We start from the raw sequence: 221,542 nt of genomic DNA on the forward strand, positions 1-221,542 counted from the left end.
TCTCAATGCATGGTTTCCTACAAATAAGAGGAAATGGATTAAAGAGGGTAAAATAGCATGGAAGACAAAACAATTTATATAGTTTTGGAGCACAAATGCATAAGTAATTTGTGACTCAACACCAGTACCATCCACACTTCACCGCGCCGCCGCACCGCATCACCACTTCGTCACATCAAATCAACAGGCTAACGCACCGCAGGACCATGTCGCAGACTGCCGTAAAGCTCAGCAAACGACAAAAATCAGATATTAAGGCAGAGCAAATCCCTTCCAAGACTGTTTCCACCATGATATTGACGTCCAATCAACTGCCCAGATTTCCGGTGCTTCATTGACACCAACCGCTGTTGGTTAATAGCACTCAGGCGCTGCGCCTCACCTGCACTCACCAACGATCCGGGAGGGTCCAGTTGAGATCAATCTGTTCAACCTGGAATCCAACACCCATCCATCTTCCCTGGACCACACCTATGCCAGAAAGTCCCGCTGGTGTGCACAAATCCCTCAAAGGCCTGTCTAACTACAACGCCCCAAGGACACGCCACCGAACGAAGCATCACACTCTCTTAGAAACACCAGGTGCAAGGCATGTTCTCCAGATCTATTATATCATGAAATACACTTTTTGGTAACTATAAATTTGTAGGGAGTCTAGTGATACCTATATTATCTCTCCATCCATTATTTTGTTAAAGTATGAAAAAACTGTACTTCTTTTTATATTTGTTTATAAAATTTTCATTAACTAAATTAAAATAATTAAACTAAGTTGTAAAAAAAAAAAAGTTGTAAGAAAAAAAAAGTTTGTCAAATATTTAGATTTATCTACAGCCTCTATTGATTAATCTCATTAATCATTCTAAAATAAAATATTTCTTATTAGTTGATCCAAAGTAATATATATTAATATTTTCATGAAAAAGAATCAAACAAAAAACAGGTACTAATATGACTTGCTCCGAGAACATGACAAATAGAATTCGGTATTACTTTTAATTTTTATGTGTCAATTTTTTTTAATTTATATTTTATAGATGTAAATATATTAAATACCATAAATTCAAATGTGAATGAAAAAGCTATTTTACCCTTGATATTTTTCTCACATGAATGCCACATGGGTGCCATATAAGCAAAAAAAATACTAAAGGGGTTAAGGGCTAGTTTGGGATTGCTGTGACTTTTAAAAAAAAACTGCTGCTGCTATGTTGTGAGAATAATCAGCTATGAATTAAAACAGTTTCGTGTTTGGTAAATAATATTTTTAAAAGTGCTGTCAGTACATAAAACAACTGCAGAGTGTGTTTTGATCAACAACAGCTTCTAAAAGCAACCTCTGGGCTGCTTCTAAAATCTGCTGCCAGTGACCTATAACTTTCAATTAAAGCTGTTTTTTATTTATTTACCAAACACAAAATAATCTAAAATTTTGAACAAAAGCTGATTTTTTTAAAAGCGAAGCAATCCCAAACGGGGCCTAACTGAGGAATAGTACATGTACTATTAGACTCCCTAAAAATTTGAAGGTTTTAAAAAATGCATTTTTTTTTTTTTTTTTTGAATCACAAAAGTTTCATTGAAGGGGGAAATTACCCCAAATGTTTACAATCAAAGTTTCATTTTTTTTTTTAAAATGCATTTTATAATAGTTCAAATATCATATAAGAATTTTACCCTATCATAAAAGTTATAAGTTATGCTTACTATTTAAGCTAGAGTTAAAATTATACATACTGACTCACTATTTCAAAGCACAACCAGAACAATTATCACCCAAATAAGTTATAGAAATGAATGTTCGCATCTTTTTTTATCTCGGAAGAAGTCTCGAAGGAGATTGTGGGTACTTCCATTTTTACTAGCAGAACTGACCAATCCATAATCAATCATTCCGGTGCCATTTACGGTTACTGTTCCGTGACACATTTCACCTTTCTCTTTGTCTTCATAGAATCGTAGTCCAGTAAAACGTCGTCGTTCGGGACCAATTGGACCTCCACAAGCTCTGGAGAATAAATAAGCACCTAGTATTTGAACTCAAAGACCTCTCGGTCAAAAAAAGAAGCTCGAGACTCAGAGCAGAAATGGGTGATCTATACGCTTTGGATTTCGACGGAGTTATCTGTGATAGCTGCGGAGAAAGCTCTCTATCTGCCCTGAAGGTATTGTCTTTTGATCATACTATTCTAAAGCTCCAAGCTTTTCACTTCACTAGTTGTTTAGTTTGGTTCAGTGGTGATGTGTAGGCTGCTAAAATCAGATGGCCAGCTCTGTTCAACGGTGTGGATTCAACTTTGGAGAATTGGGTTCTTGATCAAATGCGCATAGTAAGTCCTCCATATGGTTAGTGACACAAAACCCATGTATATATATGTTAGTTTGATGGTCTAATTGTGAAGAAATGAATGATGAGTTAGGTGAGACCTGTGGTGGAAACTGGGTATGAGAATCTTTTACTTGTGAGGTTACTTTTGGAGATGAGAGTTCCTTCTATAGGGAAGTCATCAGTTGCAGAAGGGCTCACAGTGGAAGGGATATCGGAGAAATGGTCAGAGTTGAAGCCTGTGATTATGGAGGAATGGGGTGAGGACAGGGATGGTCTTATAGATCTGTTTGGGAAGGTTAGGGATGAGTGGATGGAACAGGACTTGAAAACTTGGATTGGTGCAAATAGGTGAGGTGCCCTCACTTTGAAATGTTTGATTGATTTTTGGGTAACGTAGTTTTGGTTTATAGTCAAATCTTATTTCATGACTGAGTGGGAGAGGCTTTGCTTGCAGATTATATCCAGGTGTTCCTGATGCTCTAAAATTCACAAGCTCTACCATATACGTTGTCACTACGAAACAGGTGTGGAATTTAATCAATTTATCCAAGCATTATCTATAGCATTAGAGTATTTTGTGAGTTTTACTTTCCCCCATGAGGAGAACAAAAACAGGGAAAGATAGTACTGATACAATTTGAGTTATGAGTTTGAAATTCCAGTTAGCTCTGTAGTCTGTCATTGACACATTTCATAATGAAGGAGCAGTTGGCTTATTTTTCTTTATAGATTAGACTTTTCATTTTGGCATTTTCCCACAATCTTGGTTTCTGTTTCTTTTATGTGTAGAGCAGATTTGCTGACGCTTTATTGCGAGAACTAGCAGGAGTTACAATACCGCCTGAAAGAATCTTTGGTCTTGGATCTGGGTTAGTCTATATAACTTGATGATAGTCTGCATTTGGTTTTGGATCTGGCTTGCTTTCCATGATGTAGAACTGTACTCCCTTTTTATTCCTCTTGCAGTCCAAAGGTAGAAGTATTGAAGCAACTTCAGAAGAAACATCAGGGGCTTAAACTGCAGTAAGATACTTTTCCACTTAATATTTAAATAGAAGAACATGTTTCAATATCATTCTTGACTGCAATATCAGATGTTTTGACTAACTTGTGCACTCCTGCACTGGACATCGTCCTCCTTATTACTCTAACATAGTCTGAATGAGATAAATTATGCAACTTTTACCAGCTTTTTGGAGGATAGACTGGCAACCCTAAAGAATGTCATCAGAGAACCTGAATTGGATGGCTGGAATTTGTATCTAGGTAAACTTCCTCTTTCTATTTTTCTCCTCTTAGTATTAAATGATACTGCTAAAGTGCTAAACTTGTCTGTTATCATTGCTGTGTTTGCTTTATTGTGGTACTTAATCGCTTCGCTTGCTAATTTGGGTTTTGAATTAGGGGATTGGGGGTACAATACACAGAAAGAGAGAGACGAAGCTGCTAGAATTCCAAGGATTCAGATTCTTCAGCTTTCTGACTTTAGTAAGAAGCTCAAGTAACTTTACCAACAAGAAGCTGAAATAGCTTCTGTCCGTACCATTATTGTTCCCTACGCATTTGTGAATTAGTACTATGTAAACGGCTGACTATAATATCTCTGTGCCATAGAATGTTATCATTAAGTTCTTGCTCTGTCTGTGCAATGGTATACAGGTAAACTAAATTTGGTGAAGCCTTTGACACCAAACCTCATTGCTTTATAGTCGTTGAGATAATGATCAATGTTGGCTTACCACATGTATCTCCAACCGATTGAGTTGAGACTTGAGACCAATCCTACTGCTAAGGTCTAGGTTCTAGGATGGGTAGATTAGTGTCAAAGATTACAGTATATTATGTGACAACTTTTTCTGTGAATTTGATTATCAAACTCTGTGAGCTACTCATGACATCCTTTTCTGTAATAACTCATGGATCTGGATGGACGTTTTACAATTTCATTGGCATTATATTACCAACTTTGTTCAGAATATATTACTATAAGGTTTATCAAAATAGTAGTGTTTCATTTCAGTTGGAAAATGCAATAAGATGTTCTAGTTCATAAAATGCAATACGTCATTTAAATAAGATGTTCCAGGTTGCTTTTCTATTTTTTTCATTAAAATAAGAGATCTTGTGGAAAACTAGTTCTGACTTTTCTTCTTTAAATGACTTGGCTGAAACAAGAACCTGAAACTTCAGGAGCCAGTAAGGTATCGACAAATATCAATTTCAGTGAAAGCGTTACATGAAAAAATAGAAATAAAAATAAAAATTAAAAATCAGAAAGGTGAAAAAATTCCAAAGACCATCAAATTAACGTGATCTGCGAAAGCTTGAAACATATGTACATCTTTTGCACCCAGACTCTTCACTTAAGTGTTCTGTAGTTGATGTTTTATCACTAGAATTGAAGTTTTACAGTTTAAATCGGTTGATGCAAGCAGGTCTCCTATAGTCCCTAGCTCAGGAAAGTCACTCCATTCCGAAAGTCCTGCAGTCTGAGGGCACTCTGCCTGAAACCTTCTCCCAACTATAATTAGATCATACTCATCCACTATAGACCTTAGTAGTAATGCTGTTTGCGGTCCATCTTTCACCAACTCCTCTAAAAATATCACAAACCCTTCACCCGCCTGACTGTGTGTAAACTCCTTCAATAACTCAGTATCAAGTATTTTATCCCATTCCCCACCGGTAGTAAAATCATTAGTCACAGCAACTAATCGGATCACAGTTAAGTTAATCCCCGAGTCGCTGGCCATTCTTTTTGCAAATGTTAATGCCTCCCTATCGTCTTCCCCACCGAAGAAGATTACAGCCACGGAAAATGATTGTGCTGAAGCCACAACAGAGGTGGACAGGCCTAAATGGCCACGGTCCACAAGGATGCCTACCGAGCAAGGAGCTCTTTCGAGTACATTGCGATTTAGTGTCCTTGTTGCATTGTCGTCTGACTCAATAGACCCGTCAATCGCCCATTTTCGATGAAACGGGAGCACAATAAGGGATGTGTGCTTGTCCATTGCAAGTGTGCATACGTCTTCTTGCATGTATTTTGGTGGAGAGATTGCTGTGAATATGTTTAAGGTAACAGCACCAAGATTTTCTCTCACGAAATTATTGAAGTAAAGAATGACATTGTCCGAGTAACCATTGGAAATGCTCTTTTTCTGCATTTGGTGGGAGATAAAAACTGGGGAGCTTCTTCCAATTAATTCGATGAGGTGAAGAACATATATATCAATGGGGTTTTCTTTAGATGGGCATGCTGCATCAAGTAGATTGATGACTGCAGGAATGTTACCTGACCTGTGAATGCAGGCAAGAATTTTGAGCTCAGCATTGGGTTTCAAATGCATAATATCCCTTCTTTCGTAGACTCTGTATTTCTTTGCAGGATCATAGAGGCGGTTCACGATAATGGGCACAAGAGTTGCAGTCACTACAATGCTAGCAAGACTCAAAGCATGTATCGATTCACTTGCAGTCTGTACGTATAAGAAAAATAATTAGTAGTCTTCTTTTGAAAGAAGATTAGAGATCTGAGAAAAGACTTCGTTTTTGCGTCACTGAAAATGTGACATTTCTCAGATAGGATGGATGTGAGTCTTGATAAAGAAGGTTATACAGCAATATTTTTTGTTTTCCATTGAATTTTATTAGTACCAAAACCTTAACTCATAAATGATATCGTAGTTTTAATCCCCAAGACTATTCTGTTATGAGAAATTAAGATAAGTGATCAGTTAATCAGGTACTCAATTGGGTTAAATTAGAATTCAATTAGTAAATTAGTATATTGTACGAAGTTTAGATAGTAAATTGGAGAAAAGCCGTAACTAGCTTCTTTTTGTTGAGAAGGAAATATACCTGATCGTCTTTGAATCGAGTATAGACGGAAAGTTGGACAATGCCTCTGGAGCTTAGAATGAGAGCAAGCACAAATGCATCGTTCAAGGGCATTTTACAATACAATGGAGCAACCATGCTGCCTATGATTTTGAGCAGAAAAATGAAAACGATGAGAATAGCAGTGATTACTGTGGCCGGGTCATTGAAATCGACCAACCGAAAATTTGCCTTCATTGCATATGCAGTCACATAAATGGGTAGAAGCACTTGAGAAATGAAGACATGGAGCAATTCTTCAAGAGTTGATCCCAAAGGTTGTCCAGCTGGGACTGACAGACCCAATACGAAAACCAGGAAATGGAAAGAATGGCCGTAATAATGTGACAGTATTATTACAAAAAGCATCAGCACGATTATGGCATTGACATAGTTTTTTTTAACAGGCTTGTTATGCGGGGTCTGCCTAATCACCCAAAACAGTATTGGTCGGAATATGAACAGAAATGCTAGCATGCTGCCAATAACTGCTCCGAAAACTAATAAAGTTTCAGCCACAGGTTTCACTTTTCCCATTCTGTACAATACGGAGGAAAACCAGATACAGATAGTACCAAATAATTCACTGATTGATGATGCGGACACAGCTAGTCGGCCGATTTCAGAATTTAGGAGATTCAGGTCTTGAAGAAGGAGAACAATGACGGGAGACGAAGTCATGCAATATGATGTCGTTAGATAAGGAAGCTTAGAGATTTGATCTTTGGTCAGCTGAAACACAGGGATCATGAGATGGTTTTGGACGACCATACTGGTTACAAAAGGGACTAACACGCATAAAATACCGGTGATCATGACTTTGCGCCCTGTTCTTCTTATCAATTCCAGGTCCATTCTTACTCCAACTAGAAACAGAAAGAGTTCATAACCAATTTCACCCAGCACTACAATTATAGCTTGATTGTCACGAGGAAAGATGTGCTTCTCGAATACATTATAGGCTCCTATGAATGAAGGGCCTAGGACTATACCCGTCTACCTTCAGAAGAAACCATACCAATGATTCAGTGACAACAGTAATAATATAAAATTTGATGATCTTTTTGGTGCTGATTCTAGCCAGTGTACGTGCGTAACTTTGTTTCGCAATCCAAAACAACATCGTCCTTATACAAGCAGAATATCGTCACAAAGAACATACATGCATGATTGATCCACCCTCATTCTATTCCTGATAGAAATAACCTTACTACTGTTTTGACAATTTATATATATAAGCAGTGGCCAGTGAGCTAATCAGCATAAAATTTCAGGTAATCTACATGTAATTTGTGAAAAAAAAAAAAAAGTTGTAAGGAGTTACAGACTTAGATAGATCGAGTATATAGAAGCTTGATAGGCAAAAGTTTGGTTGCCTCCGACTCTATGTGAACTTACATGCATGTGGATACGTATGTATATTTCATTTATTTGTATTGATGTTGAAATTGTGCTTATGTCTAGAACAACCAGTCAACCATATAATTGAGGTTTTAAAACAACAGAGTATATATACACTGTAAATAAAGTTCAATTAAGAAAGAGGATACGATTATATCATGTTTTTTGTATAGCTTTCATATATGTTGATGTAGTGCTCATCTCCTGAGCAGATATGCAGATATGAGCACCAGAAACACCACTAGAGATGATCCTGGCTCCTATGGATTCTACTTAAGCAAATGGGTTCAATATGAGAGATGCTGATCATATAAGCCGATATAATTAATGCTGTAAAAAATACAATTAAGAAGTAGTAGAGAGAGAAAGAAAACACATACAAGAATCTCGCTGGTGAACTTGGGAATTTCAAAGTTCTTCAAAATCAAATGGAAGGCTTGGGTGATGGAGAAAATCAGGATCATCTGCATCTCCAATATCGGAAAACTATAGTTCATTCCTGGACCGTCTTTTTCCAGACCTATGATGCCCTGCGAATGTACGTTGGGAGGTAATTCAATGCACACTTGAGATTGCAATGATGTTATGTTTCCAGTCATCCCTGCCATCGTTGATCTTTTTCTGTTCTTGTTGTTCTTGTTTTTAGGTAATTGGATTCAATTGCTTGCATGCCTTGTGCAAAATTGAGCTCTGTGATAGTATCGTTATTATACAGGCCTAAAAACTTGATTTAGTTAGAAAAACCCGAAATCATAGGCAATCATGTTCAGTTATACCCACTGGAGATGGTTGTCATGAGGTGGAAGATAGCTAATTTTGGCCCATCCATAGTGGATTTGGTGTTAGCCACATTCTAGCTAGGCTTGGGCCACAAATGGATCAGGCCCTCCCCCAGCCTCATAGATGACTTGGTTCATGAAATTTTTGAGGGTGAGATTATATATCGATCTTAAGTCAGTGACTCAGTACGTGGGTTAACGTAGTTAACTTGATTGCATAAAAGTATCAATTCTCCTCAAATCACAAAATGTACTCTTAAATGCTTTAAGAAATAAATGATTCCCGTTGATTCATTGTCTTTTTCATTCAAATTTGGAAGATTTTAAAACTGTAGGTTTTTCATTAGAGGAATTTCATTTCATCATCTTGTACTTTATATAAAAAATTAAGACATGCGCATCTAATTTCATCAATAATATCGCTATATTCTTTTCTTTTTTTTTGAAATATAATATCGCTATATTCTTAATATTGATCAATGAGGTCTGAGTATTATCTAGGCTCTATTAATTTGGATGTTGAAGTGTTGACGTAACTAAAATGAAATCCACTTTCAGATGACATCGCAATAACATGAAATGCTCAATCAGTATGAATGCTGAAATAGACTTGGTGGATCCTATGTTAAGGTGACATGCAAAACAATTCTCGACCAAGATTAGAAATTTTGTACAGATCCTTCCTGATAAATTCTTCAATTCATCATGATCAAAGTATTTTAACACACTTCTCCTTTGTTTTACTTAATAAAAAAAAATCTATGCTAAAAAAAAAATCATGTGATCCATTGCTTTCTTCGGGATTAGATTTTTTTTTTTCTTAGCACTAATGAAAGAAACATGAAACATTTTACATTATTTTTCCTTAAAATACTTTGTCCATACATATTTTTATCTTTTCAGTGAGGAGTATTCCTTCTTTCCGGCATGCTATCACAATTCATATCATGTTAAATTTTCATATAGGGCTAAATACGAGTTACTATCATGTGGTTTAGGTCTAAAATCAATTCAGTCCCTGAACTTTCAATTTAATCAAAAACACCCTCACATTATGAGTGATATCCAATAGGTCATTCCGTCATGCTTCTGTTAAATGGAGCCGTTAAATAGCTGACGTGGCATGCGAAATCAACTTTGGTGGGACCCACATGGAAGGTAAAATACCAAAATTAACCTTGGTTATCTTTAAACCTAGGTTTCACCCGAAATCCTTATTACGGCGGCGGAGAGATACTCGCTCTCGTCGAGGTAGTCCACCCTAATGGCTTCGAGGATCTGGGCCTCGATGAAATGCCCGACCTGAGATCTGGCCATGATGGGGATCAAACCGGCGCATTTGATGTCCTTGACGAGGGAGGGATCGAACATGCAGGCGCAGGGGTGGGGTGGTCGGAGACGATGACGAAGTAGGTGCCGATGAGCTTGACTTGATCTTCGCGTTGGTGACTGCACCGCAATTATAGATGACGATCGTACCGTCTTGAGCCACTACCAACCGACGGTGGTGGTTGAAGATTGAGATAGGATTTTTTGGATTGGGCTAGAGAATTGGGGGTTTGATTATAAATTTGGAGAGATCGGTGGTACCACGCCGAGCTCGTCTTCAACATCTGCAACCACTACGATCCCGACTCGCTTTCCCTCACACTCGCTCACCTCCTCTAATCCTTGCCGTCGCGCAGTCCCGATCCATCTTCGCCGTCCTCATCCACAACCAAGTTCGCCTCTGCTATCCGGACACACAATCCACGCTCAAATTCGCTCTATTATCCTCCCTTCAGCGCTAGGATAACATGAAATTGGTTTCAAACAACCTCTGCGACGCCATTTCGGCGCTTGCAGCCGGAATATTGCTAAGACAACGGCTGGTTAGAGCTCTTGCCGTTTCTGTTCGTATTCATCTCCGTCGACTCGTCGTCGAGACTTCAGGAATTAGCGTTCTCGATATTCACGTAGCTCTCGCAGTACTTCTTGCCGTATGTAAACGAATTGCACAGAGCCTTCTTGCCTGAACTCCTCCTCGAGGTCAAGATGGAAAATATGGAGAAGAAGGCTTCAAGAGCCCAGTTTGTCAAGACAAGAAATAGATGATCTATAATCAAATGAGTTCTCTTGAAATTAGATAAAGGTTGTTCAAACCCAAGAAAAATGTGACTAGGATTGTCTGGTACTAGAAGTATGAGTAGAGGGAGTTTATATTACTGTTTCAGCGTTTTGGAAGGTGGACACGAAAAAAACTTCAAAGCAAGAAAGTTAGCTTTCTGGGTTTCTCGATTTTTTATTTTTTTTTTTATTTTTTTTTATTTGGGACTGTGTTAAAGGAGAAAGTCGCCTAATGGGGGTTTTGGTGAAACCTGGATTTAAAGAGAGCCAGGTTTAATTTTAGAATTTTACCTTCCATGTGGGTCCCACCGAAGCTGAGTTGGCATGTCATGTCAGCTGTTTAAGGGCTTTATTTGACGGAAGCATAACAGAATTACCTATTGGATGAGAAATCATAATGCAGGGGTGTTTTTGATGAAATTAGAAGTTTAGAGACTGAATTGATTTTGGACTCAAACCACAGGGTAGTAACCAGTATTTAATGTAAGGGAAAAGTGGAATTTCACACAATATAATAATATAAAGATTGAAGTGGGAGTGTAGAATGCAAAAAGGGGAGTGTAAATTTCACTCCCCAAAACAAATCTCGCATCCTCATTTTCTCTCATGGGTTAAATACTAGTTACTACCCTGTGGTTTAGGTCCAAAATCAATTCAGTCCCTGGACTTCTAATTTTATCAAAAACACCCCTGTACTTTCAATTTTGATCTAATAGGTCCAATTCGTTAATATTCTCTTATGAGTTCAAGTTATTAGTTGGATGATTTGTAGAAAAACTATTTATTTGATAGATTTCTAATAGTGGGACTCACTCCTAAATTGACTATGCAGGCCACCTCAACACCACATCATAAAATATAGGCCATATATGAGCCACATCAACAAGTTAAATGACTCAATTGTCGGAAGACTAACAAATTGGACCTATTAGATCAAAATTGAAAGTGCAGGGGTGCTCTTGATGAAATTAGAAGTTCAGGGACTGAATTGATTTTAGACCCAAACTACATGGTAGTAATCAGTATTTAGCCCTTCTCTAATCCTCTCTCTCTCTCTCGAATTCGAATCTCAACTCGGCCTCACCAGATAACGGCTAGCTCTTCTTAGGCTTCTCGCCGCAGAGGGGATCGCCTGTGTTCGTCATGATGCCGGTCGATTTGGCATCCTCTCTCAGTCCTTCGCCTATCGAGCCTCGCAGAAGCAGTAAATCTCTGATGACGATTCCGATTGCATCAAGATTAAGGTAGATTTGGCGACAAGTCTCCAACGTGTAAGGTTATTTCAAGTATGAAATCAAGCACACTTTTCGTTTGAGACATGAAGCACCATCTTATTGAATAACAAACTGTGGCTTTTAAACAAGCCTTTTTACATGGAATGGAAATCAAACAAACTCCACATCGAACATGATCCTAAAACGTGGTTTAGAGGTCTAAGACCAATTCAAACACTAATAACACTAACAACTTACCCTAACAACTAGGGCAAACATTATTAACTAAATAGTAAAAGCAAACAATAAATGCTAGTAAACCCTCGAGCAAGTAAACCCTAGTGCTTCACATTTCCTCCCTTAAACTGAATTGCACAAGAGTGCAATCAGTTTACTCTAACTTCGAGCACATGCCCAGCTTATCACGCAGCTTCAAGAACGATTCCAATTTGAGTGGCTTTGTCATAATGTCCGAGACCTGTTCTTGAGTATTGCAGTGCACCAATTCAATAGTTCCCTCCTTTGTCAAGTCACGCAAAAAATGAAATCTCACATCTATATGCTTACTCCTACCATGCATGACTGGATTCTTTGAAAGTTTTATAGCTGAACTGTTATCACAATAAATCGTTGTGCACTTACTTTGAGCATGCCCAACTTTCTCAAGTACCCTCCTCAGCCATACTCCTTGGCACGCACAATATGCAGCTACGACAAACTCAGCCTTTGTAGTTGATAAGGTCACAATCGGTTGCTTCTTCGATGACCATGGGACCGCTCCAGTTCCAAGCATAAAAACATACCCTGAGGTACTCTTCCTGTCATCGACGTCCCCTGCGTAATTGCTATCTGCAAACCCTACCAAGCTTTCTTCTCCACCTTCCTATAAGCAATCCCCAACTCAGATGTAGCCCTCAAATATCTAAGGACCTTTTTCGCAGTTTGCAGGTGAAGTTCAGTGGGTCTCTCCATATATCTAATGATCAAGCTGACTGAGAACATCAAGTTTGGCCTCGTAGCCGTTAAGTACATCAGGATCCCAATCATTTGCTTGAACATTGTGGCATCTACAATAGCTCCTCCTCCACTCTTTGACAATCTAAACCCTGGAACGATCAGATTCTTCATCGGATTACTATCATACATCCCAAAACGTTCCAACACCTCATAAGCATACTTCCTTTGATTGATGAAAATCTCTTGCTCATTCTGTATGACTTCTACCCCAAGAAAATACTTCATTTTCCCAAGATCAGTCATGGCAAACTCTTTCATCATCGATTCCTTGAACCTCACAAACATATCCTCATTGTTTCCAGTAAAAATCAAATCATGTACATAAAGACTTACAATGAGAATGTTACCTCCATCTTCAGTTTTCACAAACAACGTGTGCTCACGGTAGCATTTTTCGAAGCCTTCTTTGATGAAATACCCTTCAATTTTGTTGTACCAAGCTTGGGTAGCTTGCTTGAGTCCATACAATGCTCTTCTAAGTATATAAACCTTGTGTTCTTCTCCCTTTCTTTCAAACCCTTGCGGTTGATCAACCAACACATCTTCATTTAATTCTCCATGCAGGAATGCACTTTTCACGCCCAATTGATACACACACCATCCCTTTTGTGCTGCTAGGGCAAGAATGACTCTGATTGTGTCCCATCTAGCCACTGGAGTGAACACCTCATTGTAATCGATTCCATGTTGCTGTGAATAACCCTTTGCCACAAGACGAGCTTTGAACTTGTCGTCCTCACCCTTCTCGTTAAACTTGGTCTTGAAAACCCATTTCACCCCTATTTTCTTTGCTCCTTCTGGTAAAACTACTAGCTCCCAAGTCTCGTTTTCTTCGATAGCCTTAATCTCCAACTTCATGGCCTCTCTCCACTTCGAGCTCTTCACAGCCTCTTCAAACGTCACGGGGTCTCCATACAGCTGCTACAAGATCTCAGCTTCACCCGCGATTACCCTGACCGGCAGGATTTACTCATACACCATCGAATAGTGCATCGGGTTGTCACACAACAAATCCTGTAAGCATAGGAAAGCTTGTATGAGTAAACTCAAATATAAAAATCACACAACCCACACGAATAACGAGGAAAACCTTTCAACCCAAAGAAGAGAAACACAAACCATGATTCCGTAAACCAACCAACATTCTTTTCCCAAAAGAAACAACACAAGTCACATTGTGACAAAATCATATAAAACGTTACTCAACACTTAATATATGATCAAGACCTCCCTGATCAATAGAATTCAATGAAGCAACTCATGCAAACAACTCACGCATTGATTTCTTTCCAAAACTCAATACCTTTTCCGAAAAGGACAACACAACAAGTCACCTCATGACAAAATTATATAAATTGTTGCCCCAATAATTAAATATGGAAAACAAGTCCACCCTGAACAATAAAAGAAAGAATACCCCGAAACTCCCTTTTAAAATACGCACTCATGAGTCTTAAGTAACTCCCAGCTACCCCCCATGAGATACAATGGCAACAAACTAGAGCTCTAACTGAACGTAACAGCTCACCCGGCTAAACGCGTGGTGTCCCGATATATTTGCCTGAGGTCACTCCCCGTGACCCCGGATCCTCAGGTCACCCGACCTTTAGATCAAAACATATAAAAGCAGTCACTCAGGACCAAAATATTACTCAACTCTCAAAGGTGACATCACAACCCGTGACCCCCAATCCTCGGACCCTCGGTCATCTATCAAACCATTAAGCAAGTCGCACTGGACCCAAAATGTCGAGCAATTCTCAAAGGAGATGTCACCACCCGTGACCTCCAAATCCTCAGACCCCCCGGTCTTTAGATTTAAAACACTAAAATCTCGCCAAAGCAACTTACGCTAAAAGCAAGAAATTACCCATTCACATAAGGAAGCAACTCACACCAAATCTTGATACTTTTCAAAAAATAGAAATTCCTAATTCTCAATACATTGTCTCCCGAAAAGTCACGTCTCAAAACAATAGAATGAAACCCATCATACCTACTATTTAAATCACTCATCAATCCATAAAAATTTATATATAAACACACCACGTGTACACACACACACACAGACATACATATATATACATAGTTATTCACTCAGGAATGCCACTAATACCAACTATAGTTTGCAGTTAAATAAATAACTCTCAAAACGATAAGAAAATTCCGTTCATAAATGAACATTGTGAGATTACTCACCTATGAATCCCGCTCTGTCTTCTTACAGAACTGAGATAACACAATCACAAAATAACCATCCAAGATAACTTCGTCAAGTACCTAATCACAAACGGTCTCATCTCAATACACGAATCACAAAGCGATTAAAGTTTGAAACTCCCGTTTGAACTATAACCCGAAAGTAACGCCAATCGAGGTGGAACTTCATCCGAGACCACCCAAAGTCTCCGGAACACCCCTACGGTCAATATATCAAAACGACAAGTCGATCAGATAGTTGGATGCTCACGGATCGAAAATCGAGATAATCGAAATTACGAAAAACCCTAACATTTCAAACGATCTCCAATTGCTACAAATCATATATCAAAACACTCGTATCGACGAGTAGGTAATAACATGACAAACAACTGCCCCCAAAGGAGGCAGGACGAGCCGCCAGATCAACCTCCAAACTGGGTTGATCCAACCGGTCAAAATGAAGAGTTTGATGAGAGGAACAACTTTCATACCTGAAGCTAAGACTGAATCAGCCTAGATCAAGCTAGAACAAGTTCGAAAAATCTCAGCTGTTGGATTTCAACTCGTGATTCCGGCCACCAAACTTCGAATCGGCTTCAAGGCGGATATGGTTTTGATTTAGAGGAGGAGAGCTCCAAAACTTGATAAGTTTCAAGCCTAGCCGCCACCGGAATCAAAGTTCCGATCGGGGCAGCGTTGCTTTGATTCACGAGCTTCGATCTGTCATTTCCAACGAGAACCAGCAGAAACCAGACTAACAGGGAGGACGGCGAGGCAGCGACGACCAAGTCCGGGCCAATGGCGTGGCCGAAAGTCGACGGACGGTGAAGAAAAAGTCGGGTCGGAACCCCTGGTTCGATCGGGTCTCACGCAATTAGAGAGAAAATATCTTTGGAAAAAATTAGATTTTCTGACCAATCAGAAAATTCTGATTTTAATCTCTGAAAAATCAGTATTTATAGAAAATTTTCAAAATTGGAAAGTTTTCCGTTGACCGTAACTTTTTCATACAAACTCTGATTTCCGCGTTCCACAACTCGTATCGACGCACTCTACGACTTTCGTGAAGAAAGTTTTCAGAGAAACTCAACGAATAAAAAGTCAACCTTTTGACTCCTCGAAAATAAAACGTTTCGAGTAATTATTCATCCGAAATACTTCCACATCATCCCCGAACTACGTACTCTTCCTAACAACCACTGAATACATTCCGAAAAAATCCTCGAAAAATAATCACTAATTTCTGGGGTAACACAGTCCACCTACTCCGGTAGAACAAAGACGCCATGAAGTGCCTCAATGACAGGATAAAAACCCTGTTGGACTCATTGCCGACAAATGCAGAGGCCTTAATCTCCTAAATCACATCACACACTGGCGAGCCACCAAATTTCCAAAACCTCCAATCCTTGAGGCATCCCTACTCGGTTGGATCTTCCATCCGAGGTCAGCTCTCTCACCAATCACAAGAAGCAAGTTCTAGCAAGATGATATCACTGTGAATCGTAAAACAAGGTCGATGTTGGATGATTGTGAGTAAGCAGTGAGATGTGGAGAGGAAGGCTCCACTCGAGGCCGACATTGTATGCCATTTTTATGACTCAAAGCCACTACTTTGTTTAGTTTAGGGTTGATTAATATAGGTATAGACTTTTCAATTGATTTTGTTCACTTATTAATTAAGGCATCTTCGACACTCTTAGTTAAAAGTCATTACCATTTCAAAATTTGACACATCTAGTGTCATTACTATTCATTCAGATTTTGCATCTCCAATTCCCATTAGTCAAAAGCTATAGAGCATTTCAGAATTTTAATCATTTTCAACAAGGGAAAAAAATGCAAACAGTACCTGACTTTTGGCTTTGGCCCATTAGTAACTTTGGTATCTTAACTTAAAAAAATATCACCTTAGTACCTGAAGTTCGGGCTCCGACCCAACATTAGTACCTGAAACACTGTTTGCTGTTACGGCGTTTGCTAGGTGGCAAACTTTGAGGGGTATTATCGTCCCTTCACTCAATCTCTTCTTCTTCCTCACTCTTTCTTCGTCTTCTTCTTCCTCCCAACTCTCCCATCATCTTCTCCAGACCATTGCCAAAGAATGAAACCCAGAATTGGGACAAATTAACTTCATTTCTTTTATGCCTGAATAATGGCCTCGTTTCAGTAAATAAGCTATTTGGAATAGCTAGCAAACAAAACAGATAGCTGGACCACAAGGAAGACTAAAATATCTCTAGCTAACAATTTGTTGTTGAATCTCTAGCGAACAATTTGTTGTTGGACTAACACAACATGCCAAAATGCAAAAGAAATAGAGGCAACGCAGTTATGCTCCTTGGATCTCATTGCTGCAAGCTCAGAAGCATCTGAAAGATCAAAAAATTTCCCCCTCTCTCTCTCTCTCCCTCCCTCCCTCTCCCCTGTGTGCTTAATTTTGATACGATATTACAGCGAAGCTAGCAAATCTATTGTGAATATACATGAACATCATGATGATTAATTACCATCTACAAGAGCTAGCTAGCCCTCTTTCGATCTATCAGGAAGCCGATTTTATATATAACATTGAACAGTGCTTTCGTCTCGTCCATCGCCGACCCTCCAAAAAACCCAAACCAGAGAGAAACACTCGCCCAGCCACCAAACACCAGAATTTCAAAACATACCACAATCCCAGAATCAAAACTAGTTAAACGAACCTTAAAGTCTCAATCTTTGTTTCTTCTTCTTCTTCCTCGTTCAGTTTCACGTGCTGGGTCTGTTTCACATATGTAACGCATAAGAAGAAATCAGAAGCTCAGATCAGAAAAGAAAGCATCGGCCTCTCTTTCGATTTCAACCCCATAATCTCTGCCCCACCTTCCTCCCACCCTTCATCTCTCGCTTCAATCTCCCACCAATTCTCCCATTTCGCTCACTACCCATCTCTAAATGACGCCTCGATTCCTCAGACCATACCCTACAAGTGGCCCCTTCTGACCCAAACTCACTCCTCTCTAGTCAAATCCTCGACCCTTTACAAACTCCAACCCGCCCCTCAAATCCCACCTCTCTTTTCCCCTTCCCTCGCGGCCAAGTTCGCCTTCTTCCGCCTCCTCCGCCGCGTCAACCACTTCCGCCGCTGTTTGGACCCAAAATGAGCATTTTGGCCTGACAAGGCACGTCTTGGAGAAATTGAGCCAATGTCAGTGGCTCAAGCTATATATTGTCGACAAGCTCAAAATATATATTTAGAGGCTAAATAAAGCCTACTATGGAAGCATGGAAGCATGAAAAGTCAACTTTAGCACATTTTCCTACTTCGGCTAGGAGAAACCGAGCTAAACAAGGAAGGAGGGGCGGCAGACTAACCAAATGAAATCTAAATGAGCTAAAACTTTCCAGATTAATTCTAGAAAGCCCAAGGATCATTTCTTATGAAGAGTGCCAGAGCTAGATTTGAGTGGAAGACCTTCAAACAATCGGTCCAATTTTCTACAGAAGCAAAACTGGAAAACTGGACCTGTAAGAGGTCCAGCAGCATTTCCAGCCCAACCGCATGGAATAAAGCTCTGAAAATTTGTCAGGATGATCTACACTCATAGTGGAACATTTTTTATGAAGAAGTCGAAGGCTCATTCTGAAGGCTTGTTGGAGAAATAATTGAAGGAATAAAGGGGCAGAAACTGACCTAAAACCAGCTCAATATTCACATGTTCATGTTTCCTACCCACATGAAGAAAGCTAGATGCTTTTCTTTTTTTCCTTGGATATATTTTCCTACTACAATCTCTTTAATAGATCATCATCACTTCCATGTTTTTGCACCTTCATGCCTTGCTTTCATTTCATCATTTCTCTATCTTTTCCATATTTTACAAATCACTTTCATACTCCACTTTCATTATTTTTCTTCCACTCATCATTTCACTCTTCTTTTTCTTCCCTATATAAACACTTTCTCCTCTCATTCTAAGACACACATTCACATACAACAACAACATCTCTAAGATGATCTAAGTTCTCTCTAGAGCAAACCTCTCTAAGAGCAACTTCTCTCCTTCTCTTTCTCTTAGCGGTGATCACACTCCTAGTCCTAGTCTTCTCAGAAGCCGACTTTCAGTGCCACCAAACCCTCTGTCAACGTGCTTCGGTCCTAGTCTCCTCGGGAGCCGACGGTAGTGCCGCGACCACAACGGTTACAGAACCAGCCAAGCAAGGGTAACGCCCTAGCAACCCAGCCAAGCTAAAGTCACGCTTTAGCAAGATCTCAATACTTCCCGGTGATTTCGCTCTGCTCAATCTGCAATATTGAGTATCGACTTGTGAACAAGAAGAAACTTCAACAAAGTCCTCACCACGAGGCACAAAGAATCCCACGACGAGGTTGGTGCTCTCCTCGTCTACAATCGCTTGATAGAAGTCAGGTCAGGGGACACCCCCGACGACCGCACCCGAACGGTGCTGGCACTCCCGCGCAAGAAAAGAGACTGTTGACCAGCTGCAGCAAAATTGGAGCCAAACAGCCGCCTCTTCTTACTCCTCTCTCTCCCCTTCTTCTACTTTCACGTCTCTCACCCAAGTCAAATTCTATTTTGCTGAAAAAGGGTGAGATGGGTGCCCAGAGCAAATTTCTGGGTGCTCGGATTAGATTTGGACCAGAGAGTAGAGGAAAAAAAACAAATAACATTAAAGACTCAAATTACCCATTTACCCTTTAATATATGTCAGTTTACTAACGCTGTAACGGCCAACAGTGTTTCAGGTACTAATGTTGGGTCGGGACCCGAACTTCAGCTACCAAAGTGATATTTTTTGAAGTTGAGATACCAAAGTTACTAATGGGCCAAAGGTCAGGTACTGTTTGCATTTTTTTTTCCTTTAAACAATCATTTAACCGCAATATGAAATTATACATCATATATAATTATTGTATATATATATATTGTCATAATCAAATATTTTTCTGATTTTTCAGAAAATTTTCTTTTACTTTTTCATGTTGTTTTTCATTTAAAGATCTGTTACTTTATTATTAGCCGTTGAATTTAATCCATCACATTTGTCTAGCTATAACATTAGAAGTTAGGTAATTATATATTTACTCTTTTGTTTTCTGTACCAATTAATCTGGGCCATACATTTTGAATTGAATCAATGTAGAGTGAATCTCAACCCTTCATTGTGTAGCTGCCATCTAGGGCCCACCATGTGTCCCACTTAGCCAATATGGCTTTCGTTCTCCGTTTGTTAGTCAAAATGACTCGAGTTATGACTAGAGAATCATTTTGACTCTATAATCTTTGAGTTTTTTTTTAGTAACTATAATTCTTTAGGTTGGAGCAGCTGAAAAATAGTTAGGGTAGCCATTTTGGCTTTTGACTAAAAGGTTGGAGTTGTCCTTATGACTAGGATTTGAGAGGAGAGACATTTTTTTGGTTGCTTTTCTATTTTTTCATTAAATAAGAGATCTTGTGGAAAATGGAAAATATCACAAATAGTCACTCAACTTTTACTTGTTCGACACTTTGGTCACTTACTTTTTAAATATATCACTTTGGTCACTTAACTTTAACTCTGTTATTCACTTTAGTCATTCAGTTAATTTTTTTATAAAAAAAAACTTTATTTGCCACAATAGCAATGATATGTTCGTCCAACCAATCATGAAAAATTGTGAAGTTTGAATTGGAATGATTGGGAGAAGTGACTAAAGTGAGACAAAATGTTCATTCGGTGACTAAAGTGATTGACCAAAGTGTCGAATGAGTCATAATTGAGTGACCATTTGTAAAATTCTCCCTGTGAAAAATTGGTTCTGACTTTTCTTTTTTAAATAACTAGGCTAAAATAAGAATTTGGAACTCTAAAAGCCAAGGAAGTGTTGATAAATATCAAATTCAGTGAAAGCATTATGTAAAAAGATAGAAATAAAAATTAAATTTAAAAATTAAATAGGTGAAAGAATTCCTAAGATCATCAAATTAACGTGATCAGCTAAAGCTAAAACATATGTACATTTTGTTAGTAGAGATAATAATCCATGTCGGTTTACCATGTGTATCTCCACCAGATTGAGTTGAGATCAATTCCCACTGCTAAGATCTAGGTTCTAGGATCGGTGGATTAGTATCAAAGATTACGATATATTATGTGACAACATCAGATTTGCTCACCTAAGGGACAATTTTAAGGGACTGTGAGAGACAAATGTATCTCAACCACATGTATTAAATATAAAAGCAGAAATTATAACAACTTAAAACTGTGCATTTATTTTCAGCCATCAGATTCACTTGTCCCTCACAGTCCCTTAGGTGAGCAGGCCTTGTGACCACATTGTTATTTTCTGAATTTTTAAGTGTGAATATGAGCTACTTATGATATCCTTTTCTGTAATAACTCATGGATCTGATGTACCTTATACAATTTTATTGGCTATCACCAACTTTGTAGATTGTACAGGATATAAGGTTTATCAAAATATATAGTAATATCTCATTTCAGTTGGAAAATGCATTAAGATGTTATAGTTCATACAAATGTTTTATTTTTTTCTTTTCTAGAATGATGAATGACGGCCTGGGCTCTAACTTGGGCAGATGGGCTCTTTTTTGGAGGCCTTCAAGGAGGGTGTCTTGCCACCCTCATTTATCACTTAATGATGAGGGTGGGTCTAGCCTGAGATGTAGACCTTCTTGGGTATTTGGATCGGTTTATGGTTCAGGACCAATCAATTTTTGGATCATGGCTGCTACGGAAGTTGGTAATTATCTAGAATAAGATTGACGTTTTTATATAGCGGCTTATGAATAAGGAGGTGCTCCTATTTGTTTGCTAAGAAGTGACTTTCTGTTGATACCGCAGTTGCGCGCCTGACAAATGGGGATGCTAGTAAATTTTAACTCTCTAGATTTGAAATGACTCCATCCAAACTTAATTTCATTAAAAACAAAAAAAAACAAAACAAAACGGTTGCGCCAGGCTCCTTGCTGTATGGAAGAAGCACTACTCAAAAGAACTTTGCAACAGTAGTGTAGTTGCGTACTTTGCAGTATGCACTAATATTCAACAGTAAATTTGTCCCAGCGATTTGAACGCCTAGCCCTTGCCAAACGGTTGCGCCAGGCTCCTTGTATGGAAGAAGCTGCTGAATTTTCCCACTGTTCTAAATCTGCTTGTTCGAGCTCCCTGATAAAATGCCACCAGAATTTACAGACTATACTCTTCAAGTCGCTAGCCCTTAGAGCAAATGCTTCGACTTTTTCTTGGGACACAACAGTTCTAGTCGAGATGGGTAAGTCGGTAAAGGAGGGACATTTGAATGCCCAGTTCAAAAGCTCTTCTCCATAAAAATCGCCTCGCTTTAACCACTTATTGGTTGAGGAACCACAGTTTGTTCCTCCAACATTGACGTTGTTGGTTGTGTAGCTCCATACGAGTCCTTGCGTGATGAAGAGCATCATACCAAGTGGTTTCCCTTTTTCAACAATGTAGTTGTCTTCAGTGTAAATGACTGGCTTCAGATGCTCACATATTTCTTTCAACATTTCTTCATCCAAATTTGCAAGCATTGGCACCTACGGATTAATACCAATTAGATACCTTAATTGATTAAGTAATCATATGTACCAGCTAGGATGTGATGAAGGGTTCTGATGCATAAATCTTCCTGCAGCTGATACCATTTAATTCATTTGATAGAGAAAAAGAAAATGCTTACTTTCTTTAGTGAAGGCAAGCAGAGAAGGCGGATGAGGCTTCTTTTGAATTTTATGGGAAGAATAGAAATGATATTCCGCACATTAATGTCTGTGTTTTCTTCAAGTTTGTCTATGTTTTCAATGATCACCGTCTTTAGAGTCTTTTTCTTTTTGGTCATTGTCTTCAGATCCTTGGAGTCCTTGGTCATTGTCTTCAGATCATTCTTAGATAACCACAAATCTATATCCGGTTTCATCAAATGCTTCTTTTCGTTCAATTTAAGGTGATATGACCTTGCTCTTGACTCCTACATATCATTCCATAACAAATAATTAGCTCACAATAGCTGAGTTCATAGAATTATGTAAACTCTAAATCATATAGATAGGTTGCTAAAGATCTGAGTATGTACGTATCATCCATTTTCATGGAAAAAGTCGCTTGATCAAAATTGCATGCTACGTAGCTAATAATTAAGTATATGGGTAGTTTAGTTTCCAGTGCTTAGTAATTAAATGATGTATCCATCTTAATCATGTACGTACGTGAGGATATTAGCTAGGTCGATGCGCATTAGAGTCAAAATAAAACTTGAACACATAATCTCATATGAAGTTTGATCCCGACACCAACGTACCTGCACTCTTGCATTGAGATATACTAAAAATAGCGCCATGCCACTAATAGATATCACAACCGAGAAGAAGATTTCCAAGATATGCATGCTGGTCAAGAGGTTTGAACCAAAAGAACTGAGAAAATGAAACAAAAGCTCGTATCAATAGATTGCATTGCTGCTAAACAGAAGCAGTTAATGAAGAGGAAAGAGGGAACATTTACAGATTTTTTGTATCATTAGAACAAAATTATTCTAATAATGTTAAATTTAGACCATCGATAAAAAAAGTCTTTAGCTATACGTGCGAACCTCAGGTTCCGTAGAGCCCACCAAAAAGATAGCGAGATTTTTTTGGGAAGCTTGGATGGACCTGTCGCATGAGATTGAAGAGCATAGAGATATATTCCAAAGTCAAAAACTTTTGGATCTGCATCTTTTGTAGGGCATAATTCTTGCAAACGCGAGTTAATGGTCTGGTTTTTCAACGTCGTATCATAGTTGTATGTATATCCAATGTATGGACACTGCAAATCTTGTATTGATTTACATTGATGTCTTCTAATTTCTTCACAATGCAGCTTCCAACAATCTATTTGTCGTTGTACAGCAAGACGATACCACAACGCTCCATATAACTGAAGGACCAATGAGGAAGTTGAGTAGGCATATTCTTAAGAATACTAGTATAAAAAAGAAAATAATAATCACATTCTTTTTTTTTTTTCTTAGAGAAAGGGAGATTTGAAGTCGTTATGAAACTTACATGAGAAGCAAGGATGAAAGGAAGAAAATCTAACAAAGGCTTAAGCCATCTTCCAGTTGCAGTCTTTTTTATAGGATGCCACCTTTGGGATCCATAGATGAGAAAGATGCGTAATGTATATTGGAAAGGGGTGATAATAATAATAACATAAATTGGATCAAAGTATACACTCATCAAAGCGAGTCCTACGAGTCCCTGTAAACATTGTGCAATCGGTTAAGCCAAAAGTTAAATCTGAGTATGGTTTAACAATTGAATCCCCAAAGGATGGAGAACAAGAACCTGATCCCCTTTTTTTATTTTTTTATTTTTATTATTATTATTTTTTATGTGGGCAAAACTCCATGTTTATTTTTTCTTAGTTTAATTTATGCCAACTTTAATCGAAAAATGTTCTCTTACCTCTGGAATGGGAAGAGAAACCAAAATGCGAGGTAGGATGGATAACGGAAGCAAGTACCCTTTTTTTTTTTACTTCTTTCAAAGCAAGTACTGTCTGCTGATCATTTCTAGCCTTCCAGCATGCCCCAAATTTTTTACCTTTACGTTTCTTACAAATACCACAGAAGAAAATGATAATGTCAATTATATAGAAGACATCAACAGCTGTTCGTAAACCAATATATGTCCGGACCAATGTCCAGTCGTAATGGAAGCACATATGGTGCTCCCAAATGACATGGATATAACAGAACAAAGGATCAATGAAGACCGCAAATGCACAGACAATGATGAAGAATGTATTCCATCTATGCGTTGCCTTATCATGCATTTTAAGAATTTCCTCTACTGCTGGCCCTTTTGCACTTCTGTTTTTATGTCCTCTATCTTCTTCCTCCAGAATGATCCCATCTAGATTTCTGAACAAGACAACGTACACCAAACGTACCATCTTTTAAAAATTGATTAATTAAATTTACAGTTTTGTTAAAAAGAATAAAAGAAGGAAAAAAAAGCAACAATAAGAGAATTAACGGGACATGAACTGAGACCTAGTCAACTGTTATATCAGTACAACTAGCAAAATCATCTTATCCTTAACGAAACTAACCGTAAGTTAATTGACACATTTTCGACACGGTTGCTCATATTTCAGGACTTTTGAAGATACAATATCGATCGTCTAGAGTTTGAACCGTTAACACACCTGCAAAATGGTGATTGAGATGAAAGTTGAAGAATTATCAAATTCATCCAATATAGAATAACCAGCTAGCTAGACACTTTAGATATTATCTAGTTAACAGAAAGATTAACAAAATATATTTTAACTGCATGCATTAGTTAAAGAATTCTTACAGGCTAGGGTAGACTGGACCAGATAGAAGAGAGGAGAGATTTTGTGAAAGAGAAGAGCATATGCAGAGACTGTTTGATGAAGCAAATTCCTTTTCGAATAACTGAATTCAATTTCCCGTATCCATTGTCCATAATAATTAACTAACCAATATATCCTCATTTTATATTGTCTGCCAAGGACCAAAAAACAAAAAGGAGATACGTAAACAATGGGTTAATTATGGGTCTACACTTTAATTTTCCAAGTCTTTCTGTTTTTCTAATAATTAAATATTGATCCGAAGTATCACGGAGGTTTCCCAAGTCGATCTCAGCTAGCCAGGAAGATCAACGTACACAGAAAACAAAAAACAAATACAATCTAGAACATCATTTGGGGTTATATATTGTTCCAAATTGCTATTTTCCCCACAAAAACAAACATGCTTGCCAATAGCTAAGGAACACGATGCGTCAACTTCTATAATAAAGATGATCGCGAGGTCTGGTCTGTTTATCAGTATAAGTGATCCGAGTAGTAAACCATGATCTTTCTTCGTTGGGGTGAGGGGAAAGAAAAAAAAAAGGTCGCACGCCAGTTGCTTTCTTGGGTTGTTGCCATACATAGTTTGCTTTCCTTTTCTTAATCTAGGGTTTATTAATTTAGTGAAAGTTTTCTACGTAGTTTCAGGTTTTTCTATTACTTTGTGAACTTTTTTTTTTTTTTTTTTTTTTTTTTTACTGATCGAGCTGGATTTGCTCATGAAGTTGATTGTCACCCATTCAATGTAAGATGGCTCTCAGATCGTGCAAAAGTGTTTATTTTTTGCCAAAAGTGCATAAGGTATAGCACACGAGTCTTTCCAAGTTTGGTACGACCACCAAAAACTTGAAGAAAAAAACCCTAAAGCCACTTACATTAACAACAAAACTAGTCTCACCCCACCACTCCAGCAGCATACATTAGCCAAGTTCTTGAGAATAATGGGTGAATTACTGGTCTTCTAGCTCTTAATTCTTCCTTCTTCGATCTTTTTTTCTTATAAATTTGGTCACCATCGCTAGCTCATCAAAAAGAATAAAGAAACATTGCATGGGCATCTCTATCATCAATCTTTTTTTTCTGGTTGGCTGGTTGCTAGTTGACTCAATCGGATCTTAAAAGTTGGGATAAATAATTAAAGGATTAGGATTAACGTCCAAATGGCAATGTCCTATTAAAGACAACATATTGAATATAATTTCTTTTCTGTTGTCCAATGTTTTCAAAGTAGTACGTACAATGAGATAAAATGATTTGCTTAGCAATTTCTACTCTAATTGCTGGAGCTCGATTAACAAGTTCATACGTGCTGTACGTAATCGCCCAGAAGATACGTTGCTGAATGTGGTTCAGTATTTTTTTACTTGTTCTAAGCAGTAGGTATTTCAGTCCTACCTAATCCCATTATTGGAGTATAAATAATATGAAGCAAAAACTAAATTCAATTTCCAAGCGACATCAATATATATAACTTGGCAACTATGGGACTACTTATATTTTCCATGATACAATTAAACCACATCAATGACATACGCCTCGTGCAAAAGTGAGCTGGGATTTGGATTAGCAGGCGATTCGGGGTATAATACATCATAAGCTTTTAGAAGTGGCTTCGGTTCATACCTTATTCTCTATTCATTTTTGAATTTAGTAATTCACGTATGCAGCAAATTATATGTCTTTGTATCGTTTAGAATGTTAGATTCAGAGCTTGCTTAATTATTACTTTAGTTGCTTTGGGAGCAGCGGTGGATCTTCTCTCGCGACTTGTGATCAGTGGGGAAATATCCCAGTTCGACATGAGACATGAAATTATATTCTCATGATTCATTAAGTTAGTTCCATGCATTTAGAGCAACTCCAACAGCTTCCCCATATTTTAATTTTTCTCTACTTTAGGGAAAAATGAGCCTATTTTGCTCCAACAGATTCTCTGGCCTATAACTATCCCTATTTTAGGGAAAATGAGGAAAGAGAAAACCAAATTCCCTATATTTACAGCAATCTCTAAAATTTTAAGGAAGAATATGGAGTTTTAGAGATTGCTGTAAAATAGGGAATCTGTTGGAGTTTGAGAAGAAAAAGATGCTAAAGTTTTTACTTTTGCTTCCCTATTATACAGAAATTATAGGGAAGCTGTTAGAGTTGCTCTTAGTATCGTTTTCATCCAACATGCACGTTTTAGTCGTGTATATAATTCATGTATCACATTCATTCAACCATGCCATGCTATATGTGGTTGCTGAACTAAGGTGTTACCATTTATACATTTATGGCATGGCAATAGTTTAACATAAGATGTTGGAGTAAATTAAAGCAAAAGGAGTATCTCATTACCGAATTATATAGGTTAGCTGACAATATGTGGAAAAACAAAGTGTTATTTGAATGTAATAGCAGAAAAGTAAATCATATTTGTGACTGTAAAGTCAAAGTTATCCAACGGTGGAAAGTTAACCCATACTAGCTGCCATTCATCAATGAAAATTAGAAATATTTTTTTTTTTTTGGCATTGAAGAAACATTACAAAGGAAACAAACAAAAGAAAGAACCAAAGTAGCAAACAAAGAAAGCAAGAAACAAACTCCAAAGGCACAGCTAATGAGGGGGGGGGGGGGGGGGGGGGGGCGCAGCATCGAAAAGCAAAATACACATTAGGGAGGGGGGAGGATTGGAGTACCAATCAACAGGACACACCCTGCGTAAAGTCATGGAAGCCACCAGATCAGCAGCACCGTTGGCTTTTCTACTGACCCAACGCCAGTTAACACGATGGAAGTGGCCAGCAAGAGCTCGTATACGAGCAACAATTCGGGAAGCAGTCCAGTCCACCGTAGAAAGGGGATTTTGCAGAGCAGAAATCAGAGATAAGGAATCAGATTCCAGCAGCAGAGAAGAGAGGGAGAGGGAAGAGGCTGCGATGAGGCCAAGCTCGATAGCCATAGCTTCAGCAGCCAAAGGAGAGGAAGAGAAGTCAAACCTGGAGGAGCCCCCCACAATGGCTCCAGATGGATCGTCACCACCGCCAAACCACAAGAGTTCGAATCTTCATCCCAGGCCGCATCGGAATTTATTTTAAGAGAACCACATTGAGGGGCAGACCAATGGGTCTCTTTGGTAGACAGATCAACGACGCAAGATCGAGTGTCTCGGGGGGAGCAGCTTGGGAGGGATCTGAAGGAATTCCCCTGATGCAGTGAAGGCAAGAGAAGCGACAATCGAAGGATTATAAGGAACTTGCTTGAAAATGAGATTACACCTGTATTTCCAAATATACCACAGAAGGAAAGCAACATGGGTGGGCAAATGAGCATCAGCCAGAGCTAAACCATTGTCAGAATTAAACAGCACCAACAACCAATTGTCAAAGGTGGTAATTCCTTGAGTGTCGATACGGTAACTGAGAGGATGTGAAAACCAGGTCAGAATAACCAGAGGACAAAGAAGTAACCCATGTTCAATCGTCTCAGGATTAGAGTCACAGAGAGGACATATAGAGGAAGTAGCCAAGTGTCTTCTAAATCTGTTTGAGTTTGTAGCCAAAATGTTGGAGGCAGCACGCCACAAGAAGAACTTGATTTTGGATGGGGCACGGAGTTTCCAAATCCACTTCCAGACTTGAAGATGAATTTGATGAGACTGATGGGGGTGACAAATGAGAGTAGGAATGGACCTCGAAACGGCGAATTTATAACTAGATTTGACTGTATACTCCCCCAAGGTGGAGGCAGACCAAATGAGCTTGTCCGAGTCAAGAGGGGGCCCAAATTGTGTAGCACGGATTGCAGTGATTACCTCAGAAGGGAGAAGAGCTTGTAAGGCGGGCAGATTCCACACATTTGCAGATCTGTCAATGAGTGAGGAAACCGGCGTAAATGGAGCATGAGGGGGCATAAGGGAACTTAGATTAAAGTTCGGATGTCGTGGAATCCAGTTGTCACGCCAAAAATTGACATTCGCCCCAGAACCGATTTTCCAAAGAGAGCCAGCAGCAAGGAGAGATCTACCCTCCAGCAAACTAGACCACGCCCAAGAAGGGGACGGACCTCGAACTGCATGGAGAAAGGAACAGTGTGGGAAGTACAAACTTTTCAAAACCCGAGCCCATAGCGCTTGAGGATTGGATAATAGACGCCACCCTTGTTTAGCTAGAAGAGCAATGTTGAAATCTGCAAGGTTGCGGAAACCAAGGCCTCCAACAGATTTTGGGAGGCTAAGCATATCCCACTTCTTCCAGTGAATACCCGACTTGGATGCACTACTCCCCCACCAGAAATTGGCCAATGAGGAGGAAATCTTGTTACATACCGTTGTGGGAAACTTGAAAACGGTCATAGGATACGCCGGAACAACAAGCGCGACCGCTTTAATCATGGTCTCCTTCCCTGCCTGAGATAAGGTTGAAAGATTCCAACCCTCAATTTTTTTTTATCAATTCTCTCTCTCACATAATTCAGAGCAGAAATCTTTGATCGACCCCAAATGGTTGGAAGACCCAAATACGAACCCGGGTTCATCACTGCTTTCATCCCCAAGATATGGCTAATGAGATGAACAATCTCCGGTCTTGTGTTGGGACTAAAGTATAAGGAGGACTTGTGAAGATTAATTGATTGACCAGAAGCAGTGCAATACATATGAAGAGTGTCAGATAAAACCTCACAATTGTATAAGGTAGCCTTTAGGAAGAAAATGGAATCGTCAGCAAAGAAGAGGTGACTAACTTCCGGGCCATCCAGACCAAGCTTAACAGCATCAAGAAGACGGTTGTTGCAGATCCTTCTGATCATTGACGACAGAACATCGTTAATGAAAAGAAAAAGAAAGGGGGAAAGTGGGTCACCTTGTCTCAATCCCCTTGTAGGCCTGAACTTCCTGCCAGGAGTTCCATTGACCAACACTGCCATAGAAACAGAAGTGACGCAGGCCATCACTAATCGAACCCAAGAAGGATGAAACCCCAATTTTAGTAAAACCAATTCCAGAAACTTCCAGTCGACGCGGTCATATGCCTTGTTCATGTCAAGCTTTAGAGCAAACTCACCATCCGAACCAGATTTGAGAAGCTTAAGGTGGTGGAAACATTCATGAGCAACAAGGATATTGTCTTGGATTTGTCTCCCAGAAACAAAGGCAGATTGATTTTCGGAGATGAGATCCGGCATGAAGGGACGAAGTCGAAATTGATACTTGTGCTTTGCAAGTGCATGTAGATGAGAAGGAGTTGTATAAAGAAATAAAAGGAGAAATTGCGGGTAGTTATTTGAACCGACACAAAATAAGGATGATTTTTATATAGCATATAATCCTAACTCAGTTCGTAACGCTCACACTCGGGTGTGAGTACTTTGCAAGTAGATTCATTTGAAGATTATTATCAAGTCCTATACCAATACTCTTGAACTTACAATTTTTTTTTTAAGTAGAAATAAAACTACTGATAATATTACAATAAATAATGTATAATAATCAGTTTGTGAGTTGAACTCATAACTTCTATCACTTATATGTATTTATATCACTAGACTAAATGATACTGAGCGAACTTACCTTGTTTCCTCAAAGGCTTTTCGGGCATAATCCAAGCTTTCGAAAGTGCCCCCATTTCAGAGAAGCTCAAGAGTCTGATGCAACTACTAAAATTAATAAAAAGCTAAACATCCTCTCCATAATAGAGAGTCTGCTAGATGGCTAGCTATATTTAGCTAGAGAATCCTGCATAGCTAAAGAAAAAGTTATATTTCTCTCCTATATTTGTTCCCATGTCAGTTTACAATTTGATAAAACATAGTATATTATTTACAAATAGCTACCATTGCTAGAGCAACATTGTTAAATCAATAACTATATTTCACAACTTTAGCTAAATTTAACTAAAAAATAATTTCTACTGTTGGAGATGTTAAGTGGCTCTCTATTTTAACTTTTAGCTATCTTACTTATAAGTAAAGAGAGCGAGATAAAGTTCTCTATTATTTTTATAAATTTAAAACATTCATTTTAAGTTATTCTATGCAATTTATAAATGCATTTAAAATATTTTTTTTCATTTAATAATATAAATTCAAAAGTAGTTAAAGTAAAGAGAACTAATGCGGATATATTTTAAAGGTGACTAGTCAAAATGACTTTTTAGTTATTTTGGCTAAAATTTTAACTACAAAATGAATAGTATTGCTAAATATGCAACACAGTTTCTACTTTTCAAAAAAGTAAATATCCATTAAAAGATATTCATAGCACCGACATGTATTTGCATTAACAGAAATAGATGACTGGATAACATTAAGTACATTTTGTTGTTAATTTTTTTTTTTTTTGAAATGGGGCTGGTGCGGCTGCCCTCAAGCCTTGATTAATGAAATTGCAGAATACAAGGGGGGGACATAGAGGCTGAACCTCAAATTACAATAAGCTAGAGAGAACATCTTGAAATAATACTAGGATTCTCCACAAAACTTATGTATTCTAACAAGCATCAATTAACAAAAAGTGCACGAATGACTACTCCATTTATTTTGACATTAACAACAAAGGGGAAATATCACAAATGGTCACTGAGTTATGACTTATTCGACACTTAACTCACTGTATTTTCAACAATATCACTTAACTCACTCAGTTTTACATCCGTCTTTCACTTAACTCACTGCCGTTAATTCTACCGTTAGAAGCCGTTAAAATTGAGGGTATATTTGTCAAAACACTTAAAAATCATTTTTAACTTAAAAAAACTACATTTATTAGACTTTTTTTCAATTTTTTTAAATTTCTGAAATTTCTAATAAAAATGATTTTTTTAACTTAAATATAATTTGAAAAAAAATTGTCTTTTTTTTTTAAAAAAAGTTAGAAATGCATTTTTTTAGTGTTTAGATAAATATACCCTCAATTTACATTTATTAGACTTTTTTAAATTTTTTAAATTTATGAGATTTCTAATAAAAAATGATTTTTTTAACTTAAATATAATTTGAAAAAAAAATTGTCTTTTTTTTAAAAAAAAAAGTTAGAAATGCTTTTTTTTAGTGTTTAGACAAATATACCCTCAATTTTAATAGCTTTTAATGTCAAAATTAACGACAGTGAGTTAAGTGAAAGACGGATGTAAAACTGAGTGAGTTAAGTGATATTGTTGAAAATACAGTGAGTTAAGTGTCGAATAAGTCATAACTCAGTGACCATTGGTGATGTCTTCCCTGACAACAAATACTAAAAGTCGAGATCACTTTACACGGCGGGTGCATGGTTTAACTAATTTTCTCCGTTCTACCCCTCATCTTCCCCCAAAATGACGATATCTCCAATTCGCCAAGAGAGCAAATCGGAAAAGAATCCACATTACAAACGACCTGAACGACGTCGCAGAAAACGAAAAGGACGAAACTTGGGGCAAGAAGTCTACACCCTCTTCCAATGTCAACCCACCACTCCACCAGAGATCCAGGTGGAGATGATGAACCAGCATTCCGGACCGGCTTTCGGCTTACGGACTCGGGTAATCCAAATTAGCTCTTTCTGTCAATAGTTTTCAGCTTCAATAGTGAATTGGGTCCTCAACTTGAACATTATTTGTTATTGGGTTTTTCTGGGTTTCGTCTCTAACTGAACCTTATTTTGATTTGGGTTTGGACCGTTGGATTCTGGGAATTGCTGGAATTTGAACAGGGTATGTGCGAAAGAAAGCACCTTTCACTTTTTTGTCGTCAGTCTGATATCAGACAAATGTGATGCAGTGGATTATAGACGCCATGTCGTTTTGGACCAAAACTAATTCAATCCAATTTCCACAAGCTGTGGAGAAGAATAACTGAATAAGTACTTCAACTTGGAGACCTCCGTCACAGAAACCAAGGTAAGGACCAGAGGGAGTGAAGAAATGGGGGATTTGTACGCTTTGGATTTCGATGGAGTTATCTGCGATAGCTGCGGAGAGAGCTCCGTCTCTGCTGTGAAGGTAGTGTTTGTGTTTATGTTGTTCCAAAGTTTGAAGCTTTTTTACTTCAAAAATGTTTAGTTTGATCCAATGGTAATGTAGGCTGCTAAAGTGAGATGGCCAGCTCTGTTCAACGGTGTTGATTCGGCTTTAGAGAATTGGGTTGTTGATCAAATGCACGTAGTAAGTTCTCCATATGCTTAAGTACACGAAACCATTTATATATATGTTAGGAATTGAGTGATTGATAGTGAAGAATGAATGATGAATTAGGTGAGACCTGTGGTGGAAACTGGGTATGAGAATCTTTTACTTGTGAGGTTACTTCTGGAGATGAGAATTCCTTCTATAAGGAAGTCATCAGTTGCAGAAGGGCTCACAGTGGAAGGAATATTGGAGAAGTGGTCAGCATTGAAGCCTGTGATTATGGAGGAATGGGGTGAGGAAAGGGATCCTCTTGTAAATCTGTTCGGAAAGGTCAGGGATGAGTGGATGGACCAGGACTTGAATACTTGGATTGGTGCAAATAGGTACCCAATTTCAATATTTTGCAAAGCGATCATGTATATATATATATGTGTGTGTGATGTGTTTGCTAGAGATTGCATGGTCAAAATCTGAAGCAAAAGATAATAGCATTCGTGTTGGTTGTATGATTTCAAATTTTTGGCTTAATGGATTCTTGTCTAGCATAGTTTTACTCTATTCTCAGAGTTGCTGCTAGAGCCCTGTGCATAACTGAGTAGGAGAGAGTTTGCTTGCAGATTATATCCAGGTGTATCTGATGCTCTAAGATTTGCAAGCTCGACAATATATATAGTCACCACAAAGCAGGTATGAACCCGAGGCAAGCACTTATTTTTAGATCATTTGTTTTTTTGTGGACTCTCAAGTCTTTATTCACAGATTTTATATTAAACCAGCAGTTAGCGGACTTTCTGGTACAGTACACAGTTTGCCTTTATCATCTTCCCATCCCCTTATTTTCTGTTCTTATACATATTGCAGAGCCGATTTGCTGACGCTTTACTGCGAGAACTTGCAGGAGTTACAATACCACCTGAAAGAATATTTGGTCTTGGATCTGGGTATGGTTTTAATTTGATATTAGTCTGTTATTGGTATTTTGGCACTTAGCCTGTGGTATACTTTCTGTAGCGTGAAACTTTACTGTCTCTAGTATGTGTATATGTAATATGAAACTCCTCTTCCAGTCCTAAGGTAGAAGTATTGAAGATGCTTCAGAAGAAACCAGAACATCAAGGGCTGAAACTGCAGTACGTAATTTTCTGCTAAATATTTAACATAATAGAGCATGTTGTAATATGATTGTGACTGTGATAGAGTGTTTTGAGACCTGACATTCTGCCTTCTATGCGGTTAATGCTTATTACTATAACCTAGTACCTTTGAATGAGAACAATAATATTGAACTTTGGTCAGCTTTGTGGAAGATAGACTGGCAACCCTAAAGAATGTTATTAAAGAACCTGAATTGGATGGTTGGAGCTTGTATCTAGGTACACTTCTTTCTACCCTGAGTGTTATCACACATTTACTCTTTCACTTCTCTGTCATCAATTGTTGTTTATGCTTTATTCGCCCATGATAGCTGATTCTGGTTTAATTGTATTAGGGGATTGGGGGTACAATACAGAGGAAGAGAGAGACGAAGCTTCTAGAATCTCCAGGATTCAGATTCTTCAGCTTTCTGACTTCAGCACAAAGTTGAAGTAGCCTCTGTTCTTACCGTTGTTGTTCCCTATTCAGTTGTGAATGTGCTAATTCATATAAACGGCAAATTACAGTGTCTTCATGTAATGTACATTTACATTGATAGATTCAGAGATTTTCATGTAGTTCCTGCAGAAATTTTTGCACGGAGGAATCATAACTTTTGCAAATAAAAGAGCTCAAGCATTGGTTGTTGTGGAATTTGATTTTGGTTGTGAATGGTTGATGGTCTTAGATTGATTCAAGTTGACTCTTCTCTTGGTTAGTGGAAGATAATCATTTAGTTTAATTCCCTCAACCTACACTGTCTATGTCCTTCAGAAGGTCGGCAGAAATTAACCTAAATTTGATACTACTAATTAGATATGAATGTGTTTAATCTGGTAATTGTCGATATTCTAATTATTCTTGTATTTGGATCAGAAGAAACGTCAATCTGATCCATTGAGAAGTCTGCCTAAAAATTACCATGAGAAGTTCATTGTGCTCCTGGTAGATAGAAAATGGTATGTATATGACCTACCTACTCATGTGCAGCTCTCTTGTTCGTTTAGCCAGTTCCGAAATCAGCAACCTAATTAACTTAAATAACACTAATCTTGTACCCCAAGTTATACAAAAATGTATGCATTTGCTATGAGTTACATAAGGGGCCATTCCATTGCATTTCATAAAATTTACTAGTACAAAACTACAATTCCTCTTTCACTTGCCGATTGCTCTCTGTTGAACCGTCATTCTCGATGCTCTTTCTCTCATTCTGGAGCTTCTCAACGACTTGGTCTAAAGGAGGATCCCCAGGTCTTCTAAAAACTTGATCTCCAATCTTTATCTCGTAGGCCTCTGGTTGGTTCAACACAAACTCCTTCAACTAGTGAATAGGGAAAGAAGAAAGTAAGAGAACATATTGCAAGAACAAAACAGAGCAGAAGCTCATGATCAGTAATGATCAGGTCATCAACTCAGGCAGAGGGGAGAAGGGATTAGAAATATCATACCTCTGTCATGTCTTGGCCTCTTTCCATGGTGACCATGATCGTGCTCATATCAACACCCATGAACCGTACCCCAATAGATCCTGTTCTCAAAACTTTACTCCATTTCATAGCAATCTCAGCCACCATATCCTGAGAGTGGAAAAGAAACTTGCATAAAATTTACCATTCATTTGAAGTAATATCAAAACCTCCTTCATTTCCATAGCAATCAATCTTCAAGGGTTCCAAATGGAAAACAAGTATACAACAACGCCGTTCCTATTACCTAGAAATCCATTAGATCAACCATAAACTATGCTTATCTCATTGCAACAGGAATCAATTAGTACCGAAACAAGAACTAAAAACATAAAAGATACAACAATGTCCAATCCAAGGGTTCCAATCCACAGATTCATTAATACACATTTGAATCAAATTCATGCTCAAATAGCTCATTTCACACACCCAATTATCCATTAAGGTTTCTCAAGTATGAAATATTCGATCAAAAACAAAACCAGAAAAACCCAATAACAAACAACAGCAAAGCCAGAGACCCAATTCACATTAAAGCTGAAAAGAGTAAGATTAATGTGAAAAGAGTAAGATCGGGATTACCCGAGTCCGTTTGACGCCGAGTCGGAGCTTGATGAACCCGAAAACCGGCCCGGAATGCCGCTTCATCATCTCGGCCTGGATCTCCGATAACTCCATCTTCGACAAGTCGTTCGGCGGCGGATCGAAGGTTTGTGTGGATTTCTTGCCCCATTCTTTCCAAGTGTCGTCCTCTTCGTCGTCTACGACGTCGTCGAGGTCGTCGGTGATGTGGACTCGCCGCTTTCCTCCCTCGGCGAACCGGACGTATCCGCCATTTTGGGAAAAGATGAGGGGTAGAATAAAGAAAACGAGAACAGCGACGAGGAAGGAAAAGGGTGCTCTGGGGTTTGACATGCTTCGTGTGAAAGTGTTAAGAGTGGGGTATTTGGGCTGTATTTATAGGTTTTGCGAGGAAGGATTTTGTGTGCTCTGTAAAAAAAATGCGCCAATTTCGGTTTGCATGAGTTGGGGTATACTGGTTATGGAAAATGGATTTATGTGATGGAACTACCCTTGGAAAGACGAGCGGGCCTGATTTGGTATTGATGTTGAGAATACTCTATGAAGTATGGATAGTTAAGTACAAGTTTCGAGAATGTATTGCTTTGATATTATAATAAAATACAGATAATCAGACTTACATAATAATCTTTATTAATTAAGCCAATTCTGTAGAGAATGGTTAAATTTTTGAAGTACCTGTAATGTCCATAGTTTATTAATATGAAGAATAACAATATTTTCATCATGAGAGGGTGAAATTGATATTAGCCATAAAACTGAAAATAACTACCCACTATCCATTTATTTTCTTTTTTGTTTTTCAATCTTTATCTATTTTCATAAATTTTCAAAAATAAACGGTCAAATGGCACGCACAGAGTGCGTGTCAAGAGGCTAGTTATTAATAATTGCATAAAAGTCTTCCAAAAACCATTCGTTAGTAATAGTGTATGATTTTTGCAATTTGACAATTGTATCTCTAATGTGGAGTTATGTTTTTATGGTAAAATTCAGAATTATCTACGTTCAGAGTTACCATGTTTTCATGGTAATGTGGCTACTAGACCTAGTGGTTGCTTATGGGTGGATCTGATGCGCCGGAGTTTGTTCGGTACCTAGCCATTAATTGGGGTTCCATTGATGGAGGGCTGCAAGCCTTTACCTAGGTTGATCTTCATCAAACCAGATTCGTCTTCTCTCATAAGAAATCACAAAGCTTCTCACTCTAGAAAACGCACGGCTCCTTTCTCTACAAAACGCACAGCTCCTTTCTCTCTCTAAAATGTGAGAGCTTCACTCTTTCAAAACAGGCGAGCTTCTCTCTCTGGAAATAAAGCCGATCCTCTCTCTCTCTAAAAACGGAGAGCTTCTCTCCCTAAATCTCGATACTGTTACGAATTTAAAAGATGTTAGTTATAAAAGGGCAAAATCGTAAGAAATTTAGAGGAAAAGCAAGCTCGTTTTGAAAAGATGGGTAAATGGGGTTAAAAAGTGTAACTTGTTGTTTAAGTAGTCAATCTCTTAGAGTGTTTGGATAATTGGGGTTAATTAACCCCAAAATTGGGTAAATGATCATTTCCCCTTACTTTAATTTAATTTTTTTTACAAATTACCCAAATGTACTTACATAGGCATTTGCAAGCATAATTAGCTATAATGAGCCACGCTCATGCTACAGCCAGCGGTACCGACTCCCGCCAAAGGAGTGACCTACGGGAACACAATCAAGCAGGCTACCGCCTGAGCTCAGGCGTACCCCCAGAACACCGCTGACGCGCCGCCACGCATTGCGCCAAGACAGCATCAGAAGCTCCAGAAGCTAGGGACTGAAGCATATCAGTCCCACATTGAAAACATGGAGAAGATCAGATCCCTCCTCACCTATAAAAGGTTATCTCTTCTCTCCTCATTTATTACGCATTCAATACTTACCTACTGTTACTTTGTCAACATAAATACATTGACTGACTTAGGCATCAAAGAAGAGAATACCGCCCAACGCGGTCTCCCTCTGACGCCCTCTGTATTTTATTTGACAGGTAGCGGAAGCTCTAAGAACATCACAAGTAGCGGTCCTCCCATCGGACCAGCGTTAACAAAGGTTTAGCTACCGCTGAACTTTAGACATTAACACCAAACCACCCTCATTTGCAATTCTGTTTCTTTTTCTTTTTTTTCTTTTTGGCAAGTCAATCATTTCCAAATCCTAAACCTTTATTTTCCTGCAGGCACAGAGTGTTAGGAATGAAAATGGTAGTATTGTAATTTGCATTTGTTGCCTATAAATGGGCTGTTTTCTTTTTGTTTAGAATGATCTTAGTAACAATGAAGTCTCAAATTTCTCTCTGCTTTCTTCTTCGTTTTCTTCTCCTTGTTTTCTTTGTTTTTCATTTTCAATAAATCATTAATGTTATCATGGTATCAGAGCTACGGCTCTTGATCCTGTGGACTATTTCATGAGTATAGGTGCTTTCGTTTTTCCTCTAGCTTCCGCTTTTATCAGCTTCATTAGATTTCAATTCTGTGTATTCCCATTTTCAAACCCTAACCCCCAAAATTCAATTTCACCTGAATCTTGAAGCCTTGGCCATGGATTCTCACTCAAAGCTTGATCATGATCTCATCATCCGTTATCTATGATTTCGATGTGTTTCGGTTGCTGTGATTTGCTCCAGTTTGCTCAGTCAAGGGTTTCATAATTGGTTCCTTCACTCATCGAGCACTAAGGTGTTGCCTTCGTCACTTGGTTGAATCAAGGTTGCTTCGGTTATTCACTCGGTAACACAGATTTTCTCATCTTGTTATGGAGCATTTCGTCGAGCATCTGGTATGCGTCGCTAATCTCTGGAATATGGTTATGGATTTTGGTTCATTAGCCTGGAGTCCAATTCCTAGTTTGTGCATTTTGTCAAACAGCTGCTATGCATGAGTTTCTATATATTAATAGCCTTGACTTGAAAATTCTTCAATTGTCATTTGGTGGTATAAGGATGTGTTATTCTGATATATGATCTTGATGATTATGGATTCATTCATCTGTCTGCATTATTGCTGCACTGTACTGCTTAGGGGTGACTCTTTTGGTGACCATAAGGTTGATTGTTGTTGTTTAGTGTTTTCCAGCCACTCATTGTGTTGTCTTACTGATCATAAAACAAATTAAACAAAAACCTTGGTGATGTATAACATAACTTTGGAGATGTCCAGTCCTCCGTATAACATAACCTTTGAAGTATAACATAACTTTTGGAGATGCTTGTTCTCCGTATAACAAAACTTTGGAGATGTCTTGTTCTTCTAAAAGAAAAATATTGCAGTGAGTCAAAAAAAAAAAAAGCAAATTGGGATGTGGATGGAAATATTATTGTGCAGCGGCTTACAAGTTCATGTAGTATATGTTGGGGAAATGCAGAAGAGTTGGAGGCAAGATTATTTGATGTGAATAGAGCCATGTTGAAGAGTTGTGGGTTTGTTGTTTGCTTGTCTTGTCTTCATTAGCTAAAGTACCATTGGAGTTCTGAAGCTAAGGCGATAAACACCAATTGCCAAATGCATTGCTATTAAAATCTGCATCTAGGGGGTTTCATTTAACTGGAGAAGAGGATAGATGAACATATAGCCATGATGAACCTTTTTACATGCATTCCAAACACATGTATAACTTGGAGTTGATAATGCACCAGGCTTGGAAGATGAGGATTACAATGTTCACTGCCTTCAGCAATGTGGTTGTTCTACTCTTGGTTTTCATTCTAGAAGACAATAGCTGCAGTGAATAACTTGAATATCTGCTTTGTTTGTCTATGGCTTGCAAGAGGTAGCAAATGTGTCTCTGCTTCATAATATATAACTTGGTTATTTGAAGTGGTTTGCTGGTAACTTGGCCTCAGGAGTTGTAGCTGCTGCTTCACTCTCAACTGCTCTCTCTTTCTTCACTTCCGATTCTCTAGCCTTCAATCTCCGGCTGCCGCTCTCCGTTACTGAAATTAGTGGAGACTTCTGAAGAGCTTAGTCATGGCCGATGGGGATTCGGATTCTGACAATAGCTATGTCCTTCTTTTGTCTCACTCAATAAAGCTGCTTATGCATTTGCAATCCTGTGAACAAGGAATGGATGGTGCTTCTTTTCTTTTCTTTGTCTACTCTTTGGACTATGCTCATACCCGATTGGCTAATGATTCTAAGGCTATAAAGAAGGTAGGAGAAAGACAATTCAATGGTCTGATTGATGTTTGTGGGTTCTAACCGGAGGTTTGCAGGACAGTTACTTTGCTAGCTTTGCTCTTGGATGGGTCGTCACCAATGTTGGGCCAGTAATAAAGCAGAATTGACAGTGTGTTAACATCAGGTTATGCAAGCATTGAAGAAGAAGTTTTGATATTTCATGGGTTCCAACCATTATGCTTGGTACCCAAGCATATGGTTGGGGAGTGTTAGGAATGAAAAGGGTAGTATTGTAATTTGCATTTGTTGCCTATAAATGGGTTGCTTTCTTTTTGTTTAGAATGATCTTAGTAACAATGTAGTCTCAAATTTCTCTCTGCTTTCTTCTTCGTTTTCTTCTCCTTGTTTTCTTTGTTTTTCATTTTCAATAAACCATGAATGTTATCATGGAGAACTTCAAAACTCTTTGCGATTTTCTCTTTTCTTTTCCATCAAAAATTTCTCTAGCATAGTCATTCTATCTCTCTAATGTGATGCTTTGAAGTTTAATTATGGCAGAACAAGCAACTTTAGACCCATCTTTGGAAAAAAAAAGTTAAATCTGATTTGCAATAGAGACATGGAAGAAAAATATGAGTTTTAGTGATCATTCGAGCTCCTTTGAATCCATCATTCCTGGTAAGATTCTAACTGAAATTATTTGGTGTATTTCAATGCATCGCTTTCCGCTAAAAATATCGATTTCTCAGCGATTTGGTGGACTAGGAGCTTTAAATTTGTGGGTTCAGTTCGTCTTAGTTTGATTTTGGTATGGTTTGCTTGTTAATCATGGTTTTGACTTGAGTTGATTTATAATTTTGAAATTATTGACGCTTTGATTTCATTTTGACCTTAGTCATATCATCACTCTACAGACTGCTTTATGTCACTGGGAATGGTATCTTGAATCAACGTTGCTTAATCAGATGTGAGAGGTTTTGGATCTTCTTTGGTTTAGGTGATATGCTTATATCTTTCTTCAGTTTTGTATGGCAGTTATGATGACATACCTAAATCTTTAAACTTAGTTACATCGTGATTTTTCATCTGAGCCCTGAACTTTGTCACACTAATTGCAGAACTTTTGACAGATTGCCACACTAATGACATTTAGGAGAAAAATTGGTTTATTGTACAATGATGTTTAATTCATGACTAACTTGCCAAATATAAAAAGGAAAACAGAAAAAAGAAAAAGAAACACAATTACAAGAGAGGGTAGTTAGGGTAATTTGTCAAAAAAATTGTATTAAAGTAATGGAAAAATAGAGAGGGTGTGTAAATAGTGAAAATGGGTGTGCGAATAGCACCACCCTTCTAAATTTGATTATTCTATAAATAAACAATAAATGATTTAAATCTATTTATAAGTTACATAAAACAACTTTAATGAATGTTTTAAATTAACAAAAATCTATTTAAAAATTACACAAAACAACTTAAACAATTTTTTTAAATTAACAAAAATAATAGAGAGCCTTATCTCACTCTCTATATTTAGATTTAGGAGTGAGATAACTAAAAGTTAAAATGGAGAGCCACTTAAAAGTTAAAAGTTAAGAGTCTAGTGAAGCCACTAAAATGAACTAATATAGTTTCCAAAAATTACTTAGTTTTGTCTAAAAATCTAGATGAACTAATAAATACTAACCTCTTCACATGCACCCTGTGCATGCCATTTGACTTTTCATTTCTCTTCTAGAAATGTGAAATAGTATATGAACAATGAATTATAACAAAAACAAAAACAAATATTCAAATAAAAAAGAAAAAAAAAGTAGTGTTTTCACTTTTTGTTGTCAATGGTTCATTTTTCCTACTTTTTACTATCTTTTGATAATTTGTTTTTCTTTTACATATTAACAAACCATGAGCCTAACAGAAAGTTAAAAAATTTAACCATCTTGTATTAGAATTAGGAGGATTGTATTATTGCAAATCTCATTTTGCTATTTTTATTATATTTCTAAATATAAAAACTAGGTATAACATACTTTCTTTATCTGTTGGTCCACATTTTGAGTTTAGGAATCTTCAAATAGAACTTACTATCCATTCCAAAAAAAAAAAAATAATAATCAGAACTTACTATTTAACATAAATTGTATTTTTTGTCTCAATATTATTAAGTTTTTAGATTCAACGTACATTCAAGTATGACTTTTGACATTTGCTTGAACAAAATAATATGCGTGTGTGTATTATGAAATTATCAAATATTTGTAATTTGTCAATTGGCAGTATTCTTAAAAAAATTAAAATAAAATAAAAGAAGAAGCAAAATACTAAAATTACTATACACTTTACCTTTTGAAACAGATAGTTAATTATGGATCGATGCAAAATGACTTGAAGAATTGGTATTTTTTTTATAGGAATATATCATACAAAACAAATAAAAGAAGAAGCAACCCTGTATATCTTGTACTACAGTACATAACTAATAGGCAAAATATCACAAATAGTCACTGAGTTATGACTCATTCGACACTTAACTCACTGTATTTTCAACAATATCACTTAACTCACTCACTTTTACATCGTCTCTCACTTAACTCACTACCGTTAATTCTATCGTTAAAAGCTGTTAAAATTGAGGGTATATTTGTCAAAACGCTTAAAAATACATTTCTAACTTTTAAAAAAATCTAAATTTATTAGATTTTTTTTAATTTCTGAAATTTCTAATAAAAAAGAATTTTATTTTAATTTAAATATATAATTTGAAAAAAAAATTGTCTTTTTTTTTTAAAAAAGTTAGAAATGCATTTTTTTTAGTGTTTAGACAAATATACCCTTAATTTTAATGACTTTTAACAGTAGAATTAACAACAATGAGTTAAGTGAAAGACGGATATAAAAGTGAGTGAGTTAAGTGATATTGTTGAAAATACAGTGAGTTAAGTGTCGAATAGGTCATAACTCAGTGACTATTTGTGATATTTTCCCTAACTAACAATTAAGTGAGAACAAAACCTTGAAGCCATACCCGTGAGAGAAAATTTCTAGAGAGAGAGGGTCCTCCTTCTCTCTAGAAATCTTCTCTAGATCTGCCATTATTTTGAGAGTCCACCACCACTCCCACCCCACCCGCCACCACCTCCACCACTGCCCCCATCACCTTCACCCAATCTCTTTTCTCGACCAGATCTGCTCACTTCATCATTTACCACCTTCCTCTCTTTCCTCACCTGAGATTTCCAGTGATGGAAAACTCCATGTTCACCACCATCTTCACCTCCTCTCCATCCCACGTTTTCTCCTTCTCCACAGACCAAATCTCCTCTCGAGTCACCAAATTTTTCTCTCTGAGTTCTACCCCCAAATCTGTTCATGCTTTCTCTGGACGGGATTGACTATGGTTGCTTCCAGATCTGCTTACTTCTCCACCACATCTAGGCAAGCTTTTGCCCGTTGGCGGATTTTTGTCCACTTTAAAGAGGTTGTCCAGATTGCTTCGGCAATCACGCCCTCTACGGTTACTTTGTTTCCCTTGGGCGTTCTTGAGCCCTGTGTGTGTTCCAACAGGTGGAGGAGGTGGCATGATTTGGTTTACGATGGTGGCTTCTGTTCATCGAGCGGCATGAATGCGGCGGTGGTATTTCTTTGCGGCAGTAGATTCGTTGGCTGTTTGATAAGATTAGGGTTTGTAATTTTTCTTTGGGCTTTTGGCTGGTAGCTGGGTTTGACCCATTGTGGGTTTTATTTTATGTTTGTTGGGCCTATGTGCCTCATTTGCTGGGCCTATGTGCCTCTTTTGCTGGGGTCTTATATACCTATTCTATTTTGCTTGATCATAGGCCTCATTAAAAAGCCCGTGGATTAAGTGGGGCCGATGGAGGTCCGCCGGCCCGAGGGCCAAAAGCCCGACCCGGCCCATCAAAAAGCCCGCCATAGGCCCAGCCCGGTGGGTAGAGGGCCGGCTTGGTTTAAGGGTTTTAAACCCGGCCGGCCCATAGGCCCGGCCAGCCAAAAGTTCGTTAGGCCTAGCCCGTAAAAGCTCGCAAACAAAAAATATTATATAAATAACACAGAAACTCTTGTGCAGAACACCTAACTTCGCTGAATTACTGGGAACTGTTTGGATAGAATTAGGAGTTGTACCCTATATGCACGGAAAGCCCTATGTGTCTAGTTTCTGAGGAATTTTACAGTTTGTGATCCAGACTTTTCTAGAAGGAGTTATGACAATTTAAATAAAGGAAGTTTATCTTGAACGAGAATCTGCAACACAGAAACTGTTGTGCAGAACACCCAACTTCATTGAATTACGGGGAACCACTTGGACGGAATTAAGAGATGTACCCTATATTCACGGAAAACCCCATGTGTCTAGTTTCTGAGGAATTTTACGGTTTGCGATTCCGACTTTTCTAGAAGGAGTTATGACAATTTAAGTGAAGGCAGTTCAGCTTGAACGAGAATCTGCAACACAGAAACTGTTGTGCAGAACACCTAACTTCTCTGAATTACAGGGAACTTCTCAGATGGAATTAAGAGCTGTATCCTATATGAATGGAAAGCCTCATGTGTCTAGTTTCTGAGGAATTTTACGGTTTGCGATTCCGACTTTTCTAGAAGGATTTATAGCAATTTAAGTGAAGGCAGTTCTGCTTGGACTGGAATCTGCAACATCTTTTACAAGTTCATGTCTAGAACCAAACTTCGCTGAATTACTGGGAACTTCTAGGATAGAATTAGGAGTTGTACCCTATATGCATGGAAAGCCCCATGTGTCTAGTTTCTGAAGAATTTTACAGTTTGCGATTTTGACTTTTCTAGAAGAAGTTATGGCAATTTAAGTGAAAGCAATTCAGCTTTGATGGGAATCTGCAACATCTTTTACAAGTTTATGTCTAGAAGACCCAGCACATATATTTGGAAATCTTCAGTGTGCCACATCATCATTATATGTGTGTGTGTGTCTCTTTGTGTGAGTGTGAATTTGTTGTAATTTGGCTTATGGTGAAATTGGACGTTCTCATACTTCTATATACAATATGTGCATATATATTGTACATGTCATGACTACGGTTGACCGATTCGATTGGATTCGAAAATATGGTGAAATTAGCTAAATTTTTTACCACACTTATAATTTATTATAATAATCTCATCCAACGGTCGGTTTTTTCATTTTATTTGAATTGATAGAGGTTGCCCTTTGGAGTGTATGATATATAAATATAGGTTTATAAGAGTAACTAAGTTTGACCTAACTGATTGAATTCGAAACGAGAACCAAATTGGCTGGATTTTCTACAACCACTATAAAACATTACAATCTCTTCATCAAGCGGTTGGTTTCTCCGAATTCATTTTCCATTTCATGGTTGTTTTAGAATGAATCTCAACAATTTAAATGCAATGTATAAGTCAATACAATTTTAGGAGGCAAATTTGTATAGGCAAACGTCTTTGTAATTAAAATTGAAGTTTTTATCTTATCTTCACGCACATCCATCTATGGAATATTTACAGACGTGATGTGAAAAAATAAGCACGTTTCGCGGTCGTCATGTCATCGGTTAACTAAGAAGACATACAAGTGACAACGGTTGACCAATTCGATCGGATTCGAAAATATGGTGAAATTAGCTAAATTTTTTACCACACTCATAATTTATTATAATAATCATATCCAACGGTTGATTTTTCCATTTTCTTTGAATTGATAGATGTTGCTATTTAGAGTGTATGATATATAAATATAGTTTTATAAGAGTAACTAAGTTTGACCTAGTTGATCGAATTCGAAACGAGAACTAAATTGGCTGAAATTTTTACAACCACCATAAAACATTACAATCTCTCCATCGAGCGGTTGGTTTCTCCAAATTCATTTTCCACTTCATGTTTGCTTTAGAATGAACCTCAACAACTTAAATACAATTTATAAGTTATACAACTTTATGAGGCAAATTGGTATAGGTCAACGTCTTTGTAATTAAAATTGAAGTTTTTATCTTATGTTCACGCACATCCATCTATGGAATATTTACAGACGTGATGTGAAAAAATAAGCACGTTTCGCGGTCGTTATGACATCGGTCAACTAAGAAAACATACAAGTGACGACGGTTGACCAATTCGATCAGATTCGAAAATATGGTGAAATTGGCTAAAGTTTTTACCACACTCATAATTTATTGTAATAATCATATCTAACGGTTGGTTTTTCCATTTTCTTTGAATTGATAGAGGTTGCTCTTTAGAGTGTATGATATATAAATATAGGTTTATAAGTTTGACCTTGATGATCGAATTCGAAACGAGAACCAAATTGGCTGAAATTTTTCCAACCACCATAAAACATTACAATCTCTCCATCAAACGGTTGGTTTCTCCAAATTCATTTTTCACTTCATGTTTGCTTTAGAATGAACTTCAACAATTTAAATGCATAAGTTATACAACTTTAGGAGGCAAATTGGTATAGACAAATGTATTTGCAATTAAAATTGAAATTTTTATCTTATGTCCACGCACATCCATCGATGAAATATTTACAAATGTGATGTAAAAAATAAGCATGTTTCGCGGTCATTATGCCATCAGTCAATTAAGAAAACATACAAATGACTACGGTTGACCAATCCGATCAGGTTCGAAACTATAGTGAAATTGACTAAATTTTTAACCACACGCATAATTTATTGTAATAATCACATCCAACGGTCAGTTTTCCCAATTTCTTTGAATTGATAGAGCTTGCTCTTTGGAATGTATGATATATAAATATAGATTTATAAATAAATTAGTGTCTTTAAATATTTATTATAAATAAAGGCCACAAGGCCCGTCCCAAAAAAGCCCGCAAGGCCCGGCCCGAAAAAGCCCGCAAGACCCGCTTTATATGAACGGGCTTGGATCATTCGATTTATAATAAAGCCCGGTCCGGCCCAAGCCCGCTATGAATGGGCCGGGCCTGACCCGTTGACGAGGCCTACTTGATCCTTTGGATCTTCTAATACAATCATTGACCAAATAAATTAAGTGAGAACAGGGCCGAAACTGATCCATATTTTTATATATTGATCGATATGTAGTAGATCTGATTACAAATGAGTGACTGCAGCATATATGCGTTTATACGTCTTTTGAAGACAATAGATATATGGAGTACGTAACCCGTGATTAACTAACTAATACTTACATAGACCCTTTAAAAAAAAAAAAAAAACACTAATACTTACATAGAAAATTGAAAACAGGCAAAGAACGATCCATGGATATGGGTATTTGGTATTCGTATATATTGATCGATATGAAGTATGTAGATCATGTTTAGGGAATGGGTGAGGAATGAAGTGACTGCAGAGTGCGCTTATATATAGATCGAATTCGATCTAAAGGCAACAGCACATGCTGCATATATGCAACTTGATTTTAGGATATGGATTGAGCACATAGCTAGATGATTTTATGTGGTAATCATGAAACCAACCAAAGAACTTGGCTCAACTAATTTGTGATCAAACAGTAGCCAGTTTTGTATTTAACAACAAAGTTTTATGTCGTCACGGTTGTGAATTTGTGAACCGATCAACTGTGCGTAATCAAATCTAACGTGTTCGATCGTGAATGGGCATTATACAGGCGTTGAGGGAACTGATGCAAACTCTTGCAGGGTACAAGAAGAACTGCCTTTCGATGATGTAGATATCACTAATCACTAATACTAATAGTGCAGGGCCGCGGGGTCCTTTACTATGACATTAAGAAGAAAATCAAATAACATAGATACCACGACAAAACGCCAATGCCTATTGTGACAATGAGGTTCTAATCAGATTTTATCATATGCATTCACTAGTCAAGAGGCGGAGAAGACTTAAACTCTTTTTTCCTTTTTGAGTCTAAGTTATGACTCAGTTGGTATGCCGACGTTGGTTGTATCCATTTTATGGCCCGTTGGTTTGTGACTTTCTTTGCAGCCTCATGGTGTACTGGAGAGTATTAACTCCATTATTTTTCTTAATTCTAGGAAGGTATGTACATATCATTTGATCTGTTTTTATATTACAAGTATACCTTTATGGCTCTTGTTTGATTTGCAATACTACTGGTAATATTACTATTCCACTTGAATGAAAACTTTTGCTTTGATAGGGAAAAATAAAAAAGTCAAATAGTTACAGGCGCTCAAGCTCGATTCGACCCTCTCGGCCTCCACCTTCTTGTTGCGATCGAGCTAGGGAAAACTGACCTTGCTCCACATCGGCAAATGATCGTACATAGGAATCTTGAATCGCATGGCAACCTCCAATCCCCCTCTTCATTAATTTCTAAAGCTGCAACCAAATCTAAAATTATATACTCATTGAATGGAGCTTAATACAAGTCCTTTAGTTAATGGACGAATTTGATAGAGAGGTACCAAAGTGCACAACTGTTTAATAAGTTTTTTTTTTTTTTTTTTTTGAGGGAATTGAATATGCATAGTGTCATCAAGGCACATTAAGGAAAATACATACACCAAAACTTAGACCTTTAAGTAACACACTGTCAGATCTTTTTGGTCTAAATGGGGAGAAAATCTCTAACAAATAAATTTTATCATAGAACTCAAGGCGCACATATTCCAAGTGACGAAAATAAAGAAAAAAACATGACTCAAAGACAACTACACGACTCGAGGAAACTAACAACCAACACCCGTCATTGCACGTCATTGTGGATTTGTGGTACGAGACCTCACCTGAAAGCAGATTTTAATCGTAACTTGGCCCAGATAAAACAAACAAGAGGGCAAGGGAGGCCCAAACTCAAAGCCCAGGCCCAAGCCATAAATCCGAATGTGAGATGTTGAGGAAGTATCAGGCAGCGCAACATCATTAAGATCGAGTATTGATTTTCGCGGTAGTGATTTCAAGGCTCTGGTCTTGAGTTCATGGAGAATGGTAGCTTGGAAGAGTGGCTGCATCCAACTATTGGAAAACAAAAGGTAAGATATGCATCCAAGAATTTAAGATTTCTTCAGAGGCTAGCTAGACATAGCCATAGATGTTGCTTGTGCACTGGTGCATGTATCTTCACACTCTTTGTGATCTTAAGCCGAGCAATGTTCGTTTGGACAATGACTTGACTGGCTTGGTTTCTGACTTTGGACTGGCAAAGTTTGTCTCAGAAACTAGTAATGTTGCTTCAAATCAATCAAGCTCTATTGGAGTTAGAGGATCAGTTGGTTATGCTGCACCTGGTGTTACTCTTACATAGTTCAACGAGAGCTATTAATTTGATATATGCATAGATGTATACGCAATGACTAATATTTGTGATACATATTGTTTGAATTGTAGAGTATGGTATGGGAAGTGAGGTGTCAACATATGGGGATGTCAATAGCTAGCTTTGGCATTCTCTTGCAAGAAATGTTTATAGGGAAGAGGCCCACTGATCACATGTTGAGTGACAGCTTGAATCTTCATAATTTTATAAAGACGGCTCTCCCTGAACGTGTTGCATATATTACAGATTCACTACTCCGTCAAGGAGGCATCACCAATATTGTCAATGAAGCTCCCAATCAATCTAGCACAAGAGAACTAAACTTGAAGAGTGCTTGACTTTGATATTTGGAATTGGAATCGCGTGTTCTCCCGAGGCCCCAACAAACAAAAAGGATATCAATGATGTTGTATCTTAATTACAGTCCATTAGGGAAAATCTTCTTGGCTAGAACTATAGGAAAAGATATTGCGGTAGAATGATTGATTGTATTCATTCGTATGAAATATATATAGAACACCTACTTGTACAACTAAGGTTCTCCAACAAGTTAGGAGACCAAAAAGGAATGACAACTATACAATTACAATTGAATACAAATTGATACAAAATATTCTAACAGATCAATCCTAATCATATGCCAAGATACACTATCAATCTAATTGAATGTCAAGATATACTTTCCAACACTCTCCCTCAAGTTGGAGAATGAATGTCAAGAACTCCCAACTGTGAGCGATTTAAACTTCTCTTTCCTCAAAGCCTTAGTGAACACATCCGCCAATTGCTGTGAAGAAATCACATGTCAAGTGACAACTTCACCTTGTAAAATTTTATCCCGAATGAAATGGCAATCCATTTCAATATGCCGTGTTCTTTCATGAAATACAGGATTTGCAGCAATATGCAAGGCTGCTTGATTATCACAATGTAAAATAGCAGGACTTGAAATAGTCATATGTAAATCAGCCAATAAATATCTCAACCAAGTAAGCTCATAACATGTACCTTCCATAGCTCTATATTCAGCTTCTGCTCTTGATAATGATACTGTCTTTTGTCTCTTGATACGCCATGAGATAAGAGAATCTCCCAAGAACACACAATAGCCAGTAGTAGAACGACGGGTGATAGGACAACCCGCCCAATCAGAATCACAAAATGCTCTTAAGTTTAGATTATTATTAGAACGTAAAAGCAAACCTTGGCCAGGAGAAGACTTCAAATATCTGACAACTCGAAGTGCAACAGCCATGTGAGGTTAACGTGGCTCATGCATGAATCTACTAAGAATATGAACAGAGTATATGATGTCAAGTCTAGTAATTATAAGATATATAAGTCGACCAACTAAACGCCTGTATGCAGCAAGATCTTTGAGTGGTTCTCCTTTATTTGAAAGCTTGGATTCCTCCATAGGGAACTCAACCGGCTTAGCACCCAACAACTATCTTTGATAAGCTCCAAGGCATATTTACGTTGAGATATGTAAATCCCTTTCTTGGAACGAGCTATTTCAATGCCTAGGAAAAATTTAAGATCACCAAGGTCCTTCATACGAAAACGAGTATGAAGGAACTGCTTCAGGGCATTAATAGACTCCATATTGTTCCCTGTGATCAGAATATCGTCCACATAGATTAACAAGACAGTAAGGGATGTACCATTCTTGCTGACAAATAAAGAATAGTCGACTTTGGACTGAGAAAAACCAGCAGCAAGAATGGCCTCTGTGAACTTAGAAAACCATTGACGAGAGGCTTGTTTCAGTCCGTATAACGACTTGTGGAGGCAACACACAAGGTTTTCCCCCTGTCGCCAAAGACCAGGAGGAGGAGACATATAAATTTCTTCCAATAAATCACCATTTAGGAAAGCATTATTAACATCTAATTGATGTAAAGACCAATTCTAACTGGCAGCAACAGCATGAAGGCAGCAGACAGTTATCATTTTTGCAGTATGAGAAAAAGTATCATGATAATCGATACCTGCAACCTGAGTAAAGCCCCGAGCAACTAGGCTAGCCTTATAGCGCTTGACAGAACCATCAGCCTTACGCTTAATCCGATAGACCCATTTACAACTGATGGGGCATTTGCCAGGAGGTAAAGGGATAAGACTCCATGTCTGATTGTCAATAAGGGCTTGAAGCTCAGAATTCATAGCTTCCTGCCATTTGGGATCGGCTGCAGCAATATCATAAGATGTCGGTTCCTCATCCCGACTCACATTAGCAACATAATTGAGATGTGTAGGCAAATACCGATGATAGGATAAATAGTGACAAAGGGGATATCTCGTACCTGGTGTAGGACTAGGCGAGGCCGATGAAAGTTGGTGTGGAGGCAGAATCACCTGCGAGCAAACGTAGTCCTTGAGGCGGACGTTGGCTTCTCTGGTACGTTGGGAACGACGGAGAGGAGGAATGGGAGCCGCCGGTAGAGGAATAGGATCGACGGGAACAACCGGTTGGTTGACGGAGTCAATGGGTCGATCCGGCGGAGGAATTTGGGAACGGTCTAGAAGAGAGATCGGAGAAGAAGGGACGAGGTCAGAAGACAAGGGCGCTCTGGGTGATGGATCGAGGTCAGATGGAGGAGGTGAAGGAGGTGCTCTGGGTGATTGTAGAATTTCATCGATGTCGGTCGAATGAGGAGAAAGTGTTGCTGAATTTGGGCATTGCTGAATATCGAGTAAGAGAGGGAGAGGAATGGGCTGGGTCGCAGTAGTGGGTTTTGGGGCTGAATTTGGGTGTGGTGAGTAATAAAAAGTGTCCTCTAAAAAAACAACATCCCGATTAGTAAATATTTTCTTGGTTTCAATATTGTATAGTTTGTATGCCTTTTGACCCATGGGATAACCAAGAAAAATACATTTGATAGCATGAGGGGCAAATTTTGAAGATGGGTTGATAGAAGTTGCAAAAGCGACACAACCAAAAACCCTCATAAGAGAATAATTAGGAGGCTTATTGTAAAGAATTTCAAAGGGTGATTTCTTGTTGAGCAACAAAGTAGGAAGACGGTTAATTGTGTAAACTGTAGTGAGAACACATTCTCCCCAAAATTCAATAGGTAGATGGGATTGAAAACGAAGAGCTCAAGCTGTTTCAAGAATGTGTCTATGTTTTCGTTCGACAACACCATTTTGTTGAGGTGTGTAAACACAAGAGTGTTGAAAAATTACGCCTTGTTCAAGAAAAAAATTTTGTAGGGAAAGAAATTTAGCGCCATTATCGGATCGAAATTGTTGGTCTTTGGTGTTGAATTGAGTAGCAACATAATGAAAGAATTAGAGCAATATTGTTTGCGTTTCACTTTTATGACGCATTTAAAATACCCATGTAAAATGGGAAAAATCATCCACAATAGTTAAAAAATAATAAGCACCAGATAAAGAAGAGGTTTTAAAACGACCTCAAATGTCACAATGAATAAGGGAAAAACATTTAGAAGTTGAAATTGAACTAGGAAGGAAAGGTTGACGAGTTTGTCTCGCTAACGGACAAAAATCGCATTTATTACTAGAATCAAAAGAAAAATGCAGCAAATTATTGGCCAAAAACTTTAAACGAGCAGGAGATGGGTGACCCAAGCGGCGATGCCAGAGGTTGGAGGAGATAATCAGATTGCAAGCGAAGCGGGAAGAAGGAGGAGTACAAGCCAACGCCACAAGGTAATAGAGGTCACCACGTCGCTTACCCACACCAATCATCGTCCTCGTAGCCAAGTCGTGTAAAATACACCAAGTGGGAAAAAATGTCACCGAACAATGTAAGTCATCGGTTGTTTTTCCAACAGACATAAGATCAACTCTAAAACTTGGCACACATAAGACATTGTTTAATTGAAAAGAATTATTAATGCGAATTGAGCCGGTCATAGTGATGTCGGCTTTGTCTCTGCTAGGTAAAGAAACTGGTGCCAAAGAAGGATGATTATTAATATTCATCAATGATTTAGGAGAAGAAGTAATACAGTGGGTTGCTCTGCTATCAATTATCCAACGGTTGGGATCAACTGACAACAAACCTAATGAATATTCAGAAGCTGAAGCAGCAGCTGCATTGGCTTGTGGAACGGCAGGCTTAGGAGTCAAGGCACCGAGTATTTAAGTGTGCTGATCCTCGGTCAAATTTGGGAGAGAGGACTGGAGTTCCTGAAAAGTAGGGGTAGAGTCCACAATATTTGCTGAAGGATTGCTACCAGATGCCTAATTTTGGTTGCCTTGACGTTGATGTCGGGCTTTGTTCTTGGGATGACCAGGAGGGTACCCATTTTTCTTGTATTGCTTCTTTGTGGTATTATTCACCACAATAGGTATACTGAAAAGGCTCCTTATTGCGCAGTTTGTTGGATTGGTTCCTATTGAAATTGCCACGCACAGCCATAGCCGCTGTGTTTGACGGGATGGAGATGGAAGATCCCAATTTCCGTTGTTTTTCTTCTTGAGCAACAGATGCATAGGCCTGACGAACCGATGGTAAGGGGTTCATTAATAAAATCTGACCACGCGTACTTGAATAAGACTAATTTAGTCCCATGAGAAATTGCATCAATTTGGTACGGTCATTTTGAGCTCCACAAGTGTAGGTTACAGAGGAGTTGAAGGATGCTAGCTCGTCCCACAGCCCTTTCAGTTTGGTGTAATACGCAGCAACAGACATTGAACATTGCTCAATTTTGTAAATATCTCGCTATGAAAAATGCGAGGAGCATTCCCCAAGGAGAACATTTCACGAAGATGTTCCCAAATAGCATGAGGAGTATTGCATGAAATTAAGAACGGAATCGGCTAGCTCTGGTTCAATTGAGTTGAGAATCTAAGAGAGTACCATGTCATTACAACGCTGCCAAAGGGCATGCTCATCGGGCTTCGATGCTTCATCAGGTTCCTTGATCCTGCCAGTAATGAAACCTGTCTTATTCTTGGCACAGAGAAATTCTCATGGCACGACACTAAGAGTGATAATTATCACCATTCAACCTTTTTGAAACAAGAAGCAGACCAGGATGGTCTGAGTGATGAAGAAACAAGGGATTGGTGGAATCATCTGCATGAGAGCTGCCTGAAGAGATGATTTCGTCTTCAGTCAGGGAATTGGTGAAAACTGGAAAATAAAACGGATATGATTGCAACACAAAAGAAGAGAAGAGCTAGGGTTCAAACCTGCTCTGATGCCATATAGGAAAAGATATTGAGGCAGAATGATTGATTGTATTAATTCGTATGAAATATATACAGAACACCTACTTTCTTTGTCGATCTTTCAGTTAGGACCTATTGAGATTGTGACAACTAACAATCATATGCATATACTTTTAATTTGAGGCTCATATGCAGCACTTTCTTTTATGGTAATTTATCTAATTTCTTATAGTTACCATTCTTTTCAGTGTTGTAATCTAGACTGTTTGAAGTTGAGTAGTTGACAATAGAAGGCTCTAAGTAATCAGGGTGGTGGCTTTCCAAGAATCATACACAACTTTACTTCGCTTTCCGCTCACCTGGCTAGTTTCTCCTTGACTCTTTCTTGGATATTTCTTTGCTATTTTCATTTGGTACTTTTGTCTGTCCCAATTCCTAACCTTCAAATGAAGTTGCCAATTAGATCCAAGTAAAGTCATCTTTGGAAAAGCAAGTCAACCAAAAAGTGTTTGAGCAGTTTCTACCTCCCCTATACATAAACTAGTAGTCAGGGTCGTCGGTGATGTGGACTAGCCGCTTTCCTTCGTCGGCGAACCGGAAGTACCGCCATTTTGGGAAAAGATGACAGGTAGAATAAAGAAAACAAGAATGGCGACGAGGAAGCATGGAAATGGTGCTCTGGGGTTTGGCATGCTTTGTGTGAAAGTTAACATAAAGGAGTATTTGGGGTGTATTTATAGGTTTTGTGAGGAGTGATTTTGTGTGTTCTGTAAAAAATGCGCCAATTTCGGTTTGCATGAGTCAAAATAGGTAAGACGTGGTAAGGTAATTGTTCTAGTTATGGAAAATGGGTGATGTGATGGAACTACCCTTGAAAAGACAAGGAGGCCTGATTTGGTATTGCCGTGAGAATACTCTATGAAGTATGGATATAGTCGTTGATACACTAAAAGCAAGCGCGCAATTTAATCCTGTAAAATGTAGTTGTTAGTCTAGAATAAGTAGGGATCGTTCTAGCCAGGGATTGAGGGTACACATGTAATTGCAAAAACAAATAAAGAATTAAATTAAGTAAAAAGTATAGTATTTACAAAAATAAAACAAATGATATATACAAAATAACAAAACAAAGGGGGTCTAGGATTAGAGTTTCGAAAATTAAAATAAATAAAATAAAGAAAATACAAAAACACCTATACAAGAATGGAACGTAAGAAACAAAGATCAAAACCAATTCCATGTAATCAAATTCGATTCAAACCCTATAATTGATCATCCAAGTCATGAGAAAGAAGTTGATCATGTGAAACATTCGAAGCAAATGATTTCCCATATTTTACTTTCCTTAACTAATTAATCCAAATGAAAGCACCTAGATCAATCCTATTAAACATGCAATCAAAGTCTAGAAAGCTAGCTAATCAAAACATGTTCAACGCAAGAAGCATAGAGAAAGGTTATCAACTTAAGTGCACAACCTAGTTATGAATAAGTTCACCTATTTGCAATCCTCTTCAATTGAATTCGACCTTTGTCCAAAGTCTTTACTACATGTGATTTAGATTCACAAAACTATTAGGTGAATCGTTTACCAAAATCTAGCACCAATTATATGCAAATCCTATAAGTGTCAATCCAAATAAGATAAACATATAAAAGTTTTCTGTCAAGCAAATTCAATCGAACAAACTCACATAAGCAACTTAGAATCACAATTATGGAATTCGAAATCTTTATTCAAACATAGAAATTAGGCTTAAACTTTGCCCTAAACGTTTATGTTAATTACAATTCATAGTTCTACAAATCCAAACAAAGAAAACCAAAAGAAGTTACAAGGAAAAAGATAGAATTACACCGTGAAGGGAGTGGATGATGAAGAGCTTGAGACGTTGATCTTGAATCTTGAAAGCAAGACTTCACTATCACGGCACAAGGTGGATGATGACGGCTAGGAGGCTTCATGGCTTCTTCTTCTCTTCTTCTCTTTGCTTGAAAATGCAGAAACTTGAAACTAGAGGATGGAGAGGAAAATGGAAAGGAAATGGAGAGACAAAGAAGATGAAATGGATGAAGGAATGTGTTTTTCTTCTTTGTTGTAGCCTCTATTTATAGGCTACCAAGCAAAACTATTTGGCTTTAAACAAATGATGATGGGTTAGGTTTGAGCATTTAAACATTAATGGAATTTGTTAGGTTTGAGTCAGTGGTTAGAGCACCCACTACCTACTGACGAACTCATGGGTTCGAGTCACCATGGGGATAGGAGTGAAATCCTTTTGATCAAACTACCTACTGACGAGCTACCAATCACATGCGAAGAACAAGACCAGGAACCTACCAATCACAACCACCCTTGTCTTTAAAACAGCCATCATTTACGGATGGGGTGTGAACAAGTTGTAGCATTCTCAAACAAAATAGGAACAGAAAAGAGATAAACAAAGGAAAAACCTATCTAATCTAAGGTTTTTGACAAGCTATTAGCATGCATGCTCATTATCCTATCCGAAGTAGGACGCAAACTGTAAGACTGAACCTTTGATCTAAGCATGCTTTACATATTTCAAGCTTCATGTTATTACTTTGTATTCGCCTTATGGCTTTTTGCTCATTTGGCTTTATGCCATCTGTTTTTGGTTGAGGGGTTTTGGTTCATGTCCCCGCCTCTTTGTTTGTTCTTGACCATGGTATTCAAATTCCAATCCTATGTGAATGATTTTAGCCAAAAAAAAAAAAACCATGTGGAAGACACAAAACTAGCAACTTGCTAATCACAACCAGCCTCCTTTTCATCACTGTGTAAATGTCTAATTGGATGTTTCGCAAGTTAAAATATTTTCCAAAATTAGTACAGTTAAAAAAAACAGAGAGAAAAAACCCAATCTAATCTAATCTCTTAGCGAGCTATTCAGAGTACAATACATAGTATTCAGAGATAAGCCAACACTTCCAAACTCTGAACTTAAAAAAACAATAACATCCAATTGCAAAGTAGTCAATAATGGCGACAAACAGAGAAAAAAACATTAAAAGTTCTCAGTTTCTTACCACATCGCCTTGAGAAATTCGAAGTTGGGCAAGAGCAGAAGCAAGTCTGGTGCATTGTTCAAGTGTCTGTCTCCAAGTGTAGACGATGTCTCCATACATAATAGAGGGTCTGTCTCTGTAGACTATGGCTGAGCGCTCCAGGAAGCTGATCGGAGAAAGAGGAACATAGTTGGTGACTTGGTGGAGCACCTAATCGCACCCTCCATCAATTTCACAATCAGGCAGATCCACAAACTAAATATAACTTTTTATTTGAGAATTTGGTCCTTCAGTAATCTGGACTTGTATAATGATCAATCATGCAAAGTATACAACTCTTTATGTTGAGATTAGCTACAACAGCCGCACAAAAAGCAACCTCTGGAAACAAAACAAGCAAAGCAATAAGATGAGTATTTGGACTGATATACAAAACTTTAAGGTAGGTGCAATGGAAAGAAAACAACAAAGAATATTGACTCTGTAATATGCCAAAAAAATCTGTAAATTTTTCCATAGACTGCTTTGGACATTGGAATTGTCAAATTGTAAATACCAACTGTCTCCATCACCATCAATATATACGCGGGACAAGAGGAAGCCACACATACCAATTAACCATTCAACACTAGCAAAACATAAAACTAAAGAACTTATCTATTGATGCTGAAGTTTCACGTCAGCTTCCATGTTGCTAAAGACATGAAAACCATTATTAAACAAAATGGAAGGTGAAGCAGCACTTCATTTTTATAATGTAATCCAAGTATTGTTTATTTCTCAAAAGAAATGGCTCCAAAATCAAAGTAAGCCATTTCAACTTTTGACAAAAAAAATTAGGCGGGGCGAGCAAACTATTGCTCCGGTTTTTTTAACTCGTCCTCATAAGCTTATTAGGACTCAGTGAAAAAAAAGTGTCCTTATATGTGGTTTTTGTAGTAGTGCAACAAGATACAAAATGGTAGTCATGATAGTTTGACATGTCCAATATAAAGGAGTACATACGTAACTAGGAAACCATATTATATATACATATCGCTAAATTTATTTATCTTTTGCTGAAGAAAAGAGAAATATATACAAAAAGAGGAGGATAAAGCCAAAAACCTCTCATGCAAACATAAAAACATAATATGAAAATACAAATTACAAAAATAGAAACTTTGGGAGACCTAAACGGTCACCATACATTTTGATAATTCAGGACTGGGTTGATAGATTTCCCTGACTTAATTTTATGGCCCAAAGTATAAATACACATAACCACTCCTTGGATTTGTATGCCTTACATAGGAACCCACAAAAGACTGGAAGTGTGCAGAAAATGACAGACTGGGATTGTATTTCCTGGCTTCATTTTGAGGACATGAAAGGCCAAATGCTTAGGGTTCCAGCCAGTGGTGTCAATATGGCAAATAGCTACTGCTTTGGCTTTTGTAACTCCATCAACACCCACCAACGGAACCATGTAAGCCCTTGTTGTGCCATAGAATTTGTATCAGTAAAACACACCATAAACATAGTCCTCCTTGTGGCACACAATAGATCTGTCGACTCCAATACTTTGGACTCCAGTAATCTCAATGCTATAGTCTTGTTTGTTTTCGTTTTCGGCCTCGGTTGAATAAACTTGGACGTACTTTCCGATCTTTGAAACCGTGAAATCGATCAAGGATTCTAACGATGTTGCGCAGTACTTGTCTTCGCCTTTGATGGCCGGTGCCTCGCACTCTTTGATTGTGCTTTTCATTATTTCTGCAACCGGGGACTTGGGTTTCACTCCAAAGTATGTTAGAATTTCTGGCAACTTGCTGCTTGAAAAGGGTAAGGACTTTGCAACTTGACGACGCAAAAGAGTTGCCTTGTTACTTGTAGGTTTCAAGAATCGCATTGTCACCGTTTTTCCCAAATGCTGAAGATCTTTTTCTTGGAAGTATGTAGTTAAACCTGGCTCCACGTTGAGTTCTTCTTCAGAGGCAGCATATGGGATCCCAACCTTGTTTGTTGTTCTATGTGGTGTAACACTTACAGCATCCTTTCCAGTCCCACTGTAACTTCTTTCACCTTCTGACCAATATATCAGTTCTTTTGATGAGCATACTTGTCTTTGGTAAAACCGTGGAAATAATTATAATTAAACATAAAAAAATTAACAAACCTTCATTAGTTTTACATTTTTTTTTCTTTTTCCTTAAAATCTCTGGAAGTATCATACTTCAAGGAAAAAAAAATCTCATTATAGCTGTCCTATGCGTTAATTAGAAGCTCAGTTAGCTTAAAATTATCTAGATCTTGTACGTGCTTGAATTTAGAATGAATTTACCTTAAACTCAGTTAATTAAGTTATATTATTATTAATTGAATAGTATATACCTGCAAGGTTTAGAAGTTGTTGTACAGCTTTGGAAGGCAATGGAGATTTTGGCAAAGCTGAATTCCAGTAAGACATCCAGGACTTGCCATCACCGACCTTATTAGAATACCCAATTCCCACCACTGCTGATGCCACCTACGCGCATGCCACAAATTAACTACAATATGAGTATGTACTTAGAGCATCTTTAATAATGTTAGTTATTTTTTAGTCAAATTTTAACCAATTTTAATATATGAATGCATCAGAAACTTATTAAGTATGTAAGTATAACATACTTTCTTTACCTGTCAGTCCACATTTTCAGTTTATGAGTCTTTTAATAGAAACTTACTATTCATTTAAACATAGAAACTTATTATTTAACATAAATTGTAATTTTTATCTCAATATTATTAATTTATTAGATTCGCGTATGACTTTTGACATTTGCTTAACAAAATAATATATTTTATGAAATTATCAAATATTTGATAAGTTTGTCAATATATTCAACAACACACTAAAATTACTATACACTATACCTTTTGAAATAGTCATTTTTTTTTTAAATAAATATATTAAACAAAAAAATAAAAGAAGAAGCAGCCTTAGACCAAAATAAAAATAATACTTGATAAAAATAAAATAAAAACAAAAATAATAAAATAAAAGAAGAAGCATATGTGCGTTTATATGAAGATTGTATTTTAAAGACAATAGATATATGGATTATGGAGTACGTAATTCGTGAACTAACTAAGACTTACATAGAAAATTGAAAACAGACAAAGAAGACGAAACTGATCCATGCATATAGGTATTTGGTATTCCTATATATTGATCGATATGAAGTATGCAGATCTTGTTTAGGGAATGGATGAGGAATGAAGTGAGTGCAGAGTGCGCTTATATAGAGATCAAATTGTAAAGGCAACAGCACAAGCTGGCAAGCTGCATATATGCAACTTGATTTTAGGATAAGGATTGAGAACATAGCTAGATGATTTTATGTGGTAATCATGAAACCAACCAATTAAAGAACTTGGCTCAATAATTTGTGATCAAACAGTAGCCAGTTTTGTATCTAACAACAAAGTTTTATGTCGTCACGGTTGTGAATTTGTGAACCGATCAACGGTGCGTAATCAAATCTAACGTGTTCGATCGTGAATGGGCATTATACTGATTATACAGGCGATCAGGGAACTGATGCGAACTCTTGTAGGGTACAAGAAGAACTGCCTTCGATGATGTATTAAGATTCCTTCTTTCAATAATGTAGATATCACTAATCACTACTACTAATAATGCAGGGCCGCGGGGGTCCTTTACTGTGACATTAAAGAGAAAATCAAATAATGTAGATATCACGACAAAATGCCAATGTCTATTGTCTGAGTTCTAATTAGCCAGATTTCATCATGGGTATTTACTAGTCGAGAGGTGGAGAAGGTTGGAGTTCTTTTTTCCTTCTTAAGTCTGAGCTATCACTTGGTTGGTAATTTGGTATACCGACGTTGGTTATATCCATATCATGGCCCGTTGTTGGTTTGTGGCTTTCTTTGCGGCCTCACAGTACTTGAGACTTGAGAGTTATTAGCTCAATTGTTTTTCTTAATTCTAGGAAGGTATGTACATATCAGTTGATCTGTCTTTATATTACAAGTAGGCCTTATGGCTCTTGTTTGATTTGCAATACTACTTGTAATATTGCTATTCCACTTGAATGAAATCTTTTACTTTGATAGAAAAAAAAAAAAAAATCAAATAGTCACGGGCGCTCAAGGTCGATTCGACCCTGGCTGCCTCCACCTCCATCAGTTGTTGCGATCGAGCTAGGTTAAACTGACCTTTCTCCACATTGGCAAATGATCGCACATAGGAACTTGAATCCCATGGCAACCTCCAATCCCCCTTCATTAATTTCTAAAGCTGCAACGAAATCTAAATTTATATACTGATTGAATGGAGCTTAATACAAGTCCTTTAATAACTGGACGTATTGACAGAGAGGTATCAAAGTGCACAACAGTTTTTAAGTCTTTTATTGTTTTTTATTTTTTTAGGGGATTGAATATGCATATATATGCACAGCTTCATTAAGACACCGTCAGGAAAATACATACACCAAAATTTAGATCATGAAGCAACACACTATCATATCTTTTCGATCTAAATGGGGAAAAAATCCTTAGCAAATAAATTTCATCATATAACTCACTGCGCACTTATTCCAAGCGACAAAAACAAAGGAAAAAACATGACTCAAAGACAACTACACAACTCAAGGAAACCAACAGCCAACACCCGGCATTGCACGTAATCGTGGATTTGTGGTACGAGACTGTCGAGACCTCACATAAATTCCATTAAGCCGGTCACGAGGTATAATCAATTAATCATCTTCAAAACACATTTCAATTGTAACTTGGCCCAGACAAAACAAACAAGAGGGCAAGGAAGGCCCAAACTCAAGGTCCAAGCCGAAGCCCAACCCATAAATCCGTACGTGAGGTGTTGAGAAGTATCAGGCATCGCAACATCATTAAGATCGAGTATTGATTTTCGCGGTAGTGATTTCAAGGCTCTGGTCTTTAGTTCATGGAGAATGGGACCTTGGAAGAGTGGCTGCATCCAACTAGTGGAAAAAAAAAAAAAAAAAGGTAAGATACGCACCCACGAAATTAAGTCTTCTTCAGAGGCTAGCTAGACATAGCCATTGCTGTTGCATATGCACTGGTGTGTCTTCACACTCATTGTGATCTCAAGCCGAGCAATGTTCGTTTGGACAATGACTTGACTGGCCGGGTTTCTGACTTTGGACTGGCAAAGTTTCTCTCAGAAACCAGTAATGTTGCTTCAAATCAATCAAGCTCTATTGGAGTTAGAGGATCAGTTGGTTATGCTGCACCAGGTAAGTATCCTCATACTTAACATTTTCTCTTGCCTGGTGTTACTCTTACATAGTTCAACGACAGCGATTAATTTGATAGGATATATGCACAGATGTATACGCAGTCACTAATATTTGTGATACATATTGTTTGAACTGTAGAGTATGGTATGGGAAGTGAGGTGTCAACATATGGGGATGTCTATAGCTAGCTTTGGCATTCTCTTGCTAGAATTATTTACAGAGAAGAGACCCACTGATCACATGTTTAGGGACAGCTTGAATCTTCATGGCTCTCCTGTGAAAGACAATGATTTTGGAATTGGATTTCATACCTCAAACGTGAGATTGCTTTTCTATTTATATTACAGTTGGGTCCATATACAATGAATGTGTGATTCAATGATAGTAACAGTTACAAAATCAGAGAGCTAGAATCAAGCTACTTAAGACAAAAGGAAATTATAAAGACATTGATAGGGTCTTTAAGAGAATGATTCACTCTTTAAGAGCTGATTCTCCATTATTAATTTCCTTTGATTTATCATCCTGAACGTGTTGCATATATTACAGATAATGATTCACTACTTTCGTCAAGGAGGCATCACCAATATTGTCGATGAAGCTCCCAATCAATCCGGCGTGAGAGAACAGAAACTTGAAGAGGAGTTGACTTTGATATTTGGAATTCGAATCGCCTGTTCTGCCGAGTTCCCAAAGGATATCAGTGATGTTGCAACTTAATTGCAGTCCATTAGGGACAATCTTCTTGGCTAGAACCACTTGCGTTTTTACTGTTTTGAGAAGGCTTTTATATATATTTGTATGCTCGATGCTTCTTGTATCTCTTTTGTTTTCAATGTAATACAGTGAATGAAGAAATTTGTCTGGATAATACTGCTGCATCTTTTATAAATTTAATAGGTGATTTTCGGGTAAAACTTTTCTCTACTGTTCTGTGATGGCTCTTGTGTTCTATACTAGATTTTTTTTTTTTTCCTCCAATTGTTTTGTTGTTCATTTGAATTCTTGGTGCTGATACATGGAGTCGATGATGTCTCCATTTCTTTCTTTAATTTGTCGATATTTCAGTTAGGACCTATTGAGATTGTAGCATATGCAGATGCTTTTAATTTGAGACTCATCAAACCAGAGACCAAAGCAGGGCTCGACAAAACAGAATTATCTAATTTTTTATAGTTACCATTCTTTTCAGTGTGTTGTAATCTACACTGTTTGAAGTTGACAATAGAAGGCTCTAAGTAATCAGCTGGTGGCTTTCGAAGAATCATACACAGCTTTACTTCGCTTTCCGCTCAGCTGGCTAGCTTCTCCTTCTTGGATATTTCTTTGCTATTTTCATTTGGTACTTTTGTCTGTCCCAATTTCCAACCTTCAAATTAATGAAGTTGCCAATTGGATCCAAGTAAATCATCTTTGGAAAAGCAAGTGATCAACCAGAAAGTGTAAGCAGTTTCTACCTCCCCTATACATAAACTAGTAGTCATATATGCATATGCCTCCAAAGGAAAACAAACCAATTTCACAACCAAATTTCATCTGCTATGGCTACTATTCTATAAACAGTACGTCCATTGTCTAGTAGCTGCTTGATGTTATAGTCACCAAATAGTTATATGGTGCTTTTTGGATATTTCTTTGCTATTTCATTTGGTACTTTTGTTTCAGAAAATCTTCCCTGAACGAGTTGTAGAGATTCCAGGTGGTGGCTTTCCAAGAATCCTCCCTGAACGAGTTATAAGTCGGCAATAGCAGAAGGCTCTCCTAAGTAATTAGGTGGTCGCCTTACTTCGCCTTCCAGCTCATCTAGCTTCTCTTTTCTTGGACATTTCTTTGATCCCTCTTTCATTTGGTACTTTTGGCCTTCAAATGAAGTTGTCAATTAATTTGATACACATCGTTTTTGGAAAAGCAAGTCAAACCCAGAAATTGTTAAGCAGGTTCGCTCTTCCTCTCCTATATACCATGCATTATAGTCACTAATCTATAAACGTTCAGTCCACTGTCTAGTGGCTGCTTGTTATTATAGTCACCAATCACCATTGTCAAATAGCTATGGTGCTGTCCTGTTTATTTCTTTGCATGTTTGATAGGAAACATCGACAGAGGAACCAAAAGGGACAATTCGAACTTCTTCCAGGTTTCATATAATACTCTTCTAAAAGCTACTGATAGGTTTTCTTCAGAAAATTTGATTGGTGTGGGTACTTTTGGGTCTGTGTATAAAGCATTTATTGATAGAGCTCAAGTACTTGTTGCTGTGAAGGTATTTAACTTATTACACCAAGGGTCTTTGAAGAGTTTCATAGCTGAATGTGAGGTGTTGCGAAGTATCAGGCATCGCAACATCGTTAAGATTATAACCTCATGTTCGAGTATTGATTTTCGTGGTAATGATTTCAAGGCTCTGGTTTATGAGTTCATGGAGAATGGTACCTTGGAAGAGTGGCTTCATCCAACTGTTGGAACACAAAAGGTAAGAAGCGCACCCAAGAATTTAAGTTTTGTTCAGAGGCTAGACATTGCCATTGATGTTGCTTGTGCACTGGATTATCTTCATAATCATTGTGATACACCAATAGTTCATTGTGATCTAAAGCCGAGCAATATTCTTTTGGACAATGACTTGACTGGACGGGTTTCTGACTTTGGACTAGCAAGATTTCTCTCCAAACCCAATAACATTTCTACAAATCTACCAGGTGTCATTAAATTAAGAGGACCTGTTAGCTATGTTGCGCCAGGTAAATGATTATCTTCATATTCTGCAGAATTTGTTTCTCCTTTTTCCCTGGTTGAATCTTTTTTACTGCTAATAACATTTACACGTACTTCATGTTACAATAGATGTAATTTCCTCTAGCTTAATTGCAATACGCTCTAGTACTATTTGCAATTATATATACTGACAGCAAGTGACTTTCAATTAAATTGTAGAGTATGAAACGGGAAGTGAGGCATCAACACATGGGGATGTGTATAGCTTTGGGATTCTCTTGTTAGAGATGTTTACAGGAAAGAAACCCAGTGACCGCTTGAACCTTCATAAATTTGTGAGTATGTCTTACTTTGAGGGAGTATTTCCAGAGATTGCAGATCCAAGACTGCTTCTTCAAGGAGGCAACAGTCCTCCCAGTAAATGCAGTGTGAAATTCAAATCGGAAATTGGGCAGTGCTTGAGATCGATATTTGAAATTGGAATTGTGTGTTCCAGTTGTTAAGAGTGAAGCATCATCAGCTCAAGGAATCACCATCAGCTCAAGTCAATTAGCAAGCCAACTAGCAACAACGACATTAAGTCAAGGTCAAAGTTCATCAAGTCAAGGTCAAACTTCCCTACAGAATGATAAGGACCATGAAGATCAAGCATAACTGGTGCCACGTGGCTGTCATCCATCCATTATGTTACTAATTAGCAACAGAATTAGCACGTGATGATGTGCATGAATTAACCAATATAAATATCCTAATTGCTACAGTAATTAGTTAGCTAAGCATTTTCTCTGTAACAAACACTCAGTGATATAATCAAGATCGTTTAGCTCTCTCTCTCCTTTTTCCTTCGTCTTCTTCCTCCTTTCTCTGGTTCAAGGGTTTTCAATCGCACCATCACTACTCCATAATTTCCAACATGGTATCAAAGCCCATGGTGTTTGGACCATCGATCCTTCATAGCTCTCCGCTGCAACTCCAATCCGATTCGTCGTCAAGCTATCCACTGCAATTTCGATCCGATCTGCCATCGAAAGCCTAAGTTCCTCTTCTTCTATCTTTGTTCTTCCAGTTCTTTGCTCAAATTACCAATAGAAAATCATTACTGTTCAAGATATTACTCAAGAATCAAGCAAAGTTAACAAGAAAAATATCATATATCGGTGAAAGAAATCAGATTCTCTACTCATAGATCTACTATTCTGTTCTTGGTTTGTGGATATTGGTTCATGAATCAAGATTTGAGGCTATTTTCATAGCAATTTGTGTGGCTCATACCTTTTGAGCGTTTGTGGCTATCCTCTATAGCTGTTTGTCGAGGTTCAAGATTCAATCTTTTAGATCATTCTTCTCTCAGATCAAGGGTTGAAACATCATGGCGTTTCCCACTCAGACCTGCAACACTATCTCCGTCAGATTGGATGAGACAAATTACCCTACTTGGGTCTTTCAAATGCAACATCATCTCAGAGGTCATGGCCTCTTGAAGTTTGTGGATGGATCTCATCCCTGTCCACCACAATTCATTGTTGAAAATGAAGGTAATCTTACTGACAATTCTTGTGCTCATGAGAAATGGATGGAACAGGATAGTGCTCTTATTTCTATGTTGATTAACACCTTATCACCTGAAGCACTCACTCTTGTTACTGGTTGCACATCTTCAATGGAAGTTTGGTTGACACTTAAGAAACGATATGCAACTGTCAATGAAGCTCATGTTATGCAGTTAAAATCTACTTTGCAAAATATTCAGAAAGGTAGTGATTCGATAGAAAAATATTTGCTGAAGTTTAAGACTGTGAGAGATCAACTTGCTGTGCTTGGGGTTAAGATGTCTGATCAAGATGTAAAAGTTCTAATTCTTGCTGGATTACCTAGTGAATATGGTCATACTAGACAGATTATAAGAGGAAAGAGCATTGATCTGGAAGAGGTTAGGTCCTTACTACTATCAGCAGAATGTGAGATTGAACTTGAGCAAAAGGCTTCACCATTGACTCAACTCACTGCCTTGCTTAGCCATACTATTAGTACTGCATCTACATCTACTCAACCAGAAAAACCAAATCCTCTTGCACAACTTACTGCCTTACTTGCTCAAAGTGTCTTGGGAGCCACTAACACTGCTGCAACATATACTGTTACTCATGTAAATTCCTACAATAGACCTGCAAATCCTGTGAGTCAGACCAACTTTGTGGCCCCTCCTGTCCATGGTACAATGGTTACTAGTGCTGGTTATGGTAATGGACAAAATATGTTGAGTGGTCAAGTATCTCAACCATCCGGATTCTTGGCAAACAGTGGAGGAAACAACATGCAGCAGCAACAAAATTTCTCTCAGCATGGTGGCTTCTCTCAACAAAATTTCTCTCAGAATGGTGGCTTCTCTCAGAATCCTGGCTATAGCACCAATCAAGGTTCATATTCTGAAGATCAGAACAACTATCCACAGTTCCCAGCTCAAGGAAGTTTCAAGAACAATAACAATCTCAGAGGCAATAATCAGAGGAACATAAGGGGAAACAATACAACTCAGAACTTCAATGGTCCACTTATCTGTCAAATCTGTGAGAAACCAGGCCATGGTGCCTGGAGATGCTTTCAAAGAAGAGAAAATTAGAAAAAAACCCAAAAAATGAAGCTCCTTTTAAGAGAAACCCAATCCTATGTTTTCTTTTAATCTACACCCATTCATATAATTAAACCTACCGTATAGGTTTTAAGTCTATAATTAAGTTTTTTTCTCGTTTTTTTAGTTTGACTATTTTACCCTTCTCGTCGAAGAAGGAAAATATTCCTCAAATATAGGTTTTTTTTTTTTTTTGAATTTGAATATGGTATCAGTTATAAACACAAATTAGAATTTAATACCATCAATTTATTTTTCCTGATTTAAAAACCATTAATTGCCTTAATTATTGTATATCTCTTCCTTTCTGATTTGACCTATATATTTGCCATTTTTTAGTAGATATGTTTGTGTAGATAATCCTATTATTAAATATGTCAACGTGATTAATACCTTAATTATTGTATGTAACTGATGCCATATTTTAGGAGATATGTTTGTGGAGATATTCATTATTTAAAAAGATTAATTGTCTTAATTATTGTATATCTCTTCCTTTCAGATTTGATCTTTATATTTGCTATTTTAAAGTAGATGTGGTTGTGTAGATATTCCTATTAGATTTCGTAGATTTCTCAATCTCATTAAACATCCTTTTGTGGAGGTATTCCTATCATGTAGTGATTAAACATCCTTTTGTATTTTGTCTCGTATGAAATTTCAGCTATTACTATGGAAGTTATGTGTTTTAGTTGTGTTGTTGTATTCCATTAGTTAAGTTTTATGAAATACTCTCACACGTCACCACTCAATACACAGTTCGTTCACTTGCTACTTTGGGTATCTCTAGATGAACCATAGGTAGAATTGTGTACTTTTTCCTATCGTGCAGGTGTCAAATATCGTATGAGTTTTCACATTCGCAAGTGATTTAGATATACCTATCATTTATGAGTTTACATTTTGTGTCTATCAATCAGGGAATAACTTAGGTACAATAAACCGTGGGTAAAATTGCATAATTTTGTCTACTATTCAGGTGTTACATATATTGACTAACTTTGGTAGCATAAACCCTAGGTAATATTGAATAAATTTGCCTACCATTCAGGTGTTTAACATCTAGTGGGTTTTAATATACGCAACTAATTTAGGTACCTATTATCCAGAAAGTTCACAATTTGTACGTAAATCGTCCAGCGAATGCCTTATGCACCTATAACTCCGGTTTCAGGAAATGCATTCTGCTACCTATACTATATGAAACTACTTCACGACCCTCCCCCCTTATGCCCAGGGAAAATCACAATCTACCAGACTTTCCCATAATATTGCCTCCAACGTAAAGACAACCCTATTCACCCCATTAACCCTGTTTAATTGTGCATAAAAAAAATTTATTCAGAAATAAAATGATTTCCACACGATCCATCGTGTTTTAAGAAACACACTTTAATCATACAAATTCTCAAACATTGCAAAAAATACATATAAGATCACTTTAAGCATCCACAATCATTAACATTCCAGAAAAGACATAAAAACTGATGAAAGGCCTTCCAAATGGCATTCTTGTCCCTCCCAAACTCCTTACACAAAGATGAGCCTAACCGTCATTGTTGTCACTTAAGAACCTTCCCAAAACATGTGCTCTCTGCTGAGTCATGGCACCTTTTTTAAAGGTAGACTCTAATTCAAGACCTTCCGATAATCGCTTGATAATGTACGTCACAGCAATCCCGCTGTCCACACTGTACATTAGAAAACAAATGAATAAGCTCATACACACACATATTAGGAGTGCTGATAGTAAGGAACAAGATAATTACCTGGAAGGATCTTGTTTAGGACATTCCTTGCTTGAAATAATAGGGAAATGATGAACATTATTCCTTCCCAACCAGGTAAGCAAGTCCCTGTCTTTGTTTGATACATTGAACGTAAATAGACTTACTTGCCCTTCTCTTTTCACATGTTTCCATATCATCTTGCTCTTAATAATTGATTTACCCTTATCTTTCAAAAATGCCAAGCGTAATAGTGTTAGATACATCTTTGATTAGTTGCTCCAGGATCACCTTGGACAACCTTTTCACTCCAGGGAATCGTCTTTTAATGAAGTCAGAATCCCCTTTTCTCTTCTTCTGGTTAAGGTTGATCTCACGACCTTCAATATTCAAACCAAACAGTTCTGGAATGTCACCTACAGATATGGTACCAGTAATTTCCCCAAACTGAAACGAGTTTTTTTCCTTGTCAAAGCATTTTAAAAGAGAAATGATGTCACTATTAGACTTCCTACAAGCAGAGTCTATTATTTGCCACTTATAAAAAGCTCTAAACAAATCCTTGAACGGTGTGGACTCTATCAAATCAAGCTTCACTTCAGTAATATCTGCCCTTAACTCGTCGGTCATAACACGTCCAAACTTGAGAAGGTCGCACCTAAATTCCAGGTAATGTACTCTTTAGCCATCAAAATTAACTTGTAGTATCTATTGAGAAACAAGAAGATGAAACAAAAACCTGCAATCAAGAACTTGTATAGTCTATCATACCTACTCAATAGCAAAAACCTAGAACCATCACAAAACAAATACCTCTTCGTCAGGAGCACACATACCTTTTGAATAGGTAGCAACCACAATACTCATCAACCGTACCAATCGGATATGCTGTCGAACACAAGCAACCCACCAACCTCTGATTGTGCAATCCATTTATATCACAAGCTTGTAGAGATATTGACACCGGCTTTGAATGTACAGATTAGACTCTTCAATATGGAGATTACGTAACCTCCAACCCAGAGGAGAATTTTCAATTGCTGAAATCAAGGGTTGAATAATTTTGGGCGACGTCTATGGGCAGCCGTTTCATGATCGACTTCCATCGGCAACAAATCTAGATTTTATTATCAATCCTATTTAATAGGTGAATGGGGAATTTGATAGTGGCAGCTTTAGTAATTTTTAACAACATTGGGTTTTATTATTTATTCTATTTAATAGGTTTTTTTATTTTGCATAAAAAAAATTAATTGATTTGGGTGTATATTAAAACACTCTTATGATTGGGTTTATTCTAAAAGAGGTGTGTCAATTTGGGCATAGAATCAAATTCCCCTTCAAAGAAACCCCCAAGCTCAAAATGATGCATCTAGCTCATCTGTGGAGTGTCAAATCTGCAAGAAACCGGGGCATACAGCTAAAACCTGCAGGTATAGAGTCAACAATACCAACTCCAACAGTCACAATGGTCCATCAGCTATGGTTGCTTGTGCAGACTCAACACCAACTCATGAAGTTTGGTTGGTTGACTCAGGAACCACAAATCACATGACATCTGATCTTCAAAACCTCCAAAATGCCACAACCTACAACTCAAACGAGTCTGTGCAGTTTGGTAATGGTGATAACTTACCTATACTCAAGAAAGGCTCAAACTCTATTCTTACTAATTCAGGATCTCTTTCTCTGCAAAATGTGCTTTATGTACCTGACTTGGCTGCAAATCTACTATCAGTTTACAATTTGTGTAAAGATAACTATGTGAGAATGGTATTTGATGAATTTGAGTTTTATGTGCAGGACAAGGTGACAGGCAACATTTTATATGAAGGACTGTGTGACAAAGGTCTCTACCCTATCCCAGTATTTGTTGCTTCTAAGCTTCTTCCAGTCAACAAACCCTCAGCTTTCCTAGGGCAGAAAGTGTCTCATTCCCTCTGGCATCAACGATTGGGGCATCCCTCAAATGTCATAGTGTCTAGTATGTTGTTTAAAGCTCGAATTTTTGTAGAGTCTGATAAATGTACTTCCCTTTGTGAGTCATGTCTTTCTGGCAAATTTACCAAACTTCCTTTTCCTAAGTCTTCAGAAAAGTCACACACACCCTTTGAGATCATTCATTCAGATCTATGGGGACCATCTCCTAGTATGTCTTTTGAAGGCTATAAGTACTATTTCACTCTTATTGATGAATGTACTAGATACACATGGATCTTTCCATTGAGAAATAAAAAGGAAGCTTTTCCATTCTTTCAAGTGTTCTGTGCTTTCATTGCAAATCAATATAATGCATTTGTTAAAGTTCTTCAAACTGATGGGGGTGGGGAGTATACTAGTCATATATTCAGAGATTTTCTAGCCAAAAATGGCATTTCACACCAACTCTCTTGTCCATATACACCACAGCAAAATGGTCTTGCGGAAAGAAAAAATAGGCACATTGTTGAAACTGCTCTTACTCTTTTAAACAGTGCCTTCTTGCTACCTAGTTTTTGGTATCATGCTTGTGCAACTGCAGTTTACCTTATAAATAGAATGCCTTGTAACAGCCTATCCATGAAATCTCCATATGAATGTTTGTTTCACAAACTGCCTACCATTGATCATATTAGAGTCTTTGGCTGTGTTTGTTACCCTCTTCTCAAACCCTATAATTCCAACAAACTTCAGTCAAAAACAGCTCCTTGTGTGTTTGTTGGATTTGCTTCGGGCTATAAAGGTTTCATCTGCTATAATCCTGTCTCTCAAAAATGCATTATTTCCAGACATGTCATATTTGATGAAACAAAATTTTACTACAAGTCTGTCACTGTCCAAAAACCATCAACTCCCAACTATTCCATACCTTGCTTTCTGCCTAATCTTGTCAGCCCACATGTGGTCACACAGTCACAACCTCATTTGCCTCACCTTGTCCATCATCCATCATCAACAGAAGACTATACAAGGGTCCCTACTTCTGACACAAGCCCCCAAGACTCTTCTCAAGATTCCTCACAAGAACCACCAGTTCAACCTACCATCAATGACTCTACACCACCTTCAATACCATGCGACATGGTTACCGCAGATCACATGTCCTCCACAGCTCCTATATCGGTGTCAGATCACACGTCTTCAACAGCAACTCTACCTACTAGCCACAACCTTGTGCAATACATTGACACTCCATATGTGGCTATCTCAGAGATTGTTATTAATATTAATGCACCTACTTCAGAGTCTCACAGTAGAATGGTAGACTTTCTACCTCCTTCGAATCTCAATATGAATGACCATCCAATGCTGACAAGGAGTAAGCATGGTACAATTGCAAGACACAAGGCAAGACTTGTAGCTAGGGGCTTCAGTCAGGAAGAAGGAACTGATTATGATGAAACATTTAGCCCTGTGGTTAGGCACACTACAGTTCGTGTGTTCCTTGCTCTTGCAGCTCAGTATAATTGGAAGTTACATCAAATGGATGTAAAGAATGCTTTCTTACATGGTGTGCTAAGAGAAGAGGTTTTCATGGCTCAACCTCCTGGATTCGTCGATTCTGCTTGTTCATCCCATGTTTGCAAATTAGTAAAGTCTCTGTATGGCCTCAAGCAGGCCCCTAGAGCATGGAATGAACGATTCACATCATTTCTTCCTTCTATTGGTTTCAAAGGTTCATACTCAGATCCCTCTCTTTTCATCAAGTCCTCTGATCATGGTATGACTTATCTCCTACTATATGTTGATGATATAATCCTTACTGGTAGCAATGAATCTGAAATTCAATTTGTTAAGGATGCTTTGCAAGTTGAGTTTGAAATGAAGGATTTGGGGCCTCTTCACTACTTCTTGGGTCTACAAATTGAATATATACCTTCTGGTGGTATCTTTGTGTCCCAATCTAAATATGCCAATGATATTCTCATCAAGGCTGGTATGATTGGCAGCAAGGTCTGCTCTACTCCTTGTCTCCCCTATGCCAAGTTACTACGAGATGAAGGGCCTCTCTACTCAGATCCATCATACTACAGAAGTTTAGTCGGCTGTCTTCAATACTTGACCTTTACGAGACCGGATCTTGCTTACAGTGTCAATACTGTTTGTCAATTCATGCAAAATCCCACTGAGGCTCACTATGCAGCTGTCAAACGTATTCTTCGATATCTTCTTGGCACCTCTACTCTTGGTCTTACCTATCGTGCTGCTCCACTAGAGCTCCGAGCTTTCTCTGATGCTGATTGGGCTGGAGATCCCAATGATCGACGCTCCACAACAGGTTTTGTTATCTATCTTGGCAATTGTCCTGTATCCTGGTGCTCAAAGAAACAACACTCTGTGTCTCGCTCGTCTACAGAAGTTGAATATCGAGCAATGGCTGACACAGCCTCAGAAATCTTCTGGCTTCGTCACCTCCTTCAGGATATCTCTATCTCTCTCCCATGTGCACCTGTATTACATTGTGACAATGTGTCTGCTCTAGCCTTGGCCTCCAATCCTGTGCATAAGTCCAGGTGTAAACATGTTGAAACTGATGTTCACTTCACCAGAGAAAAAGTTCTGAGGGGGGAGCTCACTCTTCAGTTTGTGCCTTCACTTGATCAATTTGCAGATATCTTTACCAAATGCCTCAGTTCCGCCCAGTTTCATTACTTGTGCTGCAACCTAGTGCTAGGTGTCCCCAGCACTAGTTTGAGGGGGGATGTTAAGAGTGAAGCATCATCAGCTCAAGGAATCACCATCAGCTCAAGTCAATTAGCAAGCCAACTAGCAACAACGACATTAAGTCAAGGTCAAACTTCCCTACAGAATGATAAGGACCATGAAGATCAAGCATAACTGGTGCCACGTGGCTGTCATCCATCCATTATGTTACTAATTAGCAACAGAATTAGCACGTGATGATGTGCATGAATTAACCAATATAAATATCCTAATTGCTACAGTAATTAGTTAGCTAAGCATTTTCTCTGTAACAAACACTCAGTGATATAATCAAGATCGTTTAGCTCTCTCTCTCCTTTTTCCTTCGTCTTCTTCCTCCTTTCTCTGGTTCAAGGGTTTTCAATCGCACCATCACTACTCCATAATTTCCAACACCAGTGAGTCCCCGAGAGACAGAACGGATATACATAATGTTGTATCTGAATTGAATTCCGTTAGGGATGACTTTCTGAATAGGCTACATAGTTATAGTCCTACTGTTGGTGTAAGGTCAAGATCATGCAGCAGCTGCATGGTTTGTCGACGCAGGATGAAGGAACCACCTGCATGGATGAGGTCATGGTCAAACCGCGGCTACCGCCAGGTGAAATATTAATCTATGATGTAACTTGTGCATGGTTATTCTAATTGTAGTTTGATATATTAGTTTTCCTAGTAATAATTTGATCATGTTGTCTAAACCATGCATATTTCATCATGTTTGAAATGTCTGCTAAGATCAGTTCTGCGAATCTCGTTTATTATGGTATCCTTCTGAGTTGTGGAACATGCGGAGCTTAGAGGTGTGGCTGCATCCAAGCACGAGAACAAAAGAGGCAAGAGATGCGCCCAAGATCTCAAGTCTTATCCAGAGGCTAGAGATCGCCATTGATGTTGCTTGTGCACTGGATTTTCTTCACAATCATACCGTAATGAGAGTTCATGGTGATCTCAAGCCAAGTAATGTTTTTTTGGACGAAACAAGCTCCACTATAGGATCCGTGGGTTACACTGCTCCAGGTAATTTTAATTTCCTTATATGCTTCACAAATTTCTCTCCTTTACTATAATATAAGTGAGAGTTATGGGTATATTTTATTTTACATCTTCACCATTACATTCTAAATCATTTGTGTCCTTACACTTTTAAATTCATCACGGGTGTGCATGTACGTACTAATTTCAATCAATTTTGTCCAACCATTAGTTTTTTTGTCAACTACTATGTGACATATTTTGAAATTTGTCTCACTTACGATATAATTTGCATGCAACGTTAGTGAATCTTGATCATATCGCCCACTAGAGCCACGTTTTTCAATTTACAAAATATTTGACTGAAAAACTAATGATTAAATCATATTAATTAAAATTGGAGAGAAATATGTGATGAAACTAGAAATGCATGGGAGCAACTGATATAAAGTGTAAAAAGCAGAGATGTAAATGAAGTTAACCATATATTTAATGTAGTGTTGTAGTGATAAATATTTGCGATATTGTTTGAACTGTAGAGTATGGTACGGGAAGTGGAGAGCGAAAATACTGGGATGTTTACAGCTTTGGCATTCTCCTGTTAGAAATGTTTACCGGAAAACAACCAACAGATCTCATGAATATTCATAATTTTGTGAAAATGGCTATTCCTAAACGAGTTACAGAAATTGCAGATTCAAGACTGCTTCAAAGAGGCACCAATGATACTAAAAAAAATGAGTGCTTGATTTCGATATTTGAAATTGGAATTGCATGTTCAGATGGAGCCCAAAGTAACCGAATGAGTATCGATCGTGTTGTGCCTAGATTGCATTCCATTAGAGACCGTCTTCTCCCATAGAAAGTTTTTCTACTGTGTTGTGAATTGTAATAGCTTAATTAATTGTTCATCAACTCGTTCTTTGCTTCTTAAAGTTTTATTTGTTGCTTGCAAAGACGAGTTGCTACTACATAGGTTAGGATGCTTCAGGCAAATACAATCAATGAGGTACAATTTATGTGTGAAGAATACTATTACAGTGCTATTACATCTAGTAAATTTCAATCTGGGACACTTGATGGGTAGCTAGTGTTGAGAATATACATCCCACATGGGAAAAATGGGACATTGCCTATGAGTTTATAAGGGTTTGGACCACTCCATCCATTGCCAATTGGTTTTGGATGTGAACCCCAGATTACTTTATCATGGTATCAGAGCGGGTTACCTACGTGTGCATGCCTAACGGTCACACGGGCTCCACGTCACTCAAAGTTGTCCACGTGTATGGCTTGAAAATTCGCCACACGTGCGGGGGCGTGTTGAGAATATATACATCCCACATGGGAAAAATGGGACCTTGCCTATGAGTTTATAAGGGTTTGGACCACTCCATCCATTGCCAATTGGTTTTGGATGTGAACCCCAGATTACTTTATCAGCTAGTTCTGATGAGTTTTGAGTATATCCAACCCTGCAAAATCAATTTAATCAAGTTAAATGGTTTAATTAACGGAATTCTTCTTGTTTAAAAAATGAACTTGGAAGTTGGAACATAAGCATTACTTGACCCAATTGTGCCTATTACATAAAATGGAAATTAGCTCTTCAGACAGTGTTAGGTCAAAGTTTGTTCAACTAGGACAGGCACACGGGCTCTTTTTGGGCTTTGATGGCCCAAAGCAAGAGTCACTCTTAAAGATGAACCCTAGGAAATCGATCGAAGTTCTGGATTGTGTCTCCAACTGGGAGCTTCACATGGAGTACAGTTGAGAGAAGAGTAGAAGACATTCCAAAAGTGCTTGATTTCCAGGGATTATATAATCTAACTGATAAAGATGATGATTTTCATGATGGAGAGATCAAATTATGCTTGTTTGAAAGTTAGGTTTTAGGATAAAGATGTGAGTCAGTGCTATCTGTTTTATAAGATAAAGAAGCACACAGAGTAGCACACAGCATATACTTCTCTTGGCCTTTCATGGAATGGGGTAGAAACAAACTCCAGAGAAAGGGGCGTCTCAGATCTGAACTTCATCATATTTTAAACCAAAGAAAGAAAATGGCGGCGGATTTTTGACTTTGTTGTCCTTTCCTTGGTGGGGAAACCATTCCACTAGTCTTTTAACTCTTTATGAACTGAACTTCGTCTTGGCGTGCAACTATTCATGCAACTAGCCAACTACACAGCATCATGCCGCCCACTGGAAAGCAAATGATCCAACTTGTAGTCGTAGTCAATCAAAGAGTGCTTATCCGGATCAAAAGTATATATCTCCCTCTCCTTGGTTAATACCAGCAAGTTCAAAAGAAAAGTCCGAAAGAGAGTATCCAAATGGGGGTTTTGGTTCTGAATCTGCTTTTGATATACTCCGTTCTTAATCCCATGTTCATTTTCAGTTGTAGCTCTATGCCTTTGAACCATCTCCTGACCATGACGCTCGGAGGGAATGAGACGGATAGGCTTGCATTGCTAGCCATCAAAGCTAACATACAGCACGATCCCAACCAGGTCATGAGCACGTGGAATGAGTCCATTCACTTCTGCTCGTGGTACGGTGTAACCTGCAGTTGAAGGCATCACCAGAGGGTCACAATGCTGGACCTCAAATCCCAAGGCTTGTCCGGCTTCATATCCCCACACATAGGAAATCTAAGTTTCCTAAGGGAGATGTACCTCTATAGCAATCACTTCACTCATGAAATTCCTCCAGAAATTGGGCGTTTGCGTAGGTTGCAGGTATTACATCTAGCTAATAATTCATTTACTGGCCATATTCCTACCAACATATCCAATTGCTTCAATCTTACCTATCTCAGTTTCGGGTTCAACAAGCTGGTTGGTGAAATTCCTTCCCAACTCGGTTTCTTGTCTAAGCTTCAGACAATTGATTTCGACCATAATAATTTTACTGGAGAATTCCCTCCTTCCTTTGGGAATCTTTCATCTCTTACGCAGCTCGGTGCAACTGTTAACAACTTGGTGGGTAGCATCCCTACGTCTTTAGGCCAATTGAAAAAATTAACTTTCTTTTCGTTGGGCGGTAATATGTTGTCTGGTTCCATGCCTCCCTCCATTTTTAACCTATCTGCCATTGTTTCTTTTTCCATACTACAAAACCAAATTCAAGGAAATCTTCCCTTAAACTTCAGTGATGCTTTTCCAGTCATCAAGGTCTTTAGCATTTCGGGAAACAAATTTATTGGAGGCATTCCAGTGTCAATATCCAATACAACAAGTCTAGTGTCCTTCGATGTCTCCCGGAACAATCTAACAGGACGAGTGCCCAGTTTGCTACTACTTCATAACCTCATGGTTTTCTCAGTTGCAGATAATCATCTTGATGGTGACTTGAGTTTTGTCTCGGAAATGATCAATGCCACACAATTAATGTGGGTGTTTTTAGCTTACAACAATTTCGGAGGGACATTGCCCACATTAGTATCCAATCTCTCAACCAATCTTGAACAGCTTTGGGTTCAAGGAAACAACCTACATGGTAGCATCCCAAAGTTGGGGAATCTTGTCAACTTGCAATCATTGTCTATGGAGGAAAACTCCTTCACAGGTAACATCCCCACTGACATTGGGAAGCTTGTAAGGCTTGGGGCATTGTTTCTTAATAGCAACAAACTATCAGGGATCCTTCCATCCTCTCTTGGAAATTTAACCATGTTAACCCTTCTTTACTTGCAAAGAAATAATCTTAATGGCACCATCCCTTTAAGCCTTGGGCAATGCCAGGGGTTACTAGAGTTGGATCTTTCTCAAAATAACATTGATGGCACAATACCCCAACAACTGCCTATTGGCCTCCCTTTTTTATCAATTTCTTTGAACTTGTCGAAAAATCACTTTTATGGTTCTCTCCCATTGGAGATAGGAAATTTGAAGAATCTAGGTGCATTGGATGTTTCAGACAACTTGTTATCTGGAGAACTTCCTCCTAGCCTCGGCAGTTGTAAGAGTTTAGAAGTCTTACACTTGCAAGGTAACTTATTCCATGGGCTCATTCCTTCATCTATGAGTGAGTTGAGAGGGATTCGAGATTTAGACCTTTCTCACAACAATTTTTCAGGAGATATTCCACATTTCCTAGAGGGCCTTGGTAACTTGCAGAATCTGAACTTGTCCTTCAATGATTTTTGGGGAGCATTACCAATTGGCGGTGTTTTTGAGAATGTAAGTGCCATTTCAGTTGTGGGAAACATTGGGCTCTGCAGTGTCACTGCTAATCTTCGACTTCCTTTGTGCAAGTCTAAGGAGTCTAAAGGAGGAGGATTGTCTCGTACAATGAAAATAATGATCTCTTCAGTATCCGGGTTTACTCTTTTGGGAATTGTTGTGGTGATCTATATTCTATTTCGTTGTTCAAGAAAGAAAATGAAAGGAACTGAATTGAGCAGTTTGGGGAACTCTATGTTGCGAGTTTCATATGCTAGTCTCCTAAACGCTACTAATGGGTTCTCTTCAACTAATTTAATTGGCATTGGCGCTTTTGGGTCCGTGTACAAAGGAATTCTTGATGATGATGCAGCTATTGTTGCTGTGAAGGTGTTTAACATGTTACATCGGGGTGCTTCTAAGAGTTTCATCTCCGAATGTGAGGCATTAAGAAACATCAGACACCGAAATCTGGTAAAGATTTTAACTGCGTGCTCAAGTATTGATTTCAATGGCAATGATTTTAAGGCTCTTGTTTACGAGTTCATGGACAATGGGAGCTTAGAGGATTGGTTGCATCCATCTACTGGAACTGAAGAGCTAACAGAAGCACCCAAAAGTTTAAATCTAGTTCAAAGGGTCGACATCGCCATTGATGTTGCTAGTGCACTGGATTATCTTCACAACAACTGTGAAACACCGATTGTTCATTGTGATCTCAAGCCAAGTAATGTTCTTTTGGACAGTGATCTGACTGGACATGTTTCTGACTTTGGGCTGTCAAGGTTTCTAACAGCACCAACCACTAATGTGACTGAAAATCAGTCAAGCTCCATTGGAATCAGAGGATCGGTTGGTTATGCTGCACCAGGTAATTTTTCTCATATGCTTCAAAAATTTCTCTTCCCCTATTTTACGCTTACATATTTCAATCAGAGCTATTTGATTTATTCATAGATGTAGTGACAAATATTTGTTGATACTTTCTGAATTGTAGAGTATGGTATGGGAAGTGAGGTATCTGTATATGGGGATGTCTACAGCTTTGGCATTCTTTTGTTAGAAATGTTTACTGGGAAGAGACCTACTGATCACATGTTCAGTGATGGCTTGAATCTTCATAATTATGTGAAGACAGCTCTCCCTGCATGTGTTTCAGAGATTTCAGAATCACTATTTCTTCAAGAAAGCACCGCCAGTGTCGTTGAAGCTCGTAGACAAATGAGTGTTACACCACAGAAAATTGAAGAGTGCTTGACTTTGATATTTGGAATTGGGATTGCATGTTCTATTGACTCCCCAACAAACCGAAAGGATATGAGTAATGTTGCAGCTGAATTGAAGTCCATTAGGAAAAATCTACTTGGCTAGGAAGGTTTTAAGTTTTTACTCTTACGTGAAGGCTTTGAAACATGTTGACGTACTGTTTTATGCTTCAGATATCTCCTTTGTTTTTCAATTGTCGAATGCTATCTTTGAAGTTTGGTTGATATTACAGTGAATAAAGAAATTTGCTGGTTCTTGTGTGAACTTACTACATCTTGTACTTGATATGTAACTGTGTGTTTAAGGCATTGAGCTGATAAAGAAAAAGAGTACTGCTACATCTTGTATAAATTTGGGAGGTAAATTTCACACTCTACTTTCAACATTTTTTCGTAACTGTAGATTTAATTACAATGAAAGATCTGTTCAATTGTTGTATTCTAGACTGTCTGAAGTCGATCGGCAATTCGGCTCTGCCTAATTAGGCAGTGACTTTCCCAGAATCTCACACAACTTTACTTTGCCTTTGGACTCAGCGAGCTAGCTTCACCTTCTTGTATAGTTCTTCCCTATTTCATATGGTACTTTTGGCTGTCCAACCTCCAAGTAACCTTCAATCTAATTAAGCTGCCCACTGAATGCAAGTCAAGTCTTCTTTGAAATTTCCTCTCCGGCCTATATATTCAGCTTAATTGCCTGCAAGTAAAGTCTTCTATGGGAAAGGAAGCCAACCAGAAAGTGCTAAGCAGGTTCTTTAATTACTCGATCTCGTATATAATAATTAGTTATACATGAATGCATCGGATGGAACTAACCAATTTCACAACCAAAATCATCATCTGTATTGAAACTTTGAAATCACTCTCTCTAGCTTTCCCACTTAGTCTTTAAACAGTCTAGATTACCCATGAAAATTTGAAATCACTCTCTCCGGCTTCCCCATTTGATTCTTATCTTTGGTCTCTCAATCACTCAATGAAGTATACGTGTAATACATTGTGTATGCAGGTTTGGCCCTCGAAATTTGGAGGCCCAAGACGAACTAAATTCATAGGGCTCGAGAGCCCGGACCTTTCATTACTTTTAGCTATTTATTTTTAACTAAGCGATAAACAAATGTTATTTAAATACCACATTTTAAATAAAGATTTCACAGCACAATTATCGGTCTGATGTCATTTAAACAGATTGTCAGATTGCAATTCATGACATCTATAGCTGCTCTTCAATGCTTACAATGTATGGATCTCTCATTGAAGACATTCAAGACACCTTGAAGGGTCTACAGCAAATGCTGCTCGTACTTGCAACAGAGCAGCACATAGACTAGCTAGCATTGCTTTTGAGTCTGAGCAATGTATGAATTGGCTAAACTCAACTCCTGATTGTATCCGGGATATAGTCCAAAAGGAGACTCCCACTCCTACTTTATCTAATAAAGCTTAGTTTCTTTGCCTTCAAAAAAAAAAAAAAAAAAAAAAAAAAAAAAAAATATATATATATATATATATATATATATATTTCATAGCATAAGACCAAATGATTTATATGAACATTTTACAAAAGGAAAAAAATAAAAAACACCAATACCCCGAACAAACATGTAGTCTATGAGACTATGAGTAAATATATGAATATTTGTATTATATTATTTTTGTACTCAAAAGTTAAAATAAAGGGAAATGATAGAAAATGTCACATTAGAGTGTGAAATGATAAAAATGTCACCTAGTTTCCCACTTGATAAAAAAGTTCATTATGAATTGTTAGTAATATTAATTTAGTCCTTATTAATAATAAGATGATGTTAAAAAATGTCAATTTTTAATTTTTTTGATTCCGATTCTGCCCTTCAGGTCAATTCCCTCTCTATATTCTTCTCCTCCTCCACAGAGACACAGACCTCCTCTCGAGTGTGTCAATGGCGAAGAACGACGCGTCCTTGGGATCAGTGGGCGAGTTCTTGAAGCGGTGCCAGCAATCCGGCGAGCCTTCGACGATCGACGTCTCTAGAGATCGGAGCCAAACGCGAACATGAGGCTCTACGATGATCTCCTTACCAACGGGTTTGATTCTCTTCTCAATTCTCCCTATTTTTTTTCAGCTCTGGTATTTGTAGTTATAGTGAATTGAAGGTTCTGGAACTTGGAATTGGAATCAGGTACTACACGACGCGGCTGTGGATTGGGACACCACCTCAGATTGTCGCTCTGATTGTGGATACGGGGAGTACAGTCACTTATGTGCCTTGCTCTGACTGTGAAGCGTGCGGTAACCATCAGGTTCAGCTTCATTTCCACGCTTGACTTGGTCATTAACTTAGTTACTTTCGTGATCTGTTTATTCCTTTTTGGTTTTTGGTCAAATTCAACCCTTCTTTGATTTTATTGCTATTGCTTTGTTCTCAACATCTAGATCGTTGTATGGGTTTTTCTTTTAGATGCCTTTGTATTGGTGATTGCCTTTATAGGCTTGATTTGTGGTTCTGTACTCCTTGGTCTCCGACCTTGTACCCAAGTTGTTCACCAAATCTACATATACATGAGTATTTTCGAATTAGATCGAACCCCCAGTGACCTTTCATATATTGCAAAAGGTTATTTAGTTTGGTACAGTTAGATACTTGTTTATCATCAATCCATCATATAGTTATTCTTGATTAATCATATAGACAATTTTAACAACAGACTTCACTCCTTTGATTAAGTAGTTAATGGAAAATTTCAACAGTAGATTACAAAAGTTTACAACACAACTAACAGCTAATGATCTTTTGTAATTATATAAGATTTTCTTGGTAAAACATAGAACAGCATGATATAAGTTATAACTTGAAAGAAATCTAAATTTTGTAACTACCTGCTTTGGTCATGCCGATACTGCTATCAATGATGGAGAGGGTATTGTTGGTCTTATCAGGGACGAGCCTGATGAAAAACTCTGGTTGAGCATCAAGCTTGCTATTATCTGTAAGGCTCTTGACTCTAATTTTGTCCAAGGCCTATAAAGTACAAAACTAGTGCCTTTAGTTGCAACTTTTTGAAGCATAGCGTTTTATTTAACTAAGCATTGGACTGAAATATTGTAACAGAGAAAGAGATTGGAGACTTACATCATTGCAATTGCTGATAAGTTGGCCTAGGAATATTTCTTTGTTGTTGTAAAAGGTATTGATGATCAAGCTAACAAGCTGGTTGATCTCTAAGTGGAATGCGAATGTCTCAGCATCACCAATGTAAACATCAGCCATTGTAGATAGTGCTTGTGAGATTAGAAAGCCAAATTGTAGAGCTTCAAATGTAGCTTATCTAGGGTGCTGATTGGCATCAATGATAGATGGCGAAACTAGAAATCATAATTTTGACATCAATTGAAGCATTAGAAGTGAACTCTGATGCAACGATGTTTATTTCAGTGCTTAGTTTATAACAGTGCTGACTCATAATGACTCATGCATGGTGGTGGTAAATTGCAGTTAATTAATCTGGCTATTGCACTTGCTAATAAGTGTGGAATGAAGGTCGGCTTGCTTGATGCTGATGTGTATGGACCAAATGTTCCAATCATGATGAAGCTGGAAGGAAAGCCAAAAGTGACCAAAGGTATTGATTTTTTTTCATGCATAGCCACTTCTACAATATACCTCAAGTCATTGTTCTCTAGTGCTAAATTGGCTTGGTTTGGTCATGTGGCTGAGAAATTATAAGCAGAATTGTCATTTAACATGGCCAAGTGAGAACTAAAATAAGAAGAAAAGGCTAAATTTAAGATACATTGTAGAAGTGGATAGGTATTAAATTACTTTGTTATAATAACATGAGCTAATCTTGAGTCTTGAGTCAGGAAAAGGAGTAAAGAATTGAAGATATCAGATAAGCCTAAAATTTTCTCTCCTACTTAAAAGATGATGTAAGATTGTTAGGACTTTCAAATTAATTATTATTTTCTTCATATCAGGGAGTGTTGAACATGAAAAGGGTGTCACAGCATCCCAGTTTCAGGTGAGGTATATAGTTGTATATAGTTCTTGTTCACATATGTACTAATAAAGATCTGCCACTTGGTGTGGATGATTATTGTCCTGAAACTGATTATATAATTTTTTTAATGCTTTGGCAGAGCCATGACCACTTTGCAAACGCATCTATCGTAAATGGAATCTGAAGACGCTGAACCAGAAATTTTCTAATTACAATAGCTTGGATCTCTGCAAATATAGAGCTCATATAACCAAGACATTTGTAGAATTTAGGCATAGTTGGAGCTCTGCAAATTTAGAGTTTTAGAAATTTGTTTAGGGATTAGGATGAAGTCATTGGCCAATTGTAAACTCCAGCTTACTGAATCAATTAGTTTTTTGTATCTTTTTATAATGTCACTGTTATGTTTAGTTTTCCTTAATGAAATATTAATTTTATAGATCTTTTGCAGTTCATTCACATTTTAGACATCTTATGAATTCGCCAAAGTCACTATCATTGGCCAAGTTACTACCTCATTGGCCAAGTTATTACCATGTGTAATGTTGATCACAAGTAGACTAGACAACTCGCTGGTCAGGTCATTATTAACCTCAAGTCATGATCATGACTGTGACATGACCAGTAACATAACCAGCGACTAGGCAAGTGACATGTGATTAAAAGTGATTTGACAAGTGACATGTGATTGATAGTGACTTGATCAGTGACTTTGACAGTTACATGATCAGTTAAATGGTCATGACTGTGACAGGGTCAGTAACATAGCCGGTGACTTGAGGTTAACAATGACTGCAGTAAGATCAATTGAAAACTCAACTCGCCAATTGAAATTTGTTTAGGGCTTAGAATGCAAGTCAACTGGCTAATTGTAAACTCAAGCTTACTAAATAGTTAACATGACTGTGACATGACTAGTAACTTGGCTAGTGACATAGTACTTAACCAGTGACCTCACTAACTAGGGACCTGGGCTGACCAGTGACATGGTCCGCGACATGTGTATAACACTGACATGGTCAATGACGTTAGTGACATGCAATATGACTTGGCCAGTGACCTCACTAACTAGGGACTTGGCCAATGACATGGCCAGAGATTGACAGTGACATGGTCAGTGACTTGAGGTTAACAGTAACTTGGCCAGTAACCTCATTAATAAGAAGGTTAGCATTGAGTTTGCAAGTTACATGACCAGTAACTTGGCCAGCTACTGATCTGGCCAGTGAAGTCACATGCCATGTCAATGACAATGTCAGTGACATGATCAGTTACATGGTCAGTTACATACATTGTAAGTTACATGGTCAGTTACATGATCAGTTACATACATTGTAAGTGACATGGCCAAATTAACCTCATGTCACAGGTTATGTAAATGATCATGTAGCTGATCATGTAACTGACCATATCACTGAACATGTAACTGAGCATGTAGCTAAATATGTAAATGATTATGTCACTTACAATGTATGTAACTGACCAAGCCAGTGAGGTCACTGGCCAAGTCTCTAGACAAGTCATTGGCCAGAGAAGTCACTGGAAAAGGCCAAATCATTGGCAACGTGTGTTAACCTCATGTCACAGATCATGTAACTGATCATGTAACTTACCATGTATGTAACTGGTCAATAAGGTCACTGACCAGGTCGCTAGACAAGTCATAACAGTGACACAATAAAGAGATATAAAAACTAATTGATACAATAAGCTCGAGTCATTGGCCAGAGAAGTCACTGGAAAAGGCTAATTCCTTGGCAATGTGTGTTAACCTCATGTCACAGATTATGTAACTGATCATGTATGTAACTGATCATGTAACTGAGTGACAAAAAAAAGATACAAAAAGCTAATTGATTTAGTAATTTGAAGTTTACAATTGGCCAGTGACTTGCATCCTAAGCAGTGACCTGGCCAATGACATATGTGTAATAGTTTACATTGCAAAATATCTTGCAAAAATCCAATTGTGCTTATGTTTCGCAAATGTCTTGATTATATGAGCTCTATATTGCAAAATATCTTTCTTGCTAAGTTTCTTCGAAATCCGCTCATCCTTCGAAAGTTTCCATGTAGTACGTCTGTACGTCACAAAAGTTCCACAATCCAATCTGTTGGTCATAAAAAAATTCAAGTCAATGAATTTGAACAGTATAACAATAAAGTGACATTTTAATATGTTGTATACTTATGAGGTTTCTTCTTGTGAAAATGAGAAAATTATCTGTGACTTTAATAGTTACATGGTCAATGATATGCTCATGACCAGTGACTTGGTCAGTGACTGGAGATTAATAGTTACTGACCAGTGACCTGGATATAACAATGACTTGAAAATTCCAAAATATGTAAGTGACATGACCAGTGACATGTATAACAGTGACATGGTCAATGACATAGTTATAACAGCGACATGGCAATTAGGAGAACACGATTATGTCTCAGTTTGGAACTTGAGCATCGTGTTGATAGATGTTTAGGCGTTTTGACAAGGTCAAGCCTTCAAACACCCCCATGATCGTCCGTAGTCTTGATCCTGAAAAGAATCCTCTTCGTCCAAAGGATGATGACGAAGATGTGCTATAGGCAGAAGTGTCTTACTTAAGTACAATAGGCACATTATTATACTTAGCTCAATGCACAAAACTGGACATCTCATATGCTTTGAACTTGTTAGCTAGATATACCGTTGCGCCAACGCAAAGCCGTTGGATTGGTGTAAAAGATATCTTTCGGTACTTGAGATGTACGATTGATATGGGCTTGTTCTATCCCTATAGAGAGACGATGGATTCGGACCCATCACACACCAGGAACGTCACCAACACTGGCCTGTGTCCTCTATCCCTATCCCAAAATGACTTGTGTTTTGGAAGGTTTTGCTGATGTTGGGTATCTCTCTGACCCACACAAAGGTCGTTCCCAAACTGGTTAAGAGTTCACCATGGGTAAAGACTTTGATATCTTAGAGGTCTACAGAACAGACCCTAGTCGCTATATCTTCAAACAATGCAGAAATTATTGCTCTTCATGATGTGGTTCGTGAATGTATATGGATTGGATCCATAATTATGCATGTTCAAACAATTGTGGTTTGAAGTCTGCCACAGATGAGCCTACAAACATTTAGGATAATGATGCTTTTTGTGAACAAATGAAGCAAGGCTACATCAAAGTGACAACACCAAGCATAATCAGCAACAACAGACTCTCCTCAAGATCAAAGTGAACTAGGTTTGATCTGAGGACAGTGTGGCAGACTTGCTCACTAAGTCAGTCCCTAAATTTTACTTTCGAGAAACATGTTGGCAGCATCGTTTGCGGAAGTTATCCGAGCTCCCATGACCGTTGTCATCAGGGGGAGATGCAGACATCAGGGGGAGATGTCTACATGTATGGTCTCGAAACGTGAAGAGTGTGTTGTACTCTTTTTCCCCTTCGACCGAGGTTATTTTTGTCCCACTGGGTTTTTGTTACTCGGCAAAGTTTTTAATGAGGCAACGAGAGGAGTACCACGTTTGGGCGACACAAGGGGGAGTGTTCAAGTAGATCCAGAATATGTGTCAGGCCCAAACTCTAGGTTACTTGACATAGTTGTAATAGGGTTTTTTATTAGAGATATTTATAGATATCCGATTAATTGTACGATTATATTTCCTTGTACAACTCTGATTTTATGTCTTCTTATCCTCTATATAAAGAGACCCCTATTATCAATGAAAGTACGACTCAATTCTCTCCCAATTTCAATTTTCCTTAAACAAATACTTTATTTTTTGTTTTTAACACTATATTACTATATTTCATTGTAACTTTAAAAGTCAAAGATAATTTATATCCCCATCATGAAAAGTTTTCTAGAATCTAAAAATATATGATTAATAAAATATGTCATTTAAAAAAAATGATCTTATTGGAACCTTATTCTAATATTTTAATTTTTATTAAAGTTTTGTTATATAGTTTAAGTTCTAATTGGCTTTCCTAAAATATCTGAGTGAGATCAAATTCTGGCTCCGCCACTGATACATAGAATCCCAATTGCAATACTCAACAATTAGTCACAGTTCAAACAATGGGAAAAACTACCCAATAATCTTCAATGAGTTAATAAACAAAGAAACCCTTATCACCAAAACCATGAACAAGGAAGCCAAACCAAACCCTTATTCTCATTGACTAGAAAAAAAAAACAAAACAAAACAAAAAAAAAACCTTTATTCTCATTTTTCAAAATCGATGATCATACAAACGAAAACCAAACCCCAATTTCACCAAAATCAAAACAATGGAAAACCCATAGTACTTTTGACGCTAGCACTCCCCTCTTGTATATTGATTTTGTCATTTTGATGATATCATGACGCCATCAGTTACAAGCCAGACTCACTACTGAGGGAAGATCCTTATAGAGTTATAGTTTTTCTTGTAACAAACTTCAATTCTCTCATCTGTCAATTTTGTATAATTTGTGATCTCTAAGAAGGAGTTGTGTCCTAAAACAATCATTTTGATGTAATTATTATTGTAATTATTATTAATCAAAAGGGCAAGTTTATTGTTCATTGCTTATATTTAATATTTGATTGAACAAGGTCCAAGGAATATGAGTTAAAGAGAAAGTAATCTAAAGAGTTAGATGTGTGAGACCTTTACTCTTTTACACTCTTATCCTAAAAGGTTCCTAGTCATAGGATTATCATTTGGACATTGATGATCCGAAAAGACTAGCACATACTATGTAGGCTCAATATGGAGGATGATATGTCTCTTGTTATTCATGTAGAGACACTAATACAAGTATGTGGGTGTTTTTATCTTAAAGAGTACACTAAACGCTATCATTAGAGTTCTTGTATGGAGTTTTACTTACATGTCAAACTTGAACTCTAAATTGCAATAATAAAAACTAGTCCTTTAACCTAAGACACCATGGTTGTCTTATGAGTGAGTAGATTAACTCTTGATGATGCAATAATATTATGTCCCTTAATGGATATGATTGATGCATTCATTGGTATAATCAATTCGGTCATAGAGACATGTGAGTGTACAATAAGGAATATCTATCCTTAAGTAAATAAGGTGTATGTTCAAAGATGTGATTCAATTAGTCTTTGGCCAAAGCATTGAATGAGATTAAAAAGGAGTTTCAAATCACATTCTGAGAATCACATAAAAATGAAAATCACATTAGGGGATTGACATATCAATTCCATGCCCCGATGATGTGATTTAGAACATCGTGTTAGAGAATGACCATATTGTATTGTAATTCCCATTGAATAGGTTATTTGTAATTCTATATTAACTAGGATAGTCATGATATGTTGCAAGACGTCACTCATGACTTGTGAAGTCCTCGAGGATTGATAAACATTTATGATCCTAATGATAGGAGCACAAAGTGTGACGTTTTTAATATGTATTTTCTCTCATTTGGCCAAGTTACTCTCTTAAAATTACTAAGTATAACATAGTTTCTGTTTTTAGGTACTTCAAGGACAAAAATGGAGAAAAGAGGTGAAAAAGAGCAGAAATGAGCGTAAATGAAGGATAAAGCATTTTAGAAACTTTCCTCTTTCATTTTAGGAAATATTTCCTATTTTGTTTTAGGGAACTTTCTTCATTTGAACTTTCTTGTTTCTGATTTTCTTGTTTTAAAGAGTGTCCATCCCATTGAGAACTCTTGAGTGATGAAATCAAGGAAACTTGAAGGATAAGAAGACTAGCATAAATCAGGAGGAATTCAAGGAGTTATCATTCACATAAATTCTTCTTATTTCGTGGAGATAAAAGGGGAGTGTTACATTCAATATTTATCCTAATTATCTTAATTATCTTATTTCCTATTGATTATGATACTAATTAATTTCTGATTTTTCTTTATTATAGGATTTCGTTATGTGCACAATTCTTGGAAGAAGAAATTAGTGCAATTCAAATGAGAGGAATAAGGGATGTATCTGGTCACTATTCAAGGGAAAGAGAAGGAGCATTTTAGGGGAAAAGAGATCAGAAAATTCAAGACTCTATCATGCGAAAATCAAGGAAATTTGGAAGAAAAATTACCTCTAGATGAATGGCCATGATTGCATCACAAGAGAGAAGAATTCCACTATAAATAGCAGCCATTCTCTACTCCAAAAACATCACTTGTTCATGCAAAATTCAGTTCATTAACCTAGCTCTCTTCTCTCCAAAACCCTCTACAAAATTCAGAAAAAGCCACTTGCCGTGAAGAGCTTTAGGACTTCTCCAAGGCTGTTCGTGTTCTTGAAGGCCAAGCCCTGTGTTCTCTTGACGTTCTCCAAGCTTCCTTGAAGATCAAAAAGTGTAATCCATGGCCCTTATTTCTGTTTTCGTACTCTTTAGTATTGAATTTCAGATTTCGTTTATGAACTTTGTTATTGGAGTTGGATTTTTGTTAAGAATGAGTTTATGTTAGTAATTTTCAGATTCATTTCTTTATGTTCTTGAGTTGTTTATGATATCTTTACAATCTGATTTTGTGCCATTCTTTTATATCTTTAAGCATATGATTTTGGTTGAACAATGATGTTAATCTGCAGGTTAATAAAGCCAAATTTGTGTTCTATTTCACCTAATCGTTTTAGGGCAGAAATTGAAGTGGTAAAGGCTATGTACAATGGTCGAGATTATATGCTACATGCTTCGTGCGTTTATAACTTCTTATGGATGCATACATGTTTGGATTCAAAATTCTAATTGCACTTAATGATTCATATTTAATGTTGACGGATGCTCTTCAGTATTAACGTGATGTTTTATATAAAATATTTTAAGTTATGGACTTTTCCTAACTTAAGAGATTAAAAAGAAGAATTAAAGTGGTACTCGATCTCTTCAGGCTTGTACTTCGAATTCATTTCTGATATTTAGTGTTGGCACGATTTTAGGTTGTATAGATTGAAACAACTCGTTGCATGTTGATATGGTTTGAAAATTCTAATTTGAGTGTGAAGAAGTCAATCATTGTAGATAGTTTTATTTTTACTTTAAGTAGATTAGGAACCAAATTTCAAAACCCCCATTTTATTCTTTTATTTGTTAATTGACCTTTTTGTGTAGGTATACCCTACAATCCCCGGACTGAACGATCCCTGTTTATCCTATACTGACAACTACATTTTGTAGGGTTAAATTGTGAGGCTATTTCAGCCGCATCACCTAATAACAAGGGAGAATCAAAATGGAGCTTTGATTCGTAAACTAAATAGAATGGTTCTATAAACTTCACTGCCTTGTTAATTAGAACCTAAGAGATTGCACACCATATAAGTGGATCCTTGAGATTGTATATGAAGAAGATTAAACAAGAGTTGGTTATGACCAAATAATTAATTAGATTTATTATTTGGACATAATTAGGTTTTTCGGGTAAAACCGAACCTATTGGGCCTAAACAATTGTCGGGTTTTGGTGTGGATTTGGGCTTTACTAAGTGAGACTTAAATGAAAGCCCAAGACACAATTTTAGTGCCCAATAACACGTATGGACTAGCCAATATATTGGCTTTGTGAAAGTCAATATTTCACTTTTAGTAGTTGGAATTATTTCTTATTATATAAGGTGAAAGCATGGACAAAGAGAAGTAAGAGTGTGTCTTCACACTATCATCTTTTAGTTGGTAGGAGAGAGTTCTCCCTTTGTCTAATTGCACAAGTTGGTGTTATAACAAGGAAGGAAGAACACTTGCATACTTCTTCCTTTCCTTTCATATTTCTTCATCTCTTGATTCACTTGGTGAAGATCCTTAGAGGTCACATCCTTTTGTGGCTCTACTTGTAACATCAAGGAGGAGTCTACAAGTACAAGAAGGAGTACAAGAAGTAGTTCTTAATCCAAGGTGCTTCAAGGTGGAGGAAACACACACAAGGAGAGATCAAGGAGAGGAGCTTTGGTGGTTCACTTGGATTGGATTGAAATCACGCTCCAAGGGTGAGTAGAACATAAACTCCCTCTTTGTTCTTCCTTACTAAGTATGCTATGTTTATACATATCATAATAAGCCAAGATCATGGGTTAAAGGAATGAGTTTTATGTTTAGTTAGTAGTTTAATGGTTAAACTAATTCTGGACTAATTAAAAAGTTTTGAAATCCATCCATTCTTTCACCCTATCTGTGTGGAACGTGTCCAAATTTTAATATTATTAACCTCAAATTTATTGCATGCATTACCCAATGTCCAATCTGATCTTGTGTTATACAGACAAGAATACATGATGAAGTGTAGACTTAGAGCATCTATCTCCAACAGTGATATATACTTATATGCATAGTTAAAAGTAGCTAAAAGTGAAATATAACTACTTAGCTATTGAGTTATGCTCCAGCAGAATACCTAAATCCCAAGTTAAATTTGGGTTTTAGTTAAATTTTCTCTCATCCTAGCTAAATATAGCTAGAGAATTTAGCAAAAGTTAAATTTAACTTTTATTTAACTTTTGTTTAGGTATTCTGCTGGAGTAGAATTTTAGCCTAAAATTAGCTAAATATTATATTTATTTTGAAATAAGTAGTCTGTTGGAGATGCCCTTACTCGCTTTTATTTCAAATATTATTCAAATTAAATTTGCATATAGTTGGGTCCGAGAAAATTGCATTTGCATTAGAGAACTTTGATGTTCAAAATGTGATAGATAAATGAAGGGTAAATTCCTCCTATGGTACCTGAGGTATTGCCACTTGGACAGTTTGATACCTGATGTATTAAAGGGGGCAGTTTGATACTTGAAGTTAGACTCCGTTTGACACTTTGGTACTTCTGTTAATTTTTCTGTTAAATGTAAGGATAAAATTAACATTTAGAATATATGTATAAAAACATAATAAAAAAACATGAGTTTGTGGGTTGATTTTCTTCATAATTTTATAGGTATGAATTAATGCTTATGGGTTATGTTGAAGGTGAAATATTCGAATTTTATGTTTAAGAAATATAGTAATCATATAGTGAACACCCATGAGAGTACTCCATTGAAACTAGTCTCGTACAACTAAATTTTTTTAAACATAAAATTCAATTATGTCAACTTTAACATAACCCAAAAGCATTAATTCATTTTCATTTTCTCCTAAATGACCCAAAAAATGATGAAGACCTAAAATAATACCAAATAATATCATCGCATTGTGTTTATGAAGAGGAGGAAAAATCCAAGTTTTGGAGGAAAAATCAGTGGATTCATAGAGAATAGTACAAAAAAAATATCTGATTATTATATTTCTTTAACATAAAATTCGAATATTTCACCTTCAACATAACTCATAAACATTAATTCATACCTATAAAATTATGAAGAACGGCAATCAACCCACAAACTCATGTTTTTTTATTATGTTTTTATACATATATTCTAAATGTCAATTTTATCCTTACATTTAACAGAAAAATTAACAGAAGTACCAAAGTGTCAAACAGAGTCTAACTTCAGGTACCAAACTGTCCCCTTTAATACATCGGGTATCAAACTGTCCAAGTAGCAATACCTCAGGTACCATAGGAGGAATTTACCCGATAAATGAAACGTCGTCTCATCTATTTGTCGTCAAATTTGAGCTCTGATACTTTCACCTATGTAAAACAAATTTGATAATCCTAATTGCAGTTTTGTAATTTCACAGAGGCAGAAGGTCTGAGGTTATGCTTAGAATAATGTTAGCTTGATGACCCAATTTTCATTTTCAAGTTTCAACGATGACGCAAAATAATATATAAAGACTGATTCAATGGCAGTACCGTGGTACCTCATTTGCAAAAGAAAGGACAAAAACAACTTAATCATGTCGTGGTTGATTAAGGAACTCCAAAAGCATGCCTTTAGATCTTGCCAAAGAAACTTTTCAAATTCAAGTAAATGATGATATTTTAGATCTGAAGAGAATATCAAAGAGTTTGATGGATTATAATTTTTTTTTTGAAGGAATTAACAGAAAAAGTAACGAAACAAATTAATGGCCAATGTAGTTGAAAAAATTAAAAAGTGTAAAAGTACGTGTGATGAAATTAGAAATATAGCAAATTTGTCTAGAAAAATACGAAAATTATTTTATAACTCGTCTTTTTATTTTCCTCATATTTTGATCTAAACCCTAATGTCATCTAGAAATCTTCTCTTTAAGAAGACAATAATAGACCTGTAAATGGATCGGATCGACCTAAATCCAAATCCGTTTACTTAAAAAAAAATTGATCCAAACCCACTCCGTTAACCCGGCGGATCATTGATAGTTCGATCCAAATCCGTATCCGCTGGATTAACGGATACCCGATCCGCTAATCTGACCCGTTTATAATTTCAAATATTTTAAAATTTTAAATGGTAATATTAAATTTATATCATGATACCTCATAAGATATTAATAAAATATTAAAAGAACATGAAGTCACCAAAAGTAGAGTTACATTATCAAAATTCTTAATGCTTCTTAGAATCTTGGGTGATGAACTGTCCCTTATATTTCTGCAAAAAATTTGTATTAGAAATTCTTAATATTTTATATTTTATATTTTTTAAAATTAATAATATATTAATAAAAAATAATATTTTATTATTACAAAAACGGGCCGGATCATTAACTGATCGAATCGACCTAAATCCGTATTTGATCCGTTAAATAAACGGGTTAACGGATTCGGATCATTAACAGATCAACGGATTAAAATTTTCGATCCAAACCTGTCCAATAACCACAGATCTGAAGCGGGTCTGGATCAAAATCCGGTCAATTTATAGGTCTAGACAAGAATAACCATCCATGTAGAATAAGCCCAAAAAGAAAGAATTGGAAAGTACTTTAACATGTATCCGATCGTGTAACCTATTTAACTTTGCTTATTCAAAGAATCTATATAAGCATTGGCCAAAAAAAAGGGAAACACATACTACACTACACTATACAACATGCCACAAAACAACAAGGTAGCATCTTAAGGAATTCACACAAAAAAAAAAACCGAAAAGTAGCATCTTGAGCCAAAACAATGACAATAACCCTACAAATTTCACAAAACAAAGAAGACAATGGAGTACTTTTCAGGATTGCTTCTCCATTGCTAGGGAGCCGATTACAACTAGCTACTCCAATGGGCAAAGGCTTAAAATGTTCTATTGGAGTCATTTCTGGCTCCTCAAATACCCCAGGAGTTGGTGAACCAATCATGTGGATCATTGTAAATCTGCTTAGACAAAGAAGCACGCTACACCTTCTCTTGGCCTTTCATTGAAATAGGGAAGAAAACAAAGTCAAGAAAAAGGTGCGTCTAAAATCTAAACTTGACCATATTCCAGGCCACCAATGGCTACATGCAATGGACTCACCGAATAATTAGTAGCACCAAGTCATATTTAGGAAGTGATATTAGTTAAGCTTCAAGCATAATGTATTCCAAAGTGAAAATAAAGCAAACGTAAAAAAAGAACCTAATGTCAGTGGATTAGTAATTAATCATATATCTAATCACAATGATTTCCCTCATGAAGTTGTTCTTAGTTCTTACTTCTTTATACGATAGACTATAAATTGGCTACATTTGCGACTTCTCATTGTAGTTTTATTTTTATTTTTTTGATGTAAAGAGTTTATACATTAATATGGCCCCTGAGTTATGGGCAAAGAATAGTATAAAGTAGACTACTCTATTAAGACATTAATAGCTCAGAGTAGTCTATGCTAACAAAAACAACTCGCTCCGCAGGCAATATATTCTATTTGACCCTAGACGCCCGAGCACGCAACCACAAACCAAATACTTCTACAAAGGCTTCTTAGAGAAACTTCTACTAGCATATACATTATTCTAACTAGAAAAGACTAGGCAGTGACAACCTCCTTCTCATTCGAAGGGGTGGAGCTGCCTACATCAGATGGAGTAGTAGATCCATTAACTAGTTTCTCCACTTTCTTTGGAGTCTTAACCTGCTTCATTGGTGACGTCTTGATATAGCATTTACCTCGACCTTTGCCTTGTTCTTTGCACCTCTTGGTCTCCTACGTTTCTTTGTGACTTCTTGTGGAGTTTGCACCACTGCTAATCCCACAGACATAACATCAAGATTAGTCATGCCCACAGTAAGACTAAGCCGAGGCTTCTTGAATGACACACCTTCATTATCAAAAAGCTTCCTACGAGTTCCTACAACCTGTACAGTTTTGGAGTCATTGCCTTGCTCCTCATTTCTAACCTACACAACCTGAGTGATCGTTTCCACATTTCACTATTTCAGCCTATGCAACTGTATCACCCCTACTACTACCACCACTGTCAATCACAGATGTGTTCTCCTGCTCACCTTCAACTACTGTCACGACCTCCTGCTCATCCTTTGCTGCTCTGATGCCAGTCTACATGGTCCTGATGTGTGGAGCTTGTCATGCCCTAGGTTTGGGTACTGGTTGCAATGCAAACTTCGCCAATCCCGTGACCCCTGCTTGGGTGGTTTGAGGGTCGAAGACCAAACTTGGTCCAACAGTAATGTTCTGCTCAACCCTCGCTAGTGCATGCTCAAGGTTGCGTTGTGCAGGTGAAGCTGTCGCCCTCAATGGTTATGCTAGTAGTGGTCCTATGAACATGGTAAACCTACATGAGTTAGCAGGTCACAATCCTTATACCTTCCGTATAGATTCTCAAAGAAGAAATCAAGGTCGATATCCAAGCCATCCTCCAATGTGAAACATCGTCAGAAAGCCACCGACTGCATCAGATCAATCTTAACCTGGATCAGGATCCGGCCTGCCTCAAATTTCACCGAATGTTTCTCAATATAGCGCCCTAGCGCACTGTCAATCCTTCGAAGGCACAGCTAAGTATGAAAGGGCGGAGGCAACCTTCTGACCTTTATTCATAACGCCAGCAATGACAAGGGCACCCCACTAATCGGCCCAACTCCATCATATGGAGCTAGAACCACAGGAGCCCGACCAAAACCTTAAAGGCCGCCACAAAGGATGCGATTTCGATCAGAAGGGTCTATCAAAGTGAACAGAACATGATCCTTGTGCCTTCATGCACATCGAAACATGCCCATGGAAGATCGCTTGTTGAAAGCCCTAGCCGTCAGCAATTTGCCGACCATATAGGTTTGTGAATGTCGTAAACCTTTGTCTTTTGTTGGCCTAAGAGCCACCAATTTCCTTTGATGCGGGAAGCGTGAACACGATAGTAAGGGGTTTCGTCAAGCGTCGAAAGCCATATGAGATAAGCTAGAATCCACTAGCAATTACGGACACAGCTGTAAGAAACATAGAGAAACTTCTCTAATATTTGGTTTTTTTATTGATAACTTGAATGAAAATTACAATCTAAGAGGTGCCTTATATATGACACATAGCATAAACCTAATACAACTAGAAAACATAAAGAAGAATTTATTGTAGACTAAAACTAGGAAACCTAATTAAACCTGATTAAATAAAAATCGAAAATAAAATCCTAGATACTAAAGAATATTACGCTTGGAATCTCAATCAAGATTTTGCTCGAGAATCCCGATATATCCAAAAGAGTAATTTATGATTAATTTCATCATTAAAAGCCTATTTGAATACCAATGTCCAATATTCAAATTATTCTTCTTAATGCGAAGACGCTTCTTTCTTTTCGAGATTTTTGGTTGAAATTGGCTAAAATCTCGTTCTACATCATCCTTCCATGAGCCAAGCCGAGGTAGGCTGCATCACTGCCATCTCATCCATGGAATCCATGTTGCTTGATCACGAACGATGGGTTTTGAGAAAACAAGGGTATTTCCTCTCTCAACTCTCTCTGTCTACACTCTTAGCGGCTAGGGTAACTTCAGCGATCAAGTACTTTTCCTGCAAAGTTCTCATTATAGTTTGTTTTTGTCAGTTTTTCATAATATATATAAAATTAACCTATGATTTTGTTAATGGGTTTGTTTAGTGTGAATGAAGGATTTGGAGCATAATGCTATTCAGTGACATTTGGCAACTTGTATCATATGAGAGAGAGAGTCATGTTCCCCTGGTCAGCTGCTGACCAGGGATTTCATGGTCAATCACCGTCCGATTGAAATCGGACGGTTGACAGCTTTCATCTTTTAAAAAGTTAGAGAGTTGTCAACCGTCCGATTGAAATCGGACGGTGATTGACCATAAAATCCCTGGTCAGCAGCTGACCAGGGGAACATCTCTGATGAGAGAGAACCCGCCGGCTCTGCACTAGATCAGCTTACTTGAGTATGTATTGAGATCGCCCACACAGCCGCCCATGTGGTGGCATTCTATACATGATTTTTTCTACTTTCTTTCCACAAAAGCTCTCTTTTTAATTTGGTAGTGGGATGGGGTCTCCTTCGATGACATTATTGTAGATTAATTTCATATAATAATAGATTAGTTTCATTGGTAGGTCATTTTATATGTATGAAGATAGTTTATCACTGTAGTAAGAGTAATAATAGACCGGTTGGTTATTGTAAGAACAGATTAGTTTCATTGGTAGGTTATTGTATACAATGATAATTATAAAAGCATCACGTCAATTATGCTATTTTATTTATATTAATGTTATATTTGAGTTGTGACAATTTGTGTAAATTTCTCTAATTTATTTAAGATATGAAGTTGGTCTATATTCATATTTCGATGAGTTAATAGTTTAATACAAACCGGTGAGTCTATGGAGTTGGTCTACATTTAGAGCAAGTTCACCTGTTGGGTCACCGGGTCACCTACTATTCACTGCTTTTTAGTGTATATTTTCATTCTCTGGGTCACGAAATACACTGTGCTCGTGACCCAGGGCACGAAATACACTGTGCAGGTCACTATGGTGACCAAGAACACTGTACCGGGTGACCCAGGGCACGAAATACACTGTGCTCGTGATCCAGGGCACGAAATTAACACTAAAAAGTAGTGAATAGTGGGTGACCTGGTGACCCAACGGGTGAACTTGCCCTTATGTTCAAATGAGTTAATGAATTGTAGTGTACTGTATTGAATAGTGTGCGTGTGACTGGCGATGCGTGCATTTTTTTTTTTTTGGTTACAAGGGAAAAAAAAAAAAAAAAACCTTATAAAAAGAAGACTGCCTATCACCCGGAGTTTCACCCACAGCTCTCATACTCTCACACAGTCAGGGACACACACTCATTTTCGAAGCTTGCCTACTTTGACTTGAATTTTCATCCCCTAAAAGTTATATAAAGCTCAGTCTTCAACGCACGGAGTGATACAGAGCTCCATAGCATCATCCATCAATGGCGTCTTTGACGAGCTTTCTGAAGAAGAGATCCACTCTTTCTGTGTGCAATGAAGCCCTGAGAATGAAGAGACTCTTCTCCACTGCACAACCCATCGCTGCAGATTCTTCTTCTTTTGTTGAAAGGATCAGAAATCTCCCTAAAGCTCTTCCTGGAACCCACATCAAAACTGAAGTCTCCCAAGTAATTAATCTCACTCTCTCTTGTTTTCATTCCTGAGGACTTGGATTCTGATGAGCAAGTCATGTTCTTCTTCTTCTTGTTTGAGATGTTGAATTTTCTATGTTTCTGGTTCTGTTTTTTCAGTCCCCAGCTAGAAAAATAAAAATATATTCTAATAGTTTAATTTTTCTGGGTTCTGTCCGCTGTACATTCTGCCACTCATGTCGCGCCATGTGTAGTCACTGTAGTGACAGTTATGCCCATTTGGCTCGATTTTATGGTAAAAATCCCCTTTTACCTATGAAAGGAAATTACAGAGATATAATTACCCACCTGATTTTGTTTTTTTATTTTTCCTGAGAAGAGTATACCTTACCTGATTCGGGTTTGATTGATACTGAAGATGATATATCAATACTTTCTTGTTTCTTCCAAATCTAAGTATTGAGTTTTTACCTCTATTAAGAAACCTTCTTCTGTTACATGTATGCGTTCTTACTGATTAAAATCTTTTCAATTCAGCTTATTGGTAGAACACCCCTAGTATACCTGAACAAAGTCACTGAAGGCTGTGGAGCTTATATTGCTGTCAAGCAAGAGATGTTTCAGCCCACCGCCAGCATCAAAGACAGGTACCTTACTTTGAAGGAATGAAGTACTACCACATTGTTTTGTGAAAAATTTTGTTGATCGACTACAAATTCTAGAATATGTTACTTCACCGCGACTCCAATTCTCAATGTTTTGATGATGTTTTGTTGCAGACCAGCACTTGCTATGTTCAATGATGCTGAAAAGAAAGGCTTGATAACTCCTGGAGTGGTTAGTAAAAGCCTAAACCTCATTGATGAGATAAATTTGTCTTCAAATTTTACACATTATACCTTCAGGCTTCCCTAACGACTATGTTAAATGTATTAACAGACAACTCTGATAGAGCCAACATCAGGAAACATGGGAATCAGCATGGCTTTTATGGCCGCGATGAAAGGGTACAAGATGGTTTTGACCATGCCCTCTTACACGAGCTTGGAGAGAAGAGTGTGTATGAGAGCATTCGGAGCTGAGTTGATTCTCACTGACCCTACAAAAGGGATGGGAGGAACTGTCAAGAAGGCTTATGACCTTTTGGAATCCACTCCAAATGCCCTTATGCTCCAACAATTCTCAAACCCTGCCAATACTCAGGTACCGAATTATACAAATTTGCTTATAGTGCTTTCTTATACCTGATTTAATTAATTATTAGATTTCTGCATCATTTTGCTATGTAGGACTGACCTTAAAATGGTGAAACAACAGGTACATTTTGAAACTACAGGACCTGAGATATGGGAGGATACTAATGGAAAAGTTGACATCTTTGTAATGGGCATTGGTAGCGGAGGCACCGTCTCTGGGGTTGGACAGTATCTCAGATCTCAAAACCCTGATTGTAAGGTGAAAATCTCTTAAGTTACATTATCCGTATATTCATTTATTCATCTTTTTTGTGATGTATCTCATTATCTTCTATTTTCTTTCTTCAATTCGTAATGTTCAATCTCCTTCTGTCATAACAGATATATGGAGTGGAGCCTGCTGAAAGTAATATATTAAATGGTGGTAAACCAGGTAGATCAACGCTTGATTTCATCTTTTTTTCTGGTTTTACTTTATTTCAAACTCTTTCTTTCCTAAATGCTTTGTACAGTGTTCAGGGGCCTTTCTATTATTTAGAGGGGGTTTTTAGAGTTTTTTGAGGTAAAGGTCTATTGTCCTGTTTGACTTATTATTGCAATGGTAATAGGTCCTCATTCAATTACTGGAAATGGGGTTGGATTCAAACCCGATATATTGGACATGGACATAATGGAAAGAGTTCTTGAGGTGAGTACCAAATATGAGATGAAATTTGTTGTGAAAAATAGAACTTGCTGCAGAACTGAGGATTGGGGAAATAGTGCTCAATTTGGAAGTTGTTTCTACTTGAATGCTAATTTGAAACTTTTTTCCCACTCATCTTGTAGGTTAGAAGTGAAGATGCAGTAAATATGGCAAGGCAATTGGCACTGAAAGAAGGACTTTTGGTAACTATCCAATGACAAATAATACTTTCATAATAATCAGTAATCATGTCAAGTGTAGATTATTTGTACTTGATTTTGATAAATTCATCTTTTGATTCATCCAGGTAGGGATATCATCTGGAGCCAACACAGTGGCAGCCCTTGAGCTCGCAAAAAAGCCAGAAAACAAAGGCAAACTTATAGTGGTAAGAGCAACTTATCCATCAGATTTCTCTACACGTATGATCAATGGAAACAAATTTTAAGGGTTAACCTGTATGTCTTTGATTTTTAGACAATTCATGCAAGTTTTGGGGAGCGATACTTGTCGTCTGTCCTATTTGAAGAGCTAAGGAAGGAAGCTGAAAACATGCAGCCAGTCTCAGTTGATTAATACCTTGAGTAGAAGGACTGTCCAAACCAGTGTTTGTGAAGTAGTAAACCTCTTGTATCAATGTCTTGGTTGATTTCTGTTGCAGTGAGATAAGGACAATAATGTATCAATGTCTCATAGTAGGCCTATGATTAAGGCATTTCAGCTTGATATTATAGTAAAACTTGTCTCTTGTTATTGTAATTTATAACTCATTGTGATTCTTCAGATCATATGTTCAAGCTGATATTATACTATTATAGCAAACCTAAACACCATCCTTCCCAAAATTTTCTCACAGGGTTAATTTGTCCAGGGCAATTAAACCATTCAGTGGTAAAAGGATAATTTGGATTATGAACAGCCTAAGTTTTCAACATGAGCCATTCACAAGTCATAATCGCTTCACAGTGACCTTATTGCTATGCTTGGTAACAGTAATCTGGGGAGGAAAATTTTGCAAGAGAGATTGTCATTCCTCTTCTAGACGTAATTCCTAACAAGAATAGTGACTGTTTGAGTGATGACACAGATTAGCCTCTACGGCTCAAATGGAGGCAAGCATAATGAAATTGCCATATAATCCGGCAGGAAGAGCGCAACTTGTTTCTTGGTCAACCATCTTATCTTTTGGGTTTAGTTTAATGAGAGTTACAAAATCACAGTTGAAAGGAGATACTTGAAATATTATAAGTAGAGGATATTGAAGTAACAAACAAATCCGACCTTAGCTCAGTTGGTAGAGCGGAGGACTGTAGTTGTTGCAAGCAGACATCCTTAGGTCGCTGGTTCGAATCCGGCAGGTCGGATATTTTTGAATCCTAGTGAACAATATTTCTTGCCTACTTCTTAGCTAGGGTTCGAACCCCATTATGCTCTAGAAACTTTTTTGCTAAACTCGTTTTGACTTGGTGTTCATTTTGACTTATAAAATGCTTGTGTCAAATTCGAATTTGAAAGCTGATGTGTCAATTGTCATTTTTGACAAATTTCTACTCTAGTGGATATGTTAAATTTAAATATTATTATATTATTTTTTAAGAATATTTTATAACAAAAATAAACCATTTTTTTCCAACATCTCCCACTTCTTCTTCTCTGTTCTTCTTGCTGCCGCACAACTCCGCTGCATCTCTCTCTGGTAAGTGGTAATATACTAATTTTGACAAAACACCAATTCCTTCTTCTTCCACATGTTTCGAACCCCAATTTCCAGATATGCCACACTTCTCATAAACTCAAATCCCAATTAATTCTTATTCACAGACCCAATTCCCATAATCACAAAAAAAAAAGCTCAAATCTTTGGTGCCAAACAGCAAATCCTACCTGCAACATACCATCCACCATCTTCAAATCCCGCCACCACTGAGACAAACATCTATCATGAAAGGTTTTTCATGAGTTAATTTGGTCTGGGTACGTAGGATGAAAGAGAGAGAGTTTTAGTATGTTATTCTCTTATGATTTTATTAGAACTCTAGTTGAAATCGAACTCATCCATGGTGAAAAGCTACTCGTGGTGAGGTTGAGGACATAGAGATTTTGGTGTATTCATGGTGAGAAGGAGCTATTCATGGTGAGGAGATCTGGGTAGGAATCTGATGGGTTTGGTCTGGGAAGAACGATAGAGAATTAGAGAGGAGAAGAAAAGAGAGAGAAGGAAAGAGAGAGAGGGAGAGAGAAACAATAAAAAAAATAAAAGACAGATGACTATGGCTCTGTCAAATTTGACAGCCTTGGTCGAAATGTCAATTACACATCAGATATGACTTAAGGGTTGGAGAAGGTTTACATGTCTTTTATTACCATTCAAGCACTCCACGTGGATTTAACCAATCCATTGGAGATGGTCTAATAGTTCAATATATGACTTTAAATTTCCAAACTCAAAATAAAGATGTCACTAAATTCACTTGTCATCTTCATGCTTTTTTCTTCTTTTTTTTTTTTTTTTTTTTTTGAAATAGAGGGTTCATTGCATTAGATGATCGACCAGTAAAAAAGTCAGAGTCTACAAACTCTTAAAAGACAGAAAAATGGCGGGGTAACAACCAAACTCCTATCTAAGTACTGCAAACTCATTACAAGTCAAATGGATCCCACTTTTAAAGCGGACTCATAAACAAAAAACAACTCTGTGTCTTTTGAGGCAAAATCATCTTCTAGCCAACCATCCGCCAGTTACGCAATTGTGGTACGAAATAGAAAGCTACTTCCCAACAAACAAATAGGAGCCAATTCGTCATCCATAAGCCACTTTCTCCAGCCCAACTCGAGATAATTACCAATTTCGGAGAACCATGATCTGAGTTATGACTAGCACTTGAGAGACCGTAAAGGCCCAGCATCGCCCAAGGAGGTCCAGCTCTCGGCCCAGGCTAGCCCAAGCACTAAGTAATGAATGAGGGTGTCAAGGCACCCTCCAACCTGGCCCAACTCTGAAAAGAATCAAACCCACTCAACTGGGCCCAAAAGAGATAAAGCCCATATCGTCCAGGCCCAGACCTAGAGGCCCAATCCTAGAAGAAAGAGTTGGCCAGAGCACTACTCCCCCGCTGCCAGCCTGCCGTTGCCGCCACCCAGTCCGGGGGACATCCAACCCAGACAGCCATCCCTGCATCCATTCCCATTCCAATCAAAACCAGACCTTCGATTAGAAGCGGCACCACACTACCGCGCAACACCATATATCGGGAGAATCCGACCTCAAACGTCGATCTTGACGCCGATCGATCAAGCACCAGAAGAAGCAATCTCCACCTCCCCGAACCACTGTACTCTGCTTCCTCAACACCGGCAGCCGAGACGCACTAAGTTTCTGCTGACAAGCCGACGCTGATTTGGTTTACCTTCAAATCAGAGGTGATTCGATCTTTAGACACCAGCAATCCACTGTGAAGCAAGACGCCCAAAGTTTCCCAGCCACGACGAGGCACCTCGCTGGTACTAACAACAAACGGCAACCGGAAATTTTCCGCCGCCGCCGCACACTGCTCAAAACCCTAGGGCTTTGCTCACGTGTCAGCTTCATGCTTAATCAAACAACAAATGTTATATGCAAAAATCGAAAACACAAATTTGATACTTTCTGAGGATTAGTTTTGGATTTACATTTGCTTTACCATTGTTTGGTTTGGCAGGTTCTTCAAGTTGTATAAAGATAAATAAAGATATAAGAAAGAGGGTATCGAGCTGGATTTTATTTTGTAAATTAGAAAATATGAAAAATTTAATATAAACTTGTCCTATAACTATAAAAGAAATTGTAGTGCGTAGTTGTACACCCTATAAAAATATGCTTATGAATTCATGTGTCACCGATATGCTTAATCAGACAAAAAACGGTTATAGGCAAGAATTGAAAAAGTGAATTTTGATGCGTCTTGAGGATTCATTTTTTAAATTCGTAATTACCTTGATCACCCATTGGCATGTTCTCAATTCATCGTAAAAATGGTAAAAGTAATAGTATGCTAAGCTAAAATATATATTACTTGGTTTAATATTTATTACTTATTTGAGATCTTCAGCTCATCCCCTGCTTTCTCTAAAAGCATTTTTGCTAAACTTACTTAAACGTACAATTTACATATTAGTTCAATACACATCAGTCTGTGGCTTTAAATTTCTAGAGGCAAAAGAAAAATGTTTTTAAACTCATGAGTCATCCTCTTGATTAATCAAACAAAAACAGTTACATGCAAGAATCAAAAACACAAATTTGATGCTCCTTGAGGATCAATTTTGGATTTATATTTGCTTTTCAATGGTTTGGTTTGGTAGTTTCTTCAAGTTGCAAAAAGATATAAGAAAAGAGCGTATGTTGAGCTGTATTTTATTTTGTAAATTAGAAAAACTGAAAAACAAAATATAAACTTGTCATATGGCAATAAAAATAAATTGTAGTGCGTAGTTATACACCCAGTAAAAAGATGCTTACGAATTCACATGTCATTGATATGCGTAATCAGACAAAAAGCGGTTATATGCAAGAATTAAAAACGCGGATTCTGATGCTTCCTAAGGATTCATTTTAGAAATTTGCAATCACCTTGGTCACCTATTTTGACATGTTCTTAATTTATTACAAAAACGGTAAAGTAATAGTATGCTGAGCTAAAATTTATATTACTTGCTTATTCGAGCCATCTTCAACTCATCCCTTTCTTTCTCTAAAAGCATTTTTACTGAACTTTTTTAGACTTACTATATACATATTAGTTCATTATACATTATTCTATGACTTTGAATTTCTAAACGCAAAAGAAAATGATTTTAAACTCCTGTGTCATCCTCTTACTTAATCAAACAAAAACAGTTACACGCAAGAATTAAAAACAAAAACTTGATGCTCCATGAGGATCAATTTTGGATTTATATTTTCTTTATAATAGTTTGGTTTCGCAGTTTCTTCAAGTTGCAGAAAGATATAAGAAAAAGGTATGTCAAGCTATATTTTATTTTATAAATTAGAAAATATGAAAAACATAATATAAACTTGTAATATGAAGATTGAAGAAATTGTAGTGCGTAGTTGTACACCCAGTAAAAAGATGCTTCTGAACTCACATGTCTCTGATATGCTTAATCAGACAAAAAGCGATTACATGCAAGAACTAGAAATGCGAATTTTGATGCTTCCTAAGGATTAATTTTTGAAATTCACAATTACCTTGGTCACCCATTTTGATATGTTTTGAATTTATCAGCAAAACGGTAAAGTAATAGTATGCTACTCATTACTTGGTTTAATAATTGCTTATTCGAGCCATCCTCACCTCATCCCCTTCTTTCTCTAAAAGCACTTTTACTAAACTTTCTTAGACTTACTATATACATATTAGTTCATTATACATTATTCTATGACTTTAAATTTCTAAATGGAAAAGAAAAATGCTTTTAAAACTCCTGTGTCATCCTCTTGCTTAATCAGACAAAAAGGGTTACATGCAAGAATTAAAAACACAAATTTGATGCTTCTTGAGGATAAATTTTAGATTTATATTTTCTTTTCAATGGTTTGGTTTGACAGTTTCTTCAAGTTGCAGAAATATATAAGAAAAGGATATGTCGAGTTATATTTTATTTTGCAAAATAGAAAATAAGAAAAACATAATATAAATTTGTAATATGAAGATTGAAGAAATTATAGTGCGTAGTTGTATACCCAGTAAAAAGATGCTTATGAATTCACATGTCATCGATATGCTTAATCAGACAAACAACGGTTACATTCAAGAATTAGAAACACGAAATTTGATGCTTCCTGAAGATTAATTCTTGAAATTCGCAATTACCTTGTCACCCATTTTGACATGTTCTTAATTTAACACAAAAAAGGTAAAGTAATATTATGCTAAGCTAAAAGCTAAATTACTTGTTTTAATATTTCTTGCTTATTCTAGCCATCTTCACCTCATCCCCTTCTTGGATTCAAATTTGCTCACCACTAATACTTTGGTGGTGATACCACCACTCAAAATAAAACTGTCATGTGTTATAAAACATAATTATAGTTAATCATGATGTTTTATTAAATTTTTTTTTTTAAGTATTCAATCAATTCTATATGACGTGACAAGTTTTAAGAGGGTGGTGATATCACACAAAATAAAAGTGGTGAGCAAATTTGAATCCCCCCTTCTTTCTCTAAAAACATTTTTACTAAACTTTCTTAGACTTACTGTATACATATTAGTTCATTATACATTATTCTATGACTTTAAATTTCTAAAAACAAAAGAAAAATATTTTTAAACTCCTGCTTCATCCTCTTGCTAAATCAAACAAAAAAGGTTACATGCAAGAATTAAAAACACAAATTTGATGCTTTCTGAGGATCAATTTTGGATTTATATTTGTTTTCCAATGGTTTGTTTTGGCAGTTTCTTCAAGTTGCATAAAAATATGAGAAAAAGATATGTTGAGCTCTATTTTATTTTGTAAATTAGAAAATCTGAAAAACATAATATAAACTTGTAAAATGACGTTTGAAGAAATTTTAGTGCGTAGTTGTACACCCAGTAAAAAGATGCTTACGAATTCCCATGTCATTTTTTTTTTACTTTGTCAAGGGGAACCCAAAGGCTTCCTAGGCCCAAGATAAACCCCATGTCATTGATATTCTTAATCAGACAAAAAGCAGTTACATGCAAGAATTAAAAACGTGAATTTTGATGCTCCCTGAGGATTAATTTTTGGGAAAATTCTACAATGTGTTAACGTATGACATGCATACAATTGCCTTAAAAGTTGTAAAATGAGTCCTCAAAATAATAATATTAGTCCTCAAAGTGGTAACATGAGTCTTTAAAGTGGTAAATTTTCTTAGTTACCACATGAGTCCTCAAAATAGTAGTATTAGTCCTCAAAGTGGTAACATGAGTCCTTAAAGTGCTAAATTTTCTTAGTTTACCATATGAGTCCTCAAAATAGTAATATTAGTCCTCAAAGTGGTAACATGAGTCCTTAAAGTGGTAAAAATAGTTGATGTATGAGAAATATTAACATACCATATCTTTACCCTAATTTTTGAAATTCGCAATCACCCTGGTCACCCATTTTGACATGTTCTTAATTTACCACAAAAATTGTAAAATAATAGTATGTTTAGCTAAAATTTATATTACTTAGTTTAATATTTCTTGCTTATTCGAGCCATCTTCAGCTCATCGATCCCCTTCTTGCTCTAAAAACATTTGTGCTTGACTTTCTTAGACTTACTATATACATATTAATTCATTACACATTATTCTATGACTTTAAATTTCTAAACGCAAAAGAAAAATACGTTTAAAGATTAAATTATGTTTAGTCCCTGTACTATGACCTTTTTTTCGTTTCAGTCCCTGACATTCTCAATTAATCTGAAAAGTCCCTAACGTCAAAATTTCCGTCTGATTGGTCCCTCCCGCGTTAAATTAGGAGTTGACCTTAGGTGAAATGTCCAATATACCCCTTTGTTATTTCTTTTTCCTTTTTAATTTATTTTTTTTCCCTTTTAATTTCTTTTTTTCCTTTTTTCCTTTTTTTCTTTTTTCTTTTTCTTTTTTAATTTCTTTTTTGCTTTTTTATTTTTCATTTTTCCTTTTTAATTTCTTTTTTTTCCTTTTTTCTTTTTTCTTTTTCTTTTTTAATGACCATCGTATCCTGCTGCATCGGTAGCGCCACGTCGGCGAACCAATCCAGATTGACCCGAAACCCCAATTCTTGTTCTCCACGCCGGCGACCCTTTTTTTTTCTTTTTCCTTTTTAATTTCTTTTTTCCTTTTCCTTTTTTTATTTTTCTTTTTTCTTTTTTCTTTTTTCCTTTTCAATTTCTTTTTTCCTTTTTCTTTTCTTTTTTGTTTTTTCTTTTTCCTTTTTAATGATCATCGTATCCTGCTGCATCGGTAGCGCCACGTCGGCAAACCAATCCAGATCGACCCGAAACCCCAATTATTGTTCTCCACGCCAGCGGCCATTTTTCTTTTCCATCACTATTCTTCTTCTTCACTTCTGGTTTTGGTCAACTTGGCCATCAAAAACCATCATTTCAACCAGACCCAAAATCCAAATCACCATTTTGGGCAAGACCCAAAAACCTCAGGGTCTGAAAAAATGGTAGTTTTCAGTGAAAAGTTTCCAAATTGAGGCTTGATGTGGAGAGAGAAAGTGATATTTGAGTGGGAGAGAGAGAAATAGGCTGTGAAAACAAGAGGGGAGTGGTTTAGCGGCGAATTTCCGAGCTGATTGGGATTTGCTTGTGTTTGGGAGATGGCGTCGGCGACGATGGAGGCAAGGGCGGATCCCAACAGAGGGAGATGGCTTCAGAGAAGGTGAAGAAGTGATCGATCAGCTCCTAGCCTCTTGCTTTTGCTCGATGTCCATCTCTACACCGCCAAGCTAGGTCTTTGCTGGGTTTGGTTTCAATTTGGGGAGAGAAACAGATGGGTTGTGGAGTTTGATCGGAATGGGATTGGTGGGTTGAGGAAGGAGAAAGTAGGCAAAACGAAAAGAAAAAAAAAGGAAAAAAAAGAAATTAAAAAGGAACAAGAAAAAAAGAAGAAAAAGCAAAAAAGAAATTAAAAAGAAAAAAAGAAATTAAAAAGGAAAAAGAAAAAAAAAGGAGAAAAAGAAAGTAAAAAGGAAAAAGAAATAACATAGGGGTATATTGGACATTTCACCTAAGGTCAACTCCTAATTTGACGCAGGAGGGACCAATCAGACGAAAATTTTGACGTTAGGGACTTTTCAGATTAATTGAGAATGTCAGGGACTGAAACGAAAAAAGGGTCATAGTACAGGGACTAAACATAATTTAATCCTACTTTTAAACTCCCGAGTCATCCTCTTGCTTAATCAAACAAAAATGGTTACATGAAAGAATTAAAAACACAAAATTGATGCTTCCTGAGGATCAATTTTGGATTTATATTTGGTTTTCAATGGTTTGGTTTGGCAGTTTCTTCTAGTTGCACAAATATATAAGAAAATGGTATGTCGAGCTGTATTTTATTTTGTAAATTAGAAAATCTGAAAAACATAATATAAACTTGTAATATGACAATTGAAATTTTAGTGCATAGTTGTACACCGAGTGAAAAGATGCTTACGAATTTCCATGTCACCGGTATGCTTAATCTAACAAAAAGCAGGTTACATGCAAGAATTAAAAATTAAACGCGAATTTGATGCTTCCAGTGGATTAACTTTTTGAATTTGCAATTGCCTTGGTCACCCATTTTGGCAATGTTTTTAATTTTTCACAAAAACAGTAAAAGCAAGAGTATGCTGAGCTAAATTTTTTATTACTTGGTTTAATATTTATTGCTTATATATTCGAGCCATCTTCAGTCATCCCCTTCTTTCTCTAGAAGCATTTTTGCTAAACTTTCTTAAACATACTATTTTCATATTAGTTTGATACACATTAGTCTATGACTTTAAATATTTCTCAATGCTTATTGTAACATGAGGTTTAGGCACTATGTGCCCCCCAATATATTCTGCAATTTCATTAATCAAGATTTAAAAGCAGCCGCACCAGCCCTTATTTCAAAAAAAAAATAAAAAATCTCAAAACAAAAGAAAAATGTTTCCAAACTCTTGTGTCATCCTCTTGCTTAATCAAACAAAAAGAGTTACATGCAAGAATAAAAAACGCGAATTTGATGCTTCATAAGGATTAATTTTGGATTTGTATTTGCTTTTCGATGGCTTGGTTTGGCAAGTTCTTCAAGTTGCATAAAGATGATAAAGAGTATTTCGAGCTGTATTTCATTTTCTAAAATAGAAAATATGAAAAACCTAATATAAGCTTGTCATATGACAATATAAGGAAACTGTAGTGCGTAGTTGTACATCCAATATAAGATTTTTTATGAACTCACGTGTCATCGACAATCAGTAAAAAAACGGTTCCATGCAAGAATTAAATACTCGAACTTTGATGCTTCCTGATGACTCACTTTTAGAATTCGCAATTAAACTTTAGTCACCCGCTTTAGCATGTTCTTAATATTTCACAAAAACAGTAAAAATAAGAATATGTCTAGATAATCTGAAGATGAGGTCCGAAAGCGCACAAACCAAATCCCAAACGAATGAGATCTAAATCATAACACATAACCATCAAATCACAAAATACCATAATTATTCGGTAATAATCCACAAGTACATGCATCTTTCTTTATTCACAAACATACCCTTATTTTCAACCAAGGAAAAAAAAAAAAGGGGCAAAAAAAAAAAAAAAAAACATTTGGTAATAAATCGTTGCGAATATGGTAATTCCGTAATTACATGACCAAGAAGGTCAAATTTCCAAGTGTACCCCTCCCCCCCAAATATCTAAAGCAGAGACGCTAGTCAACCGGACCCCAAAACCTCTCCACAGTTAGAACAGAGAGCCGTATAAAGCTTCTGTGCTCCCATCAACCCAAAAACTCAGAGAGTAAAAAATTTTTAAATCCCCACCAAAAAACAAAAATAAAAAAATTTAGGAAAAGATTTAATTTTTTTTCGCTAGGGTTTGACGCGAAGGAAAGAAAAAAAAAAGAAAAGAATTTGGCGGATCGCGGAAAAGATTAAAACCCATCCCAGAAGCAAAGCGAGAGAGAGTGAGGTGTGGAGTCGCCGATTCTCCGTCAACTTCGGTTCTCTCTCTCTCTCCCTCTCTCGGATCCAAATCTCGGGTCGTTGTAGCCCCCACCCGGCGAAAGTCCCGCGCTATTTTTTTTTTTTTTTTTTTTTTTAATTTGGGTTGTTGAAAGAGGAAGAAGGTTTGAGCTTCCGGGGTTTTTTGAACGTTGGGATCTGAGGGCCCGCTGGATAGGGTTTTAATCTGGGTCTGTAAAATTTTATTTTTTTGGAGGGATTTGAGTTTTCTTGGGATTTGGTTTTTTTTTTTTTCTTTCTTTTTCCTTATAAATTTTGGATTTTGGGAGTGAATTGCTGTTTTCTGGGGGAGGATTTGGGGGATGCAATCGGGTGGAGGAGGAGGAGGTGGGCCCGGGCGGAACCCGGGGGTGGGGCCGGCGGGACGGGCAACATCGAATTCGTCGGCTGCTTCGCCGTCCTCGTCATCGTCGGCGGTGTCGACGCCCCACTTGGGGTTTGATTCGGTGCAGCAGCACCATCAGCATCAGCACCAGCAGCAACAGCAACAGCAACAGCAGCAGCAATTGGGGTCTAGACAGGTGAGAAATTTTGTGGCTTTTGTGGAATTGGAATGTGGGTTGTGGAATTGGGAGTGAGTCTGGAAATGGGTCGGTGGGGATTTTTGGAATTGTTAGGTTTTTGGATTTGGGTTGTGGGTTTTCCTAATTGGGAGTGTTCTTGGTTTTTGGGTGGGAGTGAAATGCATTTGTGTTGTGGTTACTGCGGTATTTATGGTTAATTAGTGAGTAAAAGCTTTGAGGGATTCGAGGGAGTCAAACTGTCAAAGTAGGCATGTCTTAATGGGAAGTGATTGTAGAAATGGAATTTTAGCTGCTTGACTCTTTACCTGGATATCTGATCTTGCTGCGTTAAATTTGTGAGAGCTTAATGACAACAATGTGGGGGACCCCGGCGTCTGCTTATGGATTTGTTTTTTCTTGCTGTCTGTCTTCACTCTTGACATGTGATGTTTAGATTACAGGCAATCATGTGCATTTCTTATCTGTTTCAGTTTTCCCAATTTTGGAGTTCTGGATGAGTTTGATCTGGTAGAGATAATGGTGTGATTTCCTAGTGTTTGTGTGATTATCTGAAATAAGCTATGCCATTGTAACTTTGCACGAGCCTGTGGATTTTATGGTTATGTTAGTTCCCGTTGGTCTGGTGCGTTGATAGGATTACATTATCAGTTGCAATCTGATCGGGTTCTGTGAATTTGTTTTAGTCCTTGTTTCAAGGTGAAGATATTGATATCTTGCATGCCTTTATTGGTTGGAATTGTTATGCAATATTTTTCTCAAGTCATAAGTTGATTTTTGTATGCAATGATATTGTGACCGAGGTTTTTATGTCTTTTATTGTTCATGTAGCCATTGCAACAACAATTTTTAAGAAAGCCTGAAGGGAATGAAGCTCTTCTAGCATATCAAGCTGCTGCTTTCCAAGGAGTTTTGAGTGGGAACAATTTTGTTTCAGCTCCCGGCTCCACTCAAATGCCTCAACAACCTAGGAAGTTCATGGATATGGCTCAACAGCATGGCTCACAGGAGGGGCAGAATAGGAGTCAAGGTGTTGACCAGCAAGTGCTAAATCCAGTCCATCAAGCTTATCTTCAGTATGCTTTTCAGGCTTCACAGCAGAAGTCTGGTTTGGCAATGCAATCTCAGCAGCAACCTAAAATGGGGATGTTGGGGCCTCCATCGGGAAAGGATCAAGACATGCGGTCGGCAAATTTGAAAATGCAGGAATTCAATTCTATGCAGGCAGCTGGCCAGGCACAAGCATCATCATCCAAAAACTTGTCATCAAAGAACTCAACAGAGCATTTTGCTCGTGGAGAAAAGCAGATGGACCGAGGACAGTCACCAGCTTCGGACCAAAGGAGTGAATCTAAGCCTTCAGCCCAGCCAGCAGCTGTAGGACAATTCATGCCTGGAAATCTCATGAGGCCAATGATGGCTCCACAGCAAAGCATGCAAAATATGCCAAACAACCAGATGGCATTGGCTGCTCAGTTGCAAGCATTTGCACTTGAGCACAATATTGATCTTTCACAACCTGGAAATGCCAACTTGATGGCACAGCTGATTCCAATGTTGCAGTCTAGGATGGCTACTCAACAAAAGGCGAATGAGAGCAACATGGGTGTACAATCGTCTTCTGCTCCAGTTTCAAAGCAGCAGGTTACTTCTCCTCAAGTTGCAAGTGAGAGTTCTCCTCATGCTAATTCATCAAGTGATGTATCTGGGCAGTCAGGCTCTGCAAAAGCAAAGCAGACAGTTTCACCTAGCCCTTTTGGCTCAGGTTCAAATAGTGGGATCTTTAACAATAGTAACAACATTCCTATGCAGCAGTTTTCTGGTCACGGCAGAGAAAACCAGATACCTCCTAGGCAGTCAGCTCCTTTTGTAAATGGAATGGCTCCTACCCATCCCACACACCCATCTACAAACACAAGCCAAGGTCTCGATCAATCTCTCCATGTAAAAAATTTACCTAACAATCCAGAAACATTGCAAATGCAATACCCTAGGCAGTTAAATCGTTCTTCTCCACAAGCTGTTGTTCCTAATGATGGGGGTTCGGGCAATCACAATGTTCAGTCGCAAGGTGGACCAGCTCCTCAGGTGCCACAACAACGCCCTGGATTCACCAAACAGCAGCTGCATGTTCTCAAAGCACAAATACTAGCATTTAGGCGAATCAAGGTACACACAACTCTGTTTCCCTCCTATTATCTCATTGCCTTTTACTTATCTATTAGGTCTACAGCTTATTTTATTTTTATTTTTATTTCTTTTTATGAAATTGTGGATGGTTTAATGGAGCATGATGCTTACTCTCATTTCCTATTGCTTGATAGAAAGGTGAAGGTACACTCCCTCAAGAACTTCTTCGGGCGATTGCTCCACCACCTCTAGAGCAACAGCTACAGCAGCAAATTCTTCCTGGAGGAAATATTCAGGACAAATCTTCTGGGAAGATTGTAGAAGAACATGCTGTGGAGTCCAGTGAAAAAGATTCTCATTCACAGGCTGTGGCATCAGTGAATGGACTGAACATTTCAAAACAGGAAGCTCTTACAGGAGATGAGAAAGCAACTGTATCAACAGTTAATGTGCATGTAATGCCTGCTGTGCTGAAGGAACCTACTCCTGTGGTGTCTGTGGGAAAAGAACAACATTCTGCTGTAGCTTCAGTTAAGTCGGACCATGAAGTTGAACGTAGTAACCAAAAAGATTCTGTCAGAAGTGATTTTTCTGTAGATAGGGGGAAGTCTGTTGCACCACAAGTTGCTGTATCTGATGCCATGCAACTTAAAAAGCCCGCACAAGCAAGCTCCACACCCCAGCCAAAAGATGCAGGCTCTGCCAGAAAGTATCATGGACCACTGTTTGATTTCCCCTTTTTCACTAGGAAACATGACTCCTTTGGTTCAGCAATGATGGTAAACAACAACACCAACAACAGTAATAATAATAATTTAACATTGGCATATGATGTCAAAGACCTTCTTTTTGAGGAAGGTGTGGAAGTTCTTAACAAGAAGAGGACAGAAAATATAAAGAAGATTGGTGGTCTCTTGGCGGTAAACTTAGAGAGGAAAAGGATTAGGCCAGATCTTGTTTTGCGGCTGCAAATTGAAGAGAAAAAGCTCCGACTTTTGGATTTTCAGGCACGTTTAAGAGATGAAATTGATCAACAGCAGCAAGAGATAATGGCAATGCCTGACAGGCCTTATCGTAAGTTTGTTCGTCTTTGTGAGCGTCAGCGTATGGAGCTAGCAAGGCAAGTGCAGGCCTCTCAGAAAGCTATCAGAGAGAAGCAACTGAAATCTATTTTCCTGTGGCGTAAAAGGCTTCTTGAAGCTCACTGGTCCATTCGTGATGCACGAACTGCACGCAACAGGGGAGTTGCCAAATATCATGAGAGAATGTTAAGGGAGTTTTCAAAAAGAAAGGATGATGATAGAAGCAGAAGGATGGAAGCATTGAAGAATAATGATGTTGAAAGGTACAGGGAAATGTTGCTAGAACAGCAGACTAGTATTACAGGGGATGCAGCAGAGAGATATGCTGTTCTTTCGTCATTCCTGAGCCAGACAGAGGAATATCTTCATAAGCTTGGGAGTAAAATAACAGCTGCTAAAAATCAGCAGGAAGTGGAAGAGGCAGCAAATGCTGCTGCAGCTGCTGCACGATTGCAGGTATGCTTTGCTCTCTATCATTTTGCACGGCCTTCATAATGTTTTAAGTTCGGGTTGTCCTTTTCATATGTTTTTGAACAAATCTCTTTCACATGTGGGTACAAATTTACATTTTCTTGTTATACAAGATACACCCTCTCTTTTTCCAGGTTACTTATCTGTATTGCAACCTCTGTTTACAAATAGGGTCTGTCCGAGGAAGAAGTTAGGGTGGCAGCTGCTTGTGCTGGAGAGGAAGTATTGATTAGAAATCGGTTTATAGAAATGAATGCACCAAGAGATAGTTCATCCGTCAACAAGTAAGTAAATTAATTTCTTTGCAAAACTATCCTAGCTTATGTTGAATGAGAGCCCTTTTGTGTATAGTTGTACTTTATTGATATGTTCATTACTATCAATAATTTATTTCTTATTGTCCCCTGTTCCCAGGTATTATAGTCTTGCACATGCTGTAAATGAAAGGGTCATAAGACAACCATCAATGTTACGGACTGGAACCTTAAGAGACTATCAACTTGTAGGTTTCTAAATCAAAACTGTTACTATTTTGGGTTTTTGATTTGTATCAACTGGTACTTCTGTTGCAGTTTGGTCATTTTGTTTTTTAAACTATCATGTGATTGATTCTGTAGGTTGGGCTCCAATGGATGCTTTCTCTGTATAACAACAAGTTAAATGGAATATTGGCAGATGAAATGGGTCTTGGGAAAACTGTACAGGTGAAATACTTTTTTGTTCCATGACTGTCTCCAGACATGAAAAGCTATATCTTGTAATTTAATTGTGATTTGGAAACAAATTTGCGGGTTGATATATTTGGATGTGTCATACAATATGAGGGTATATGTCTTTGAGTTTACCTGAATGTCCCATCATTTTCCCCGTGCAGGTAATGGCATTGATTGCATATTTGATGGAGTTCAAAGGGAACTATGGACCGCATCTCATAATTGTTCCAAACGCTGTTTTGGTAAATTGGAAGGTTAGTATATTCTCTGATCCATATGACATTATTCAAGCCTTATCTACATTCCTAACTGAGGTGCTCTTGCAGAGTGAGTTGCATGCTTGGCTTCCATCTGTCTCCTGCATTTATTATGTTGGGAGCAAGGATCAACGGTCAAAATTGTTTTCTCAAGTAAGATTCTGCAATCGCTTGTCTACTTAAATGTTCGGGTTCTATACAAGGGCTAACTTTATTTTTCATATTTGCTATACAGGAGGTTTGCGCCTTGAAGTTTAATGTCCTTGTGACAACTTATGAGTTCATCATGTATGATCGCGCCAAACTATCAAAAATTGATTGGAAGTATATAATAATTGATGAAGCACAGAGGATGAAAGACAGGGAATCCGTTCTAGCACGTGATCTTGATAGATATCGTTGCCAACGGCGCTTGCTTTTGACAGGAACACCATTGCAGGTTTGTTATGACACCATCTGACACATGGTTACAAAATTATATGGAGACAATTTTATATGGTTGCAATTATGTTCTCTCTATTTGGAAGGACTTAAAATTTATCCTTTTTCAAGCCTTGTTGAGCCAGCCAACAAGGTAGCATCCTTAAATCTTTTGATCATATTGTCTGCTTATATTCCCCTAGATGTAGGGATGGGAATCATGGGATCAACTCATATTTAGGATTGGAAGTGGCTAAGTTGCTGATTTAATTGCTTAACCAGAACTTGGTGTTGATGAGATGTGTGTGCTTGTTTATCAATGGCATTAGATTAAATTAAGTTTATTTTTTATTCTTATTGATTTTTTTTTTTTCGGAAACACAGGAAATGTGAAATATTTTTGAGTCCCCCCCCCCCCCCCCCCGTTTTGCATCTTCTGAGCTGCCTGATTATTAATTTCTTCCATTCACGTCTGTGTGAATATCTTAATATTATTTATTCTTAAATTAAGCTGAATTGGAGCAACTTTTTAATTGCAGAATGATTTGAAGGAACTCTGGTCACTTTTAAATCTGCTTCTTCCAGAAGTTTTTGATAATCGCAAAGCATTTCACGACTGGTTTTCCAAACCGTTTCAAAGGGAGGCTCCTACACCGGATGCGGAGGATGATTGGCTTGAGACTGAGAAAAAGGTTATCATTATCCATCGACTCCATCAAATATTAGAGCCGTTTATGCTCAGGCGGCGGGTTGAAGATGTCGAAGGCGCACTTCCACCTAAGGTATGCTTTAGTAATTATTCTAGGGGATGATTTCTTTTCCTCCGATTAATTTCTAACACCTTTGATTGATTGCAGATCTCCATAGTCTTAAGGTGTAGAATGTCGGCTATTCAAAGTGCTGTATATGATTGGATAAAATCAACAGGCACCATTCGTGTTGATCCCGAAGACGAGAAGCTAAGGGTCCAAAAAAATCCACTTTATCAGCCCAAGGTGTATAAAACCTTAAATAATAGGTGTATGGAACTTCGAAAAACTTGCAATCATCCTCTGCTTAATTACCCATACTTCAATGATTTTTCAAAGGATTTTCTCATAAGATCCTGTGGGAAATTGTGGATCCTGGATAGGATCCTAATTAAACTTCAGAGAACAGGGCATCGGGTACTTCTTTTCAGTACCATGACAAAACTCCTTGATATATTGGAGGAATACTTGCAGTGGAGGCGACTTGTGTACAGACGAATTGATGGAACCACCAGTTTAGAAGATCGTGAATCAGCTATAGTGGATTTCAACAGCCCTGATTCTGACTGCTTCATCTTCTTGCTTAGTATTCGTGCAGCTGGTCGGGGTCTTAATCTCCAGTCTGCGGACACAGTTGTCATATATGATCCTGATCCAAACCCTAAAAATGAAGAACAGGCAGTTGCTAGAGCCCACCGTATTGGACAGAAGAGGGAAGTCAAAGTCATTTATATGGAAGCAGTTGTTGACAAAATCCCTAGCCATCAGAAAGAGGATGAACTAAGAACTGGAGGCACTGTTGATTCAGAGGATGACCTTGCTGGTAAGGATCGATATATGGGATCAATTGAGAGCCTCATAAGAAATAATATTCAGCAATACAAGATAGACATGGCTGATGAGGTTATCAATGCTGGGCGTTTTGACCAGAGAACTACTCATGAAGAGCGACGAATGACTCTGGAAACTTTACTGCATGATGATGAGAGGTATCAAGAAACTCTCCATGATGTTCCCTCATTGCAGGAGGTAAATCGCATGATTGCTAGAAGTGAAGAAGAAGTTGAATTGTTTGATCAAATGGACGAAGAATATGACTGGATTGAGGAGATGACGAGGTATGATCAGGTTCCCAAATGGCTTCGTACTAGTACAAGAGAAGTAAATACTGTGATTGCTAGTTTATCGAAACGACCATCAAAGAACACTTTGTTGGGTGGAAATATTGGCTTGGAGTCGAGTGAAGTGGGTTCTGAAACTGAAAGAAAGAGGGGTCGACCCAAGGGAAAAAAGCATCTCAGCTATAAGGAAGTAGATGATGAAACTGGAGAATATTCGGAAGCAAGTTCTGATGAGAGAAATGGATATCCTATGCATGAAGAGGAAGGAGAAGTAGGAGAATTGGAAGATGATGAATATAGTGGTGCTGTTGAGGCAACTCCAGTTGAAGATAAGGAACAAGTGGAAGATGGTCCTGAATGTGATGGTGGGTATGATTATCCACCAGCTTCAGAAAGAGTTGGAAATGACCTCATAGTAGAAGAAGCTGGTTCCTCAGGTTCGTCGTCAGACAGTCGGAGATTGATGCAGCCACTTTCTCCTGTTTCCTCTCAGAAGTTTGGTTCCCTGTCTGCCTTAGATGGTAGGTCAGGATCTATTTCAAAGAGGCTGGTACGTATCATATCTCTTTGTATTGATGCTTTGTAAATATATATCTTTCCCTGTGCTATTTATTCATTTTCAATCTCTTGATACTTTGACAGCCAGATGAAGTAGAGGAAGGGGAGATCGTTGTATCTGGAGATTCTCACATGGAACAGGTACAATCTGGAAGTTGGAATCATGACCGTGACGAATGTGAAGATGAACAGGTTTTGCAGCCCAAGATCAAGAGGAAGCGTAGTATTCGGATTCGCCCTCGTCATACCATAGAAAGGCCTGAAGAGAAGTCTGGTAGTGAGACACAATCTGTCCAACGGGGAGATTCATCTTTGTTTCCTTTCCAAGCGGACCATAAATCTCAAGCACATATAAGGGGTGATCCTGAAATGAAAACATATGGAGAATCCAGTGCTTTGAAGCATGACCAAAGTGATTCATCCTCAAAAAGTCGACGAAATTTGCCTACAAGGAGAGCTGCTAGTGCATCAAAATTGCACCCTTCAGCCAAATCTGGCAGATTGAATAACATGTCTGATCCTGCAGATGCTGCTGATCACTACAGAGAAAATTGGGAAGGGAAAGTTGGGAATACAAGTGGGACTTCAAGTTATGTTACAAAAATGCCTGACATCATACAGAGAAGGGTATGTACTGTTAATTTGTCTGTATTTCGCTGTGTACGTTTCTGAGGTCACAGATGAATCAAACGATGTCCTCATCTGCTGCTAATCACTGCATACACATGCGCACACAATTATGTCATTTTTTCTGCTAACTGTTTTATTCCATATTCTGGAAGCACCATTTTAATATTTATATTTCAAGATGGTGTACCAAAGTTTGATGTCCATGTGTGATTGACTTTCCTGGAATGAGACTTGCTTGGACACCCCCCCCCCCCTCGTTTTTTTTTTTCCTTCCTTTTGGTATTCTCTTTTTGTTTTTTTGTTTTTTTCTGTAAGTAGCGATCTTCTCTGAACTAGACTATGGTTTTTATGCATGCAGTGCAAGAATGTTATTAGCAAGCTCCAGAGGAGAATTGATAAGGAAGGTCCTCAAATAGTACCTTTACTCACAGATTTGTGGAAGCGGATTGAAAATTCTGGTTACACAAGTGGATCGGCAAATAACATCTTGGATTTACGAAAAATTGATCAGCGCATAGAGCGGTTAGAGTATAGTGGAGTGATGGAGCTCGTGTTTGATGTCCAGTCTATGTTGAAAAGTTCAATGCAATATTATGGGTTCTCGCATGAGGTACGGTGGCTCAAAGTTTAATTCTTCCTGTCTCATTGACTACTGTGCATCATTGCATTTGCATCCTCTTTTTGTTTTTGAAGTCTCATTTGCAAAGCGGTGCGCAGAATCATGCAAAATTCATTCGTGCATCACTTACCATCATTATTATTAATCTGGCATGTTTCTTTGGGAAAAGCAGTTATATGAGTATATTTTAGTCTCTTGTATCAACCCACATTATTGTTTTGCACTCGAAAAAAAAAATATTGAATCTGTTTGAGTATGACATAAAATCTGTGGGTAATAAATGCCAGTAACTTTGGTTAAAGTTTCAATGCATTTGTTTTTTTTCAATTTTAATGTACTTTTAATAGATGACCTCATATATTGTGGGTGCCAGTGGTCCAATATAAATGACCTGAGAGCCTTTGTGTAACTATAATGCACAGGTACGAACTGAAGCCAGGAAAGTACACGATCTTTTCTTTGATATCTTGAAAATTGCCTTTGCTGACACTGACTTTCGAGAAGCCAGAAGTGCACTCTCTTTTACCAGCCCAGTTGTGACCACCAATGCTCTATCCCCAAGACCGGGTGTTGGACAAAGCAAGAGACACAAATTGATAAATGAGGTGGAACCTGACCCCAGTCCTCAACAGAAGCCACTACGGGGACCTATTATCAGTAGTGAAGAAACAAGGGTAAGAAGCCATATGCCCCAGAAGGAATCAAGACTTGGGAGTGGAAGTGGTAATAGTCGGGAGCACTATCAGCCAGAGGATTCTCCATTGCTTGCTCATCCAGGAGATCTGGTTATTTGCAAGAAGAAGAGAAAAGACAGGGAAAAGACGGGGGTAAAGACTAGGAATGGACCAGCTGGCCCTGTTTCACCCCCTAGCATGGGTCGCAGTATTAGAAGTCCTGGGCCAAATTCAGTCCCAAGGGAGACAAGATCAACCCAACAGGCATCACATTCACAAGGGTGGGCCAACCAGCCTTCGCAGCCTACTCAGCCTGCAAACAGGGGTACGGGGTCTGTTGGTTGGGCAAATCCGGTAAAGAGGTTAAGGACGGATTCTGGAAAGAGAAGGCCAAGCCATTTATGATTTTATGTGCTGGGAGAAGTTGTCACTTTTTTTCTTTTTCTCTGTTCATAATTTTAGTGGCATAAAGTGCAATTAGCCATACTGCTCATACAGTGTAGGTCTTCAATTACAACCAGCTTTTCCTATGAAATTGGTAGCTACTAGTATCTGTGACTCACAGGTCTTATCCTCTACGCATTAGAGGGGACCTTTGTATAGTATACATTCGCCTCATACCAATGTTGTAGATTTTGGTCTCTAATGCTATTCATTCTCTTACATGATTGCTGGTTTCTCATTCCACTCATTTGGAGAATTCAATAGTTTTGGTTAATTTTTGGCAGGGATCTATCAACCATGATCCATTTCATTACGATACTTCAGCAAATGGAAAAGGAAGTTCTGTCTCGAAAGTTTTTTTTTTAAATAAGAGAGAATCAGTCCTTTCTACCCTTCTTTCCTTACCTTAGTGCCTGTTCTCTACCAAATGTAGACAAATAGTTAGGGATGACAATAATCCCCATCGGGTAGGGTACCCATCGGGTATTCGACCCTAATGGGGAGAAATTCAGGAGAAATCGGGTAACGGGGATGGAGATCCCCAGTATTCGAATTCTGAAATCAGGTACGGGGTGGGGATGATATTTTGATCCTCATCCCCATACCCACTCAATAAGAATTATCTAATATATATATACATTAGTTCGTCCACTGGTTTAAGTGAGTTAGATACCTTAAAGATCATCAATTTTGCTGAAATTTTGCATAGATGATCTATACATTAGTACCTAAAAACTGAACGGTCGAGATGTGGATATGAGACCAAAAAGTGACCCTAAACCCTAACTTCGCTCTGAAATTTCAAAGCGAGGCCTCGCTCTGGATAAAATCTGTATATATATATATATATATATATATATATATATATATAAATATCTATGTAAACTTCATCCTTTTGTCAATTAATTTTTTTTTTTTTTTGAGTAAAAGAATGATCTTTATTATTAATGGAGGATTAGCCTGAGTTATAATCCCGGGCTAGTACATCTAGGATACATTCAGGAGGAGTATCCCTCCATACATGTCTATCATTCTCATCAAAAGCTAGACTAGCCAACCTGTGAGCCACGCCATTACAAGTTCTAGGAGCAAAACACACTTTTAGTTCCGGTTTGGCCTTCAACATAGCATGAATATCAGCCATTATTGCTGCATATGCCAGTAAATCAAATTTGGGATTTTTGAGGTCCAGAATAGCCTCCAAACAGTCTGTTTCCATAACAACTGGTTGCCTTGGAAAGGTGCACAACAGTTTTAGTCCTTCGTTGATTGCCAGCAACTCTACTTGTTTTGCACTCTCCACATGTTGAACTAGTAATGTAAACACAGCTTTAAAATTTCCTTGCGTATCTCGCAAGATTCCACCTAGTCCTCCTTTGGTTTGATTTGGAATAAAACTACCGTCCACATTGAGCTTCCAGTTACCTTCATTATCCGGTTGCCACTTGTTTTCCGGTTTGATATTTTGGCCGGTTGGTTGGATTGTCTTGCTTTTCTGAACTCTTCAAGCCATGAAAATGCAGCAAACATTATCTCATTATGTGATTGAGAAATACCTTGCCATAACATGCTGTTCTGATTTTTCCATATCGCCCAAAGACTCATGAGCAGCTTGTCAAACACATCTTGCTGCAGCGTTGTTGCCTTGTCGAGCATCCAACTCTTGAAGTCCATATTTGGTGCAATATGCTGCTGGAAATTAAAAGGTGGTGCAGAGAGAATATTGTTAGCTGTAGGACACTTACAAAAGATGTGAGTTCTATCCTCAAACTTGGCAAGGTATAGAAGGCAGCTAGTGTTACCAGTGAACCCTTTGCGAAGAAGAGACGCCTTTGTGGGTAACAAATTGTTACAAGCACGCCAGGCATTGATCTGGACTTTACCTGGAACTTTTGATTTCCAGATTCGCTGCCATAAAGGTCTGAAAGGATCTCCTTGTGATGTGGAGGCCGAAGTTGTGCTTAGAACTTGCTCTCGTGCTATCCAATAAGCGGTCTTGACAGAGTAAAAACCCTTCTTTTCTGGCTTCCAGAAAATTCTATCTGCACTTGTTCTTGCACTTAGAGGAATGCACATAATTTTTTTCAGCAATATTTCCCGGAAAAAGCAAAAGTACAATATCAGACTTCCAAGTTATAGCGTCTTCATCTATCAACTCGGATACCATCTCTAGCTGCGAGTTTGGCGGCTTATGAATTTGATATTGAGGACATGCAGGTATCCATTTATCTGTCCAAATTCATACCTGCTGCCATCTCCAATGCGCCAATGTACATCTGCATTTAGGATTGAACGACTTTGTAGAATGCTTCTCCACGAGAAAGATGGAGCTAATTCACCTAGTTCAGCTTCCCAAAAGGAAGAATTGGGATAATATCTAGCTTTGTATAGCCTAGCAATAAGAGATGTGGGATTAGAGATTAACCTCCACCCTTGCTTGGCTAACATTGCTAAATTGTATGCATATAAGTTTTTAAATCCCATTCCACCTTCATTTTTTGTGAGGCATAACCTTTCCCAACTCCTCCAGTGAATTCTTTTTTTTTTTCCTCTGTGTCACCCAAAAAAAAGGAGGCACACAACTGATGGATATCATCACATAGTCCTTTAGGCAGCAAGTAACAATTCATTGCATATAATGGCATAGTTTGAGCAACAGCCTTTATTAGAATTTCCTTACCTGCACTATTGAGAATTTTGGATTTCCAACTGATGAGCTTCTTGGACAGTTTCTCTTTGATGTACTCAAAGTTTGCAATCTTGGATCAGCCAACCCTGAGAGGAAGGCCAAGGTATCAGTCATGCTCCTGAACACACTTCACATTTAGAATGGAGGCCAATTCATGCTGAGTGCTAGCATGAACATTTCTACTGAACACCACACTACTCTTCTGGAAATTAACTTTCTGTCCTGAGGCTTTCTCATAGACGTCAAGTATTCTTCAAAAGTGAGCGCATTCCATTGCATTAGCCGGGCCAAAAAGAAAAAAGTCATCTGCAAATAATAAATGATGCAGAGTGGGAGCATCTGGACACATTTTTAGGCTAGAGATCAAATTGGATTCAGCTGCCCTGGAGATGAGTGCTGACAATCCTTCAGCACATAATATGAAGAGATATGGGGATAGAGGGTCTCCTTGCCTTATTCCTCTTATGGGAGAGATAACAGGTGTAGGCTCCCCCTGAATCAAGATAGAGTAATGCACTGAAACAACACACTTCATTATCATTTGTATCCAGTGGGGAAGCAAACCCAATTTTGTGAGAATGGCTTGCAAGAAATTCCATTCTAGCCTATCATATGCCTTACTAATATCAAGTTTGAGAGAGAAAAAACCTGCTTCTTGAGTTCAGAGCTTGTGCATGAAATGGGCTGCTTCTGTGGCTACAAGAGTATTGTCAAAAATTAATCGTCCAGGTACATACGCACTTTGAAGAGGAGAGATGATATCAGGCAACCAACATTTCAATATGTTTGCAACTACTTTAGAACAAATTCTAGAAATAACATTGCATAGAGCAATTGGTCGAAAGTGCATAGCCACCTTAGGATCTTTTATATTTGGAATCAGACATAAGTGTGTGTAATTTGATTCCTCACACATGTCCCATCAACAAGGAGATTTCTAACAGCAGTACACACATCAAGACTTACCGTACTCCAATATTTTTGATAGAAGAAAGGTGTCATGCCATCTGGCCCTGGACTTTTAGAAGGGTGCATTTGAAAGACTACTTTTTTTTATCTCAACATCTGTGTAGGGTTTTGTAAGTTCTTCATTCATATGATTGGTGATTCTGACCGGTGTAGCGTCCATAACTTCTTGAAGGGCTCTAGGATCAGAGCCTTCGGTGGAGAATACCTGAGTAAAATAGTTCATGAGAAGGCGTTGAATATTAGCAGGTTCAGTGCGTCAAACACCCTACTCATCCTCCAATCCCCGAATGGTATTACGACTTTTCCGATTACTAGCCTTTCTGTGAAAAAAAAAAAAACAGAGTTCCTATCCTCATCTTTAAGCCAGATTGCCCTAGACCTTTGACGCCAATATTTTTCTTGAACTGCAAGTATACTGCTTTGCTTTATGTGGAGGGCTCGCTGTTCCTCATATTGTTCAGGAGAGTAGGGCTGCTTCATTAGGTCAAACAGTTTCTATTGAATAACCCTTAGTTCAATCTTTTGCTTATCAAATTCAGTTTGGTGCCACCGACTCAATTTCATGCCTGCATGTTTGATTTTGTAACCAAGTTGTCTAAGTGCATTTCTTGTAGTTGGTGTAGCCCATTCACGTTGGATAATAGTATTGCAATCCTCATTCCCATACCATATCTCTTCAAAGCAGAATCAACGTGCAGCTATTCTACTCAAATTCCTTTCTGCATTAACCTCTATGAGAAGAGTACATTGATCAGATTCACTAGGGCTCATTGTGATGACTCTGCTGAATGGGAAACGAGCCCTCTATTATGGGGATTGAAAGCTCTGATCTAATCTCTCCTTAGTAAACTTATTGCTCCAAGTAAATCTACTTCCAGTAAAACCCATGTCTACAAGTCCTGATTGTGCCATGGTATGGCGGAACCGTGCCATTGCTGCTGCAGATCTCGGTGGGCCGCCGAACTTGTCTGCTGAAGACATAACTTCATTGAAATCTTCAGCCATAACCCAGGCCAATTGACAATCCTCCTCAGCAAGCTGTTGGATAAGTTACCAGGTATTCTCTCTCTGTCCCTGACCTGCAAAGCCATATATGCCAGTGAATTGCCACAGTTCTTCACCAGGTTTTCCGATCACTGCGTCAATGTGATGAGTCGAATGAGATCTCAGGTTTGCGTGTGTTTCATTGTTCCAGATCAGGGTTACTCCTTGCGAGCCCTCCTGACAATCAAAACAAATGTTGTCTTGAAAGCCAAGACGGTGTGTGATAGAGTTAATCAAACTTTTTTTTGCTAGGGTTTCCGATAGAAAAGTTAGGCTTGATTTCTTGGCATGAACGAGATCAATGAGGGCTCGTTGTGTTTCAAAGTTGACAATACCCCTGCAGTTCCATACAAGGATGTTGCCTTGGATCATAGTTGAAGGACGGTGATCGTTCCTACGACGATGACTTTGGCGGTGTCACACAAGCAGCTTGCTGGCGGCACCTAGGGTTTCCTCCAACTTGTTTACTTAATGAGAGGTTTCTTGCGTCAATATTTAAATTCTGTCAATATATTTTTGATATTATTCAATTCACCTTGTTGGAGTAAATGAGTAAGTTGTTAGGTTACACTAAGCAGTTGATTGTCAAATTTTTTTGTTCTAGTTAGACCTCCCCATTTGCTATTTAATTAGACCTCTTATAATTTTTGTAAAATTTTATTTCCTATTTTACCCACTAAAAAAATAAGAAGAAGAGAAAGAATTTCCTATTCACAAACCCAGCTATTTGATCTTCCACGCAATGAGACTTGAAAAAAACAACAAGAATTGGTCTTTGGGCATGGATCCGGGAAGCCAAACCTCCATTTTCAGCAACAAAATGAGCAAAGAATTCATCAAATCATGCTTTCATATTCCATATTTTCTTCTTGCACATAACAAATTTTCTATTTCATTCAAATTTAGAAAAGATCATCACATCATTATCAAAACTGCACCTCCCTCCAAAAAGGTTCAATCTTTGCCTCATTAAACATTATTGATGCATCAAAAAACCAAAATAAAGACCAATTCTTAGTGCGAAGCAATCGAATTTTGGTACCTCTCGCTTTCTCAGACCTAAGAAGTACAGAGCTCACTAAACCCAATTCAATATCATGTTTTTCTCCGATTATCATTTCAACTTATATAAAATTATAAATATGGATTTGGCAAGCCTTCAATTTGAACCTCAACCCAACTACATACTTAGTTGATAAGTCCCAATTCAATCTCAGAATCAAGAACAAGTAGTCAATAATTATGGAAGCCATTATTGTTTATATAGAGCTTGGGTGGAAAAAGAATGAAAAATAAAACTTGTTGATCAATCTCCATGACCTTTTATTAAAAGAATAGAGAACCTTAGGTGGGTTGAACAAATGAAAGAAAGATGATTTGACTCTGTTGAGGAGAGCACACGATTAAAAGAGGCAGTTTTTATTATTATTATTTTTTAATTTATAGAAGGGGTAAAATAGGAAAAAAGAATTTATAAAAATTAGAAGAGGTCCAAATAGTAAATTGAGAGGTCTGAATAGAACCTCCCTTTATTGTTCTTTTTTAAGCGAGACTTGTATTTGTTTTTGTTTAATTGAAATAAAGAATTTATTTTATGTTGATGTTTGATTTTAACTTCATATTTTACAATCAATAATTATTTATATGAATTTTTATAAAATAAATTAGTAATACTGTTAACGGGGATTTGGGCGGGGGGGGTGGGGGTACGGGGTACGGGGACGGGGAATCCCCAGTTTCTTATTATGGGGAATGAAGTCGGGTATGAGGATGGTATTTTAATCTCCTTACCCTACCCTCTCCATTGCCATCCCTACAAATAGTCAAACTTTGTTCTGGAAAAACTGATTTTTGTTATGATTCTAGAGGACTGGTAGTTCGGTGCTAATCTTTGTGAGATCACAGAACTTTTGGAAAGAGAATAGATTCCAGGGTTACAGCATTCATTTCAAAAGGGGGAATGAAATTCACTCATCTTACAATCCACACTATGTTTCTTTTTTTACCATCTTAAATTGTTCTTTGTGAAAACAAAAATTTGGTAGCAAGTTTTATTTTAGAAGAGAAAAGAAGAAATATGAAGTGCAAATTTGGGAGTGTTTTTTTTTATTTAAAGTACATGATATAAAAAGTTGAAGGACAAAGGTGAGAGTATTTAGGAAGATTCACCTTGGTTGAAGGAAACAAGTTACACGCTTTTGGCAACAAATTATTCGTCGGCAGTATTCGCCGATATAAATAATAATAATAAAAAAGAGTTAGAAAAAGATCTTCTAGTCTCTGTCACTACATGTTACAAAACAATTAGTGTAAATTACTTGAGACTGCATTTCGCGGCAGAATATATTAGTTGTATGTGTTCAGATTCAATGTTGTTAAAATGCATATATGATATATAGCCCCAATAGATAAAAACAAACAATGCAGAATGGAAAACAATGGTACATTTATTTACATTGACAACGGAAACCAATACAGACTGGGGGAAAATTCTTTCCCTTCCCAATATCCAGAGTCTTCTTTGGAGTTGGGGATGAATTAAGAGAAGGCTACATCATGTACAGAGTAACAGATGACACATATAGTTTAGACAGAACATGAGAACAGAAGAAATCCCTATGGCTATGGCTATGGCTATGGATCAGCTTGACCGGCCACTTGGTCATCACAGGAATCAGATTCATCTTCACTCAGTTCTTCATCACTTGATTTGTCTTCTGGGACAGCTCCTATATCTTCAGGCTTGGCATACTTCAGACAGTATTCTGTACCATATGAGCAACAATACAAAGCAAAATATCATCATCTCTTAGCGAATGGGGGCACCAATAGCTATAACTCAATTGATATATAACTACTTGTAGGCCTAGTTTTCTATAATGAGGGGCTTTTTAGTTCTGCTAAATAAAATATTACATACGGAGCTACTAGGCAAAATGCTTACAGCAAGAACACAAATTATCTTGGTCCAAACCAATGATCTATAGCAAAATCAAACCAAGTTGAAGATGTAAACAAAGCACTAAAATATTCTTGCCTTCACAAAGAACAATCAATAAAGAAAATGAAACGGTCGTGTTTAACGATGCATTTTGAATGTCATCATGGAAATGATTAATCACAATGCTCTTTGGATGGGATCCCCTAACTACCAACTCCAGTAGATAACATCTATTGTGCAGGCAGGTCTGTGAGAATTTTGTAAAATTTAATTGCCATACTGCGTCTGAATGTGAGTGATGACTCTAGATCACACTATATTTCCAATTCTGTTTTAAAAGGAAGATCTCAGCCTTAATACAGTATCAGCGAAAGTAACTCTCAAGTCTCAACACACTCAGATTACTAATATGAGCCCCCAAGAGATCACCACAAATAAAAAAAGAAGCCTCAAAAGATATTTTGGATTTGGACCATTGTTCCTAATTTTCAATCAGGGGTAATACAGACAAGGGTCTTGTATTGGCATATGCAAATAAAACAAGACCTGTCCTTTTACTCAATTATTGAAACACCAACAGTTTTCTGAGCATCTTTTAGTTGTATTAGAGTAAAATTATTGCTTTCACAATTCATCAGAGTAAAAAAATTTCTTTGCAGGCAGCAAGCTAAAGTTTAACAGCAAGTCATGTAGTGTGAATACTTCAAGATGGGTCATGTATCTGTATCCATGCTTCTTTGGCTATAATCAATTTACAACTCTAAGCACAACGATTACTATGAGACAGAATGGCACTGAGTTGGTACTAATACTAAGATATGAAAAACTGTGAGATGAGTAATCTGAAACTATCACAGAATGGAATGATGCATGACCAGGAAACCAGACTAGAATCAATACCTTTGACTCTTTGTTCATAAGAAGCTCGGTCACGCATCATTAAAGCTGCAGCCTCTCCATTTAAAGGGTCTGATGGATTGGGATACAGCAGAAGCTGTGGCAGGAATACTTCAAATACATTTACCAAATCTGGAAACACAAGTATATAAATGTCAGACCAACAATAGCAACCTAAAAACTGGAAAGAAAATTGGATTCAATTTAAAAAGAAGGCTTACTAAATGTGCTTACCAAACATGGGGCTCCACGTTTGATTGATAACATCTAAGCAAACCGAACCTGACCTGAATTAGATTCGACCATTACAATTAGAAATGGACACTATTCTTCTTTGGAGTTAATGAATGGAGCACACTACACAATGTAGAATAACAGGGTTTCGTGACAGGTTTAGTATATTACTCACATCTCATCAACATTTGGGTGGTAGATCTTATTGATAAAGCCTATTGAGGGAGATTTATAGGGATAAGCATCTGGTAGTTCAACTCTTATCCTCCACACGCCTCCCTGATAAGGACCTGCCAGAATCCATGATATGGAGGAAAAGAGATTACAGGTCCAGAAAATAAAAGAAAATCACCGACGACTCTGAATAATTTTCCAAACTAAAATATCCAATCCCATGAGTAGAATGAACAAAGAAACATTTCTTCAGTTGATACCAACATAACTTGTAACAAAAACCAAGAGAAGTCTATTACCTTTTCTTTTATCTTGAAAGGACTAGATTTCTTCTAGATTTGCAATAAAAAAAAAAAGCAGTAGTTGGAACACAAAAGCGCACAAAAATAGAAAGAACTACTAAAGCAATTCCAAAACATAGAGAGAGACTTTGATAAAGCATAGATTTTTATGGGAAAATTATATCATAGGTGATAATACCTGGGAATTGTAAACCTTGCTAAATCAAGAAAGAATCAAAATTGACAAAGACCCACAACAGAAACCAACTCAAGAAAGAAAAAAGAAAAGGAAAAAAAAAAAATCATCTTGGAAGCACTGAAAATGAGAAAACAAAGATATGGGTTTTGAAGGTATACTCTCGCTGGGTCCATGGAAATCTACATAGAACTCATGCATTCCATCATTGATCATGTCCACCTTGTAATCACTCATCATCCTACCAATAAAAACAACACAAGCAGAAGAAAAGTAAGAAAACAGGATTGACAAGTTCAAAGTATATCTAGATGAGACTATATATTGATGAGAGAATTCACAGTTTCATCAAGTCCATCTCTCTGCGTTTGCTTGGGGAAGACATGGTGTTACTGTGCAAAGCCTGCTTCTTTGTTCTTCTTCTTCTATTCAATGAGTTGAAAGAGAGAAATGAGTCTCTTGCAAGTGCAAACGGTTCAGACAAACAATAAGTGAAACTAGAAGATAACAAAAAGTATTAAATGTAAACAGAAAGAAATAAAGAAAAAGATAATAAAATTGGATGTATGAAGTTTCTAGTAGGACCTTGCCAAAAATAAAAATACCAGTAGGACCGACATGGAAAAGTTTAATACTCCTTTCATACATGGCTTGCACTTTCATCAAAGATTCCTCCTTACCTCAGCTCATGATCCTCATCTCCAGTGATTCCATTCTAATCACCCACCAAAGGAATAATAACAAGAATTTCCATACTTGGTAACTCTAAAACTCTAAATGGAAGTAATGTAAAATTACATCACATATAAAAGTATTCATCTATGATGTATGTGTGTCACTCGGTAATATTATATCGATATGTTGGTAGTATACCAATCCATCATACCTCATTACAAAATTAGATTTTAGTGAGCATTCAATTTTCGTTTGTATTAAATTAAGGCCAAAATGACCTATAGAGTCCATTCTTAACGTTTGTAAAATAAGATAGTGTTTTTTTTTTAATGCATTACTTTTCTTATAGATTGTGAACAAATAACAAGTAAAGGTTTAGATAGGATGACAATTTCTTGCTACATAATGATGCCACCATTGCCACTCCCTTGGATATGATTTTAAAGGCAACGTGATCCTCACATATGTTAAAGTCTAAAGGCATACCTTGGCAAGTGGGTTAAGCACATTGTCTTACAACTCACGGGAATTCTTTACCTCAAAAGATGGATTTTCACATAGACGACATAATCGACCATCCTCTTTGTCAAACTAAGCTTCGTACGGCTTTATTCCTGGGTCAAGAACTCGCGGCATATTTTGGTATAATTCTTGGGGCATTTTGCATCTAACCATGCTTACCCATTCAACCGTATAATTATTTGATTTCAGTATATTAGAACTAATAAATCTTATATGATTAACCTTTTTTGTGAAATTTCTTTGGGTTAGTCTAAGTAGTGAGCGGAGGTTGTGAATTGAGTTAAGATTAAACTAGATTAAGAATTCGGTTTCCCTTCAATATAACATAGAAAACAAAATTACTGGAAATATCCCCTTATCAATTTATCATCTTTTCATGTTTTATTTGACATGAATAACTTGTTATCAACTCGCCAATTATTCTGTAAACGAATAAAAAAAAAAAGACAATTGAGTAATTTAGCAAGATATTGGAAATTGGTGTTCTTCGTAATGTTGAGGTTAAAATTATGTTTTCATCAACGTTGAAAAAAAAAAGCACTAAATTATGCCAATACCTACCAAACAAGCTAACTTAACATCTAGATTTGAAAAACAAGTGGAACAAGTTATTGTCACATGAATCCAACTCAAAACACATGCCCATTAATGGCCCTAAAACCATGCTCTTCAAGCTCAACCCTTGTTTCAAACAAGTTGTTTGCGTCTAGAAGTGGTAAATCAAGGTGGAAGTGAATACTTAATAGAATGGCCGGTTAATTGTTAATCCACACACACAAGAAAATAATTGAGCTTCGTTGAAGTCGCTTCCAGATCAGAAAGTGCTCTTAAAAGCGTATAGAGACTAATCTCTAAGATGGAAGACGACTTTAGGGGAGGAAGTTAGTTGTCCGAAAGAGTCATCCTTTTTCTTTATTTCTTTGCCTTCCAACCAATAATTAGGTGCATCCAAATATGTACTATATATGCAGAGATATTTATGTGAAAGATGCATGCATTCAATAACCAAAGCAGGTTTGCAAACAAGTAGAGGGAGGAAAAAAAAGTGGACATGTTTTAAAATAAACACTATTTTTTTTTTTCTGTGTGTTGAGTAATGTTAGATGAATCATTTTTTAGATACCACTAGCAACTCACTTTATGTGACAGCTGATGTACCACAAAAATAAAAAATAAAAAAATTAAATTATGAGGCGATGTTACTACTAGATAAGATCTAAAAAAATAGTTCACCTAGTGATATCTAAACTGCGTAAAAAAAGTTATAAAATATTAACCGTTATATTCTTATATGTGCGGTTTAAATTTCAAACCTATAGTCTAATAACATGAAAGATGATATTAATTTATTTGATTTAAGTAAGAGGGAATTGATGATGGCTTATAGCTTTAGGATGTAGATTTCCCAACTCTACATCTGTTTTAAGGGCAACAGCTGAATTGTTTGACCAATTTTCTATTATTCATTGTGCTAGTGGACGCGAGAAGTGTCTAATTTTGTGAGTCATTGAATGGATTGCATTAGTTATCTATCTTATGTTAACACATATAAAATTGAGGTGGTTACACAACGTTGCGTGGGGACACTTGTTTCAAATGCTTAGCAGCTTGATATTTCTGTCTCATTTATTGAAGTTGTGGGAGGGTAAGAACAATTTAGAATGATTAGAAAACCTTAAAAAAAAAGAAGCCAAATTTAGAAGTTACATTAGAGAGAGAAAGGTTCAGCTGGTATTATGATGCATTCAATGGAGAATGGACAGCTCAAATAATTTGTAGGTAGAAAAAGGATATACATTTCTGACGAGTTATGTTTTTTTCTCTCATTTCAGAAATGACTGAAGATATTATGAACTTAAAACTGAGCAATCATGGATTCCCCCATTGCCGTACCGGATATCAAGATGGTGGCAGTGTGTACAGAGTCCTTTTTTTTTTTCCTACTTGGAGAATTCCCTTCAACAAGAACATGTGAGTGATGTGACTATAGTATGAGAGCCCTAGCTCTCTCATCTCTGTGGCAACTAACCCTAGGGCTTCATCACCTGATTTCTTTGGCCTGTGATGTTGGTGTTTGTGGTGCTTGGCTGACGAGTTTTCTAGACTAGTAGATCTCTTCCGTTCAAACCTTTAGTTTTTGCACCCTATTTTTGTTGTTTTGTCGATGAGATTCAACCACTACGGGTTCCGCCCGTGCTTGTGCAGCCGTTAGTTTCAGTGGTGGTGACGGGTAGTTGCGCTGTGGTTTGGTAGAACCAAACCAGACATGGGATCCCAGATTTACCAAGTGACGGTGTCTGGCAGTAGCGTGCCGACCGGCTGGCTTCTGGCATCGACCTTGGCTCAGCCGGTGGTGCTTCAATTGGGCTTTCAGTCAGGCCTCTGCTTCGAAGTTCGATTTGGTTTCAGGTGACGACACGGAATCGGCCCCCAGATCGGTCTCCAAGTCAGAGTGCGGGGTAGCTTAACGGAGGCATCAAGGGACTGCTTGGTGATGCTGGTGGCAATGGAGGCGGCCACTATTTCTCCGGTGAGCTTCGGTGGTGGCGTTCTGCTTGGGTGCTCATAGTACTTTGCGTTGGGCCTGGGTCCTTGCTATGTGGGTTTGTTCAACTGTGGTTCTGAGGTCTATTTTTGGGTCCGTATTTGAGATTACAGGGAAGCCTCCTCTATGTAGAGTGGTCCTGAATTTTTTATGAATAAGTTAGGCCAGACCTTGGTCCATAACCCTAGCATGGTCTTGGTTATTAGAGCTACACTCTAGGGTAATTACATTTAGGTTGCTTTAGGGTAGCCTAGCATGACTCAATTTTGACGTAACCCGCAGATGGTGGGTCATGATATGTGGTCACCGACATTTTTCATATTAATAGATTGACAACCCTCCCTTTCACAAAAACAAAAAAAAAAAGTCTTGAGTTTGGTGTCAAGTGCTTCATAAATTTTGAGCTACCTATAACGCCCTTCAGTTTGCCTCCTCCAACTTTGGGGCAAACATCATATTAGTCCCTGATTTTTTTTTTTTTTACTCATCCCTCCACTTTCAATTTTCATCACCAGCGTTCAAATCTCAAAATTGTCTCTAATTGTGATGTCACAAACTGACTTGGGGCATTGGCATGTGGGCCCACTTTTCAGATTATGAAACCCCAAGAAAGGCAAAATGAACATCTCCCATTTCTGATGAACTTCTCCTTCAACCTCTCCTTCTGCGATCCCTCGAGATGCTCCACCTTACTCTTCAAAACCCTAAATCAACCCCCAATACCAAACCCAATATCACAATCCAATTCAACCAAAATTTCCAAAACTAATCAATCAAAAACAAATTCAATCAAAAATTCAATACCTCAATTTCTTTAATACCAAGTTCATCGGTACTGTGAAGTTCTAGATTATCCAGTTTCCGCAATGGATCCCATTGCTCATCCCTTTCTGTGACGTCGAATGACGACGTACCCGACCCCCGTGACGACACCGAGTCAAGCCCAAAAGGAGGGTCTGACACCTGCTCTTCCTCCTCCGGGTGCCAAATTGTGACTCTCCCTGTTCAAATTCGCTTGTCAATTCCCGTAAATTCGATGAAACATGGGAGCCTATTACGGAGGTAAGGGCTTTGAGCCTAAAGGATTGTTGTGAGAGCTTGATGATTCGCCGGTCTCGGTGGAGCTCGAGCCCGTTTCCAGCAAGGCCCAATTCGATCGGTATTCGCCTAGGCCCAATTCGATTGTGCGTTATCATTTGGTACGAATCTGGGTCTTACTAGGTTTTTGAATGTGGTTTTGGGTTTTTAGTTTCTGATTAAAATTCAAAGTTGAAGGCTTTGAGTTTTTATTTTTCAAAGTTGCAATTCTATGTGGAATGTAATGTTTAATGCTTGGGTTGTGATTCAGTATAGTTAAGTGATTCTGGTTAGTTTGATCTGTTTGTGATGTCGAAGCTTCAAGCAGTGCTGCTTCCGCACCGTCGGCAATTAGTGGTAGGGTTTGGATGGGAGAGAAAGGTGAGTAGGTGTCGACCAAGGGTTTAGGGAAGAAGAAGAAGAAGAATTATGGGGTTACAAGGGTTAGTGTGGGGAGAGCAAAATAAGAGGAAGAAGAAGAATATGAGGTTACAAGGGTTAGTTTGGGAATTTCATCCAAAGTGAGGGTCGAAATCTGAAAAGTTGGTCATCATGTCGATGCCAAATCAGTTTGTGACTCATAATTGGAGGCAATGTTAAAATTTGGATGCAAGTGATGAAAATTAGAAGTGCAGGGATAATCGTAATTAAAAAGAAAAAAAATCAGGAATTAACATGATGTTTGCCCCAAAGTTGGAAGAGGCAATGTCCAACATATAAAATCATCTAAAATTGTTAGTATGGTAAAAGTAACAAAACACAAAAATAAAAGTATGGAAAAAATTTTAGAAGTGGCTTATAAGGAAACTTTCATGTTCTTTCTTGGATTAAATTCAGTTTACTCCCCTGAACTTTAGGCCTAAAATCAGATTGGTCCCTCTTTCTGAAAATCGATTACGATGGTCCCTATACTCTCAAATGACATCACCAGAGTTCAAAATTTGAGCCGACATGGGGGCCCACAATGAGGGCAAAATGGACATTTCAAATTTTTCTAATTATTTTTTTTTTCTCTATATTCTCTATCTCCCCCCGATTTGCTCTCTCTCTCTCTCTCTCTCTCTCTCTCCCCGATCTGTCTCTCTCTCTCTCTCCCAGATGCTCCGAATTGGTTGAATGTATAGTGCTCGCCGCTCTGCCAGACGGGTCTCTGCACGGGGCGGGCCTTTCGGGGGCAGAACCCGATCTGCTGCTGCCGGGTAATGAATGTGGGCAGGGCTTTCGGGCCTTTTCCTGGGGCTGCTCCGAAGCTGCCATTCAATAAAAATCTTACAAACAAATTTTTTGCAAAATTGGGTGGAGATCTTTTATGGGTTTGGGATGATTGGTCATGCAAAACCCATTGGGGGGAAATTGAAGAAGAAGTAGTGAAGTAGTAGCTTTAGGTTATGGTGCGCTTCATTTTTCGATTTGGGGGTTTTTGGGTGAGGTCCTCTGTTTTTTGTTTAATAAACTACAGAGGATAGGAGAGAAAGCAGAGGAGGAAAAAAATGGTAAAAATTTGGGGGCAGAGGAAGGAGAGCAATAGTGAGAGAGGCAGACGAGTGAGGTTGACATGTGGCAGATAGCCGGGGCTGGCCTGACCCTCGTCCAAAACAAACCCGACCTTCAGTTCCTTGAACTCGTCAGAGACGGATACCTTGGCGGCGCCGTCGAGGCCGCCGATCTCCTCGTCGGGGACGTAGGACACGTGATAGGTGCGGATTGGGTTGAAGCCTGCGACTTTGAGGTTGCGGATGGCCTCGAGGTACTGGATGGCAATGCACTTGTCGTGGGCTAAGAAGGGCAGGTGAGCCCACTTGGAGGGCTCGGTGGGGACGGAGTCGAGGTGGGAGTTGAGGAGGAGGGAAGGGAGGGTCGGGTCGGAGCATCTGGGAGAGAGAGAGACAGATCGGGGAGAGAGAGAGAATATAGAGAAAAAAATTAAAAAAAAAAGAGAGAAAAAATTAGAAAATTTTGAAATGTCCATTTTTCCTTCATTGTGGGCCCCCATGTCGGCTCTAACTCAGCAGCTGACGTCATGTTTCGAGCCAAATTCAAATTTTGGACTCGGGTGATGTCATTTGAGAGTATAGCGACCATCGTAATCGATTTTCAGAAAGAGGGACCAATCTGATTTTAGGCCTAAAGTTCAGGGGAGTAAACTGAATTTAATCCTTCTTTCTTTGTACACTAATAATAAGTTCGTTATACAGGTCTGAAGCTAGTTTCTTATCAAAAAGCCAAATTAATAGATGCCCATTTGCTAAAGAAACTCTCGTCGTTAAAAACATTTCACAGATGTTGACAACTATTTGTTGGCGAAAACATATTAAGAAACAAAGGTATTGTTTCCGAAGAAACACATTTCGCGAAAAACCTAAAAAGAAAAAAGTATAATAAAAGGGCAATTTCCGATGAAATTCGTCTTAGAAGCCTTTCACATATGCCAACGAAAAGTTCATCAACACAAGCCTCTTAAAACAAATAAAAAGGACATACCTTTGTCAACGGGGTGATTCTAGTTGGACCTCCAAATTTGATATTTGGACCTCCAAATTTGATATTTGGACCTCCAACTTTTTTCAATTATTAATAGATTTTGTCAACTTATATGAAAATACAAATAAGGATAAAGAGAGATTTGAAAAAATAAGTAAATAAATAAAGGATTAATTTCAGTTTACCCCCTTTAGGTTTGGGGGTGTCATCATGTCACCCCCAAGCTTTCCAATTTCAGTCAGCCGTGTCCAAATTCTCCGATTCCGTCCAAATTAGACGTTAACTTTGACGATCTGACCCACTTTGAGGGCTAAAATGGTCATTTCAAGACAAAAAAAAACTCTCTCTTTCACTTTCGGGGTTTCTCTCTCTTCTCCAAATCCCCCCCTCCCCCTCTCTCTTCTTCAACTCCCTCTTCTCCAAATCCCTCTCTCTCTCTCTCTCTCTCTCTCTCTCTCTCTCCTACAAATATCACAGTGGACTTCACACACTGACCGTCGTTTTCTACAGCAGGAAAAAAAAATCAAATTCAGGCGAAATGAAGAACCCGAAGGAGGAGATCAGTTGTCTCCCATGTGGGATTTTCAGCCGCGGCTAGAAAGTTGAGGTGGGCACCAAACAAGGTGCATGGTTTCTTAGTCATGTCCTGGACCCAAATCCGAACCAGTCCCCATTCTCGCTTCGAAATTGGAAGTTGGAGTTGCTAGTAGAGTATGAAATTCTTGTCGATGAAGACAACCCTTCGAAGCCGCTGACGGAGGAAATCAAGGTGAGTTTGGTCTGGCCGTCGCCACCAGCGGAGGAGAGGTTTGAGGTAAACGACGTCGTTGACGCGTTTAATTTGAACGCGTGGTGGCCCGGGGTGGTGATGAGTGTTGTGGGGGAGAAGTACATGGTGGGGTTTAAGAGCCCGCCGGATTTGCTGGAGATTGGGCCCGGGGAGCTGCGGCGGCATTTGGATTGGTGCTGCGGCGAGTGGAGTTGGGCAGGGAAAGAGGTAGGTGAATTGGGTTTGGTGGATTTTGATAATGCATGTGGGATTTGGGGTCGGAATTTTGGGGGGTGTTTGATGGGTTTATGCATGTGCTCTGTTTTGGGTTTATTTGGGAATATATGTCATGGGTTTGCAGAAGAGAGAGATGGTGATGAAAATGGTTTGCAGAAGAGAGAGAGAAAGTTTTTTTTTTTGGTTGTTTGTCTTGAAATGACCATTTTAGCCCTCAATGTGGGTCAGATCGTCAGAGTTAACGTCCAATTTGGACGGAATCGAAGAAATTTGAAAACTTGGGGGGTAAAAATCTAAAATTGAAAGTTCAGGGGGTGACATAATGACACCCCCAAACCTCAGGGGGTAAACTGAAATTAATCCATAAATAAATACTATTCTTACCTCCTCCAACCAAATATAACATTCAAAGATATTTCCTTATATTGCCTATATAGTTTTATATTTACCTAAAACAATTAAGTAAAAATAATAATTTATATACATGGCCCATCATTTATTACAAAAGTAAATTCAAAACAATCTGATTTGAAATTTTCTTAAACTAAATTAATTGAATATTATGATATAGTTATTACTCGATCCTCCAACCAAAAACCCTCGAAATCCTTCTTTTAGCAAATTCAAAGGGGTTCCAACAACATATCAAGATCGAAAACCAACCCTCTGATTAATTTTGGTGGAGAAGAGACCTACTCATAAGAGAGCAATGTCATGTGATTTTGATTCATTCTTCGTCTCGTGGTTGAAAATAGAGATAAAAAGTAGAGTAATAGATTGTTGTATCTTATGTTCAAGGGCGTTTTGATAAAAATAAGGAGGTTTACTTAGCTTTTCAAGTATTCTAAAAAGTAAATTAGAGGTGTACTAAGTATGAGAGGTCAAACTAGAACCACCCTTATCAACGAACCCTTCGTTACCCAAAAAAAAAAAAAAATTTACTAAAGATAAAAGTAAAATAAAAAAGGAGATAGCAGACGAAATTTCTTCGCTAAAAGTCTTCACATATGCCGATGAATATCAGTCAACAAATGTCTCTTTTATATATATATATATAGGGCTTCTGAGGTGTGGATATCCGCACTTTTGCTTAGGTGCGGATTTCCGGTTTGTACCCACTTTCCGATCACATTTTCACATCTTAACCGTTCAGTTTTTAGGTCCTAATGTATAGATCACCTCTGCAAAATTTCAGCCAATTTGGTGATCGTTAAGGCATTCAAAACTGCAAATTACAACAATATATACGAACGGTTCCGGTTCGACAGATTCGGTTCGTTCGCGTAAATTGCAGTTTTGGATGCCTTAACGATCACCAAATTGGCTGAAATTTTGCAGAGATGATCTATACATTAGGACCTAAAAACTGAACGGTTAAGATGTGAATGTGTGATCGGAAAGTGGGGAAAAACCCAAAATCCGTACGTTTTTGCTTAGGTGCGGATATCCGCACCTGAGCAAGGTTCTATATATATATATACACACACACACACACACACACACACACACACACATACATACGTAGCCGTTCGAGAGCGGACGCCCGCAACCCAGAAAAAGTGCAGTTATCCCTCCTCCAGCTTCGGGAAGGCGGCGATCGCTGCGCTGCGGGTGCCGGACGGCCTCGATCAAGCGGCGAAGGCGAAGGTGATCGAAAACTCAGCGGTGTGCGGCGAGCTCGCCGGAAACCATGGAAGCCCATCGAGCTCGACTTCAAACCCTTCGTCGACGAGTCCAGCTGCTTCTGAACTGCTCCACGTCGTGGCCTGGTTCCGTTCGGCAACAGAAACGCCGTCGTCGCTGCCCGATCGAGGCCGGAGGAGCGACGTCCGTACTTTTTCTGGGTTGCAGACGTCCGCTTCAAAACCCGCCCCTATATATATATATATATATATATAAGAGGGAGAACATTTTCCAACAAAACATTTGTTGCAAAAAGCCTCCTAAAATAATAAAAGTTGACATAAAAATGGAACATAGCCAACATAATTTTGTCGTTAAAAGCCTTGCATATGTGTCGACGAATTGTTTGTTGGTAAAAGTTCCTTACAAAAATATAAGACAGAGTTTACCTCTACTGACGAACCTTTAGTTGTATAAAGCCTTCCAGAAAAAAAAGTTACAAACTAAAAACTAATGACACTTGTGCTCCAACATCATAGAAGTTGGACCCAGACTTTCTCAGAAAAAAAAAAAAAAAAAATTCCATGACCATGATTTTTATCCAAAACTATAGCACACGATTTTTGGCCTAAACTGCATGATCTTATTTTTCTATCAAAATGCCCTCAAAGTAATCAGTTTAAAACACTTCTCGAATGAGAGAACTAAAAAAAAAACTATGCAATTTTTTTCTTTACAATTTTTCAAAGTAAAACAATAAAATTCATATTTTTTTAAGGTTTCGGCGTTCCGTCAATTGGAACAAGTTCTAAAAATCATGTTCTACGAATGGTGGGCTTATGGTACTAAACAATTTCAAAAAGTAGTTCTAACAAGGTTTAACATATTTCAACATGACATTGCTATTCATGGGTTCTCCCATGGCCACTTCCCAACATGCAAAACCATGCATTTGTCATGTTTCTTGGTCTCAATGGTGTGAAAGCTTATCTTTAAAATGTGTTTCAATTGAAGGTATTTCAAAGTTTCTAACGGATTTGTTTCATAATTTTCAAAATCAAAAACAAAGAAAATTCAATAAAAACAAAATTTGTTAGATATTTCACTTAACAGAAGTTCAAGTATATTTAAAGTCATGTTCTATGGATTGAATAAAATTTACTTGTGGATAATTAAACCCTAGCGCTGCTTTCTGCCGCGCTCCAAAACCAAAAACCCTAGTGTCGCTTGCTCATGACGTCCTCCTCCTCCTCCTCCGGCAAAAAGACCTCCATTGAGGATGTTACTGCCAGTTTTGCTGCCTCTCTTGCTCTTGCTGGGGGCGATGTTGTTGATATCTCCCACATGGCGAGTGGAACCACCAAGGGAGGATCTCAAGTTTTCTTACTGGCTCGTCCATTGACGAGGAAAGCATGCAGTAGCATGGATCTACAGCGTCACTTTCGACGCATCTGGGTGTTAGATGGATCGTTCAAGGTGCAAGATCGGCCTCCAAACCGGTATGTCTTCTCTTTTGATCGTCGTAAAGATCGAAACAAGGTACTCAGAGGGGGGCCTTGGTATTTCAACAAAGCTCCAGTGGTCATACAAGCCTATGATGGTTTTATTGCTCCTCAATCTGTATCGCTAGAAACCCTATACTTTTGGGTGAGAATCAACAATATTCCACCAGCTCTGGAAGAGATGCAGACGATCATGAATGTCGCCTCCATTGCTAGGACATACCAGGAGATCGATCAAAAGCTTTTTGACAATTCTGGCAAGATTAGGGTTCATGTTACACATGAAATCTCCAAACCCTTCTTCCAGAAAAAAAAAAAAAAAAAAAAAAAAAAAAAACCCTAAAGCTTGCTCCTGGAATTGTGGCTGAGATTGATTTTTTTCTTCGAAAACTTGATTGGTAAATGCAAAAGATGCAATCTGATATACCATGATAAGGGAGTTTATCAGGCGGTTTCACCGAGCAAGTCTTCTGGGGTGAAGGAGCAATTACGCCTCCCATTGCCGAAACCTTTCTTGGGTTTTGCTGATAACAGGTTCGTCAATGGAGCATTCAAATTTCAGGGTATACAAACCCCAATATTACCTCCTGTAGCACGTAATCTGTTTGGATCCTTTGATGGCAATAAGCCTCGAAAGCCAATTGTTATTCGGAATACAGGTTTGGAGACTCGAACTGCAGATGCTTGTACTGAAGGTACTAGCAAGGATGCTTTAGCTCTAGTTCCTTTTGAGGAGATGCCGACAGATTTGAAGCGCAGCAGGCCAGCTTCCGCTTTCTCTTCCCCAAAGAAACTCAAGTTTTTGCTAGGTGAAGCATCATAGAGCAAATCTAAGCTCCCCAAGAAGCTGAAAGTCCCGGAGTTCCATACTAAATTCTCTACTAAATCTCTTGGTTTGGTTGAAGCTCCAGGAGGAATTCTGATTTCTAAGGAAAGTTTAATCCCAAAAGCGGACACACAGCCAACCAAGAAGAAGAAGGGATGACCTTTGGGATCAAAGAACAAGAATCCCTCCAAGACAAAGAAGGCGACTGTTGAAGATGTGCTAAGTGTCATTTGTCCTAGTAAACCTCTGAGCCCTAGTGTTAAGGGTAAGGAGAAAATTTAGTTTATTTTCATTTAAACTTGCCTATTTACTTGTCATTGTTACATAGTTTATAGGCTTTCTTAAATAAGTGAGCATGGGTACCGTCAAATGATCGGATCTAATCTATGTATCGATGTGGTATACCACAAACTCTTTATCTACCCAGAGATGATAGAGGGAGGATATGTAATGGTCATTTCTGGCCTGAGTCTATTAATATATCGACATGATATTCTTCAAAAAAAAAAAAAAAAAAGTCATGTTCTATGAAAACAAAGCTCATGGCACTGGTGAAATTTAAATGACATGAAATTCAGAAAGTGACCCTGTGGTATGTCTAAACATGTCAATCTCTATTTTTATTTAAATTCTTCAGTGCGTGAAACATTGTTGGTATAGCCCGATTTTCACAATAATAATTACCACAACTCGAAAATATCGACCTTTTTTTTATTTTTTATAATTCTTAGGGCGCTTCCTCAAGACCAGTTATTGAAATTTTCAAAAACTTAAGAAATTCAAATTCTTTACAGAAAAAACGTGTGCTAAAACAAGACGTTTTAATACAAATTAGGTCAAAACTCTTACTACGGGTGAATACTTCCTTCTGTTGAAAAGTGAGAGTACCTCTTTGGTCTCATAAGTCAGGAAGGGAAATAAAATTTACACTTCTCTTTTTATCTTTTACATACTTTATTTTTTATTGTTTCTTTTTCATAAAACTATGACTATTTCATAATAAAAACCTATTAATGAAAAATAATATTTATAGGAATAAATAATTTTTTATTTATAAACTCCAACAAGATTGCGAATTTCACTCCTCATTTAAGAATCTAATTAGGCGTCAAAAGCCGTAGGAAAGTTGGTTTTTAGAAAAACAAAGGTTTGATAGTGTTAACTAAAAATAGGAATACATTGATTATTCAAAATATATGGGATTGGTTCTGAGAGGTAAAGACCAGCACCTGTTTTGAATTTTCACAACAAAAAAACCAACACTATTCGAGTCAAGTTTCAACTTTGCGAAAATCCCATATTTATAATAAGCAGAAATGAGGTCCCAAAGACTCTTCGAAGACAACAGTAATGTGTGCTCCAATGCATTTTGCACAACTCGGGTCAAATTCCAACTCCACGAAGTATCTATTGGAGTTTTGGCCTTTGTAGGTAGAAGTCAGATTAAGCTCAACGATTACCCAAAAGAAAATAAGAAAACTCCGATATTTTCATAAGAAGTCATAGAATCTTGCTTGTTAGTCCCACCTCACCCAACAGAGCTCATACGAGTACTTCTGAGGCCACAACTTAAAACATGAGGAGGTCCACGATGAAACTGAGTACACTGAACCAGCGCAAAAAGCATTGATGAAGGACAACCTTAGAGCATGAGCCACTTTATTTACAATCCTAATACCAAAATGCAACTTCTATCAAAGTTTGTTTAACAGTTCAACTTATCAAGATCCTCAACAATATTACCTCTGCCCAACAATCGAACAACAGGGACACAATGCAAACATCTGGCGTTAATAAGGCGACACCAGACCAAAACACCAACTTGTGCATATAAGTGTGATTTGTGTGAGCTATCAGTAGAATGAACAAGATTCTGGAAAAAAATGAAAAAGGAAAAAAAAAAAAAAAACCAACGGGGACTGCCAGCCTGCGAAGACTCGTCACTTTCAAGAAACAGCTGAAACATGTACCAGACTGTAAATACGTCTCTTTTTGTTCGAAACACAACATATTTATCCTAGTGGCTCTCTATGCTAACGTAAAACCAAATCCTACACCTGCAAAAACAATTCTTCCTGTAGGAGAATGACCAGATGCCACATTCAAGTCAGCCCCACATAAATATTCTGACTAATGAAAACAAGTCTAATCTGTGTTACTAAAGAAAACCCCTAAAGGTGCTCCTAAACTCCTAATCAAGCATCTAAATGATCCTTCTTTTTCCCTAAACCCTAAACCAGGTGCCAATATATAAATATCAAGGTAAAACTTACCTTCTTGCATCTTTCTGATTGCTTTTCCCTGAAAGCATACATGAACTTGCTCAGAAGGGTTTGGAAAGTCGCATTGAATTCATTATTCGATTCAAGTGTGTGCACAAGAAAGGAAAAAGATGCATACACATATACGTGAATAAACTGAGCAAGATATATAGGAATCAACAGATAAAGAAACCAAAACAGAAGTGGCCGAAGTAAAAAGCCATTACTTTACCAATTTCGGAATTCATCATAATTGCAATTACAGGTTCTGGAGACCACAATCTGACTTCCAGAATTCCACTCTTTCTGATCTACATCTAATGACTTACTTTTTTCCCTATAATTCCAGAGGCTTCTTTTTCGGTCGCCTCTTGCTGTCAAAAACCTAAAAGAAACTTCCAATTAAAAGTACTTGTATTTGGCATCGATAATCAAGAATAAACAGGAAACATATCTCAAAAGTCAAAAGGATCACGAAACAAGACTTAAAGATGAAGTATTTGTGAATAGCCACAGCTGCTTCTTCCCGCGCTTTTAAATTGATCTCTATGACGTTACTTGTAATCAGGACAATCTTTAACACCCAAAATTTCAAGGACCAAGATGATTCGGCTGTAGTAGATTTCATGTCTATCTGTATTTCCCATGTGGCTTGTGCGGGGATTTCAAAATTGACTTTGAAGAATTGGGTTCCTCTTGTCCAAAACCATTAATAGCTGTTCCTGATTCTAAATCTTCATCATCGCTATCAATGTTGTTTGGAGTGAACCTGTTTTGATATCCTCTACGCTGCAAGATATAGACATTGAAGTAGAAGCTTACCAATTCTCTCCAGCTCTTCTTAGGAAATGACTCAATTATATCATCCCAGAAGGTCTTCCCAAGAGATGGAGGATTTGCCTTTATTATGGCCTTGAACTTCTTTTCTTCTTCAGTTGGCCAAGGGAGCCCAACTTCCTCACCCATTTGATTGAACTTCCAATGGTAGAAAGCCGATCCCAGTTCTCGCTTAACTCTTAACCTTTTCTCAGCAATGTGAAATCTGACACATTCGATAGAACCTGGCATTTGGCAGCCACAAGATTCTTGCCTTCCTTTTCCAAGAGGATCCCTTTCGATTAGATTTCTGTGCTCTGGGTTTTCAATTGGCCAATCCCTTGTCCCCAACCACTTTGATTCACTTTCAGAAGACTCACCAGTCCATTCTGCTACATGAGCTTGATATTTTGACCCGACACGAACTTCAATGTGGTCCTCCATGCCAGGGCTGCTTTTGGACATGTCACTGGCCGGGGATGAGAATGAACAGGCTCCTGATTCGGACATTGTCCTTAGCTGCTTCTCCAATCTCTGCCTCTCTCTGAGATTGTAAGATGAGCCAAGATGATCATCGTACATGCTTGGATGCATAATCCTCAGATTATTCTACAAATTGGGACATGACATTAATGTTAAAAGGAAAGCAAGCATATAACAATAGTTGCATTGTTTATCAGTTTCGAACAACATCTAACAATAGAAACCACAGCATCAAAAAAAATCTAATAAAGGTTGAGATGCACAACGTAAGACAGGTATGCCATTATGTTTCTATCTAGAGGTATGCCAATATGTTTCCATGTAGAGGTTAAAGCCTAACGTTACAATTGAAAGAAGCTAATGATCCTGCACCTAAAATATTCCATATCTACCGAAATTTAAGTCTCCGCACCAATTTGTGAGTTACACACACTGCACATCTAAGTACAAGTGCAGAAGTAAAACTGACTGTTGCACTCCCTCTTATTAAATGAAAACCATAAATAATTTGATGACACATGCATAAGCTTTCATACCCAAAATTAAGATAAAAAGAAAAGCGATATTCCGGCAGCATAAGGAAATCAATAAAACAAGACTAAATTAAGAAGAAAAGAAAGTGCGTGTGGAATCCATACACATATAGAAATACGGTACAAACCAGATAAAGCTCACAAAATTAAGGCATGCCAGTTTAGTAATTTTTTCAATTCGCCTCATTAATTATAACACACAAGATATACAGACAGTACCTGAAAGTTAAACGGTTCTGCAACTGAATCAGCATTCCTCTTCAGAAACATGGCCTCTCGAGCACCCAAAACCCGCTTCCAGTTCTCCTCCTTCCCAAAGGACTTCCACTTTGACCTTTCTGGTAACGAAGCAACTGATGGATCACAAGGATCTGCTGCAATCTTTCTAATCCAATTCAACATTCCGCAAAAGGACTCTCGCTTCCTTTTACGACAAGAACTCACTTCCATAGTGGCTGGATTCACAATCATTACATCTATATAATCGTCGTCGTCATCATCAAGTTTCTTCCCTGCACCCGATTCCACCACCTCACTCTTCACCTCCTCATTGTTACTCAACTTCCCAGCATCCTCCATACTGTTCATCACATCCACATTCCCAGCCACATTATTCGAAACCTTCTCCACAGTCCCCGAATCCCACTCCAACCCCACATTATCAACACTCTTCTTCATCCCACCACACTTTTCTCCCACACCGGCCACCTCATTACTGTCCTTCAAACTCTTCGGGGACATCTCCGCATTCAAATACTCCGCCCTATCTTTCACCTTCCGATCAGCAACTTCCGGAAACAACCCAGTAAACTCATCCTGCAAATCCATCAACTGCTTCCCCAAATCAACGCCACTACTACCCAAACTCCATTCCAAATCCTTATTCTCCAAAAGCCTCTCAAGCAGATACAAATACTTAGTGTAAACCAACTTCACAGCCCCACCTAAACTCAAACCCAACCCACACTCCCCTGCAACAAAATCCCAAACCCCGGAATCCGAAACACAATCAAACCCGCCCTTCTTTCTCACAGCCCAAAACAGCTTAAACAAATCCACCCTCTGCCCATTTCCGAGCATCGGCGGCAGAGGCCGGAGCGAGTCTCGGGTACATATTTCCTTCAGAAAAACCCCAAGAAACTGATCGAACCAGCTCCGGAGCTTATCCGGCAACCCCGAAACGCTGCGTTTTGAAGCTTCCGAGAAGCAGTCCGGCTCTTCCTTCTTCTTCTTCCTAGTCTCGCAATCTACAACAGACCCATCAGCTATCACCGACCACCCTGCCATGGATTTCGAATTACAAAGCCCTAGAAAAAGCAAATCCCCTCACTTCGTAATCTGGGTTTTTCTCATACTCAAAAAACATAAATTCAAGAACACAAGAAAAAAAAACAAAAATGGGGTTGGCAAATCAAAATGTAAACAGGAAAAGGGTAGCGATTAAGGGTGTGGGTGAGTGTAAAGGAAGGGACTTTTGGCGGGAAATAAGAGATCCATCTAGGGTTTGTTTTGTGGAAAATTTTGATTTTGATTTTGATTTTGATTTTTTTCAGGCCCGCCCTTTTTTTTTGCAGGCGGTCATTGATTGACGAAGAAGGGTGTGGGGGGGGCGGGAGGTGAATGTGATGTGAGAAAGAGACGGCAAAATATTTGAACAGAAAGAAAGAATCAGAGAGACCCACAAACCACGATTTAGGGGTTTTTGCCCAATCTAGACTATATTTGTCCTTGAGAAATAGGAAGAATAATAGAGGACTGAGAGAAGAAAACGTACCAGTAGTATTTTGGTGGTGGGTGTTGAAAGCTTGACCCTTTGGGCTTTTGCCCTCCCTGTCCTTTCTTTCTCTCCCTGTACTTGTTTCTCTTTTATGTTTATGTAATTCTTTGCCTAAAAGGCCACCTCTTTGAAATTGTTTTATTTCCAAAGGGTTCTTTTTTTTTTTTTTTTGGGTGGTGGTGTGAGAAAGAGGAGTCTTTGATGGGAAGGAGGTAGAAATTTTTATAGGCTTTTGGGAGGAGGAGGAGGAGGAGGAGGGCCAAAATTCCTCTATATATAGCTGTCATCATCAAACCAACCTTGGTCTACTAAACTCTGTGGTTGAGTTGGTTGGGTTAGAGTGTGTGGGTTAAATTCATTGAAAATAGAGGATAGGGCCCGCTGACTAGAGTCAGTTTCTGGTAGGACGGTCGCATCAGATGACATGTTTGACCCACCAATCAAATGATAGTAAATTAGAGTGAGAGGGGTATTTTCGATATTTCAAATCATTGCAGCAGATTAGCAGGGGTGCGGCTATTGCCACCCTATCATTTTCTTAGTTCACCCTACAAACATTTGAATTATTGAAAGAGTATATTACCCAAGTACAAAATGACTAATAAGTACACTAATTTTCTAAAATCCAAATCTGTAAGAAAAACTAAATACATAACCAATTTATTTGTATTTAATTGTACTTAATTTTTTTTTTTGGAAAGGAGTACTTAATTTTTCATTGAATAACATTAATATTCATTTTCTCCACCCAAATTTGAATTTATTAATTTTTCTAATCTTTTTGTTGCCTCCTCATCGTAATTCGTGATTCAATTCACAAAACTATTACTGTTAACTTCATCATCTTTGCAATACCCTTTGTAAAACACAAAAAAAAAAAAAAATCAATCTCTTCTTCATTGCTCATAGTAGTTAACTTACTAATCTTTATTAAAATAGATGAACATTGAAACTGAAATTAAAAAAATAGAAGTAAATCAGATTATGATTTTATTAGGAAACTTTAATATATTTTAGTTTTTTATTGGTATAAATTAAATGAGAGATTTTCGTTAATTGGATATGTTATATAAGGATACTTCTGGAAAGAGAAATAGGTTAGATAAGTAAATATAATAATTGAAATTAAAATGTAGGGTGTAATGAGCAAGTAGGGTGAACAAAGAAAATGGTAGGGTGACAATAACCGCACCCTTTGATTAATGAAGAACACATGCCACATGGTACAACTGCGCCACCCAATATTCTTCTCATTCTATTGACACTTGAAAAGAGAAGAGAAGGCAAACTTCACAATATGTTGAATGAAGTTTAGGACAATTCTTTGGTTAATCCTCAAAGCGAATCTACTTGTTTCCCTCATCAACCTCAAAGTCTCCCTTCCTTGCTTTCCAAAATCCCAGATCTAGATCTGCTCCAGATAAATCTGGATAGACGAGTGACCAGTTAAGGGAGGAATCCTCTTCTATGTTTTTCGACCATTTGCCTTTGCTTGTTTTCTTCTTCTTCTTTTTGTCCCAACCTTTTCTAATCGTCTTTCATCGCATCTTTTCATCTTTGTACAATCGTAATCTCTATCACTCTTCCTGTCTACAAACCTCTCTAACCTCCATGTTAATTTCCCTCCTATGCTTTATCCATTTTTTTGGATGACGAACTAATACATCATTGCTTCTTGCCACATTTACATTACCTTTCTAGGTTTACTTATCTTGAAGTTTCGATAGAAATTGTACACGTTGTCTTCGCATATCATAATTTCTCTTAAAAGAAAAGGAATGGTTTTCCTATGACTGTATGATTACCAAAGCCACATTTATGATTACACATAATGATCTACCTCGTGAACTATGTTTTCATTAATGTAATTTAATTGCTGATAAAAATAAAAATAAAGATAATAAAATATTAGCCAATATTTAATTATTAAAATTAAATAGATATATTTTTATAGTGCTTAGATGATTATCCGATTTTTGATTTGTTTGATTGTAAGCCATGTATAACATTTTAAACTTGACGGAGGAGGATATAAGTCCAGAAGGGGTGTTGATGGATAAAGTGAAGTTACTTTTGAGTAGTTTTCAGTCTTGTAGTTGGGGTTATGGTCCTAGAGTATGTAATAAGAGCACTCATTGTGTGGCTAGCACAGCTCTATCTTTACCTTAAACAGTTATACTACCTACTGGTGGAGGATGATACTAAATTGGCTCACCTCAATCATAGAAGAAGAATTAAGTAGTAATGGAGTGTGGTACTCTTTCCTTACCGAATGTGAATGTGAATGTGAATGTGAATGATAGGGTTTAATGATGCCAGTACATATGTTCTTTTTCTTTGATTGTAAGTTCTGTAATGATTTGAACGAATGCATTCTTAGATCCGAAAAAAAAAAAAACTAAAATTTGGTTGTCACGTCCGAGTCATAGTCAACTGATGTTGTACTTTCTAATTAAAAACAATAGAATGCTAGCTAGAGACTATCTGTGGCGCGCTGTACAATTTTATGAATGAAATTAAAGACCTACAGCAGCAAACTTTTACAACGTACTGTACAGTTCCTTCTTTCTTGTCACAGTTAGTGAACTCTTAGTTCTGAAAGTAGAAATAGAAAGAATTTACAGCCAAAGAAAGTTGATTCTTCTACAATATTAGAGGTCCACCTTCTTGTCCACTCTTTTTTTTGTTATCAACTACTACTAGTTCATCTCCAGTCCACTGCCTCATTCTTTCCGAGGCTTGTTCTACCTGCAGTTTCATATGTTAAATTGGCCACAGTCTTTTTTTTTTTTTGAAAAATCAAGACGTTTTATACACACTAGAACTTACCTCTTTGTTCCAGTTGGTTTTGTAAACAATGTACAAGAGGATCAGTGTTTGCAAGGATGTCCCGAATATCATACCAATCCAAATTCCCTACAATATTAGCAGTTTTCGTTAGCTTAGGTCAAAGACTCGAAAGGGCTAGAATTATGATAGCTAGGTTAGCATAATTACTATTAATTGTTAGTTCAGGTTAGGTTTGTTACGGAAATGAAACAGTTGAATAGACTAGTCAAAGATGAACAATGAGAAATGATAGTTTACCTCCACTCTCATCCGTGTTTTGTAACCAAGAAGAAACCCAAGAGGTAGACCAACAATGTAATAACTAAACAAGTTTATGTAAGCCACCAAAGCTTGCCATCCTCCTCCAACAGCAACACCTGCAAACCATAGTGCTATTACTTCAAGTTCTTCAAGGGATGATATCCACATATTATGTTTTCAGAGTGCCAATAAAAACCGCACATTAAAACACGATTGTAGTCAAAAAATGATCCTAATTCATAGTCTGCATCGAAGTATGTATGCTACCTGAAATAACCGGCTGAACACTATTGAGCATCATTGTAATACTGAGAAGGAAAGCTAAACGAGAAACTGCTTGTTGCATCTCTTTGCTCTCAGTAAAGATGATGGCAAAGTGGTCCTTGGCCGCCAAGATAATCCCCCCGAAAAAGATTCCAATGATGAGAGACTCAATGATCGTGATAATGACAGAGTATTTTGCAGCTCTCGGATGTGCTGATCCAAGCTCATTGGAGACTCGAACGCTGCCAATGACTTAAATTGAAGAACTTGTTCTCCAAGGAGCTGCTAATAGGAAAATAATAATTGGTAGCCAAATGAACATTTCTTACCTTATTGCTGCATTGATCCCAATAAACAACATGCCTTCCCAACCATTCAGATTCATGCTGAAACAGGAACACACAAATCATATGGAAAGTTTGAACTATAGTATAGTACTAAAGGGGAATGAAGAGTCCAACGACATGACATTCGAGATATCTTATATGATATCATTAACGTTTGATGGAAGCAATGAAGACTTGGACTGTGTATATGTGGTGAGCAATAGTAACTAAGACTAAGAGTAGAAAGGGAGACAACTAAGCTGAGGAATAGACTTACCATATTGAAAGGGAGCCAACTGCAATAACAGGATCATCAAGGTGTCCGGTGAGAACAATTATGGTCATGAAGTACCAAATCTCTAGGCAAAGCATTACAGCTGAAGCAAGGGAGAGTTTTGCAAAGGACCATAATTCCTTGAAGGCTAACCATGACAATCCCTTCCAACCATCTGTACACCAACGAACTATATAAAAGACTTGAGCCAATGACATCCCCCATGCCGAGAAATTATAGGCTGCAGCAGCACCACTCGTTCCCCACCCGAACAATTCGATAAAGACATAGAGGATTCCTATGTGTAGAATTAGAGTTGCAAAACCAATCCATGCCAGAACCGAAACCCTGCTCTGTGCTTGCAAGAACTTTTGAGTTGGGAAATTGATGGCCAGTGAAAACATTTGGGGAATGGTTTGGATAGAGAACTTCCCGGCAAGGTTTGCAATGTCATCTTCTTGGCCAAGGAGTTTTAGGATTGGCGTCGCAAACACATAAAGTGGTAGTAAACCAAAGCATGTGATTATCAGAATTATCCATGATCGTTGCATGTAAACTCCTAGCATTTCTACTTGCCCAGCACCAAATGCCTGCCCACATAGTGTTTCAAGTGCACTTGCCATCCCAAGCTGCAGTTTCATACAGCATTGATTGCTTAGTAGCTTTAACCATTGATCGAAATCTAGTATACATTTGATGCATTTAGACACCCCTACAAGATTAAATCAAATGCTTGTAATATACATTGTTGTGTCATTTCCTAACACCTTTAACTTTTACTGTCCAACCATTGTCTAAGATGGTATCATAGATTCATAGCTTCGGTTGCATGAGGTCTGAGATCAAAACTGCCAAAATGTCTACATTATTGTTTTATAAAATTTTATCTAAAATTTGTCTTCCTCTCCCCATGCAGAGTGAGACTAAACACGAGACCTTGGAGTTTAGTGGTTATTCATGAGGGGTAACCATGCAAACAACTGGAGTAATTTAATGACATAGTTCTAGCAACAAGTTAAATCAAACACTTTTTGTATATATGAAATGACAGTAGTCAGAAACATGATGAGTAGCTTTGCCAACAAAAAAGAAAAGAAAAAAGAAACATGATGAGTAGGGATAGAATAGCAATCAATTACCAGAAAGCCAAAAGAGAAATTTGCAATGACAGACAGAGAAATTGCAACAGCAGAGAGCTCCAAATTTCCAATATGCCCAACAAAGATGTTTGTGAAGGAGTTAACACCATAGTTGCACAAAATGTTAAAGGCAATAGGACCAGCAATGGCCCAAAGCTTTTGAGACTCCACAAAGCATATGGTCTTGGCATCATTAAAGGTTTTTATCACCGGATAATCTCCATCACTTGACCCAATAAATGTAGTAGGAGCAGAGTGGAGATCTGTAGTTTCCATAGATGAAACTGCATCCATTGATTTTTGCTTTGGGCTATGTCGTTGCCTCGGTGAAGACCTAGGACTAGGAGAGGATAGTGTACTACTCTCCTCTGCCTTAACTGCTTCATGTCCTATCAGGGTACCTATTTTTGCAAATTTTTGATGAACCCTTTGAGCCTTTTTGCACCTTCTGAAGCTTCAGAATGAAGAAAGCTGAGGAAAGTTTTGATCTCTTGCTCTGCTGTTTTTATTTGTTTTATTTAATACTTTGACTCAAATTAATTTTCTGGTTTTGCAGACTGTTTGCTGCAAGCTATAATTTAGGCAAACCATAGAAAGAAATCAATCTGACAGAAGACGATGACCAAGTCAGTTTGCAAGAGAACAAAGTTCAGTTTTCAGTTATTTCTTTTTCTTCTCGTACGCGTAGTAATTGCCCTTGGTACTTTTTTTTTTTTTGGTACACACTTTGCCTTTAATACTTTGATTCACATTTGATATTACGAAGTAATATTCTTTTATAAAAATTAGTATTATGTGAACCTCTTGGTAAGTTTCGTGATGGAATAAAATGTGGAAAAATGAGGTGATTAGGCCATCTCCAATCGAATGTGTATAGTCTAAATTATAGACTTGGACATAACCCATCTCCAATCATTGATTGGGTCTATTACAAAAAACACAAATGGAGATTATGGAGGGCTAAAGTCTATAAGTTGTTCTAAATATAGTCCAACGTTTAGACCATAGATGGGAAGCTGCTGGCCCACCTTTGAATGATTAATTGATAAATTGATTCAAATTTGAATAAAATATATTAAAATCTATAATTTAAACTTCAAATAATTAGAGTTAGAAAAATTATAGACCTTACTATTTAGATAAATAGTACATTCCAAATGTCTAAAAATTTAGACCATGGTCTATTTTAAACCCGATTGGAGATGGCCCTTAAATCTTTATATTTTTTCCCTTATGTTTTATGTGTTGATACTGTGTGTTCGTTATATAATCTGTTGAATTAACAAAACACTATAAAATGAACTATAGACACTCATGTTTAGTTTTTTGCTTCTATTTATGTGATCAAAACATCGGATTCTCTAGTTGCATTTTTGTTATAATCTCATGCTTATGACCAACTACGCCATTGCACAATAATGCTCATAATTCTCTCAATTTTTCTCAATCTCTCTCTTTTGCCCTTTCGGATCTTCGAAGTGACTGCAAGAGAATCCTATGACCGTTTACAGTGTGGACTATAATAGATAACAAAAAGGCATAATCATTAGCAAAAGGAAAAGACAGGGCAAAATGATGGGGCATATCATATCATCTACCGACCTAATAAGGAAATGTCAAATATATAATCATGAGAATGTGACCCAAAACCCTACAATAAGGAAAGGAGCCAAGGGAAAACTGGAAAGAATATTATTGGGATTTCAGATCTATCTTGTAAAGATCTAATTTCAAAGAGGCAAAACTTTTCCCACTGGGAAAAATACTTTATACATGAATATACTCTACAAAAGATCTTTTTCTAAATTTTTTACAGGGAGAGAAATTTGTTGTGAAGAGAGCAGAAAATGTGACTGGCGTGTAATGCTCTTAGCTATGGTCAGTATTGACAGTAAAGCTCACTGAACTTCTTCGGTTTTCATGCACATTCTCATTTACTAAGGAAGAGACATTACCAAGTGACGACTCTGAACCGCAACTAGATAATTTCGTATTACAACCAGAGAAGTTGTCGCTGGCAATCGATGGACTGTGTCCAGAATCGGAATTCACCCCACAGAATGACTCCCCTGAAACCAGCGCTTGTAACAACTTTGGTGCTGGAGGAACAGTCACTTCCACAACCCCTTCCAACATTGTCACTACCATCCCCATTGTAGGCCTTGTTGCCTCGTCGTCCTGTATGCACCACACCGCCACTAATGCAACACGCTCTGCCTCCTTAAGGTTATACTTGCTCCCGAGTCTATCATCAATTACAGCCACCACATTGCCATCAATTATCTGCTGTGCCGCCCATGAAGGAAAGCACCAAGAATCTGTTATTTCATTTCCACCCTCTCTCACAGATGGAGGTGCCTCCCACATTCTATGGCCTCCAAGTAATTCTATCAATGTCTTTCCATAGCTGTAAACATCGGCTTTTGTGGTGATTGGATCACCAGGTCTGCACTCTGGCGCTACATAGCCATAGGTATAGCCATGATTACCATCAGCAGCTAATGCTCCACTAAAGTCTCTGTGAATTAGCTTTGCTAACCCAAAATCTGACACCTTCGCCGTGTAATCACTATCAAGCAAAATGTTTTCTGGTTTGATATCACAATGGATTATGGAATCTCTACACCCCTCATGTAAATATGCAATGCCTCTTGCCGTACCAACCGCTAGCCGAAACCTAACATCCCAGCTCAAATTTGGACCGTCTCGACGTAGATACACATTTAGAGGACCATTTGGCATGTAATCATATACCAGAAGTCTATGAGAATCTTCTGAGCAGAAGCCTCTAAGTCTCACAAGATTGACATGCTGAATGTTGCCAATGGTGCAAACTTCTGCTCGGAATTGTTGCTCTCCGCTGCCTGGCCTCTCCAAGCGTTTCACTGCAACAAGAGTACGGTCTGATAGCTCACCTAGGAAAACCGCTCCAAAGCCACCATGCCCGAGTTTCTGTTTAAAACCCCAGGTTGCAGTCTGAAGCTCTTTGTAGGAAAATACCTTCAAATTCAACACCGGCAGCAAACCACTTTTCTCTGCTCCTCCATTCCTCTTCATCCTTCTTCTCCTAATCAATACAGCCACCACCACAAAACCCAAAACCGCAACTGACCCAACAATGCTAGCACCAAAAACTGTATAATTCATAACCTTAGCCTTCCTGTTCTTCAAGATCACACCTTTTCGTACCTTCAAATTCAAAACACTACCAGCATCCATACTGCTATTACCATCAGAGCTCACATTCCTCAAATTCGACAGAGACCCGAAATAATGTCTACACAAACCAGACCTCTCGTTGTACTGAAAACCAATACAAGAACAAACTTGCAAGCACATCTTTTCACAACCATCCCTACCAGTAATCGAACTATTATGCCAACTTTCCGCAAAACTCTCAACCCGAACCTCCACGAAACCATCATCTCTTTCTTCACAAGACACATCACCAAACCTCTCACACCCACCGGAATAGTCCCCAGAGTCCCAACCAGACTCATCCACAGGCTTAAACCCTGAGGGACACTCACAGGGTTCGGCAGTCTCAGCATCACAAACCCCAAACCTCCCACACAAACCAAACACTCTGCACTTGTCCTCAGGCTGGTACCAAAACTTGTCCCAGGTCTCGCTTGAACCCCAAGTATACTGCCGGAGCTGACCCGAATGGTCTATCTGGAACCGGGTCAGCGGCGGGTCCAACCCTCTCTCCAACGGCCGCTCGGTGAACCCAAACGACGCCGTCGGCTTGAACGGGTCTATGAAGTGAAACATATAGATATACTTAACAGTCATCTCCGGCACATCAGCGAAAGCCTTACCGTCCCAAACCCCGGTCCTCCAGTACTCAACACTACCGTTAAAAACGAGCTCAAACTCACCGTAATCCTGTGGGCGCAGCCGCAGCGAATACAAACCCGGGGACGGGTCCTCCGCGCTCCGCCAGCTGGTCAGGCCACGCCCCGCCGTCAGATTCATTCCGGGGAGCCACGTGTCAGCCGGGTGATCGAAGCTCTGCCACGCGAGTTCCCCGGAGTGGGTGAGCAACACCAGATTGCCGCTCTCCAACAGCACGACTTGGGCGCCGACGGCGGCGGCGGCGTTCTGGCTGGCCCAGAGAGTCGAGTTATCGGAGTCTATAACGACGAGCCGGCCGTCGGTGGCTGTGATTTCGAGTCTGGCTGAAGTGAGATTCTTGACGGGGCGGTCGCGGTTGGCGACCCAGACTACGGTGGGGACCTGAATTGAGGAGTACATTATTGCCAAGTAGGCGCCGCCATTAGAGGAGAAGAAGCCGAGCTGAAAGGTCCTGTTGCGACTGCAAATGGTGGAGTTGCCATAGAGTATAACCTTGTTGGTTCTCAAGGGTTCGTACCAAAGAATCTTCGAGACAGTTCTTGAAGACCCGTTTGAGTTTGGAGTGGGACATGGAAGGGTGTTGGAGAACTGGGTTGGGTTTTGGGGTGAAGTAGTTTTGGGAATGGGATTGGAGTTTGTGGAGATGAGGATTAGGGTTTGGAGTATGGGGAGGAGAAGAGAGATGGGAACCATGGAAGAAGACATGGAGAGAGGAAGAGAGGAGGAGTTTCATAGAAATCTGCCATTCACGGACAGAAATGGAAGAGGTTTCATCTCTGGTTGGAACCTGTAAAGGAGTCTGAGGAGGAGTGGGGGTAGAATTACTGAAATGGCCTTGGTCGACGTGGGATTTCTGGAAGGTTTGATTTAATGCGGGTGTGTTATAAGTGGAAGGATAATTCGAGAATTATGATATTGCCAAAAGAAAATTTATGTTAATGATTGTTGATGATGTTGCTTTTTTACTTTGAATGGATTGATAGCTTCATTATTGAGGTGGATTGTAGTATCATGAATAGTTGCTGAGAGGAAATGGGAGGTTGGGCCGTTGAGGTGTGATTATCATGTAATTTGTTTGTTGCGGTTGAGAGATTGTGATATTTTGTATGCGTAGATGATATTTTTACATTATCTTAATAGAAATTGAATTCAATCGAGTTAAGATGCTAGGCACTTCTGATGTAGTTCGTACAAATTCTTGTTAGATGCTAGATGATCAGCCTCTTATCTATACTATTATTAAGAGAAAATGCTTTGTTAGCCAAAATTGAAAATTTTGACAGATTTAACCCTGAAAGATTAAAAAACTTTGACAATAAATTAAATCATAAGGGTAAATAGGACAATTATAAAATAGATTTTATTAAGAAAATTGAAAAGAAATTATTCAACAACCTCCACTTTTCTCTCTGCAATAACTACCCATTGAATCTATTTTCTTTTGCAGATAACTTTTTTTTTCTTTTTTTTTTTTTACAATTAAAATTTTTCTTACACATGCAGAGCATGTGATTGCAGACTAGTATGACATAAATATGAGTCATATTTTCATAAAATTTTATATATTGTCTTTAACACAAGTCCAATAACATAGCTGAAACGGATTTTTTAGAGGATTATCATAAGATCTCTTGTGATTTTAATTATTTGTTGTATCGTGGTATTCACATAAAAAATTTAAATTCGCCAAAATTTATAATAAAAACTAATTTCATTTCTAAAAATGGTCATTATATGAAGTAAGAACAATTTCAAAATTTTGGATACAAAAAAGGATACGAAAGTGACAAGAAAAGGAAGGTGGTCGTGGAGGCTATTTTGGTAAAATAGCAAGTGTCCATTTGACTCGGACAAGGGCTCAATAAAGTCCACCAAGGCCAGAGTCACGGACGTCATCACTTTTCAACGAAAGAATTATAAAAAGAGGATGCAAAAAGAGGGAAAGAATAGTTTTCAAGTATGGAACTAAACAAATATAAAAATCCAAAATAAATTTAATAACTTTTTCTATTTTCAATTTCGACAATTATTAATACTTACATATTTCTCTGAGATACCAAGACAAAAGCAGTGACAGTGAATCTCGTTGTCATTGACAAATCTTCCCTCCTTTGCTGACATTACTGTCCTCTTGTTCATGTGCTGCGCATGTCAAATAGTAATCCCTCCTGCCCTTTTACCTTTCTCGAGGCTTCTTTAGCGCCAAAAGATTTTGCATTTTCGAGGTTTCTTTTTCTACAAAAATTATAATATACAATATAATATATATATATTGACATAATATATAAAATAAATCCCAGATTTTGTTGACATATACAGATATATATATATTATATTGTTCGATATATATTAATGTCGTGTAAGTGGCATGCTGGTTGGGGTTTTGCTTTACATGCATAGTGGTCTGGGTTCGAAACTCCCTAACCCCTTAATTTGGGGTTTATTTTGGATTTTCCCAGATTTTGTTGGGTATACAGATATATATATTATGTTGTTTGACATATATCAATGTTGTACAAGTGGCATGGTGGTTGGGGTTTTGCTATGCATGCATGGTGGTGTGGGTTCGAATCTCCCAAACCTCAAAATTTAGAATTTATTTTGGATTTTTCCATGTCTGGTTGGCTAGGGTCATTTTCGGTATTTGACTTTCATGTGGGTCCCACTTTTGCTGCGTTGGACTACCACGTCAGCAATTAACGGTTGAAAATGACGGAATCCCGACGGAGGGACCTATTGGACGAGAAAATGATATTGCAGGGGTGTTTTTGATGAAATTGAAAGCCGATGGACTGAATTGATGTTGGACTAAAACGACAGGGTACTAAACAGTAATTAGCCCTTTTTTATATATATAAATAACAAAAAAGTGTATTTGATGTTATCCAACTATCAAATGAATATATTGGGAAGTCTAAATAGCTTGAATCAAGCACTAAGATGTCGGAATACATATATCATAGTGATTACAGACATTATTGTGATTACAATTATCCTTTATGGGAGGGCATTGTATTAGGATGTTTTTCACTATAAATACTTGGTCCCTGTACTCTCTTTCACATGAGATATTCAGTTCGATCTTGCCCCATAGATAGGCAGCACACAAAGAGAATTACAGAAGATCTGTATTTGTAATGGCTTCATCAGTTCCAGCAGGTATACATCTTGTTCCAAGGATCTACATATTTGTTTCTCTATTATTATATATGCATGTGTGTATGTGAGTGCAATATATGTGTTTGTGTCTTATATGCAATTGTATTAGTGTTCTAGATTTGCACTTTCAATTGGTATCAGAGCCAATTGCATGTTTCGTAAACCAATTCAGTTTTGCATGTTGGGTTTTGCACGTTTTCTTCCTAAACAAAAATAAAATAAAATAAAATAAGGGGACTAACTTATTAAATTGTAAGCCTTGTTTTCAACAGACCCAAACCTAGGCATGCTTTCGGGCCCAAGGTTCACATACACACAGCGTACATGCGCAAAATCATGTCCTCTAACTGGTCATTCTCAGCAGTTTTCCCAAAATTGGGAATTAGGGTTCTAGAGAAAAATCAAATTGATCCTGTGTATTCCGCATTTTTGAACCAAATCGCTGTGAGATACAAGTTCGATATGCCTTCGTATGTTGCTGTATATGTTTATCTTGCTTTGATTAACTGTACAACAGTGCAGCAGGAACACCGGGTTAGTTCCCGATTTTGAAATCTTCTTTTTATGTCTATATGATTCTTGATTGAGCATCTAAACACTAGAAGCATTCCTGGCATGCACCTAGGTTAGAGTAGATGGTGACCAGATGAAATTTACTTTAGTATGGTTGATCTTGAATTCTTGATGTTTGGAATTGGTTGAAAATTTCTGAATGATCAATTGCCTGGTCTTGAATTATGGTTGAATTATATATACATATATATTTGTTTGTCTTGAATTGTTGACAATATAATCTCCCACTATGGTAATCCAACTTTCATAATCTTGCTCATGGAAATTCGTTGATGAACAGGTTGTTCTCTTTCTTTGGTTTTAAGTTAGTTTGCTATGTTAAAATTAAGGAGTAATAACCACTAGTTCTAAATTGCAAGATGGTATATTGACGCATATTGTACACATCAATCTGTCAATGTATTGTCTTGAAATCATTTGGATATAGAATTAGGAAAATTGTATCTTTATTTTTTGGAACAAAATTGTATCTTCAACAGAACGATTAACTCTTGTGTTCTTAAAAGTAAAACAGTGCATCATGAAGTATTAAAAAGTAAATTCAGAGAACTGGACTTTTCTTCTTGCTATACATGTGTTGACTGTTCCAGGGATATTTTGGTTTTTAGTATTTTGGTTTTGCAAAATAAGAAACTTAAGCAATAACATATTCTTTTGCCATACAGGTAAGATCTGTTATTGAAAAGTAATATGCATATTATGGGGATTCTGATTACCATATATTCTGGTTTAATCTCGAGTTGTTTTGTTGTGACTTGATTTCTTTTGTATTCATAGTTTTCTGAAATTTGTTTTGGACAAAAACTAAGGCAGAAAAATAAAATTTTCTTTTCTTTTCTTTCCCAGCTTTGAACACCTCAGGATTGTCCCTTGCAACCATTGAACCTCTCAATGGTTGTAACTTTAAGAAGTGGAAGGAATCCATAGAGCTTTACCTTGGCCTCCAGGGAATTGATTAGTGCCTGACTGAGCCTGAACCGCTGATAGATGACACTAGCTCTGACCTAGTGATTGTGAAACATAGAGAATGGGTTAGAGCCAACAGGACGACCAAGCTTATTCTTAAGCCAACCATGACTGCTGTGGTTAGGGGGAGTATTGTTGACAAAGACACAGCCACTGCGTTTATGGCTGCTATTGCCTTGAAGTTTCGAGAGAATGAGAAGGCAGAGATTTCTCTTCTACTGGATATGTTGATGGGGATCAATTATGATTCCTCTAAGAGTGTCTGTGAGCATATCATGAAGGTCATTGATATCACCACTAGACTTGGAGATCTGGAGATACCCCTGCCCGCTGAATTTATAGTGCATCAGTCCCTAAGAACCCTGCCTGCCTCTTTTGGTCAGTTGAAGACCGCTTATTTTACACAGAAGGATATGTGGGATTTGAATGAACTAATAGCAATATGTGTGCAAGAGGAAGATAGGATCAAGAGGGATGGACCACTTGTTGTGAATCTAATCTCAAAGTCGAAATGGAAGGGAAAAGGCAAAGTTGTTGCCTCTAGTGCAGTTGGTTCTAGAGAAGGTACCAGTGAGACCAAGCCTTACAAACTTGGCCCCAAGAAGTCTGTGAACAGCAAGGGTAAGAAACCGAGAGTCTTAAAATGCTTCTTTTGTAAAAAGGAAGGTCATATGAAGAAAAATTGCCAAGGATTCAATGATTGGATGGCAAAGAAGGGCAAGTCACAGTTAGATACTTTCTCTATTGAAGTTAATTTAGTTGATTTATCTCCTAGTTCTTGGTGGATTGACACCGGCTCACCGATTCACATTACGAATTCATTGCAGGGCTTTCTAAGCAAGAGAGCTCCAAGGAAAAATGAGGTGCAAGTAGCAGTTGGGAATGGCATGGGAGTGGTTGTGAAGGCTATAGGCACAGTTCGTTTAGTGTTAGGCTTAGGCACTCACTTTGATTTGAGCAATGTTTTCTATATTCCCTCGATGAAGAAGAATTTAATTTCTGTTTCTCAGTTAGTTAAACAAAGATGTACTTTTTACATCGACTCTTTCGGAATAAAAATCTCCCATGATTCCTATTATATTGGCTCAGCTTCTTTCTTGAATGATTATTGGTCTCTTGAATGTTCTTATCCTAAAGAAATATTGCTGATTGAGAATGCATAGAAAGATATAAGTAAAAGGAGAAAACACAATGAGAACTCATCTTATCTTTGGCATCGAAGACTTGCACACATATCTAAAGATAGATTACAGAGAATGGTGAAAGAAAACTTGCTACCTGCACTAGATTTGTCAGATTTTGACACCTGCATTGAATGTGTAAAGGGGAAAATGACTAAGTCCAGAAATGAAGAATCTAATAGAACCACAGAGCCACTGCAACTTATCCACACAGACATTTGTGGACATTTTGCACACCAAACTATATGTGGTAATAAATACTTTATTACCTTTATAGATGACTACACTCGATATTGTAATGTTTTTCTCATCTCAGAAAAATCACAGAGCCTGGAAAAATTCAAAATTTTTAAAACTAAAGCATAAAAAGAATTGGGGAAAGAAGTTAAGGCAGTGAGATCAGATAGAGGAGGGGAGTATTATGGTAGGTATACTGAAGCTGGACAACAGAAAAGGCCTTTTGCTTTGTATCTGCAAGAGCATGGGATACAAGCTCAGTATACAACTCCAGGTACACTAGAATCAAATGGTGTGTCAGAGAGAAGAAATAGAACTCTTCTCAACATGGTGAGGAGTATGATGTGTACCTCAGGTTTGCCGAGATTCTTATGGGGGGAGGCTCTTAAAACTGTAAATTACATTATGAATAGGACTCCGAGCAAAGCTATGGCTAAAACTTCTTTTGAGCTGTGGAAAAACAGAAAACCAAGTGTGCATCATGTGCATGTTTGGGGTTGCAAGGTGGAAGCTCGACCATATAACCCTCAAGAAGCAAAATTAGACCCAAAGACAATCTCAGCCCACTTCATTGGATATCCAGAAAACTCTAGAGGTTACAGGTTCTACTGCCCTTCTCACACCACAAGAATAATTGAGACCAACAAGGCTGTTTTCCTTGATGAAATAAATTATTCTCACTCATATGAAAATCTTGAACTTGAGTTTCAAGAGTTACCTGAAGATGAGTCCGAAAACATTGCCATCCCCATCACTTTTGAAATTGCAGCTGGAGGTATTGAACAACATCAACTTGGAGTTATTGCAGAAAATCAAAATAACAATTTTGAAAATGTAATGGGTGATTTGAATGAAGTAGAGCAAGAACCTGAGCCTCAAAACTTGCAGGAAGCACAAGTTGATCCTGAAGCAGCCCCTCAGCAACTTAGAAGATCTGGAAGAATTAGAAAACATGCCATTAACCCACAGGGTATATGGTGTACTTGCAAGAAGCTGAATTTGATTGGGGAGAAGATAATGATTCGGAAACCTTTAGTCAAGCCATTAATAGTGATCAAAGCTTGAAGTGGACAAAGGCAATGAAAGTAGAGCTGAAGTCCATGTATGATAACAATGTTTGGGAGTTAGTTGAGCCTACTGGGAGTCATAAACCGATTGGTTGCAAGTGGGTTTTCAAAACTAAAAGGTGTGCTGATGGATCGGTGGAGAGATTTAAAGCTAGACTAGTGGCGAAGGGGTTCACACAACAAGAAGGAATAGATTTTAATGAAACCTTTCATTATCTACCAAAGATGCACTCCGAATCATAATGGCTCTAGTTGATACGCTCAAAGCAAGCGCATAATTTAACCCTGAAAACATCGTTAGTAGTATAAGCAAATAGGGATCGTTCTATTCCGGGGATTGAGGGTACACCTGTCATTGTCAAACAATTAAACAATTAAAATTAAAACAAAGTATAATATTCACAAATGTATTCACAAAATATAAACATTTTACACGAAAAGGGGGGATTTTGTTTTTGGTTTTTTCGAAAATGAAACTAAGTTAACAAAAACAATTAAAATGAAAAAACATAAAAATACGAATGGAATGAAGGAACAAAGATCAAAACCGAAACTTATGATTAAAATTGATTCAAACCCTAATATTGTTCATCTAAGTCATGAGAAAGGAGTTGATCATGTGAAACATTCGAAAGCAAATGAATTCCCATTTTTTACTTTTCAATGCTAATTAACCTAAGCGAAAGCACCTAGATTAATCCTATCAAACATGCAATCAAACCCTAGAAAACTAGTCAATCATGTCATGTTTAACGCATTACACATAGAGAAAGGCTATCAACTCAAGTGTACAACTTAGTATGGAAAAGTCCACCTAATTGCAATTCTCTTTAATTAAATTCGATCTTTGTACAAAACCTTTACTACTTTGATTCAAGTTTACACAAAACGAAAAGTCGATTTCATGTTCTTAAACCTAGCACCATTCATATCGAAACCCTAAGTGTTTGCAACCACATAAGATTAAAATACAAAAGTTATCTATAACGCAAATTTAATTAAACAAACCCACATAAGCAACTCTCGAATCACAATATATGAATCTGAAAATTCTCAATTAATCATAAAAATTCCAGAAATAATACTTTGTTCAAACATATATGTCAACTAGTTCATAACCAACGAAATTCAAAGCAAAGGTTACAAAGGAGAATAGGATTACACCGTGGATGAAGATGAGATGGATGATTCACGTTGTGGATTCTTGAAACTCGAAAGCAAGCTTCAAGGATGGCTATGGATGGAAGTGCTCACGGCTTCTCTTCTTCTTCTTTGGCCTTGCTTGAACTCGTGGAGATGACTAAACTTGAAACTAGAGGATGGAAAGGAAAATGGAAAGGAAATGGAGAGACAAAGAAGATGGAATGGATGAAGGAATGTCCTTTCTTCTTTGTTGTAGCCTCTATTTATAGGCTACCAAGCAAAACTATTTGGATTTAAACAAATGATGATATGTTAGGTTTGAGCATTTAAACATTAATGGAATTTATTAGGTTTGAATATTTAAACACTAATGGAATTTGTTAGGTTTGAATATTTAAACACTAATGGAATTTGTTAGGTTTGAGTCACTTTCTACTCATTTTTCCTTCAATTAATTCTCCACCAAGACTTCAGATTTTGCCCGTGACTTCTTCATATGAAATGATCCATCATGAGTGTAGATCATTCTGTAAAATTTTCAGAATTTATCTCCATGTGTTTGGGCCGGAATTTCTGCTGGACTCCTTACAGGTCCAGTTTTCCAGTTTTGCTTCTGCAGAACATTGGGCTGACTGTTTGAAGGCCTTCCACTTCTTTTTGGCTCTTGCACTCTTCATAAGAAATGTTTCTTAGGATGTCTAGAATGGATCTGGAAGGTTTCAGCTCATTTGAAGTTCATTTGGTCAGGTGGTCGCTCCTTCTTCCTTGCTTGGCTTGGTTTCTCCTAGCCGGAGTAGGAAAATGTGTAAAGTTGACCTTTTTAGTGCATTTCCATTTTTCTCCATCATTTTATGGACCTAACACTTATTTCATCATCATCTACTCCAATGTACCTAAAAATAAAAATTGAATTAAAAATCGATTCGTTAAGGAATTAACTAAGCAAAATGTGAGGAATTAACTATTAAAATATCACATTAAAATGCTTCTATCACTAGTAGCTCATTATGATATGGAATTACATCAAATGGATGTCAAAACTGCATTCCTCAAAGGAGATTTGGATGAGGAGATTTACATGAAACAACCAGAAGGTTTCATAGAGCCTGGAAAGGAACACTTAGTGTGCAGATTGAATAAATCCATTTATGGATTGAAACAAGCATCGAGGCAGTGGTACCTAAAATTTGATGCACTAGTTACTTCTTTTGGCTTTGTTGAAAATCTTGTTGATGAATGTGCATACATGAAAGTCAGCAGCAGAAATTTCATTTTTCTGGTGTTATATGTTGATGATATTCTGTTGGCAAGCACTGATAAATGGTTATTGCAGCAAACAAAGCGTTTTCTTTCTGAAAATTTTGATATGAAGGATCTAGGAGATGCTTCATATGTTCTGGGGATTGAAATTAGCAGAGATAGATCTAAACATCCTCTAGGTTTATCTCAGCAAGCCTATATTTCAAAAGTGTTGAAGAGATTTGAAATGCACACTTGTTCACTTGGATATGCACCTATGTCAAAAGGTGACAAGTTAAACAAAAATCAGTGTCCCAAGAATGAGTTAGAGAAGAAGAAGACATGAAAACCAAACCTCATTCCAGATTGATAGGAAGCCTAATGTATGCACAAGTGTGCACTAGGCCTGATTTAGCCTATGCAGTGGGTATGTTGGCGAGATTTCAGTCAAATCCAGGACATGAGCACTGGATTGCTAGAAAGAAAGTGTTAAGATACCTTTAGAAAACTAAGGGTTATAGTTCGGTGTATAGAAGAGTCAAAGATCTCGAAGTAGAAGGTTATTCTGATGCAGATTTTGCAGGACATTTTCCAGCTTCAGGAAAATCAACATCAGGTTATGTCTTTATGTTAGCTTGGGGTGCTATAGCTTGAAAGAGTGTAAAGCAAACACAAACAGCAACCTCTACCATGATGGCAGAGTTCATTGCTATTTATGAGGCTACATGTCAGGGACTATGGCTGAAGAACTTTCTTGCACAGTCCAAACTAGTTGACATCATCGATCATTTCAAGACCCTTGAAGATTCATTGTGACAACTCTGCAGCAGTTTATTTCACAAAGAATAACAAGAGATCTACCAACTCCAAGCACATTGACTTGAAGTATTATAGTGTCCGAGAGAGAGTGAAGCATAATGAGTTGATTATTGCCAAAATCAGCACTTTGAACCAATTAGCAGACCCTTTCACAAAGCCATTAACCATCACAGCTTTTGAAAAACACACTGAAAACATAGGCGTTCTGCCTACTCTAGATACTTGAGCTTTGTGGGAGTTTGATTGCTAGTTTCAGTGGGAGTTAGTGTTCATATAGTAAAGCTGGAAATTTTATCTCATTACGTTTCAGAATCTTCTTTTGGTTGTATTTTTGAGATCTCATTGAGTTGTGAACCTTATGAATTTATTTACAATAAAATTCTTCTTTTATCGGATCCAATTGCGTATTTTTGTTACTGCAGTACTTGTTTCATTCTTGTGATTCTTTCAAATAACTATTTCATCATGATTGTATACTACACTAGTTTATGAATTATTTTGAATCATTTTAGTTTCATTCCAGACTTGAGCTGGATAACACATTCAGAATAGTTGCTAATGCAATTATGTGTTGAGGTTCAGGCATATGGAACCATTTAGAGGACCATATACAAATGCATTAAAAAAATTCATTAAACCTGCATTGTATATATTAAGTGATATCTTTGTGTCTCATGTAGTTCATGGTTGTGATGTTTTGTGATTGTGGAGTAGCTGTCCTTTTCTGCAGTTCTTCATCATGATTATGGATTGACAGAGACTTGATTAGGTACTTGAATGCTTTTATCTCAGGTGCACACTTTGGATTAATTACTATGTCTAGAACTACAGTGTTCTTGTTGTATAAACTTGTAAATGTTCAAGTGGGAGATTGTAAGTTGAAATTGAACAATTACAAGCTTATATTTAGCACAACAATTACTGTTACCAATAGAGCAAGTAATTAGAGATATTAAGTAATTCATATTCCCTGTTAAATATATTTATTACATGGGTCAAATGAATATATTGGGAAACTTAAATAGCTTGAATCAAGCACTAAGATGTCGGAATACATATATCATAGTGATTACAGACATTATTGTGATTACAATTATCCTTTATGGGAGGGCATTGTATTAGGATGTTTTCACTGTAAATACTTGGTCCCTGTACTCTCTTTCACATGAGCTAGCTATTCAGTTCTTGCCCCATCAATTCATGATAGTAATCGACAAAGAGAAGTACAGGAGATCTGTATTTGTAATGGCTTCATCAGTTCCAGCAGGTATACATCTTGTTCCAAGGATTTACATATTTGTTTCTCTATTATTATATATGCATGTGTGTATGTGAGTGCAATATATGTGTTTGTGTCTTATATGCAATTGTATTAGTGTTCCAGATTTGCACGATAGTAATCGATAAGTTCTATGCAGTTTGTAGACTAATACACCATTCTGCACGTACTGTTAGCATGCAGCTGTGTGGCATCAGAGAGCTAGATTACGACTACTTGGAGTTAGTATGTTTCTTCAAAGAGTTGATCGAGTAGACATTTTCATGCTTGGTTCTTATTTTATTTATTTTAGGGTTCGGGATCGAATTCCATTGTTGTGTGACAGTAGATTGATCGAAATGGTGGGTCAAAAGAGCAGGACAGGTAGCAGTGTCTTAAGACTTTCTGACCAAGCTTGCTTAGATTTAGTTAGCGTCGTTTTAGTAAGATAAACTCATGTTCGGTGAATAAATTAGTGAGGCATTATCCTCGAATACCAACAACTAGGCAACTGTATAGGGGACAATGACAATTTACTAGTATAACTCCTATTTTTATGAGAAGGGTGTCTCAGAGTTTAAAGTTCCTAGATACCATGGGGGGAAGATCTTGCCAAACCCAATAGGGATTCCACTTGTTTCCTCCAGAGAAAACAAGAGTACGAACCCGTGCATTCTTGTAGGAAGTGCTAATTATATAAGCCACACCTGAAATCAAATCCATTTATCTATACACAAGGGTTTTAGCATCCTTGGAAATTGAACTAGGCAGTATTTAACAAATGTTAAGTTCATAAAGACAACTAAGAAGGGAGATGTGTAACATAATCCAACTTTCTTTTTTCATGTAATTTCACATGAAAATCAATGGATTTATCACTATCAATGAAATGTAATTAACAAGCCATACAAGAGTTACTAGCATTGCCTAATCAAATCAACCCAGAAAGATGTTATGTACAAACCAACTGCAGCAGAGCACAAATCAATTTATGCGGCGTATAACAACAGATAGCAAAAGCAGAATGTTACAACAAACTAGATATGTACAGAAGAGATGTAGCAAACCAACATTGAAGGCAGCACTGGCATTAACTCAATAGGTTCTCTGCTTTCCATGGCCTTGGTCTTAACTTCTTGATTGCTCCACTCACAATGCACAGCCCTGTCTGAGAACTACGAGTCAATGTCTAATGAAAGGAAGACACTTTACCAAGAACTAATCCATTACAACAGCTAACTTTAGAGATTCAGTTCAACCTTCAATGTGAGCATGACCAAGTAATAATGAATCTGCACGCCACCATTTACACTACCATGCACCTACGGTCAACTGAGCTTGCATCTTTGACCTCAAGCGCAGGAGCAGTAAGGAGCTACAAACTATAGGTATGGTCCAATATCAGTTCCTGTAACATCAGCAAGTAGAACATTTCTTAAGCAACAAGCCAAAGTAGAGTATTTTGTTTTACAAATGGCTTTAAAACCAGATAGACAAACCCAGTAAAAAATCTCATCTATAATTAGCACCTAGGTTCCATCCAGTCACCCATTACCTAGGCTCACAAATAACGTTTGTGACCTTTCCACGGTAAAAAAACACAGGTGCTGCATTAATTTTTACTGTTTTCTAACCTTTTTTCTTTTTTGGTTTTTTTTTTGCTTCTGTTTTTCTGGTGAAACAACTTCCTGTCCAAGCACGACAGATGAATACTAAAGACATTATATAGACAAATGCACTCATTGCATAAAACGATGATGAGATATTCATCTAGTAACTGCATATATAAGTTGTTGCAAAAGGCAAACCTGATCACATATAGGACAGGCATCACTTCTTTCCATCCACTCAAGAATGCATGAGAGGTGATAGTGGTGTTCGCATTTTGTGGTGAAATCTGGATTCTCTGTTTCATACTCTGCATGAAAATACAGAAGCCTAAATCATTAGCTATGAACTACAGTTATAATAGCAATGCAGAAGTTGACTGTTTCTTTATTTACCATATTTGATTCCAAGAGAATCATATTAGAAAAGAAAATAATAAAACTAGTTCCATTATTATCACCTTCAAGACAAATTGGACAAACATCCTCATCTTCTTCTGCTAAAACATTTACTTTATTGGATTTTGAAAGTTCTAACTTCTTTGGTGAGATCGGCAAAGAACTTTCTTGAACTTTGCAGTCTGATTCCTCAAGATCTCCACATGTAGGTGAAGTTTCAAAACTACTACAACTATTTGTTTCTCTGACAGAATCAGAATCTGTTGATTGTGGACATCCAAAGACCATATCATATGGCAGGGGTATAGGAGGGGATCTGTAAGTGTCTGGTATTGATGTTTCCAGATCCAGATTAACTAGGATTCCTGCAGTTATTGCAGAGACTGCAACATCATGGGATCTTAAGGACTCTTCCTCTTCCAAAGCTGGTGAACACTGAAGATTGGAATTTGTTTTCAATATCAAATGACATGTTAATGCACAAACATAGTAAACCATTATTTTACAAGAAGAAACTAGCAGAAAATTTCTCCCAGTATTATCCAATAAAACTGTTTCCCATTAGAAGCCCTGAACTGATAGCCACTCAATCATAACAAAAGTACAAAATAAAACAAAGAGACGATGAAGTGAGAAGGAAGATATACTGACATAGAAATACACAGGTGCTCCATGGAGATGAGCTTTTCTGGAAGAACAGCAGCAACCTCCCATTCCCTGCAGTTATATTGTTATTCACCAAAAACCACCAAAGACTGGGGCATAGCTTCCTGTTAGTTGGCAGAGATGTTGAAGAATCAATTGCTATAACTAGTACGTTAAATAGATCTAAAGATATCACATAATACGATATAAGAAAGACAATAAGTTACTAAAACTAAAAAGGAGTAACATCATTTACTTGACCCTCGCAAAGATGTGAGAACTGAGAAGACATAAGAGTTCACAGATAGATAATATGACCATAAACAGGATCAAAAGAAACTGTGCTGAACTATCGATAGGGCAACCAAATCCAGCCAATAAAATAGTAGGTAAAACAGACTAAATACTTAGCACAGAGTGGTAATTAGTTTAGCAAATGATCTAACTTCAGCTAGTTTCATAGATCCTAAATTCCTAATCTTTAAATTTACGTTTAGATTGCATATGCAATCAAACAACAAGTAAAAGGGTAACTAAGAATACCCGTCTGTAACATTGTGTCATTCCTTCAGAGTAAGATATGACATATAAAGCTTGATGATTGAATGTTTATTGCGGTACAATGAGACTGGTGCATAATTACCAGAGCCTAATGCCACAGAACAGAGAGATACATACCTCTGGTGCTAATTTGCAGAAATAGAAACTACGTGGATGATACATCACTCTACAAACAACATACTATATCCTATAGCAACTCAATCCATGATTGATTTGAAGTTTTGCTCAGCACAAAGTATATATGCAGCATATTTCAATCTCTTATTTATGTTACTAATTGAACTTAGGATGAAAGTAAGGTATAAAACCTCTGGAATTCTTTTGCTAAATTGCAATAAAATAACACAAAGCCACTGAAAGCCTTTTCAAATCCACGTTTTTTAAGTTCCAGAAAATAAACAAATAAGTACCTTGACAAAGAAATCACTTATTTTTTTAACAAATAAACAAACAAGAACACCACCAAAAACAAACCTACCCTCCCACCACCTCAAAAAACCAAAACAGAAACTAACAAACAAGAAAACCCAATCGAATAAAGATTGAAACTTGATTCCAACCCACTAATTCCAATCACCACCCAGATACAAACTCCACCCAAAAACTTCAACAAGCCAAGAACCCACCTCAACTGATCAAAGCTACAAGTTGCCAACACAAAAAGCTCAAAGCTTTACCTGTTCAAAGATAGATGTCTGTATAGAATTCCAGTGAGTGAAAGAAAACCACCAAATCGTTTCTGGGTTTTGTGGATTTGGCTTCCTTTCCCCCCTTTCGGTTTTCTTTTGCTTTGGCACAGTATGTTCTCCACTCATATATCCTTCCTCTTCGTAGACTGATGCTGATGCCTCATGGTCTTAGTGTACACGTCTATTCTTATGTTTTTTAGTTTGATTCGAGATATTTGAGTCTGGAGTCCGGAATTAGCAACTAGATTAATCATTTCTTTTGCTGGGGTGTCACGCAAATTCCAAATGCGTCCCTGAGGTTGAAGGATGCAGACAAAAGCCAAAAGGATGACTGGGCGGCGATACGTGTCAGGCGGAAAGCCAAGCACAGTCACCATGCGCATGCATCATTCAAACACAGGTTGAAATTACTCATAAACCCCATGCCTTTCTAAACCAAGATGGAAATTACTCAGTCGAACAACACCCCTATTATGTCTTGTGGTGAGCTAGTGTCGTGTTAAGATCCTTTCATATATTTATTGTAGAATACAATAATAACGGTTAAGCTAACATGTAGAGGATCGTTAAGGTATTTAACTCGCTTAAACTAATCGACGGACTGAATCTGTCAACCTGAACCTTACTAGCTTTAAGGCAGTAATCAATGTCTTAACGATGATCAATTTGGCTGAAAATTTGCAGAGATGATCTATACACTAGTACCTAAAAACTGAACGGTCGAGATGTGGATATGCGACCAAAAAGCGACCCAAAACTCGAAGTTCACACTTTAATTTCAGAGCGGAACTCCACTATGGATATATATATATATATATTATCACTATAGCTCTAGAAGCCTTAATCCTTCTAGCTAATTAAGGTCACTTCCAATGGTATTGTTAAGATGATATATACACACATGTTTCTTTTGTAAACTAGATATGAAATAAATTAGGATCAATTTCAGTTTACCCCCCTGAGGTTTGGGAGTGTCATCATTTCACCCCCTCTCCTCTCAATTTTGAATTTTTACCCTCTGAACTTTTCAATTTTGCTCAACCGTGTCCAATGTCTCATTTTTCGTCCAAATTGGACGTTAAGTCAGATCTTGAGGCCCACTTTAAGGGTTAAAATGGTCAATTCAAGATTAAAAAAAAAAACAACAAATTCGACCTCTCTCCTCTCTCTCTCCCTAAAACCATTTCTCCTCCCACCGTCACCATCACGTTCCATGCTCCGCTTACCCCCACCGCGCTAGTGATCACCACGATTTAGTACGACCCATTATCTTCTGGAAAGAAATCAACTCAAACTCAGAAATCAACTCACAGTTCTAATCAACTCTAAAACGTCCGCAAGAAATGCAAACCACATTACAGCAACATCAGCCTACTTCCCCAACCAATTCAACCCGTCTTCAAACGCCGCCAGGTACCTATTTTCCGACGCTGTTGAATCCAATCAAACACAAAAAATTTCATCAATCACCATAAAAACACAAGAATCCCCTTCTCTATTTTTTTTGTTGGTCTCAGAGTAACCAAACAGAGCATTGAGGAGGAGGAGATCGGCGACGAAACTCTAAATTTCGCATCATTGGTGGACTTGTTGGCTTCTCTTGATTCGAACTTAATCGAATCAGTGGATGTAATATCTTGCTTCATCGAACCTGGCGAGTACCCTCTGTAGACCCCGCAGCCGACTCCAGCCATCAAATTCAACCCCTCGACGACGTTGCTGAAGCTGTAGATGTTCCTCCTCGGCTCGGCTCTCAACGTATTCGCCACCACCGCGTTGCCGCAGCTGTTACGGCTGGAAGGATGGAACGGCTCGTTCGAACTCGGTAAGAGAATTCAGATCGAGCCGTCAAACCCTAGATTTACCGGAGGGCTCCGGCGGGTTGAGAGCGGATTCAGGGAGGAAGATTCGAATAGATAGAGAAGTAAAAGGATCGATGTGGATGTCCTTGGTGGCGACGCCGTCGTCGAACAAGGGATTGGCGGCTGCGATGGTTTCTTCGAGTCGGGAGGTGACACCATCGGAGGTGGAGAAAGGAGAGGCAAAGTCGTTGACGTCCTCGTCAACGATGTCGTCTTGGGGGGAGGAGGAGAGGTCGCCTTCGGCGTCGTCTTGGTCGGGGGCCATGGTAGTGGTGAGGCAATGAGAGAGAGAGAGAGAGAGAGAGAGAGAGAGAGAGAGAGAGAGAGAGAGAGAGAGAGAGAGAGAGAGAGAGAGAGAGAGAGAGAGAGAGAGAGAGAGAGAGAGAGAGAGAGAGAGGTCGAATCTGTTTTTTTTTTTTTAATCTTGAATTGACCATTTTAGCCCTTAAAGTGGGCCTCAAGATCTGACTTAACATCTAATTTCGACGGAAAATGAGACATTGGACACGGTTGAGCAAAATTGAAAAGTTCAGGGGATAAAAATTCAAAATTGAGAGGAGAGGGGGTGAAATGATGACACCCCCAAACCTCAGGGGGGTAAACTGAAATTAATCCAATAAATTATGTCATTAGTTTACTACTTTATTTTTTACAACATTTTGACCGGTTAGTTCTCTCCTATTGTTCATATATCATTATACACAACATAAAGAATGGTAGGTTGCCATACTTTTTTGTCATTGATATAGCATTATAGTTGGATCCATATATCCATTACTTAAATATTAAAGAAAAAAAAAATAACCTACCAAAAACATCTTAAGGATTTGTAAAATCTAAACAAATACTAGTAAAACAATCCATTAGAATCAATCAGAGTCCATATAGAATTTAAACAATCCGTGGATTAAGTAAATCTATGGATTATAAAAACTCAAACAAAATCTTTTAAAATCTGAATTGAATACACCCCATTTAATTCTTTTCACTATGGGATTCATATCCAATTGGGTTGAACATAGAGGTGGCAAACGGGCCGGCCCGGCCCATTTTAAGCGGGCCTAGTCGTGCTTCGTGCCGTGCTTAGGCCGGCCCATTTATTATCGTGCCGGGCTCGTGCCGGCCCATTTATTATCGTGCCGGGCTCGTGCCGGCCCATTTACTTAAACATTAAGCCCGGCCCGGCCCATGGCCCGAGCCCATATTGTGCCGGGCCGTGCTCGTGCCGGGTCAATAACGGGCCGTGCTCGTGCCTACCCACTATAAAGCACGATTTTAAAATCTTAATTTGAACAAATAAAAATTAATTTTATTTAACTATTTAGAAAATTAAAATAAATTAAGTTCTACAACGTTTTTCTTAATCTTAGCTTTTTAAGATTAGATTTCTAATAATTTTTTATATTCCACTATAAGAAAGAAAGAAAAAAAAAACTCAAAATATATTGTTTTTAGTATATTATTGTGAGATTAATCTTTATTAATATATTGAAGATTTAGTATATATTATTCTTTCCTTCATTCTATAGTTGTATTATTATGAGATTAGTCTTTATTAATAAACATATATTTAATATTTAGAAAAAATACTTATGTCAAAACAAGGATATAATGTTTTGTTTCATTATTTTGACAATATAAAAGAAAGCATTGGTGGAATTGTCATGAGATTTTAAATAAAAAGGTCTCATATTCAAATCTCATCATTGTAGTTTTTTAATATTTTTAAAAACAAAATGAAATTTTGTGTTTATAACGGGCCGGCCCACAATATGTCGTGCTCGGGCCGTGCCGGGCCCATTACGGGCTCGGGCCGGGGCGGGCCAATTGGCCAATATTCTTAGGCCCAGCCCGACCCGTTATTCTAACATGCTCGGGTCGTGTCGGGCCACTAACGGGCTTGGGCCGTGCCGGGCCGCTTTTAAGCGTGCCGGGCCCGTGCCGTGCTCGTGCTTAGTGACCCGTTTGCCACCTCTAGTTGAACATAAATTTCTTAATCAATTACTTAAGGAAAATTTTATACATATTAAAAATTCTGTGTTTTAATGCATAAGGAAAATTTTTAATGTATATATTATAATTTCTATAAGGGAAGAGGAAAGAAAAAGAAACAAAGTTTTCAATTTTAGTGTATACAGAATCTAATGATGTATTAGACCATGTTATCAATTTTGGGTTGACTAGTGTTGCATTGGGTCATAAACCACCGGTCTTAAAAATACCAATTTTATTTACTAGCTTCACCTGGCCAATGCTATAAATATAGACCATAGTAGTGCTAAACATCAAGTCGAAACAAAACACAGAAATATTATACACTCTTGGTATCTTACAAATCCAAATAGACATGGACAAGTCTTTCTCAAGAATCGCTTTGTTGGGCATACTCTTCATCATTGCACTTGGTAAGTAAGCTAATAATTTGTCTCCAATGGAAGCCTAAAGTCTCTCATTTAGACCCAAAATCCTTATATTCAATCTCCAAAGGGTTAGGCTATTACAAATTATAACCCTTATTATTTGGATATATATATATCAATTTATTATGTTTAAAATTTAATCAAGAAAATATTTCAGACTCTCAATCTCAGAGGTAACCTTAATTTATCTAAAAATATAAATTTACTATTCATACTTCCAATATTCTCTTACACCAACATTTTTGTAACAGTATATATTGTAAATTTTTTACCAAGAAATTTATCAGAGATTTTTTCTTGGCTGACTTGATGTTTAATGTGTGTGTAGTCTTGGACTTGGTTTTGGAACTCTTAATCTGAGACCGGAAATTCTTTGGTGGCAGGTTTGCAGTTTGCTGCGGAGGCTAGGGGCCCCGTAGGAGCTCCTGGGTGTCAAGATCCTAAATCAGACTGTCCTCATCCCCATGGAGTTGCGTGCACATGCGTGAACCGCCTGTGTTGTTGCCCTACATGCCCTACACCCGCAGCTCCTATATGGTTTTAAAATATTGGTGCCCAATGTAGCTTAGTTCAATGAAAGTGAACATCAGACAAATAAATGAAAAAAATAAAGAGATGGTTTTTATTTAAATGCGGCTATTGTCATCCTATTGTGTTTTTATTTCACTCTATTAACATTTAAATTATTAAAAAATTATATTATTCAAGTATCAAATTATTAATAAGTATACTTATTTTCTAAAATTCAGATAATTTTTTTTTTTGGAATCAAATCAAAACGGTTTCCATTAACTCAAGCTAGAATGGTACATTATATACCTTTTCACTGCCTTGATACAGAGGGCAGATAAGAAAAGTGGTATACATGATAACATCACTCATTAATACAATCCATGCTCACTTATTACAGCGAGCCTATAAACTATGAAACAAAAGCATAGTAAATAGACAAAGTTCAAAATAAAGGACTTAAATTTTCTCGTTGCCCTTCAAACTAGGGCTTGGAGGCTTGGTAAGACTGTAAGATAGGCAGACAAAGCTCTTGTACCTCTGCAACTTTCTTTGCTTTGGAAGGATTCTTGTTCTTGGATCCAAGAGGCCTTCCCCTTTTCTTCTTCTGTTCAGTCTTCCCCTCAGTGCTATGTTCTTCAAGGACCAAAATACTACCTTGCGCTTTAACCATCCCAAGTGATTTAGTAGTAAACTTGGTAGTGAATTCCAGCATCTTCAATTTCTTTTCAAGCACATCCATACTTGATGGTGTGCTAAACAATTCCGGCAACAGTACTTTCAATTTTTTTTGAGGATGCACACGGGGACGCAGGCCTATATCCTGTTTGGTAAGCACCTTATTATCGACTGGAACCAGTGCAAGAGAGGAATATGTACTTAATGAGGATCTGGCATCATGGTCGCGTAGCAGCACATGTTTGCAACCAGTAGCAGCTTCTTTAGAGCCAAAGAGCACTTTGCTATCAGGAGGCAAAATGGGTGTTTGAGTACCCTGGAAATTGAAGGTTCCATTTACAAACCTGCTGTTGGCAAAACCCAAAGAAGCGGCAAGGATTTCGGGTTTCTTGTCTTGGCCACCATGTTCTAACCTTGGTAGCGCCCTACCATCAGCCACATGATAGCATCCCTCTTCATGGAAAATGAGATCACAGGCCTTGCACTTACCCACAAGATCTCAAAGAAGAATGAAATTTTAGCCTCAACATTAGCACCTAGTTTCAGCGCCTTTTTTAGGAAGAAAATTTTGACAATCCCATGCAAAACCCTAACCCTAACCTTCCCAATTGTCCAAATGCTTGTCATCCAATTCAATGAATTTTCCAGCCACAAAGGCGATGTTCATGATAGTATGACGTACCTCATATAATGGCAGTATGTCCACGATGAGAACCCAGAAATAGAGTGAGTTAATGTCCACCTTCTGAACTGGTGTAACACCGTCATACTCTCGGAGTACTATCGGGGCATGATTGAATCTCCAAGGACCTCCCTTCAATACTTTGTTTCTATTCCGGAGTAGATCAAAACTCAGCACAAACCTATTTGGTGCTCACTATTAAATCTTGAAATCCCCGTCAAGTGCCCAAATACGCTTAAAAAAGCATTTCAGATCGTTCAGAGCAGCCAGTTTCACTGCTAAAGGGTGAGCCAAAAGATAAGATTGCGAGGCACGGCGCTGAGAGCCGCCAGCTATCGCTGAGATGTCAATCACCTCGCCACCCCTAGCTAGGACAAGGGAAGTCGCAAATGAGGCCGTGACTGCATCGATGTTGCGCATGGTGATGAGATTACCGTGAAAATGGGAGAAGGAGGTCAAAGATTGTCGTGAAAATGGAAGAAGGAGGCCGGAGGCTTAGGGTTTGGGTGCAACAAACGTATACGGCTTAGGGTGACAATTTTGTTAAAATTTAGATATGTAAGGAAAACTAAATATATAACTAATTAATTAAATACAAAAATTACTTAATTTCTCATTGGCTAATGTTAATTTTCATCTTCTCCACCTGAGTATGAATTTATTACTTTCTTTTTTTACCTTTTCGTTCCCTCCTTATCGTTAATTTGTTATTCAATTCACAAAAACAACCTTAATTAATATTAACTTCATCAATATCTTTTCAATACACTTCGTGAACGCCAAAAGTAAAAACTAAAAACACAAAAAAAAAATCATTCTCTTCTTCACTGCTCACAGTACCTGTTCTTTTGACATTGATTAATATAGACAAACATTGAAACTGAAAAGAGAGAATTAAAAAAATGAAAGTGAATCAGATTATGATTTCGTTAGGAAACTGTAATATATTTTATTTTTCTTATTGGTATAAATTAAATGAGAGATTTTCATTAAATAATTTCTTTTAATTTTAATTTTTTTAATTTTTTTTTTTGAGAAGGGAAGAAAATTGCATTACACAATTGAGATAGTTACAACAGATATAAGTACATGGGAAAAACCATTGTAGTTCTTCCTCTACCCTAACTTGAAATGCAAGAAACAAAAGCGCGATCCTTGCTAAAATATGCTCTGCCTTAATACATTTCTTAGAGGTAATATGTACATATAACTGTGAAGAAGAAGCGAAAATAAGGTCCTCGCTTCCTCTATCAATGCACTTTCCACTAGACAAAATAGGTTTCACACCATATAATAGTAGAGTGCCCTAAGCATCCATCTCTAATATATTTTTCAACAACTGAACTCCAACGAACAAAAAAAAAACATGCTCAAAAAGCGCCACAATCTAGACACTTTAGTATCTTTGATTTTGTACCAGCTCCATGAAACATCGATATATCATTCCCCCATCAGTGAGTCCATTTGAAGAGGTCTTGAAAAGGGCACCCAACTAATACCAGCGATAATATAAGTATATTTTTTTTTTTTTGAGAAACTATAAGAATATTTCTTTTTTAATTAGATATGTCATGTAAGAATATTTCTGAACAAAGAAAATAATAAGGTGAACAACGTAAATAATACGTCGGTGGGTGGTGGAGCTTGGAGTCGTGTGGACGAAACCGGGACGAGAGATTTCCGGCACTGCGGATCTAGAAGGGTGGTCGAACGTCGGGTTGAAGCGAGGGTGCCCAAGTGCTTGGGTGCCCAGATCAGATTATGTTGGGCCTTGACTTTTGTCCAGTTTGACCGGTTAGCCTTGATCTTGGATTCAGGCCGGATTTGGATCCGCATTTGGGACCCAGGTCGTCATCAAATCCGGATCTTGGATCCGAGACAGCTGCTCATTTTGATCTGGTATTTGTTCTGGTTCTTGGGAGTTCGATTGCTAATTTACGAGTTTCTGACACCCTCGGTTACTTTCGAACTCTCGGTGAGCGAATCACCTCTCCTAGGTGATCATATCACCGGTTACGGCTACGGTTACAGTTACTATTACATTTACACTGCTCTCGTGACATATGCAGTGCAGCGATGTCGTTCGGCATCAAGTCACATGGTTACCTTTCATTCTAGATGCGTCTGTGCATCTTGTTATCTTTTATTGTTTTCCTACATTATAGATGCGTCTGTGCATCTTGTTATGTTTTTTATTTTTCTTTCGATGTTTTTTGCATCGCTCCATGTACTTCTCAGTTTCACTTAATATAGTTTGTCGTCTTTCCCTTCAAAAATAATAATAATAATAATAATACGTGATATTTAAACCCAAAAAAAAACCATTCATTTGCATAATCTGGGTTCCAAATGACCCGCTTCAATGGCTCACGTGGCCTATTCCTTTTGCTCCAAATTCTCAATGTATGAGTCAAATGCAAGGCTTTTAATTACGCACAGAAGCTGTTTGGTGAAATGCCTGCGAGAAATGTGGTGGCTTGGAATGCGTTAATTACTGGGTTTGTTGACTGTAGCAGTAATTATGAGTCGAATTTGTTTCTGGGTTTTTCTTATTTTAGGAGAATGTTGTTGGAAAAGAGCTGGTCCGGATGATATAACAGTTAATGGTTTGTTGCGTGGTTGTATAGAGTTGAAGGATGTAGAGATTGGTAGACAATTGCATTGTTTTGCGGTGAAGTTAGGATTTGATTTGAGTTGCTTTGTGGGTACCCTCTTGTTGGTTTGTATGCAAAGTTTGGTTTAGTTGAAGATGCAAGGTGTGCTTTTGATTCTGTATTATAGAAAGATCAGGTTTTGTGGAATGTACGTGATGGTGAACTGCTATGCTTCAAATTCTTTGGCAGAAGGGGCCTTTGGGGTCTTCAATGTGATGAGGTTGGAAGGTGTTAAGGGGGATGAGTTAACATATTTTAGCAGCCTGCTCAGGTGCAAGTAGTACTTGGGGATCTTGTGAACCCGGAAAGCATCATCATGGCACTGTTACTAGACAGTCGTTTAATAACATAGGCAATGCTCGCAAGGCTTTTGTTGCAATGTCCATCAAGAATGTTGTTTCTTGGAACACTATAATTGTGGGATATGGACAGCATGGAAAAGGGATTCAAGCGATAAAACTTCTGCGGGAAATGTTTCGAGAACATTTTTATCCTGATGAGTTTATTCTGGCAAGCATTGTTAGCTCATGTGGCAATGTACCATCTGCTAATGAACTTATGGAAGTTCATGCTTACATCCAGGGACGTAGCCAGGATTGTACGGAGGGTTGGGCTAATTTTAGCCTAACAAATATTTTGTGCAGAACTCTGTTTCTTTTTTGAGGTTTGGAACCCAGTGGGAAGTGATCATGCTTACAAGTTACATTGTTAAATTGGGGTTTCATCCGTTTTCGTCAATTGCTAATGCTCTAATAAATGCGTACTCCAAATGTGGTAGTATTGCTTCTGCATTTAAATGGTTCAACTTGATTATTGAGCCTGATCTAGTTACATGGACTTCAGTTATATGTGCCTATGCATTCCATGGTCTTGCCAAAGCAGCTACTCATATTTTTGACAAAATGTTATCTTATGGCATAAGACCCGATGGAATTGCCTTTCTTTGGGGTTCTTTCTGCATGTAGTCACATGGAGGCTAGGGTTAGTAAAGAAAGGGCTTCATTACTTTAAATCAATGACTAATGACTATCAAGTTTTTCCAGATTCCGAGCATTATACCTGTCTCATTGACCTTCTTGGGCGAGCTGGTCTTTTGGATGAGGCTTTCATTGTTTTGACCTCGATGTCAATCAAACCTGATCCAAGTACATTTGGAGCATTCATAGGGGCTTGTAAAGTCAATGGAAATGTAGGATTAGCAAAATGGGCTGCAGAAAAGCTTTTTACATTAGAACCAAACAAACCTGTGAATTGTACTCTCATGTCTAACATCTATTCTACTGAAGGTCATTGGGCTGATGTTGCAAGGGTACGCCAAATGATGAGGTACAGTTGTGATCAGAAAGCTCCAGGTTGTAGCTGGCTGGAGGTAGGCGGCGACATTCATACGTTTGTATCAGGTGATGAGTCCCACCCACAAGCATCACAGGTGTATGTTATGCTAGGGATGTTGCTCAGGGTGATGAAGGAGAACTGGAGAAGAATTATATGTAGGATCAGTGATCAAGTTAGATACAGTTCTGGATGAATCTGCTTGAAGTTTGCCTGACTGATCTGGAGCTCTGCTTTGAAAATGAGCACTCTAATTAATCAGTGTGACTCCCTTGTGATGTAATGATCTGTTCTCATATCTTCGTGAGATGTAAGATCTTCATGTCTCATATCTTCGTGATCTGTTCTGCAGCCTTTTCCATTTACTTAAAGTCTTCATGTCTCATTAGAATTTTACAGGCTTACTTTGTAGAATATATATCATTAATATGCAATTCTAAACAATTTCACCACATTCACCATGTAGAAAGCATATATTTCATATGAACATGACGAGTCTATTATGATTCGATATTGATATTTTTTCAATATTCTGAGCTAACAGTTGCCATCTTGTTTCAGCTGGATGTTAGAAAGCAAGAGACCAAGGTACGTTGAGGCCAATATTCTGAGCTAACAGTTGCCATCTTGCAACTCCAGCCTATTCCATCGCCAAACATGTAAATCCAAAGAGGTAATTAAAGTGAATAATGACAGCTTGTTATCAATGCTTTTCATCATCTGATATGGCCTATAATTGGGATGGGTGGACCAATACAATCTCTGATTTACCTTATTCTTAAAAGTTTAACCAATGCATATCTTTTTCTTTGCTGTTTTGTAGAAGCTGATGGTAAATTATAATCACCAAGCAAATCACACATCATTATATAAGCTGTCTTTCTCAGAAAAGAGATATTAATTAGATTGGAATTTTGGAAGGTTTCCTTCAATTTCTGGCAATATGCAACAAACTGTAGAATCCTGTCAATTTCTAGAGCCACTTGCAGTCAACAATCACTGATTAGGATTCTGACAATTTCCTCCCTAAGATATAGTTGATTAACTTGTAATCAAAGTGTTGGGTCTATTTTTTTTTAAATTTCAGAAACTCTGGAGTAACTTGCTGGTTTTCTATCTGCATCACAGATGAATTTATATGGTATCAATTTGTTCCACATCTATCAAAATCTCACTCACTCCTATTTGTTATAAATGCTGGGACAAGTTTGTTTATTTTATTTTGATATTTTCTTATGGATGTGACATGACTCATATCAATAATAATTTGCATTCATATTGTCTGGTAGGATGTGTACGTAAACAATTACCTTTTACTCTCCATGTTTGGTAGAATTATTGCAAGGATGAGAAAAAGTCGGTCCAAATGTTTTTATAAGGAATTCGTTAAATCCAGGTAGTATTCAATCTCACATAGACAATTTCAAAACACTGGGTCCCGTTTGAAATTTCATGGTTACTAGACAATTTTGACAATTTTGAGGTTAAATTCATTAAGTTATGCAAAACTCAATTGTCTAAGACTAATTCAAGGCATCATATACACGCTAGATTTGACATTTGAAAAAGCTGGTTTAATCGTTGATAAATTCTCTTTCTTTTATGCGTCATAATCAAGGATTTCAAACCAATAGAGAAGCAAGCATTTGCTCCTTATAATCTATCTTCATTTTCCGCATTATACGAAAACCATATAAAGGGTCTGATAATGTCTCAAACAAGGAATTTTTTTATTTTATTTTTAAAATAGTAAAAGAGGAGATTCAATTATTCAAACTTGAAACCGTCCACATTTATCAGATTAGTGATAAAATGATAGAATTTTTTTTTTATGAAATATATACAAGTGGAGAACCCATCCTATTAAAAAAACATCAAAAAGTTCATCCAAAAATGCAAGAAAATCCTAAGATCCAATCATTGTTTTATCAAAAAAAAAAAAAAAAGACAAAATATATTAATGACTTTGGTCCTAGTTGGCTTCATTGGCTGGGGACCTTTTGAAAAATCAAAGTCTTCTTCTTCTCTCTCTCTCTCTCTCTCCCACAACTTTGACGACTACCCGCCATTTCTACGTCTCTTCGCTGTCTCTCTCTCTCTCTCTTCTCTCTCTGTCTCCCAAATCAAATGAGACGAACTCCGTCGTACGGACGCCACCGCAACTCCAGCTCCGATGCTCGGAGCACGCCTGACCGCTTTCCCTACTCGCCTACCCCCTCATCCTACTCCGACGCATCCACTGCACGCAAGTCCACCTCCGGCCAGAGCGCAGTCGCAGTCGCAGCTCGCTCCGTCGTCGGAGTCTTCGTCGGCTGCTTCACTCCTCCCGAGACCAAGAGCTCCGCTAGCTTCGGCGACTCCGAGGAGTTCAAACCTCGCTCTGGTAATAATATATCCATTCCTCGTTAGACTACGCACGTAAATCTTGGAGATCTGAGATGAATGATTAGTTTGTTATATTTGCTTATTTTGTTAGTGTTTTCGGACGCATCTGGAGCTGGGAGTGAGAGGAGACGCAGTTCTGGTTCGAGTCGGGGAGCTTACGCCAGTTCGAATAACTCGAGACGTGAGAGACAGGCTGGGTGTGTCAAGTTCACCATGGATGAAATCTACAGGGCTACAAACAACTTCTCTCCCTCTTCCAAGATCGGACAAGGCGGCTTTGGGACGGTTTACAAAGGGAGGCTTGAAGACGGGACCTTAGTTGCTATTAAGCGTGCCAAAAAGGTATGGTAGAATTTTCGTTTAGAAGTTTTTGGATTTCTGAGTGGGTGAATGTTTCCGATTTGGGGTTTGATCAAGTGCATTGTGATGTTGAATATGCAGAGTGTGTATGACAAGCATTTGGGTGTGGAATTCCAGAGTGAGATTCAAATGCTGTCGCAGGTGGAGCATTTGAGCCTGGTCAAGTTTTATGGGTATGTGGAGTATGAAGATGAGAAAGTTGTGGTTGTGGAGTATGTTCCTAATGGAACCCTCAGAGAACATTTGGATTGTAAGTTGTATTACTGGGTTTTTTCGCGCTTTTGGTTCCCGAATTTTGCTTTTAAGTGTCTGAATGTCATAGAAATGCATAATGCAGGTCTGCACGGCAACATTCTTGACCTTGCGGCGCGGCTTGACATTGCAATCGATGTGGCTCATGCTGTCACCTATCTTCATATGTACACAGGTATATTTGTCTGGTAGAAGAAGCATAGAATTAGAAGCTATAAGTTCTTCATCTCTCTAAGAGTTATGGAATCTGTGTGAAGGATCTAACTGGACTATGATTCGATTTACTTGACAGATCATCCGATAATCCATAGAGACATAAAATCTTCCAACATTCTCCTAACAGAGAACTTCAGGGCAAAGGTAGCTGACTTTGGTTTTGCTAGGCTTGCTGCTGATAGTGATTCAGGTGCCACTCATGTGTCTACTCAAGTTAAAGGCACCGCTGGCTACTTGGACCCTGAGTACCTCAGAACCTATCAACTTACAGACAAGAGTGATGTTTACTCATTTGGTGTGTTACTAGTTGAACTAGTTACAGGCAGGCGTCCGATTGAACCAAAACGGGAACTCAAGGAACGGATAACTGCAAAATGGGTGTGAATTTCTCATCTCTTCTGATCTCTAGTCACTCTACTTGTATTTTCTATTTCAAAATTTTCAGCGTATAGTATTGCTTACAGACTAATACCTTAATCCTTGAAATGAATATAGTTGAGCTACATGGGAAAGTAAAATGTGGCTTGGGTTGATTATGCAGGCTATGAAGAAGTTTAGTGATGGAGATGCTCTTTTAATTTTGGATCCCAGGCTGGAAAAGAGTGCAGCCAATAATTTAGCCATTGAAAAGATTCTTGAACTATCCTTGCAATGCTTGGCTCAACGTAGACAGCACCGGCCTAGCATGAAGAGGTGCGCGGAGATCCTCTGGAGCATCCGAAAGGACTATAAAGAGATATCAGTTCCAGACTTTCGTTCATCTTCCACCCGTTCGCAAAGGAGCATTTTAACAGAGTAACAAAATCATTAGAGCCTTCAAGTGAAGGCCTCCCAATGAATGGATGGATATCTGTGTGTGAGAAGAGATTGAACACCAAGCAAAGTTTTGTTTTCAAAAAAAAGAACCAAACAGTAAATATGTTAGTAAGCCTCAGTGGAAAGCAAAATAATTTCTTGACAATTGGATCTGAAGCCATTGCTTTGAAGGATACAATCAGCTTGCTATAGACCCAAGTCAATTTATTCTTTAGGTTTGAGTGGTGTATAGCATACCTAGATTGATATTGAACTATGCATGTTTTGAGTGTTTCTGGAATTTTTGTATACTATTCTTGGGGGTTATGTAGTGAACAAAAGCAAATTGTATTTGAGCCGTTGAAATACCATATGGTATAACCCTCAAAAACCATTAGTGTGCAAAGAATATTTTGTACTTTATGTATGTCTTTTACATTATATCTGCCCATGTGTAATCTTTTCCATTTTTTCTGGGAATTTTGTTTTGTTATCCTGATTTTCCCCAACCTTGACTGGGCAAGTCACCACATGGTGGCGATCAAAAGAGTTTGAAGTTTGAATAATTAAACTACAACTAAGAAAGAAACAAAGGCAAAACTGCAGTGCTTCATTATCAACTCGGTGGTTGTTAATTGGCAATATACCATTTACACTGGATGACCAAATTGCAATGATCTTTGTCTTTAATGTCATAAACTTACAATCTTCGCCAAAGGCCCTAAAGAATACTGTCTATACATTTGACATATATACACCAACCAACAACTATATCCCCAAACAATCTACCCTTTATAAAGGAAAAGAAAATAGTCCTGTAGGCTCTAGCTAATCCGATGACATATAAATTAACTTATTCAGTTCATGAAACTGCTTCTAAGATGCAATCACAGAACTCTTATTCTCTTTGGCCTTCACAAAAATAATTTATTTTTTCTACAACCCTTAACTCGGCAAAATTCTTACCCGCTTCCACTCTTTGTCAACTTCTTGGAAATGAATCCTGCCTAGTCAACTCATAGGCTCCATTAGGGGGTCTCTGACTCTCAGTATCTACAATACCAGTATCTACAGTATTTTCGGTACTCTCAGTACTTGCTTTTGAGCAAAGGAAGAAGAAGGAAGACGTGTATATGGTGACATGCCAAAGGCTGCAAATTATTTAAGGCAGCGATCAATCAATCATGAAACAGAGAGAGCCAGAGCAAGAAGGCAATGGAAAATTTTCATGATATTGTTGTACCTGTGCCAAATCCAGTAGGTTTCAGTGCTCTCCAGTGTCCAGCTGATTGCTGCCATGGCTAATGCAGTAGAACCTGCGAGTACAAAGCCCCAGCGAAATCTTTTGAAAACTGTCTTAATAAGATCTTTGAGCCATCCTCTAACACCTTGGAACCTGCATAATCTCTTGGTTATTTTGAAGAAAAGGAAATGCAATGGACAAGCACAGACATAGTTCATCCACAGAAGTCAGCACAGAAGTTATTATTATACTCAACGTATATCAAGATAACATTTTACCCTTCCACGGGTTGCTCCAAATATAATAAACAGTGATCTTGATATATGGGCCTACAGTGGTGTTCACCCTGTCAGTTGCTGACCAAATAAATTGTGCTCAATTACCATTGGATGTAAATCCAATGGTGGAAAACAAAACAACTTAATAATAATTCTCTCCACCATTGAATTTACATTTAAGGGTAGTTGAGCACAATTTATTTGGTCAGCAACTGACCGGGTGAACATAATTGTATGGGCCTAACAAGTTTTATTAAGGTCTATCAGATTTAAATGGAAAATAAGCTAATCTATGATATGTTCAAAACTGAAATGCCAGTGGTAGATAAAAAGATGTATCAAATAATCAATATACACATCAAATCAATGTAAACAAAATTCATGCATTCATCAAACTACTCAAAAAGGAGTTATTTATTTATTTTTTATATGTATCGATTGCATACGGAGTTAATACTGATGAGGTTTCTAAGCAGTAGTAATGATTGATATAGTTAAGAAACACACCTCTCAATTATATTTAAGGAGAATCCAACCGGAAAGGAAAATGACCTATACTTGGTTGTTAATTCTATCAGCCATCCAAGAAGAAGAGCCGAAATGCCAATTGACATTACAATCGCAATATTGGACGTCCTGCAAAGAGTCTAGTCAGATGCTTGACTCGATACTAACATTTTTTTGCTCAGATTTTAAATACACTTAATCTATGTCCTATCAATTCAACGTACCTTGTGGCCTTAGTAACTGCCATAAGGGCAGTAAAAATTGCTACAGCTGTGAGGACTGCTCTCTTATGAGCTTCATCCATTGTAGCTAGGTACACAAATGTGCTCACTACGGCCATGAAAGACAGCCAGAAGTCCATGAACTGAAACATTTTCAGATAACTAATGGTAAAAACTCTAAACTACTAATTATACTGTATTTGATAGATGTGCATGTGTGTACCTGTAAAGTATTAAAATCCAGAGGACACCATGTTCCCACATCACAGGCATGATAAATTCCACTTGCAATTCCACTAGATGTATATATCACCCATTCTGACCATGCCTATACATAAAAAATCATTATTTTGTTTTTATGACAATGTACATAAACATGATGTTCCTTTCAAAAGAAAAGGTTTCCCGTTGAAAAAACAACGTAGTTAAGGTTCAATAATCCATATCAACAAATGCCCAAAGAGATGGATATGCAAATACAAGAAACCTACCCTAGAATCATCAAAGCTAAAACACAATATGAAAAATACTTCAGGAGATATAATGAAGAGCATAAAAAATTTGGAATTGAGTTCAGCCAGTATCATGACATCAGTTCTATCTTATGGAAGACAGCAGTATTGTTGTGAAGGGATTATTTTTCATTTTTTCCATAATATATTAATTTCTTTCTTTCTAGAAGTCTTGAGATATGTGAATCAAGGCAAAGCCAAGTTATAAGTATGAATATTACCTTCTGTCGAAGGGAATAGAAGGCAGGAAGTGCTGCTGCAGCATTTGACACGATAAGAAAAATTGATTGCCATATGTGCCCTATGTCAAATTTCACAATGAGAATTAGATGAAGAGCCATTGTCTAGCATAACACTGAACCCTGGAACTAGTTTCCAGTATGAATAACAATTTTGTAAAAATTTGTCATCTATAAGAGGGATTTACAGCAGTCACTGTGGCAAACATACAGCTCTTTTTATAACACAAAGATGGCCATCTAGATCCTACAACATCAAACAAATTAACTACATCTGCTTCAGGGACTATGTTAACCGAACAGACAACATAAAATATTTGGACATAGTATAAGTTATTCTCCATAACATTTTTTCAGTTAAACTTGAGTGGTACAAATTTTTGGCAACCTCTTGTTGAAGGAATCATCTAAATTGCTTTGCCAAGCTAAAAGACACAAGCTTTGCAAAACTTTTAAAGGCTCTAGCATTTCTTTCTGGTTGAAAGTTCATATACCAGTCCTATGACAAAAAGATCAGACTCATTGAGAACAGATCATAATAAGATTAAGAAAGACCAACAGCAAAGACAACATTTCATTTAACTGAAAAAGAACACATACCATGATGAGATACAATTTCAATACTACAATCAAAGCCTCCATGGTCCCGGTCACATGAGCAGTAGCTGAGAAAAATTTAGTATTAACAAATTAAAATAATCATAATGACTGAAAAGAATATATATTAAGGTGTCAGCTATGCTTCTAATTCCTTTTCTTTCTTTTCAGCTGCTTAAAAAATTTAAAACTTCTCTTGCTGTCTTTACTATTTCAAGTTTGCTAAAAAAAAAAACAAAAAAAATAAAAATAAATCAAAACTAGTAGATGAGGAAAATTCGTAAGAGGAGGGTTGAGCACAAACCTGTACGATGTTAATCCACTAGCATCTAAGACATTTTCGCATTTTCCATGTGAGGAGCATCTTCTAGGGCATCTTTCAAGGGAAAGAGACATGGTAGTTTGAACTTTGGAAGCAATACTGGTGGCGTCTAGATGCTTTAGTCCAAAACCCCAAGTTCCTTCTCTGACGTACAACACGTAAAAATCAACCTTGTCTTCACTAGAGTTATATAAGTTGAAAAACATGGAGCCAACACTATTGCTTGTCCTGTTAGCATAATAGTAGTCCCAGCTGGTAAGAGATGGTAATCCACCAAATCTAGTATATACTTCGTAATTAATCTTCGTATCTGATGTTAATCGAATGTGCATATTTCCTCCAGCTGCACCACGAGGAATGTCGAGAACAAAATATGTCCAGGAATTATCTGGTTTTTCGCCAATCGATGTGTTGGTTACAAGTGAATCAAGAGGAAAATTGGCTGAGTCAGAAGATACTTTTCCACTGTCAGGCAAATAGTAGGACTCAAAGAAGCCTGAACCTTTCCTCAGAACCGTCTGCAGACAATGATTCTCAGCTTGTCAATAAATTATCCTGCGAATAAGTTTCTTGAAGCATCAACATAAAGATAAAATACTGCAAAAAAAACTTTAGAGCCGTTAAACTAAAGTGATTAAGACAATATGACATGGTTAACTTCATCTAATATCACTATACTGCTATGTGCATGGCCATCATATAACCACTAGTACAAATTAACTGGTGCTTTACATACTTATCTTTTTACCTTATGCTACAGATTCACAGTCCTTATAAATGTCAAACAAAACAAATTAGAGAATAAGGTATATTCATTATCAGCAAGCCCACCTGAAGGGTGTATGTTTCCCATGTACAATTTGCTCCAGCCTTCCCCAGTGGACATTCAAGCAGTTTTGATTCCATGGAGTAGCAAACTTTTATGGAAGTATCTAAACTCCCTCCAAGCACTTTTGAGAGGTTGACAGGTAAAACAGCAATATACCAGCGGCCAACCTTTGGAAAGTTAATGACCAAAGGATTATTGTTTATATTACTGGAATAATCATGCAGAGATTCTGAAGGTATTGCGCCGTGACGTGCAAAACACATTAAATTAATATCACTACCATTCTTAGTGTTATTTGATAATGTTTCATTTAACCAAACATCCGTTGCCACAATGTTTAACTCCTGTGATATTCCCACCACATCCAAAGAGTAAAACTTTGGTTCCCCATCTCCTTGACAAGAAGTTTCAAAATCATTTTTGCAAGAAATACCATAACCCATTGTACTGTTGTACAAATTAGCCTCTGAAGAATTTTCTGCAGGATTGTAGCTACCAGATAGAGAACAAGAAAGAGGATAAATTGTCTGGTTGCAATACTGGCCCCACATGGTTTCAGTTGTACATCCTTCAACTGTGATATTGGCACTGAAGGTATATTGAGATCCACGGTTAATCTGGATAGTAAATGTAGGAACCTTAGTCAGTGTTTATATGAAAGAAATAATCATACACTGATGCATAATAGAACCATGAGAGTAAAAAGGGGGAAAACAGCATAACTACAACTGCAAAAAAAAAAAATAATAAAAAAAATAATAATAATAATAATAATAAATCAACAAAATAAGCATCAGATAATCAGCTTCAACTGTTTCATGATTTTCAAAATTCTAGTTACTATCATAATTTAGCAAGCATTTCTCCCAAGTACCTGCTCATCATCATTTGCATTTAATAAATACATAATAGAAAAGAAATAAACATGGTAGTGCTTATTATATTTTCTTTTGTGAAAATGCAAAATTATAACCAAATAAACTAAATGTCGAAATAATTGGTCGTGGATCCAGGATTAACACTAAACCAAAGAGGCACAGTATACAACCAAAAGAAGAATGAAATTTACAGTAAAAGTGCAAAAAATATTTTTAAGGATGTTAACTTGTACCATTTTTGATTGCGTCCTTGTAGGTCCAATACCATTGAAAAGACCCAAATACCAAACTCCTGGAGAAATCTAAACAACAGTTTCATAAGATTCGGAAAATAACTTTTCCAGAAGAAAAAGGGAAACATGAAAGAACTAGTGAATTGTACTGTTAGCATAGTTAGCATCTACAACAAAAAAATAAATGAATAATATCATAAGAGATTACATGGTACCTGCTCATTTGTCAACTTCACTGTGAAATTCTTTTGCATAAGATAGCATTGCTCTGCACTCTGAAGAGCTTGTGTTGCCTTAAGTGAACCATCGTAAAAGGGAACTAAAACTGCCACAGCAGAAAATCTATTCAATACTCTTTCCAACTACAATTCAATTGGAATTGTAACTGGAGACAAAAGAAGAATGGGAAATTTCATTCAACACAGAAAAGCTCTGCAAATAGAAAACTTAAACTACAAAACTAATAGAAACAATGTTGTGTACAGACAGTATAGTATCCAGAGACCTTCTGACAAGGCACATTAAGTAATAGTAGAGAAATAATGTCATCACGGAGAAGTTGCCAAGCATAACCTTTGGCAATTCCTATCTAGTTGTGGAATATTTTTTATATGCATGTTGATGAGAACTGCAATATCACAGCATAAAAAACATGAGATAGAGCAGAAAGGCACAAATATGTACCTTGATGGCCGGAATCTGTTAGAGAGGTATTGACATCGGGCAGTGGAGGACTACCCTCTCTGAAGCAAATCAACGGCATTGTAATTTTAGGAACCTTTTCTATGTTTACATGACCCTGAGAACAGTATGAACTATGAGCAAGGATGCAAACATAATGTGCTACAATAGTATTTTTTATGGTCATTTTCTGGATTATAAGCAAGGATCATTGAAAAGGAAAAAGACAAAAAGAATATCATAAGAAAAGCAGTTTGAGGTAAAAAAAAAAGAAAAAAAGAAAAAGTAATAACAGTTCAATCCAAAAATCAAACTTTCATTCAGAAATCAGCTATAAGTCAAGTGCACCTTTAGGATTCCAGCCCTATATAATAAGACATGAAGTGCAAAAGAAATACACCTTGAATCAAAAAAAGGAAGGATGGGAGATATAAACCCTGATAAATATACTTACTAGGTCTACGTTCGAGTTCATTGCTATAGACATTGAAGAGAACCATGGTGGCAGTTCAACTAGAAGAAAAAACCAAAACCAGTAAGATATGACAGATATATGATTCTGAATGTAAACTAAAATTTCCATTTGATTCAGCACAATTGAACAGTTTCATATCTTTATTGACGGCTTATAATTGATAATTGAACACACTGGAAAATTGATCGTATGGTAGTGAATGCATAACTTTGCTACTTTCAGTAGCTAAATAAACCACCATGTAAGGGAAAACATCACATTTCTGTAATGAGACAAAATTGCATGAGTAATAGCATAAACTGTTGAGATGAAAGAAATGTCAAATAAATCTATCTTCTCATAATGCTGTGTGAACCTCTGGTTCTAATTGATTGGCGAGATTAACAGCAATTACATAAGCATATAAGAAGCCGAATATTTGAGCGATGAAGTCACTTCTAACATATGAAAAGGGAAACGCTGAAATCATGTTCCTTGTGGCTCAGCCAATCCCAAGTCAAGAAACAGAATGAGATATGTTTCAGACTTCAGTCTATAACATGATCACATATGAAGTAATTCTAGATGATTCTGAAGCCACTTACGGGCTACACATTGTAAACTCTATCATTGAATACTATGTTAATAGTTCTGACAACGAAAAAAGAAATTCAAAGACAGATTCTTTTTGTCCAGAAATAGTTCGCATGAATCTGAAACTGAATTCACAAACACAAAGGAAGACACATATATGCAACTGAATTCACTCAAATTAAAGCAAAGCTGAATGACCAGTGATCCTTCAATCCAATCCCCTGAGTCTCATGAAACATCACTAAATTTGACCAACACCATTAACACAGTACTCAATCTCCAACGTTAAGAATTTGAAACCAAACAGCCTAACATCTAGAAACAGAGCGTTTTAACAACCAAAAAATTAAAAAAAAAATATCAATGCCACTCTGTAAAGTCAATATTTTCGGCAAGACCCATCACGCCAAAACCATTGAATTACAGAAGCAATGAATCAAATTCATAAAAAGGGTGATTGAAAAGTAAGTCATGCACCTCTGATATAGCGAAAATTAGAGTTCTTGAGCAGTGTAGGTGGGTAGCTGAAGCTGGAGACTGTGAAGCTGTTTGTGGAAGGACCCAGCTCGTCGTAGGAATAACAGTGTCCGAATAAGGATATAAAAAGAAGGAAAAGACGGAGAATCATAGAGGAAGAGGAGCAAAGAATCGAATTTGAAACCATGGAGCTTCTGATTCTTGGGACTTGGGAAAAACGAATAAGGAGTAGCAGAGGGGGTTTATCGTTTTATTAAGAATTTAAATGATGCGTTTATTGTTTAGATTGAGAAGGGGGACTTGACTTGTCTAAGTCATCTCAGGCTACTAGTCGAGGTAAAAAATAGAATTTTTTTTTTCTTCCTTTTTTTGGTCCTTTACAGCTTTTTTTGTTGCTAACGTTCGAATTTATCCTTCTTTTTGAGAGTTTGTGTAGTATGATATCTTTTCTTTAGTTACCAAAAGGGCTGTCTTTCTTTAATAATGGAATGTTGAGGAGGATTGATCTTGAGTCGTTTGATAAAAGGAAGAAGAGTGCCACATGGATTGCATCTAGAAAAGGATGACCACAATTCTAAAACGTCATTAGCCAAACAACACGAGAAAGGGAAAGATGATTTGGGCGGTGTGTTTGTAGTACGTACGTGGTTACACTGAAACTATTTATTATGGTAAGCGGCCGACACCTTCTCATCGGCGATCATCGTCGCGCATAGTAGCAGTTCACCTACTTCATTAAATATAGGAAAAAATATCGTTTTAGTCACTCAACTTTCGCTTGATTGACACTTTGGTTACTCATGTTTATAATCTCACTTTAGTCACCCAACTTTTACTCCGACTATCACTTTAGTCCGCCAGTGAATTTTTTCGATAAAAAAAGTCACATGACGCCTAACATTGCATTTTTTAAGGGTTATTTTCATCCTATAATTTCAGAAAATTTCAACCTATATTCAAACCAAAGGTCTCACATCTCTTCAACATCTTAAAATAACCCTTGAAAAATGGTATGAGAGGCGTCATGTCACTTTTTTTATTGGAAAAATTCACCGGTGGACTAAAGTGATAGTCAGAGTTAAATTTGAGTGACTAAAGTGAGATTTTATAAACATGAGTGACCAAGATGTCAATCAAGCGAAAGTTGAGTGACTAAAACTATATTTTTTCCTTAAATATAATTTAGAAAAGTCTATAACATTCTTATGACGCTTTTATTTATTTGGAATCAAAATAGAAATGAAGAGAATAATTCTATGAATTTTCATGCGTTTACTAACATATATAGGTATTGAAATGAGTGTGGATCTCACCTCATTGTCAACAATGACTAAACCGCAATTTGATAACCAAGAGAGGCAATGTGTTTAGGAATGAAAGCCTCGTGAACACCTATTTTTGTAGAGATAACTATAATTTGTTTTTGTTTTTGTTTTTTTTTTTTGTGTGAAATTACTATAATTTGTTTTTTCAAGAATAGAGATGTGAGGCATTTCAAAAAAAGAATAGAGATGTGAGGGAGAATATAGAGATAGACTTCTGCTAACATTCCCCCTAAATTGAACGTATAGGTTCAGTATTTTCTTTCCTTTCTTAAAAAAAAAAAAAATTCAAATTGTTGGCTTTTCACCAAGGTATAGCTTTAGCCTTTATAAAAGTTCCATCCATAGATGGATCGTGGCCTAGCTTTAGCACCTCAATATTCTTTTTATCTTTACGTCTAAACTTACATGTTTACATACCTGAAATCAGTATAGCCTTGTAACACTAGGATTCTTCTTCTTGACCCCAATTCCAAACTAAAGAAGAAATTATAAACCAACAAGTTTCCCCTTATACAAATTCTACCGAAACGTATTATTGATGCCTTGATGCTAGGAGTGCAATCATTGTGGACAAAGAGTACAGTGGCATCACACAAAGTGAAGTACACTTGTCAGACTGTCAGAGGTCGGACAGAACAAACTATGTTAGAATCTCCGCCGTACCATTCGGAACTAGAATCAGATTCTCTCTCTGTCCTCTTGTCCGTTTTCCTTCTTCTTTCTCTTTCTGACTTCTGAGTTTCTGAAGCCAAAACGGTCAGTGCAGCATCGGTTACACCTTCATAGGAACAAAGAGACATCCAAGTCAGTCCCCAAAACAAACAGAGTTTTTGAGATGAGTGTGATCGATTTGATCACGAGGGTTGATACGATATGTAAGAAATACGAAAAGTACGACATCGATAAGCAAAAGGACCTCAACAATGTCTCTGGTGGCGACGCATTTGCTCGTCTCTACGGCGTCGTTGAGGCCGACCTTGAAGCTGCTCTTCAGGTCTCTCCATCTCTAGCTCTATGGTTTCCTAGTTAACGGTTTTGAATTTTTTGTTCTTAAACATCAAAGTTGGTAATAATAAAATGAGGTTTTTGACTTGGGGTAAAATTTTCTGGAACATGAACATCAAAGTTTGAATCTTTTTTTTTTTTTTACTTTGTCACGGTTTTTTATGATGCTGTAGAAATCGGAGACTGCGGCAACTGAGAGGAGCAGGGCTTCTGCGGTTGCTATGAATGCGGAAATTCGACGAACCAAGGCTCGATTGCTTGAAGAGCTACCCAAATTGAGAAGACTTGCTCCTAAAAAGGTTTTGTTGTTTCTAATTTTGTTAATTCAAGGTTGTGTCTTTGTTTGACTTGATATTATTTCGAGTTTTTCAATCCAAAGAACCATTTTTCTGGCTTAGAACCTTAATTAACACATTAATCCAGAAAAAGACTTGATGTGCATTTCATGTATGATGTATAGTTGTATACGCACTGTTCTGCTTGTTGATAGATAGATTGATACTGCTTTGTCCCATTTTACGGGAATAATTATTAAGAATTACAGTCCTTAATCATGCATATGTGAAGGGGCTTTCGAGAGAAGATCTTGAAGCTCGGAGTGATTTGGTTTCTGTACTGCAAGAGAGGATAGAAGCAATACCTGATGGATCAACAAGTGGAGCTAAACAAGCCGGTGGTTGGACAGATTCAACCTCGTCGTATGGAGGGATTAAAATTGATTCAACTTCAGGTGTTCAATTCTTCAAGCTTGTTGTATCAAGGTTTCTATGGATGAGAGACCTAATTAAATAAGTCTTTTTAACTCACTTTAAAATATCTTTACTGAAATCACCTCAGATGGGAGATTTGATAGTGAGTACTTCCGACAAACTGAGGAGTCGGATCGCTTTAGAAATGAGTATGAAATGCGAAGAATGAAACAGGCAAGTATCAGTAAATAGTTGAGCAAACTCATTCCAGTGGATATGCTCGACTTAGATGCTTAAACTTAAGGGGCTGGAGTGTAAGCTCCTGCTGTAAAGTTTCATTTCATTGCTACATATACTTGGTTGGAAAACTCTGATTGGCACTTGAAGTTTGAAATTGTTGATCAGTTTCTCTCACATAGCTTATGCTGAAAGCCTTACATGGGAGTTAAATTGTGATTTCATACAGGATCAAGGTTTAGATGTTATAGCAGAAGGGTTGGACACATTAAAACATATGGCCGGTGACATGAATGAGGTTTGTTCTAAGTTTTAACTATTTCATCCAGTTCACTTTTTTTTGGTGTCCTTTCTGTTATAAATTATTAATCAAATTTTATTTCTGTACAGGAAATAGATAGACAAGTGCCTTTGATGGATGAAATAGATGATAAGGTAATGATCCGTGTGCCTTCTAATTTTTCTTCTATTGGCTTATGTATTTTCTTTGGTTTTACTGAGTTGATTAAGTTCCATTTCGACATCATTCCAGGTTGAGAGGGCAAATGCTGACCTTAAGAACACCAATGTGAAACTCAAGGATACCATAATCCAGGTAAACTATGCATTATGTGCATTTCCCTAAATCAAGATATGTGCAATACAATTCCTTATCCCTCTTTCTCTGTTTCCCCTCACTCACACCTTTGTTATGACCCTGTTTCAGCTTAGGTCCAGCCGGAACTTCTGCATTGACATTATACTCCTGTGTCTAATTTTAGGAATCGCGGCTTATCTGTACAAGTAAGTTTGATGTGTTTGCTGCACTAAGCTTAGTCTACTGCTAATGTGAACTCTAGTGGTCGTACTGCCTTCTCCCTGTAGTCTACACCTAGAAATTTCAAACTAAATAAAAATCTTCATGAGATGATGACCCTCTAGAACATATTATAATTGAACAAAAATGCCATAACTATCATTTATTTGTTAATATCAAGCCTTTAATCCTTCTTCCGTTTTTAAAGAAACTAATTTCTTGTTCTCAATTGTAGTGTGTTGAAGTGACTTTGGTGATCCATCAACTATTTCCCCTAGTTCTCTACTATGGTCTACCTGTTTACTCTATTTCAGTGCTGATGGATGATGGTATACAATACATATACATTTGGTTTAAGAAATTGCACAGCTAAACGGCCCAAACCATTATCGAGCTTCTGAATTGGTACAATGATAACATTACCATGGTGTGCAACCCAGGGGCACACAAGATTTGTAATCTGTCTTCTAGAGCTCTTTTATGGGTGTAATCACATAATATAAGTGACATTGAACCTTTATTTACTTGATTTACGGAACATGTTTGTCAAGTCACGCTATTTTTGCTTCAACTGTGTTTTAATTCAAAGAGCTATAAGACCATTGAAGTCATGCAAGTCAATAGTTATTTCTCTCCTTTGGCAAGCTAAGAAGGTTATAGATTTATGGCAGCTTTCAATTACTTGACTGTATCCCATGAAAAATTGTATATTTCGGCTACTATGTGAGATATTGAGGGAAACTAAGCCATCCAGTTTTCTTAATTTGGCTTCTATACATGTCATCTTGTATACTATTTACTCAATGATTTTGTTAAATGTCATTTGGACAAAGTATAAACTTTGCTTCAATGTTTTGTTAAGTGTCATTTCGACTTTGTTTCAGATTTAGAGGGTATACTCTGCTGCAATATTATACATGGTATACATATGGCTTCAGGACTTGCACAACTTAAACTACTCAACCAGAGATACATATGTTCCATCCAAGCTTCTAAATTGGTACACTGTTAATATGCAGATTATTTTAAACACAAACAAAATCGATGAAGTGGCATGTTGCCATGGGTGTGCTATACAGAAACACATGCTTTGTTCTGTCCTCAATGCTCTATATTTGTCATGAAATGTGTTATCATATTATATAAATGACCTTTACCTCTTGTTTACTCCACTTTAAAGTACAAGTTTTGTAAGTCATGTTGTTTACGTATTAGTGGTACTTTTAGTTAGATTTTACTTATCTAACTAAGTAATGTAACTAGTGATGAGAATATAAATAATAGTTTTTTTCTCTAGCATAAAAAGTTATAGATTTTATGGCGATTTTCAATTAGTCAAATGTTAAGACGTACGTTAAACATAACAAATTGGTTATTGTTTTTGTGTTTGTTTTATTTAATTTAATTTTGTTTTTTTTTTTTTTGAAAATGGGATTTGAACCCATACCACAGGTTCACTTCCATAGTATTATTAGAAGAAACATTCACCATGGGAAAGGGGCATAGAATCTAAACCTCATGAAGAAGTATTACAGACCTTGAAAAAGGCATCCCGAACAATCTCAGGAGCCTCATCTAACCACGTACACATACTCTGTAGAGGCCGTGCGCCTCTCGGATGTTACTTATGCTTGATGACTTCATGATTTGAACTCCCCAACCAAGAAGCTACTCTTACTCGGGGACTTCGGGGACTTGTTCATACCTACACTAGCAAGCTAGTTCTCTCCATCACCAAGCATAAGTAACACCCTCTTTGGGACACCCACAAGCCATGGTGAGGCCCAACCGAGACTTGCATCTTGTAGCCCTATGTTCAAGCTACGCCACGGTATCCGGAAGAGGCAAATCCGACGCCGGGAAGCCACCTTTCCGCCCTTGTCAACATGCCCTCACAAATAGGCTTTCTAGACTAGAATTGTGTGGTTGCTTGTCCCACATCGAAGAACAAGTAGAGGAGATGGCTTCCTTGACTTATAAAAGGAACTCTCCTCCCACTTAAACACCATTCACTCCATTACAACACACTTTGTAATCATGTTAGGCCGCAAGGCTCGACACACACTAGTATAAGCTTTCAAGTGGACGTAGTCTCCCGCTAAGGCGGGAGGTGAACCACTATACATCTCGTGTCAATCTTTCTCTCTCTCTCTCTCTCTCTCTCTTTACTTATAGTTAATTAGGATCCCCACGGATCCCAGCATTAACATTTGGCGCCGTCTGTGGGAAGCCGGCACACAAAGGCTTCGTCACCTACCACGAGCTTTGGCCGATCAACGCTCGTTCAACATCAAATCGTGCTTGGTCAAACGCCCGGCGGGGTTGGTCAACGCCCGGCGGGGTTGGTCAACGCCCAGCGGAGTTGGTCACACTTGGTCAACGCTCAGCATGACTGGTCAACGCCAGTCAAGGGTAAGTCAATGCCCAACTCAAAGTCAACACTGACCATGGCTTGGTCAACGCCAGCCACCAAAAAAAAAAAAAAAAACAAAATTTCTTGGCGGCAAATTTCTCTGGACACCCAGAGATTTGCTCTGGGCACCCAGCCCCTTCAGCCAGTTCTTCTCCGCTCAACTTCTCCGGAGACTTCCTTGTTCCGCCGAACTTGGTCAGCGGATACGCTCCGCCCAACTTCGCCGGACTCGTGCGCAGCCCCCGCTGAACTTCCTCCGCCAGGCAGACACCGCTGGAAGTTCACCGCCGGACTCCACCGCCTGACTTGGCTCCACCACCGCCTGCAGCTGCGCGTCCAACTTGGCTTCACTCCGCCGGACTTCGACCTCGGTCCGCTGCACACAGTTCCGCCAGCGGCGGCATCCTCCGCTCCGCTGCACTGATGCTTGGCCACCTTCCGCCGAACTCCAGCATCCGCCGAACTTCCTCAAGTCCCTAGCCATCTTGAGCCTCCGCTGCGCTCTTCCGCCCGGCTATAGCGACCGCAGCTCCTCTGAGCTCCGCTAGGAGACCCAAGCTCCGCTGGCAGCAGATTCCGCCACGCACCACCGCTTTCAACAACTTGCCTCTCCGCTCCGCCAGTCACACCCAGCGCCACCATTCCGCTAGCTTACCCCCGCCAGGCTCCATCCGCTGAGGTACCACCGCTGAGGAATCACCGCCCATCTCTTCCGCCCAACTGCCAGGTCGGGGACTGCACTGCAACTGTCCGCGGCTATCTGCCGCTGGCCACACCCCACTAGCATAGCTCCGCCGGCAAACAACAGTTCCGCTTGCATCATCAGGCGGTAACCAGCTCAGGCCCCGAGCTTTTATGGCTGTCAACATCTGCATAATACGCTAAGTTTCTCTCCTCTCAATTTGCCTTTGTTGTCGAGATGTCTGTGACTGTCAACATCACCCTTGAGACTCAGACGGTGCACGTGCTATGCTAGCTGCCATATTACTCCTTTTTTTTTTTTTGTGTTCCACATGCATGACCTGACACACACCTACATAACACTCTTCATTGATATGTTGGTCGGTTATACAAGCTAGTTTCTTTAACTTAGTTTGCTTGTTTCCAATTATTCACATTCTAGCTGCACTTCGCATCAATTGAGGAATCAATTGAGGTCATCAACATTGGTACTTAAACCATGTTCACATATCAGTTTGCCACACTTACCTGCTACTCTACCACACTGGTACACATGCATGTATGTTCATTTAATTGCTGCCTTGCGGTGTATGTGACATGCCATCTCTACTTCATCTATAGTTCCACTGGGCTTCATCTAAAATCATCGATTGCAGCCATAATTTTACAAAACTTTTATATACTAATCATCTATCTTCTGCCAAGGAACTTCGCCGAAGCAATATCGGAGCGTCATGCTCGGACAACTCCAACTCGCTCAAAATCGGCATAAGATAAGTGCCTTCCTCTTATCTTTACGCTCTTGCAAATTTGAGCTACCGCCAATACCATGACTATACATGTCTCTATAACCCTTCAGCATGCCTACAACATGTTATTAGCAACTTTCCTACAAGTACATGCTACACACATACATGCTTAAATTCACTTTCATGTGACATTCATCTAGAACCTTGTGACACTTATAGCTCAATTAAACATGCTTGGATAAACGCTTGCGAAACGGTTACGACTCGTTTAGGTATCAAAGCATGGCCGCGACTCGCTTGGGCTACGCCCCGCACGCTCATACAACGCCTACACCTAACTTGCTCGAACACCTAACTCACTACACTTATCCAACATGCTTTAATTACGCTCTTGGTTCACAATGCTTCTTACATGTGGTCTAGCCTCCGGGCACTACACTTTTTCACGTTTTCTTACATATGGTCTAGCCTCCGGGCTCCACGAGTCTATGGTCTACGACCTACCGCCATGCGGCAGGGCGACGCCCCATTCTCTCATGCACTTACGAATTTTTGTCTTTTGTGATACAGGATAGCGAGTCCCTTCTTGCTTGCGGAGCTCGGGGACTTGTAGAGGCCGTGCGCCTCTCGGATGTTACTTATGCTTGATGACTTCATGATTTGAACTCCCCAACCAAGAAGCTACTCTTACTCGGGGACTTCGGGGACTTGTTCATACCTACACTAGCAAGCTAGTTCTCTCCATCACCAAGCATAAGTAACACCCTCTTTGGGACACCCACAAGCCATGGTGAGGCCCAACCGAGACTTGCATCTTGTAGCCCTATGTTCAAGCTACGCCACGGTATCCGGAAGAGGCAAATCCGACGCCGGGAAGCCACCTTTCCGCCCTTGTCAACATGCCCTCACAAATAGGCTTTCTAGACTAGAATTGTGTGGTTGCTTGTCCCACATCGAAGAACAAGTAGAGGAGATGGCTTCCTTGACTTATAAAAGGAATTCTCCTCCCACTTAAACACCATTCACTCCATTACAACACACTTTGTAATCATGTTAGGCCGCAAGGCTCGACACACACTAGTATAAGCTTTCAAGTGGACGTAGTCTCCCGCTAAGGCGGGAGGTGAACCACTATACATCTCGTGTCAATCTCTCTCTCTCTCTCTCTCTCTCTTTACTTATAGTTAATTAGGATCCCCACGGATCCCAGCATTAACATACTCTTTTGCTTCTAAGACTACTTCAATTCAGATCTCCAAATTGGATTTACAGTAAGAAACTTATATAATGAATTACTACCACGTACACATCCTATCCGGGAAGACATTATATACCCCTAATCATGCGAAGTGACCGAGTTTTTGAGAACTTAGACTCAGTGACTTAGTTGTTCAATATTATATAAGAAGACTTTGGATCACAGAGGAAATCAATTGTAATCTGGCAGCCTGGGATAACAGTCTACCCTTCCAAGCACTGAGTTTACAACGCACTTTGTCCGCAATGTTTCTGAAGAAAGCCTGCCTTGGACACCCAAGGAAAACTGGAACTCCAAGGTATGTAAACGGCAGACTACCCTCTCTAATGCCTAAGAAGTGCTGAATAGATGTCGCTCTAGCCCGAGCATACTTCCCCAGATAAACCAACGAATTGGTTTTATTAATAACTTGGCCTGAGTTACTAGCATAATCATCAAGAAAACGTAACAACCTCCGAAGACTCCTTCTATTTCCCTTGCATAAAAACCGTAACATCATCCGCGAAGAGAACATGTGAAGGAGGATTAACCCTCTTTGGAACCGCGAAACTTGTAATCTTTCCCTGAGCCACTAAATTGGTGATGCCGCGGCTTAGCACTTCCTCTGCAAGACAAAATAGCATAGGGGAAAGGGGATCCCCCTGCCGAACCCCTCTAGAGCAAGTAAAGTAGCCTGCAGATTGTCCGTTAATAAGAACAGAGAGATGTGCAGATTTCAGAAGATTATGAATCCAGGTAACAAAGCAAGAAGAAAACCCAAATGAATTTAGGACCCTGAGCAAGAAATACCAATCAATAGTGTCAAAGGCTTTCCTGATATCTAACTTGAGTGCAATATTCCCTCCCTTACACTTACGGTCAAGGAGATTAATACATTCCGAGGTGAAAGAGATGAGATCAGTGATTGATTGACCCTCAATGAAAGTACTTCGCTCTGGGGAAACAATCCGAGCAGCCACCTTACTCAAAAGATCCGCAAGAATTTTAGTTATGATCTTAAAGACAAAGTTGGACAGTGCAAGGGGCGAAAATCCGAAAGATTATCAGCTTCTTGTTTCTTGGGGATGAGAGTGATTAAGCTAGAATTGAAATGAGGCATCACAAACCCTGTTAGGAAGAAGCTTTGCACCACTGATATAACATCCGCTGAGATCACATCCCAACAAAAGTGAAAGAAACAACCACCAAAACCATCGGGCCCGGGAGAGCTTGAACCATCCATTGAAAAAACAGTTGATTTAATTTCCTCCGCATTAGGCAAAGCAGTAAGGCGACAATTATCAGCATCCGTTACCAACTTGGGAATGAGTCTTTCCACCAAACCGGTGTTTACAATATTGTCATCACAGGTGAAAGACAAACTAAAGTGCTGAACTGCATGGTCTGCAATGTTTGCATGTTTAGAAATACGTTTGCATCAATGCTCTCTATTTTAGCTAGTTTTGAATTTATATTATTTTTTAAATGAAAATTAAAAAGTTTAAATTTATTTATAAATTACATAAAATAACTCAAAAGAAATGTTTTAAATTATAGAGGGCCTCATCTTGCTCTCTATATTTATGAGCGAAATAGCTAAAAGTTATAATGGAAAGTCGGTTAGGAGTCTAGTGCAGGCGTGCAGCTGAAAAAATAGATAAAAAGCTAAACATGCTCTCCAAAATTGCTAAAGAGATAAAATAGCTAAAGAGTCAAAATAGAGTCTGCTAAAGATGCTCTAACTGAATTTAATCTTATTATTTACTTTTGTCGTGTTGATATTCTTGAAGTGTTGGTTTGCTTATTTTTTTTTTTGTGGTAGTTGAAAAGATGAAAATGCCCTTCACGTGATAATGGAGTTAATGGAGAAATTTGATGGAAAATCTAAAGTTAAGGGTAGGGTGTAAATCGGCAACAATTAGAAAAGTGAGGGTGTAAATAATCAAAATTGAAATATCAGAGATAAATCGGCAGCCATGAGAAAAGTAAGGGAGTAATTTAGCTATTTTGCTAGTGTTTTTAATAAACAGGTAATTAATGTCAAAGCGTTTCTACATTTTTTTACTGCAAAACTTTTAACTGTTTGGTAAAAAAAAAAACATTAAACTGCTTTATCAAATCAACCGGAAAATGACTGAAACACTAAAGACAGAGAGTCAGACACAAAAGCAGGGGACGTAACTATAATAGTTGATTAGGATTGGCTACTCTCGATTATCTGCAACATATAATGCTTAAACATTGCATTTATTAAAAGACAGTACATTATTTTAGCCAATCCAAATGAAGTGTTATTCATATATATCTCCAGTTAAGACGTGACAACAGAATTTGTCACAAAAAAAAAAGACGTGACAACAGAAGACTAAATTAAATCCTTGTTTCATCGAGTGCTAAATTTACTTCTCGTGGTCAATTTCTAGGTTAGAGATAAAAACAAAGCCTCGAGCTAGCTCAACGTACTGCTTATGCAGAAAAATGCATGCAAGGAGCCAAGGAAAATATATAAGGTCTTATTCCTGGAAAAATCCTGAAGTTTCCTGATGAATTTAGTCAGATGACAGAGAAATAGTATACGTAAACCCTACAGATTCAAATATATATATAGATACAGGGAGGACTTGTTTCAAAAACTGTGGCAGCTAGCTGTTGACTACCTTTGAATACATTGACCTGAATGGACTGGAGGGGAATGTGGTAGCTAGTTGATTTATTCTATTATTCAAATAATGAGTTCATAATTGACTTAATTGGTCCATTATTAATTCTCTTCAACGACTTCAAGAAGTTGTACGTATATTTGGAAAGTTCGAATTCAGACTGAGAAAATGGTACGGAATTAGTTACAAATGTGGACGTGCAGTTACAGCCTTCTACGGTTCTACTATATCCTTGCCTTGCTTCGCGAACTCTATTTGTTTTACCTTATATGCATCAAGAAAGTCATATTGCTTATTGATTACACTACTACAGAAATTGAAACAGACGACGGGCAAAAACTGTCGTCTGATATGGATGCTGACCGTCGTATATCGAGGCGCCGTCTGATGAAGGTTGATTATAGGGAACCGTCGTGTGAAGGGATCGGCAGCATGTCGGCAGCATGTCGGCAGCATGCTGGCAGTCTGTCGACAGCATTAGCTGTTGTGTGACTATTCTTCAGACAACGGGCGACTTTAAAAACTGTTGTGTGATTGCGATTCAGATGTCGCTTTATTTTATGGCCGTTGTGTGAGTTTTATTCACACAACGCTCTTTACAAAGCATCCGTTATCTGTTTTGAGTTCAGGCCACAGTTGTTATTTTGTGTCCGTTGTGTGACTTGTATTCACACGACTCTTTTTTTATAAGCATATGTTGTCTGTTTTGAATTCAGACGATGGTTGTTTATTTTTGTGCGCGTTGTGGGACTTTCATTCACACGACTCTTTTTTTATAAGCATATGTTGTCTGTTTTGAATTCAGACGATGGTTGTTTATTTTTGTGCGCGTTGTGGGACTTTCATTCACACGACTCTTTTTTTATAAGCATTGCATTGTCTGTTTTGAATTCAGACGACAGAAAATTAGCCAAATGTAGGCTTTCACACGACACGCCGAAATCAGAAATTACCAAATGAACAGTAATTAGATTAATATATAATTTTATCTAATATTGTTATAATCCACATAATTGTACCTAAATGGATTAGACAATGCAAAATAAGGAGCACATCTATATATGCTACTCCAATAGCAAAAGAAGGAGCACGTGCATCTGTATATGCTACTCCAATAGCAAAATAAGTGAAGAAATGTACTTTAAATTGTCACTTCAGACCACAAAAACACATTTCTAGCCTATTTCACTTCTGAGCTTCTAGGCCATGAGCAACTGCAGACTACAACTTGAGGATGTTCTTCACCACATAACTTGCGAGCTCATTACGCACTTCATCAATTTCCACTTGACAATAAACATGGTTGGCTCTCCTACCCCACTGTAACAGTTTAAAAATTACAAATTTAAACTCATGCCATGCCATTTGATAAACTGAAACAATACTACTTTGAAAACTAAAAGCAAACATGCAGACTCTGTCATTTTCAAAATGAAAAGTTTCATGAGTTACCTTATCTGCAAAACCCAAGTTTGTATCATATATGATGTCCCTCATATATCTCATCACAAAATAGCCGCACTGTTTGTCGTTTGGCTGTGATGGAATACCCTAAAAAAATACACAACGTGCACCATCAATCAACAACATACATATATATACTAATTATTGACTGAATTATTATTCAAAAGGAAATAAATATATTTAACACATACTGCCATGTTCTTCCATTGAATAGAACCCCGTCCTTTCTTGTTGCGGTCCCCTCTAAACATTGATATGGCACTATATATAAGCAGACCAACATTAGAAAAGACCAACAATATATAATTAAGCTGACCAACAATAGAAAGGACCAGCATATATAGTGGAACAAACTTCTAGTGAACAATTCAGTTTCGAGCAACTTACGTGTCAACAATATCTTTCCATTCTCCGTTACCCCCAAGGCGTCTTTTTAATGGATCCATGTAATAGACAGTCTCATTGTCCGGATCAATCACAGTTAATATCCAATGAGCACTACAATTCATTCAAATCATTATAGGAAAATATCCATGTGCATGTAAAAGCGGCAATCATATGAATAACAAAGGTTTGGTTTAAGCACACATACGATGCATTGTAAGGCAACAAGAAAATCTGATTTGGAGAAGAACTTATCAGGCGATGTTTTATACTTCGGGACCTCGTTGTTGCACTCCCACACCCTATCTCACCAATCAATGCTGGGTCAATGAAACCAACCATGTCTAGCATCATAGACTCTTTTAGTACATCATATAAGTACCTAAAGCACAGGGAACATGCATACATCACATACTAATAAATTAATAACCAAGAAAGGTTCTGAACTTGGGACAACCATACATAAATATCATGGAACTTCATGTTAAAAAAATAAATTTACCTCATGTACAACACTATAAGGGTTCCTGTTACTTCTGCCATGTTTGCAAGCCTCTTAACATCCAAGTCAAGTAGATAGCTCTTAGCATTAATACCAAATACCCGCTCTTCTTTATAAAAGCAAACAGCTTTCCTATCTTTGAATCCTTCTTTTCCCCACTGACATAACTTCTGCAATGCGGCTGGCAAGCTTAATTCGAGTGACTGCAAGTCAAACTCTTCTTCTACATCTTCCGTAAACTGATTCCTTTTCTGCTTCCTACTTGCTTTACCACTTGCTTTTTTCTAAATGAAGAAACAAGACAGTTAACAATGGAAAAAACCTCACATTATCTAAATAAAAACTCACTGTTCATATACAAATATATTTACCTTTTCATCAAATATGATCAGGTTTTTCGGCCACATTACCCAGCTCCCCATAGCTTGCTTTACTGTCGTAATCTCATCTTCTACAACAAATGGAATCACAGCCTTTTCCTCCAAAGCAGCATAAACAGAAACACGTAATCTGTCATCTCCCAATGGAGTCCCATGACAAACTTCTAATGGACCATCGCTTGTCATAACCGTTGCAAGAGCAACAATATGGTCAGCTGAACCCAATGCTAACTTGCATTTCTTCTCAGTAGGATTTACCTACACCAACAATAAGTAAATAATAATACACATAATCATATGAACACAATGATATGCAGAAACTTGTGCAACAATGAAAGAACAATCAGTTTTGAGCATGAGTTGTCAATCTACAAATTTTGATTGCTAAACAATTCAACATACATACTATAATCGAAACCTAGCCACTAAATTACTGATCAAGGATTGAATCACACGTACATACAACTAGAACAATATGTAAATAATAATGCAACTAAATATACCTTTGTTCTTTTATCTAGCAAGGTCAAATCCACCGATTCCATTTCCTCATTATCATTTATCACCCCATCAACATGCACCTGATTCTTTCCGGCATTATCTTCATGGGCAACTTCTTCAATTGCTGCTTCAAAATCAATGTTGGACTTCTTGACCTTTGAAGTCTTCTTCCTCTGATTTTGCAGCAACTGTCTCTCCATCACATCCAACAGATTTGTCATTGCACCATCTTCCACAACATTGTCTTGTTTGTTAGCAGCCTTGAGACATGAATCTACCGCATGTGAACAACTTGCTTGCCCAGATGTGTGGTCATTGACTACAACTTTTGCTTCTCCAACAGTGGTAACTACCTCATGGCTCCTTACATCAACTCTTGCTTCCAATTGTTCAATCCTAGAAAGCAAGAATGCCTTTTCAGATGCCATTATCTTTTCCCTCTCATGGGCTGCTATATTTTCTCTCTCTTCAGCCGCTATCTTTTCCCTCTCATGGGCTGCTATCTTTTCCCTCTCTTCAGCAACTATCTTTTCCCTCTCTTCGGCCACTATCTTTTCTCTCTCTTCAGCATATATCTTCTCCCTCAACTCATCCTCCAACTTCTGTTTCTCTTCTTCAATTATCTTCCTCACACTTTGTCTCATTGACTCATTAACGCTCTCCTTTCTGCGTTTTGGGAGGTGGAAGTATCCATTTGGGTTACAAACATAACCCCCTATGCCTCTAACTCTGCCCCTGTGCTCTGGAGTCCCCAAAGCTAATGTCAGCACATCGGTACTTCCATTTACGGTCAGTTCGCCATCGCGTTCCTTACGTTTCAGTGTCTCCTACCATATGCAATATAGGTTTCAGGTTAAATTTAAGAAATTCAATAATGACACCAAACTAGAATAGCAAAATGAAACAAGTATAAGGTACATACAATTTTTTCAGCAGTATCTTTAATCACATCATGTTTAAAAGTTCCTTGTTTGGTTTGGCGTCCTTTGACCCAAAGCGTTGCTCTATCGATTTCCTCTTCTGGCACAGTTTTAGACTATATATATATCAAAAAAGCTCTATCAGTTTTACATTAAAATGATATATGATGTAGCCTTACAATTAAACATATCTGACACTTGTACTAACCAGCTCTTCTCTCAATCCCGCGTATCCCTTACGCGACATATGGTGATCATACACATTTTTGTGACGCCTTGCCTTTTGTTCCTCATGCATTTTCTGCATTTCATTTACATAAATAAGCACACATAAATACAATCAGTCTTTCTGAAATACAGTTAAAAATGCGATCAGTAAACTTACCAAAAATGAATCGCTTGTCCTTTCCTTTACAAAAACATTCCAATCATCAACAGTTATAAACCTATAGTCATCGGGGGGAAATTGTAAAGATTCAGGAGCATCCAAATATGGCAACACATACAATGTTGTGAGTCTTGACTTAAATTCTCTCCATTTCGTTCCAGCAGATTTTAAAACCATCTTCTTGCATTCAGGTCCCAATACGAATGACGTCTATATAAAAAGAACCATCAGTGCATAAATAATATTAGAACATGCTTCTAACATGAATGTGAATTAATAAAAACAAGCTTCAGTTGCATAAATAATATTAGAACATGCTTCTAACATGAATGTGAATTAATAAAAACAAGCTTCAGTTGCATAAATAATATTACAACATGCTTCTAACATGAATGTGAATTAATAAAAACAAGCTTCACTAATAATTAATCAACCCTTACCAGAACGGTCTCCCAAAGATTGCTTTTTTTTGTCTTCGATACTTTAGGCCAAGATACTATTGAAATTGGGATATTAGTCCTTGCCAAAACACCGATGTAGGATTGCAATGCATCTGCATTATTCCCTATTGGATCCCCATTCTTATCAAACTCGACTATAAGTCTCTTCTTTAGAATCCTGCTCGTTGTCATCCTTGACATTGTAACGCGGTGACGCTTGAGCAACTTAAGCCCTCCAGTACATCCATCATCCTCCTCCTGCGTCTTCTTCTTCCCGCGCTTCTTTGATTTACTCACACTTGCAGCAGAATTATTTGAAACAGATTCCCTATCCTTGGTCTTTGAAGACTTCGACTTCCTTACTTTATGTGTTTTTGAAGTCTTCTTTGTTGGATTTGAGACAGCCTTTGAATGCACCATTATCTATACCAAGCAAAAAACAATCAGTTGTAACTTAGCAACAATCCATTTTATATGCTGCCACAAAGTTTAAGCATTCAACAAAATATCTTATCAACCCCATTAAATTAAGCAAGTTCAGATAATCAATTGTAGAGTTGAATTGACTTACCTTGTTTTGCAATTAAAATTTTCCAGCAGCTTTTTGAGCTCCCTTTCTCTCTCACCCTTGCAATCAACCACAAGTTTCCTGCCAAAATGTAACAAAAGGGGTACTTTAGTACAAAAGTTAAGCAAAATGGACGCTTACCTACTAATCATTTTAATAAAAACAAATCAGTCATCATCCAAGTACATTCAAATTTCATACTAATCATACTAATCATCCAAGTACATTCAAGTAAAATCAAATCAGCCATAATCCAAGTATATTAACTTCAACATAAACATGAACAAACAACCATAAAAGGCACCGTAATATGAAATTCCTTACATTAACAAACATAATCATTCTTCAAATAACATTACAATGAGCAGTTCTATTATTCATTAACCAAAATAGTCTCATTGTCTGCTCTAATGTATCCTATTTCTCCATCTCCACTCTCAATAGATGGCATTCTATCAGTAAAGGGCTGGTGATCAATTATAGTGTCCCCAAGCTCATCATCATGAGCCAAGTCATTGTAATCCCTTTGTGGGACTCTTAGAACAACTGACCACCTAGGATCTACCGGATCTTGGACATAAAAAATTTGATAGACAGATGTAGCCAAAGCAAATATGTCATTTAGATGGCCTCTCCTATTCAAATTCACTAAAGTGAAACCAATGTCGTCCACCTTGACACCCTTTGAACTCTCAACCCAATCACACTTAAAGAGGGGTAGCCTAAACTTAGCATAATCTAGCTCCCAAATTTCATCTATCACCCCATAGAAGACCATATCGTCATCTACAGGTTTTCTGTCCCTAGCACTAGCAACAACCATAGCTTCAGCCTCTAGGTAAACGCCACTATTCTGACACACTCGAACATTGTCAAGTGACTTTGTGTAAAATTGAACTCCATCAATTTTGTAACTGTTGAATTTTGCTACTTCATGGCTTGGTCCATCTGCAATCCACCTAATTGTTTCAGATATGTTGCTTGCAGGATCATCCAGTTGTTGCCCCACCTGTAAAGATAAATTATTACTAAGTCAGGTCTACATAAACAAGCATCATTTAACTAATTGAAAGCAACTAACAAGATGATATAGAACTTGATACATCCCATGACTTACCCTTATCTTCACCCAATCTGCAAATGAATTGTTTTGTTTGTCCTTAAGCCACTTCTTATTCTTTTTGAACCTCGGAAAAGCTCTCTTCAAATATTCCGTATGCTCGCTGCAAACAAAAAGCCAAAGAAAAGTTGCAGGGTTACTTAGTGCTTATGAAGAGATTAATATTAAATATATAAAAGAGAAAAGCTAAACAAAAAGTTGGACTTACATAAAGTAGGTTCTGAACTCTTCGGTGTTTTGTAGAACACAAAGATGCGCTTGGTTGAACTCACTGCCATAGATAGAGGAGACTTTAGCACCAGAAGTCGGTTTGCACTCCTTAGAACGCTGTTTTGGAATTCCAATAGTTTGGTCGGACAATAAGCGTTCGGCTAAAAACTCCACAGCTTCTTCTGCAATATAATTCTCTGCTATACAACCCTCAGGCCGATTTCTATTGCGAACATAACCCTTGCAAACCTTCATGTATCTTTCAAAAGGATACATCCACCGATAGAAAACTGGTCCACATAATTCAACTTCTCTAACTAGGTGAACCGTCAAATGTACCATTATATCGAAGAATGAAGGGGGAAAATACTTCTCAAGCAAGCACAATGTCTCAACAATATCACTTTGAATTTTGGGCAGCTTAGATACCTCAAATGATTTGCTGCAAATCTCAGTGAAGAAAAGACATAATCTGATAACAGCAACTCTAACCGGTTTGTCTAATACAGCCCTTAATGCAACGGGAAGGAGTTGTTGCATTAACACATGACAATCATGAGACTTCATCCCACTAAGCCTTAGGTCATCCATTGAAACCAGATTATGAATGTTAGAACAGTAGTTTTGAGGGACCTTCATACAACAAAAACAACCACAAACTGATTTCTTCTCATCTAAGGTCAGATTCCAACTCGCTAATGGCAAGCGATTTTTTTTCGAACCATCAAGATTAGGTGCAAGTTCAGTTCTAATACCCATCTCAACCATATCCAAACGGGCCTTGATGCCATCTTTTGTTTTTCCTGGAATGTTTAACAATGTGCCTAAAAGACTGTCACAAACATTTTTTTCAATATGCATCACATCTAGGCAGTGGCGAACCGGAAGAAATTTCCAGTATTCAAGTTCAAAAAAGATCGACTTCTTCTTCCAACAAGGTCTATTTTCATCCTCATCACCCTTGTACGGAGGAGGAGGATGTTTCTTCCCAAACGGCCAAATTAACACTTCTTCTTCCATCCTTTTTAGAACTTCTTCTCCACTCAATGGAACAGGAGCAGCTTCAAGTTCTTGCTGGTTATCAAAAGCAGCCCGTTGCTTTCGGTAAGGATGATTTCTTCCTTTCCACCTTCTATGCCGTATATAAGCCATCTTCCCTCCATGGACCAGCCTCTTTGGTAATGTCTTTTCAAGACATATTGGGCATGCATTATACCCTTTAACAATGCTCCCAGACAAGTTACCATAGGCTGGAAAATCATTGATTGTCCAAAATAGTGCAGCCTTGAGAGTAAAATACTCGTTGCTGCAGGCATCATAAACTCCCTTTACTCCCTCCCAAAGAACCTTCAAATCATCGATTAATGGTTCTAAATAGACATCGATGTCATTTCCAGGTTGTTTAGGCCCGGAAATCAACAACGTTAACATCATATATTTTCTTTTCATACAAAGCCAAGGAGGGAGATTGTAGTTGACAAGAATGACTGGCCAACAACTGTATTTGCTGCTTAGGGAACTATGAGGATTAAACCCGTCTGACGATAGCGCAAGCCTAAGGTTTCTTGACTCCAAACCAAACTCAGGCCACTTCTCATCAACTGATTTCCAGGTCAACGCATCTGCCGGGTGACGCATTAACCCATCTTTCGGTCTATCAGTGGCATGCCAAGTCAAACTACTAGCTGTTTTTGTAGATTGAAACATTCTCTTAAACCTAGGAATTGGTGGAAAATACCAGAGTACCTTAGCGGGTACACCCTCTCTCTCCTTCGAATTTTTTCCAACTTTCCACCTAGAGACACCACAAGTAGGACAATTGATATTATCTGTGTACTGTTTTCTATACAAAATGCAGTCATTAGGACATGCATGTATCTTCCTATAATCCATCCCTAGTGCCCCCAAAGTCTTCTTGGCCTCGTACACAGATGTAGGAATTTCATTACCTTCGGGAAGATGCTCACCGAAAGCAATCAGCCAATCGGAATAAGCTGCATCGCTCATTCCATGTTTAGCTTTTAAATTATACAACTTCACCAGCACACTCAACTTTGTGAATCGTACACAGCCAGGGTACAATGGCTTATTTGCATCCTCAACAAACTCTTTAAAATCATTGCACTCTGATGAAAACTCATTGTCATCATCAGACCTATCCATTGTACAATCTACCCCAACATTCTCATCCACTGATTCAGATTCAATCGAACCTGAGGCTGAATCTTCACTACTACCCGAAGACGTATCTTCTTTCTCCCCATGCCACTTCCACACCTTATAAGTTTCATCAACCCCATTATAATACAGATGAGTCTTAATAACAGAGATGGGAAAGAAATCCATATTCCCACATTTTGAACATGGACAAGCGACATTGTTAGGATTTTTCGCATTTTCTAAAGCAAACTTCAAGAAACTTCCCACCCCTAACTCATAAGCTAAAGATCTTTTATCCGCATGCATCCAAGACCTATCTTCCATCTAAGCAAAGAAGACAACAATAAACAGACTATATCATTATGCTGTCCCTCTAAACACATATGCAAATACACAGCCTTCAAAATCCAAATCCATCATTAACCAAGCAAAAAACAATAAGTTGTATCTATAGTACTTATACTTTGCACAAAATATATACAAAAAATTCTTATCAACAACCCATTTTATATGCTGCCACAAAGTTTAAGCATTCAATAAAATATCTTATCAACCCCATTAAATTAAGCAAGTTCAGAAAATCAATTGTAGGATTGAATTGACTAACCTTATTTTGCTATTAAAATTTTCAAGCAGCTTTTTGAGCTCCCTTTCTCTCTCACCCTTGCAATCACCACAAGTTTCCTGCCAAAATTTAACAAAAGCGGTACTTTAGTACAAAAGTTAAGCAAAACGGACGCTTACCTACTAAGCATTTAAATAAATCACACTTATTGGACTGGAAGACAGTAATGACACTCATAGATCAACAAAATATCTAAACTTCTTGAGCTTACTTATAATAAGATCATTACTTAGTAAGAGCAGTATGCAAAACTGATGCAAATCACTATAAAATTGAACCAATATCAATATTTGATAAGCAATTTCAACCAGTAAGTGCAATGAATACATAGGGTTGATGTATCCTCATCAACTTCTCATTGTTCAATCATTAACCAACCAAATGAAAATAGAAAATCATGACCAGTAAAGTTACCGTGTTTAATCCCAAGCCCAAGGTACCAATACTCCATCTAAGCCTCCAACTCTTGCTGCACTTGAGAAAACCTACAAATAGAACAACAATCAAGTATCTTAGTTAGAATTTCAAATAGGAGATCAAAACGACACCTAAAGATGAACTACATGTGATCTGAACAATGTTCCTAAATTCCCCGTATCATTCAATCCAAATTAATAAAGCAACAAATATCAACTCATCTAGACCATAACATGCTCATTAGGTTGCTAAATTAATAACAAACCTCCAATAATAGACCCTCTCTACACTACTACAATCAATGAGATCTTTGAGGCTTGTATTAATCATCCATTTAAAATTCCCCCAATGGCACATTACATCTTTACTGAACAGAACTTTATTTTTTCGTAAATCTTTCCCCAAACTAATTATATTTTAAATCAGATAATTTTTTTTTTTTCAAGCCATTAGTAACTTATCTTTCAAAAACTGCACTGTAAAAATAAATTAAGGTGTATGATCGAGCAGAGGTTCAATGTGGTTCAATAAAGAAAGAGACAATTAAAGATGGAGTGATGGAGACAGACACTTTAGCTCAGACTTTCATAATGAATCCCCACACAAAAACATATCCAACTCAACTCATCCACCTGTCCCAACAACCATCATGCAACTCTTTAGTTCCAACCCCATCAAAATTTAAGCATATATATGCAGCTTTTTCATTCCTAGCTTAGCTAAAACCAGTTAATCAGACTCTTTGATTCAAATCAATCCAAACACGTGTAACCTTTAAATCCTTTACTTTACCTCTACATAACAGTAACAACTAGCTCTTACGAGTTGGAGAAGAATAAAATTCTGTGTTTGCATGTGTATGCCCGAACTGCTAGCCCAGTATTATAATAGCTCATACGGTGTTGTACCAGTTAAGAACAACAACTCAGATGATGAAATCAAATATTCAAATCTGCATCTCATTATCATCACCGCATGTATATACATATAAACAAAAATTTAAGCAACCCAGAAGATAATTAAACAGAATCAACATGGAGGAACAGAATCAAGCATATTCACAGATTATTAAAAAGCCGAAAGCTTAGCCCATGATAATTACACCAAAAAGATCAAAACTTGAGAGGACCCAACTGAAAACAAGGCGTAATAATCAAAACCCAGTTACAGAATCGAAGAGAATCAATCAAAAGAAACGATTTTGATACCTGAGGCTGCATGCGACGGGAACCAGTCCGAGAGGCTAAACTGGCCAATAGTGCTTCGCTCTAAGGGAATCGGCTCGATCCGGAGAGGCTAAACTGGCTCAATCTCAGTTCACCGGCTCAATCCCATTCGCAGAGAGATGAGATTGGTTAGAGAGAAGAATGAGGGTTTCGGAGAGTGAGGTTTTGGCTAGAGAGTGAGGATTTTCATTTTGGTTTGGGTC

The 221,542-nt window shown here is 37.8% G+C and overlaps 23 protein-coding genes, 2 long non-coding RNA genes, 1 other non-coding gene and 1 pseudogene across 32 annotated transcripts; 11 read left to right on the plus strand and 16 right to left on the minus strand.

The window, feature by feature from the left end:
• Window positions 1-1,975: 1,975 nt before the first annotated feature.
• Window positions 1,976-4,307, plus strand: LOC133715240 (uncharacterized). Its single transcript, XM_062141658.1, has 8 exons — window positions 1,976-2,165; window positions 2,250-2,330; window positions 2,421-2,677; window positions 2,784-2,853; window positions 3,119-3,198; window positions 3,296-3,352; window positions 3,519-3,595; window positions 3,734-4,307. The coding sequence occupies exons 1-8, from the start codon at window positions 2,088-2,090 to the stop codon at window positions 3,832-3,834; spliced, it is 801 nt and encodes a 266-aa protein (XP_061997642.1). The 5' UTR covers window positions 1,976-2,087; the 3' UTR covers window positions 3,835-4,307.
• A 200-nt stretch (window positions 4,308-4,507) lies between these two features.
• Window positions 4,508-8,217, minus strand: LOC133716715 (cation/H(+) antiporter 4-like). Its single transcript, XM_062143387.1, has 3 exons — window positions 7,990-8,217; window positions 6,191-7,204; window positions 4,508-5,808 (listed from the first exon to the last, which is right to left on the minus strand). The coding sequence occupies exons 1-3, from the start codon at window positions 8,215-8,217 to the stop codon at window positions 4,693-4,695; spliced, it is 2,358 nt and encodes a 785-aa protein (XP_061999371.1). The 3' UTR covers window positions 4,508-4,692.
• Window positions 8,218-21,848: 13,631 nt separating this feature from the next.
• LOC133714136 (putative cyclic nucleotide-gated ion channel 8) lies at window positions 21,849-24,155 on the minus strand. The gene is made up of 5 exons (XM_062140211.1): window positions 23,999-24,155; window positions 23,545-23,870; window positions 23,254-23,368; window positions 22,636-22,923; window positions 21,849-22,492 (listed from the first exon to the last, which is right to left on the minus strand). Exons 3-5 carry the CDS (start codon window positions 23,338-23,340, stop codon window positions 21,974-21,976), a joined length of 894 nt encoding a protein of 297 aa, XP_061996195.1. The 5' UTR covers window positions 23,341-23,368; window positions 23,545-23,870; window positions 23,999-24,155; the 3' UTR covers window positions 21,849-21,973.
• A 250-nt stretch (window positions 24,156-24,405) lies between these two features.
• On the minus strand, window positions 24,406-25,411 carry LOC133714615 (uncharacterized). The gene is made up of 3 exons (XR_009848753.1): window positions 25,298-25,411; window positions 25,050-25,145; window positions 24,406-24,858 (listed from the first exon to the last, which is right to left on the minus strand). It is a non-coding gene; the product is annotated as an uncharacterized LOC133714615 (long non-coding RNA).
• A 7,246-nt stretch (window positions 25,412-32,657) lies between these two features.
• LOC133715886 (uncharacterized) lies at window positions 32,658-35,191 on the plus strand. Its single transcript, XM_062142577.1, has 9 exons — window positions 32,658-32,818; window positions 32,989-33,277; window positions 33,359-33,439; window positions 33,530-33,786; window positions 34,021-34,090; window positions 34,265-34,344; window positions 34,471-34,533; window positions 34,700-34,776; window positions 34,893-35,191. Exons 2-9 carry the CDS (start codon window positions 33,200-33,202, stop codon window positions 34,991-34,993), a joined length of 807 nt encoding a protein of 268 aa, XP_061998561.1. The 5' UTR covers window positions 32,658-32,818; window positions 32,989-33,199; the 3' UTR covers window positions 34,994-35,191.
• A 365-nt stretch (window positions 35,192-35,556) lies between these two features.
• LOC133715525 (uncharacterized) lies at window positions 35,557-36,978 on the minus strand. Its single transcript, XM_062142044.1, has 3 exons — window positions 36,589-36,978; window positions 35,989-36,117; window positions 35,557-35,861 (listed from the first exon to the last, which is right to left on the minus strand). Exons 1-3 carry the CDS (start codon window positions 36,919-36,921, stop codon window positions 35,682-35,684), a joined length of 642 nt encoding a protein of 213 aa, XP_061998028.1. The 5' UTR covers window positions 36,922-36,978; the 3' UTR covers window positions 35,557-35,681.
• Window positions 36,979-56,862: 19,884 nt separating this feature from the next.
• Window positions 56,863-58,989, minus strand: LOC133717859 (uncharacterized). Its single transcript, XR_009849981.1, has 2 exons — window positions 58,207-58,989; window positions 56,863-57,492 (listed from the first exon to the last, which is right to left on the minus strand). It is a non-coding gene; the product is annotated as an uncharacterized LOC133717859 (long non-coding RNA).
• Window positions 58,990-59,279: 290 nt separating this feature from the next.
• On the minus strand, window positions 59,280-61,467 carry LOC133715199 (BURP domain protein RD22-like; annotated as a pseudogene).
• A 1,925-nt stretch (window positions 61,468-63,392) lies between these two features.
• On the plus strand, window positions 63,393-69,980 carry LOC133716716 (probable LRR receptor-like serine/threonine-protein kinase At3g47570). The gene is made up of 6 exons (XM_062143388.1): window positions 63,393-63,455; window positions 63,597-63,776; window positions 64,008-64,166; window positions 65,124-65,189; window positions 65,509-66,199; window positions 66,393-69,980. Exons 1-6 carry the CDS (start codon window positions 63,393-63,395, stop codon window positions 66,674-66,676), a joined length of 1,443 nt encoding a protein of 480 aa, XP_061999372.1. The 3' UTR covers window positions 66,677-69,980.
• Window positions 69,981-70,130: 150 nt separating this feature from the next.
• LOC133718663 (uncharacterized) lies at window positions 70,131-70,795 on the minus strand. The gene is made up of 2 exons (XM_062145526.1): window positions 70,572-70,795; window positions 70,131-70,493 (listed from the first exon to the last, which is right to left on the minus strand). Exons 1-2 carry the CDS (start codon window positions 70,793-70,795, stop codon window positions 70,349-70,351), a joined length of 369 nt encoding a protein of 122 aa, XP_062001510.1. The 3' UTR covers window positions 70,131-70,348.
• A 7,671-nt stretch (window positions 70,796-78,466) lies between these two features.
• Window positions 78,467-81,899, plus strand: LOC133713562 (putative receptor-like protein kinase At3g47110). The gene is made up of 2 exons (XM_062139600.1): window positions 78,467-81,224; window positions 81,351-81,899. Exons 1-2 carry the CDS (start codon window positions 78,785-78,787, stop codon window positions 81,722-81,724), a joined length of 2,814 nt encoding a protein of 937 aa, XP_061995584.1. The 5' UTR covers window positions 78,467-78,784; the 3' UTR covers window positions 81,725-81,899.
• Window positions 81,900-84,327: 2,428 nt separating this feature from the next.
• Window positions 84,328-85,183, minus strand: LOC133713932 (heat shock protein 83-like). The gene is made up of 2 exons (XM_062139955.1): window positions 84,732-85,183; window positions 84,328-84,620 (listed from the first exon to the last, which is right to left on the minus strand). Exons 1-2 carry the CDS (start codon window positions 84,867-84,869, stop codon window positions 84,462-84,464), a joined length of 297 nt encoding a protein of 98 aa, XP_061995939.1. The 5' UTR covers window positions 84,870-85,183; the 3' UTR covers window positions 84,328-84,461.
• On the plus strand, window positions 85,071-85,934 carry LOC133713933 (iron-sulfur protein required for NADH dehydrogenase, mitochondrial-like). Its single transcript, XM_062139956.1, has 3 exons — window positions 85,071-85,221; window positions 85,577-85,620; window positions 85,739-85,934. The coding sequence occupies exons 1-3, from the start codon at window positions 85,071-85,073 to the stop codon at window positions 85,781-85,783; spliced, it is 240 nt and encodes a 79-aa protein (XP_061995940.1). The 3' UTR covers window positions 85,784-85,934.
• Window positions 85,935-100,690: 14,756 nt separating this feature from the next.
• Window positions 100,691-103,663, plus strand: LOC133717877 (L-3-cyanoalanine synthase 2, mitochondrial). The gene is made up of 10 exons (XM_062144624.1): window positions 100,691-101,035; window positions 101,537-101,646; window positions 101,779-101,836; window positions 101,939-102,202; window positions 102,317-102,454; window positions 102,577-102,628; window positions 102,804-102,883; window positions 103,024-103,083; window positions 103,188-103,268; window positions 103,358-103,663. Exons 1-10 carry the CDS (start codon window positions 100,850-100,852, stop codon window positions 103,454-103,456), a joined length of 1,128 nt encoding a protein of 375 aa, XP_062000608.1. The 5' UTR covers window positions 100,691-100,849; the 3' UTR covers window positions 103,457-103,663.
• Window positions 103,664-104,156: 493 nt separating this feature from the next.
• Window positions 104,157-104,244, plus strand: TRNAY-GUA (transfer RNA tyrosine (anticodon GUA)). The gene is given in 2 exon segments: window positions 104,157-104,193; window positions 104,209-104,244. It is a non-coding gene; the product is annotated as a tRNA-Tyr (tRNA).
• Window positions 104,245-113,310: 9,066 nt separating this feature from the next.
• On the plus strand, window positions 113,311-124,209 carry LOC133714427 (ATP-dependent helicase BRM). 2 transcript variants are annotated; one of them, XM_062140542.1, is made up of 14 exons: window positions 113,311-114,117; window positions 114,949-116,286; window positions 116,442-117,785; window positions 117,972-118,084; window positions 118,215-118,302; window positions 118,418-118,504; window positions 118,675-118,767; window positions 118,840-118,923; window positions 119,006-119,209; window positions 119,730-119,972; window positions 120,048-121,610; window positions 121,703-122,245; window positions 122,607-122,858; window positions 123,290-124,209. In XM_062140542.1, exons 1-14 carry the CDS (start codon window positions 113,899-113,901, stop codon window positions 123,944-123,946), a joined length of 6,828 nt encoding a protein of 2,275 aa, XP_061996526.1. In that variant the 5' UTR covers window positions 113,311-113,898; the 3' UTR covers window positions 123,947-124,209. The 2 variants fall into 2 exon arrangements, with proteins under 2 accessions (XP_061996526.1, XP_061996527.1); XM_062140543.1 differs by lacking the exon at window positions 113,311-114,117 and adding an exon at window positions 114,681-114,816.
• Window positions 124,210-124,940: 731 nt separating this feature from the next.
• LOC133716718 (uncharacterized) lies at window positions 124,941-126,061 on the minus strand. The gene is made up of 2 exons (XM_062143389.1): window positions 125,411-126,061; window positions 124,941-125,282 (listed from the first exon to the last, which is right to left on the minus strand). The coding sequence occupies exons 1-2, from the start codon at window positions 126,059-126,061 to the stop codon at window positions 124,941-124,943; spliced, it is 993 nt and encodes a 330-aa protein (XP_061999373.1).
• A 5,055-nt stretch (window positions 126,062-131,116) lies between these two features.
• On the minus strand, window positions 131,117-133,911 carry LOC133717467 (ubiquitin-conjugating enzyme E2-23 kDa). The gene is made up of 6 exons (XM_062144182.1): window positions 133,752-133,911; window positions 133,572-133,651; window positions 132,935-133,049; window positions 132,760-132,812; window positions 132,529-132,657; window positions 131,117-131,452 (listed from the first exon to the last, which is right to left on the minus strand). The coding sequence occupies exons 1-6, from the start codon at window positions 133,793-133,795 to the stop codon at window positions 131,322-131,324; spliced, it is 552 nt and encodes a 183-aa protein (XP_062000166.1). The 5' UTR covers window positions 133,796-133,911; the 3' UTR covers window positions 131,117-131,321.
• Window positions 133,912-148,126: 14,215 nt separating this feature from the next.
• Window positions 148,127-151,763, minus strand: LOC133717401 (AT-rich interactive domain-containing protein 1). Of its 2 annotated transcripts, XM_062144106.1 has the most exons (3): window positions 151,535-151,763; window positions 149,980-151,067; window positions 148,127-149,353 (listed from the first exon to the last, which is right to left on the minus strand). In XM_062144106.1, exons 2-3 carry the CDS (start codon window positions 151,045-151,047, stop codon window positions 148,559-148,561), a joined length of 1,863 nt encoding a protein of 620 aa, XP_062000090.1. In that variant the 5' UTR covers window positions 151,048-151,067; window positions 151,535-151,763; the 3' UTR covers window positions 148,127-148,558. The 2 variants fall into 2 exon arrangements, with proteins under 2 accessions (XP_062000090.1, XP_062000089.1); XM_062144105.1 differs by lacking the exon at window positions 151,535-151,763 and having other exon boundaries at window positions 149,980-151,522.
• Window positions 151,764-153,961: 2,198 nt separating this feature from the next.
• On the minus strand, window positions 153,962-157,117 carry LOC133717836 (protein DETOXIFICATION 34). Its single transcript, XM_062144578.1, has 7 exons — window positions 156,631-157,117; window positions 155,495-156,120; window positions 155,221-155,277; window positions 154,895-155,133; window positions 154,625-154,743; window positions 154,367-154,453; window positions 153,962-154,285 (listed from the first exon to the last, which is right to left on the minus strand). Exons 1-7 carry the CDS (start codon window positions 156,922-156,924, stop codon window positions 154,181-154,183), a joined length of 1,527 nt encoding a protein of 508 aa, XP_062000562.1. The 5' UTR covers window positions 156,925-157,117; the 3' UTR covers window positions 153,962-154,180.
• Window positions 157,118-158,253: 1,136 nt separating this feature from the next.
• LOC133715702 (G-type lectin S-receptor-like serine/threonine-protein kinase SD2-2) lies at window positions 158,254-161,326 on the minus strand. Its single transcript, XM_062142321.1, has one exon. It carries the CDS (start codon window positions 161,191-161,193, stop codon window positions 158,500-158,502), a length of 2,694 nt encoding a protein of 897 aa, XP_061998305.1. The 5' UTR covers window positions 161,194-161,326; the 3' UTR covers window positions 158,254-158,499.
• An 11,619-nt stretch (window positions 161,327-172,945) lies between these two features.
• LOC133717133 (probable E3 ubiquitin-protein ligase RHB1A) lies at window positions 172,946-176,223 on the minus strand. Of its 5 annotated transcripts, none has more exons than XR_009849436.1 (7): window positions 176,020-176,222; window positions 174,788-174,906; window positions 174,199-174,571; window positions 173,939-174,048; window positions 173,765-173,818; window positions 173,390-173,538; window positions 172,946-173,294 (listed from the first exon to the last, which is right to left on the minus strand). XR_009849436.1 is itself a non-coding variant. In XM_062143789.1 (6 exons), exons 2-6 carry the CDS (start codon window positions 174,848-174,850, stop codon window positions 173,506-173,508), a joined length of 633 nt encoding a protein of 210 aa, XP_061999773.1. In that variant the 5' UTR covers window positions 174,851-174,891; window positions 176,020-176,223; the 3' UTR covers window positions 172,946-173,505. The 5 variants fall into 5 exon arrangements, 3 of the variants coding, with proteins under 3 accessions (XP_061999773.1, XP_061999772.1, XP_061999774.1); XR_009849435.1 differs by having other exon boundaries at window positions 172,946-173,298; XM_062143789.1 differs by having other exon boundaries at window positions 172,946-173,538; window positions 174,788-174,891; window positions 176,020-176,223.
• Window positions 176,224-183,749: 7,526 nt separating this feature from the next.
• On the plus strand, window positions 183,750-186,605 carry LOC133716719 (pentatricopeptide repeat-containing protein At2g46050, mitochondrial). Its single transcript, XM_062143391.1, is given in 9 exon segments — window positions 183,750-183,756; window positions 184,594-184,757; window positions 184,759-184,891; window positions 184,894-184,985; window positions 184,987-185,106; window positions 185,108-185,413; window positions 185,542-185,781; window positions 185,783-185,809; window positions 185,811-186,605. Coding segments are annotated over 9 exon segments (1,644 nt in total). The 3' UTR covers window positions 186,366-186,605.
• Window positions 186,606-188,184: 1,579 nt separating this feature from the next.
• On the plus strand, window positions 188,185-190,618 carry LOC133714174 (calmodulin-binding receptor-like cytoplasmic kinase 2). The gene is made up of 6 exons (XM_062140248.1): window positions 188,185-188,552; window positions 188,646-188,896; window positions 188,996-189,164; window positions 189,252-189,341; window positions 189,459-189,760; window positions 189,924-190,618. The coding sequence occupies exons 1-6, from the start codon at window positions 188,297-188,299 to the stop codon at window positions 190,179-190,181; spliced, it is 1,326 nt and encodes a 441-aa protein (XP_061996232.1). The 5' UTR covers window positions 188,185-188,296; the 3' UTR covers window positions 190,182-190,618.
• A 144-nt stretch (window positions 190,619-190,762) lies between these two features.
• Window positions 190,763-198,515, minus strand: LOC133714173 (uncharacterized). The gene is made up of 14 exons (XM_062140246.1): window positions 198,243-198,515; window positions 197,172-197,230; window positions 196,721-196,835; window positions 196,252-196,361; window positions 196,037-196,105; window positions 194,928-195,542; window positions 194,079-194,614; window positions 193,778-193,842; window positions 193,160-193,239; window positions 192,650-192,754; window positions 192,430-192,569; window positions 192,206-192,334; window positions 191,421-191,573; window positions 190,763-191,328 (listed from the first exon to the last, which is right to left on the minus strand). The coding sequence occupies exons 1-14, from the start codon at window positions 198,427-198,429 to the stop codon at window positions 191,160-191,162; spliced, it is 2,532 nt and encodes an 843-aa protein (XP_061996230.1). The 5' UTR covers window positions 198,430-198,515; the 3' UTR covers window positions 190,763-191,159.
• Window positions 198,516-200,143: 1,628 nt separating this feature from the next.
• LOC133715803 (syntaxin-71-like) lies at window positions 200,144-202,285 on the plus strand. Its single transcript, XM_062142460.1, has 8 exons — window positions 200,144-200,561; window positions 200,746-200,871; window positions 201,134-201,302; window positions 201,410-201,495; window positions 201,728-201,796; window positions 201,889-201,933; window positions 202,031-202,093; window positions 202,205-202,285. The coding sequence occupies exons 1-8, from the start codon at window positions 200,403-200,405 to the stop codon at window positions 202,283-202,285; spliced, it is 798 nt and encodes a 265-aa protein (XP_061998444.1). The 5' UTR covers window positions 200,144-200,402.
• Window positions 202,286-211,204: 8,919 nt separating this feature from the next.
• On the minus strand, window positions 211,205-211,983 carry LOC133714603 (uncharacterized). Its single transcript, XM_062140753.1, has 4 exons — window positions 211,886-211,983; window positions 211,690-211,759; window positions 211,487-211,585; window positions 211,205-211,354 (listed from the first exon to the last, which is right to left on the minus strand). The coding sequence occupies exons 1-4, from the start codon at window positions 211,942-211,944 to the stop codon at window positions 211,256-211,258; spliced, it is 327 nt and encodes a 108-aa protein (XP_061996737.1). The 5' UTR covers window positions 211,945-211,983; the 3' UTR covers window positions 211,205-211,255.
• Window positions 211,984-221,542: the final 9,559 nt, after the last annotated feature.

Source organism: Rosa rugosa, chromosome 6 (assembly GCF_958449725.1).
Source record: "Rosa rugosa chromosome 6, drRosRugo1.1, whole genome shotgun sequence".
Taxonomy (NCBI): Eukaryota; Viridiplantae; Streptophyta; class Magnoliopsida; order Rosales; family Rosaceae; genus Rosa; species Rosa rugosa.

Coding starts and splice junctions, on each gene's coding strand:
- LOC133715240 (XM_062141658.1), top strand. CDS start 2,088: ATGGGTGATCTATACGCTTTGGATTTCGACGGAGTTATCTGTGATAGC. Junction 2,166..2,249: donor GCTCTCTATCTGCCCTGAAG/GTATTGTCTTTT, acceptor GGTGATGTGTAG/GCTGCTAAAATCAGATGGCC. Junction 2,331..2,420: donor TTCTTGATCAAATGCGCATA/GTAAGTCCTCCA, acceptor ATGATGAGTTAG/GTGAGACCTGTGGTGGAAAC.
- LOC133716715 (XM_062143387.1), bottom strand. CDS start 8,217: ATGGCAGGGATGACTGGAAACATAACATCATTGCAATCTCAAGTGTGC. Junction 7,205..7,989: donor AGTTCACCAGCGAGATTCTT/GTATGTGTTTTC, acceptor TTCTGAAGGTAG/ACGGGTATAGTCCTAGGCCC. Junction 5,809..6,190: donor CTCGATTCAAAGACGATCAG/GTATATTTCCTT, acceptor TTATACGTACAG/ACTGCAAGTGAATCGATACA.
- LOC133714136 (XM_062140211.1), bottom strand. CDS start 23,340: ATGCATATCTTGGAAATCTTCTTCTCGGTTGTGATATCTATTAGTGGC. Junction 22,924..23,253: donor ATCTCAATGCAAGAGTGCAG/GTACGTTGGTGT, acceptor AATGATATGTAG/GAGTCAAGAGCAAGGTCATA. Junction 22,493..22,635: donor GCTTGCCTTCACTAAAGAAA/GTAAGCATTTTC, acceptor ATTAATCCGTAG/GTGCCAATGCTTGCAAATTT.
- LOC133715886 (XM_062142577.1), top strand. CDS start 33,200: ATGGGGGATTTGTACGCTTTGGATTTCGATGGAGTTATCTGCGATAGC. Junction 33,440..33,529: donor TTGTTGATCAAATGCACGTA/GTAAGTTCTCCA, acceptor ATGATGAATTAG/GTGAGACCTGTGGTGGAAAC. Junction 34,091..34,264: donor ATATAGTCACCACAAAGCAG/GTATGAACCCGA, acceptor TACATATTGCAG/AGCCGATTTGCTGACGCTTT.
- LOC133715525 (XM_062142044.1), bottom strand. CDS start 36,921: ATGTCAAACCCCAGAGCACCCTTTTCCTTCCTCGTCGCTGTTCTCGTT. Junction 36,118..36,588: donor TCGGCGTCAAACGGACTCGG/GTAATCCCGATC, acceptor TTCCACTCTCAG/GATATGGTGGCTGAGATTGC. Junction 35,862..35,988: donor GAGGCCAAGACATGACAGAG/GTATGATATTTC, acceptor CCTATTCACTAG/TTGAAGGAGTTTGTGTTGAA.
- LOC133716716 (XM_062143388.1), top strand. CDS start 63,393: ATGTTGCTTCAAATCAATCAAGCTCTATTGGAGTTAGAGGATCAGTTG. Junction 63,456..63,596: donor AGTTGGTTATGCTGCACCAG/GTAAGTATCCTC, acceptor TTTGAACTGTAG/AGTATGGTATGGGAAGTGAG. Junction 63,777..64,007: donor TTGGATTTCATACCTCAAAC/GTGAGATTGCTT, acceptor CATATATTACAG/ATAATGATTCACTACTTTCG.
- LOC133718663 (XM_062145526.1), bottom strand. CDS start 70,795: ATGTATCTAACACTATTACGCTTGGCATTTTTGAAAGATAAGGGTAAA. Junction 70,494..70,571: donor CCTAAACAAGATCCTTCCAG/GTAATTATCTTG, acceptor TCTAATGTACAG/TGTGGACAGCGGGATTGCTG.
- LOC133713562 (XM_062139600.1), top strand. CDS start 78,785: ATGCTGGACCTCAAATCCCAAGGCTTGTCCGGCTTCATATCCCCACAC. Junction 81,225..81,350: donor GGTTGGTTATGCTGCACCAG/GTAATTTTTCTC, acceptor TCTGAATTGTAG/AGTATGGTATGGGAAGTGAG.
- LOC133713932 (XM_062139955.1), bottom strand. CDS start 84,869: ATGGCTGATGTTTACATTGGTGATGCTGAGACATTCGCATTCCACTTA. Junction 84,621..84,731: donor TTATCAGCAATTGCAATGAT/GTAAGTCTCCAA, acceptor TGTACTTTATAG/GCCTTGGACAAAATTAGAGT.
- LOC133713933 (XM_062139956.1), top strand. CDS start 85,071: ATGCATGGTGGTGGTAAATTGCAGTTAATTAATCTGGCTATTGCACTT. Junction 85,222..85,576: donor AAAGCCAAAAGTGACCAAAG/GTATTGATTTTT, acceptor TCTTCATATCAG/GGAGTGTTGAACATGAAAAG. Junction 85,621..85,738: donor TCACAGCATCCCAGTTTCAG/GTGAGGTATATA, acceptor ATGCTTTGGCAG/AGCCATGACCACTTTGCAAA.
- LOC133717877 (XM_062144624.1), top strand. CDS start 100,850: ATGGCGTCTTTGACGAGCTTTCTGAAGAAGAGATCCACTCTTTCTGTG. Junction 101,647..101,778: donor ACCGCCAGCATCAAAGACAG/GTACCTTACTTT, acceptor GTTTTGTTGCAG/ACCAGCACTTGCTATGTTCA. Junction 103,269..103,357: donor ACAAAGGCAAACTTATAGTG/GTAAGAGCAACT, acceptor TTTGATTTTTAG/ACAATTCATGCAAGTTTTGG.
- LOC133714427 (XM_062140542.1), top strand. CDS start 113,899: ATGCAATCGGGTGGAGGAGGAGGAGGTGGGCCCGGGCGGAACCCGGGG. Junction 119,973..120,047: donor AAGGCGCACTTCCACCTAAG/GTATGCTTTAGT, acceptor GATTGATTGCAG/ATCTCCATAGTCTTAAGGTG. Junction 122,246..122,606: donor CTGACATCATACAGAGAAGG/GTATGTACTGTT, acceptor TTATGCATGCAG/TGCAAGAATGTTATTAGCAA.
- LOC133716718 (XM_062143389.1), bottom strand. CDS start 126,061: ATGTGCATTCCTCTAAGTGCAAGAACAAGTGCAGATAGAATTTTCTGG. Junction 125,283..125,410: donor GTGGCAACCGGATAATGAAG/GTAACTGGAAGC, acceptor CAACATGTGGAG/AGTGCAAAACAAGTAGAGTT.
- LOC133717467 (XM_062144182.1), bottom strand. CDS start 133,795: ATGTCTTCCCCAAGCAAACGCAGAGAGATGGACTTGATGAAACT. Junction 133,050..133,571: donor TTTCCATGGACCCAGCGAGA/GTATACCTTCAA, acceptor GGATTCTGGCAG/GTCCTTATCAGGGAGGCGTG. Junction 131,453..132,528: donor TTATGAACAAAGAGTCAAAG/GTATTGATTCTA, acceptor CATATGGTACAG/AATACTGTCTGAAGTATGCC.
- LOC133717401 (XM_062144106.1), bottom strand. CDS start 151,047: ATGGCAGGGTGGTCGGTGATAGCTGATGGGTCTGTTGTAGATTGCGAG. Junction 149,354..149,979: donor CAGAACCGTTTAACTTTCAG/GTACTGTCTGTA, acceptor CCCAATTTGTAG/AATAATCTGAGGATTATGCA.
- LOC133717836 (XM_062144578.1), bottom strand. CDS start 156,924: ATGGATGCAGTTTCATCTATGGAAACTACAGATCTCCACTCTGCTCCT. Junction 155,134..155,220: donor GGGATCAATGCAGCAATAAG/GTAAGAAATGTT, acceptor AGTCATTGGCAG/CGTTCGAGTCTCCAATGAGC. Junction 154,744..154,894: donor TGTTCAGCCGGTTATTTCAG/GTAGCATACATA, acceptor TATGGTTTGCAG/GTGTTGCTGTTGGAGGAGGA.
- LOC133715702 (XM_062142321.1), bottom strand. CDS start 161,193: ATGTCTTCTTCCATGGTTCCCATCTCTCTTCTCCTCCCCATACTCCAA.
- LOC133717133 (XM_062143789.1), bottom strand. CDS start 174,850: ATGGGAGGTTGCTGCTGTTCTTCCAGAAAAGCTCATCTCCATGGAGCA. Junction 174,572..174,787: donor GAGCACCTGTGTATTTCTAT/GTCAGTATATCT, acceptor TCCAATCTTCAG/TGTTCACCAGCTTTGGAAGA. Junction 174,049..174,198: donor TTGTCCAATTTGTCTTGAAG/GTGATAATAATG, acceptor ATTTTCATGCAG/AGTATGAAACAGAGAATCCA.
- LOC133714174 (XM_062140248.1), top strand. CDS start 188,297: ATGAGACGAACTCCGTCGTACGGACGCCACCGCAACTCCAGCTCCGAT. Junction 188,553..188,645: donor GGAGTTCAAACCTCGCTCTG/GTAATAATATAT, acceptor TTATTTTGTTAG/TGTTTTCGGACGCATCTGGA. Junction 189,342..189,458: donor CTATCTTCATATGTACACAG/GTATATTTGTCT, acceptor TTTACTTGACAG/ATCATCCGATAATCCATAGA.
- LOC133714173 (XM_062140246.1), bottom strand. CDS start 198,429: ATGGTTTCAAATTCGATTCTTTGCTCCTCTTCCTCTATGATTCTCCGT. Junction 196,836..197,171: donor TGAACTCGAACGTAGACCTA/GTAAGTATATTT, acceptor TACTGTTCTCAG/GGTCATGTAAACATAGAAAA. Junction 193,240..193,777: donor TGAAATTGTATCTCATCATG/GTATGTGTTCTT, acceptor AATTTGACATAG/GGCACATATGGCAATCAATT.
- LOC133715803 (XM_062142460.1), top strand. CDS start 200,403: ATGAGTGTGATCGATTTGATCACGAGGGTTGATACGATATGTAAGAAA. Junction 200,872..201,133: donor GAAGACTTGCTCCTAAAAAG/GTTTTGTTGTTT, acceptor AATCATGCATAT/GTGAAGGGGCTTTCGAGAGA. Junction 202,094..202,204: donor TCAAGGATACCATAATCCAG/GTAAACTATGCA, acceptor ACCCTGTTTCAG/CTTAGGTCCAGCCGGAACTT.
- LOC133714603 (XM_062140753.1), bottom strand. CDS start 211,944: ATGGATCCATTAAAAAGACGCCTTGGGGGTAACGGAGAATGGAAAGAT. Junction 211,760..211,885: donor TGGAAAGATATTGTTGACAC/GTAAGTTGCTCG, acceptor GCTTATATATAG/TGCCATATCAATGTTTAGAG. Junction 211,586..211,689: donor TTCAATGGAAGAACATGGCA/GTATGTGTTAAA, acceptor GTATTTTTTTAG/GGTATTCCATCACAGCCAAA.